The 275,075-nt window shown below is 41.1% G+C and overlaps 4 protein-coding genes, 2 long non-coding RNA genes and 1 pseudogene across 22 annotated transcripts in view; 2 read left to right on the top strand and 5 right to left on the bottom strand.

Moving 5' to 3' along the window:
* Window positions 1-35,710: 35,710 nt before the first annotated feature.
* Window positions 35,711-177,974, bottom strand: cntn6 (contactin 6). Its single transcript, XM_086291347.1, has 24 exons — window positions 177,549-177,974; window positions 106,717-106,777; window positions 99,050-99,196; window positions 96,011-96,134; window positions 95,600-95,775; window positions 92,236-92,331; window positions 89,403-89,606; window positions 89,156-89,258; window positions 88,829-89,013; window positions 86,481-86,623; window positions 86,260-86,389; window positions 85,783-85,936; window positions 75,023-75,150; window positions 74,288-74,460; window positions 71,976-72,093; window positions 69,108-69,266; window positions 67,986-68,135; window positions 67,289-67,359; window positions 66,636-66,870; window positions 63,798-63,913; window positions 50,509-50,689; window positions 42,435-42,547; window positions 40,900-41,068; window positions 35,711-37,354 (listed from the first exon to the last, which is right to left on the bottom strand). Exons 3-24 carry the CDS (start codon window positions 99,108-99,110, stop codon window positions 37,275-37,277), a joined length of 3,069 nt encoding a protein of 1,022 aa, XP_086147473.1. The 5' UTR covers window positions 99,111-99,196; window positions 106,717-106,777; window positions 177,549-177,974; the 3' UTR covers window positions 35,711-37,274.
* Window positions 145,743-148,945, top strand: LOC147329928 (uncharacterized). Its single transcript, XR_015129047.1, has 4 exons — window positions 145,743-146,230; window positions 146,598-146,750; window positions 147,496-147,581; window positions 148,175-148,945. It is a non-coding gene; the product is annotated as an uncharacterized LOC147329928 (long non-coding RNA).
* A 9,153-nt stretch (window positions 177,975-187,127) lies between the features above and the next one.
* LOC147329929 (uncharacterized) lies at window positions 187,128-190,788 on the bottom strand. Of its 3 annotated transcripts, none has more exons than XM_086291348.1 (5): window positions 190,655-190,788; window positions 189,596-189,738; window positions 188,730-188,894; window positions 188,518-188,652; window positions 187,128-188,107 (listed from the first exon to the last, which is right to left on the bottom strand). In XM_086291348.1, the coding sequence occupies exons 4-5, from the start codon at window positions 188,584-188,586 to the stop codon at window positions 187,505-187,507; spliced, it is 672 nt and encodes a 223-aa protein (XP_086147474.1). In that variant the 5' UTR covers window positions 188,587-188,652; window positions 188,730-188,894; window positions 189,596-189,738; window positions 190,655-190,788; the 3' UTR covers window positions 187,128-187,504. The 3 variants fall into 3 exon arrangements, 2 of the variants coding, with proteins under 2 accessions (XP_086147474.1, XP_086147475.1); XR_015129049.1 differs by having other exon boundaries at window positions 187,130-188,127; XM_086291349.1 differs by lacking the exon at window positions 190,655-190,788 and having other exon boundaries at window positions 189,596-190,011.
* Window positions 190,789-192,322: 1,534 nt separating this feature from the next.
* Window positions 192,323-193,063, bottom strand: LOC147329930 (uncharacterized; annotated as a pseudogene).
* Window positions 193,064-216,289: 23,226 nt separating this feature from the next.
* LOC147329931 (uncharacterized) lies at window positions 216,290-227,381 on the bottom strand. 3 transcript variants are annotated; one of them, XM_086291351.1, is made up of 13 exons: window positions 227,282-227,381; window positions 226,219-226,305; window positions 225,738-225,878; window positions 225,563-225,599; window positions 219,940-220,042; window positions 219,687-219,823; window positions 219,511-219,581; window positions 218,037-218,059; window positions 217,794-217,893; window positions 217,417-217,676; window positions 217,140-217,326; window positions 216,840-216,967; window positions 216,295-216,753 (listed from the first exon to the last, which is right to left on the bottom strand). In XM_086291351.1, the coding sequence occupies exons 1-13, from the start codon at window positions 227,379-227,381 to the stop codon at window positions 216,436-216,438; spliced, it is 1,692 nt and encodes a 563-aa protein (XP_086147477.1). In that variant the 3' UTR covers window positions 216,295-216,435. The 3 variants fall into 3 exon arrangements, with proteins under 3 accessions (XP_086147476.1, XP_086147477.1, XP_086147478.1); XM_086291350.1 differs by having other exon boundaries at window positions 216,290-216,753; window positions 217,140-217,676; XM_086291352.1 differs by lacking the exons at window positions 218,037-218,059; window positions 227,282-227,381 and having other exon boundaries at window positions 216,297-216,753; window positions 219,464-219,581; window positions 226,219-227,216.
* A 31,468-nt stretch (window positions 227,382-258,849) lies between these two features.
* On the top strand, window positions 258,850-261,723 carry LOC147329932 (uncharacterized). The gene is made up of 3 exons (XR_015129051.1): window positions 258,850-260,621; window positions 260,702-260,921; window positions 261,012-261,723. It is a non-coding gene; the product is annotated as an uncharacterized LOC147329932 (long non-coding RNA).
* Window positions 261,724-272,824: 11,101 nt separating this feature from the next.
* chl1b (cell adhesion molecule L1-like b) overlaps window positions 272,825-275,075 on the bottom strand; it is an 80,770-nt gene continuing 78,519 nt past the window's right edge. For 11 of the 13 annotated variants that reach the window (XM_086291358.1, XM_086291360.1, XM_086291357.1 and 8 more), the window contains one exon: window positions 272,825-274,455. In XM_086291358.1, coding sequence (XP_086147484.1) covers window positions 274,251-274,455 — 205 coding nt within the window. In that variant the 3' untranslated portion in view covers window positions 272,825-274,250. The remainder of the gene's footprint in view (window positions 274,456-275,075) is intronic. The other 2 variants (XM_086291361.1, XR_015129050.1) reach the window with 2 other exon arrangements.

Consider the following 275,075-nt stretch of genomic DNA (forward strand, 5'->3'; position numbering starts at 1 on the left):
CGGTGAGCTGTGCTCAGAGACACTGCTCCTGAGACCACGCAGTGAAAAACAGTGCCTGTTTTTCATTGCAGTGCTGCCCGAGGGCAAGAAGATCACAGCTACCTAGTATATATAGTATATAACATAATCATGACTTGCCCCCTCCTATATCTCTCAGATCTTCATGCTCTGTGCACGCTTTCCTGACAGCTCCTTGTTTCAGACTTGGTGCCACGGGTGTCACACTTTCAGCTGCTCTCTACCTCATCTCTGGATCTCATTACCAGTTCACCTCTGTCAACCAGACTCTAATACATGGTTTAAATCACAGCTCAAAACCCACCTGATTATATCAGACTGGTTTTATAAGCCTCATGTTTTCTATTTAATCCTGTATTTTAAATTTTCTACCTGTTGTACTATTAATCCTGATCTTGTTGTTAATTTTGTGTTATATAGCAACCTTGTATGTTTTGAAAGGCACCACTATTATTATAACCAAGTCTAACAGAAATGTCACAGATCTGAAAGAGTTGACTAAAATTTCAGAGTAAACACACAGAACAGCATGAACAAAGCACACTTCATTGTTACTTTATCTGGTTTTGCTTTCACAAATCCACCATGTATATCGGTGGATAGTCGGTGGAGCACGGACTCTATTTCCTTGAATAAAATAGCCCCGACATGGATGTATTTGCTCAGTGGTGCTTCAATAGCATTTACTACCCTTGCAGATGGCTGCTCTCCTATAGCCTGGAGGAATACAGTCAAGTCTGAGCTGCTTTTAACTGTAAACCAGTGAGCTGGCTTCAGTTGTGTTAGTATTACAAATATCTCGGGGAGAGGAGCATATTTATTTCACCAGCCCTGGCAAATATGAACAAGATAGGACTCAGAACGCTGAAATTTTAAGCTAAAAATGATAGCCTGTGGACACTCTCCTCAGGTTAATAAGACACGAGGAGTTATTTCCAGCCTTTTTGCATCCCAGATCTTTGCCTTGCTATTTTCTGTGAAGCTGCCGAGCTCGGTCATGTAGAAAAATTCAGGCCTCCTCCCCGTGAGAGAGATGATGAGACTAATCCAGGACCATTCAATCAAATGAAACTTTTCAGTCAGGCTATTTTTCAATGTCACATTCCTTTATGTTTGATCCATGAGGTGGGCGTGTCCCACTGGCATCATCTATCATCATCAAGTGGCCAGGGGAGCTACTGGGCTCCCCTGGCCACTGAGCAGCAGCACTCGGGAGACTGATGCCTCAGAGGAACATCTGTCAATCAGGAGCTTGTGGAAGCTGGGCTGCGTTTCCATCTTCAATCAACCAAACGAAACTCATGAATCTGCCTCTAAGGCTTGTCCTGATGCCTGTGCAGGCATGAGAGCATACTGGAGATGGGTGCATGCATGCATGCATGCTTGGAAAACAGTGCACACTCACGGTTAGTCACTACTGTGCAATTACTTCCGTCTATCTCTGACATTCCGGTTATCCAAATAAAGATTTTCACATGCCGGTTACAGATGTGTTTCCTGTGTGAACCTTGTTAAAAACACAGCTCTGAGCCAATGTGGGAAAACAAGTCTCCTAGAGGAGCAAAGAGTGTTAACATTAATTCTAGATACAGGCACCTGTGTGTGTGTGTGTTTGTGTATGTCTCCTGAAAAGAGTGGGGGAGTCTAAAAGGCAAAAAACAAACATCTTGTGTAGGATGGAGTGACAGCTCAAAGATGGCAGGCTTCCTCAGAGTGGTAGAGGAGCAGCAGTTTATTCTACCACCATTTTTTCTGAGCGCTTTTCAAGGCTAATCAATGGCAGCCTGATCTAAAAACAAAGAACTGTGAGTTAAGCTGTCTATTTAGCAGAAAATATATAAACGTGTCTGGGCTGCTCACCTGGATGGTCCTAGATGAGTTGAAATATCAATGCAACGAAAAGCTGACAGAAGCGCTGACAGAAAGACCGTAGCAGGTAAATCAGAGGCAGTCCCTTGAAGGAAGAAAGAACAGGAGACGCGGCAGATTTTGGGACGTGTGTGGTCACCGAAGGTCGAGCACTCTTCAGACACAGATGATGACAACGTTAATTGGGGTCACTTCTGTGGGACAGCCTGCCTTATCAATGTAATTTTCTTAGGATGATTAGCCCACAGGATAAGCAAGAAACTGTTTCAAACGAGCCAACTTTTCTCCAGATCCTGAGCGGTGAAGTGGGAAAACTGGGATCATTTTATCAAATCATATCTGTGTTTACAAACAATACGTAGCAGCCCTCCTTTGCCAATAATAATAAGTACTGGATGCCAAGTTGCAAACACCATGTCATTAATCTGTTGTGAGCTACACTCAATTACTCCGTTTTCTCCAAGGAGAGAGGAACAGACTGTGGCCTTAACTGTGGTTTCACAACGTCTATAATTAGAGAAACAATTATTCAATTCTGTAATAATCACGGATGCAACAATGCAACACACAAATTGCACCTTCTCTTTGTGTCTTCCTCGCTGTTCCAATTCACCTTCAGGGGTCGTGTGGGGCTAATGAACGTAGCTCGGATGAGCTGCATGCTCCCCAATGATTACAAAAGATATTTCGCTTGTTTATATTCACCATATGGTTGGTGCAACTTTTCAGTGGGGACCTGGGAATGAGGTTACCTTCAACAGAGCTCCCAAATAGCCAGTCTAAACTTTCAATAAGGCTTATTTAGGTGACTTTGTGGGCATTGTGAGCAGGTCTGTTTTTGATATAAAGAAGTATGTCTTTTAAACATTGTTTCTCAAAAAGCTTGGACACTATAACATGCAAGTAAAACTCATTTACAGTAGAGTATAGAGATCATATCAAATATGATCTAAAATAAAACTGATGCCATCACCTTCTCAGGGGTCTGAGTCATTTCAGATAGCTTGAGGTAAACCATAGGACAGTTTTCCATTCAGAATTGGAATTCCTTTATTCTCTCTCTCTTTACCTTAAAGAGGAGAGGCCAAAAGTACTGGGTCACCTGCACATCATGCCTTCAGCAGCTGCTTGGCCTTGGAAACCCATGCCACGAAGCTCCTGCTGTACAGTTTTTCTACTGATGTTAATGCCAGAAGAGGTTTGTCCGCAATTATTGAGTCAACTTGAACTCAGCATGTGCCTGAGCACTTGCTGAGCCTCACTCTGTAACTGTAGGTGTTCTGCCACTTGGATGGTTTCACTTTGCAATGATTTATCTAGGAGAAAAGGAATTTTATAAAATAACTTGTTATAACAATGACATCCTGTAACTGAACCTGGAATTCAGTGAACTCTTTAGAAGACCCGTTTAAAAAAAAAAAAAAAAAATTCATAAAGGCAGACTGCATGGCTCTGTTTTATTTGGTTTGATTTCATACATCTCTGTCAATAAGACTGAAAACAGACGAATTCAAAGAGAAACAGGTGTTCACAAATACACTTTTGAATATATTGTAAATAAAGGTTTTGGAGCAATATATGTGGCCATGCAGACAGCTTCTTTTTCAGGGAAAGCCTTGCTCTTTTCAGCAAGAAAATGCCAAGTTCTATTCTGGACATATGACAGGCACATGTTTCCACAGTAAGAGAGTCTGGCTGCTAATCTGGCTGACTGGCCAGACATTGAAAACATTGCTGAGCTTCTGAAATCCAACATCAGGCATAAATGAGAAAACATTTTTACTTGCAAAACTGCCGAAAGTGGTGCCCTCAGCTCGAAAACACCTCGCTTTTAAAAGAAAAGGTGATGCAACATAGTCGTAAACATGTGAAATGTGCTTCTGATTTGAATTACAAAAAAAGGGATGCTGTTTTTCCACAATATTTCCAAGCTTCAATATGTTAATGTCGTGCAGTTAGTATTTTCAACTAAGTTTAACATTTAAATGTCTTTGTTTACATTTTCCACAGCCTTGCAGCAGTTTTTGGAAAATGCTGCAAAATGGATGTAATGCCAGTAATCTGTGGCAATGTACACTCAGTCTCCAGCAAAATGCAGCAAAGAGACATATTGTCTGTGGTCTCCTGCAAACACAGAGAGTGCTGAGTGTCCAGATGTCAGCACAGTTTTCAGACTGATCGCTTGAGACAAAGTTGGCAATGAAAATAAATCCCTCCACAATCCAGCTCACATCAGAGCTGAAGAAGAATGGGAGAAACGAGTCAGATACTGAGGACGGGAAGTTTCAGGATAACTGCACAATTCCTCTTTAGGAAAAAAAAGAAAAAGTTTCAGCTACTTTTGTTTGAACTGTTGACAAGTTTGCTAACCAGCATTTCAAAGTTCATTTCATGTCTATAATGTTAACAAATGGGAGTCTGGTGATAGAGCTAACAAGCTTAGTTGTCTCTGCAGCATCTATGCATCTTAATGATGTTGAAGAAGCTGGTTGTCTCAGTAATTGCAACTTTGAAGACAACTGCTTCACAGAAAGCGCAAATGCCAATCCTCAGATTGGTAATTAAAAGTGTGCAGTCGAAGCTGGGACGGGATGATTAAGGCAGTATAGCCTCTCCGCTGACAGATGAAGGAATGAAAGCTGTATTGATAGCAGTGCAGAAGAGGTATCAGTGTAGCCTTGTCGCAGTCAGGGCAGAATGTTTTATCCATCCCTGTGCAGCACATTCAAAACAAGCTGAACACACACACATCTAATATAATACAGACTCTTAACCAATTCAGCAGCGGTCTAAATGTTAGCCACAATTTAAGAAACGTTCATGAACCAAATTACAAACATGACTATCTGCCATGTACTATGTAAATTACTTTTCACGCAGGTGGTTAATTTAGTTGCAGAGGTGTCATTATAGACCTGTTTCGTGACGCTGTACCGGACTCTGGGCCACAGCGACTGGAAGGAAACCAGAAATGAATTAAATTTTAACCTGAAAAACTTCAGGTTCAAGAGGATAGCAAATATTATAAAAAAAGGATGCAATTACCCTTGTGCTGAAAGAACTCAGTGTTCAACACTTGCTTGTTATTTGAACTCTTTCAGCTGTCTGTGAAATACGGCAAACAAAGAAGAAGTATATCAGTTTCTTTACAAATTGGTTGCTTGCTTTTTTGATCTGTAAAGAAAGCATTACAACTGCTGCTCAGTAGTGTTCCAGTATCTGATTTATATTTGTTGCTGTGTGAAATGGCAACAAATTACGGGCAAAACAGGGACACAGTCCTAAATTGCCTCAAGCTGAAGTTGTTTGTTTTTGCTATCATTATCAGGACAATGTAACTTTTGAAAGAAGGAACAACGCTTTCCCTCTTTGTATATGAAAAGTTGAATTCATAAGCAGTAGAACAGTAGAAGTGTCACTTATACAATGAATACTTTGAATATAGCGTTGACTTTGACCTAGACTCATGTGCAAAAGTTGGTTGTTCTCCTGAAATCTCCCTCACTAATATAAGAAACAGGTGGCAGTAGAGATTTGCTGAAGTGAGGCAAGAAGCTCATTAGTTTAAGTTTAGTACATCTGTTCCATAATATCTACATACAGCATGTAGGTTGTAATCTTATAAGGCAGCTGTTTGGGTTTTTTGTTGTTGTTTAACAAAAGTAAAGAATTCAGCAAGAAAATGTAATAAAATAATACAATTCAATAGTAAAATGTGTGTGTGTGTGTGTGTGTGTGTGTGTGTGTGTGTGTGTGTGTGTGTGTGTGTGTGCGCGTGCGTGCGTGCGTGCGTGTGTGCGTGTGTGTGCATGTGTGTGTGTGTGTGCGTGTGCGTGTACTCCACTCTCAGGTTTACTGTGTAATCTCTTGCTCTCTTTTGTCCTGTCTTCCTCCCATCACCTCTAACTGGTCTGTCGGAGGTTTCTTATATATAATACAGAGATATGTAAAGTGTCTTGGGGCAACTGTTGTTGTGAGTTGGTGCTATATAAATGAAAATGAATTGAATTGAACAGAATTGAATAACAGTGTACGGCCCTGCATGTGGCTCAGTCACATTCAGGGCTCAGTCCACTGTGTACAGGACTGGTGTGCTCGAAAAAGTCTGATAAATATATATAAAACTTGTCATAAATATAAAAGTTTAAATCATTTAAAAGAACTTATGACCTCCAATATGAAAAAATATTTCAGGATATGTTTTTTTGGTTTAGCAACCAACCCAAAGCAAATCTGCGCATTGACCATATTTGCTGCTTCGTGCAAAGTCTGGTTTTCTTGAGTAGTATCCCTTCAGTTGCAGCAGCATTACGATAACAGCCAGGCCAATTGTTACTACTTATCAGAGGCTTGTTTCAAGTAAATCAACTTGAACCCATTGGCCACCTGTGCCTCTGATTTCCAACAGAACATTGCTTTCTAAGGAGCACTGTGATAGCAGGAAACCTGGCATCAGAACTAAGTGGAAGTGTCAGAAGTCAGATTGTTATTTTAAGCAAAATAGGGGTTTTCACAGAATCTAGACTGAAGGTTTTCAAAGTGGGTGGTGCATGACACTCTAAAACCCTTTGTTTAAGCTTTATCAGTTGTGTCCAAAACACAATCAGGCAGACCGAAAGTGAGGACAACATCGGAAGATTTGTTCACTGAGAGAAGAGAGGGATGGGGGAGCAGGAGAGAGCGAGAGAGCTTTATCACAAATACTAAATTGTCTAAATAAAGAACCAAAAGCTCTAATCAGCAAACATATGTGTCAGAGGAGGCTGTCTCAGAGGATCTGTGGTGCTCTTTAAGCCGCAAGAAAACAAGTTAAAATCCTTTGCATAGATAAATTATGTGCAGAGAACAGAGCAGAGAGAATCAGATGACATCAAATGACTCCACCCTGACCAAGAAAATGTTGAAATCCCCTCTTAAGAGACACTGTCTGATTTACAAAAAGATTTATGCAGCAAATCTGAAACCTTAACCAGAAGGAGGTCAAGCAGTGGTGGCACAGTTACTATTATTATTATTCGCAGTATTTTAAAATTTGCATAACACTGGATACATCTCTCAATTTTTAACATTTACATTTTCCTATTATCGTGTATTAGCTTCTCATTAGCTTTTTAAAAGCTGTATCTACATTTATAAGCAGTGATGATACATGGAAATCTTTCTGAATATCCACTTAGGGTCCTGAAAACGCCAACGCAGACAGAGGTTTACTCAGCAGACTAGCAAATGGGTTCCCAGGTTTCCTTTGGAGAACACAATAATAATGGATTGCATTTATATAGCGCTTTTCTAGCCACCCAAAGCACTTCACAATTCCACTATTCATTCACTCTCGCATTCACACACTGGTGCAGGCAAACCACAGCTGTAGCCACAGCTGCCCTGAGGCAGACTGACAGAAGCGAGGCTGGCCAACACCAGTAGGCGGTAGGGTAAAGTGTCTTGCCCAAGGACACAACGACCAGGACAGAGAGAGCTGGGGGATCAAACCGGCAACCTTCCGGTTACAGATGAGTTTCCCAACCCCCTGAACCACGGTCATCCCACAATACTGCCAAAACCTGTGTAAACTTGCGACAAAATTAAGAAGCTTTTAGATTAAAAGGTAGGTAGACACACAGAAATATAGTATCGGCATATTCCTCTCTGAAGTGGCTTTTTGGGGGTTTTTCAGTTGAATGATCAAAGTAAAAGTTTTGAATTCATAGATGCGGAGCACAAAGTTACCATAATAATCAGTGGTCACGAGATGAGAAATATACCCATTTCAAGGCTATATCTGTTTGAAAAATGAACACAAAATGAAACTTCTCTAGAACAGGCCCATTTGAAATCATTTCATGATAAATTCTGCCCATCGCCATATCTGTAAGACTCTCAGTGAGAGTAGGGGATGGCAGCAGCATGGGGCTGAGGCGAACGCTGCAGTAAAGCTGAAAGGTTTCCAGCAGCTTTCAGTGGCAGACATTTTCAGACGTGGCTTCCTTCTCTCTGCCGGGAATACTGTCAATTAAAACCAATTTACCCAAGTGTCAAGTTTTGAGAATGACTTTTTGGAAATCATTTATACTCATTATTTCTGATAATCATGCTGTTATTGAGATTTTAAACATGCATTAGCAAAACTAAAATATTTCAAAAGCTTGTCGAGTCCTGTTTCGAATGCCATGCATTACACTGCATCAGTACAGTGCAGTGTTATCTCGTCAAATATATCATCAGTCTCATATTTACACAGATCAAATGTGCTGTATGTTTGTGTTTATCACCTAGAGACCACAGAAGACAGGAAAAGGTATTTACATATTTCAAAGACATACAGGACTAGAATCAATTTGCATAACTATAGAGAGTATCCACACATCTACTGTGTTTAGGACAGCCAAATAGGAAGAAATATCAATGATAAATATGAACCACTGTGCATTTAGAGGTCCTGTACAAGCGAGATGACGTGCAGGCAGCACATAATGAGACACAAACCCACGTGTCACTGATCAATAATTTACAAAGGAATGATCAGCACGCTAGCATACACACCCCAGGGTATTTGAAAGATCAATGGCATACATGCAGTAATGCCCTGAAATGCTGCAGGTCTTTGGTAGTGTATAAGAGACAGGGAGATCTCATTGTTCTGTAGTGAATGACAGAGCAATCGTAGCATTGTGCAAAACAAGTCCAACCTGCTGTTTTGATGGTGGATTTATGGGATGACGCCTACAGTAGGTAATCAATAATGAAAGGCTCACCAGCCTATAGAGACCACATCCTGTAGCATTTGACTGCAGATTAGATGTAGACGCAAACATTGAGAGGTAAAGAATTATAATCGCATCAGTGTTGTTAGTAACATCATTTTTGCGGTGTAAAGTAGGCCTCTTCAGTGTTTAGCTCTCAATTGCTCCTTATATCTGATTTTCTTTTTCTATTACATTTCTCTTTATATCTATTTCTGGCTCCAACCAATATCTGACACCAATATGAACTGACAGACACATTGAAAAGATCTGTGTGAAGAGTGACAGTAACAAAAGATGTCACATTTCTGCAGCTGGTTTTGAACACATTCTGGTTTTGGTCTCTGCCCTCCACTGCTGATGTGATTTGAGGTTTCTTCACAGATATCAGTCAATATATCCACTTTAATCCTCAGTGTTGCTGTCCTTCAGGACGGAGGAAATCCTTGCACAACCAAATATTAACAGAGTTAAAACAGTGGCCTCAGTCTAAGACTTTGTGACACTTTATAATGCAGTCATGTGAAAAGGAAAGTGTTCTCAGGACTCCACACAGAAAACATTTTATTGTCACTGCACACATACAGTGCTGAACAAATTTATAAGACCACCTGTCACTGTATAAATTGACGAATGCAATTCAGGAGTAAATAACTATCATTTTGCAACCTAATGAAAAATTTATAATGATAACTCGCTTTTTAAATTTTAATTTGAAATGTCAGGGGTAACAATAATAATTTTATTTTAGCAAAAAACAAAACAAAACTTCAGTTAAAAAGCTTTAATTAATGGGGATCATCCATTATGAGACCAATGCTGTTACTTTAACGCAGCTGTGGGATAAACCTTACATTAATTTGTTAAGCACAATACTCCATTTATACAGTATTGTATATAATTCTGTGCAATATAATACTGTATTGATTCATACATACTGCATACATACATTAGTGGCTGCCAACACCACTATTCTGTGTCAGTTTAATTAAGTTTTATTAAATTTTATTCATATAATCCAAATTACAACAACAGCTGCCTCAAGGTGCTTTATTTTGTAAGGTAACGACCCTACGATAATGTTGACACACTATGTCATTAACTTTTTGTTTAATCTCTCATCTAGTTGGTTTTGTTGTCCTGTAATTAACTGTCTCCCTGTGCTCCTCTTTACCGTCTTGCTGTTCTCTCCACTCCCCAACTGGTCACAGCAGTTGGTTGCCCCTCTCTGAGCCTGTGTCTGGTGGTGGTGTCTTCCTTTTAATTGGGACTTCTCCCCCACCTTTGCCAAGTGCTTGCTCACATCACCCTTTGAGATCACCGTTGTTAAACTGTAAATAAAAATAATGAAATATAGCTTAATTGAAATGATACACCCAGCAACTATGTTTGAAAGACTGCCTTTATTTTCCCCAGTCTTAAAACTGGTTGGGTGGAAAGCTGATAAAGGTTTTCATTGACAATAGTGGTTCATTCAGATATGCAGCTCAATATATATTAATCCCATTTGTGCAAAGAGGAAACCAAATGCATGACTTTTTTTTTTTTTTGTTGCATACAGAGACAATTGATTGAGAACTTGTGTAGTTTTTACATGGTTGGAGCCACACAATGTACACTAACATGCTCTGATTGGCACAACTTTTTTTTCATTTATTTAAGAAAAACAACATATTTATGTAACTTACTGAAACTTCGTTAACGCATAAATTGTTTGTTTCCTGGTACTTACTTTTTTTGGTGATCAAAGCCATAATTTCTCAGCTGTTCATTGTCAACATTGTTTGGAAGACCTTTCTTTCATTTTCATTCCCTCCCCTCACCCTCACCCTTTCTCAGTTCTCATGCCTGTTCTCATTAGTACCTGTGGATCTGCCTGTCTAGTGAAACTCTGTGGGGCACCCTAAATAGCACCCTTATGGTGAGTTTAAATTTCTTTTTATTTTGCAATGTTTGATAAAACAAACAACAAAAAAAATATTACACAATCTTACCATCGCCACTAAGTCCAAGAAGGACATCCAACAGCTAAGGAGTTAATATGGAGAAATACCATTCCATGTGTTAAGATGTTTGGCAAGAAAGTCCAAAGCTCTGGTTAATATTAACATTTGTATCTATTTGGTGGTGGGAACCACTAATCATTGGGTGTCGGATAGACATGCAGATCATGTCTATACTGGGTCTGTTGGTCCATGACCAACTCTGGACATCTATACAACGTCCAAACTAGTTCCACAATTTGGACATCCAACCATGACCGAACTTTGACGTCATTATTTTACATTTTTTTGTTTTCTTTAACTGGCTTATTTATTTTAGTTAATTGACTTATTTGTTTGTAACCAGGTCATGGTCATGTCATTTATTAAATTGTGTTGAAATGTTAAAAACATTGAAATCCATGTTAACATGTAAAACAATAATGGTTAAAGTGTTTAGAAAAAAATGGGAAATTCCTTAAAAAAGCATTTGCATTATATATGGTTCATTTTTACAAGTATCCTGTTTTATTGTGAAAAGCTTTGTAAGAGGAAGTGAATGGTGTTGTCATCAGTAGCCTGCTCTGAGAAAGTACAGGAGATGTCCACTGATCACTCTGCTTTCTTGCACAATGTGAAGGCTGTAGCTCAGGAGGTAAAGCAGGTCAGCTGCTTATTGGAAGGTTGGTGGTTTGATCCCCCAGTTTGAATGCCAAACATCCTTGAGCAAGATACTAACCCCGACTTGCTCTCCGATGTATGAATGATAGTTAGAAAGCACTGAAAGTATAGATAAACAGTGCTTGTGCATATGGATGAATGCGGTGTGTTGTATAGAGCGTGTAATGGGCTAAGTTTCCATTCAGCTTAAACACTCCCAAGAAAATCTCCAGGACTCAGACGATTGGATTCCAGAAGTTTTTACTGGGCACTTTTTTGTGAAACTGTAAACACAATACAATGAAATATACTGTAAACACAATACAATGAAATATATGAAATGTATTATAGATGCAATAAGCTCAAAGCATCTGGCTAATTATCACAGCTTGACAGCCTAGCCGCATAGCTTATATGAGACACAATAAAGCTAACCGAATAACAGACAACGGTTCAAAACGCTTCACCGCTTAATTGTACAAAATGAATTATACTCACAGACTATGCCTTAGCGAAGAGAAAAGGATTAATCCTGTAACGGCGGAGCTGGCGGTTGAATGAGCCCAGACGCTAATATCCCGAGTCACACAGTAGATTCACTTCCTGACTCTCAGCGTAAACTGCTCTCGTGTTGTCATGGTTACGAAAATACACACACCGCTCTAAGCTACGATAGCGAGATAAAGAGAACACAAAGAACACATTTCTGGGGGCATAACACTCCCCGCTTGGGGTCTTTAAAAGCCCACATCAATTGGCAGAGTCAGACTTTGGAGAAAGAAGCAGAACTACTTCTGTAATGGGACGAGAGAATCCTCTTCTATTTCCATCTTTAACGACCTCCACTTCGACTCTCCGGACCAGACCGTCCTTACCTGGAAAGGCTTTCGTGATGATGCCCATGGGCCACTCATTTCTCTCTGCCCGATCATCCTTTAAGAGAACTACGTCCCCTTCTTGAAGATTCGGCTGTTTCCCTTGCCACTTGTGTCGAAGTTGCAGTGTTTTGAGGTATTCACGCCTCCATCTGTTCCAAAACATGTCTGCCAGGCCCTGAACTTGTTTCCACTCCTCCCTGAAGAGATCTGCTTCCTCGAACTTGCCTGACGGCAAAGGAGGCGCGGAGCCTGTTTTGAGAGTCAGGAGCATGGCTGGTGTGAGGATGCAGGGCGACTCGGGGTCGGATGACACTGGAATGATCGGCCTTGCGTTCATAATTGCTGCTACCTCGGCCATAAGCGTGGTCAGAACCTCGTGCGTCAGGCGAGACTTTCTCTGTTCAAGCAGCATGCAGTCCAAGATACGGCGGGCAATGCCGATCATCCTCTCCCATGCGCCACCCATATGGGATGCATGGGGTGGGTTAAACACCCAGGTGCAGCTCTGTTTACTGAGGTACTTCTCCACCCTGTCGAACCCTGAGTTTTCCTTGTCCATCCCCAGCTCACGGGAAGCGCCGACGAAGTTAGTTCCGCAGTCCGAGCGTATCTGCTTCGCGGGGCCCCTGACCGCAAAGAATCTCCTCAAGGCGTTAATAAAGCTGCTGGCACTCATGGCTTCGATCACCTCAATGTGCACTGCCCTGGAACACATACACGAGAACATCACCGCCCATCGCTTGGAGTTCGAAACTCCTCCTCTTGTGCGGCGTGAAACGATGCCCCACGGTCCAAAGACATCGACACCTATGTAGGTGAAGGGAGGTGCTACTTGTAACCGTTCTGCCGGCAGGGCTGCCATCCGTTGATGTTCGGCCTTCCCTCGCAGCTTCTTACAAGTGATGCATCTGTAGAGCAGACTGCTGATACAGCGTTTGGCTCCCACGAGCCAAAAACCTGCGGCCCGAACGGCACCCTCAGTAAGATGTCTCCCCTGGTGTTTTACTGCTTTGTGATAGTGGGACACAAGCAGAGTTGCGAGGTGATGCCGGCCAGGAATGATGATGGGATGAGTCTCGTTCATGCCTAAGCCTGACTGCTCGATCCGACCTCCTACCCTGAGTAGTCGATCCTGGTCCATAATGGGATGCAATCTCCACAAGCTGCTGGAAGATGGTATGTCGACTCCAGAGCCGATACACTTGAGCTCTTCCGCGTAGCACTCACCCTGGACACTCTTTACGATGCACACTTTGGCTTTCAGCAGCTCCTCTTCTGTAGGACGACAGATGTGCCAGCCTCGACATTCGCCCTGCGTCGAGCGAGCGAAGGAGCTAGCTACGTGGATCAAATGTGCAATGGCTGCATGGAGTGTGCTGAACTTGGAGAAGCGTTCAAAGCGTTGAGGGCGTACCACGCCTTTAGCGACATGGGTGAGTTTCGTCATCACCTGTGGACGCACTTCGGCGTCGATGTCGGGGTCGACAAGATTGTACGTCTCTTGAAGCTCGGATGGATGCCCTGATGCGTCGCAAAGAAAGGCTGGTCCTTTGAGCCATGGTGTACTGCTGAGTAGGGCTGATGCTACAGCTCTTGACCCAACGTCAGCTGGGTTAAGATGCGTTGGAACGTACTTCCACTGGCCGGGACAGGGTGACTGAAGGATACGTTGGACCCTATTGTGTACGTAGACATAAAATCTCCTTGACTGGTTATGGATGTATCCCAGTACGACCTTACTGTCTGTGTAGTAGGTGATGTTGTCGTACGTTGTGTCCATCTCTGCGACTATCATCTCGGCGATCTCGACGGCGAGCACAGCAGCACAAAGTTCAAGTCTAGGGACAGTTAGGCTAGGTTGGGGAGCCAACTTCGATTTCCCAAAGACAAACCCAATCTCAGTTTGTCCCTGCTTGCCAGTTACCCTGATGTAGGCTACGGCCGCTATTGCTCTGACCGATGCGTCGGCGAAGACGCAGAGTTCTCTCCTTAGGGCGCCTGTGGTGGAGAGGGACGTATAATGCCGTGGTATTTGGAGCCCCTCCAGGTCTTGAAGAGACTGTTTCCATCTAGTCCACTCGGTCTCCATGTCTTTGGGAAGGGGTGCGTCCCAATCTTCCGCTTGCAAGGTGAGTTCTCTTAGGATCCGTCTTCCATCAACTGTGATGGGTGCTAGAAACCCTAGGGGGTCGTATAGACTGTTCACGGTCGAGAGTACCCCTCTGCGGGTGAACGGCTTCTGATCGATCTCGATCTGGAACGTGAAAGTGTCCGTGCGCATGTTCAAATTCAAATTCAAATTCAAATTTTATTTGTCACGTACACAGTCATACACAGTACGATATGTAGTGAAATGCTTGGACAACTGCTCGTGACCTAAAGAAAACAAAAAAGGAAAAGGCTATGAATAAGATAGGAAATAAATATGAAAAATTAAAAAGGGTAAATTTAACTAGGAAGGAATAGAATATAAATTAAGGTTAAAAATGAAATAACTGTACAACACAAATTAGAATGAAGGGTAAATTTAACTGGGAAGAATAAGATAAAGATAAATATATAAATTAAAGTTGAAAATAAAATAACTGTACAACAAAATACACAATACACAATATAGAACTATATAAGAATGTATGAAGAAATCTAAATATAAATAAATATATACACAATAACAGCAGCTGTACAAGTATTAACCGGAAATGAAGAATATAGTGACCAGTGTTGTGCAAAACCAAAGTCCAGAAAGTCCAGTGTGTGTGTAAGAACTGTATGTGTGGGTCAGTACTGTGTGGTGGTGTGATTGAGAGACCGTATCGCCTGCGGGAAGAAGCTCCTCCTCAGTCTCTCTGTGTTGGTCTTCAGGGAGCGGAATCGCTTTCCTGACCTCAACAGAGAGAACAGTCTGTTGTTGGGATGGCTGAGGTCCTTCACGATCTTCCTGGCCTTGGTCCAGCACCGCCTGCTGTAGATTGAGTGCAGGTCAGGGAGCTCGGAGCGGATGGTGCGCTCAGCTGACCGCACAACCCTCTGTAGAGCTCGTCTGTCCTGCATGGTGCTGTTCCCGAACCAGGTTAAGATGTTTCCCGTCAGGATGCTCTCTATGGTGCACGAGTAAAAGTTCCTGAGCACCTTGGAGGGCAGTTGGAAGTCTCTCAAGCGTCTGAGGTGGTAGAGACGCTGTCGGGCCTTTTTCACCACGGTGTTGATGTGACAGGACCATGACAGGTCCTGCGTGATGTGAACTCCGAGGTATTTGAAGCTGTCCACTCTCTCCACTGGGCACTCGTTGATGACGGGGGTCTGGTAGTTCCTCTCCTGCTTAGTGCTGAAGTCCACTATCAGCTCCTTTGTCTTACTGACGTTTAGAAGGAGGTTGTTCCTCTGGCACCAGTTCTCCAGATTCCTAATCTCCTTCAGGTAGGCCGTCTCGTTGTTATCAGAGATCAGGCCCACCACGACGGTGTCGTCAGCAAACTTGATGATGGTGGTGGAGCTGGTAGTGGCCACACAGTCATATGTGTACAAAGAGTACAGCAGGGGGCTCAGAACACACCCCTGGGGGGCTCCAGTGCTGAGAGTGGTGGAGGCTGAGACATGTCCGCCCATCCTTACTGCCTGTGGTCTGCCAGTTAGGAAGTTGGAGATCCACTGACACATAGATGAGCTGAGTCCCAGATGCTCCAGCTTGGTGGTGAGTGTGGAGGGAATTATGGTGTTAAATGCAGAGCTGTAGTCTATGAAGAGCATTTTAACATAATTCCCCCTTCTAGTGTCCAAGTGAGTGAGTGATGTGTGGAGGAGATGAGAGATGGCATCGTCTGTGGAACGATTTGGACGGTAAGCGAACTGTAGTGGGTCCAGTGTGTCTGGTAGTGAAGAAATGATGAAGTCTCTGACCAGGCGTTCAAAGCACTTCATCACTACTGAGGTGAGGGCTACAGGGCGATAGTCATTGAGAGAAGCAGGGTGGGGTTTCTTCGGGACAGGAACAATGATGGACTCTTTGAAGCATGTGGGGATCACCGACTGAGATAAAGAGATGTTGAATATCTCAGTGAACACAGGAGCTAGCTGGTATGCGCAGTCTCTTAGGATACGACCTGGGATGCCGTCTGGTCCTGCTGCTTTCCTGGTGTTCACTCTCTTGAAGGCTCTCCTTACTTCATGCTCGGAGATGACGAGCACGTTTCCGGTGCTGGCAGTATCTTCCTGTCTGCAGCCGTTAGCGCCGCTAACACTAGCATTGTTGGAGACCTTAGCTGCAGCCTCGAAGCGAGCATAGAAAGTGTTCAGCTCGTCTGCCAGAGTCACGGCCACGTTCGTCATACCGGTTGTTGGTGCTTTATAGTCCGTTATTGTCCTTAGTCCCCGCCACAGGCTCCTAGAGTCACTCTGTTGGAGTTGTGACTCTAGTTTCCTCCCGTAGCGCTGCTTCGCCTCTTTCACCGCCCTCCGCACGTTATATGACGCGGCTTTGTACGGGTCCATGTCCCCCGTCATGAGTCCCGTGTTGTAGGCAGCGGTGCGGGATCTCAGAGCGTCGCGGATGGTTTTATCCACCCACGGCTTCTGGTTGGGAAACGTTGTGATAGTCTTTGTCTCCACGGTATCATCCGCTAGTTTCCCGATGAATCCCACAACCGCTTCCGTAAACACGTTGACGTCATCGTCGGAGCTGTTTCTGAACATGCCCCAGTCTGCGTCATCGAGTGCGTCCTGTAACGCGGCCACCGATTGATCCGTCCAGCGCGCGACCTTCCTCTGAACTGGAACTTCCTGTTTCAGCCTTTGTTTGTATTTTGGCATGAGGAAGATGGCGGCGTGATCAGATTTGCCAAACGGGGGGCGGGATTGTGCCTTGTAGCCGTCCTTGACCGTAGTGTAGCAGTGGTCCAGTGTCCTTTCACCCCTGGTGGGGCAGGTGATGTGTTGATAAAAGTTCGGCGCTGCGCGTTTGAGGTTGGCGCTATTAAAGTCCCCCGTCACAATAAGCGCAGCGTCCCGGTGTTGTGTCTGGTGCTGTGTGAGTGCCTCATGCAGCTCGCATAAGGCGGTGACCGTGTCCGCTTGTGGTGGAATATAAACGGCACTTACAATGACCGATGTAAATTCCCGAGGTAGATAAAAAGGACGACACATGATGGACAGTAGTTCCAGATTTGGTGTGCAGGAGCGTGTGAGAGGAACAACGTTCGCACTGTTGCACCAGTTGTTGTTCACCATTAAACACACGCCGCCTCCCCTTGACTTCCCCGAGTCCCGTGTCCTGTCCATGCGGTGAACCGAGAAGAACTCGGCCGGCTGGATGGCGTGGTCCGGCACCGCTGGGTTCAGCCATGTCTCGGTGAAGCAGAGGAGATTGCAGTCCCGAATGTCTCTCTGGAACTTTATCCTGGCCCTGAGGTCGTCAAGCTTGTTCTCCAGTGACTGGACGTTGGCGAGCAGGATGCTAGGCAGAGGTGTGCGGTGTGCACGAGCTCTCAGCCTGTTCCTGACGCCGGCTCGCTTCCCTCTAGGCCGCCGCCGCTTCCCTTTGTTCTCCCTCGAGATCTCACTCGGCCAGCTCGGATCCGGAGTTAAAAACTTCGAATTGTGAGTACATTGTATACCAATAGAAACAAGAGTGTCACTGTCATACCTAATGTACCCAATGGTGATGATTTTGCCGATTTAGAAACGCTGAAAACTAACTTAAAAAACAAAGACAAAGAAAAAGTGGTCGGAGCAGTCGTGACGGCAGCCGACCTCACCGGCGCCATCTTAGAACAGTCCCAGGCTACGCTGGATAGGCAGATCATCGATGGAGAGATCCAGGCCATTGAAATCCTGAGAGCGATCCTGGGAGGGGAATGCTCTGATGACCGCGGAACGATTTGATGCAACCTTGTGCAGCCTGAGGTTGGAAGCCGCGAGCATCTTCTGCGCTCGCTGGAGAACTGCGATGCCTTCTTCCTCTGTACTGAAAGACTTTAAGGCATCGTCGACATAGAAATCGCGGTCGACGAATCTCCTAGCATCGCTGCCGTAGTCGGCCTCTGCTGCCTTAGCCGCCCGCCGCAGGCAATACACTGCGACGGCAGGCGAGGGGCTGTTACCAAAGAGATGCACCCACATCCTGTAATCCACGACGTCAGAGGTAGGGTCATTGTCTCTATACCACAGGAAGCGGAGAAAATCCCGGTGGTCTTCTTTCACGATGAAGCAGTGGAACATGTGCTCGATGTCGGCGGTGATTGCAGCCTGTTCCTTCCTAAACCTCATAAGAACACTTAGTAGGCTGTTATTAAGATCGGGACCAATGAGTAAGACATCGTTGAGCGATACTCCCTCATAGGATGCACTGCTGTCGAAGACCACGCGGATCTTGTCCGGCTTCCGGGGGTGGTACACGCCGAACAGGGGCAAGTACCAACGCTCCTGACCGGGTTGCAAGGGAGGGGCAGCTTCTGCGTGCGCCTTCTTGAGCGTCTTCTCCATAAACTCTAGGAAGTCGGCTTTCATCCGTGGTCGTTTTTCCAGTGAGCGCCGAAGTGAGACGAGGCGTTCGAGAGCCTGTTTCCTGTTGTTAGGGAGTCGCTGCCTCGGTGACCTAAACGGCAAAGGTGCGACCCAACTGTTGGAGCTGTCTTGGCAACACTCGGCTTCCATTATCCTTAGAAACTCCAAATCTTCCCTGGATGGAGCAAGTTTGTGGTCGTTGGGAGTGCGAGCGAAGACGGTTTGCCCCAAATTGTCTCCGATTAGCGTCGTCGGGGTTCGCGCTGGATGTTGTTGATAGTCACGTGCTTGTTCAAACACCTCTGTCACTTTGATCTGGTTGTTACATGGCTGGAGATGGCTTGTACGACCGTTCCCTAGAACGGCTGTTTTGTAGCTTCTCACCTCCGGTGGTCTGTGAGCACCTCCGAGGCACACGTCTCCGACGATGACCCATCCCAGGTCAAGCCTTTGGGCGAAGGGAGCATCTCCTGGGCCGCTTATTTGCTCTCGGACCTTGTGGACCCGTAAGATATCTCTGCCCAGTAAGAGAAGAATGCTGGCGTCTGGGTCCGGAGGTGGTATCTTGTCAGCGATGCGTTTTAGGTGGGTATGATGATAGGCCGCACCGGGGGTGGGAATCTCCGCGTGGACGTTGGGAATTTGGTTACACTCGAGGAGTGTAGGCAGAGAGATACTCAGTTTCTCGTCCAACGGCTCTACGGTGTAGCCGCTGGCTCTCCTTCCTGATGTCTCCGTACGTCCCGCGCAGGTCTTTAGTGTGTATGAGTACGAGCTCCCGGAGATCTTGAAGGCTTCGAAGAACTCTGACCGCGCGAGGGAGCGATTACTCTGCTCATCCAATATAGCGTACATTCTCTTGGCCTCCTCTCTTCGTCTGTTTGGGAACACCCTGACGAGACAGATCTTAGCACACGCTCTAGCACTCAGACCTTCCCCACATACCTGTGTGCACGTTGCGTTGACCTCCTGGTTATCAGCTTTGTCCTCCTCCCCGCTATCCTCTGAGATGGAGGGGAACGATTTAGATTTCCAGGTAGGTGGGTGAGGGTGGAGGGCTGTCACGTGGGCAGTGCTACCACACTCGGTGCATGTTATCTTGGCTGTACAGTTCTTTGCAAAGTGTTCTGTTGACGAGCAACAGCGAAAGCAGACGTAGTGTTCTTTCAGAAGCTGTTTGCGATCGTCTAAGCTCTTCTCGCGGAAACCTCTGCATTTCCTCAGAGGATGGGGTTTTTTGTGCAGGGGGCAATGTTTATTCGGGTCAATACGTTCCCTGCTTTCCTTAGACTCGAACTTGGCAGTGCCTGAGACTTTGTTTTGTGGGTGTGAACGGACGTCTTCGTGGGCCTCTCCCATTTATTCATTCTCTCGGTTGGGGGGCTTGGCGTGAAGAGGTTGAAACTTGGGTCCGTACGTGCTTTCGCCTCGGTGCGGATGAAGTTCACCAACACGGAGAAAGGTGGGAAGCTGACGAAATGTTCTTGTTTGTATCTCGTCCCGTGGTATAGCCACTTTTCTTGTATGCTGTATGGAAGTTTCTCGATGATGGGCTTAATTCCTCTGGAGGTATCCAAGTACGACATGCCCGCGAGGTAGCCATCTTCTTTAGCGGCTTGTAGCTCTGACAACAGGTCGGCTAGATCCCGGAGTCTCCGTGGATCTTTTGTCGTGAGCTTTGGGAAGCTTTCTAGTTTGCTGAACAGAGCTTGTTCGACGGCTTCTGGGGAGCCATATAGTTCGTCGAGGCGCCCCCATGCTGAGCACAGTCCAATAGTTGGATTCCTGATGTTGACCGTTTTTATTCTTCTTACCTGCTCTGTTGACTCCTTTCCCAGGTGTCTGGTTAGGAGGTCGAGTTCTTCTGCAGCAGACAGGTCTAGATTGGCAATGGCGTTCTGGAATGATGTTTTCCAGGCCCAATAGTTTATTGGCTGGTCGTCATATGCGGTGAGACCTGAAGTCACCAAGTGGTTACGAGCGAGATATTTGATGAGGTCAGTGGTTGTAGAATGGTCGTAATCACCTCGGTAGAGTGTCCCGTGGACGGGCTGATGCGTGGGAAGCGTAGAATCTCGTTTGGGGTTCTGCTGTAGGAGTGGAGTTGGAGGGGGGTAGAAGGGTGACTTGGAGCTCTGTCGTGTTGGTGCGTCGCTTCTCCAAGGGCCCTGAAGAGCTTGGTGTGGCGTAATAGCAGCAGGAGCGGCAGCTTGGGTCTGAGCCGCGTTATGCGGGTGAGTGACTGGCTGAGAAGGGGGAAGGTTATTTTCTGTAGCCGATAGACCCTTGGCGCTCAGGCTGGCCTGTTCGGAGACAAAGGCGGCTACGCGCTGGTCTTTGACAGACTGGCGGACCAGGCTGTTAACTTCGCTGCGTACTTCGAGACCCATATCCTGCAGACCAGCTACTAGGGAGTTCGCCTCAGCAACGGCAGCATCCCTTTCTTTTTCATCGATTAATGCGTCGAGGCTGGCTTGAATACGTGCTTGCTCCACTTTAAGCTCGATTTCCCTCTTTGAATGTGCCGCTCTAGCTTGCGCGGCTTCAGCCTTTGCTTTTGCCATGGCGATGGCTATGCTAATTTTTGAGACAGACGACGTGCCGGATGAGCGACTGCTCCCTGAGCGCACACATTCTGACTGGCTGTCTCCAATTCCTTTGTCAGCATTGCTACGTTGTGACATTGCGTGCCGTTGGGTCTCCGGTATCGGGAGATGTGGGCTGCGGCGAAGTTTTCCGAGGCTATATTGGAGGCTGCTTATCTCTCGATAATGAGTAGCTCCGTACAGCGGCGATCCTCGTATCCCTATTAGCTGCGTTGCAGTCTTTTCACTGTAATGGGCTAAGTTTCCATTCAGCTTAAACACTCCCAAGAAAATCTCCAGGACTCAGACGATTGGATTCCAGAAGTTTTTACTGGGCACTTTTTTGTGAAACTGTAAACACAATACAATGAAATATACTGTAAACACAATACAATGAAATATATGAAATGTATTATAGATGCAATAAGCTCAAAGCATCTGGCTAATTATCACAGCTTGACAGCCTAGCCGCATAGCTTATATGAGACACAATAAAGCTAACCGAATAACAGACAACGGTTCAAAACGCTTCACCGCTTAATTGTACAAAATGAATTATACTCACAGACTATGCCTTAGCGAAGAGAAAAGGATTAATCCTGTAACGGCGGAGCTGGCGGTTGAATGAGCCCAGACGCTAATATCCCGAGTCACACAGTAGATTCACTTCCTGACTCTCAGCGTAAACTGCTCTCGTGTTGTCATGGTTACGAAAATACACACACCGCTCTAAGCTACGATAGCGAGATAAAGAGAACACAAAGAACACATTTCTGGGGGCATAACAGAGCGCTTTGAGTACGAGAGAAGAAAAGCGCTATATAAGAATCAGTCCATTACACATAACTGTTTCTGTACATGTAGAAGCATTATAAAGAAGATCTCTAAGTATGACTTTTAAAAGACATCCACATGACCACATTGAAAAAGATGTTGCCTGGAGTTACAAAACAACCAATTCAGTGGACCAAAAGTGGAGGTCCAAAAATAACTTATAAAAGTGACTCCAACGTCACTGTCATGGTCATGGGTCAGCCACCCAGTGTTTTGATCTTATATCATTATTATTATTATTATCATTCTGTGGTTTTATCTTGGCTAATGTCTACTAGTGTTTTGGTTTCTGTTTTGTATTTCTAGTTCCTGTACTCCTCATGTCACTCTTGCCCCTGTGCCTGGTGTATTTCCTGTTGTACTTTGATGGTCCAGGTCTTGTCTGTGTAACTGGTGTCAGCTGTGTCTCCCAGCTGTTTCCTCTTGCCCTGTTCACCTCTTCTTGTATTTAGTGTCTTAGTCTCCCCCTGCTCGGTGTACCCTCATTTTGCTGTGTGTCTCTCGTCGTGTCCCGGTTGGTTTTTCCTAGCATGAGCGTCTTAGTTAGGTTCCTGTTCCCAGTTTTGGTTGTAGTTCTGCATTTGAGGTTTTGGTTCGTTTTTGTAAAATTCATTGCTTTGAAGAGTTCTCCAGCAATAAAGCTGCACCCTGAGGTAACTCCCTGTTTCTGAGTGCTGCATTTTGGGTCTTTTATCTTGCCTGCCGCGCAGCACTAGACATGACAGTCGCTTTATGAAGTGGGGAGGTGGTTTGTTGGTGATCTGCTGCCTCACAGGTTTGAACCCACCAGCCAGCTGGAACCTTTCTGTGTGGAGTTTGCATGCTCTCACCATGCTTGCTTTCAGGGTTCAGGAACTCACTTCCTCACACAGGAAGTGAGGAATGCTACAGACATGCATGGGTATGATTAACTACCAATTCTAATTTGGCTGTAGGCCATTTAGCTTTTGGCCGTTGTGAAAAATGATTGTCTGTCTCAATGTGTTAGCCCTGCGATAGACTGTTCGTCATTACGTTTTTTCAGCTCAGTATGCCCTGTGCCAAAAGCTTATCGTTAGAAGTCGTTTTGGCAGTGAGCCCGAAGTTAAAGAATGCTAGCTGGGTTAGCTATCAAAGCAGGGGTGCCACACTGTGTAATGGAACCAAGAGTCAAAAGTCTGCACTCAGACACAGACTTTCTTAAACAATAGAGTAAATTTATTTGTGAAAATTGCAACAATTGTCCAACAATTGTCCAACACAAAGTCTACAGTAGTGACAATCCCGCTCCCAAAGTGCTCACGATCGTCCTTGCTAGTTTCTCCGCAGAAACACTCTCAGGCACACTTTGCTCACTGCTCCCATGGAAAGATTTCCGCATAGGTTAAGAACAAAGACAACGAGCGTTGGAGCTTGGGTTACTCTGACTGTTGCTTAACGATGCAGCGAAGACTGAAGCTCAGCCACGCCCTTAAGTAGTGGCTTCAAGGAGGTATCAGGTAATGGTGTGTAAACATAAGGAGGTGCACAAAGTCCAAAAGGCAGGAACCTGGCCTGAATCCCCCTATTGCACAAAAACTGGCTAAAAAGTATACACCCACATGCACACACACTGGGATAGTGGAAAGGCAAAGTAGAGAGCGAGGAGAGGAGAGACAGACAGGGATTTTTTTGCCAATCTCAGCTTCACTGTTTGGTTAGGTTTGGCCACCATGGAGGCTTGTTAGTTTTAGCCACTGAATATTCCCCTTCACAGCAGTTGCTTTTAAGTGACCTGAACAGGTCTGCATTAGCGGTGAGATGGGAGTGAGTTGTTCTACTATTGCTATAACCTTTGGCCCTGACACTGATGTTAAAGGTTTCTCTCGTGCATGCTTCTTATACTCCAGGTACTTAGACAAAGCTGCAGGTACTGCTGCTCTGGGAATGAAAAAACCTCTAGTCAAGGCTGTGGCATCAAGCAGTACATATTATTGTAATCATGTTGTTTTTCTGTAACACAGTAATGTAACACATTTCAGTACTAAATTCCACCCTCACATAGTTACAATTATGTTGTTACCTGCGTTACAGAGATTCTCCAATTATCTGTTTGATAGGAGGATGGCAAGCAAAGCAAAACATAAAAAAATGTATTTTCCTTTCTATATACTTACAAAGCAATCAGCTAATTTCAGTTCATGTGCAGCGAGGGGGAGCATGCTGGTGCAGTCTACAGCTTTTGAGAAGTGAAGATATGAGCAGTGCTTTTGTCTTAATTGCACAAAGGGAGAAATATATAATGGTAAAGTGCAAGCGGCATCCTGGACAGAAACAACTGTTAATACAACATTAGGTTTTTAGAAATATCTGCACAGGTAGCATGCAAACACAAAGCTGTCCAAAAATGCAGAATAATGTTAATAAGGACTGTAGCCTCCATTTCTACAGTGTAATAGCAGGGGAGACTGCTTTGAAGGCTCTTTGGGTTGTTTTTCAACTTTCCTCTGTGTTTTTGACTTTGTGTTCAACCTTAAACACTTAAAGAAAGATCATATGCAGTTTCCTCAGCTGGATAGGGATTTGTGTCAGTGTGTGGGACTGTAACATAAAATAAATTTTGTTAACTTGTGAGACTGTGGTTGTGCATTTCAGGTCATGTTAAGTAACATAAAAAACAAATAATAGTAATATATTACTAGTAATCACCCCAACACTGACAACAAATCAGTCCAATAGGTTTTTAAAACAAGGCGGCCGTTCTCTCAAATCTAATAAAAAGGGAAATAGCTTGTGCAGATTTTAACTGATTTAGCTGCTGTTAATGGCTTAGTTATGAATATGCTGGACGTTTTTAATTTGTATCATCAGAGTGGTTTAACTGTTATGGTGAGAACTATGTGTGTTATGAACCTGAATATTGTCATTCTTTGGAAGTAAATTAAAAAATGAAACTTTATGATTATGTTTATTGTACAAGTCCCATATGTACCTATACTATACACAAACCCTTACTCCAAAAAGATTAGCTTGAGCTTTCATCTCACCCTAAAAGCAGTCAAGCTTTGAATGTATTCTATGACATATCTCAACAACTATTTTACATATTGTCTAAAGCTGCAAAAATGTTATTTTAATGCTCTTAAAATTGTGTTCTCTGTGAATAAAGTTGCCAATTTGCTAATAATGCCTGATCTTATAACCAAATTACCTGGGACTGTAGCTGAACGAAAAAGTGTCATGACAGCACGGTCATAGCTAACACATTCATTTCAAAAGCTGTACCTGCACAGCGCAGTGTAGCAAAAGAATTATCTCAGAAATCTCAGAAACTACAAAAAAGTGTCAAAGTTCATGAAAGTGTAATAAAAAAGTCAGTTCCAATTCAATTTGATTTCTTTATGTTTTGCTAAAAAAGACCAAGAAGAAGATGGTTTGTTGGGGACACTACAATCTTTTAAAAATGATCTAAAAAAAAACATGTAAAAAAAAATGACACTATCCTTTCCCACTGTGCTGTTTCAGCAGGCCCTGGATGACTCAACAAAAATGATCCCGTCATTAAGAATGGTAGAAAAAAGGTCATAACAGTCAGAGTAAAAACAGTGAAAAGAAACTGTTCTGAAAATGGTTCATTGCCTTTTTAGGCCAATCATATTTTCCCTTGCGCCTGAAGAGATGATTCAGTTTAACCCTTCATTATTTAAGGTTCCAGAATCTAAAGACTAAAGTCAGATTAATAAATCACCCTCATTAAGCCTGGCAGCACAGCAACAGCCAGTTGCTGTGCTGTTTTTATACGTTTTTGACTGAGTCAATAGGGCAGTTTGCAGCTGAGTGTGAAGCGGCTGAGAGGAGAATCAGCACCTCCAAATATGAGACCATGTGCAAAAAAGGTGCAGTTCACATTCCAGATTAGGGACCAGTTGTTGACCAAAGTGAGTTTAAGTGTCGCATGGTCTTGTTCACGAGTGAGGGGAATGTGGATCAGGTGATTGATAGACAGACAACAGTCTTGTTGGCATGGCGTCTGAATCTCTCCAACTAGCCTGTTGTGCAGAGGGAGCTGAGCATGAAAGCAAAGCTGCCAGTTTACTGGTCAATTTATGTTCCTACCATCACCTATGCCCATATGACCTTTGACCTCTTGTTAATGCATGGCATGCAGACTTCTTTCACAACCATTTGTGAAAGAATGGGTTTCTCTCAGGAGCTCAGTGAATTCCTGTGTGGTACTGTGATTGGATGCCGCATGTGCACAGACCAGTTGTGAAATTTCATCTCTACTAAATATTCAATAGTGGTATTATAAAAGTGACAGCCACTAATTAGTAGATCGCGTAAAATCACAGAGCTGGATCAGCGGATGCTGAGGCACATAGTGCAGAGAGGATGCCAGCTTTCTGCAGAGTCAATCGCTGCAGACCTCCAAACTTCTCCACCTGGCAATACGATGAATAGGTCTGGGTTTGGCAGTTGCCACGAGAACAGTTCTATAATGATAAGGATTTTTTCGTCAGGAGTTGGGCTCAGCTGCTTAGTTCCAGTGCCAGGAAGTCTTGATGCTTCAATATACCAAGGCATTTTGGACAATTTTATGCTCCCAACTTTGTGGAATCAGTTTCGGGATGGCTCCATCCTGTTCCAACACCACTGTGCACCAGTGGAGCAAGGTCCATAAAGGCATGAATTTGGATGAATTTCTGGAAGATTTGAAGCTGTTATAGCTGCAAAGGCTGGGCCAGGATCATATTAATAACTATGGATTAAGAATGGGATGTCACTCAGGCTCATATGCATGTGAAGGCAGACAAGCAAATATAGTCTATGTCCTACTGAGGGAAGGCCTCAGGGCAGACCTAGATGATGTTAGAGAGATTAACGCCTTGGTCCCCTTCGGACAAGCTGAAGGAGGTTGTTGGGCAGAGGAGAGTCTGAGTGTATAAATGCAGAGAAACAAAAGAACCTGGGTGGATGCATGAACAGCAACAGATTTGCAACGGCAGGTTTATTTATGACAGTCAGTTTTTGTTTTATCTCTAACAGATTATATGTAATAGCCAGCTTGACTAATTCATTCCCATCTCTGATAGCAGGCTGACTCTATCTTATTGCTGCTTTGTTGACATTTTAATGTCACTTTGAACAAAGCAACTGACTGTGACTGGTTGCAGTCCTGTTTCCTGCAACCAATTTTGGTCAAACTCTCAAACCACTCTTTTGCTTAATGTGACTATACTATAATGCAAACTGAGTTATACTGCATCATTAACATCAAATTATTATTTTTATCAACATAACACAACTAACAGCTTTAACATTTATTTTCTAAACCCATGGTAAAAGGTGCTTCACACAAGGCATTAACTTCATAAGTAACATTCGCCATGGCAGCATTACATCCACAGTGGGTTTGAGCTCTTACTGAAAGTTATGCAGTAGTTGCATATATAGAAAATGCTGTGCTATGAATGGCTGGGTTGCGTGTTACTTTTAATTTTGGGACAGCATTATCTCCTTTCCATTTCATAAACAATGGTCCAGTGTGTTGAAATTTAAAGAAAAAGAGAACGGGCCAAGATACATTTTGTTAGCATTTACAGTTGGTCCAGCTCTCATTATGTCTTCTACTTAGATAGTTTCAGGTAATTTTGCTCAGACGGCAAAACAGCAACCAATGGTTAAATTAGAAATGATTATACAGTGGGGCAAAAAAGTATTTAGTCAGCCACCGATTGTGCAAGTTCCCCCACTTTAAAATGATGACAGAGGTCAGTAATTTGCACCTGAGGTACACATCAACTGTGAGAGACAGAATGTGAAAAAAAAAATCCATGAATCCACATGGTAGGATTTGTAAAGAATTTATTCGTAAATTAGGGTGGAAAATAAGTATTTGGTCACCTCAAACAAGGAAAATCTCTGGCTCTCACAGACCTGTAACGTCTTCTGTAAGAAGCTTTTCTGTCCCCCACTCGTTACCTGTATGAATGGCATCTGTTTGAACTCATCATCTGTATAAAAGACACCTGTCCACAGCCTCAAACAGTCAGACTCCAAACTCCGCCATGGCCAAGACCAAAGAGCTTTCGAAGGACACCAGGAAAAGTATTGTAGACCTGCACCAGACTGGGAAGAGTGAATCTACAATAGGCAAGCAGCTTGGTGTGAAAAAATCAACTGTGGGAGCAATCATCAGAAAATGGAAGACATATAAGACCACTGATAATCTCCCTCGATCTGGGGCTCCACGCAAGATCTCATCCCGTGGGGTCAAAATGATCATGAGAACGGTGAGCAAAGATCCCAGAACCACACGGGGGGACCTGGTGAATGACCTGCAGAGAGCTGGGACCAAAGTAACAAAGGTCACCATCAGTAACACACTACAACGGCAGGGAATCAAATCCCGCAGTGCCAGACGTGTTCCGCTGCTGAAGCCAGTGCATGTCCAGGCCCGTCTGAAGTTTGCCAGAGAGCACATGGATGATACAGCAGAGGATTGGGAGAATGTCATGTGGTCAGATGAAACCAAAGTAGAACTTTTTGGTATAAACTCAACTCGTCGTGTTTGGAGGAAGAAGAATACTGAGTTGCATCCCAAGAACACCATACCTACTGTGAAGCATGGGGGTGGAAACATCATGCTATGGGGCTGTTTTTCTGCCAAGGGGACAGGACGACTGATCCGTGTTAAGGACAGAATGAATGGGGCCATGTATCGTGAGATTTTGAGCCAAAACCTCCTTCCATCAGTGAGAACTTTGAAGATGAAACGAGGCTGGGTCTTCCAACATGACAATGATCCAAAACACACCGCCCGGGCAACAAAGGAGTGGCTCCGTAAGAAGCATTTGAAAGTCCTGGAGTGGCCTAGCCAGTCTCCAGACCTCAACCCCATAGAAAATCTGTGGCGGGAGTTGAAAGTCCGTGTTGCTCGGCGACAGCCCCAAAACATCACTGCTCTCGAGAAGATCTGCATGGAGGAATGGGCCAAAATACCAGCTACTGTGTGTGCAAACCTGGTAAAGACCTATAGTAAACGTTTGACCTCTGTTATTGCCAACAAAGGTTATGTTACAAAGTATTGAGTTGTATTTTTGTTATTGACCAAATACTTATTTTCCACCCTGATTTACGAATAAATTCTTTACAAATCCTACCATGTGGATTCATGGATTTTTTTTTCACATTCTGTCTCTCACAGTTGAAGTGTACCTCTGGTGCAAATTACTGACCTCTGTCATCATTTTAGGTGGGGGAACTTGCACAATCGGTGGCTGACTAAATACTTTTTTGCCCCACTGTATATTCTTCAAAGTTCTGTTGGGGACATCAGCTTCCCTGCATACACTTCAACATTTTCACAGTGTTTATTCTTAATAATTGAAACAGTGACTACAATACATATCTGCCAATTAAAATTAAATTACATTTTTGGGTGCGGTAGTTAAAAATGATTAATTCACCGGTCCGATATTCTCTTCTTATTTGGAAGTCAAGTCAAGTCAACTTTATTTGTCAATTCTGCCACATGTACAGGACATACACAGAATAGAAATTGCGTTACTCTCAAACCCTAGTGATTAGAAAAATGCAAATAAAATAATTAAAAAGTAAAAATTTAAATAAATACAATACAATTTTACGTATAACAAAAAAAAGCTATGCAATATACAATATACAATATTCAAGTAAGAAGGCATAGTGGTGCAAAATAGGCAAATAGTGCAAATGGAGATTTAGTAGTGTACGGTAAGAGATAGTGTAACAGCAAAGTCTTATGAGGTAACACAGTTCCTGCATTTGATACTGGCACACAGGAGAGTGGGCTTCAATAAAGGTTTTGAGCAGAAGGTTAACAGCAGAGATCAGACCTTGCTATAATTTGTGAAATAATATTCATCATAAGCCTGCTCTTTAACACCTGTAAATGGATTCCAATAGAAATCCTAAAACCATCAGAACACATTTACTCCCTGACAAATTAAACACCCCTGGGTCCATTGCTATAATAAATTATGGACAGAGGTACCAAAAATAACACTTCATAAGACTTTGTAACAGTGTAACAATCCCTGGAAATGTCTTCTTTCCATGGTGCTCCTAACAAAAGCCACAGCAAAATAACAATGTAACAGTGAAGTTCTGTGAAGAAACTTTGGCATTCAAAGACCCCCGATGAATAAAAGTGATGAGTGTGGTGTTTGTCAGCATTCAGCAGTGGTCTTCCACACAGAGCCTTTTCCCTGTGAACCTGGAAGAGAGCTCTACTGGCTGCCTGTCAGCTGTCCCTTGGTGCTTGGAGAGGGCTCATGGTCTTTTTAATTCCCAGCCAATCTTCTGTCCATCACACCACTTTATCCCTACTTTAGAGCGCAGCTCAGGTCCACACACTGTCACTTTTCTGACATATCTCGCAGCCTACACCTCAACAATACCAGAAAATATTGTCAGCTCCTCCACACCCCCAACTCACTTTCAATATGAACAACAAATCATATTTTCAAACTGGATGTAGAAAACAGAGCCTCCTACCTACTTTCCAACACCAATCCCCTCCGCATTTGACTTTTTCCCTTGGCAGCATGTGTGTGTTGGGATTGAAACCATATGTATGATAAAATAAGTTCTCTGGGTTTAGCTCATGACAGATCACCCGGTGCTTATCAGTTGACCCAAGCAGTTTCTTCGGATTGTCCCGTAGGAGGCGTGAGATGTTGCTAATAATGAGAGGTGGTGGATTCAAAGCAGCACAATGTGCACAGCCTAGCAAAGGTAAAGAAGCCACTCTTCGAACGCTGCCATTCTCAGGAGATTTCCATGAATAAAGGATTAACCACAAGCTGTGAGTCAAGCTCTGGTTCTTCCACTTGCTTTACATATTTAAGGCAGAATTTTGCACCAGCAGAACAGGCGGCTTAAAGTCAAAGGAGATTGTGCAGCAGTTTTGCAAAGTAGAAACAGTTTTGAAATAGTCTGTGGAGTTGCTGAAACTGTCAACATGCATGGCTTATCATACCTTATCATACCTTAATTTTTAATTATGTGTCAAAAAAGGTAGTTAAATGTGCACCCGCTCAGTTTATCTCATTTTTGTCTTACTCCTCAGTGCATTTGGAGCATAAATTTTTAGTTTCCTCCTCTGAATTTCCAAATGAAAAGCTTCTCTTTTAGGCCTTGAAAATGCAGCCCCTGTCAGTAGACATATTTACACTAAATCAATGTCACAGCAGCACAGAGATTATGAGCCAAGATCAGAAAGCTTTGAGGAAAGTCATATCGGTGCTGATTTTATCTCCTGAGACTAATGATTAAGGGATAACCTGCAGAATCCATCATACATTTAATTGGTTCAACTGGTATCTATATGGCTGATATCAGGTTTATGAGTGTAAACACATAACTTTAACTGAAAAGTCTGCCTCTCTGAACACCAGTCAAAACTGAGACATGCAGTACTATGAAATAAGTGCTCTTTGTTTGGTAACATGCTGTTTTCTTTGATGGGCTGGTTTTAATAGAACAAAATAGGGACTGGAGAGGGCATTTTATATAGACTACAGTGTTCCAGCTCCTGTATCATAGTTACAGGGCATGTTTATTCTGGTTAGACATTGTTTGGTTTTTCTTTGATTTAACCCTGAAATAACTGCCCTGGGTAATTTTACAGTTGGCTGCATTTCTGCATGATACAACTGTTTAACCGCCTCATTAAATGATCACTGATCTGGCAACTGGACATCTGGACTGGCCGAAAAATTGCTTGGTTGTCTTGCAGTTTGACCAGGTCAAAAATCTGATTTCCCACTTGGCCTTTCAGATCACTTTGTGCTTGTAAGTATTATTGGAGTAATATTGACATGCTGGCTTACTGAGCACACGATAGACCTGGATGTCTCTGCAGAATAGACCCATCTGCACATCTATTGTCTTTCCAGGCAGTATTGTTGCATTTTTCTCGAGAGTTTTGATACTACATCACTGTCAGGTGGTAAAACCGATTATTCCACATAACGTTATTACAGTTTGTAAAGTGTAAAACTGTAGTTTAACATCTGTTGTTATAACCAGAATACGCAGTTTAACAACTATTTGACCAGCCACACGATGCAATATACAGTTTCTAAACAGTGACGGCACTGTTATACGTTTATAACAATTTAACAACTGTTGTTGGACAGGCTGCTCAGGAGGACATTTATTATTGTGTAACAAGGTGTTCATTCAAAATTATTATACATAAATTATATGTCACTAAATCAGACACCACAGCACCATTATACTTCTGTTATTCTTCTGTAGAAAAAAAATATTTTATAACTCAATAGCAAACATCGCCACTAAGAAGATAAAGAACTGCAGCATATAGTAATGCAAGTAATGCAATACAAGCTTGTCTTTTTAATTGGATATCTGTGATAACTGACTAATTTTATTAGCTTCAAGATGTACAGCAGACTGCATTGTCCAATAATAAGGACCAAGTGTTGTGTTGTTTCTTTTTGCCATTTTCTCTTTCTGCACTCTCTTTACCCAAATATTTCGAGGCAGATGGCCGCACTCCCTGGTTCTGCTGGTGGTTTATTTGAAGGGCTCTGAGATAAGTTTTTGGTGATGCTTAAGCAAAATAAATAAATAAATACATTAATTAATTAATTCCACCGATTCGTTTTGTTGTCTGGGTCTGGATGACAGTTTAACAGTCTGAGACATCCATACATCCCTTGCCACTTCCTCCAGGTCTTCTTGGGGTGAGTGGTTCCCAAGACATGATCGTGCCTGGGTCTGCCCCGGGGTCAGTTAGACATGCCTGAAATAGCTCATCTAGGTGGTGTCATGGTCAGGTATCCAAACTATCACGGATTACTCTTGTTGACGTGGAGGTCCAGTGACTCTATTTCGAGCATCTGAAAAATGAGAGAGCACCTCAATCTATCCCTAAAGTTAACCTTACTATTACTCTTATTTACTACCTTTAAACAAGAGATTTTTTGCTGTCTGTTGCAAATCTATTGCAGTCTACATAAACAGAAATTCACATGAATTATTTATGTTCCCAATCCAGCCAGAGTCTCATAGGTTTGAAAGAAAAAATCAAAAATTCTTTCACAAATAGTAAAGTAGTTACTGCAGCAACTACTTGTAACTGTAACTGTATTGACAATGTAACTGCAGAATGACATAGATGCTTTGTAACCTTGCTTTTATATAAAAATATAATCAAACTACCAGTTCAGTCAAGTAATTTTTGACAGCAAGATTGCAGCATGTTCGCCAACTCTCTGCACTTACAAGTCAGATAACAGCTATCTGCAGACCTTTGCCAATCTGACTCAGCCATTGTTTGCAGACAGGTTGCCTCTCATCAGGTGACCTGCAATTGCCTTGGAGAAGATGGCCACTGAAACTACTTCCAATCCGTTGCAGAATGCAAAAAAAGTTGAACACAATCATCAGTTTTTGCTAGTCTCAAGGAGGCCCATCATTGGTGTTTTACTCTAGAGTGACTGAGCCATTAATGAACCAAAAGGAATCTGCAAAAAAGAAGACAACAAGCAAAAAAACATCAAACCTCATATAATTTTTTTGTGCCTGTTTCATAAACCTTTCATCCCACTGTGCAGTGGAAAGAAAGTTCTAGTCATCTGATGGAGGTATAGCATGAAAATCTCTCGAGAGTCTTTAGGTAATTTTCCCTTGGTCCCAAGGGAACACTCTAGCTACATCTCTTTACCTTTAATTCTCTGCAGCCCTACAGCATAAGCAGCTTGCACTAAACTTACTTAATTGCTGTGATTCTCCACTTTACTCTCTGTAGTACAGCCAGAATCTCCTGAGACCAGTTTTGTAAAGAATAAAAAAAAAGTCACTTAGTAAGGTGCATGACTCAAACAAGAGAGAAAACACTTCAGATGATTAAAGGGTTTCAATGTGAAACTTTTATTGAGCCTTTTTGTCATCTCACAGAGATAATAATATATTAATACAATGGTATTACATTGCTGAATGAAGAAATCGTAGATTCGGTTAAAGACAAAGTACGATCATAAATTTAAGAGCAGGGATTTTGTTTCTTAAATATCAATTTGGGACATCATAATGGGATATTCCAGCCACAATAGTGAGAATAAATAAAGGGAGTCTCATGTAAGATGCACTTATTTAAAATTATACCCAGAAAAATAGTGAATACATAGAGAACAAAATGTGATGTTATATAGTGAATAATCCTAAATAAAAAGAATAGTGTTCACAAAAAAACATGGGAGATGCACCATTTTACACTCTTACCTAAACTTTACAGCACACCACACACAAGCTAGCCATATATCATACATAATTTAGGAGTCTATGAAAGACATTAAAACATGTGTAATAGTAAATAAAAGTGAAACTTAAAACATGACAAACAAACTCAATTTTCTACTATTTTCAGCTATTTAGTATGATCAAAATGGAAATATTTCTCCCAGGTATTCAAGAGAAATGTTTTTTTCAAATTACTTTTTTTTATCTGTATTTAAAAAAGCTCTAGTCCTGATGTAATGCAATTATGTCAAATGTTCTTTTTGTCAGTGTTTATCATTTCAATTTGGGATGTATAATAGATGTTTATGTGACCGCTCTTCCTTTTTAATAAACTCTACATACAATCACATCAAGTGCAAAATACATTTCATGAAATGCGTTTGACACAAATAAAACTTTACAAATCTAATAAATGACATTCTACATTGTATCTTCAATACGTCTGCCCTTTTACAAAATAATTACAATCAACGTGTTTTAGACGGGTTCACAATAAGTTTAAAGAGCATTAATTTAATAAGGCAAAGCAGATCTTACAACCTACACACCAGGTTAACTGGTTAACTTTTTTTCCACTACACAACCTCTTTAAGCAGCAAATCCAAGTATTTCTTTACATATATTTAAAAAGAATCATGTGCATTTTGTCGCTTAACATCAACACAGGAAACATTTATGGTCAGTTCAAGCTGAAACATGGACCGGGGAGGCAGCAGTAGGACACATGTTTAACTGAAGAATCTGTACAGTTACAACCCCCCCAAAAACCAACACGATTAAAAGCAATGACCGGTACAGAGTGCAACAGGAATTATCTTCAACAGACCAACTGCTGTACAGATGAGCAAATAACTGGCCTCTCTTTTCTGCTAAATACCCCCTTTTTGGGTCACATTAGCCATTATCTGGTGTAATGTAATTATGTCTGTGTGTGTGTCTAACAGTCAGGCAGAGCTTCTGCTTACAGAGCAGCGTTTCTCACAGTGGACGCTTTCATTTGTCATAGTGGGAAAAGGCCCAGCTGGTAATTATTAACAGTAACAATGACTCTGTTCCACTCAGGTGTGTAAGCAAACAATGCCGCTGAGGCGCTGTTGCACAATAGCAAGCCTAACTTGAACTAGAACACAGCCAGTGGATGAAATGCAGTTGTTCTAAAAGTGAGCTGTTACATTTATCAAACGTGCCCAGGTGTAGTGATTAATTTCCCAAAGCAGGGGAATAAAAACAAAACGAAAAAAACTGCTAGACTTTTATGACTTTTATTAGAGAATCCAAACTGGTAGATTTCAAGAACATATATATATATATATATATATATATATATATATATATATATATATATATATATATATATATATATATATATATATATATTTTTTTTTTTTTTTTTTTTACATATGTGAAAACAGGTGCACAAAGCCTTTTGTGGCTCCAGAGCGAGCTGTACTAAATCTTATAAACAGTTTCAAGTGAAGCTGGGTATCGAGCTAGAAAGAATTGAGTCTACTCGATCTCTGGAGCCTGCCTCTCGTCTGCGTGCGCCTAGCAACTCAAGGCTACGACAGCATAACCCACAAGAATCACTCAGAGAATGTTCGGTGTTCAAAGTGCATTGTGGGTAATGCACTCAGCAGCTGAGTGGGGAAAAAAAGGACGCTGGGCATCGTTCACTTATGTGTGTAGAAACATTTTTTGCCCATCCCACAAAATAAATGCACATGCCAAATAACCGTCAAATTCAATATCAGTAAATCAGAATCTAAATCAAAAGATCTTGTTTGCTGTTTGCTGTGCACATGTTTACCTTGGGGTGGTTCATGCAGAAAGAGGAGACACCTGCACCATTAAAGCAAACAAGCAGGAGAAATTCTAACTGAAGAATCTGAAAGAATATATAACAGTATAGAATAGTATATTATATACTAAGTGCAATAATCCTTTCTGTCATCGTTGTATTTTTACTCAGTTGTATATAGTATTTGTATTTGTATTCTATTTTTATCTTATTGTATATTTATTTTATTTTATTCTACTGTATATAGTATTTTATTTTATTCTATTCTGTACAGTTGTGTACTGTATTTATTCTTATTGTATTCTAATTTTTGCCTCATAACTTTTGCACTGTCCACTTCCTGCTGTGACAAAACAAATTTCCCACGTGTGGGACTAATAAAGGTTATCTTATCTTATCTTATCTTATCTTATCTTATCTTATTAAAAAAAAGGTTACTATTGGTGTTAATTTTGATGTACTTTCTTTAAATTTCCTTACCATCAGTTATTTAAATGCATAGGCATTTTTATTTGGAGATACACTGAAAATGCTGATCAATGAAACACACATACCAATGACTTGTATCATTGTTGCTTGTTACTTTGACTTACTGACGTGGACACCGACACCGTGTACCAGTAGCTGACTTTTTGGATAAACCTATAGCACTACTATATTTGTGCATGCTTTAAAACAACACTTAACAAAGTAAATAAAGGAATGTGAATGACTGTTTTAAAGCTGCATGTTAAAAAGGTGACACTCGTGCCTTTTATCTGTTCTTAGAAGCTAGGGCAAAAAAAAGTGGAAATGTAGAGTCGAATGGGGAAACTGGGACACGGACCTGCGCTGTTCAATTCTCAGTGCACGATAAGAAACTCATCTTCCCATGTTTATCAAATGCATGCATCCTGGAGGGTTGCAGTGGTCCTGAAAATTGCCAGATGAAAATGTTTTGTAATTGTGCTGTTGCCTGTGAGTAGCGGTCCGGCCACAGATTCTGTGGGGCATTTGACAACCTGTCAGAATGGTTTCATCATTCAGCTTTGGAAAACTTCTACTTCCGCTGCTTATTCCATAAATCTGATGGAATAAGATAAAAGACCATCTTACACTGTTTTCATTCTTTTGTCTAGAGCTGATTATAAAGGCATTAGAAGCTACAAAATGAACATAGAAAATATCACGAGGGCGGGAAAATGAATTGAAACTGGAAACACAAATCCTTTTGAGTTGAGACCTATAAAGAAAGGAACACAAAGTATAATGTTAGCAAAGAGATTCAAGACATAACTTCTGTGTCTTTTTTGAGTTTTGGAGTTTAGACATGGAAAAATGACAGCACTGAGTAGAGGAGAAGTGCTTACATTATGATGTATGTTTAGCTTCGTAACACATTCGTTGTTTGGTTCACAGTGTTTCTAACGTGTCCTGATCATTCAAAGTGCCGTTTTTTGTTTCCTAAAATTTCAGAACATCTATATTAACATGCAAAAAGCTGATGTTGTTTATCTCTCTTAATCTTTCGACTTAAAGATGTCAAACTGTGTCTGTTCTTTGAATGACTGAGGTTTAGTAACAATGAAAATAGACAGTTGTGTGTAATCTAAATGATTAAGCTTATTATAAAAGCTCTGCTACGTTTACATGAAACTGCTGATCGATCACAGTCAGCAGTCGCCAGCATCACTACGGGGGCAAATTTCACTGGTTGACTGGCCAGGTTGCACCCCTAGGTGTGTGTGGCTGCACTTAGCCCAGGTTTCCTTTTCACAGCTGAGAGGTTCGCTAGATAAGGATTTGGGGCAAAATACTGCATTGGTTTTTTTTGCAATTTGTACATCAGAAACTGATCAATAAATTATAGTTTCCTTACATAGCTTTGAGAGGTATTTGCAGAGAGTAAAGTTAAGACAAACTGAGAATACTGGAAAGTCTAATTGGTGCAAAGGTTTTGCAAAACATCAAAGCAGTTGTAAAGTGCATGCATGTAGAAATCTGAGTGGTGAAAATTTGCTGAAGTCCAGAATATAACAGAGAGGCATTCTTAAAAGCACTTAAAAGTGATTGTGAATGGCATTTCTCCTTATATATTCAGAGGCCCTCATTTTGCCCCTCATCCAAGAGGCTTTTTGAGTTATAGAACAACTGGTGGAGAGTCCAAGGTAATAAACCCCTACTGGGGCTGTCCCCCTTGAAGTGGACCTGAGGGGAATTGATCATATGAGTCATTAAATGAGCCAAGAAAAAAAAAAGCCACGGATCATTCCTGTCACTGGGGCGACAGGTGAAACCTTAGCGAGACTTTGCCCCACCCCATCATTATGTGAGTTATTGAGGGTACCAGAAGCAAAGTATGAATGGAGGTTGAAACACCTGTGAAGGGATCTCAAGATAGGTGGCTGATCGCTAGTGTCATAAACCAACACCTCTGTTCAACAGTGGACATTCATAGTGGGCATAGATGACCTGCTTTACTTCTCTCAAACCATCTGTCTTCTTTGCTAGTGTTCACATCCACACCAGTGTGAACACTGGCATCCTCAAAAGAGTATTCTTTCTCCTTTAAATGCAGGTGTACAGCTGGATCTTATGCTGCTCAGGTGGCTCTCCTATGCTGTACCAAGTGTTTGTGGAGTGGCTGTTTGGTTTCTCCTACGTCTGAGCACTCCTCACTGCATATGCTGTGTTGTTCAACCAGTGTTTGGTGTTTTCTCCTTGGAATGAACCAGGAAGTTCAGTTGCCTTCCTTTACACCTCTCAAGAGGATAACTTAAGAGGATCTTTCTCAGCCAAAAAAATAATTTGTTAACTGTTTTAAAGTAACGATAATCATTTGCTTTATTTTTGAGAGTGAGATGAAATATGTGTATCATTACCTTTAGAGGGACTGGTTGGATTTTTGATCTTTGTACAGTAAGGCTACCTGGTTTTATTTCTCGTATTCACTGGGCTGATCTAAGCTAAATAACGTTTGACTCCAGCTCTGTAGACGCTGCACAGATAACACTCTGATATTGTGTTTCTCCAGCTTCTCTGGGGAAAAAAATGAATGAAGCACCTCTTCACTTTAGAATTTAAATGGCTATAGCTTTCCTGGCACAGGCTATCTCGTAGCTTCCTTTGCACTTATGCACTGCTGTACCTCTTTTAAACTGTACTCTTCATTTAGAGTTTTTGCACTTATCGTATTAAATTCCATGAAACCATATCCATATAATGTTAAATATGCCAATGGGTGTTTTTAGAGCTATTGTAACCTTGAATTTTATTTTGAGTCGCTTTGTTTTTAGGAAAATTTACAAAGACAAAGTCTGCTTTAGTTGAGAAATTGTCATAACAGAATAGTTGTTTAATTAGGTTTCCTGCTGATGATTTACACAGAAAGAAGCAGAGGCACGAGTCAGAGTGACTGACAACTGAAGATCAGAAGCTGCAGATACTCCCGACAGACAAGATGTTTAATTTCAGATTTTCATTCTACCTGCCTAACTTACCTACTCTCATAACACATTTAGTTTTCCCCCCCTTATCCCATCTCTTTAGATTTACATGGAAAACATTTGATTTTTATTTAAAGAACACCAATTTAGTTGAATCAGACATTTACAAATGTAAAAAGGTCAACATATATATGTGTGTGTGTGTGTGTGAGTGTGTGTGTGTGTGTACATTTGCTGAACTATATAATAAATAAAAGGTTAAATAAAGTCATAATTATTTCTGGCAAAGTCAGCTTGTTTACATTTCTCCTCGTCTGTTTCCCAGGTAACGCCAATGCTTAGCCCAATGATCAGATCTTGAACTGACGTGACCCATCAGCTACACCTAAACAGCAACTGTGCTTTATGTTTTCATGATTCATCTGAAAAAGATGAAAACATGCTTCATATTTTCTCTTGTTGGCATTGATTAAGAGACAGCTGTGTTTTAAAAGATGGCTTTTATAGCTCTTTCTACAGTTTGTCTTACATTTATGTTTCCACTCACTCTAAAGACAGAAATGTGAAACTGAAAGAGGATATGAGGTTTGATCTACATGTCTTTGCTAATTGCAGATAATATTCCAAATTGCAAAATTAGTTAGAACAAAACAGATTACATGATTATAATCACTAACACATTTATTTTGACCATTAAACAGATCTAAGCTTCAGCCTTTTAAACTCTTTATTCTGTCTGAAGCAGGAAATCAAAGCAGTACGTCAGCTTTACCTGATTACATTCTGGGGTCTTAATCATGCCAGAGTCTGCTAGTTGATATTTTCATTGAGACTACATAATACATTGTGATTGTACATCAGCTCCAGCGCTCCAGAAACTGGCAGATAAAGTTGAATTGTTTAACAATGTGATCACACCACAGCTGCCAACAGTTTTTAGACTTAATGAGATGTTTAATATCACAAATAAAGTGCTGTTTACCCTATCAATGGAGATCTATCACACCATCAACTACTCATCATTGTCAGTATATTTGCCAAAATGTTGAGCTACGGTAAGTAGCTCTGAAAAAACAAAACAAAAAAAGCCCCAAGAGCTAAAAAGCCCAACGTTCTTGGGTGAGATATCTGTGTACATTTTGTGTCTCTTCCTCTTGGTTGCATGGCACAGTCTACTTACAATTTATATGTGTATTCTGAAAGCCTTGTTCAAGCTACAGTAAAGCTGATAAACAACATCAGTCACACAGGGGATTAGTTACACACGGTGCACCCATCCCACTGCTTCTCTGCCTAATTCCAGCTCCAATCATTTGCATGCTGTGGAGTGTATGGAACTTACTGGACATCTTTGGTATGCGGATGGGACCGCTGCTGGTGCCATCGCCCCCTTCGGTCAGAGCTTTGATCTCAATGAGGTAGTCCTCTCCAGAGGGGATTTGCAGTTCCAAACTGGTCTTATTGGTTTCCAGTACAGTTGTCCTCTCATGCCAGTTCTGGCGATACACAACCTGGAGGACAAAATGCAATTCTTTAGTCATAACAGTGAGATATTAAACTTTTTTTACTCATCAACAGAAAAATTTGTAACTTCATTCAACGTATCAAACTAGTGTGTAAAAAAACACATTCAAATCCAAGAGTGCCGCACGATACTGTTGCTTCATCTTGGTTATACAATCCTATCTCTAGGAGGTAATGAATTCAAAATGCCACACGGCATGACAGGGATGATTTGGCTCGATGATTCAGGGACTTGAGAACAGCACCTCAGACGTCATTTTTGCACATTTACTTGTGTAGCTTCACCATCATTAAAACGCAGCAGAAAGTTTTATTTAGTCCTCCGAAAGAAACACAGTGTAGAGAGCCAAACTGCAAATTTAGTTAAAAAAAAGAAAAATATGCAAGAAATATTGACATTATTGTCTTTGTGAAATCTTTACTCGAGTCGTGTCTGCAAAAGAGCCGGCTAAAGACTATGTACTATGTATGTGCTGCGGGTAAAATAAGTATTGAACAAGTCACCAGTTTTCTAAGTAAAAATGTTTCCAAAGGTGCTACTGACATGACAAGCTCATTGGATGACTATGATAACCCAGCCAATCCACACATGCAAACTCCTCTGTCTGAAATCAGGCGAGCAGCATCTGGTCATGACTGCTATATGGTGAAATGATGTTCTTTCTACTTCCACATTAATACCCCGACAGTGCTCACTGCAACCTGCAGTAGCTTAGAATTCTTCTGTAACCAATACGTTTTGCAACAATAAGGCTGCATAGGTCTGAGAGAGCTCATCATCATGAGGACGGTAAGCAGAGGACCCACTGGAGGATATCAGGCCCTCAACCCACTTTCATAAAGTTTCTGATTGTTTGGAGGTCATTGTGTAGGCCACCCTTGTAAAAGGAGGAGATACCAATGATAGTGATGGGTTAAGGACCTTCTATGGCCCTGCTCTAACTGCCTGTCTCCTTGAGACTGTGCCAAGAAAACTAGCAATAGCACATAATGATGTACTATCCTAGAGGTAGAGGAGTTGGACTACCTTTGTGTGTGTCTTGTATGTATATATATAAATCACAAACAGTGTGCTTTTCCACACAAAGTATGCAAAGTGGATCAAATATGATTCATCGTTTTACTGCTTAGAAAAACTTCATTCCTTTTGTGGCATGACGCCTTTCATTTTATCACCTGGAACAGATCTTTTAATTTTGAAAGGCCAGACAGGGCCAATCCATAATGTAACACTGGAGTGCTGAGGTCTATCTTTCCACTGCAATGAGAAAGCCATTTATTGAGATGACAGCTGCTGAGGCTCTATTTGTTTCCGCAGTTCTGGACTTTCTGCTGTTATTCTGACAAACTCACCTTGTATCCTGTCACCTCGGACTCATTCTCCATCGCTTTGACATGTTCCCAATTTAGAAAGATCTTAGAGTTGGTCAGTTTCCATTCAATACTCCCTGGAGGGTGACTTGGTGCTGCAAGACATGTAATTACAAAGACAGAAGATTTACAAATGAATGCGTGTCAGTGATCGTATTCTCTAAGCTAGTCTGCACGTAGCCCATTATGCATTTTACATCATATAGTCGTCAACCTTCAAGAGCAAACCGGAGAAAAATGAAGGTGCATGACCTTTGACTATCCACAGGAAATCAAACTACTTGATTAGAAATAAACACAGTGTAGGAAATCATTTGCAGTCTCATGTGCAGTCCTGTGTCCTAATATAGATGGCAATCTGTATAAGGATACTGATTATGCAGATTGGCTCTTTTCAGAATCTTACATGCAATGTAGGTGGATCATAATTTGTGATAACTACTGATTTATGAAGGCAGAAATGGTGCAGAGTGCAAAGTACAATTTCATTTGTTTCCTATGTTCGGCTTTGCATTGTGAGTTTTGAAATATTTCTTTTTCCTATCTATTATGTTAATAGTTACTATTGTTACTTAGATTTACAGTTATTTTATTTTATTGGGTTTATTTTGGTTTCATTTTATTTATTTTTTTAATATTTTGCTCACCTCATGTCATGGTCCTGGGTCGTGCGACCCAGTGTTTTGTGTTTTAGCCTATTTTGATGTTTATTCTTTGTTTAGGGTCACTAAGGCAGTCCAGCCATTTGTACATACTACCCGTGTATTAAGTCTCCCTTGCCCTTCGTGTGGTTATGTCATCTCCCCTGTACTACGTCTCCCCGGTTCGTGTGTCTTGTCTAATCTCCATGTTTCCTGTTTTACTTTGAAAGTCTGTATTCACGGTCAGTGTATTCAGTTTCACTCCTTCTGTCCTGTCGTTAAGTTCATGTGTGTCAGCTGTGTTCCCATGTGTGGCCACTTCCCCTGATCATCCCTCATGTGTATTTAGTCTCTGTGTTTCATACAGTCTGTCTCGCGTTGTCTGTGTTATCTCCCCTACCCCTTGTCATAGTATCCCAGCCATAGTTTGTAGTTTGCAGTCTAAATCTCATTAGAGTCATAGTTTCCCAGTCTATGTTCAGGTTTTCCCTCAGTTACTTTGTTGTTCTTTTCCATGAGTTTTTCAGCCATAATAAAAGGCTCGTTTTGGTTGGAATCCACTCCTGCATCCTCGTTTGTGTTCGCACCTGGGTCCACCACACACCTTTCCGCACGGTCTGCCTCCGCAGACCTTGACAGTACGACGCGAGCATGTCGGACCCAGCGACTCCTGGCAGAGACGTAATCCAAGCGGTGGAGTCGTTATGCTACCAGTGGAGCCGAAGCTCTAGTGAGGAGGAGAGGGAGGAGTTACTTTACTCGTTGGGGACAAGCGTCACGGTTTTTCCCTGGTTATGGGAGGCGCTACCCCCTCTGATCTCGGACTTCCTCCGCACCATCCTCCCAGCCTGCCCTCGGCAGCATCAGCGGTCCGGTGTGCGGACTGCGTCACCACAGCCCCGTGGCCGCGCAGCCTCCCCTCCGCCTGCTGTAAGCATACAAGTCGGCACGCTGAAGTTCGCCACGGCACCACACTCCTCTACGCTGGCGCCGTCCCTCTACTCGCCGGTTTCCACTTCGCCGTCGCAGCTCAGTCGTTCACCCTCACCGCCTCGACCGACCTACCCGTCTTCCGCTTCCTATCTGGCACGGATGTGGTCAGAAGACGAGGAGCCGGTCGCCACAGAAATCAAAGTTTCATCCACGACCACCTCAAAGAGGAAGCGGCGTTCGCGTCGCCGGCGCCCAGCGCTACGGCATGTTTCGCCCTCCAACGAGCCACACGAGGATGCGGGGGAGGTCATGGATTTCGACCTGGAGGAGCGGCAGTGTGCAGCATGCGCTCAACTGGATGAAGAGCTCCGGTGGAAGCCGTAGCTAGCTCCTGACTATGAGGAGATCTTCCGGGGAACCCGCCTGGCTCTCGGGGGTCCCCTGAGCTTCCAGGAACTCTCATCTACCGCTCCATCAGCACCCAGTTCACCAGCCTCTGCGACGCCGCCCGGCGCGCATGAAGCGCCGTTGTCTGGTTCATCGGGAGCTGCAGTCAAGAAGAAACGGCGTTCGCGTCCCCGTCGTGCTGCGCGACAACTGGAGGTGAGTGAACGCACTCTCCCATCACCAGCCTCCGTTGAAGCCGTAGAAGAGGAACTAGATTCAAGTTTACAGATTCAAGGGTCACCATTAAAGGAGACACATAGTGTGGAGGCGGCGGACTCCAGTACTGTGACTGATGTGGTCAGTTCGTCTGGCTTCCATGAACAGGGAGTAAGACCCACACAGACTGTAAATCCCAGCACTGGAGAACCTCAGCCTGTGTTCTCGTCACCGCCACCGGAACAGGAGTTTGACGGTCCAGCCTCTGAGCCGACCGGGGAATCCCCTGTTCCGTGTTTTTCTTGCAGCGAAAACAATGACACTATTTCAGAGACAGCCAGTGCTAACTGTAAGCTGAGTAATACAGTGCTAACCGGGCCGCCGCCCAGAGATTTTGCCCCGAAGACACCCGTAGACAGACCTAGTGATTTGGCAGGGACCTCTGGTGTAATACTTAGAGGGAGGGAGACCTCCACAGACCTAAAAGCTAATTGTGTGACAAGAGGGGGGGAGGAATTTCCTCCGTTGTCCGTTGCTTCGCCTGGGGTTCCATCTAAAGCTGAGTTGCCTGTGGCTAACGCCTCCTTTCCTGAGTCTGCTCTGCTCACCTACGAGGTGCTTAAAGTAGACACTTGTGCTTTCACAGCGAGTGAGGACTTTTTAGAGGAGGGTCATGTCGCAGAGCATATAAGAACGGAGGGTGAGACGAGGTGTGATCATGTTTTGCCTGCTGCTCCTGTGTCCAATGAACTTAAAAATAAGAATGCTGGTCATGACCTCATGTTGGGACTTAAAGGTGACAACAGGGATTCTAATCAGGGTAACACGAACTGTGAAATGTCCCCACCTAAATTCTGTTTTCCCCACAGTCGTGAGCAGGGTGTTTTTGGACTGTTTACCTCCATCCCTGCCGCCTCTACTCAGAGGATTGAGTCTGAGACCAGGGGATACAATTCCACTATTAATGACCATGTAGCGTCCCCTCACGGAGTTACTTTGACACAGTTCTCCGAGGTTTCTGTGAGCACATTATCGGACAGGGTTTTGAGTCCCAAGGTTAATGTTAACACCAGCACACAGCCGGAAATGTCACCCGTCTCGGCTATGGTTGCTAGCACAGCATTATCTGTACCCATTTCACCATACACTCTACATAACACCCTTGAGTTACAGTCCACCTCTAGCGTGGTCCCAAGTCAATGTACCACTTACCGCTATCAGACTGGTCAATTCTCATCACCCAGATCCATATCTGAATATCTCATGTTCACCCAGGGATTTCCCCCTGGAGGTTTAAGTCATGTTTTTGTGGGTAATATAGTAATCCTTGTTTTCCCTGTGGCTGACCCTGCTTACCTGTGCCATAACGTTATGTCATTGATTGAGTCTGAAGGGCGGAATGTAGACACAGGGCTTTCTGTTTCTGAACCTATTATGTCAACTAACATGAGTCTTGCAGTGACTGGGTTGGTCTCTGCCTCAAGACATCTCACACCTGTTTGTTTCTGGACTGATACCTATAAGATGTCATGTGAACGCAGCCGGCCTGTTGCCACGTCAGCTGGAGGGTCCGAGGGGCCCGTTCAGCCGCCCGTCTCCGCTGGAGGGTCCGAGGGGCCCGTTCAGCCTCATGCCTCGTCCGCTGGAGGGTCCGAGGGGCCCGTTCAGCCTCATGCCTCGTCAGCTGGAGGGCCCGAGGAGCCCATCCAGCCTCCTGTCTCCGCTGGAGGGTCCGAGGGGCCCGTTCAGCCTCCTGTCTCCGCTGGAGGGTCCGAGGGGCCCGTTCAGCCTCATGCCTCGTCAGCTGGAGGGTCCGAGGAGCCCATCCAGCCTCCTGTCTCCGCTGGAGGGTCCGAGGAGCCCATCCAGCCTCCTGTCTCCGCTGGAGGGTCCGAGGGGCCCGTTCAGCCTCCTGTCTCCGCTGGAGGGCCCGAGGAGCCCGTCCAGCCTCCTGTCTCCGCTGGAGGGTCCGAGGGGCCCGTTCAGCCTCATGCCTCGTCAGCTGGAGGGCCCGAGGAGCCTGTCCAGCCGCCACCTGCGGCCGCCTCGTCGTCGCCTGGTCCTGCTTCAGCCTGTGCTTCGTCTGGTCCAGCTTCATCCGAGTCTTCGTCCTCGCCTGGTCCAGCCTCCGCCTGTGCTTCTGCTACGCCTGGTCCAGCCTCTGCTTCAGCGTCGCCTGGTCCAGCCTCTGCTTCAGCGTCGCCTGGGCCAGCCTCTGCTTCAGCGTCGCCTGGTCCTGTGCCCTCCAAGCCTCGGCCGGTACGCCTGACACTTGGGAGCCGCCGCTGCCTTCCGCGCGGTCGGCCCCCTGAACTGCTCCGTCATCGCCTTCGTCGCCGCCGCTGCCTTCCGCGCGGTCGGCCCCCTGAACTGCTCCGTCATCGCCTTCGTCGCCGCCGCTGCCTTCCGCGCGGCCGGCCTCCTGAACTGCTTCGTCGCCGCCGCTGCCTTCTGTGCGGCCGGCCTCCGGACCGGCTCTGTCACCTGTGCCGCCCGCCTGGTCGGCCCCCCGACCATGTGACCCGTGTACTCTTGTGCCTGTGGGCTCTGGGTCGGCCCCCTGAACTTTGTTTTGACTTTGGTCTTGTGCTCCTGTGTGTTCTGTTGTTCGTTTTGTTTCCTGTTCGTTTTGGTTGGAATCCACTCCTGCATCCTCGTTTGTGTTCGCACCTGGGTCCACCACACACCTTTCCGCACGGTCTGCCTCCGCAGACCTTGACACCTCATTTATATGTCATATATCATATTTGTTGTGTTTAACCCTAAACCTGTGGCTGCTGTATTTTGACTGTCACCTAAGCATAGTGAAATAAATCTAAGGACCCACAGCCAAAAAAAAAAAAAAAAAAATAGAAGTGGCGAGTTGCCTTCACACCTAAACAGAAACATTGATGTAGTCAGAGGTTAAAGTGGGATTTGGCAGGTAGAGGAACTCTAATATCAGTTGTAGTGGCTCAGCATGGGGAGAAGAAGAAGAAGAATTAGTTTCTATTGAGAGCTCCAGTAGATTTTCTTTGTATACCAGCTGTGATCAGCTGACCTGCTACTGCTGCTCTGAGGTTTACTGGTCTTTGTGGATTTGCACAGCTGAATTGAACAGGATGTAGCCCAGTATTTCACAGCTATCTTGGCTGATTTCAGTTCTCTACACTGACAGTATACCGCATATAATGTTTTTATACTAGACAGTGGAAAGTGTGTGTAAAGGTGGAATACACTGCAGTAATATAGGCATTATCAGATTAAATTCTGATTAATGTACACTCTTTTTACACTTTTCTAACAGTGGCCATGAACACCACAGCTTTATTATACATTCACCACGGTACAGAAAGCGAACCTGTTTTCATGCAACCTCTAAATAACACAAAGTTTGTATTAACCTCACTGTTCTTCAAGACGTTTCACAACAAAATAAATAAATAAAAACTTCACACCATACAGATCCAATATCTGATGTGATAAACAAGGACATTAAATGTAAGCTTTAAATCTGCAGTTTATCAAATGCCTCTGAGTTGTCCTTACCTTTAAATCTAACCTCTCTTCTTCCTTTCTTTCCTCATCTCTCAGTAAAGTCACCGCACAGTCTTTTCTCTCCCTGTGAAATATAGCTGCTGTACCTTTAGCTAGTAGAAACTGTGCGGCAGACTGCATGCAACCAGTTTGTGTGTTTGCTGTTATTTGTTGAGCTGATAGGAACGTTGCATTTGAAATTACCTGCCACATTAAAAAACATTGTTCCCCTCAGGATTATCTTTTGTATCATTGTTCTTTTTATTTAGGCTCAAACTGATTCGATGTTTGAAGGCGCACAAAGCTGGGAAATAAGAACCTTATTTAAATGTGTTAAAGCTAAAGTAAGGAGGCTCTTTAGAAAATGTAAGCAGTAGAAAGTACAGATGTTTGTGTAAATATGTTCAAAGATAAAGTAAAAAGTTGTCAGTAACCTTACTTTGTTACTTCTCACCTCTGACCAAGGCAATTTTTAGCAAAGAGTTAGCTTTTCACCTTTCCTGTCAGCACACACTTGTTTAACCAGTATGTCCTCCACACTATTCTTACCAACATGGTCTCATTCTGGGGCATCACATGATGCCATTCTGTCACCTGCGTCACCTTTGATATACGCCATGAGATAACAGCCTTACAAATCCCTGAAAAGTCAGTATAAGAACATAGAAGAGATGCTGATAGTCAAGAGCCCAATGTGTCCAAACTGTTACATGTTTGAAGTTAACAGGTGTGACTTTAAAGGAGCTGAAAGATCCACTCTGAGTGTGCTTTTAATAAAAGCAGTCATGGAGAAAATGTACAATTTCCGTGTGGTACAAAAGTGCATTATAAAGTGTGGAGGATGTAATAGATTAAAGTTTCAGTTGTTCCATAATCAAATGAAGTTTTTACGACTGATAAACATTTTCCATGTTTGTCTATATTTAAGGGATAATAAGAAAGGACGGGCTTTTGAAATTAAGAGGCTCGAACCTGAAGATACTTTGAAGCTGAGCCTTTTATTGTCTTCAAAGACATGTTTGAATAGAAACCTGCACCGAACAGGGGCCTGCTCATCAGGTTATCTTTTAATGAACTACACTAACAGGAGGACTTGTGGACACATTGATATTGTATTATTGAAAGAATCGACCCAATCTTACAGCCTATAGTGATTTCTAATTTATTAACGGCTCTCTTTTGTTTTCACTCAGCTATCACACAGGAAACAAGTTTAGCAAAATTCTTAATTCTTTCATTTGGGTTTTTAGCTTAGTTTAATAGACAAAGGTACAAAACTTTTGACTTTATAATCAGAAAAAAGTAACTTGTAAATTGGTGCTTGTGAAAAAGAAAATCAAAGAGTGTAAGAGAGGCAGCTGTGATGTAGGTGTATGTGTGAATGTTACCCTGAGGTGAGAAATAGCTGGAATAGCTGGAGGCTTCAGTAGTCTGGTAATTAACTGTAGGGGTGTTACCATAGAAATGTGACAGTATAGACGGCTTTCTTCCTGAAAAGATGGATTTGCTGCACAACTATTTGGGAGAATATGACTGGATGGGTATGAGTGAGTAAACAAGTACCACTTTTTATTGTGATTTAATTTACTTTAAATCACAATAAAAGTTTAAATTCTTGAAAGGAATGCATCTACATTCATGCAATGCTTTAAATACATTTTGATTGTAGGGTTTAGGTTTATAAAAGAGGTATTCAAAAGCCCCTTATGGTAAAAAGCAGATATAAAATATCAGACATAATATAATATTGGGAAGATCTCCAGCTGGTCTCAATGAAGTTGGTAATATATTTTTTGAATCTTAAAAAGTATTGAAAAAGTTTTTCTATGATGAACCACAAACCCTTAAATTTATATTCACAAATCTGACTGTGTATTTAATGATTATTAAGATTTTTTCCATACAATATTGCAAACTCTGATGGTAAATGTTACAATTAATGATTGTAAAACTTTGTGATTTGACATCAATCTGATGCACTCATCAGAATATTTTTGTTTTGTTTCATGGAACAGGTAAAAAGCATGACGTTTAAGTATAAATACAGTACTTGCTTATATTTAAACATATTTATTTCAATATGGCCCCCTAACAGCATGTTGAAATACTATCCTAATATGATCTCAGTTTTAATATTCCTGCTATTAGAAGGATAATAATAGTGATATTATTGGTGTGAGTAATTACCTCAGTCTCAGCTGTTACTGTGTAAGTATTATCATCATTGGGCACATATCGAGTATGTCATGTCTAAACTCCATTAAACAGACTCAAACGTATTTTTTTTAAAAAAGAAAGACCCTCGAGTCAACATGAAAAAAGCGGTTAAAGTAAATAGATCCCAGTTTTGTGTGTGGACTCACGTGGTTTCTTGGTGGTGATATTAAAAGGTGTGCTGCAGGGTCCAAGTCCAGCACTGTTCTGGGCTCTGACTGAGATCAGATAAAGTGTGCTGCCCTTCAAGCCGGAGAGCAGAGCTGTGCAGTTGATAACCCTCACTCTGTCTGCTTCACTCTGCTCCAATCCTTCCTCCCAGAAGAGAACCTGGACCAAAGAGACATGAGTTACCACAGACCTCTGAGCATAGTGCCTACCTTTTCATTTTTTCCTTTTAAACTGTCAAGGTAGCCTGTTTCCACCCTGACTGGCCATTAAGATAGTCACATCATGATTATGAAGTAAAACATCCCGCACAATGTCATTTCAGAGTGCATATGCTGTAGATTCAAAGTGCATATGTATGTTTAAGCAGTACCAGCTGACATATAGTACAAAGGAACAGACCTATGGATAAGATACAGATATCAGGTTTAAAGGAGCATCACTTTAGTGCTTCCACTTTATCGACTTAGCTATTGTAAGTCTCCGAGCAGTCCAACACTACCAAATGATACTGTATCAGACAATCAGCAATATCACAAGCAGCAGTGAGAGTGAACAGTACCAGAGCTTGTCAGAATCTGTATTCACTGAGAGACTGTTTATGGCCCAAACACAAGACAGGAAAACCAGACAGGGAAATGTCAAACAGATGGTCTGAATGTAGGTACTTATTTAACTGAGTGCACACACGTTTTTTTTTTTTTAGGATCTTGCTTGGGAGAGGCAGATTAGCAATAGGGCCTGGAGTTGCTGATAACAGATGCATCTAGGGTGTTTTCTCCGACTGAATTTTAATTATAGAAGTCTTTTCAAACACTTGGGAAAAATCTCTGAAATACCTGAGCACAAGAAGTTCACAGTTCTTATAGCACCTCTGCAAAGAATCTAAACACTCACTCAAAGAGGGATCGAAGAAGGCTTAAGCTGTCTTGCTGAATCTTATGCTGTCTAATAGAGACAGTGACAGTGAAATATGTCATACCTGCAACACAAATTGTGGTTGTGTGTGGTAAACATGAACAGCAAGTGCTGCTGATTTTACATTATATTATACATTCCAATACTAGATAACCAAGCAGGACAGGTGCTGTTTGAAAAGGAAAGAGCTGTAACTACAAATTAGGACGCTGTACATCTTTCCTTATCTTAGTATGAAGTTAATTCATAAGAAGTGTCACATTGTATACGTGTGGAAATATCCATCCATCCATCCACTGGAGCACTAGTAGTGACACAGCAAATTTTTGGGAGTGGGGTGGGGGGTGTCACTACACTGATGCAATGCATTTCTATTGATGGCCTCACAATATTCTACTGATTTTGCAGTAACAAAAAAAACAAAAAAATCTAACAATGTGCCAAAATACAATGCCTATACTTTATATTATAAAGGTTTAAGATTAATGCAGCTTCAGGGTCTGAAAAGTGAAACCAATATGGAAGTGCCTGCATTCTTTCTATTGGCCTGTGGGGGTCGACTCCGCTGGTTGCAGAAGTAGATTGCTTGTATAATTATTTACATCATCAAAAATCTTCCTGATGAATTTATGGTTTAAAATATCCAGATATATTACCATTATGGGTAATTCTACTAACTGTATATTAGTATATTTAAGCTTTGTAAAAGTGTGCGGTTTGTCATTTGTGGGTTTTGTTTTTCTTTAACAAATAAAAGATGAACTGTAAAACTTTTTATGGTGCAACGCCGGGCAATTTGACCTGTGGGATCATGCCTATTTGGACACAAAGAAATGTACTATGCCCATTACTTATTCATGCGTACAGTCAGCATATAGGAGGTGCTGATCCTTCTGTCAAGCTGATGCTGGTACACATTTACAAGATCTCTTCCAGGTCAAGGTGATGGGAGCTTGGATATATCTTTGCCCTATACATCTCTCTTACAGACTGCTGACTTGTCTGTGAGACAGACTGTGTCCCATTGAACAAGAAACAAATGTCTTCAAAGGTTTTGCTTGCACTTGACCACAACTTGAAGCAAATAAACATCCCAGTATCTAAAGCTGAGCGACCGTCATCCTCCTCTCAACCACGAGCTGCTTCAGAAGGAGCAGTACATCCCAAGAGCCTCACAACCACTACACTTCAGTGTGAGAGGCTGAAGTTGTGCTACCTCTGCTGGAAATATATGTTCTTTGACTTGAATGCACACCAACAGTGCTTTGATTACTCCAAAAAAGTAATTATTACACAGAAATATTTTCTTAAAAGTAATCCAGTATGTTACTTAATTAAAGAAAGTAATTTGTTAAAATAATTGTTACATTACTTTAATGTTACTCTGTAAAATGACCTGAAAGGCACTGTCTCAAAATTACCATTAAACAGTATGGCTGCAGTCCCACACACCCTGATGAGGACACGCATATGATCTCTCTGTTAGTATTACACCACGGCTCTCTTAGTAGAACAAAAAGCCGACGTCACAAAGCAAAAAGAAAACGAGCACAAACTGCTCAGCCTGACTGCTCATCAGTTTGTTACCTGCTTACGTTCAGGTTCTGGCTGCTGGGCTGAGGTCGGCATTCACTCAATTTTAACGTTACCCTGGGTTCTCAGCTAGCTTAGCATTAGCATGTTGTCTGTGCCGGGTTTTCTGGAAATCCATCCTATCACAACATCCTACCTGTTGTTTCTGCGTATGAGCACAACATGAAATTAAGCACCAAACCGTCCTACCTTCGTGAATATGAGCTACAAGCATAGTCAAAGGAGCTTGCAAACAAAAGCGTCTGGACTTCTTTAAGTTACTTGAAGACGTTTCACCTCTCATCCGAGAAGCTTCTTCAGTTCTAAGGTCAAATGGTGGGGAGTCCCAGATTTAAACCTGGTGGGAGTAACCCCCCACAGAGGGACAAAAGGACCCCCTGATGACCCTCTAATCGCCTGAGCCAAGGTGTGAAACTGGGTGTGGGTCCCAATCAGCCAGAGTTTCGGGTGAGTTCATTGTGAAACCTGGCCTTATAGACATTGCAGTACTAAAATATTAAAAGAGAATGAAAGACACAATACAAGAGTCCCAAAGCAATGTGCGAATGGCTGTCTTTATCCTGTTTATTGAAAAAGTAAGAGGAGTTTTAAGATTCAAACTATTTTCATCCTTCATCACTGTTGCAAAGTTTAATGTTTTACATAAAACTGAACTAAAAACAGAAATAAGTGGAAACTGTGTGGGGAATCATGTGAATTCCTGAGGTCAGATGGCCCAGGATGTGAGTGGGCGTTAAGGCGTCTGGGGAGGGAACTCAAAACTGGATTATAGATGGCAGACATTTGGTGTCGTAAACCACCGCCTCTGTTCAAAGATGGTCGCTCACAGTGGACATAGATGGCTTCTTTCACTCCTCTTTCAAACCATCTGTCCTCTCTGTCCAAAATGTGAACATTGGCATCCTCGAAAGAGTGTCCTTTATCCTTAAGATGCAGGTGGACTGCTGAGTCTGGAGGGATACTCCCACTAGGTTTAAATCTGGGACACCCCACATTTGACCTTAGAACTGAAGAAGCTTCTTGGATGAGAGGTGAAACGTCTTCAAGCAACTTAAAGAAGTCTAGACGCTTTTCTTTGCAAGCTCCTTTGACTACAATGACCTGGATGACTGAGAACCTTCACAGACAGCTTCAAGCATACTTCGACGGGTAAAATTAAGTGGCAAACCGTCCTATCTTTATGAATATGAGCCAGAAGCATACTCTGATAGGTAAAGTTGCAAACCGTCCTACCTACTTAAAATTTATGCTGGAATTATTGTGCGACAGTAGAAATGTGCATAAACTATGTACAGTTGGACGGTTTTCCAAAGTAGAACCGGTGCTTGCAGAGAGGCAAAGTTGTTACAGTATAATGTTGTTGTTTCGAATGAAGCTCTTAGAAAACCAGCACACCGCAGACCACGGCCTCTCTGTGTGAGGATCTAAACGTATTCTACGCTAGATTCGACACAGCGAACACCACGAGACCGGACAGTGTGCGCACCGCAGATGACGTCAGTACGCACACTGTGTCTGAGGAGGATGTGCGGAAGTGCTTCGGGAAGGTGAACGCACGCAAAGCTACTGGTCCGGACGGGATTCCCGGCCGCGTCCTCAAGTCATGCGCGGCTCAGCTGGTTGGAGTGTTCACGCACATCTTCAACCTTTCCCTCTCTCTGTCTGTAGTCCCAGCCTGCTTCAAAATGGCCACCGTCGTCCCTGTACCCAAATCCTCCACCATCTCCTCATTGAACGACTGGCGACCTGTAGCCCTGACCCCCATTGTAAGCAAATGCTTCGAGAAGCTGGTCAGGGACTTCATCTGCTCTGCACTACCCGACTCACTGGACCCTCTACAGTTCGCATACTGCCACAACAGGTCCACTGATGATGCCATAGCCCTGACACTACATACTGCCCTGTCACACCTGGAGAAGAGAGACACGTATGTGAGAATGCCGTTTGTAGATTACAGCTCAGCATTCAATACCATCGTTCCCTCAAAGCTGGACAGGAAACTGCAGGATCTAGGACTGAGCAGCTCCCTCTGCAGCTGGATCCTTAGCTTCCTGTCTGACAGACGCCAAGTGGTCAGACTGGGCAGCATCACCTCATCCCCCATCACACTGAACACTGGTGCTCCACAGGGGTGTGTACACAGCAAATCCAGCATGTCCAAATTAACACTGTCGGATTTGATTTCAACACTATTAAAGTGTCTATATGGGTCCACACCATCCATCCATCCATCCATTCGCTTCCGCTTATCCTTTTCAGGGTCGCGGGGGGCGCTGGAGCCTATCCCAGCTGTCATAGGGCGAAAGGCGGGGTACACCCTGGACAGGTCGCCAGTCTGTCGCAGGGCTAACACATAGGGACAGACAACCATTCACACTCACATTCACTCGCACATTCACACCTAGTGACAATTTAGATTAATCAATTAACCTATCCCCACAAGCTGCATGTCTTTGGACGGTGGGAGGAAGCCGGAGTACCCGGAGAGAACCCACGCAAACACGGGGAGAACATGCAAACTCCACACAGAAAGACCCTGGCCTGATGGTGGAATTGAACTCAGGACCTTCTTGCTGTGCGGCAACAGTGCTAACCACCGTGCCACCGTGCTGCCCAGGATATGAGGAGGATGTGCGGTCCACACCAGAGATTGTTAATTTAACTCTTTTTGGAGAGTTGGTACGTTAACTCTGATTTAGTGTTAAACACCAAATCTGTCTGGAGTTGATAATTTAACACTTGGTGTTAAGAGTTTATATATTAACTCTCAAAGAGTATTTTAGTTTAACTACGTAAGAGTTATCTTCTAATTCATTCTAAAAAGCGGGAATTTTACTGTTCTGAACTTCTAGAAATTTCTTTTGGAAATAAACATTTACTAAAAAGATGCAATGGTTTTTGAAAAACATTTATTCTGAACTGTGCACCACAATTTCAAAACATTTTCTGAAAGATGTAACAGTATACATGTTCTCACTTTCATTAGAATTTTGTTTATCAAAAGGTCTGACATGGTAAATGCAAATAACAGCATTCTCATCACTTATTTCTTCAATACAATATGCATGTCCTTCATTCATCCCTTTGTGGAACTTCAACGCACTTCTGCTCTCCCCCATATTCCATCTTCACAAGCATATCCTGTGCGGAGATCGAATAAAAATTAGTTGACACTAAATAATGAGACAAATAATCCAGTAAACAATTGCAGCACAGTAAAAAAAAAAGGAATCCTCTTTGAGCCATTACTTGTGTAAAGTATTTTCCCAAAAGACAAAGACACAGGCAACAGGTAATACTGAACTAAATGTAAAACCTCAACCTTTTTCATTTTTACCTAAACCGTGTGTACAAAACTCTGGAGGGATCTATGCTAACGTAGAACCCAGTCAGGACGTCTGCTACTGCTGTTTGCTTGTTTTTGTTTTTTTTATGGGCGATCGTTTTCAGGCTTCAAGTAGCACCATTATACCAACATTTCACATTCTAGACATTGTTTTAGGTGTATTTGACCAAAAATGTGACTGAAAATTCACATGCAAGCTTTTTTTCAAGGCTGTGGTATTTGCCCGCAAACAATACCTTTCAGCTAGCTAAAACAGAATGTTATGCTATCACAGAGCAACATGGCTAATGCCTTTCACACAGCTTTGTCTCAACTCCAAAGAGCCACAGAAGTAAAAGCTAATAACAATTGAAACAATCTTTGAAAAAATGACTTACCAAGCATGGCAAACAACTTAAATATGTAGAGCAAAATGTTCTGAAACGGCTTCACTTCAGCTTCGATTGGAGCCGTGCTGAGGGCGGAGTCTGTGAATTTACTCTGTTGGTGTCATAGCCCCTCTAGGAGTTCAGAGTTAAGAGGTCAAGAGTTAATGTTTCCATTGTAACACCTCCAGATTTGACAGAGAAACACTCATTTTTAACACTCGATTTTAACTACTATCATTTTACACCTCAGAGTTACATTAAAAGAATGTGACTCTGCTTAGAGTAAAATTAACTCTACTTTTGCAAGGAGACTATTAACACCAAAAAATTTAACACTTTTGAATTTGCTGTGTACTGAGCCCTCTCCTGTACTCACTCTACACCTACGACTGTACAGCCACTAACAACTCCAACATCATTGTGAAGTTTGCGGACGACACTACAGTGGTGGGTCTTATCACCAATGGTGATGAGACGGCTTACAGGGAGGAGGTCAGCGCCCTGACCCACTGGTGTCAAGACAACCATCTCACCCTCAACGTCGCAAAGACAAAGGAGTTGATAGTGGACTTCCGGAGGTGCAGAGAAGTACACACCCCCATCACCATCAACGGCGCTGCTGTGGAGAGAGTGAGCAGCTTCCGGTTCCTTGGTGTACATCTGGCTGAGGATCTTACGTGGTCAGTACACATAAACAAAACAGTGAAGAAGGCGCAACAGCGCCTCTTCTTTCTCAGGAGACTGAAAAGATTCGGCATGAACCCCCGCATCCTCAGGACCTTCTATCACTGTGCCATTGAGAGCATCCTCACTGGATGCATCACCACCTGGTATGGCAACAGCACCGCCTACAACCGCAAAGTTCTCCAGCGAGTAGTGCGGTGCTCTGAACGGATAATTGGAGGTGAGCTTCCCTCCCTCAAAGGCATCTACAGGAAGCGGTGCCTGAGGAAAGCGGGGAGGATCATCAAGGACTCCAGTCACCCCAGCCATAAACTGTTCAGACTACTTCCATCAGGAAGGAGGTTCTGCAGCATCCGGTCCCGTACCAGCAGACTGAGAGACAGCTTTTTCCATCAGGCCATCAGACTGCTGAACACGTCACAGACACCTCACCTCCACTACTGGAACTTCAACATTATGCACTCCATACTGTACAGTAATGCCGCTGTTTTGCACATGTCTCAACTCTGTATATTTTTATATATTTTATTTATTGTTGACTCTATCTAATTTGTAAAATATGTGTATACACACACACACACACACACACACACACACACACACACACACACACGTAGAAAAACACTTAGTATACACATCCAGAAATTTTTTTTTTTTTTTTTGCATATACTATTATATATTGTACATATATTTATTAGTTTCAGATTTAGCCATTCGTATATTTTGCCTGTTTATGTTATTGTATTTTGCACAACTCTGTTGCTTGTGAAGCTCGCACACAAGAATTTCACTCGCATGTGCTGTACCAATGTACCTGCACATGTGATGTGACAATAAAAGTGATTTGATTTGATTTGATAGGTTCTGTGATGATCAATAGCCCCTTATCACAGTTGGCATGTTGACCTTTCACAGTAGGAAGGAGCAGGTGCTAATGAACTTAAAGATCTAATATTAAAGTGTAGACACGACAATATGACGGGGATTCAGCATACACAGAGCCCTTTAGCTGAAGCAGCTTTATGGGATTTTGCCATTTGTTCACCATGTATTCACTTTTTCATGTATGCCATCATAGTTTTAATGATGATGACTATCATTATTAAAAGCATGTTTTGGCATTTTTCAACTTTTGATTGGCAATCATGGAGTTTGCTGAGTTTTTTATTTTTTTATTTTAGGCATTTAACATCTAGAGCTGTAATTTGGACTTGTGCACTCAGACAGTGAAGGCGTGACCAAGTGCTCCTGCTATTTTGGTTCATGCAGCTGAAGCAGGGCTGGACAAAAGTTTGGGTGGAATGGAAGACAAATTGAAGGGTGTGATGATGACTCATTAGCCTCTCAGTCAGTCACATTTCTGCTCTCGTACCTTTCAAACTGCTGTTCCAATCAGAAAGGCATAAGAAGAAAATGTTGCTTGGGACTGACCTCAAGTACAAAATGGTGTTGTATAGAAGTGCAGTTAGGTAAGAAGTGATTGTTCTGAATTTTTGGCATACAAATTTAGAGGTACATTTCCTCATCTTATTTTAATGGTTTCTAAGTATTTCTTTAAAGGGGCACATAGAAACCACTTTTCTTTAGCAAAAAGACTGACTTGAAGTGTAGTTGTCATCCTCTAAGCAGACATATAAGATGGCACTTCACTGAAATCAAAGACACTGCTAACATAAGTAGTATTTGTCACCTAACATACATGGAGGGCTCTTTATGTGTGATAGACTGGCAGCTGGTTGTTCCGCTTCAAGACTTGGCCATAAAAACACTAGTTTTTAGTTCACTTCTATTGGGGTTTCTCCTTATTAACCTGACTCCTTAGTTCCCCATCAGTACAAACCTTTGATAAAATAACTCTGAGGAAAGTGCTGCAGTTTGGCACCGTGTACGAACAGGATAATATGAATGTGCAAAGCTCTCCAGCTTCACTCCCCCTCTTCCCTCTTTGGCTGTAAAGAGGAACTTGCTGTGGGAGGAACGGGTATCCTCTTCTGGGAGATTAAAGAGCAACTTCAGATGGAGGTTATTTCTGGAATTCCTCCAGAGGACAACAGGTAAAAAGTTTTTAGGCCAATCCAACTATTTTCTGGGACTCTGGAAAAGTAGATGCTTCACTTAATGTCACTATGGTACTTGCAATAAAGACACTTTATTTAAAGCCTGTGAATAAAAGACTACCATCATTTAGTTACTGCCTGATTTTCAAAGAGCAATGATGTGACTTTTCTTTATATGCACCCAATTCAAATTTATATTCACAGTGCTTAGTTAAGGAAGTGCATAATTGCCCTGGAGTTTACAATAATATAGAAGTAAAGGAGCTCTGATGCTACCCAGCAGGTGTAGGATTCACATAGTGTCTACACATTATAAAACCAGCACATTAGCAGAGAACAAGCTACAGCTTGCATTCAGTCTCTTGGGACACGTAACAGTGACATGTAATGGAAAACATTTGACTTGAAGTGTAAAAAATACTGAAAAAACACAGATGAAAGGCCTCCTATGTAGCAACACAGCTGCTAGACTCAGCCACACTGGATGATGCTTTCAAAGCCTGGAGACGCGGTTCCTGTAATAACACCGCAGACAGGGAGGCTGAAGACACACGAACCAAGCAGATCTCTGTCTGTGCATCTGCACTGCTGATTTAAAGAAAGTGGCTCTAATTTCTAATTTTTGTTAGATAAACATTTTGTTAGGTTCACATAATGACTTGTATGTGATCAGCTAACAAATAGTTGTTATCATTTTGCATATCTCCTCACCTCTTTACAGCTTATTCTTGTCGTTTTACCCACTTTACTTACTGGTTTAACCACACCACCACCAAACGTGTTCACACCAGACGGCAGACACAAATACTCACTAACATGTAACAGTAGTCCAGCATGCAATAGAATGAATTACATGTTGGTGGTAAAGAACAAAACACAGCTAATAAAGAGTGAATCTAGTTAGCACACAACAGCTAATTTATTAGCTCCACCTAGCTAAACATAATGCAATCTATACTATTTAATGTAAATGTTACTTTGTAAAAAAATATTTCAGAGACCTTTTGATATACTTTTGGCTGCTCACTTACTTCAGATGGCACAGTTTTTACACTGGTTGCCCTTCCTGACACAAACCCTACCATTTATCTTGCGCCCTGAGTCTGGGTTTGTGTCTCCTCCTCCTGTTGTCAAATTGGGTAATTAACATATATACCATGGGGTCACAAGACTTCTTGATACAAAAAATTTATTCATAGGTGTTTCTCTTATTTAGTCCAGCCTCACTGATTTAAACAGGATGGTAAACAGAATTTAAACAGAAGTATCTTTTAGGTGTAACATAACTGATTTAAGCAGCACCACAAACTTTAAACAGATTACACGAAGCCCCTCACTGAATTATAAGAGCACCTGAATATTATGACCTTTATCCAGGGGTAATTTCTAGCAACTACAACTGTTGTTTTAGACCACATTAGCTTTAGCACAGTGCTCCTAATACACTGGCAACTGAGTGTGAGTGATAATAATGTGTCAAGTCCAAAAAAGATTGCAATTGCAATGTGTGTAAGTGTTGTTGCCCTGAGCATTGAAAGGCCGTGGCAGCCCATGGTCTGACCAGCACCAACCAGTAACAAGGCAATGGGATGTATCAGTATAATAACAGTAATGCCACTATGACATTAATAGGCCCCTGGTGCAATCCCACTTTAATTCCCAGTAACCTGAAATAAGCAGAACAACCCACTGCCACTCCAAAGCCATAATAATTTAAACCATAAATCTTCCTCTGGAACGCTGTTGTAGCACAGCCAAAATTAGACTCCAGAGGGGTTTGTACCCAAATGTACAGAGTTTAGGTAAGCACTTGAAAACAAAAGAAACTTTATCGTCCACATGAAGTCAAACCCTAGAAATGCAGGTGGGAAAAGTGCATGTAGTTTTCAGTCAAATGCATGCACATATTTTTCCACCATCAGCTGCTGTTTTTTTCTCAGTCTAATCAGAAGATTTCTGACCTGACCTGTTACTTCAACCAATCCATGAGTTCCAACTGAGCAGATTTCAGTTGTAACCTTTTATATAGTTCTGAAAGTAAATAACAACACAAACATAAAATAATTCAGTTCCTTAAAGGAAATTCCACTGTGTGATGATCCAAAGTATAAGAAGCTGTATTTACTGTATATTCTGCAAGCACTAAAGAAAAACAGCACCGACGGGTGTGATGCTGTAGCATCCCTAAACCGTATGCTTGCTGGAGTTGTGCCAAGCCTTTAAAATTCAAATGATCCTCTAAAACAGCTTTTGAGAGGCAATTTAAGCCCTAAATTAGATTAATTAGAATATATGTCACAAAATCCCAGTAGACCTCTTTAGGAATGGTTTGTCATTGCAAGGCTTAAATATAAATATCTACCCACAGGCTGCTGTTCGGTTTTTCAGATCAAACTGGCCAAGCCAGCTGACAAAAGCAATGCCAAAAAATGTAGATTTTACAGTTAGATAGTTTAACATTGTTCTTTTTTATTTTCCTCCAGCTTGCATTCTGGCTTAGGATGGAGCTTCTGTCCGAAGTAGAGGAATTTGAGTATTTTGGTATATTGGTATCACAGGTAAAGTATTGTCTTGATGCATTCTCAATCATCCAGGAAAGTAAATCTCCAAAAGTTGATTCTGTTCATCTGGACGTAGCGTTTTGTGGGAGAAACGTTTCGTCATTCATCCAAGTGACTTCTTCAGTCTCAGCTGACTGCAGTTTTCCCCAATCTTATAACTGGTACATTTACATAATGACTGAAACCAGCCCACTGAAGGAACAATGGGCTGGGAGGTCAGTTCCTTAATCTTAATTATGCAAATTCTAATGACCATTGATCAACAACCACTGACCAAAACCCACTGATCAAAGACCACTGATCAATGGCCATGAGTACCATTCACAGAGAGTTGGGGAATGGCTGCAATCACAGCATTGTAAGATGGTGAAAGACGTACCCTTAGCCCCTTCCTCGATTCAGAGATGGTCTTTCGCTTTTCACGTAAATAGGAGGTTGTTTGGTTTCCCCGATGTATAAATCCTGGCAATCCTCCTGGCACTTAACAGCGTACACTATGTTACTCTGTTTGTGTCGGGGTACCCGATCTTTGGGGTGGACCAGTTTTTTGGTGCAGTGTGTTTTGGGGTTTAAAAGCCTGTTCATAACATTGGGGAAACCTGCAGTCAGCTGAGACTGAAGAAGTCACTTGGATGAGTGACAAAACGTTTCTCCCACAAAACGCTACGTCCAGATGAACAGAATCAACTTCTTGGACAAAGGTAAAGTAGTTTATGAAAGCAATGCTGATCCAAGATCCTATCCTCACCTATGGCTAGGTACTCTGGGTAGTGACTGAAAGAAGGAAAGTGGTTACAAGGGATGGAAATGAGCTCTGTTTAGGATGCCTTATAGGTGCCTCCTAAGTGAGGTGGTTTGGGCATGTCCTACTGGGAGGACGCTCGAGGGCAAACCCAGGACATGCTACAGAAATCACATATGTCAGCTCCTTTGCAATTGCCTCAGTGTCCGTCCAAAAGGAGGCTGGGTATCTCTGCTAAGACTGCTTACCCCGCTGCCTGGACCAAGGTAAACGGTAGAAAATGGATGGATAGTGTTTTTTCTGTTGTCTTTGTGGTTTTTTGGATTATATAATTTGCACATGATCAATAAAACCAGCAGGATCATATAAATTTTATAACTGAGCAGTAAATTTGTACTTGCATAGGCTTCAAATTATAATAAGTTGAATATTTTAAAACATTTCTACTCTTAGGAAGCTGAATATTTCATTGGATTTTCCCGTGTTAAACATGAATATTCTAAGCTGAGTTAAATACCTCTGTCTTGTTTCCAAACATGGAAACCTCTGTCTTATGACAATGTGTGTAGCAAACATTGGCAGCGACCTCAAAGCATCTCTGCAGAGGTTAGGCCACCTGGGTATACACTGCCATGTAAAATATCTGGGGTTTCGGAGACAGTGTTATTTTTATCTAGGTTTACCACAGCTAAATCCCAGGAGAGTGTTTGTTGTACAGGATAGTGATGTATGATGTTCACACATTCTCTTATTTATTTTCTCTCCCTTTTTTCTTAATAGCAGCTCTGAGACAGCCTTGGGTGCAGAGTTCTCTTAGAGACTGTAACAGCTGTCAACAGACCTCTGTGACTCCGGCACACACAGTGTTTTAATGCCAGAATATTTCGACAGCGTCACCATTGGTGGTTATATTCAGATGAGATCAGGTTATTGTGCTGTCAGCCATCTGGGATTAATTTTGTGTCTTTGTTTGAATGTTTCACTTTTCTTTGTTTTCCTACCTCATATGCAACGATCTTCTCACTGTTGGACCTCGGAGGAACTGGTTCCCAGAACACCTCGATCTCAGAGGCTGACACCGCACGGGCCCACGCTCTCGAAGGTGCTTCAGAGGGTTCTGTAAAGGATGGATTGTTATCAACAATGTTCCCTCTAAGCTGCGGCGCGTGTGCATTTGCGCACTGCTGGCACGGTCTCTGCGCACAGAAAATCTGCGTTGCGCACAAAAAAAATCTAACCTGAATTGAAATTAAAATAAATACGTTAACAACTCTGTTTTGCAGTGTTAGTCAGTAAGTGACTGGCTGCTCCAGTATGGGATTAGAACGATGCCACCTTATCCCGTAGTCCAGCCAATGATGCGATTCACATTCGTATATACGCAGCTAATCGACGTCGTTGACAGGCTATAACAGCGTCCTTATGTGCCGACACTGGCGTTTTAGCTAGCAAAGCGGCGTGGCTGATGTGGAGTGAAGCCACGTTAATGACAACGTGTACAACCATTGGAGATGTGAGCAGGACAGACCGAACAATTGACGGAAAAGTGTGGACTTTATACCAGTTTTTAAATTGTGTTGATCGGCCACGTAAAACCAGAGTTATGATAAAAATATTTGCAATGTTTGTTTTTTTCCTGAATACTATCGTTGTTTATATTTACTGCAGGAAGAAACGGTAAAAACTGCGTTTTATAAGGAAAACGCTCGAAAGCACTCTCCACCTGTGAGCAAAGACAAAACCAAAACCCCCAACCTTTCCTATTGGTGGAAAAATGTACCATGTCGACCAATCAAAAAATGATATGGCAACATGGCATTTAGTTGTTAAGAAACGTGGGGGAAGTTTTAGGAGTGACGGCGGTGTTTTGAGATGTGAGAGATTTGCGACATTTAGCGCAAATCTTGTGTAGTTAGTGTGTAGTGTAGTCAATGGCTGTTGTTCTCCTTTATCTCATCGTGGACAGAAATTATTTTTGGAGTGGCACAAATAATCTGTGTGGCATCAGATTTGATGCAGAACAGCTGATTGTTCTGTAAATAGTTTGAAATGTTTATTTAAAAAAACACCTTGGCTGCATTTTTAGGTAAACAGCTGCAAAAACTTTGTTGTTTGCAAAACTCAGTAACTTTTTTGAAGAAGTAACTATATAATTAATTGCCCAACATTGGTCATTATATACTGTATTTTGCAGACAGAGAGTTACAGACTCTCTCACAGACCACAGACTCATACTCAAAATACAATTCACAGCTTTATATAAAAAAAAAGAAAGAAAGAAAGTTGTGTTTTCAAAATTGGAGTTCAAGTTATTTTTACTTCCAATAGTGTTAACATGCTACACAGGTCATGAACAAGATTTTTTTTTACATTTTCATTGTAAGTGGGCTAAAGCAGTTAATTAAAAGTAGTCCGACATAAATGTAAATGCTGTAATTTGATTATTTTAATAAACCATGTAACTTGGATGGATTCGATGCTGGCGTGACCACAGTGCACACGTCTGCTGTTGCTCACAGTGGTCCAAGGGACCGCTCAGGGAGTTGGTGTGTTCGCTCAGACACATGAAAAATTAGAGGGAACATTGGTTATTAATGCACATGTTTTTACTTCTACACAATAAAAAATATATTTTTGTCAGATCTTTTGGGAAATCTAAAAAAAATCTAAACACAGGTGTAATTCTCTAAGCTACATAAAACATGAGCGTCACTTGATTTTTACCTGTTAACTACAGAACAACAACTGCTGCCTGCTGAGCTACCTGCTCTGAGACTTATTTCTGTACTACTCCATCATCTGTGACTCCGGGCAGACTCTTTTTTTTTTCTTCTTCTTTTCTGTCCCTCTGTTGCAATGATCCTGGACTAGACTAGACAAGAGCATGTCCTCACACTAACGACACACACTCGAACTTACAACTCTCCTAACCTTTGCACCAGTTTGTCTTGTTCCTCGAAAAACCTTGATACCATATCTCATCCCATTTTTTGGTAAACTCAAAGTACAAGTTAATGGAGTCTATAATCATAAATGCACAAAAGCAAAAAACTAAAGACAACGACACAGTTGTTTATGATATTGCCTTTTGTGTGTACCGTATTTTTCGGACTACAAGGCGGATTTAAAATCCTTTAATTTTCTCAAAAATCGACGGTGCGCCTTATGTATGAATTCTGGTTGTGCTTACTGACCTCAAACCGATTTTCTGTGGTACACGGCGCTCAAAAATCTGTCAAAAAATGTTTTAGTACGACTTTGGTAAGCTACGAAGCCGCACCACTTGATGGATTGTCGGAGCATTATGGCTACCATAGTCAGGAGCCTCACAGAGTAATTCGTACTGTGCTTCAGCATAATATTACCGTATTGTGTGTGTATAAGGACCCCAAAATGTCAGCTGTTAAGACACATGTTTACGAAGCAGATTTCCAACTCTATCAGTCACGCAGTAGAACACGGGAACAAGAGCAGCTGTGAAGATGAAGAATTTGATGGATTTGTGGAATGAACTGAAAAAGTGAGTGTATTGTTCTGTATTTTTTGTGTTACAACCGAATGATGCTGAGTTATTGTGAATGAGTTGAATAAAGTTTAACATATTTGACTGTTTTGTTTCGCATAATTTGCCTTATGTATGAAAACAGACCCGTTCATCAACAGTGCGCCCTATAATCCGGTGTGCCTTATGGTCCGAAAAATACAGTAATTGACACAAAATGCGTATTTTACATTGTTATCATACAGTTATCATCAATACACTGTTGTCGTGAAAGCCCTATTTGCAGCTAAAAGCGAAAGGATAAGTATTTATATTTGCAGGACGTGAAGACGCTCACCTTCCTCTGCAGAAAACACTCTAAGAACGCGGCTGAACGGCCCCTCTCCCATATTGTTGTAGACTCCCACTGTCACCTCAAACAGGGATAGGGGTGCGATGCTGTCATTTCTGTAAATATATCTGGATGCGTCAGGTGATGCCAGCACTGTCTGGATCCAGGTGCTGCTGCCAAGTGGGCGGAAAGCTACAACATAGCCAAAGTCCTCTCCGCTCTGCTGTTCCTCTGGAACTGGCTGAGATGGGGACAGAAAAGTTACGCCTTTGACCCAAACAACTGTGAGCAGAAATTAAATTAGGCAGCTGTAAAAGAGTAAAGCAGTAACAGTGTTTTATGTCTAACAAAGTTTTGAGCAAATCAACGGATCCAGCACCTCTCCGTGCTTTGACCCACATCCAAAAAATGTAAAGCTGTCACCTAATTCTGGATTTACACACGTGTAATTTGCACTGGCTCTGTATCTCCTTGTTGATTTACACAACAGGGGGAGTCAGCAGGCAGCAAATCAGAAAAGCTCTGCCTTTTAATTAAAAGCCATTCCACTGAAGCCAGACTGCTGCAGACGCAGTAACCTGCCAGGATTCCATTCTCATCAAAAGAAGAATACTCTGTCACAATGAATGCCCACTCAGAAATGCCCATGATCCTCTTACCTCCCACATAATAACAAGTTCTCCTCGAGCTCCTCCGCCACCACTCACGTTAATCGGCGCAACCTTGGGAACTAAACAGACACAAAAGGAAACTTGCTCATCCCTCAGTTCTGACTGTTATGTCTGACACAGGTGCAAGAAGTAGTTCAAATAAGGGGATCACAGGCACTATGTGGAGCTTCTGTTTACACAAAATGGGTTAATCACACAGGAGAGGAATTAGGTTTTTGTTGACAGTGGCATTACCACCCGTGTGTGCCGCCGTTATTAGCCGAGTGCCATATGTCAGCCCTGTGCGTGAGGCTCAACGGGAAACTTGTTCCCTTGTGATTCAGCCAGCGGGATAGAATTACTCAGCTAACCAGTCAAAAAAAGACTCGCTCACGGCCGTGTCTCGTGGCATGTGCGAGCGGGAGATGCTTCTCTTGATGCAACCACTAATTAAACCCAACACATGCTCCAGAGTGCACAAGAGCTTAGTGCTGATACTTTAAAAAGCATTTTAAAAGTGTAACTCAATTTCCACTCTTCCCGCGTGCGACTGAGTAATCAAAGTAGTGGCATGAAAACATAGAACAGATTTGAAACATCACAGGGAGCACGGACAAAAAGTGGAACTAATCAAACAGTTAAATTACATTTTCCAAGTGGGACTGATTAATTTGTTATGAAGAGAAACAACAAATCGAGAGGGTACCTGCTGCTTTGGTTCGAATCTGTTTTGATGGCGTGCTGGGTTCTCCAACACCAACACTGTTGATTGCCACCACCCTGAATTCATAATCCACCCAGGGGTTCAACTCTTTCACTGTGGCATGCATCATCTGTCCAGGCACAGAATCAGGAACTAGGATTAAAGAATTTAGAATTGACATGTGTTTTGTGTTTTTATGTTTCATGTGTCACATTCACATTTGGTTCCCAGCAAGTATAAGTAGTTCATATACCAATGAAATGCATGGAATGAAACTATGACGTTTACAGTTTAATTACAGCTCGTCAGCATCTCTACAAGCATCATAATTATTGTCGATCGCACAGGTGCATCAGCATCTTGCAATGCTATTTTAAACAGTAACACAACTAGATAACCACAATTAATAAGCTGTTGCGGGACTAAGGATTTTTAGGCTGTATTGCCAAAAGTGGCAAGAAATTCCTGTGAATACCTGATATTTATTTACTTAATGATGGTAAATCAGCCCTCAGTACACGTGCATTTTGATTAGAAAAAATACATTTCAAAGTACAGTGAACAATAGCTCCCCTCCCGGTGGTTCTGAGGGGGACACAGAAGTGCAGCCTGTGTTTTATTTTTGGACAATAAAGTTACAATGGAAAGGTGGTTAATTTTGAAACCAACTAAATATCAGGATATGTCACTTTTATAGATCAGTGAAAGGGCGATGCTACTTATGTGCAAACGATACTGCGTGGAGAAAAATACCAGGAAATATGTAACTATAAAATTCTGTGAGTAAAAAGAATTTTTTGCATTTCTACATCAAGACTTCTTGTTTATTGTGGAGCTATTCACAACTCACTAAACAGCTTCATTCACTGAAAAAGCTGCGAAGCATTTCAGCTTTCCTCTGTTACATGTCATACATGTGAAATGTGTCATAAATGGTTTATATGCACAAACTTTTAATACATCAAAAAAATTGTTTTTAAATATTGTATTTTGTATTTATATCATGCATTGCCTTAATTATGTTCATTTATAATCACCATAAAGAACACTGAATTTTGAACGTTGAATGATAAAAAACACATTCAATAAAAATATAACTGCCTGACGGTGGTGGTGCATTTGTACCTGTCCTCATAGTCTGCCAGCCTATAGAGAAGGGGGTCCTGGCCTGCATCATGTACTTAGTAACAGGGCTGTGGTTGTCAGGTCCAGAGCCCCAAGACAGTTGCACAGTAGTGTCAGTAATGTCAGTCACAACCAGGCCCTCGGGGGGCCCAGGAGGTCCTGCAACAAGAAGAGACACCTGCATCAGCCTCACTGTACGGCAGCAGCCTAAACAAATGAGCTCACGTCAGCTTTGAGACTCCACTGCAGGTGTTATTCATAACCTAGCTAACAGGAGATATAACAGGCTGTGACACCACCATAATTATTACACCGAATATCACAGATCAGTGGGAACGCAGGTTACACTTCTTTTATCAGAGACTGGGGTGTTTTTAATGCTTTAATTGTTAAAAAAAACAAGTACAACAAGAAAACAGTGAGTGAGCTCATCATGAAATCTGACCTATTTAGTTTCTGGAGACATGTATGCCTCACACCAGCAAGAAAAACAACAAAAGAAAGAGAAACAGGTCGCTGAATATTTTTCTTTTAGGAGGTTTGTTTAGCTTTAATACGTAGATACATTTCAAAAATGCCTTTATTCTTTATCACTGGGTTTCACAGATTAGCTGTACAATAGGTTTAAGTAACCTTGTCTTTACATACTTATAAACTAGGACTAGATAATGTATCCATGTTAAGACTAAGGTCCAGAAAAAACAGAGGTAAAATTGTGCATAACATTATATGTTGTCTAGCCCACTGTAAGTAGGTGTACCTACTTACATTATGATACGTTTTTATCTCTATGAAGATATGTTGCATGGCCGAGACCCTTGGATGAGTTTTTCAGTAAAGATTTCATTTTACAAGTTTTGTGTAGTAGAATGAGCTTATTTTGCTCAATAGGGATTTTCTGTCTGAGGGAGGTTCAGTGTTTTTTGCTAAGTGAAAGTAAGTGAAGTAATAATAACAAAAGACAACATTAATTACCAAGGATTTGGGAAAAAGGCAGATTTTTCAGTTGGTTTCTCACTAAAATCAGGGAACGCAGCAACATGGGATTTCCTGCTAAGCCCTGCAAATCTGCAAAAGTAGCGCTGTGCTCTCAATGCGACTAACTACTTCTGTAGGAAGATGATTGAGCATCGACAACACTGGTTTTGGATTATGCATATAAAAACACAATATGGAAAACCTGCATAATCTATATTGGTGGCAGACTCTTTATTACCTGCATTGTTAATCTGAACGTCTCAGATTATCCCAGACCATTCTTTCTACGCCTAGTCTAACCTTTGCACTTTTATCATGTATTTCCTTTGTGTAATAAGTCATGGTTGTGATGGAGTGTCTGTGAAGATATTTGCAAATTCAAATGGAACTTGAGTCTGCACACTTGGTTTAAGGTTTTGACAGATTTAAACTCAACTGAAGCTCGAGAATAAATATGAGCAAGCTTGACACAGTCTGTCTCTCATCTCACAGTTCTCCCTGGCAAAGCCTATAAGGCGCATAACATATGCATAAGCTATGCTAACACATAATAAAAATGGAATAAAAAGAGACAAAGGAAGTGTTTGGAGCTTCGGACACCTCTGAAGGTTGTGTAGAAGCAAGCACCCTGAACTCTACGTTGTTGAATAAAGCCTATTGTGCCTGGGTCACAGACATATTTTGTCTCTACTTAAACTACTGGCACATCAACCAAAGAGACGGGTATGTAGGATATCTATAATCCTTGAGTTTAAACATCAAAAATGCTCTCCCCCAGAGTAACATTTATGGCATGAAATCAGTTAAAAACATACTTTATAAAATGTTTTCTTGCATGAAGACTGTTTTTCTAGATACCCTTGAAGCTTTTGTGGCAACTTACTCTTTCCTTCAAGTTAACTGTGATATAAGAGGCAATGAGTTTAACTTCTTTTATTTTCTCAAAGACTTTGCAGTCATCAGCCTGAAAGTTGGAAACTGGGTAACACGTGTCAGGAGTATCTGTTTAACAGGACTAATTTAACTGACACATATGCTTAATTACCCATCTGTTTTTTTTAACCACTTAGCCAACATCCAACAAGTCTGTCCAAGCAAGACGGTACGGGCAATTACATTCACAAGTTGACCTAACCTCCATGTCGTTGTGTTGTTAGACGAAAGCAGAATACGCAGAAAAGAAAAGAAAAAAAAACATCACTGTGCCACCAGTTAAATCCAAATTATACTCACTAATCACAGAATGTTTTTTTCACAAAAGATCTTATATGCAGAACACTGTTGCTTTGCATCTTTTCATGTGTAGAAATGCCTTCTTTTGGCATATTTCCACTAAAGCCACTGGGACAAATTTGAGTGTAACACCATCGGGGGGATGGCTTACAAAGCCCTGTCTTTATGTCTAGACGGGCTCCTTTCGTTTGGCAGCATCATTCTCCTGGCTGAATTTGAACCGGCTCTCGTCTGCCAGTCAAATCGATCAGTCAACGGCACTATGAGCAACCTGAGTCTGCATTGCCTGCAACAAGCCAACCGCGCCAATACAGGCGGCCGTGTCGTATTAAAAGAACAACTTTCAGTGCTGAAAATCATCAATATTTTCCTTCTGAAATCAGAAAAGGGATCTAACATGTCTTTACAGAGTAAAGCTTATTTACCAGCAGTGAAAATGCTGCTAACACTGAAATGCTCAATGTCAAATGTAGAGGAGTTTTCTGCTTTATCGCCTGATTTAAAACTTCTGTTGGAAATTATATCAGCAAGTAATGAAACATGCAACAAGTCTCCCTCTTTACACTGTCGGTGATACAGCTCTTATCATCATCTTAAGAAACACAGACATGCAGAGTACTACAAAATGACAAGCAGTGTAAGGAGGAAAAAGCATACCTCTGACAATTAAGTCTGCTGCTGCAGAAACTGTGTCGATTTCAGTGTGTACCATACACACATACTTCCCAGAATGCTTTAGCTGAATGTTCCTCACCATCAGGTCACCCGCAAATCCCTGATGACAGAGACATATGCGACTGAAAGTCTCGGAGAAGAAAAAACCTCCACCAAAAGCAGCAAAGTCAAAGTGAAAAAAGAAAAGACGTATAGGAAATCCTCAGGAGCACATTCAGTTTCATTCTCAGCCATGTGCTGCAAATCCTCCACAAAAGGAGCTTGGAATAATCAACCACAAAAAAAAGAGGCAAAAGAAATTAATTTGGTTTTACGTTGTAAGAAAGGCTACACAAAATTGACTTGTTTTCAGTGTTTTCAGTATTTGTTGTATTTACACTTTAACCTTACAACTCGGCTGAGTGGCTCCAAGAATAATTTTCAGAGATGCTTTTTTCAATTTGTTGCTGCTTGTTCTCTCTCTCTCTCACACACACACACACACACACACACACACACACACACACACACACACACACTCGTATTTTGTTTTGTTTTTTCCCAGAGAAACACAGAGACTCTTTGTTTGTTTGAATATTTTTAAAGGAAAGTCAAACATCTGTTGTCATTACGCTCACTGTGAAATGTTAGTGTTTTACGGCAGCTTCAGTGGCCCTGCTATGATCAACCTGACAAAGCATAAATCTTGCATTCACAAAAATTTTGGCTCCTTTGTGAAGGCTCAAATTGATTGATTTGCACTAAGATCTCCTCTGGGCTAGAGTCTCATCCTTATAGGCTCCCTCGTCACGACTCACAGTAATATCTGTTGGCGTCTGAATTGAATGTACACAGCTTTCACGTGGGTTTAAAATGGAGCTAGCCTACAAATACCAGTTCCCCTGGTGCCTTCATGTTCTCACAGGACCAGTTCAGTGTATACAACCTTAAGGAATAATTTGACAGGGTGAGAAATGCGCTTAATTAGCATAGAATCCAGAGAAAAGAGTGATACCACTCACTTCTCTCAGAGACAGGCTGGGACCATTTAGCCTAGTTTAGCACAAACACTGAAGGGAATTCAAAACCTTTTTTTTTAATTCCAGGACCACAAAAGCTTAACAATTACAGACAAAATACTATATTTGAATTTATTCATTGACTATAACGCTATAGGTATGAAGAGGTTAACTGAGTTTATCATACAGATTGCCTGAGCTCACTAATCGCTACATATTATTTTATTAACCCAATATATTTAGTGAGTTTTAGAAGCAAATGTATGTGTTTTTGTCAGCCGGTCAGCCAGCTACCATTTCTTCTGAACCAACTTCAATTTGCTGGCTTAAAATTTGAATGGAAGATTATCTACATATTTACATATTTAATCATGTTTGTCTAATTGTTGCGGAACAACAATTTACAGAGTTTCAGGCATGTACCTGATATAATTGTGCAGTATGATCATGAAATACATCCATTAGCTGACATTTTTATGGGTAAATAATATATATTTTTAAAAAGTTAAATGGCAACACACTGCATCATGCAGTACTCTGTCATTTGATAGCTGTAACCTATACAGAAGTAGCCAAGGGAGCAACAGCTATTAAGCTGCTGCTGTTATGATGAGTTGATGCATGTCTGTGCTGGAAAACAGGACAATAGCGTTTCCTGACTCACTGCAATAACGTGTGTCAAGATGTGGGGCCTGTGTGGGCAGTGATGGGGATATTTTGACACATGTAGGTCCTCCTAAAACCACATGTTGCCATTTTTATATTTCCATTTGTTCCATTTTTTTTGTTTTGTTTTTTTCAGATGGAAACCTCTGAGGCTGAATAATGAAGCCAGTGAGGTGCAGGTCTATAATCTTGTCCCTGACGTCCTCGCACTGCTCTTTGGTCTTGCCCGTGATGATGATGAAACTGACTCTGTGTACAGGTGTGCTTTATATACATAACAACTTGGGATCAGAAATATATGGGATTAACTGTGCCACATGGGCACACAGCCACTCTGTGGAAAACAGAATAATGACTAGCTTATTTCATTCAATGAATGCAAATCAGTTTATAGCTTTTATGGACTGTGCTTTCTCTGGATGTATGTCTGGTACTCTGCCTCTCTTCATTAAAATGAGAGACTGTTCCTATCTTCAAAAGTCAGAAAACTTACAAATTCAGGGATCAAATAATTATTCCTTCCACTGTATGTTTGAAATTGATTTGGATTTTACTGGATCCACCATGTTTGTGACAGATACAGACGTGGTGTATTTTCATCAAAAAGCTAACCATCATATGTATACATACCCCTCCAATCATCTCAAAGTGCTCCTGTCTGTTGAAGTCGATAGCTTTGCCGTTGAAAAACCACTTGAAGATGGGGCTCAGGGACGAATCACTAGACACCTCACAGGGCAACACGATGCTCTGTCCCACGCTGGCATCCAAGCTCAAGGGTGGAACTATGATCTTTGTGGGCTCTTGGGGAGAAAAACACATTGACTTGTTACTATATGCAGCACGGTGTCGCTATCAGCCAAATGAATAAGGTAATGAAGCTTATTTTGCCCAGAATCACGAGACAGATTTTGGTCTAGCAGTGTAATTAAGCGACCTTAAATAACTTCACTTAAAAAGCAAAAGCTGCCTATAACTCAGTAATGAATAATTAAAGACGCTGCAATCACAGTGTCAACTAGAAAGAAATAAAATGACTCTCTCACTCTCGTTCTCCATAATAATCATCATTTAACAACCCCAAATCTGAAAATGCTACAGGAGCTCTTTTTAAATTAAATGAAAATATTCTTCACTCACAGCTATAGACGTCAGTGGTTTGCCCCACTCTGCTACATGAACAATAACTCAGAGCTGACAAAACCTCGGATGACTTATATGTCTGTCAGAGCGGCAGGAACATAAAACGGCTATATATTTCATTATCCATTTCATGCTTGAGCTACTATTTTTTTTCCCTCTAACAAAAGTTTAAACCCTCGGCTTAGAAGGTACACTAAAAAAAGAAAAAATGGAAAAGAATACCTTTTACCACCAGTGTCCCTGTGCTGCTGGAAGTACCAAAACGGTTTCTGGCCACACATGTGTACCTGCCTCCATCCGATTTGGAGATATTGGTGATACGAAGAGTTCCATCCTCCATGATGGTCCGTCTGAGGAGAGAGAGACAAAACTGAAATAACCCACTTCTTTATGACTTCTTTAGTAATTAACTGAATGAACAATGATGTCAGGAATCAAAGGGACCAGCTCTGGCTGTGATAAGATTTCATTTCTCAAACCATTTGAACTTTCTCTCTTTTATCTTTCTCCATTTAATTCTTTTTGAATGAAGGCTTTAGAATCTATTCCAAAAATCTATTTGCACGCTTCAAAAGATAACAATTATCTTAGCTGAAGCAGAACAGATTTGCTGTAGGGTCAGCACAGTATTGACAGCACAATAGCTTAAATGCACATATTAATTGGACACACAACAGGCCACCGGGGCCGGGCGGGACAGTGATAGGGCGAGGGGAGCAGCGCTGTAGAGAGGGATCTTTACCTGCAACCTTATCGCTCTACAACATGCGGCGATTATATCAACATGCTATAAGCCATTTCTGAAATGCAATAATATGGTGATATACAAGAATCACACCTTGAAAAAAGCATTAGGCTGGCAGTCTGATTAGAGAGCGAGACAAAAACATGAGTAAAACAACAGCTACACAGAGGAATGATGGCCTTGTTGTAAGAGCGAAACAGCTGGTGACTTACTTTTGTGAACTACATTTTCCTTTGATACAGGAGCTCTCTGTGGTCAATAAAGGTGGGGCTTCTTTTGGGGACTGTGATTGGGGAATTATTACATTTAAAAAAAAGAAAAACAGATATATATATATTTAATATGTCATATAAAATCATATGTAGTACTGTGCAGGTGCCTTGAACTGATCCCCATTTTATTTTTATTTCACCAGGAAAATTGGAACTAGATGCATGAATTATTGGCATAAGTGTAGGCATAGTACACTGAAATACAATATATAAGGCAAAAAGAGTTTGTTCAATTCTCATAAGGCTCAAAGTCAATATTTGGTATGAGACCTTTTATTATTTCACACAAGCTGAACTCTCTTAGGCAAGACTATTCCTTAAATAGTCTTCTGGAATAGCTCTCTGGGTTTCTTGAAGAACATTCAAAGTTTTTTAGACCTCTTTTTGTCCCATTTTCTGTCCCACACTGCTTCAGTAATGTCCAGGACAGGGCTCTGGACTTTTTGTGTTTTTACTGCATTGGCAGTGTGTTTGGGATCATTGCCAATTAAAGTTTTCAAGATCAAGAAATATTCAAGGACTATTCAAGACAAGGTGTCCAACACCGCTGGCTGAAATATGGCTCCAATCCATGACAGAGCCTCCACCATGTTGTACACATGGCTGTAGGCACTCACTGTTCTCTGTCTCTCTTCTGGCTTCCTCTGTTTGAACCAACAGGGCAGGGATAGGGCAGAAGGTAGAGTGGTGCCCCCATGATCAGAAGGTCGGGGTTTGAATCCACTGAACGGCTACCCTGAGGTACCCCTGAGCAAGGTACCGTCCCTACACACTGCTCCCCGGGTGCTGGATTGGTGGCTGCCCACTGCTTCACTGAGTGAATGGGTTAAATGCAGAGAGGACTTTCCCCATGTGGATCAATAAAGTATACATACATACACATACAACAATTTCAAATTTGGATTCCTCCCTCCACAAGACCTGTTACTGCTAATTTTGATGAACCTCAGCCTTTTTTCCCCATTTCTGTTGCTTAAAAGTGGCTTCTTGACAGCCACTGAGAACGTTTCTCATGAGGCTTCAGCAAACATATATAGGTGAAGAGCCAAATGCATCTCTCAGATCCTGTGTCAGGATACTATAGATACTATTCACTTGCCACATCTTGTTCTTTCTCTTGTCCAGTTTCCACAAATCTTTACAAGTTACTTTGAAAAAGTAATTAATTACAGTTACTAGTTACTTCTTCAAAAAAGTAACTGAGTTAGTAACTGAGTTACAAGATTCTAAAAGTAATTAATTACTTGAAAAGCAACTATTTCATTACTTTAAAAAAACGTTTAACCCTCTGGGCTCCAGGGTATAATTGGCCATTTTTAACCACTTTTGATGTTTTCTCCACATTTCACCTTTAAAAACTATTTACTTTGCCTTGTTTGGTATCATCCTTTTCAGCACAACCACACGTGTCTGAATTTACAGTTATGTTTTCATTTTGACATACTGTATTAACACAATTGATCTAAAATCAGACAAAAACATAAAATCCGAGTAGAAAACGTTATAATTTTTGACAATCACAAACATGTTTATTGAATCATATTTCATAACTTTAAATGCAAATATAAATGGTCAATTTTAAAATCATATGCACAAATTTTGCAAACAACAAAGTTATTTGCGGCTATTTACCTTTTACCCTCTATTTTTATAACCATTTCAAACTATTTATATAACAATCAGGTGTTCTGCATTCAATATGTACATACTCGCTCTCTCTCTCTTTTTCTGCTGTCTCTCTCGCTCTCTCTCTCTCGCCGTCACTTCTAAAACTTGCCCCTCTTCCTAAACAACCAAATGTCATGTTGCCATATCATTTTTGATTGGTCGACATGGTGCATTTTTCCACCAACAGGAAAGAGCGTTTTTTTTGTTTTGTATTTTTTAAATTTTTTGCTCATAAGCAGAGAGTGCTCGCTGCACTGTCCTTAGATGTTAGACGAGACAAAACTATTGAGGAAAAAATGCCGCATATATATTGTTTATCATCTACATCATGGTTTTACGTGGCCTATCAACAAAATTTAAAAACTGGTATATATCACCTTGTTGCTTTGTCATCTTGAAGTGGTCATGTGATTGGCTTACCGTGACTACTTTATTCTTCCTCAATCAAACAGCAGCACTCATGCCATTGTTTTGCCCCCTTAGCTCCAGGTGTTGTGCCAAAAAGTGATCGTGATTGCCGTCCGCCGGAGCGAGCGCAGCTGCTTAAAGCTCTAGCGCCCAGATTACTTACAGCTAGGGATGGGTATCGTTTAGGTTTTGTCCGATACCGGTGCCAAACTACGTACTTTTGAAACAGTGCTCAAACCGGTGCTTAAAGAATGGAGAGCACAAACTTTGTCCAAAAACCTCTTATGTTTTTATTTTTAGCAGTCTCCTTTTTTCTGCAAAATGATAAGAACCGTCCAGCCCCCCGCACGGGGCGATCCGTGCTAACTCACTAATGGAGATTTACCACGCCGGCAGTAGATGTGCTCGGTGTGAGGTCTTGCAGCGAGCTATCAAATACGGTGCATTTCTCGGCTTTTAAAAAAACACTATGCGTCGCCAGGTGTTTCATCAGATTTGAGGTGTTACCTCTTTTGCACAGTATCACCTTAACCTCTTAAGCCCCAAAGGGGTTTCTTAGTTTCCTGCTCGAAAATGCAATGCCCAAATTTTATTGATTATTTCTCTGCAATTACAAACTCTGTGCTTACAATCTTGGTATCAAAATAAAGCTAACACTTGTGAAATTTCATCAGAGGTGTAAATATTGAAGCAGATATTACTGTGTCAAAGTTACTGAGAACACAGAAACACAGAAAAAGTAAGTAGATTTTATCCTCGCCTAGTTTTTTTTTTTAGCATATGCCTCAGTTCACATTTCATTACAGAAATTTAGTAACCAACATATAAACATCAACTGTGCAAAGATTTATGTTTGTAAAGTGAAACAGTGAAAAATTACAGCACTGTCAATACATGAATATCCAGACGTTGTACAAAAATGTCCAATTTTGGCACACAATTGGACACCATGCCAGTTGAACTTTTTAGGTATTTAAGAGCAGAAATAAATTAATTTTATTAAGATGCCTAAAAAAATTAAAAAAAAAAAATACATTTTTGAAGAATTAACCACACATTTACATGGTAATGACCCTTTTCTGCTGTGCGCATGGAGCGCTTCGCCTTGGGCATTTTTCATCTGTAGCTCTGCTCTAAAAGAACGTACGTACCTGGGCCCGCCTACTATCCTTGGAAAGGTAAAATGATTGGCTAGAATCCAAAGTGTATGAACCAAAGCACTGAAATGTGCGCTACTTTTCGTTCTGGTTACTACCGTTTATGTCAGAACCAGTGCCATTACCGGTACTCATCCCTACTTACAGCTACTTCCCTGCGACTGATATAAGATACCGTAATCTGAACACAGCTTCAACCGTCTGTTAGTTGAAAAAAAGTAACGTGACAGCACCGCATTTTCTTGTTAGTAACGGTAACGGCGTTGCAACGATAGGAATAGTAATTAGTTAGATTACTCGTTACTGAAATAAGTAACGCTGTTAGTAACGCCGTTACTTGTAACCAACACTCTGGCCAATAGCTCTTTGGGAATCACCTTTTTGGTGAGAAACACAGTATTATGCCTGTCAGACTCAAGGAGCAAATGATGTGTTTGCAACAGCCTGCCAGTGACTAAGTGCCTAAATATACTGTTATTTAAAACTATCTCATGGCTAAGTTATCTGTCATGTGCAGACACAACACCGGTCAGTCTATGAGTAGGATGTCTTTTTTATGTTTGAGTGATTCATGGGCTAGTGTTACAAGTGGCCTGACCAAAAAAAAAGATTATATCGGCATGATGAATTTTAGAGTCTGCAGGTATTTCTTCCCAAGAGCTGACAAGGTAGGATAACCTGTATTTTGCCTGAAAGGGGAAATCGAGGCCAAATAAGCTCATTGCGCTAATTGCTTCAAGAGTGCGTAATAGCTGAAGATGATTCAGCTGAGTATATAAACATTTTTATCTGCTCGATCTTCTCTGCTCACTCGTGGGGGAAAGGCTCAGAAACATTTTAATAAGAAAATCAACCTTTAACGATAAAATGAGTGGATGAAAAAATAAATATTTTCAGGTTGTTCAGACTGACATTAATATACAACTTTGCTTATACTACTTTACGTTACGCCCTGGAATTTTATTTTGCCACCTCGGTTGATAACAGAGAAGTCGGAAATCACAGAAACACACGCATAAATGAGGCAGATAATGCTCTCCTGTTGTGACCTTTGGATTCAGTAAATCAAACAGAAATGCTGTGAGCAGCCAGCTCAAAAAAATCAAACAATTTCATATTGGCTTCCAAGAATAAATATGTATTTGCTCGGGCCAAGCTAAGACCCAGGGAGCATGTCTGACACAGGGTGCTTTGCGCTGATTTATTGACAAAAATATCAAACACTGAGTGATGGAGGCACACTGAGAACATGACCCGAGGAGCAATGAGCTGCAAAAACAAATAGAAACGTAAAGAACTATCTACTTTGTAGACAAACTGCGTTCCAAGCTGTGAATTTCTATTCTTGTTCAAATGTGCTGCCTGGGTAATTTTTCTCCCTTTCCTCAAGACTGGCCGATGGAAAATATGATAAATAATCAATCCCACTGGTCGCATGTTGAGGCAGGTCTGCAGAGCTAAGGAAAGCCTATGGAAATGTGGTTGTACATAATGATTGGAGCGGGAGCAGGGGGGAAAGAAAGAGGAAGCATGTGATAATCGACATGAAAATGAAATCTAAAAATATAGTCGCTCTGTGACATAAACAGCACTTCGGTCAGATTTACTTTTTAGCATCTAGAATGTTCTTCTTGATAGAAACAGACAATTGGATACTCAAACCAGTGTACTTTGACTTTCAAATATCTCGCACTTTGTTTTTGATGTGGTATAATATAAAGGAAATGTATTAACAATCCATTGCTGGTTTCTTGGAATACTAATAATCCAAGGAGAATGGACAGCTCTTCTAAGATACACTGTTTTTGTGCCTTCAGGGCTGCAACAGCTTGTCACTGAAGAACTGCTGTTATGCCCTTGACAGGAGTTACTTGTAAGTATTGGCTTGTGGTTTGTACCTTACAGAGACCAGTCTATAACCTGAGGTGACAACGTTTGTACCTTAAACAGTACAAAAATGGACCATTAAAAAAAGGTGCAAAGCTGGTTCCAAGGGCACCCATTCATTTCTTTTCTATATTATTATTATTTGTAGTAGTGTTAGCAGTAGTAGTATCATAGGAGTGGACAAAGATCCTAGGAGAATTTGAACCCAGGACTTTCCAAAGGCAACACAAGACAGATACATACACAACGTATTGAATGCTTTTCCTGTTGTATTAAGAAGGAAATAGTGAAATGAGAAAAATAAAAGAGTAGATTTAATATCTTTTTTTATATTTCACTGAACACTGCGTGAAAAGTTAGATCAGACTGACGAAATGCGCTAGAAGAAAATGCACCAGTATGTGTCTTTTTTGGGATCTACATTTTGAACTTCGAAAGTACAAATAATCACATTGAGGACCTTGAGGAAGGTTTCCAGTCAAGTAAGTTAATTGCATTTTCATTTTCTATTTATAACCATAGGAATGTATAACTTGCATGTTTTTAATTTCTTATTTTATTTTCTAATTAAAATGTAAACATTAAAATGAGTGAACTGTGTCCATACTTTTTTTTTCTTCAAATCTACTGGCAGCTAGTTTAAGTATAAAATACTGTTTTCATGGAGAGAACTTATCTAAATGAATTCCTTTCAAACCTGTAAGGTTCATCGTAGGCAGTTTCATTCTGTAAAGAAAGCTGACGTACAGTGTGCCATGAATACTGCTACTGAACCTATTAAAGGCAATAAATTTACAATTTTCAGTTTTCCAATGAAGCCAAATGTAAGAAATTTATGCTACATTTTCCTCAATCAATTCAATCGATTACCAAATTTCACAGTTATTAAACTGAGAGAAACCAAGTGAGACTTCTACTGCCACAAAAATCAGTTCAACAATAAACATGTGCATTGGGTTAAGACTGTGAAAGGCCTCAACAAAGAGCATTTCAAATTGTTTTTTAATGGTTAAAGCCATCTTAAAGTTGATCCCGAGAAGTATTAAATTTGCGGTGGTGAGTTGTTAAGTTGTTGATGTAAGGTTATTTAGTATTAAAAAGCATGAGCCCACTAACTAAGGAAGAATATTTTGAAGCATGTATAAATGGGAATCCTACAGTCTGTAGGTGGGGTCTTTGGGGTTAGCTTACAACCCACCAATTAAAATTTCCACAGATGAAGAGACCGCTTTTTGTGATGCCGTGTGCATGAGTGACGTTAGCAATAACAAGGACAATAATAAAAAAGGAAATGACCTTTCGAGAAAGCCCTCCACCTGTGAAGCTTTCACTTGTAGCACATATGTCATTTCTAGTGAAAAAGCAGGCAGAGCAGTCAGAATTCTCTGAAAATTCTAAAAGTCCTTGATTTAAAAGGGGAGAGGGAAAATGTAGGCTCTAGTTTTAAGCCAGGGACCATGTTTCCCCCCCCCCTCTGGGAAAAAGAACAATCTCGAGCTGCATGAATCACAGACACGTCTCACACTTTTGAAATACAACAAGTGCCCTTGTACCTATCACCATGCTGATTAAAACTCAACATCTTTATTTTTACATGACCAAAACTGTAAACTACAGGGTGAATAAAAAGTCTTATTACACTATGAGCGCTACTGCTGTAAAACCTTTTCAGCAACTGAAGGCAAATTATGCTGCATCCCTTTTAATCATAGCTGGTCTTTCAGAGATGGTGCCACACTTTGTAAAACCATCCATAATATATATTATAAGGGATCGTGGTGAAGCCCCTCATGGTATCAGCTGTTATGAAGAAAACTGTTTTAGCTCCATTCCACCCGCATATAAACCAAATGTCTTCTGATTGGCTGTTTTTCACAAGCAAAAGGTTTGAACTACAGGTGGGTGCTCTGTGCTCACAGACGGAGCTGTGTGCCCTACATGACCTTCTCAGAAATATTTCTAATATATATGATTGACATCACAGAGAGTAACGAGCACAGCTTGGGGGCAGAGCACTCATTGGTCTGTTGGAATTACACATACGATAACCTCATTATTTAATATTTTAGGCCTGTTTTAATATGAGCATCTTTCACTGTAAAAGTATAAAGATGACAGAAAGTAAGGAAAAGGATAACAGGTCTCCTTTAATAACACCTGTGATAGTAAAAAAATACAGAACAAAATCCAATGTATATCGACCTGTAAGACAATCTAAACAAACTAAACAAGCATGAAAAGTAGTCAGACTGCTAGAATGACAATGAGATCAAATCAGGGTTCAAAACTCGAACCAACAATAATCAAAAAGTTCAAATGCGAGAATAACAGTAAAAGCTAAACAGGAACCCAAACTCAAATAAATTTACAAAGAATTGCAAAAATTACCACAACACATAGGACCATGATACTAGAAGCTGGCTACTGAGATTTATTATATATTAGGGCTGCCACAAACGATTATTTTGATAGTCGACCAGTCACCGATTATTTTTGCGATTAGTCGACTAATCAGATCATGCATCCATTGGACATAAAACGTACAGCTTATTGCACCAACATGCATCTGCTCTTATATAACTATCATTAGCTTACAGCTTTAAGTGTTTCAGGTATGTGCTAACTAAAAATAAAGGCAAGATGATAGTTTATTAAATTTTAATGAAATCTGCAGGTTGTTTAAGTGAAGTTTAATAAACTCCTTGCTATCTATAATATAACGGGACACCGGAGTATATTCTTGAGCATCTCACACTTCTGATAATCAGTTGTCTGCTTGATGTTTATTCAGCTGTGTAAAAACTATAACTTTAATCTCAGCCAAACCGATTTACCCAGGAACAAATAAAATACTAAAAAAAGCCAAACAATAACATTTTTAAGTTATCTAAGTGACTTATATATCATGTTTAACCTGAGTAGCGAAAGGTTTGAAAATGATTTGCTGGGAGTCCGGTGTTCTCACCGGCTCTAGTGAGCCTTGCCCCCGGCTAGCTATCGAGCTAGTGGGTAACAGACGTCTCCGAAAACGTCGGAGCGCTTTTGCAAATATGTGGTGTCCTGATAAACTGAGCAGATATTTGAGGTTTACACAGCTACATTATATGTTAAACGTTTATTTTGTGACCCAGAAAGAATAATAAGAGTAACATTAAAACTAACTAGCTGCCGCCATTATTGACAACTGCGCTAGGCCGCGCTATGAATTCTGGGACACTGCTTCTTCTTCTTCGGGGTTTAACGGCAGCTGGCATCCTTGTACGTGCAGTGCTGCCATCTTCTGTTTCAGTCCGTTATTACACTCTTAAATCCTGCTACTTATCCCTGCATCTTTTGGGATCTTACAAAGCTTCAAACGACGCATGACTGTTAAATCAGTCGTCGACGATTTTGATAGTCGACGTAATCGTGACTAGTCGACTAATCGTGGCAGCCCTATTATATATTAATTTATTCATATTTATAAAGGATAAATGTTAAATCATACTATTTCTCCATACATTATTCTATTTGGTTAAACTGCCAACTTACTTCAATTTTCAAATATCATATTTCTTTTTTATAAAGGTAACAGGACTATAAACATTTTCCCTTTAATAAAAAGGCTGACTAACAGTTGGTAATGCAGCCTCATTGTGACATCAATACAGGAAAGCTTCTGTTCCTTTGATGGCCAATTTTAATGCATTATTACCAAATTTATGACCTCAGAGCTCCACGTTTAGAATACAATTAAAAATTCAACTTACTGCCAAACCTTTTGTTATTTCAAAGCCTCAATTGATGTTAAGGTGTTGTAAGCCACTGAAGCTGTGGTGGCTTTAGGAGGCAAGGCACTAACACAAAATTGAAGCCATTAAGTAATTATACAGTGTGAGACTGACAAGCCTTTTGGACGGTGTTTTACAGAAAAGACATGCTTTCAATTTCAAGTCGGATGATGTATGGGTATGCTGAACAATGGCTCAAAGACGGATAAACCAATGTGCCAATGCTGCTTTTTATTCCCATCAAAAAAACAGAAGGATCCAAAATACTCCAATATTATGTGATTAAGATAACATCATATTGTCAACAGTGGGAGCTGCACTTAGGCGCAGCTCAAAAGTGTGTAAGGAAAGTGATTTTCAGTGATTGTTGACAACTGTTAAACTGCTGTGAAGTTTCCTGGGAAATAATTTGTCTGCCCTTATTGTAGCCTGTCTACCAGTTATCTAGCCATCACTACATGACCTTTCATCTCCCTTTCTTTGACACCCAGCGTTTAATGAAAGCAGACCTCATACTGTGCTTGAACTCTTGCTTGGTTCATCCTGTGTGGATTAGCTTCTGCTGAGGCTGGGTGCAACAGAAAACGGGTTCTTTTAGCTCACAGGTGTCGCCTCAGACCTTCAATCATGTCGCCTGAGGTGGCGTTTCACTGAAAGATGGAGTCAGATTGTTTTTCTCTTTGGCTTTCACATGGAAAAAGTCCCAACAGGATCTCTGTTCTACTTTTTTTCCCCGGCTTTGAAGATCTGTAAAACTGCGGCGACACCGGACGCTTTGAAGTTTCAAACAGCTAAATCATACAGTGCTCTCCTTCCTGTGCATTGCAAAACTGATAAGGCTCGGTGTCATGGCCTCCTTGGTACAGGCAGCAAACGGCAGCAGTGTCAGCAGAAAACCAACATCCATATCCGAGGGAATAAGGTGTCTATCTAAAAAAAAACACATTCTTTGACCAACGAGGAAGTTTTATGCAACACTGATTCCAAAGTCCCCTTGAGCCAAGGCATAAATAACAATCGGTACTGGAAATTAATGCCTTCAGTGGGTTGTGCAGCGGTGCTTATAATACCCTACCTCTCACTGTCCTTCAGGTGCATCCCCCCCTCTCTCCACCAGGAGATTGTGGCCCTGGGAGAAGCGTGGGGGCGACACTCTAACACCACCTCACCCCCCCTCTGGATCACCGTGGACTTCTTCACGGGGCGCCGGGTGAAGTCAGGCGGCGAGGCTGAGGAAGAGACCCGTGTTGATGCAGTTTGTCTCGCTTTGTCAAGGTGCAACAGCTGTGCATCAGCCAAAATGTCAAGAGCATCACCAGCAATTACGGAAATTATATGTCACCACCAGAGCTGGCTCATTGTAGGAAATAATTATGGAAATGAATGTGCAAGGCTCAGTGAGGTGCTAGTTTAGCTGGTTTCTACTTATTTATTCACTTTCAAATAGGGAGCATTTTAATTCCAGTGACAGCAAGATGTACAGACAGCATATCTTTGCCTTGCCTCTTGTTCAGTCCATTGTAAATGAAACAGGGCAAACACGACTGCTTACCTACAACCTTGAGCTCAGCACTGGCATACACAGATCCATGCTCATTCTCTGCCACACACTGATACATCCCAGAGTCTGACAGACTAATCTTGGGTATGGTCAGTCTGCCTGCTTCCAAATGGATCCTCTCCTGAACAATAAAAAAAATTGAAAGAAAATGTCAATTATCCTTATTAATGATTTTGAAACATGCAGTACTCGTACTCACTCACACATCTTACCTCTGCTTTTAGTGACTGACCATTCTTCAACCATCTGTACGTAGGCATAGGTTTGCCAATGGCTTTACATTCCCACTGCAGGTTAGCATCGATGGCCATATGGGCATCTTTCAGTGTCTGGACCCACTGTAGATGTTCAGCACCTGCAGAAAGACAAATGGTTATGAATATATCCTATGAATTCAAAAATTAATTGCATATATTCGTAAAAGTGTCGCTCTACAAAAATCAATCCCGATGTGACAAATATGGTAATTTCCCAGTGAAACTCAGGAATTAAGAGTAAGAGAGAAAGAGATTATTTTAAATGAAGAACTACTGCCAAACAACGTTTTTGGGAAGACAAAATCCAGTTTGATTACTCATTCTAAGTCATTCACGTGATTGTAGTGAAGGAGAAGGCATACTAGACCAGAGTTCACACTTCTGGTCTTTTCTGGTCTCTCCTAGGCAGGAATTAGTGACTTGACTTCATTAGTGACTTGACATGTTACTGCTGGCAACAGATAAGGAGTGGCAAGTAAAAGAAAAGGTAGTATTACCTAAGCTGTCTTTGGGTGATTGTAGACTTGACATGCTGCCACAGGTTTGGACCATTTGCAGAGGTTTTACTGTGCCTACTGACAGCTCTGCCATTACAGCATAATCGGTGAAAGATGACACCTCTGTACGAAGAGAGCAGCTCTCTCTGTCATATAGGACCTAATCTTTCTTATATTATATAGTGTATGGCACTGATTCTCTTTGCGAACCCACAGTAAAGGGTTTCAAGTTACGTACAACATGGCCAATCAGTGGAATCATTAATGTAACCAATCTGAAAAACCCAGAAAGAGATGAACTTCAAAAAACACCCAAAGAGATTCGTAATGACTGTGCGAATGATTGTATACATTAGATTGTATAATCCAATTAGATATATAAGATGAGCTACATAGGGATAGGAAATTAATAAGAATTTGGTTCCTTTGTAGGTCGACTGGGAAATGGTCAACATTATTTAGCATGTGAATATGATCTTTCTTTGATTTCACGCTCATCTGTTTTGCTATTCGCATTAACACTTGTTGCCCATAAGTCCAAAATAATGATTTTATTGATTGATTTATATAAATATAAAACAATACTATTCTAATCGATACCAGAATAGGTATACCTACAGCAAGCGTGTGTTTTTATAATATACACTTGAAGATTTGATAATTATGAACTGATCACTGCTTAGTTTAATTTGATTTGTGTCTCTCAGTCTGGTTGGGATTTAGTACTAACACTACTTAGTAAGGGTTAGGCACTAAATTGCACATTGGTTTTCAGAAAAGATTGTGGTTTAGTTTACGATATCTGTATTTACTACATTAACCCAGCACATTAAAAATGGCTCTTTAGCAGCATGTTTAAATATAATTCATTTACATTTGTAATGGGATGGAAACTTCTTTGTGCTGTTGCCATAACCTTGTGTATCTCTGAGACAGGTAATACCAGTATTTGGCATCATAGGCGTGAACCAGCTGTTCATGCAGGGCTTGTCTGAGCTTCAAGTCATACTTTCAGCATCAGATGTGCAGTATTTAGTTACTAACTTTAAGAAGCTCTTGCTCACTACTACTTTTAAGTACTGGTTAAAAACTTCCTTCTTTACACTTAACTTTAAGCTCTAGTTAGTTCTACTTTTGACCCTCAGATTTCTTTTAAATTAAAAAAAAAAAACTCTATTGAATTTGTTCTTTTTATGTTTTAATGTGACACTGTTTCAATGCCATCTCCATCTCCTTTTGAATTCACTGTGAAGCACCTTGAATTGCATTCATGTGAAATGTGTTGCATAAACAAACCTGCCCGGCGTTACTGCTGCTTTGTGTCAACAGCCATTCACGGCTTAATCTTTAGCACTACTGATGTCATAACCAGACACCTCAGAATCCACGCTGCATGTACACAAGGTCTGCATAAAACAAAGGATCCTGAATCTAGTTCAGACACTGATATCCATCTTTCCTACTTTCTTATCTGCACACATGGCAGACAGGAGCAGGCGAGACACTGACTCCTCTCTCTGATTCAGAGATGGTAAATTTGTCCTGAGATACTGGAAATCATATTTTCTAATTTGAAAATATTTATTGCACTGCATTTACACTCCAACAATAAGGACACATGACTTCAAATTATCATGCTTATTATCCTTCCATTAGAACAAATATTAGAAAAAAATAATGCTTGAATAAAGGGCTGTTTTCCAATAATTATAGCTCTGACTAAAGGTCTAAATATTACTGAAAAAGAAAAAAAGGGTTATTAGTAGACTCCGATAAGCACGAAGCAAAATGTTCTTTCTTACTTACTGTGGAATATAAGTTGCCCTCTGGCAACATTTCGTCCTCTGCTGTTTTCGGCTACACACTCGTACACGCCAGCATCCTCTGGGCGAAAATATGGAATTTCCAGAACCCCGCTGGAGTGGTTGATTTTAATCTTGCCAGGGAGTGGATTTCCATCAGCTCTTCTCCATGAGATGGAAGGCACAGGGCTGCGGAGGTCAAACACAAAGAGGTCACGCAGGCCACATTCTCCTGCTCCACCATGACCGGAAAGATTGCTGCTGCCGTGTTTGATAGTAATTGAGGACGCTGCTCTGCAAATACTCCAGTGGACTGTGTTGTGCCACTTACTTTCCTAAGGCAAAGCATTCCAGTTTCACTGACGATCCTTTGGAGACATGAAGGGTGTCAGGAAACTGAACCTCGATCTTTGGCTCGTATTCGCCCATCACCACTGCACAAGGAATAAATGGAAAATCATATCATTTAAAACACAAAAGAAGGGCAAGAGCTGTGGCGCAGGTGACAACTAGTTCACTCAAGTGATTTATCTCATAGACTGATAACCACAAGGCAGACTGGTGATGGTGATGCTCACCGTCCCTCCGTACCACCACTGGGGTTGGAGAGCTGAACACTGTTGAGTTGGTCATCATGTTTCTCACTGCGCATGTGTAGTTCCCCGCATCCGATGCTTCAACTTTGGCTATGTACAAATTTCCCGTCTTCTGAGAAATGAAACGACGAGCATCCTGCTGCAGGAAGCTGCGCTGTCCATTGAAAACCCATGAATATTTGATCTCTGGAATAATGGGAACAGGACATGAAATGCAGATAGTGAGGCACAAAAGAAATAAACTTTCCAGTCACATTTACAAAATTCCCAGAACAGCAAGACCATTAATGCCTAACACATACAAAGATAATTTAAGGACAAAAGTACAGGCCCACCCACACATTACACTTACAGTATGGGAGCTGCTCGGCCATGGACACCCACGCTACAAAGCTTTGGTGCTGATATTAATGCCAGAGGAGATTTGGAGTTCTGCACTTATTGAGTCATCATGGGATTGACCACTTTTAAGGACAATAATAATTAATTATTAAAAGGTGTGGACCGACACGTTCACTCTATGTAGTTTATCAGGAAATGAGAAATATATTTTATTTATCTGTTGAACAATACAAGATGACTTCAAAGCACAAAAGAGTTGAACGTGTTTTTAGTTAAGCCAAGTTAAGATCAGCTGACCTTCTGCTCGGATGTTGACGCACAAACTTATGGTTGAGCATTTTTATAGTATACATGGTGAATTCAACTCCAACAACAATAAGTCATCAAGAATGTTCTTTTTGAGAAAAAAATAGGACCTTTTTGGACATTTTTAATTAAATTTAATAAATAATTGAGCCATTTTTCTTCCTTTATTATCATAAATTTGGGCATTTATTTTGAGTCGCTCCCCCAAACAACAAATCTGCAGCTGACTCCAGCGCCCACCTGACTATTTTTCTGCTTTTTAACTGAAAGTTTACATTTGTGTGCTATTTTCTAAAGCTTTGTGCCTTCACTAGGCTTGAAGCGACATGGGACTGGGTGCTGCGGAAAGGTTAGGTAACATGGGAAGCACTGAGAGATGGGCTAAGGTTGCGCTGACACATACAGCAAAAGAATAGCCTCTCTGTTTTGACTCGGATCATTGAGTTGCTCAGCGAGGCTGTCATCACAGGGGACTCCAGCAGAAGAATGCAGGTTTGATAAAAGTTGAACCCAGCACTGGGACTTTTTTTTTGGCGATATTGGTCAAGCCTCTAGCTATCAAAAATGTACAGAGTTGGTTAGAGTTCTATGTTATGTGTTATAAAAACACTGGAGGATCATATTTTATTCATTTTTTCATTTTTTGATTTGAACTCAGAGTTTTGGGTTATTTTGGATGGCGTCATTGTTCCTGCCTTATCTGTTGAGCATGTGGAATATGGCAACAACACTTATGGTTATTAGTCTCTAACTTTATTAAAAATTATTTTACACTTCTGAAACAAATAAAAAACAAACAAAGAAAGGACTGATAAACAGGCCAATGTATGAGTGCAAAGCGCAAAGAAAAGCGAAAGAGAGCTAAGAAGAGTGAGAAGCGTCTGCAGGGAATGCTGAATGAACTTTGCTATTAGTGCAGCCCGCCCGTATCAGACACATGACATTCTGCAGGCAGCCCTTTTGACTGGGCAGATGGGGAAAAAAAAGAAAGGAAAAAAAAAGTCCCACTGCTTTCCTTCAGGGAAAGCTGAATTAAAATCATTACAAGGGAAGTCAGGGCAGTAACTGACAGACCTTTCATGATTAGGGACTATCAGAGAGTGGGTCTGTTGAAGAGCTGCAGTCTCACAGCAACAGAGGACTTGCAGGCACATAATCTCATGTCCTCTGACAGAGTTTAACTCACAGAGCAGCTCCTTTTAGGCCACTTACCTATTGATTGCTCTGAAAAGCTTCAAATGTCTCCTTTTTTAATAAGGTGCATCAGTGTATTCCTCAAGTGGTGCATCAACAAGTATTAAAGAAGTATTTAACATTATCTAAAGGTGGAGGGGAAAAAACACTTTTTTGTTCCATTTTAAAAACACCTCCAGCTACTGTGGCGTTATCACATCGTACAAATCCCATCAAATGTTTCACTATGCTTCATTTAAGAGGAAAAATAAAGAAATTGAGGTTTTTTTTGTTGTTTTTTTTTTTAAACGGGAAGGGAGGGAATGCTGGAGGGCAAATTGCTAAAGTGTGGATTCCCACGTGGCAGCAGGATTCAGTTGGAAACAGAGAGCGGAGAAAGGCTGGTATGCTGGCGTGAAATTGTGCTGGTGGGCATCGAATGGCTGCAGGAGTGTGGACCACTTTGAGGGTCTGCTAATCAGTAGCACACAGACACATGAGCCGACTCACTGCTGTGCCACGGGATAAACGCTCCCGCGGCCGCACCAGCCACCGGCAGCCTTTATTACCCAACAGATAACCTGCCCACATCCCGGAAAAAAAGGAAAAAAAATGACAGTCGGGGAAGTGGAGCACTGGAGACTTTATAGATGACAGCATGGTCACAGATCATATGGGCAAGAAAAGTGAGCTCAAGGTTAAGAAGTATGAGGCTATGAACTATAGATGAAGGCATGGGTCTGGGCAGGTAGAGCTGCGGCTGATCATAAAAAGTTCCCTGTCTGACAGATAAGGAGAAGTGAGTGGAAAACAGTATGTCACGGTTCTGAGGGAAGAGCTGCAGAAAGAGAAAGTGGGAAGACATAAAAACAAAGAAGACGCTGCAGTGTTACAGCGAGATAATAAGCAGCAGAGTAAGGGAACAATAAAGATTGCTGAGGCAAGCAGGAGTGTGAAAGCACAGCAGACAAAGAGTCAGGAAGGTGCGCTGTACCTCCGTAATGGGGCGGGGGTCCGCAGAGCAGAACCACGGCCTGACCCTCTCTCACCGACACCGTGTTCCTCGTCTTGCTGCTGAAGTTCTGCAGAACTGTTGAGCGCAAAACACATCAATAACTTTTCAGGGTCTGACAGCTGTAATAACTTTAATTTTACGTGCGGGCGACATCCGAGGGAAGGGCGTTTTAATCCTGCACAACATTTCCCAGTTTGTTCATATCGCTCACAAGTCAAACCCAACAGCCCCCTGTTCATATCACGGCATGCGCTAGAGACCAGGCAGAGGGTACACCAAAATGCTCCTCTCCAATCGCGCGTTAGAGATTACTTTCACCTTTAATTAAATGCTGCTGTGCTGCGTGAGACAATAAGCAGTGGGGAGACATATCAATTCCAGCGTCAGAGAAATACCATCAAATCCCGGGAGGGGAGCAAGCAAATATCAGCGGTTGTCAAACCAGAAATCAACTGATTAAAAGTCCCTCCAAATCAAGACGTGCAGGCTTCATTCCTTCATGCATTGCATCAGAGCTGCAGACTAGTGTGCAGCGGTAACACACTTACTGTAACTGCTGTCATCCGTGTAACACTACTTTTTGTTTTTTTGTTGCATTTACTTTTGACAAGTGATTTTTTTTCCAGGTTTAAAAAACAACAGAAAAAATTGATGCTGTGCATTAATTAGGTTTTAAAAACCACTAAAGAAGGCAAACAAGAAATGCACTGTTTGACCAAAACAGGACGTGTTAGACAAAAACAAGACTGGCAATCTCAGTAGCTAAACAAGTAAACAGCTCTTTTTCTGGCAATACTTTACCCTATCCAGTGGAAATATAGTAAGGCCACCAAGTTGTTTATTTTTTGCTTGCTTCTTTTATGCTCAGTCACACTACAGAAAAAAACGATGGCAAAAATCAGTGCTTGCCTGGTGATTTTTCTGCATGTAGCTGCAGCAACCAACTGGTCAACCAGAAGTTGAGCTTACAACACCCTCAACCTCTGGACAATCACTTTCAATCACAAGGGGACACAGGTTGCATGGTGTAAGGCAGCCTGGCTTCTAACAATCACGGTCCGACTGCAGTGAAACAGAGTCAGTCTGCGCTGATGAGCGCAACTCGTCTGCATCTCTTTGCAGTTGAATCAACTCAGTTAATTACCAACAGGCTTTAACAGCAAGGTTTTCGAGCAGCTATGCAGTCCTGTAGCAACTACATCACTATTTGTTTCTAATATAAGAGGTAAGAGTTGCCATAAATCTGCTCGTGGCGTGGTCACCAAACACAGTTTTAATTAGTGAGTATGAGCCGCCTTCATCCAGTACTTTTGTTAAACTTCTTTGGGCATGTCTTACCTCTACAACAAAGAGAAGTTCACACCCCACAATGTGGCGGGGCGTGGTCTGGACATAACTGCAGCTGCCGTGCAGGTGCGTGCACCTTCCCAGCACGGCATCAGCAATCATGTCCCGTCTTAAAATCTGTACTGGTTCCTGTTTTGAGTGTTGTTGTTGGAGTGTTCGGCTGAGCTAGGAAACTGCAGCCTTGTGTGTCTGTGAACAGCAATCGAGTGTGTAAATAAAAGTTAATGCTGAAAAGCATGTATGTGTCGTCAGGTCTGCCGTGGGTCCTTTGTAGGGCTGGGCTATATCATACCGTTCACGGTAATACCGGTGTAATGTTGGGCAACGATAGGAAAATGAAATATCGCGATAGAATATGGGTAAAATGCACATGCGCAGTGCCTTTGTTTACATACGCACATGGCGGTGACGCAGAATGAGAAGAGCGAAAGCGGATCGTTGAATGAAACGGATGAACCAGAATTGGTTTGTAAAAATGCTGCAACTTCAGTGGTGGTTTAGCTTTCGTCCGTCAGATACACAACAAAGCACTATTTTTGGTAGCGCATGCTAGCGGGCCGTTGTTATTACCGTGTTGTTTGGAAAATACAGCACACTTAAAATCAATCCTTTGATTTTTCTGAAAATCAACAGTGCCCCTTATAATCCCGTGTGCCTTATGTATGAATTCTGGTTGTTTTTACTGACCTCGAAACGATTTTATTTAGACGGCACTTGAAAATCTGTCAAATGTTTCAGTACAACTTTGCTAAGCTACGAACCCACCGCTTGATGGATTATCGGAGCATTACGGCTATATTAGGCAGGAGCCTCGCGGAGTGATACGTACGGTGCTTCAACATAATATTACCGTACTGTGTGTGTATAACCTCTTTTTAAGTTTTGTGGATATTATACATGGTTATGCTGAGGATACGTCGGCCAATTTCCACTGGAAATGCCTTTTGGTTAAACTGTCAGCAAGGAATTTGCATTTGCACTGTTAAATTTTTATATAACTTTAATGCACATAAAAAACAGCTGCTTGTTTAAGTGAAAATACATATATGTTTTGTTTTGTTTTTTTGCACTAATAAAGTTGTGGAGTTGTAAAGTATTTTGTCTAGTGTCAATTATATCGTCAATTATATCGTTATCGCAAATTTTCAAATGTATATCGTGATAAATATTTTTGGTCATATCGCCCTGCTCTGGTTCTTTACACACAGTTTTTATCAGTGATTAATTATTAAAAAAACAACTTTGCAAACAAAGGCCAGAACAGTTACATCAGAAAACTTGAATTTGTTAACTTCACAGCTAATTCTTTTTTAATCTGACTCCGTTTCATTGGTCGTCCACGCTGGACCTGCAGAGGCTACACACCTTGTTAGCAGTGCACCACAACAGTTGGCTTATGGCCATACTTAGAAGTTGGCAGATTAAACATGATGAACTTCTCATCAGAGAAGCTTCTGTGGGTCTGAAATAGCTGTTTAATGACCACAAAGCTTACAATATGCTATATTGATAATATTGTACTGGATGTAAATATGTTTTATATGGAACACTTAGAGGGACATCACAACTATCATCTAACAAATTTACTAGCAAAGCATTAAGAGTAACACGAGTATAAAAACTGGGATCAGATTTCAATATTTCTGAATATCTTACCATTCAAATAAGGAAAAACAGCCAAAAACAACCATTATCTCTGTCCAGTATCATGTTCTTGCCCAGAACAGAATACAGAATACTTCTGGGGTTTGGACATCTGGCCTGACGAATAAAATATTGTGTTCTGGGATTTTTCACCATCTCCTGACATTTTAAAGACCAAATTATAATAGAGATAAATGGAATTAATCATCGGTCGCAGCCCCACTCTAACTGTTTTGCATTCCGTTGAGTCACACATAATATCACACCGAGTCAAAGTGGGGTGGGAGAGTGGGATTTTTTTTCACTGCTGTTACAGTATATGCATATTTAAAAAAAAGAAGAATCAACTCACATGCAAACTGGACTTTTGCCTCCCTGCTGACGACAGTCCCGAATGTGTTGGTGGCAATGCACTGATACACTCCCCCGTGATTGATGACATGAGGGTTACTGATCAGCAGGTTCCCCTCTACAAGGCTGTAGTTTAGATCTGAGTCCGTGTTTATGTCTCTTCCATCTACCTTCCACCTGCACAGACAGACTGATGAAGACTGAAGCATTGGCACCATCAATGAAAAGTGATGCTGGCCAAGAACATGTAGCTTTCCTGCTTTTCCAGAAAGCATCGCACAAGGAGACCAACGACTAAACACAAATACTTGTAGTGAACGACTGCATTAAAATATAAATGGGTTCTGTAAATTTGATCCCACACGCTGTAGTCTCACTTTGTAGATAAACAAAAAGCTGTCAAACCACTCACCTATAACGCGGAGGTGGGTTCCCTTTTGCTTTGCAGTTAATAAACACCTGCTTATCATCAGTGCTCATTGGGAAAATACTGTCGCTAGGTTCCTGGGTGAAGACGGGACCATGGCGTGTATTCTCTGCAGAGAGAGAAAAAAAACAAGAAAAGTACAATGGGGAAAAAAAAAGCACTCATTGCTCAGAAAACTGTGTGTGAACTTAACACCTATTATAATTAGCTGCCAACATGGCTCCTTGAGCAGATCCTGCATTTAATAAACGCTCTCGTGCACATGTCACGAGGCAGATAATACATTATGATGAAAGAGCAATTAACCAAAGATAACCCTCAAGCATTTTGGCTAACTGACTGAGTTTTTCTTCCTCCTCTCCCGTCCTCATTCTTACACATCCACATACACAGTTATGATCGCAAATCTGTGCAGCACATAAATACATTTGAGTAACACATGGCTGAAATGTTACTACTACCATTACTACTACTACTACTAATAATAAGAAGAAGAACAAGAAGAAACAAAATGCATCATCATTAGTAATCATATCATTGGTCAACATGTTTTCAGTGTATACAGGTATATATGATATGTATTTCACTGGTGCTACTTCTATGTGTCACAATGCTTTCAACAGTGTACTGTGAAAGGAAATAAAATTTATTGAGGCGTATTTTCATATGCTTTAAAAAACATGTTACTTTACCTCGCAGCTGTACAGATTTCCTTTCCTTTTGATTTGAAATTTGATCCTTGAAACATTCCAATTTGTTCTGATTTCATGAAAATTGGATGAATAGTTTAGTGCCAAAAATCAATGTATTTTAGTCATTTCTGGTCTCAAGCTGACAAAGTAGCATATCATAAAAATCAGAGTCAAACAACAATTTTAAGCATCTTTTTCAGTTTAAGTGGCAGAAACTGGTACACCACCTGGAAATCACTGGCTAGCTGGCTTCCTCCTAATGATATCACACACACTGTAAAAGATGGCAAACATTTCCCAAGCACAGCTGAAACTATGACTTCTGGCAAAGCAGCTTCTACTATTGAATCAATAGTCCAAATATAAAAGAGTGTTGAGCTTGTGATTATTGCAAACATTTCTAACATGTTTTTGCTCCGTCTTTGGGGGCCGTTGAGTGCAGATTGATGGGAAAACATTTTTTATTAAAATGCCAAAAGACAACAAATACATGAAAGTACAGAAAAGCAAAACACAGAATCCAGTTTAAGCTGAATTACATGTCGAGAATAATTAGAAAGATGGACAAGTAACCCAGCTGGCTAACTGAATTATGTTTTATTTCATCTTTGCTTTAATGCAAGCAGGATGACTTGGTTAAGATGTTTACACGAGAGCCGCAGTAATCAAAGTAGTGCCCCATTCTGCTTATAATCTAATTAGACGAGCGCATGCAAAGCTGTATACATGTTGTTTGAGCATGCATGTCTGCTCCGTGAAGCTTGTTGTTTTGGTTTCCTCCAGCCAAACTATCAATACACAGGAGTAATTAACTGATATTGCACTAATTAGTCCCGTGAAATCTATCGTTTCTTTAGCAGATGCACGGCCACACTGTGGCACTCGCCCTCCCTCTCCACCGACCACGTGTGTCATATGCCCAAGCTGCACAGCAGCGCTGCTCCGGGGGGGGGAAAAAATTGTCCATTTGTCTTCTGGTGCACTTGAAAGGATGAGGTGCTTTTCTTTTATAATACAGTCTTTAACCTTGACTAGGACAAAACGCGCTCCCTCCCACACCATCATCACCATCATCCTAATGAGAGTGGGAGTCTTTGCCTCTGGTAAGGGCCTTGTTTCCCCAACCTCTGAGGGAGGTGCTTCATTTTTTTACCCTGTTTGCGGTGTCCTTTAAATTAAACAAATTAATGAACCTTTAACAGCGGGGCTATTTCACCTGGGAAACGATTGGGTTGGTTTGAGTTTGTGCTCGCGAACAGACCTGCCCTGAGAACACGCCAACTGGACTGACCACCAGCACAGATGAACACACACATACAAATTAACCTTAATTAGATTTCCTGGGAATGCAAGTGAATGTGCGCTCCGTAGTGAGCGCACATTCACTTGCATGTATGTAGAGTATAGCGTGTAATGACATGTGCATAACCCTCTATTCTCTGCTCTGTGACTGCAGACTACATTATGCGCCTCGGTGAAAATGCTGACTTGAGTCGAGGCTCTAAATCAATGGGAATGCAAGCATAAATAACAATACAATAGACCCCACTCCATATGCTGTATAAATTTAAATGTATTCCTTGATGCCTTGTAAACGGTTGGCTTGAGTTGAGCATACAGTATATTCTTCAAATGTGACTGTCAACACTAAATCTCTACGCTGCGCAGGTTGCCATGTTCAGAGCTCTTAGCGAGATTTTAATGCCTTAGCTGTAACTCATGCAGGTATTAGGAAAATAAAGTCTAACGCTCATCTGCTTTACTCAAAGAGCATCTCAGCACACTGCGAACCTGTGCTGCTGGGGAAGAGGCACAGAATAATTGAGTGTTGAGGAAAGAGTTAGTATGGATTTTTACAGTGCTCTGCCACAATTCATGGAAGTGGCAGCAGCTGGACATAAAGCAAGAAAATTGCATAATAAAACAGCGAGGCATAAAAAGACAAGAGACAGTGAGTCCCACACCGGATGCGAGTCTCTTTTCAAATGTTGGTCTTAACAATGATTCACATCATGAGTCTGAGGTGCTCTGAAAGGAAAATATGAACTCTGATTGTGGCTTAGCGCTATTATCAAAATTTCAATAAATTGATGCACAAAAGTTTTACCATTTCCTACTAAACACTGATTTTAATGAACAAATTGGATCAAATTGGTAGATTTTACCCACAAGCAAAACTAATAGAGTGATTTTTGAGGTCTCTATTTTTCGGTTTGATGTGCAATAGTAACATAAACACGCATTAAGAAAAGGGAAGCCCTTCCTTGCTCAAGATCCACTGTATTCATATTAGGTGTGTGTTATAAAAACGTGACTTCAATTGGCATCTCACCAGCAAGGCACTCTTTGAGTGACAGAAGGATTAACAGTTCCCATGGCAACAACATCTTCATTTTCCAAGGTCAAAGATTCTCCTTCTTCCCATTCAGTTGCCAGAGAGTGCAGAATATTTCCTGGGCAAACGCTCCTCCGTTTGGCTCTGAAAGAGATGGGAGGTAAATGTGTTGCTGTGAAGATGAGGAGATGCAGTCCACATCGAGCCTGCTAGGGAAGAGAAAAAAATAATAAAAAGATCGAACTTGTGGAAAACCGGTGAGCCATTAATAATTCATTCAACCAAATAAGCAGAGCCAAAATCCCATGCCGAAAGGCCAGCTAGCAGTCGATGGGGGAGCTGATATTTGGTGTACACACTGCTACACTATCTCCAAGAGAAAGTCAAGCAGAAAAAAACCCCAAACTGTACAATATGTGTGGTAAGTTTATCACACTGATGAATGGAAACAGATATATTATTGGAGAAAAGCTTCAAACTTTTGACATTAACTTAGAATTAATAAGCAAAATTTTAATTGTTTGGGACTCTGTCGAGTCGGATTATGTGTAATAAAGAGGTAATAACACATAATGCTGCTTTTGAGTAGCTCTATTGTTCAACATATTGTATCTAGACATAACACCTGCCCTGTTTTTAAAATGATCAGTGGCTCAAATATGTAAGAGTCACACAGAAATATCAGCTGATTTTTGCAGCTCCAAGGAGCATTTTAGTTTATTACTATTTAGCTCCCACAACCTATTTTGTCACACGTACCTTATTCATTAGTGGCTTCTTGCAAACACAAGAGGAAGGAGTTTTCAGGTAGCAGCTATAGCGGGGGCACAAGCATTTTAGAGTTGATTAGCTAAATATTTACCTCAGGAGACGGTGGTCTTGAATTTGTCAAATGAAGCGAACTTGTAATGAATGCTAATGTTGCTTCATATGTAATTAGGCATGTGTTTGCTTACAAGTTAAACATAACAACTAAATGTTAATAATATGCCAGTTTTGTGTTTACAGCTTGTTTTTCCTTGCAATGTAAATGTGTGGACAGGGTAGACTAATGATTTAAAGCTGTGTAAACAGAGCGTGACATCTTTGTGACATGCTATTAGCGCCTGTGTTGAAAGAAAAAGGAAAGATATAGTATAACTGCTATAAGGGTACATGAGTTTATGCTATTTTGTTGCATTATTGCCTTTAGTTTAGTTTTACACACTTTATATATATTTGAAAAGAGTTTTGCACATGTGTGAAGCTTCTACGGTTTTAAAAGTCGCAGTCTTTTTCTTTTATTTCATTTTATTCTATATTATATTTGGACAAAAGACGTGAAAGCTTCAGTGCTTCAGTCAAAAAGTAGTGCTTTGGGGTCATGTGACTAAAACAGTAAGGACAATGCTGTCATGCATATAGGCTACTTTTCTTACATTTGAAACAAACACATAATATTCTTTTAAATACTGAAAACAGGGGAATGAATTCTTCTCTGATTTATAGAACAAATTTATAGATTGGCAGATTTATAGATCAAATATTCAGAGTGAACATCTGTGCAAACTATGTGCTTGGAAAGAGTTGGTCATGTTGAGTCTTAGCCTGTGTGTGACCACAGTACGTGTTTAAATCTGACTGAGTTATGACTTGGAAATGAAGTTCAACCACTGATGCAAATTGTGACACTCGGTTACCGAGCTTCTTAAAGTATTTGTCTGCATGAGCTGTGTGTTACACATGGCTGTGTTGATAATGATTTAAATCAGCAGGTCAGACTAAAACAACAAACGTGATGTTTTGGATCACTGTCAGGAGGCTGCCTGTTCAACTTGCTAACTATATTTGACTCTCCGTTCATGGAAAGCAAAGCAGAATCCACAAAGCTGACACAGCATTTACACAACATGTACCTAAAAATGTACCAAATCGAACTCTGACCCCAAACATTATTAGACCGCCTGCCATATGATAAGAGATACGGATGTGTTGACCCCCCAAGATTTATTAAGTACATGTTTACCACACATTTTGCCTTCAAGAAAGTTTTACATTGTACTGACTAACGGTTAACACACTGTTTAACTTATAAAAGCTTAACTTGTATGTAAAAAACAAAACTCAATTAAAAAGAGTCAGAAAACCTGCCGAGTTCTTTTTTCCAGGTATAAGTATTTGCTCATTTTGTACTCTGCAGTAAAGAATGGCCCCAAACTCCTCTTGAACATGCAGTCTTGCTCTGCAGCTGCTTTAAATGCTTGTTTGACGTTGCTGCCAAAGGATTTTTTTTCAACATTATGTTTATTAAAGTTTTACATATATACATATATAAAGTACATACACAAACAAATTTACACAATAAACAAAACATAAGGTACATTCAATGAAAGCACTTGAGTCCATGAGACCTCTGACAGATTTTAAAGAATAATTTTCAGATTGCAGCATATGATTGTGGTCCTGTACAGGGAATAGCTAGGCTGTCCCTGTCTCACACAGCAAACCAGATAGATCTTTATTCCCAATATACTGGATGTAGCGCCCCCAAATTTTCTGGAAAATTTCTTGTTTATCTTTTAGAGTATATGTAATTTTCTCTAATGGTAAACATAAAGACAATTCTTTGAACCAATGTGAAATACTTGGTTTGCCAAGACTCCTCCACGTTAGAGCTATCACTCTCTGCCAAAGGATTTTTAACCAGTTACTAAAAGTGGGGGGTTTTTTCAGCAGCAAAGGGAATGTTTAAATGCTCTAAAAAAATAACTAAAAGAAGAAAAAAAATCCTAAGAACCCCCCCAAATATCAAATGAGCATATTTTAACACATTTGGACTAAAGTTCAGGCAACTTGAAGTTTCCTGTTACGATGCAATCTACCTCAGATGAGATGTATTCCCGCCTTGAGTTGAGTAAAGTATAAACACTATACCCTCCTAGTTTCAAACAGATCTTTTCCTATAGAAGGGAAATGCCATAACCACTCGAATCAAGGTTCTTCTGCTACAGCTGTATTTATAAACCACTGTCAAATAAGAAAGTTCAACCACTGAGCTTCAACTGCTTCAAATAACAAATTAAAATGAACTGTATTATTGTCAGACAACAAGTAAAATGAAAATGCATGACTGAGTGATCAAGCCTGTGGCAAAAAAAATTCTTTTTCTTTTTTTACTTTCCCTCTAAACAATATAATATTGAGGTGTCAACAAACAGCAATCGAGGTATTAAATGTGGTTTTGGAGAATTATTACATCTAATATCCAGTGTTTGATACATTTCCAGTGATTAAACAAAATGTCAGTGTTGTACAACAATGCCACAAAGGCAAAGAGGGAATGCATACTGAAAGCTAAACTGTGTTTGTATGCGTACAACACTAACTACAGTGAACAAGAACAGTTAAAACTTGTACATTCACCTTAGTTTTACTGACGATCAGGTTGACTGAGTGCTGCTCAGACAAGTGCAAACCACATGCACTCATGAGGAGCACATGGATGATAGTGTTATCTGCAGGGTTTCCTCGAGGGTAACTTAGCCTCTTGCAGTCTTCTTCTTTAGTAGTCTTCTGTGTAACTCAAAAATCCCTGCTACACAGCTTTGAGAAAATTTATTAGGGTAACTACTGTAAGGCGAAGTTTGTTAGACTGGCAATGTTGTTGTAAATTTTGGAGATAAATAAATTTGAAAACCTTACTTGAATCAACGATTGCTAGCTGCAGTTAATCAAGACAAAAAAAAAAAAAAACGGCGCTAAAACAGATAATGTCCACAAATCATGAATAGAAGAAGGGAGAATGGACGTGTAGGGAGGAAATGCAGTCAATTTTTTCTTCTCTCTATTATTTATTCTGAGAGAGCTCAGTAGTGTTCATCCAAGCTTCGTCTTGTCAGGCATCATCATTGATTTGGTTTCCACTTTTTTAACCTTCAGCCTTTTTGTTTGTCATCCTGCCCACAGCCTTGTCATGAGTCTCAATCAAATACGGAAGGACTGATCAATAAAAGTTGTGGTTGATGTCTTTCCTTATGAGACTCACTAGATTGATGCATTTCCTGTTGTGCAGAAATGCAATGAAGAAACTTTATCCATCTAACAACTGAAGCCAGTCTTTTGACCTACTTAGGCTTCTGAGGTGTGAAATGTTCCCTTCTTTCAATAAACTGCCTCGCGTTGTGCTATTCTCAGCCTACTTTAGAGTCTGAGGTAATTATATGTTGATTAAGGTGCTGGATGAAGAGATTCTAAATGAATGACACCAAGCTGCATATGGTAATTACAGTTAGATGCGAGGCTTTTATTTTGGCCCAGAAGACACTTTCAATCGATGTGAAATGTTTTCCAGACATTTTGTCAAAACGCCTATCTGTGATCAATGCTGCTATAGACCAGCACCTGTAAGTAATTCCTAATCAATATGTTTTAAAGTTCAGACACACTTGCTAAGTGCCATGTGAGCAGAACTCAGAACAAGTCAAATTAGACTTGGATGAAAACACTGAAAAAGCAGATCTTTTGCTTCTTTGCTTTTCACTGACAGTTACTACCGTGCCTTTTAAAGGTCTTGCTTAGAGAGTTTCAGAGATTTGAAAGCTCGTATAAGAAGATCTAGCTGCACTCTTTGAGGTATAACTTGTAGATAGGACTGCATTATCTATATTAATCCTCCCATCATTCATTTTTGCATGTGAGTCAAAGACAGGCCATTTGCCAATATAAAGATACCAGATTAGGAATTAGAGTCGTTGGTATTTCATGGATTGTGAGGATATGAAACCATTAAAGCCAATAGGAGAGGTTGCCTAACAAGCCCCTGCAGCCTAAAGTCATTAGTAGACTTGCTCTGCTCGCTGACAGATGTTAATTTATGTCGAGTTGTCCACTTTCACTTTTGGGATGATCAACTTTATTCTGTCCACTTGCAAACACCCTCGTTTGTTCACCATTCAAAGTCGGGCTCAAGGATTCTGGTCACATTTAGCAATAGACAGTAGCTATTTATGCGTAGTGCAGAGGCCCCAATCCCATAAGGTATATAAGTGAGGGAGCGGGCACTGTTCCTGTCTCAGACAGCACAAGTCTCTTTTAATGATGCATAGGTCCTTGGCATCCTCAGGGAGGATGTGTTTCTTGGTCACAGTCCAGAAATTTAAAGCAGTTGCTTGTGATCCCCATGATTAATTTATATACCCTAGAAAAAATACAATGGTAATAATTCTTGTGCCCAGTGGATGGTGGTCGCAGGTGTTGGAAATACCAAATGGGATGAGGCCAAGCTAATGGTGCCTGGAAGGGAAACTATCTGTCAAGGATAATCCCTAATACTGTAACACCCAGCATAGATAATGTCCTTTCCCCCACCTTTCTCCCTCCCACTGCCCATGATATTGAGATAACGGTGCTAAAATGATTACATGAGGAATGGGTACTGACACGGATAAATCTGTGTATCCAGAGTGAAGTTTTGCCTGGTTTAACATTTAGTGAAGATTACCTTTCCCACTCTGAAACAGCCAAACTAAGCTAAGAATAAAAGGTGGGGTGGGGGATGTCCTGTGAACTCCAGTGAACCACGTTCCACTTCATTACACTCTGAGTAATTGGTTAAATATGTGACTACAGAAATTAACTTTGCCAGCCTTGCGAGAGGTAATTAAGGCATTTTTTCCTCTTTTTTTGGAGCAGGGAGGACAACCAAGATAAACGCAACATTCAGCATCACACAGAGCCAGGTAAAGACTGCGTAATCATAGCACAAAGTACCAACAGCCTGAAAACACATCCCTGATTTCACTCACTTCCTGATTGTTCAGTAATTATATGGTACGCTAATGCTAATATCAACATATGCCTTCACTGTAGAGCTGTCGCTTCAAAGTCTTTGTTTTATCTTATCCAAGCTGTAAATATCCACAAACCCACCTGATCTCAGATTACAGTCCATCTTAAATCCCATCAGCCACAAGGGAGCGTAAGCAGTGCTGCAGCTCAGGTGGCAGACTGTCACTCATTGTACAAGTGCATAATACAAACACTGAGTAGGAGAAGAATATTGAAAGCTAACACCCTGCCAGTTCAATACAGACTTAGCAAACAGAACTACATGAAGTTAGGGCGTGGAAGGACCAGAAAGACCTCAGATGTGAGGTGAATACTTATAGATGCTCAAGGAAAGAAGATACAGAATTCTCAGCTGTCTTTTGTCAACTTTTGCTTTTCATGCGGCAGGGTTAGGCCATAATTTGTGATCAGTTGTGTAGTTGGAAATGTTCCTACCAGTTTTCTGAAGCTGAAGGTTTCAGATAACCTTACAAAGAAGGACAGAACCATCCTTTAAGCAGTCATGATTTCCTGAGTTGATTTTTTTTCTCTAGAGGACCTGAGCCATTACCCAATGAGGTAATGTCTGCTAGCTCCATTTTACATTTTTAAGAAACATCCGGGTTACATTAAGTACAGCTCCTAAATGATGCTCGTGAGGCCGCTGAGGAGGTGAAAGATGCTAGAGCTCCAAAACTGCTGTAAAGTTAGCAAGCTAGTTGCAGCTAATGTGGTAAGGGGGGAATGCTACCAATATCAAATTGCCATCCATTGAGGTAAAGTCAGTACATTTAGATGTAAATCTACAGTAGGTTAAACACCTTCGGTACAATGTGATGAGTATGCACAACCTTAAAGTAAAGGGGTGTTTACTTTTAGTAAAATACTGTGATTGGTTACTTTTCTCAGTAACACTGTAACATCAACGCTAATACTGGCTTTAGCTTTCATGTCCCGCAATTGGGGTGAGAAATATAGTAAAACTTCAAAATAATATTGCTTTATATGTACTTTTTTCATGTCAGTCATGTCGTAATCTGGTGTAATCTCAGTTTCGCTCTACTGTAAGCATAGCTTGGGTGTGCATTTTATGCTGTGATAATTAATGTAAATTGTTTTTACTGGATGAATTAAAATTAATATCATTTATCAATACTGTATGTCTGACAGATGGTTTGTATCTCACCTTGCTACAACAACTCAACAATATTAGAGTAAAACATATAATGGGAAATATGGAGGAAGAAAATGAGGTGTGAGGATGGGGAAACTGATTTAAGCAACTTTATATTGGGTTTCTTTACTATTAACGAAATGTTTCTATCACAATTACGTATTGCTTTATATAATTTGTCATTATTGTGGCCTCTTATCCTAATAATTTAATATTATCCAGATATATACATTTTAGTTACCAAACAAATTTCTGGGGATTATGTTGGTAAACAAGTTGTTTTACTGAAATACAACTACACTAATATTTTTTTGGGGGAAATTGTATTTTAAATAGACTTACCTTCGCATTTAATCTGCAAACTAGCTCATCAGGGAAGTAAAGTTAGAAAATAGCCCCTTTTGACTAGCATAGCAACAACAACATTAAAGTGTCTTTATTTATTGACTGCATGTTTTAGACTACATGTTTTTACTTCTCCAAACCTAAAAAGTGTAATACTTTAAATACTTAAAAAATAGTAAATTGAGAATTGCTAGGACAGAACATACAGATATGGCTAGATTATGCTACCACAGTTCCTTTACCTGGAAAAACAGTAATTTATAGTCAGTCAGTCATTTATAGCATGCAATAAATCACAAAGGCCAAAGACAAGCATGTTTCACACTGATTGAATACTCACAGGAAGTAGAGTCTGCTTGCTCTTTCCTTCACAGGTAAGACACAATCAGTCCTTTGGCCAGCTAAGAAAAAAAAACAGAGGAAATGTTGAGTGATTGTAATAATACTTTCATGACAAGAGAATTCAAACTGAGTTTAAATTCAACCATACAATCTGCACAACCAAACAGGCTATTCCTTTAAAATCCCCTAGATTGAAGGCACAAAGTGATACAAGATTAATAAGTGATATGTTTCTAAAGAAAATGTACATCGGAGAGGTGCTGCAAATAATTATGTGAGGGGAAAACCTTCAGATATATAGATCTGCAGGAATCAGAATAAACGCTTTATCCTGTCACAATGTTAAATTCTTTTTATGATTATATTATATGAAAATAATAATTTTGCTGCTCGCAGTAGGATGGCTAAAACATCAATTCCTCCTTCGGCCAAATGTAATATTCGTTCATGGTGTTTTTTCAATCAGCATTTAAAAATCAAACAGAGCAACTGTTCCTTTGTTGTACAATAAGTTGTGAATACTGATAGATTGGATGCATTCCTATAGTGTCCTTGTTTCTATAAGTGATTCATTCTCTAGCTCAAGTGAGCCGCTTTAGTTTTTTTAGTTTAGTTTTCAGAGGGTGGAAATGTCAAAATAATTCTCATCTTTTCTTTGTTCATTATGTTTAATGTAAAGACTGTAAAGTTAAAGCTTAATAGGTCAGACTGTTTATAATATGTGATATGTTTCTTTCGTTTAGACATGACCATTTGTGTTTGCTCTAATAGTAGTCATGTACAAATTTTGTATATTTTACAAAACACAATTAAGTTGATCAGTGAAATTACTGAAATACTACTTTTTTGACTGTTAAACAAAAGTATACAGCAATCATGGAAAATGGAAAATATTCCAACATGTATGGAATTGGGTTTGTATTAAGTAATATCCATATTAAGTATAGCTTTTCCAGTTGAAAGAAAAGCATTTAGAGATTTAATGAAAACGAAAATTGCAGAGAATTTTATTTTTGTTTTATTAGTACTTTTGGTGCTTTTAGTAGTACTAATCTTTAGGTCTTATTGTCACATATATAGTTATTTCACAGATCATCACATTAATTATTTGGTCTATTCATCTTTATTGACTCTAATGTTTCCATAGCTGCTGTGTAATAATGAATAATGAAAAATAAATAAGAAATAATGAAAAAAGGAATGAACAGAACTAGCTAATGTAAAATGGCAATGAATTCCACAATTTGGGAGATATTACTGTTTATTAGCTGATCTGAGCGACAAGGAAAGGGGGTGCAGTGCAAGTACAGCAGCTCTAAGACATAAGACAGGGCAAGGCTATTTAAGGACTGAAAAACACACAAAATCATTTAAAAATAAAGCCTAAAATGGACAGGCAGCAATCTGAATAACAATAAAACATCGGTAATATTCTTCCATATTCTAGTCAAAAGTTGGGCTGCAGCATTTTTGCACCACCTGAACCTGAGACCGGCAGGACTGGCTAACACCCACATAGAAATAGTTACAGTAATCCAACCAAGTTGTGATAAAAGCATGACTGTGAAAAATAAATACTTTTTTAATCCCTAAGGAAATTATGTGGGTTACAGTTGATCCAAGACAGTAACAGACTAAACTATTAAAATAATACAATTTATTACAGATTTTACAAATTTAAGAAATAGCACTAATATATTAAAAAATGCTCAATTATAAATATCAAGAATTAACAGAGGTGGCTATCAAGAATATTGACAAAGAATATTACAGAGGTGGAATATATATGATTGATATTTGACTCTAACCTGTGAACTTTGTCATTCGCTATTTTACTGTAGAGCATGTGCAAAAAGGATGTAACTATTGCAGTGTTTACAGTGTATTAAGAGTTGTACAGGCAGACTTATATGCATCCCCGTGATAAATCCTTACTTTTCACATGCTGCTGATAATAAAGTGCACTTCATTTACTGATCATCGGCAAGTGTGATCACTACTACAAAAGAAGTTGTTTTAGCAGTTTGCAAGTCTGGAGCACTGCGGTATGTGTTGACACAATGCCACATTTTCCACAATTCCCAAGAAGTGGACATGCCAGCAAATTTAGAAAAAGTTCTCAGGGAACCTGCAAAAAACCCCAAGATCTACATCTAACAAAACAGTCCTCAGTCAGCAAGTTAAATGTTAACGTTCATGGCAGTAGAATTACAAAAGACTGGACAAGTATGGCTTGTTGGTAAGAGATGCCAGGAGAAAACTTCTTTCTAAATAGGACATGGCAACACAGCTTAGATTACAAAGTTGCATCTATACAAAAATGCAAAAGTTCTGGAGCAGGCACGACCAAAGTGGAGATGTTTGGTAGTAATGCACAGAACCATATTAAGCAAAAACCAAACAGAGCATGTTTGCACAAATGGAGGAGATTTACACCATCACTACCAACAGAGGTGAAGATTTTGGTCCAGTCTGCACTCATGAAATCCTGTAGTGGGATCTCCAGAGAGATGCATGAATGAATGAATGCCTGGAAACCTCTGTCAATTGGAGCAAAACTACAAGGAAGAGTGGGCCAAAATTCCTCAACAATGGCTTTCTTCAAGTTATTGCTATTAAAGGTTGTTATAAGATACTGAGTCATGGGCTGTACTTTCTTTTTCACAGGACTGTAGGTTCACAAATATCAACTAAATTCCGTGGGCAGTAGCAACCATAGGCTTTATGATACTTTGTAGCACCTCATTTAGCTTTAAGCTTGTGTCAATGGCTGTGACCCATTTTAGCTCCTACCTTTGTGGAACAACAATTACAAAGGTGTAGTCATAGTATGAATGAGAGCTACTGTGCTGAGCAGCTGCCCCCTTCTCCACATATGACAGCCCACACAGAGGATTGAGGGTAACATTAAATAGGACATGTTTTGCATTAACAAACACTGGTCCCACTTTCCTGAATGTGAAAATACATTTCTACAAGAGATAACATTTGTAAGGAGGAAAAGTCAGATATCACAAACACGTGCTTCGAGACACTGCAGAACTAATCATAATGACCTGAATGTCTGCACAGGCACCACAGAGGCCATTTACTCAGTGCAATTTGGTTTCCAGCAAGACTCCTGCAGAGCCATCACAAAAAGACTGATTGATTCTGGAGCTGGACAGAGCCTTGCTTGCCCTGGCCTAAATAATAATAATAATAATAATAATAATATGAGGAAGAGCAACCAAAAGGGAAAGAAAAACACTGCGAACAGTAAACTGCAAGCATCAGAGGTGTCTTTTCCTTAAGTAAAAAAACTGGAAACATTTTTAATTTGAGAATGATTTTGTTTAGAACTAACAGGTATTACACAAGAGATATACTTGAGGAAAACACAGAGAGAAACAGCTTCCGTTGGGAACTTGTTTAAAAGCGTGGAAACCTTTCAAGAAATGAAATGCATTGAAATTCAAGACTCAGCTCACTGTAATGAAACTTACTAGCTTATGCTCTAAAATTGTCTGCATAAGCACTCAATTGTTGTTGCTTGCATCATTTAAAATGGAATTTTCCTGGGATAGCATACATTGGGAATATCTTGATTGGTTTTTTGATTAAATTATACCTACCTGCATCTTTTTCTTTAAAGATGCCAGAGATGTCTACACTATAAATATGTATCCGCTCAATCCTGTTTAAGTAGGAATAGTATTATCTGGGACTTCCAATAATTTTCTTATAGCTGTATCTGTCATTGATATGATCATAATCCAGTACAAATCTACAATGTTCTTAATTTTTAAATTAAACGTTTGACGGTAAATGACCAACCTTTTCTTATGCCAAACACAGAACTTCTCGTATTATATTAGTCCAGTGGGAATCACCATCTTTGTAATTTTCCTCTTTTATGATGCCTCAATTAGACTGTAAAAAATCCAGTCATATGGAAATGGCAGATGTGTCAAACCACAAAAACGATCTCCATGGCTACATTATGGATCAGTGAGTGTTGGTTTACTTAACCTTTCTTCCATGAGGTTCTTTTAGTATATGGTAAGCAAGAAAGTCTTTAAGTGGTGATGGGGCTAGGGTCCTCCAAATCCCCCAGCTACAGGGCTGGTGGTTTGATCTGACAGACTGGTCCATCTTTGAACAGCAGGATTTAGAGATCTTCACACAGTCTGTCCTGCTGTGTAGAGAATGTGACAGCAACCAAAACCATCCAGATTTTTCCTAACCGAAAATCTATGTGGTCAGGAGGAGACTGAGAGTGGTTAACCCCAGGAGAGCTGCTAGCCCCAATGGCATCTATATCCCAGCATACTGCTGCAGGGATCCTCACCAGGCTGTTCAACCTCTCCTTGACTCATGCCACCTTTATCACCTGTCTGAAGGCCTCCACTATCATTCCCATACCCAAAGAGCCTGGAATAGACAGTCTCATTGACTACAGACCTATAGCCCTCATGTCTGTAGTCATCAAGTGTTTTGAGTGCATTAGAGACCATCAACCCCCCTCCCCCGACCCCTACCTGTTTCCTTACAGAGCAAATCGGTCCACGGAGGATACCAACACCATTAACCTTCACAAAGTGAGCTAAGTGAGGATGCTCTTTGTGGACTCAGCCTTCAACACCATAATCCCAGACATTACTACCAACTGAACCACCTTCTGATCCCCACTGCCAACTGCTCCTGGATCAAAGCCATCCTCACCAACTGGCCTCAATCAGTCAAACTCAGACCCAACCACTCTAATGTCCGTACGTAGATGACACCACCGTGGTTGGGCTCATGTCTGATGGAGATAAGACGGCGTGCACTGGTGCTCAGAAAATAACCTGAAGCTGAGGGACAGACAGGTCCACTTCCCACTCATTATGAATAGAGAACGGGTGGAATCTGTCTCGACCTTCAGATTTCTGGGCACCCTCATCTCCGCTGATATCACCTGGACCATAACACAAACTCCCTAAAGAAGGCCCAGCAGCAGCCGCTCTTCCTCCCTGTCCAGAGGGAGAATAACCTGGACCAGAAGCTGCTGCTGGCCTTCTAACGTTCCTCAGTGGTTTCCTACTCTCTGGGTGTTTGGTAAGCAGGGTGTCATGGTCCGGGTGAGCACGGGGTTTTTCCACTCCGCTGGGTTCTACCTTCAGGCAGAGACTCCAATCAGCTTCCACACCTGGTTCCAATCAAGTCACCTGCATATAAGACCAGCATTCACAACAGACCTCTGCCAGATCTTCTGCTAACCCATGTCAGTGCTAGGCTGCGAACCCCTTGTGAGAACCCTCAACTACTGCTTTTCCCTCACCGTGTTTTTCTTTGTCATAGGACCCACCTGGCAGTCACGTTTCCCGAACTACTCTCATCTCCGCCTGGACGCTGGTTCTGTCATCTGGTTTCTTCCTCTCCACCATCGGACTACACCTGCCTGCCTCCCTGCCAAGTCCCTCACTCCACGCATATTCTGGATCCTCTCTGGACACTCCTCACCCGGAACCCCCTGGACACCCCTTCCTCGCATGACACTTTAAACCTGCAACGCGTAAGCCCTAACCTCCATAGCCTAATCCTGCAGCTGTGATTCACTGGACTGCCACTGACTACTTGTCTCTTCTCATTATAGTGACTACGTACCTCCATCCAAGCCGCTGCCCCTTTTTTCCATCCGTGAAATCCAGCACCTAGCCATAGCACTCAGTTTCATGTTCACAGTTTGGCCTCACAGTTCACAGTTCATAGCATTTCATAATTCATAGCATTCATAGTCTCCTGTTGTGTAATTTCACTAGACACTTGTAAATAAAGCACTGTGTTCACGCCCGTTTGCCTCCCTCTGTGTCTGCATTTGAGTCCACACCCACAGCCGGGCCCTCTCGGCCGTAACACAGGGGCCACAACTGAGAACAGGAAGGCTGTGCAGAGGGTTATTAACACTGTCCAAAAACCCTACCCTCTGCCACCCCTGGAGGCCATCGCCAGATCCTCTCATCTCAGGAAAACCAGGGCCATCACAGACGATCCCTGTGCTCACCACCTGTTTGACCCGCTGCCCTCTGATCGACTCCTCAGGTCACTTAGGTCCAACGCCTCCAGACTAACAAACAGCTTCTTCAACTGGGCCATTCGAACTGTCAGCAAATACTGAGCCTGTACTTCACAGCAAAAGATGCAAAAGATGCAAACTCAGCAGCCTGCAACAAGTGCTTTAAGGTGATACTGTGATACTGTGCAAAGGAGGTAACACCTCAAATCCGATGAAACACCTGGCGACGCATAGCGTTTTTTTAAAAGCCGAGAAATGCACCGTATTTGATAGATTGCTGCGAGACCTCACACCGTGCACATCTACTGCGGGTGTGGTGCTTGTTATCGGACCCGGAGTTAGCAACATCCCCCACAAACCCGAAGAGTAGAGTCCTGGCCCCTAGCCCTGCCAGTGTAGCAGAAATGATGAGTATGATGATGGCAGCAGCAGCTGTTCTTCTCTGTGTGAGAAGCTAAATGGTGTTTGTGTGTAATTTACGTTCTGTAGGCTAACCACGTTATTACATTAATGCATGTAAGGTGAACTACCAAACACCGTCGTAGTTACATGAGGCTGTCTTCTTGTTTGATGGCAGGTGCTCCCTTCACCCTGGCCAAAAAGGCTAAAATGACCAAAGAAAAAGTGGAAAACAGTTAAACATGAGAGGTTTTTGGACAAAGTTTGTGTTTTTTTTCATTGTTTAAGTACTGCTTCCAGCCAAGAGTGATACCATATATGCCCCATAGCTGCAGAAAAGGCTAACATTGTTATCTTTTTACAAAAAAACAGCTAAACATGAGAGGTTTTTGGACAAAGTTTGTTTTTTGCAAACATGCAGGTTTACATGTTAAACAAATTTCTTCAAGACAAAGCCTGTTGCATGTAATTTAATTTAATTTTAATTTTAATGTGCAAAAGATTAAAACTCATAATTTTTTTTTAAAAAGATGCTTTCCATTTGGTTCAGTTTTAATATGATGCATTATGCATAAAAAATAGAATTGGGTTGAAAGGTCTGTAGCTTTATTACGTATTCAGGATGTGTATCATGTTTTTTTTTTTAATTAACTAAGTAACTAATTACTTTTAAAAATAATTAATCAGTAAATAACGGGATTACTTTTTTGGAGAAGTAATCAGTAATTAGTTACTAATTATTTTTTCAAGTAACTTGACCAACACTGTTAATAACTGGGAATGCCTATGCCTATGACTGAGATCTAAGTTGGATGTCTCACTTATATTGGGTAAAATTATCTGAAAAATAATTTGCCTTGCTATGTGGTACAGAAAGATTTTGGTTTTGCTTTTTTTTTTTTTTAGCATCTAATAAATCTGTTTGTGTGTTTCATCTGCAGAATTTGTAGATGCAGGTTGCTAACCAAGATTGCTTTGCTTTGGTTGAAATATGGTCAATTCTTGTTCCCAAATAACAACAAGAGGCTAATGTTTAAGAAGAACCCAACAGGTTATTATAGTTAACTAAAAGTAAACTAGATCTGTGATTTAGTTATTGGCGTGGCTGTAGCTCAGGTTGCAGAGCAGGTCAGCCACTAATCAGAAGGTCAGTGGTTCGATCCCAGACTGCCTCCTGGCTGCATGCCAAATATCCTTGGGCAAGATACTAACTCCATGTTTGCCTACTGGTGGTGGTCAGAGGGCCCGGTGGCGCCAGTGTCCGGCAGCCTTGCTTCTGTCAGTGCGCCCCAGGGCAGCTGTGGCTACAATGTAGCTTGCCATCGCCAGTGTGTGAATGTGAGCGTGAATGACTGAATGTAGTGTGAAGCGCTTTGGGGTCCTTAGGGACTAGAAAAGCGCTATACAAATGCAGGCCATTTACCATTTCTTTTAGAAAACTAATAAAAAAATTAAATACAGTAAATATCCTTAGTTTCAGTACCTGTTGGTAAATAAATATTACAACTTGCCTGATGAAGCATTGATGGGCATGTTTATTGCGACCCTGTCAACTTACTGCAGAAGCTGAAGTAAGTTGCACCAGTATTAATTGGTTCAAGGACCCTGGAATGTACTTTATTTCTTCCTTGCTCACTATTTAAACTTCTTGGTTTTAAATATATTATCTCCCCCTGCTGGTAATGCAAATTCTGCATGCATGTCCATTTCATGCTTGCATGGGAGAGGCAAAACATGAAATGCACATGGTGGATTGGCCTGTCTGCACGCTTTGTCATCATACTGCGTTGGGTCGTACCCATAGTCTACGGAGCTCCCGGTGGATATGGTGTACACCTCACCCCTGGCGTCGTTACCCGCCTCTCAATTTTAAATACACGTAGACATTGAGGGCTATCAGGAGGGACTATGCGCTTACCTGCTGCTCTCTGGCAGGTAGCTCCATGCCCTCCTGGGTTTTAAATGCACCTTAGAACACACATGCATCAACACTACAATGAGCGGGTGGAGGGAGGTTTGGAGTCTTCTCTCACCCCCATTCTCTGCGACCTGCTGGAGCGGGGGGGCTAGGAGGAGGAGTTGGCCGTCCGACTGCGGTCTGGAGTGTGGGGCCTCCCTGCTGCTGCGGAGTCGGGGCAGTCTGCCTCTCCCCACCGCAGGGAAAAGGGTAACACCACCTGGGTCTGGGTGCAGTTCCCCCCTCCAGGGGCAAGGGTACCTAGACCCGGTTCGTAGATAACGCTTGGGGAGTGTGATCGTGTGTACAGCGTCTCTTTATGTCTGTCTCCACGTTGGTTGAGTGTGGAGTAAGTGCATATGAGAGCATGAGGGTGGGAAAGGATGTTTGTGTCTGTGTGTGCGTTGACATCGGTGCGTTGGTGGTTCTTTGTGTCTGGGGATGGGCATCCAGGTACACACCGGCTCACTCCTTGGCGGCTGCTTATCGGGGCCTGGAGCCTGGGGCTCGCTCGGGCCACTTCGGAGGTGGGGTGCCCCCGGCCTTTCGGCCTGGGGCTCGGTCACTCAGGCACAGCTGGCTGCCAGCGGAGCTCACGGGCGCGTCACTGCAACCCCCCTGGCTTCTGCTCTGCGGCTGCTGAGTGACCCCTCATCTGGGACTCTCCTCAGCTCTTTCTGGGACAGTGGCGCGGCTGCCCCTCTGTTGGTCTTTCTTGGTCTCTTGTGTTCTGGGGGCCTCTGGATGTCTGGAGTTTTGATCTCCTCCATACCTGCTTCATGCCCTGGAGGACGGGGCTGTGCCCCCCCCCCACACCCTCTAGCAGATCATTACATGAAGGAACCTTTTAAAAAAACAAGCGCGTCCATGCTCACAGGTGTACACACGGGTGATCACACCCACAAACTACACCCTTTTTGGCTCCTACCTCAAAGCACACTGTGTTCTGTTGATCTTATGTGCTGCACAATAATGTTTAATATTTAGTATTTACTGTCATATTCCCATATATCATTGTGATGTGGTTTATTCTATTACTCTTGTTCTCTTCTGCTTGTTTTCTTTTTTCTTTCTCAACAGGTGATCCAGGTGATCGATAGATGCATTTTTTTTTCCTGCCCATTCTGTTGGTTTTTGTTTTTTGCCCTTCTCCCCCGACCCTCTTCTCAGCTGTTTCTCTTTCCCTCTTTCTTTCTCCCCTTCTTTCCCCCAGTCAAGTCTGTCCCGTATTCAGCAATTGAAAATAAAATAAACAATAAAATGTGAATCAAATGGACCATTACAGCAAGGCTGGGATGGTCAATTTGGTAAAGTAAATCCGTTGGGCATCTTTCTTTGCCTTTAGACAATAATTCTGATGGCAAAAGAGCCAAACGGAACAGGCAAAAAAAAGAAAAAAAGAAAAAAGGATATGGATATGTTAAACCACACACCGTCATAGAGACTTGCGAGTGCTATTAGCAAGGGCACTTCATGTTCCCCATAAAATGCCATTGCTAACATAGATAAAAAAAATTAAAAAAAACAATACCTGAAGAGGGTAAGTGAAGGACCCTTATTAATCAACACTCTGAGACACTTGACTTTCCACAGAACTCAAGTTCTTCAGTTCAACGCTTTAGAGTCTGTTCCTGGTAACCATTTATAAAAGAGCCTCAAATGACTCAAGCACAACTGCTTAGGTAAGGTGGCAGAAGAGGAGCCTATACTAATACACCTGGCTATGTAAGTGTGAATGAAATGATATACACTCCAGATGGGTTGTCAATCCATCACAGAACACATATTTCAAAAGTGATCAGCACAACCAGATGTGTTTTCACCCAGCAAGATATTTAGAACTGTTTGTCTATAGACATTTTCAACTGACACAAGAAATCACAAATGCCATTTCATAAATAATCAAAGAATTCTTGCAATTAGTCATAATGACAAAACGATCATTGTCTTACTGTCCTTGACTATAACAGTGATTCAGCATGCATAGGGAAGTCTGAAAAGAGACTTTGCATTCACTATTGCAACACAGCGTATGGTCGACCTGGATGAAAATAGATTCTCTAAGGAAGAGTGCATTTTATCATTCTGGCAGCAGCAACAGGGGTTTGTTTTGAATAAGTAGAGGAATACTTAACATGTATAACAAGGCACCCTGGCTATCCAGACAAGAAATACAGAGACTCTGACTTCATCACCACAAATCCAACGGAACAGGTACCAACACATAAATAAATAAGCAAATCAAGGACAAATCAGGTTACTTTTCCAATGCAGTGAGTGAAAATATTTTAGATTGTATGTGAGAGCACAAATTCAGAAAATGAGTCATTATCCATTATAGTGTCAGCATGCATCTGTGTTCCTTCGTACATCCAGCTGGTAATTTTTATTGTATGTGACGCTTTAAACATTACCTTCAAACAATCATACACTGTATATAAGATGCCTCTGACCCTGAGCATCCAGATAGTGTTTCAGATTGTTTCTCTGAGGCCTGCTGCTACAGTATGTTGCACAGATTTTGGAAACGCAAACTAGAGGCATTTCTAATGTTTTCAGTTGTAAATCATTAGTATTAGAATTATTAGAAAAGTGTATTTTACAGTATATTTGCTGTAAAACCAAAAATACATTAAAACAAAACAAAAAAACCACTCAGTTCCTTTATCTCTGCATGCAATGAACATTTATTTCAGTTCCTTCTTCCCATGCGTAGGTATCACATGGACTGCTGGAAACCCCACTAAGTGCCTGCAGCAAGAGAGTCGCATTACAGCAGCTGTACAGATTATGAATGATAGGGAAACTCTTTTCCCATTCATTAAAGTGCCACAAATGAATAATTCATGGTTTCAAATTTCGGGCTTCTAAATATGCAGCCATATTGCATGAGGCCTTTCCTCTCCATTTGATTGTTCCCAGTACAGGTTTTCCAGTGGGTTGGGCTCAGTTGTCAATTTAATGCAAAATACAATGGAAAGTCTCATTTGTCAGGTGACACAAAGAAACAGATAAAGCAAGCTAAAGTCATCACCAGAGGGTCTATTAGTCTTTGGATAAATGAGACATTTTAGCAACAAAAAATACAGTGAAGTAAACATATTTTGCTCTTGGCTCAAGCTATTATTTGTCAACCAGAACAGTAATGGTGTTGGTATAATCTTTTATAAAATGTTTTACTCAAAGTAAATATCGCTCAAAGTAATAAAACACCCACAAGAATTTCACAGAGCTGCACAGAAGTGCTAATTCAAGGCAGTAACACTGCCATGCTCATATCTTCCTTTTGCCCTGCAGATATCTTACATATTAACCTTGACCTCTGCATTATCTGCATAAACATCAAACACCCTGAAGGGTCCGTATATTCAAGTTTTGACTTTCTTATTAATGCAAGACATAAACCAGCATTTTGGGGTGGCAATGAACAGTTGGTCAAGATGTAGATTTATGCTTTATTTATTTATTCATTTTGATGTTGTCATTGCAGAACACAACTAAAAATTAAGACGAGTACATTTATCACTGTGATGTAACAGTTTTTATATTTTTATTCATTTTTTTAGTGAGCCAGATGTTTTGGTTTGATCTGTAGGCACAGTTAACATGAGATAGGCTGTTAGAATATATGCTAAGTAACCTGTTCTGGAAAATGAATAAATTAAGTCATTTAAACACAGATCAGGCAGTAGTGTTCTTTGCATGGTCAGTTTTAAATAAAAAAGTGTTTTTCAGCCCATGCAGCTACTTCCATGTAAGTGTCCTGCCTATTTTTATTGCAGTGCCACCTGAGTGCCTGGCTGTGCAGTTCTGGGTTTTGTCCTTGTTTCTTGCATACAGAGATCATGCAAGACACACAGATGCCACAGATAATGAAATGAAGTTCTTTGCGGTTCTATAATGAGAAATGTTTCTTTTTATAATGTGAAGCATTTCTTTTCCACATATTCTTTCAAAGAACATTGAAACCCTGTCCATTTTTACCTCTGGGAGACTCTACGCGGTGCTCTTATTTTGTTATTAATTGTTTTATTGGCAACACTCAATATTTGTTTCAATATTTTATGCTTGTCCTTTGTACCATTTGTTAATAAATATATGGTGATTTGCAAATCATTACTTTTTGTTTTTTAATTCTATACAGAATCACAACTTTTTGGCGAAACAAAGTCGTACTTAGTTATTAACATTGTAGTGAGATCACTAAATGCAAGTTGAAACGGATCGGTCTTAATGAGGAACACCTAGAGAGTCATCCAAATATACATTTCCCTCCACACGGCCGCTGTTGTTCTGGTTTGGCAGCTTTGCTGCTTGTGTTCATTCTAACTTCTTTTATGAGTCTATTATAAACTTTATTCGAGGATAAAAGTTCAATAAAGTTACTTTACTGTGTTTTACATTAATTGGAAACTAATAGATACAGAGAGACTTAACAATGTCTTAATAAACACACACATAAATGCATCTCTGACTGACTAATGTGGAATTTAAAAATCCAAGGATGTCTATGTAAATATTCTTCTTACTCTGACAATTACCTTGTAAGCCTGAATTACAGCACTTAAGAAGTCAGGTAATCAGAAGAAAATGGAATAACAATGTCGCCAAAACCAAAATCATCTGTATTTCCTCAGTTAGGCACACAGAAATCTAAATGAAAGCGTTTCGGCGAGCACCTTGGAATATTTCACCCATGAAAGAAAAGCTGAGGCAGCCTTGGGAAGAAAAACTGTCCACTGAAAATTACAGTTCTCAGTGTGAGCGATGGCAGCTCTGTGTGTGACACCAAAACAAATTTTGCTGTAGAAAAAAAAAGAGCCTCAATCATAAATTGCTGATGCTGTAACACCCACATCATCATGCCATACAGTATCATCACAGCTACTCAGGCTTCTGTCGACACTGGCTGGGCAATTGCAGCTATCAGTCACCTAAATAATGTGGGAGATAGTGGTGGTATTTCAGACAATGGAGAGGGATTTTATCATCCTTTCTCCAGTAGGTCATACAGAAAAAAAGAAAAAAAAAATTAGTATAGGTGGGGTGCAAGCAGCAACTGCTGTTCTTGACAGGGCTTTGACTGAGTATTGTCATGAAAGAAATGAAGTTCATGGCTGTCTGATCACCCTTCCTGACATCATGGGAGTGAGCCTACAAGGAGCTTGCTCGAGCTAGGAGCCTCACAGCTGGGTACTGCAGCAGAAAATATGAAGACCCCCCCACAATACGGTTACTACATAAAAAATTCATGCCATTTTGTTGCTTCCACGGTTGAATCTCTTCAATGGTTCCAGTGGCGGCTTGTTGGAAGAAGCTTGATAAAGAGAAAAGTCTGCTCTCACTTCTCAGGAGATTTGTAGAGTCAGTCTCTGTGAGAGCCTGCAGGAGGGATCTGCACGCCCCCACTTTGAGCTAGCATATAGATCATGCTGGGTTTTACGTCTGGTGTTCTTTAACTGGTGTCTGGTTCTTTCATGTGCATTTCATATGTTTGCACCAGTGCTTAGATTAAATCGCACCACATCTAATAAGTTGTTATGAGAGAAAGCGAGAGTTTCAGAAGGAAAGATTACTGCCTACAACCTGTGCAAAGGCTCAAGTCTAAGTTTTAATTTGTAAGGATGATGAGGCCTTCAAAGCTTCTTAACACAACAAAGACCAGTGGATTTAGGGTCTAACAGATAGTCAACATCAGCTGATAGCAGTCCTTCTGTTTAGCACACAAACACACACACATTTCTCCATTGTGTATGAATCATCCTGGCCACAAAAGCTAAAACTTAATTTAAACAATATATTGAAAGAAAAACACTTTTCACATTCACTAATCTGAAGACTGAGTCTGCTGTGTGTTCTTTTCTTTGAAAAACATTTTAAAAAATGAAGAAATGAGTTGAGTTACGCTGAAGGTACAAGCAACTAACAGCAGAAAACAACATGACACCATTTCCAAGAAGAAATGGAAATCTCTGAACTAAACTGACTGAACTAGTTTATGTGAAGTGGGGTGTCCACAAAAAACTAATTTGACTAGCTGGGGGTCTTATTCTGGTTCATTGTTTTGCATAAAAGAATATTAAAGAGTTTCAGTTCTGACAACTGTAGGGTCGTAGCACAAACAATGTTTTATTTATAAAACTGAAACAATGCTGTCAACTAATAGGGCTTAGAAGTGAGAGACTCAGCGAGCTAACTGTAACTTTAATCTATTCACTTACATTTCATAAATGTAGTTTAGTTGAAATGACTTTAAATGAGAAAACAATATTTCAAATAACTGTATATAAAGATGGACATGGTCTGAAAACTAAAGTTAAGAAATGCCTTAGACCAGCATTCTTTAATGGCAGCAGCAGAGAGCAACTCCCTGGTTTCATAAAGAAGTTTGTTTACATCTACGGGGAAAACAAGAGTATCTTTTAATACAGTCTCTTGTTTTGACGTAAGAGAATGAATGATTTAGCTTGTGCACCTGCCTACATTAGGCCAAAGCCACATATGCCTAAAGACTGATGGCAACCCCTTGGCAACCTCCGTTACCTAGAAAAAATGTGTATTTCTGGTCTGGTTGCTAAACGCTGTTTGTTGAAATCAGTTCCAAAGAGAGTGCTGCACTGAAATCTGCTTGTGATTTCTTTGGTTGCCCGCCAGGTAGCTGCCAACCAGTCTTTAGGCTTGTATGACTTCAGATGACCTGAGAAAGCTGACTGATGCACCAGGGGCCCACATCTAGCCTTTAAGCCCTTGTACAAACCAAAGGCACATGAGCATACATTATCCATGATACCTCCTTTTCAAAAGATGTCAGAGGTCATGTTGCTTTATTTTAGTGATGACATCATCAAGGTTTTCCAACTGTGAAAAAAGCTGGTCCAGATCCACAAATGATGAGGACTGTCTTCATGGGCGAGTACTACACATTTTCACAAGTAAACTAAACTTAATCTTTAAAAACCATCCTCTTCATGTAAATCAGTTTATAATGTTGTGTAAACAAAACTTTCTTTCTTAGATTCATGGTGAGAAGTTAAGATGGATTACATCCAACCGTGACATTGATCTCTTTGGCAAATGAATTAATGGGCTACATTGTGCTAGCCATGCGACAAACTGGTGGCCTATACAGGATGTACCGTGCCTCTCGCCCTATGATAGCTGTGATAGGCTCAAGAACCCCAAGAACCCTGATAAGGATAAGTGAAAGAGAATGGATGGTCAATAAAGTATCTATCAATAATAAAACAGTAAAATCCAGAATAAGGCTGGTAACAGTGTTGAAATGAATGACATACAAGTTATTTTAAACTAATGAAAAAAACCTGTCAAACTTCACCTACCCTGGTCAAAGGCAGCCAGCAGAAATACGTAAATTGAAAATCTAACAACACTGGCCTGCACACAAAGTGGCTGTACAAATAGTCAAAGAGAACACTATTGCACCTGCTTGAAAGCTGAGACATTTCAATTTCAGAATGCAAATGGTTTGAGACTTCTACTGCTAAAGGGTCACGCCCTGCAAAAATCAGGAATCACCTCGCTGAGAGCAAAACAATCTTTGCACACAGTTCAGTTTCAAAAAAAAAAAAGCAATTTCACCTGAGAATATGTTCAAAGAAAAATGTCAGACTTTGGAGAATTATTCCATTGTCTGTGTTAGTAAGTGCTCAAATGCAACCATTTGAGGAATATGTGTAATTCTGATACAAAGCATGGGCAAAAGCCTTCCTGTCTCTAAACCAACAGATAAAATATGGTTATTGTGAGATCAACAACGGTTCTTCTTTCTTCAATCAGTCGGTGGGAAAAGCAAGTATGCTTCCAAGATAATCTGTCTAGCTTTTGTTGTTCACATCAACAAGAACAGAGTCCACGTCATTGTGCCAGATATAATTATCTTAAATCAACCATTAAATCAATTTCTGCCTACAATTTCTACTTTAGAATTAAAAGAAGTGATATTGCCTTTCTCTTTTTTTTTCTTCTTTTCAAACATTTTGTTTGAACAGGCTTTACTAGAATAGGCACTGGACAGCTGGTGTTTATGATTAGTGTGAGCTCAGCATGATGGATAGTTGACTGAACCATAAAGAAATGCACCCATCCAACTTTTTCCAATTGCAACTCTATACCGATGCCTTGGCTTCAAATATCAGAAATCAGATCCAACACTGGTATTAAATGAATAAGCTGCGTTTTTGACTGTGAGGAAGCGACTGCAATGCTACACCCATGCTAGCATCTCCTTTTACTGCTCTCACTGTGAGTGCGCCTCCTCACACACACACACACACACACACACACACACGCACACGCACACACACACACCTGAGATGGACCAGGTGAGAGACAGGTGAACTGAATTAATACTAAATGAGTTGAGGATGACATGTAATCATGTGATAATTCAATAAAAGCAGCATAAGAGTGAACGGACAGTGTGAGAGCTGGAGACGAGCTTTTTGTTGGACTTTTTCAGTTGTCATCTTAAGCAAAAATAAAACAAGTAAAATGCTTAGACTTTTAATTTACAGCATGTTTAAAAATGTAATTTTAAGTTGTAGTTCATTAAGATCACAGAGCCGCAGCATCCATTGTTGACCAACGAAATAGACACTTAAATTAACGAGACAACAGACCCAATGTCATTTTTTGGTTATGAATTTGCTGATAGCATTAGTGTTCAGTACAGCTGCAAATGCTGTTCGAAGCCCGAGTTTTGACAGTGTTAATTATATAATAATTGAATTAAGTCGTAATTAAAATCACTGCTTGTTTTTTGAAATTCACACCCTTTCCAGTTGTTTCATAAACAAAGTGCAATTATTTATTTAGCTACATCCATAATTATTTAGAGATCTGGTAACGTTGCAACCTTTCTTTTAAGTATAACAGTATGGCTGCATGACACACACATAAGCAGTAGACATATAAAGACACATAAAATGACACTCAGTCAAAAATAGCATGCCAGAAATTTGTGCACATTCGTTTTTTCCCTTCTGAATTAAGGGTGGTTAAACTAGATTTTGTATTTCAGTACAGTATTATATGCTTTTATGTTACAGACAATTACCTAAAACCAAAAATAAATATCAATAAAGGATCGGGTTGTGCAATCTTAAATCACTAGTCAATGCGCACAATGCCCATGTTGCCGAGCAACAGCCATTTGCCCTCTTTGGCTGAGTCGCTTCCAAAAAGGAAGGACAAGCGAATGCTGTTCTAGCTGCATAAATATGAGTAGGCCATGATGGCTAAAGGGCTACTAAATCAACATACCATCCAAACTTTTGTTGTTCTTTACGTGAGAGAAAAGGACAGGGCATGAAGGACTCTGAGGAAATCTGAATTTTTGAGGAGAAATAGCTTCAGTTGTGATGACCCTACAAAGACAACCTTTGTAGGTCATGTAACTCTGGGTGGAGTTGAAGAAGCCCAGCCAGCTGGCTGATTGTGATTGTGGCTTAGAGTGTATAAAGAGATGGCCTGGCCACGTTTTCTTGCTCTCTTCTCTCCTCTACATGACAGGCAGGCTCCTGGGCTGATGGACTCTTTATTCACACATCCAAGCAAGCACCACTGATACATAGACTTTTCTGCTTTCATCTCTCGTCAATAAAACGGTTAATGATTAATATACTTGTGTGGACTCCCTCTTTTGTTGCAAGCTGGAGTTACTTGTAACTCAATGTAAATTTGGTGAAAGAGCACAACTGAGCACAAATTCCAAGAGGTTCAAGAGATTAAAGATGATTGGAGGACAGTTTCCTACCTGTGCTAAGGTTTTCGACCACATGAAAGCAGTGGTTCACCAACTTTCGCGTTTGTTTTTTTCTTTTGTGTGTGTGTGTGTGTGTAATTCACAAGGAGCTAGGTGTTGGTTTTTAAAGGAGTTCAGGTGTTTATTTCAAACTCGGGGTTTGAAATTTGAGATATGGTGTTGCCTTTTTCCAGATTATAACCCCTCAAATGGCTATACCTATCCCTGGTTGAAACAGCAGTATCCCCTACAGCCTCCTTTACGCTTGCCCTCTCATGCACCCCAGTGGTTTCAATTAATTTGTCTCTCCCCGAGCCTGGGCCTGAGAATATCAACCCAGGAGACAAGTCACCCATTACCGCTAGGTCTCGGGCTCCATTTAGGCTGTACGACTGAGGAAAGAATGCCCTGACACTCTGAGGATAATGAAACAATCCTCTACACCTAGGATGAGAGCTGTACAGTCAGACATCTGTGTTCAAATTAGAGACAGTGGATACATAAAAACTAGGACAAAGAAACTTGATGGGTGTGTACACTATGAGCATGAATTTATGCAGAAGGTTGCATCAGTGTGTCCTTATACTGGGTGATTGGTCTATATTTGGTTACCGAGCCACCTGGATCCTTCGTCAGACACTAACAAGCTAACTACCTGTCACACAAACAAGGGATATATGTGTGCCGAGCACTGAGAAAGGTGAGTCTCTGCCTTATTAAAAAAAACACTGATGCAAAGAATGACGCAGCAAAGACAAGAGCAGAAGAAAAACTGGCAACGTGTTCATGAAAATTACGCAGTTATGCAGGTTAGACCTTCAGCACAAAGAAGCAGATTCTAGTGTGAACACTGGCTCTGGAAATCTTCTGCAGCTTTGAATGAACTTTTCACAGTTTTAAAGACGAAAAAATTCTATTCTTCAGTTTCTGCTTCCACGTTTACGGTTATTTTCACAAACAGCTACAAAGTCATTCTAAAAACTTCAGTGTTGCAATAAAGAAGCTCAACAAGAACACGGCAATGTGACAAAAAAGAAGGTCATTTTTCATTCTACATCTTTTTTCTTTTACTGGCACCTAAGCAACACACACAGAATTCTAACTAGTTGTGTTTGCCAAAGAACTTACTGATACTCCAGGAAACACACTGACATTTCCAACTTTAACTTTGGGGGAATACTGAATTGCATTTTAGGCTGACAGTGAACATGTATTTCAAGCTTTCTGGCACAAGTGATGGGGCTTGTAGTTCACCGTTCACTTGCTAAAATGTCACTTTGACACAAGTTCTCTATAAGCACAAACAGTGCTAACATCCTGGTCTCTAACAAGCACAAAATAGCATCACTAATATGCTGATATTAAGCAGGTGTAACAACTGCCATGTTCACCATTGTATTTCATATTTGTTTGCTTCTCGATGCCTGTTTCTCAATAGAAAAATAAGTGTGTTCTATATAGTGTTGTATATAGCCAACAGGGTCAACTTTGGCTCTTTTACGGAGATCAAAGAAGAACGAACAAAGAACAAGTAGGTATAAGAAAAAGTCACAGCTGGTTTTCTAATTGTCACGTTTCAAAATTAACAAGCCACAAACAGTAAGGCTTTTTTCAGTGTTAACAAGTGCTAATTAGAGCCAAACACATGCTACTGCTGGATCTGCTGTGACTGTATTTCTTTTTTCAGGTATTTGTGATTAAACAAAGTATTGGACACATTAATATTTTTACTCGATCAGAAATTTAGGGATCCCAAGACTTTTAAAAATTCACCATGTGAGGAATATGCAAAAATTCATGGCAAATAAATTCAGTCAGTTCCCTTAGAGACCACGAATCAGCAAATCATACCCACCACAGTCACATTTCTTAAAGAGATTGAACAAATCCTTCATTTTGCTTTCCTTCACTTTTGAATATTATTGGTTAAATGCTAAAATGATCCCTTTTACCTGTAAGTAACGTAGAACTAGAGTGTTTCCAATAATTACTTTAAATGACTTTTTAATCATTTTAGACGACTTAGTTCATCACTTGAACTGCACATTTCAAGAAAAGCACACATCTTATTTGTACTATTTGGCCATTTTATCATTTTCAGATATTGAAGGTTGGTACTAGAATTATATCAGTTACACGGTCTTCCTGCTACTGATTAAATTTAATTTGAATGGGTAAGTGAGCTTTGAAAACGTCGTCAAGGCTCTAGATGATTAAAGATCAAAGGTTACCTGAGTGATATAAAATAAAACTACATTTAAAAATTAATAGTGAAAATATCAGCAACAGATCATGGGCAATCATGGCTCAGGAGTTGGCGGTTCATCTTGTAATCGGAAGGTTGCCGGTTCAAGCCCCGGCTCCGACAGTCCTTGGGCAAGACACTTCACCCGTTGCCTACTGGTGGTGGTCAGAGGGCCCGGTGGCGCCAGTGTCCAGCAGCCTCTGTCAGTGCGCCCCAGGGCGGCTGTGGCTACAATGTATCTGCCATCGTGTGTGTGAATGGGTGGATGACTGAATGTAATGTAAAGCGCTTTGGGATCCTTACGGACTAAGTAAAGTGCTATACAAATACAGGCTGTTTACAAGACAAAAGAGACACGTTCGATCTTTAAATCATTGCATTTTTAACTGGTGAATCATTCTGATTCATGGGCTTGACTCTAAACCACAAAATTACATGTTTAAGTAGACGTGGTTTTGAGCTCCGCTGGAAAATTATCAGGTCAAAATGTCATCCTATCTAGCAGTTTTTAAGAATAGAACATTTCATTTGTTCATCCGAGTCTTACCTGTAAATCAAAAATAATTTAGATTTATTGTGCGAGTTCCATATGTGACGCATTTATGAAAAAAACAAAACATAAATGCAATGACCTCATGAAGCTAGTGGACAACATCAGTATATTTCAGAGAACAACTATATGTACATAATTTTGTGCGAAAGTGACAAGTCGCCTGACAGATTAATTGAGTAACACACCGACTGAAGCCTTAACCTGACTCAATTTCCTGGTGCCAAGCCTACTAACACTGCCATTTCTGTAGGCAGAGAGGGTGAGTAAATTCACATTTATTTACGCCAGCATGTCAAGTCAAGTCAAGTCAAGTTTATTTATAAAGCACATTTAAAAACAACCGAGGCTGACCAAAGTGCTGTACAATAAAATACAAATATAAAATACAATAAAACACAAGTACATAAAACACCTCACTGATAAAACAATAAATTAAAACAATAAGTTAAACCTTGCTAAAAGCCAATGAGAAGAGGTGAGTTTTAAGAGCAGTTTTAAAAGTTCCAAGGCTTGTGGAGAATCTGATGTGAGGAGGTAAACTGTTCCACAGTCTGGGTGCAGCCACAGCAAAAGCCCCCTCTCCCCTAGTCTTTAGTCTGTACCTGGGAACATCTAAAAGCATCAGGTCTGCTGACCTCAAAGATCTCCTCCTCAAAGATCTCCTGGGGCGGTAAATGCTAAGAAGCTCTGCCAGGTAAGGAGGTGCAGTACCGTTAAGAACCTTAAAAACCAACAGTAAATTTTTAAAATCAATCCTAAAAGCAACTGGGAGCCAGTGGAGAGAGCAGAGGACCGGAGTGATGTGGTCTCTCTTTTTGGAGCCGGTCAGCATGCGAGCAGCAGCGTTCTGCACCAGTTGAAGGCGATGCAGGCAGGAACGATCTAAACCAGCATAAAGGGAGTTACAGTAGTCCAGCCGTGAAGTAATAAAAGCATGGACCACCCTTTCTAGATCGTTACTGGACAGGTAGGACTTGACTTTAGCTAAAATCCGTAGATGATAAAAAGATCCCTTGACTACGGAGCTGATTTGTTTATCAAATTTAAAAGCACTGTCAAAAGTAACACCGAGGCTCTTAATGGAGGAAGTACATTCGGAAGTTAGGGGTCCCATAAAATCAAAGGAAAGGTCGGGGTCTTTAGGAAGCCCAAACACAATGACTTCAGTTTTACTTTCATTTAGATGTAGAAAGTTAAGAGCCATCCAAGTCTTAATGTCAGACAAACAGGAGAATAACGGCTGCAGAGAGTCCTGCAGCCGTTATTCTGCAGCATGGATATACAATGTCCCAGTGGGCCTCAAAGATCTACAAGAGCACTGGTTCTTGACCAAGCATGAGCTCTCTGGCAAAACAAGGTCACTCTCCTTGAAAAATCTCCTGTGGCTGTTGAAAAAAAGAAAAAAGGAAGAAATGGTGAAAGAAGAAAAGCAGTTATCTGAGCCTCACATGAGAGCATACGGTGATGTTACGCTGTGATTGTCATCCGGCCATAATAAGAGCAAAGGTCGCTGAATTCATGCAAGACATTTCATCATCCATTATACATGAGGCTATGGCTAAATAACAGTGCAGCTCCTGGGTCTCTGGGCTATTGTGAATGGATATTACAAGGCAATGTTTTTTGTGTGTAAGAGCCACTTTCCAGTGTTATTCCCTTGAACTCTGCTAAATGACTGTGTCCATAATCCATAAAAAAGTGGTAAAATGTACTGGCAAAAAAGGATTTGTAGAGCCTTTGTTAATTCAAACTGCTGTCTTTATTAACATAAACACCCCCAAAAAGTATACAAAATTACTTAACAGGCTTTAATGTAATCCCTGTCATTGTAATCCATGTCTATCATTATCAGCTGGTTGCGAGCCAATTTCTGTGTCTGTTCTGCCTTTTTTTTCCTTTAAACCAATCAGCAAACTGATTACAGGCAGTACAACAGGACCAGTGACTGAAAGATATGTCAAGGAAGCAAGAGTGCACATTCATTGGCTCAGCTAATTTAAACATATAATGTTGAAAGTAAAATATTATTTCTAAGAGAGAAAATTTGAATCTTCATTTTAAAAATTGGGACAGCATTTTACTAGTAGTGTTGAAAAACACCGTAGGACTACCTCTGCTCTTTAAAATCAGTTTAGTTTTGAAATGCAGGTAGACTTCACATCTTCAACTAAAGTGTCAAAAGAAACTAAAATTTACTTTGAGTTGAGCATATAAATGAGCTGATCTCTACAAACACTCAATTTTTTAACAGCATCATTTATCCCAGCAGAGAGTTTGAAAGAATTAATCTCATTTTAACGGGACATCGTATACATTGGAAAGACAAGAAATATTAAAAATAGTTGTTGAGAGACCAACATTGTTATAAGAGCATGAGACTAAATTAAAAGGATTGGGAATTTCACAGCAGTAAAGGAACTTAAAATCCAAGAGCTAACCACATGGGTAATGGCAGATAGAGTCAGATAATGGGACAAGTTACCAAGAATTGAACCATGATCAGAAAGAAGAATGTCTTTGGAACAAATAAAATCAGGTAAAAACTCTGTCCAATGTGTGTCCTTTGTAATGTGAGGGGGAGGACACATGAAATGAATGAAAAGAATCCACGATACTGAAAGACCTCTGTCAAAGATGATATCGTCAACATGAGTGTGTCACCAAGTATTCCAGTCTGGATAGCTTCAAGGTGAAGGATAAGAAGTCACTCCTTAAAAGTAAAGAAAAACTATTTGGGCCATTTTCTGTCGATATTTTTAAATCTGGTCTGGAAAACCACTTTTTCAGTCTGGCTTTTAACCCGGTATAGAAATGTTGATTTTATTTGGATTTTATTGTCTTTTGATGTTGGTGTTCAATATTGTTTACTGTTATTGCATTTTTATTTTTAGTATTTATATTAATATTTTTTCTTACTTTATGTTCAGCACTTTGGTCAGTGCTAGCTGTTTTTAAAGTGCTTTATAAATAAAGTTGGCTTGGCCGTGTGGACAACGCACTGCAGCAGGGTAAAAGGGATCCTCACTCTCGACTTTAACTGATGAAAACTGAAAGACACAGCAGTAAGACCTCCTCTTTGACCAGACACTCAAGGGTGGCATATAATAGAGCAACCACCTCGGGAAAGTTTGATAAGGGATGAATAATTCGAGTCACACTGTCAGGTTTCTGTAATTAATAAGAAATCCTTCAACTTCTAGAACTAGAAAAACCAACACGGTAGGAAGATAAAATGTTGACACTGAGGTTTTGAAATGTGGAGTTATAAGCCACTGGGTCATGTCACAGTGGGTACGTTTTACTGTCTTCATTCTCTTTCTGTCTCGTTTAAACAGCATGTCTCGTGCTTGTGTCATTTGACAGGTTAATATTAGGTTCTACAGTAAATACTTTGCATACTGCAAATATACTATAGATATTATATCTTTCCACGCACATCAGACCGTGTTTGCTCCATGAAAGATGATCTTCTGGTGGGTTGTTCCACTGGTGTCAGGAATCAGTATAGACTTTTTCAGAAGAGAAGGCGGATAGTTTTGGTGCTGTGATTTCCTCAGAATTTGAGAAAAGCCCGTGACTGAAAACCATCATTTAAGACAAGTTTTTCTCAAAGTCTTGAAGATCAGAGCCATGACAGCTGTGACTGGTGAACCTTTCACTCTGGTGACCTCCATGTATTCTTCACGTTGCTGCTCCATTACACAAGCTCAGCACTTAATTGCAGTGGCACAGTCTGGCACATGCAGCGAAACTGTGTTGCTGCAGTCAGCAGTCCACAAGGCTCATTTTCACGTCTCCATCAGTGCTTTACCACCAAAAAGAGAGAGGCTTCCTGTGGAGATACCTTTTACATTATCTTGTCATTATAATTGATGGGAAAATTGCTACTGGTGATCATTAACAACTTAGGCCACTTCTGACTGCAAGTGGCACTTTGTTGAGAGGTTTCAACTCGTTTATCATCCACTGAGCCTCTCGTTTTGGGCTAATCTTCTTACCTCAATTAATGATAATGAATTCAGGATTTTCTACAAATGTGTCATTAGTTTTGATATCAGTTAATGGTGCAAAAATAATAACAGCCAGACAAGCAGTCATAACAAAGAGAAGAAAAAAGAAATACAGTGTAATCATCCTTTTTAAAACAATAAACTAGCTATTTAACTTTTAAATAGGCAATGTTCTGAAAAAGCAATACCAAAAAAAAATGTCACAGCTTTTCCTGACAATTTCAAGTGCATCACCCCACATTCTTCACTGAATGGAAGTACAGGCCCTTAATGACATTATAAACCCTGGCTCACCTTGGATGACAATATTTTTGAATATTTGTGCTTTTATTAACAACTGCATGGCTACATTTTTTCGAAAAACTGAGATTTAAAAAGAAGAAGTGAAATTTAATTGCAATCCTGTGGGAAAGCAGAAAATGCAGCCTCTGGCATGAAAATTAAATATGCTATAATCCTGCCAACCACGAGGACCTCTCCTATTCTGTCCTTAAATAGTGAGGTGCAGAAGTCAGTTCAATCAGTATCAATCAATAGACCATAAAATGTGTCAAAACCCAGGAGTGAAGTTAAATTAAGTTAAAGCATAGCTTATTTTCCAAGAATAAATAGACTATTATTATGGTTGGTGCTTATATTACATGTGATCAGAGTTTCTAATAATGGGGTCAGCATATGTGCAAGCAATCCCTGAGAGCTAGAAGCTCCGGCTTCAGGTTGTTCAAATATTAGTCTTCAGGAGATCATCTGAGGAGCTTGGAAAGAAAGTAACTGAGTTTCTTCAAGTTTCTTGAAGACGTTTCAACTCTCATCCAAGAAGCTTCTTCAGTTCTAAAACCAAATGGTTCAGAGTCCCAGGTATTTAAGTATTTTAGTGGGAGTTGTTCCTTAAGAGGGCTGCTGACCTGCTATTGATCATGTGCCTCATCACTGAGCCAAGGTGTGAAAAAAGGTGTGGGTCATTGTCAGCAGTGGTTTTGGGTGAAACCATTGGGAGACCTTGCTACACCCTATCATGTGATCTACTGATATCATTTGATGCAAGATGTGAGTGGGGGTTGAGATGCAAACCTGCATTGCAGGTGGCAGACAGTTGGTGTTGTAAGCCATCCCCTCTGTTCAAAGATGTTTGTTCACAGTGAACATAGACGGGCTCTTTCACTCCTCTTTCAAACCATCTGTCTTCTCAGTCCAAAATATGAGAGTGACTTTTATCCCTCAGATGTAGATGGACAGATGGAGTCTTGTCCTGTCGTGGTGGCTCTTCCAGGTTGTGCCATGCATTTATGGAGTGGCTGTTTGGTTTCTCCATCTGAGCACTCCTCGCTGCACTGCACAGCATACACTATGTTGTTTATCTTGTGTTTGGGAGTTTTGTCCTTGGGATGAACCAGTTTTTTTCTGAGAGTGTGGCTGGGTCTCAAGTGAACTGGGATGTCATGTTTGGAGAAAACTCTCGTGAGTTTCTCTAATAAACCTGCTACACAAGGGATGACACTGTTGTCCCGTTTGTCACTCTGTTTCTCCAAGTTGGTGTCTGACCTTGTTTACTGTGCATCTTGATTTTATGAAACCCTAGTTGGAATAACCACATGTTTTAAGCGCTTTCTTTACATGTGTGTGTTCCTTTCCTTTCCTTTCTGGCTTATAGGGAACATTTTCCACTCGGTGTTGCAGGGTCCTGATTACTCCAAGTTTGTGTTCCAGAGGTGGTGGGAGTCAAAGAGTATGTACTGGTCAGCATGTGTGGATTTCTCCTCAATGTGCACAACACAGTCCAGAAACTGCAAACTATTATCTGTTGTATCTTCCCTGGTAAACTTTATGTTTCTAACCACTGAGTTGAAGAGGTGAAGGCTTCCACTTCTTGGGCTTTGATTTTGACCCAGGTTTCATCTGTGTATCTGTACCAGTGGCTAGTTGCTGTTCCTTCAAAAGACCCCAGAGTTTTACTTTCAGGAGGTTAGTAATCTATCCAGTATTTAGATAGTTTGACCCAAAGTGACAAACTAAGTGAACTAAAAAGGCTCTAAGGTCTTCTTTTCAATACCTCTGCTGTAGGGCTTCAGCGGGGCTGCTGTCTGCAACTGGAGCGGGGAAGACGGAGTCATTGAGATTAGATGCCATGCAGAATTAGCAGGCAGACAAGGCAACAATGAAAGCAGCATAGGTCATGCAAGTGAGAGGCAAAAAAAGTATTATTTCAATGAGGAGTGAGAAACTGACTTTTTTTTCACAAATGTGAACAACAAGTGTGTTTGATCTATGGCGCGAACCTTGCTCTTGGGGAAAAAAATGCAATGTGGAGTTGCATTTCACCACAGTAACTTTTCCCAGGACTTTCCTGCGGGAAGCAACCTCTGCAAAGAAAAGGTAAAAGAGCTGAAAACTATCCTTCAAAAACAACAATCACTTAACAGATGAAGAAGGCTAGCGCATCAACCGAGGCATCATTTAAAGTGGCGCACATCTTGCAAGCACAAAAAACTCTTCACTGATGGTGGGATCATTAAAAAAGCAATGACTGCTGTGGCAGAATCATTGTTCCGGGAGCATAAAGATTCTTTCTGCCATAGTTAATGTCCAGCTTGTCTCAAACACTGTAGCACGAAAGGTTTGCGCACTGTCAGCGGATGCAGACAGACAGCTGGATTTGGACCTGAACAGATGTTCCTGGTATTCACTTCAGTGTGATGAGATTGTGGACTACAGTGATACAGCACAGCTAGCTGTTTTCACATGCATGGTGTTCGATGAATTTTCTACAAAAGAGGAGTTTTTGACATTACTGCCACTGAAAACCGCCACCAAGGGAGTTGACATTTACAATGCAGTGGAGTGGTACTTGTTGGGAAAAAAAGATTCCCATTGAAAAACTGGTTTCTGTTAAAGCTGATGGAGCACCAGCCATGACAGGACATCACTCGGGATTATTTGCACATTGCAAAGTCGACCCAGACTTTCCTAAATTTTTGAACTATCACTGCATCATCTATCAGCAGGCTATTTGTGCAAAAGTCATGGGGTTTGATCATGTTGTGACACCTGCTGTTAAAATCATTAACTCCATTCATGCAAAGGCCAAGCAACACTGGGGCTTCAGGCTTTTCCCAGAGGAATATTCTGCAGAATATGGAGATTTCCTTGGGTGGCTGAGCAGAGGTAAGATACTGGAATGCTTTTTTTCCTTGCTGTGTGAGATCATGGAAATGAGAGGAGAGGATACCACAATACTAAGTGATGCTGAGTGGCTCTTGGATCTGGCTTTCCTAGTGGATGTGATTGAAAAAAATTAACCAGCAGTTGCAGGGTAGAGACAAAACAGTGTGTGAAATGAACAGTGTTCTGAAGGCGTTCACAACTAAGCTCTCATTTTATATCCAGCAGACACAAAATAAAAGACTTTCAGCGCTGCACCTAAGTTGCAAAGATGCTACAGTCCCATTCAGGGGCAGAAAAGGTGTTTAACGGACACAGGGTCTGTGACCTGCTGTCCAAGCTGGGACAGAAGTTGTCAGACTGATTCTGTGACTTTGAGAAACCGGAGCCCTCTGTGACAGCATTGTTAACCCCTTCCTAGATGTTGACATCAGTGAGTTGTCAGGACAGATGGCTGAGCTTTGCAGTGTTGATCCTGTGGAGACGGAGATGGAGATAATAAATCTCCAAAATGATGTCCAGCTTAAATCTGAGCAACATTCCCAACATTTCTGGAGACCCAGACAACTATACAATTCTTCATCAGGCTGGTCTAAAAGTAGCGGCTTTGTTTCGGTCGACATATCTGTGTGAATCTGCCTTTTTTGACATGAATGTTATAAATTAAAGCACAGAAACAGACTGACAGATGAACATTTAAATGACTCCATCAGAGTGAACCTCAGTGGCTGCATACAGCTCTCTGGTTGAATCTATGCAGTGCCAGTCTTCTCACTGACAGAAACTGTGCAACTCATGCACGCTATAAAAAGACGGTGAATTTATGAGCTCAGAAATGTGCATCTTTTGTTCTTTATTTCTTTGACAAACTGAATTTAGAGAAGTTCAAGTCCTTCAGATATGCTGGATCACATGCTGTTGAATTAGTTTGGATTATCTGACTTTTACACATTTTTTGAGGTGTTCTTCAGGAGTACAGCATATCTATGCTATTTAATTTATTTAAATCCAGGTTGAAGACTCACCTGTTCTCAGCTGCATTTGAATAAAGCACCAAATCCACACTTTAAGCTTAAATTTCAAAACTTACATTTAACTACTGATTTTATCTACTGTTCTGATTTTATCTGTTTTGATTTTATATACTGTTGTTTGTTTGTTTGTTTGTTTGTTTGTTAATTAGTTAGTTAGTTTATTTGCTTGTTTTAATCAATTTTAAATCATGCTTTTTATTTGTTCTTGTTTCTAATGTCTCTGTAAAGCACTTTGAATCACCTTGTTGTTGAATTGTGCTATACAAATAAACTTGCCAAACTTGCCTTAATTTCTTTGTGCATGATCTCTATATGTTCATGATCATTTCCACCATTTTGAAGTACAACATATACAACGGTCAGATACTTGTGAATGAAACTTCTTATACACTATATGCGCTCTTGAAAATGGCTATACAAGTAATATTTTGTTAAGCATGAGTAGGTCTGATACTTTGCTGTGTAAAAGTAGCTCACAGAAGAAAAAAGGTCGGTGACCCCTGCTCTAAACGAGGCTAAAAAGTGATTTCATCCACATGATTTAACGATGCTCAGGCAAGTTCAATACCATGATTTTGAATCCTTCTCCTCTACAGACCTGTTTGACTGTGAGTCCACTTGGACTCAACCCTACTGAGTGGGGTGGGTGTGGGGATTCAGACTCTTTTGGCTGGCACAGTGAAACATGTGAGTTCCAGGGTTTCGGTGCTGTCTTCTGCTTTTACAGCCAGTGCAACACACAGGGCGATGTCAGGTCACGCAGGCCACACACTTCTCCGAGGCACTGAGTGGCTTCAAAGCAACACTGAATGAGCAGCTGAACATCACCCAGCCAAGTCCCCCTCTGTGTCAAAGTGGAAGTAAATAAAATATGCAGTCTGGATTTCTATTTCCCCCTAGCAACAGGAGTATTAATCTTGTTTGTTGATGTATAAACTACAGTTGTTTCAGATAACAGCTGTGTTGGGTTTGTTTTGGTGGGAGGCTTCTACAATCCTCTGAGGTCTAAGTATGTAAGAAAAAATCCTAGACTATGTAGCAGAAAGTAAAAGTATCCGCCCCCCTGTTTCAAGTTTTATTGTTTCATTGCACCTAAAGAGACACTGGGGGTATAAAACTGAAGTATGGACCAGATTTAAAGAATTTCCATAACTTTTGACATAAAAGGCATATCACATCCCAAACACCCAGCATTCTAACACATGCACTCATGTCTTTTGATAGACACAGTTATGATGGTGCCCCACAAACATTACATGCTCCTGTTAAAAGCTATGGCTAAATTAGCTTAACCAAGATGACATTAACCTATGTGAGCTTTGTGTGGAGGGAGCTGCACTGACTGCAGTCACCAAAGAAGACAAACACGTTGACTTTTTCACTTTGAATTCTGTGTACTGATCCAGATGTCTGTGTCTGAGCTGGTAGATACGTTTGATGCATTTCCTAGTTGAGTTTGACAACATTTGTGTACAACCTTTTGGTCAATGGACTTTTACAAAAAATATACAGTGCATGTACAATTGCTACCACCACTATCTAGCACCTACTGCATCTATGGTACCTGTAGTAACTACAGCAATAGAGAAAAACAAGTACTTTGAAATTTTTCACAACAACCATTAACATAACAGAGAACGTTATTCCACCTGAAGAGGAAATACATTATTATTACTATTGTTACCCACTTTTAGAATATTGTTTGATAAATGATTTAGTGTTTCAAAATAACCTCTGTTTTTTTCTATGGTAAGAAAATTATATTTAGAATATTATCTAACCCAGCCAAACTCAAGCCTGTCGTCATGACTCTGGCGAAGTTGTTTCTTCTGTGAGCCAATCAGCCTCTTTTATGTGTAATTATCTTCTATCTAACTCTGTAGCTCCACCTCAGCCTGGTCTCTCAGAGCCCTCCATATTCATCTTCACCACCACTAGTGTCTGAACTCGCGGGCATCCTGTCAAAATTCATAGTATTGCTGGGTTCACCATCTGGCTTTTCTGTGCGGAGTTTGCATGTTCTGCCCATGTTTGCGTGGGTTGTCTCCAGGTACTCTGGCTTTCCCCACAGTCCAGATACATGCAAGTTGGTGGGGTCAGGTCGATTTGTGATTCATTGCCCAAAGGTGTGAAAGTGAGTGTGAATGGCTATCTGTCTCTGTGTGTCAGTCCTGCGACAGACTGGTGACCTGTCCAGGATGTACCCTGCCTCTTGCCCTATGACAACTGGGATAAGCGGAAGAGTATGGATGGACGGATGGGACTCTATTCTGCTATGATGGATCAACAAAGTCAAATAGCTTATTAATTGAGTTCTATAGCTTCTATAGCTGAAGTTCAAGTCTTCCAATTGATGTCTCCTTAGTGAGGAAAAGCAGAAAACTCTGCTCTTTGAAGAAGCTCTCAAAAACCTCATACTTGTCACAATTAGATAGTTACACGAACACACTTGCATGTTCCTAGTCACCTGATTGCCAATTAGCTGGTGAATGATCAAGTAACTGTGAAGCATGAAGGAAGTAGCTGATACCAATACAACCTGAGTTTTCTATTTAACACTGTGCTCCATTTAACCCTGAATATTCACTATTAAGATTGGCAAAGCTATCCAAAGTAGTACGAATTGTGCACAAAATAACTCAAAAATCATTTGAAAAACATTCCAAAAAGGTAATTTAAAGTGCACTACAAACTTCTTCAAAATACCACAAAGGCTATTTTGCATTTCAGAGGCAAATGTTCTGAGAGGCAGAGGGCTGCTGAGCTCACAAGCCAAAGCTTGAGCGCATGCAGGGTTTCCAACAACACAGCAGGAACTCCAGCTGTGGGAACAAAAATGAACCTTGCAAGTGGACAAACAGACTTCAGCAGACATAACCTGAACCAGAGCAAAGTCAATTGTAGAGAGCAGTTAAATCTATTTTGAGGAGATGAGTTTTAGTACATGTGATTGTAAGCTAGTTTCCTCTGAAAGCAACACCTCTCACTGCTTGGAGTCATGGGCCGACCCTGCAAGTCTTCTCACAGAGGGATAAAGTTTGCTTTCCAACTTTGTCTTATTTTCTTTATTTTACAGCAGATCATTTATAAGAGAATAATCACATGGGGCAAACTGCTTATATCATAGACTGACTTCCTTGGTAGTTTTTTAATCCATAATTCAAAGAAAATTTAAAAGTAGGATGCCCAAAATATTTTCCACTGCACACTTGTTGGTAGTACGCATGAAAAAACATCAAACATCATTATTAGTCCAGTAGGATTCCTTCTGCCTGAAGACTTTTTTTGGTCACTGGCTGCAAAGTAGTTGGCCTGATTCTGTCTGTATTCTTAATGAACCTCCTAGCAGATCACCTGGAGCATGGCATGTGAGATTTAGTGCCATGTAAAGTCAAATAGCATTGTTCTCATGCGGGCAAATAAATCAAATGGAACAAAAAATACCCAGACTTCAGACATGTAATGTGCAAACACTGTAAACCCCCTGCTGTGAGTGATTTGTTGTCAAGATTACAAATCATCACAGTTTCTCCTTACAAGAGCAGCTAAGAGAGTGAGGCATATGAGCAGAAACCTCTGCATCACTCCAGCATAAGCCAGGATATCACTGACAATGAGCGCACAAGTCTGTTTAAGTTTCATCATGACTCTGTCAAATCTTAGCAGCAGCTCATAAGTATCCATTGGATACTTGTTTGGCGGTGCACCATCAAGTAGATACAAAAATAATTCAATTGGCCAATCACGTAGCAGCGGTATGATGCATAAAATCGGGAGCTTCAGTTTATTTTCTTGTCAATATCTAAATGGTGACTTTCTCAGTGGCATAACTGACGAGACAGGCTGGTCTGTGTATTTCAGGAAATGCATATGTCCTGGGATTTTCAGTTTCCTCAGAATTGTGAAAAAACAAGCAATTCATCAGTGTGTGCGTCAGTTCTAGGGAACAGATTTTGCTGATGAGAAAGGTCAAGGGAGAGAAGCCAGATGATTCCAGCATGATGGTTCACCATGTCACAAAGCAAAAGTTTTCTCAAACTGATTTCGTGAACATGACAATGAGTTCAGTGGCCTCTGTAGTCACCACATGCTAATCCATCTGAACACCTCCGACTGTGCAGCTGACAAATCTGCAGAAATGTTGTGATACAAACCCTTTAGAATGAACCACAGTGTCACAGTAATGTTTTTAACATCATGTTGAATCCATGGCTCCTGGGTCTATATGGGATTGGGGGTATTTTAAGTCCCACATTCATTAGCATCAGCACCTGCAAAGATGCTTTACGTTTCTTAAGAACTTTTATCCATCCACACATGTGGCATTCTCTGCACCAGTGTTCACAAAGTTCTTACCCCGGTCACCACCTGCACCACCTGAAAGGACCTTGCTTGTAGTGCTGAAGTCCTTGAGTAGGAGCTGAGGGCTCAGAGGTTAGATACTCTGTTTGCCATAGAAGGATAAACAATAGCCAGCACCCATTCCACAACATGAAGGCACAAGGAAGCACCCTCCTCATATGAGCTGCAAGTACAATCATCCTTGCTCTTCACCTGTCACCGTGAGGCCGTGAAGATGAACCTGACTATGTCTAGCCAGTGTCTTTCAGACTTTTCAAACAAAGTTTTGGCAGCGGTCAAGGCCTGCGTCTTTACCTGCAATTCAGTGCTGGAACTCAGTGGCTCCTCCTGCAGGTGCTGGACCCACAGGACGATGGTAAATCGACCGGTTCTTTTATAGTACTTTTCTACTCTAACTGAACACTCAAAGCACTTTTTACACATCTTGCCTCATTCACCCATTCACACCCATTCATACAAACACTTTTTCTGTTCTTTCCTATGTAAGTGCTTTCTATCAAACATTCACAAACATTCATACTTCGATGGATGCAGAGACTTGAGGTTAGTATCTTGCCCAAGGATATTTAGCATGCACACTGGAGTGGACGGGGATCGATTAGTAGGTGCCCTGCTCTACCTCCATGGATGATGGCTCTATGTGGCTCATACAGGATGGGTGAAAGTACCTGATGGCCAGTGTTTTCCTTTATATGATTAACACAGTTCATTCATCATATTTAGACAGCTCTGGCTCATGATATAGTCACCTGCATATTAAATGTATTGCTAGCAAAGTAGATTTTTAATTTCAGAGGTTCTGATAATGACTTAATTTGCTTATATCTCACAAGACCTATAATTCAGTAGATAATTACTCTCTGAGATGGCAGAAGTAAAATTTCACAGAGCAATTTGACCCTTTGGTGTGCAAATCCAAACAAACAGCAAACAAACAAGCACTAATGGATACCTTACCATCTCAGTGAAGTAGTATGATGCAGTATTTCCAATGGCAAAAGTAGACTCTATACCAAACAGGAAAACCAAAACCTTTTTCCTTCCCTTTGTTCAATATTAGAGTAAATTAAAATAGGATTGCTTATGTTTATTTCCTAGTACACAGGCAGCTGGATCCTTTCTGTCAGTAACACTGGAGTAGGAGGTAATCACTGAAATCTTGGTGACAAAGTTACAAAGACGCTGACAGGAGCGAGGCCAGTGGAAATGGTGAAGCCAAAGGCAACAGTACCATCGTGACTGTCCAATGCAAACAATCGTAATAGTTTATAGACTGGCCACTTATTTTTAACCCACTTTATTTCCCTCTGCAGTATGAGATTAATAGCCACAGTTTGAGAACAATGACTCTTCACTTTTGGTTTTTGCCTCCAAATGTTAGCTTGGTAATCTCCCGTTGTTTCGAGGTCTCAGCAAATACCTCAGTGAACACAATAACTAACTAAAAGTGAGGGGGGACCAAAACAGGATCCAAGCTGTGATAAACTGTAATTTCAATTAAATGTGCAAAACTTTTCTTTCCCCCTCCCTCCTCACAAAAACACCTCCCTGGCAATTTGGTGCTCAATCCTGACAGGAGCAGATCACAAGCGCTCTGCCAACCCCCCGCTCATGCGCTTTAATACAAGCTGTCCTGATCGATCATAGTAGCCAATTAAATGCTGCGCTTCATCTCCGCGTGAGGACAAACATTTAGCATTTGATAATAGGGAGCAGCAGCAAGCGGAGTGACTGGGGGGATAGCTTGTTAAAAGTCTCTCCAGGACATGACCACACCTGGCTGCTGCTGCTACTGCTGCTGCTTGAAACATTTAAACAGGCTGAAATTAGTATGCAAAGCCTTTGTCCACCGAACATGGTGTTTGCAGCCTGTGACAAACAGCAATGAACTGAGCGGGGTCTTATCAACCGCACAGAAACTAGGAATGATCGCAACACTCTGCTGTGATGGAAAGTGAAGCGAAACTACTGCAAAAGGGAGAGAGGCTTAGAGCTGCTAGGCATTGTTTTGTGCGCGTGCTGTTCGTGTCCTCACACATTTACTGTTCTCGGATTATTCTCAAAATGAATGTAAAGCATCCACCCTAGTTATATAGCAAGCAATATTCTAATTTAACATATTTAAGACTGCAGCTGCAGAAATTAGACAGGAGATGCTGCCTCTGTGCTACACACAATCTCGGTTGCTCACTTTAGGAAGAGGCTGTAATCTTAGAGAGCATGACATATACAATACATACCTCTGATGCATACCTTCAATAAAAGACAATTGAAATGACAATAAGATTTACTTCATTCCTTCTAATAGGTACAGAGATTGATGTAAGTCTCAAAGAGAGAAGCAATCTTTTGAAATCCAATTATGTAAAGCTGGCAGGTTTCCCTTTCACAGTCTAAGATCAATTGCACGGCAGAGAAAACGAGATATGATCCACAATATGAAGACAGTGAACAGGTTGAAGGAGTCTGTTGTATACAGCCAAGCAGAGCAGCAACAAGGAATAGATCAAGCGGTTATCAAATGAGTGCAAAAATACAGTATTGAATGATGCTAATATATCTTTGGAGTGTAAACAGCAGGTGTAATATGGTACCTACCTATTGTTAGCCTGTAAGCTAAAACGGTACAGTCAGTGACCTTGCAGTTGTCAAAGAAGAAAGAAAACGTTTGGAAGAAGAAAACACTTAAACCTGTCATTTCCTGCTTGTCTAAAACAGAGCAGCAAAGAGTCTTTTCCCCCCCCCCCATTCTTTTTGACACTCCACACAGGTTTTTTATTAAAGCACATGCAACTGTAGCAGTCACTGTTTTCTCTCGCCTGTCAAAGCCTGTTGAACAATTTGAGGTTTCACACCAAGCCCAATTAGTTTGGTGGCAGGACTTAGTGGAATGGAACAGCCGTGATGCAGAACAAGAACCAAAGTATTTTCTGGTTAAAAAGGAAAGTCAATCAAATGCATGTCGCATGGTGTCAGGAAAGAAGTGAAAAAAGGTTGATTCACACTGCTGCCTCACAACAGTGTTACTCCCAGCACTTTATTGCTAAATGCTCTCTCTCTCTTTGTAGCACACCAGCGATGCTGAGAGGTAATATGACAATAAAAACATGTTTGTTATTTAATATGAAGCGAGCACAGTGACATCAGCGCACAGTGACATTAGCGCTGTTTCTGTTTGTAACCAGGGTTACCGATACTGCTACCATATTACAATTTTTTGTTGACGTCAGCAGGCATGTAAATGCATAAATGATTGCTGGTGTGTCGTTATAACAAATAATAGAATAATGTCAGTAAAACCAAGGAGCTGGTGGTAGACTTCCGCAGGCACAAGCATTCTCCACTGCAACCACTGAACATCCAGGGTATGGACATTGAGGCTGTGGACAGCTACAGGTACCTTGGTGTTCATCTGAACAACAGACTGGACTAGACTCATAACTCAGACGCCCTCTACAGGAAAGAGCAGAGCAGGCTGTACCTGCTGCGGAGACTCAGGTCGTTTGGGGTGGAGGGCCCACTCCTGAAGACCTTCTATGACTCTGTGGTGGCTTCTGCTATCTTTTATGGTGTGGTCTGCTGGGGCGGCAGCATCTCTGCTGGGGACAGGAAGAGACTGAACAGGGTGATCCGAAGGGCCAGCTCTGTTCTAGGATGCCCTCTGGACCCAGTGGAGGTGGTGAGTGACAGGAGAACGGCGGCTAAGCTGTCATCCCTGTTGGACAACATCTCCCACCCCATGCAGCAGACTGTGACAGCACTGAGCAGCTCCTTCAGTGGGAGACTGCGGCACCCACGGTGTGGGACGGAGAGATTTCGCAGGTCTTTCCTCCCCACTGCTGTCAGACTCCACAACAAAGACTTTAACTGAACAAACACACACATCCACACATGTGCAATAACACTAAGTGCAATAATCCTTTCTGTCATCGTTGTATTTTTACTCAGTTGTATATAGCATTCGTATTCTATTTTTATCTTATTGTATATTTTTATTCTATTTTATTCTACTGTATATAGTATATTATTTTATTCTATTCTGTACAGCTGTGTACTGTATTTATTCTTATTGTATTCTAATTTTTGCGTCATAACTTTTGCACTGTCCACTTCCTGCTGTGACAAAACAAATTTCCCACGTGTGGGACTAATAAAGGTTATCTTATCTTATCTTATCTTAAAACAGAAGCAGGGATTCCACCAGGAAAGTTGTTAGCCCTGGAAGCCAGGCACTCTGCACACATAGTGGGTGACAGGGAAGAAAGAGAGATAGCAGTGTATTCTGACAGCTAAGAGCAGTGAAGGAGCACAGAATCACAGTTAATGTCATTCACATATGGTGAAACAAATGATCCAGCCTACAACCATCCATGATCATGGGACCAAGGCTGAACAAGTAAAACAGCTTTAAATCATAATTTCTACCTGGTTCTTTATCCCCCCCCCCTTTTTTTTTTCTTTTGCTGTTATATATAAAACAGCTACATGCAGCAGTTGTCTAATATGACAAAGTTTTAACTTTTGTATTAAAAAAAAAAACTGTGATTCAGCAGTAATGCATCTTTGGCCATGAGTCTGCTGGTTTTTTAATATACTACAAGAAACCATGTGGGTGCACTGCATTCTCAAGAAGATCAAAATCAAGAGCAGATAATTACAAAGAAAAGGTCGAGCTGTTTATCAATCCCTATTATAATTGAGAGAATACGTAAGACTGTGATACCTGATTTAATCTAGCAATTATGACCTTGTAGCTTATTTATACTAGATCACGCCCACAGTACAGTATTGCTTGATTTTGTCATGCTGTCGGCCATGAAATGAAAATGATTTGATGCTTCTACATGGTTTTGTAGGTGCATAAATGCTTTAAAAAATGGGCCATTTTAGCCCATTGCTAGGTGGCTGCTGGGGAACATGACAACATTATAACATATTATGTATATTTCAGCTTTTGTGGATATAAATGAGATTTTATTTTAATGAAACTAAAACAGCATGATGCTTTGATAAGGTGTTATAGGTCCATAAATGCTAAAAACAGGCCATTTAGGAAGAAGATAGTATCTGTTGCTAGTTGGCTGCTAGGCAACCTGACACCATCGTATTATGCCATGCATAACTGCGGTTGGTATACAAAACTTAGATGTTGTTGTGAAATAAGAATTATGAAACGCCATTATACAACGTGAGCCGTTGCCAGGCAACATGATGACATCATAGTACACTGAAAAAAAGGGACTGGCCATCTCTTGGATTTATGTAAGCATCTTGCATGTATTTAACACAATTGCCTCATCTTTTAAAGATAAATGTAACTATATAGTGTAAAAACTACATGATATGCAGAAAGGGTGTATTAAATTGTTCATATCATGTTCAGGTGAAGTAAGTCAATAAGATAGCAACGTTAAATCTCGTGAAACCACGCGTGATTTTGTCTCGCGGGCTTTGGATCGTGGTTTAAAAAAGGCATCCATCTCAGTCAAGTCGAGCAGTCAACTCTACGTTTTTGGTATGTCTTGATTTTTTGAATTAATATTTACCATATTTCAGCCAAATGTAGTTAAACGTCTAGAGTGTCGCCATGTAACATGCTAAAAAAGAGCCGTTAGCTTATTTGCTGTTTTATCTGTTGTCAAAGAATTGGCGCTTTTTCATTTGAATTTGTCTTTGGCACAAGAGCCGTAATATCACATTAAACCTAATTACGAGGCACTCATAACATAATTTGGTTTTCTGTGTGAATAGATTTGCCAAATGACTCTTCAGTTACATTGTGTATTTACTGCACCGTGGTGTTAGTGAGATTTTGGACATTGAACAGCTTTAGCTAATATCATCAGTGGCATTATGCTAGCTTACATCCCTACCCCTCCTGCCCTCACCTGCTGTCCTTTTGTTTTTGTTTTTTTTGCTGCACATTGAGAGATGACCTCTATTCTGCATTTCACCAGGAGTCAGCTAATGGATTGTGGGTTCAAGGTGTTATGGTAAGAAAGTATATTCTATTTTCGCTTAAGGTTTCTGTAACTTAATTATAATAGGTTTTTTATAATTATTAGGTGCATGCATACTCACCCTATTAATACAACTGAGAAATCCAAAATCTGCCATAGGTTCAACTTATACCTGTATGTATTGCCAGAAAGGTGATTACTGGACTCGCATTAATGCACACTTGAACTAAAATGAGGTTGTAACTTCTGGGTTGTTGGGTTGCAAATCAGGAACAAACATCTTTGGATTTTTTGAATCCCATAAGATCTGGAAACACAGTTTTTATTCAACAAAACATTACTGATTATTAACCAAGCACAATGCCTGCTGTTATTTCAAAATAATTTTATGTCATTTCAGATAAAATGCAGCATTCCAGTGCATCCCAACCATGCCTTTACAGTCAAGGTTTCTGACGGAGCTGAGTTTCTCTCTGACAGTCTGCTGAAAGTGTTTGCAAAGTGATCGGGGGAACAGGGCACAAAGCTAAAGGATGTAGCTGCCATGATGACAGTAAGAACTTTAAAATTCTTTAACTACAAAGTTTATATGTATTGCATTAGGTCAGTAAAAGATTTTTATGCTGCATCCATTGAAACAGTCAACTATTACAAGTGAGTACTGATTCCACTGAAAGGATGCCATAATTTTCGTCATGCATTTACTGGCCCACTGAGAAAAATTTATCTTTTTTAAAAAATATATGTTTTCTTTTTTCTTTCTCAGCAGGTGACCCAGGTGATTGATATATGCTTTTTTTTTTCTTTTTTTCTTCTTTTTTTTTTTCTTTTTCTGCTCATTCTGTTGGTTTTTGCCCTTCTCCCCCGTCCCTCTTCTCAGCTGTTTCTCTTTCCCTCTTTCTTTCTCCCCTTCTTTCCCCCAGTCAAGTCTGTCCCATATTCAGTAAGTGAAAATAAAATAAACAATAAAAGGTGAATCAAATGGACCATTATGGCAAGGCTGGGATGGTCAATTTGGTAAAGTAAATCCGTTGGGCATCTTTCTTTGCCTTTAGACAACAATTCTGATGGCAAAAGAGCCAAATGGGACAGGCCAAAAAAAATAAAAAAATAAAATATGTTCTGGAAACTATATATCCATAAAGTTGATGTCAAACAGGAACTTTTGATATTGCTTTGTAGATGCTGGTGTTGCATGTTGACTGGTTTAAAAAGTCAAGAGTTTTTGTCTGGGATCATTTTCTTCTGTGCTACTGAAAAGTTCACAAATCTCTGTTTTCTTTGTTATAATACTTTAGGATGACATTAATGCTCAAAGGGAGTCTCATCAAAGTGCTCCGCATCTGTGTGAAAGACAATTGCAATCTTGGTGCAGGAGTTCATGGTGAGTGTTTTATGAGTAGATTGTGGCTTTGCAACATTTAAAAATGTATTTAGTTATCCACTTGATCCTCATTGGACTGGTTAGGACCAGTAGTCCTCTTTAATAATTTGAAGTTCACATGAGGCCTGGTAGTGAACTCGGCCGCCGGCCCTTGAGGCCCCACCCCTGTATTAGGGGTCACATCAGTGTGAAAAAACTTTAAATTTGTCATTCTAGTGAACCAAGGAAAATCCCACCAATATTTACATTAGCTTTTGTTTGGAAAAAAAAAAAGACCAACTGACCAACAGCTAACCAAATTGTGGGGCTGAAAGTCTAAATTCTAACATCTTCTGAGTGACATAACCTGGATTTCTGATGGGCCGGTGTCTTTCTAACAAAAACTAATGTAAAGCATTTGAAATTATTATGTTTTTCACCCTCTCTTAGAAACTCTGTTAGACCATGAATGGCAGCATGGCAGGCCACTCTTTGGCTATAGCTATTTACTATGTTGCTTGCATTGGTTTAAATTACTATAACATTAGAACTGGTAGATTCAAAAGAGATGAGTTTAAAAAGGAATCTTAAAGAAATGTTTTGTGTTTAACCAGGACTTGACTGAGGGCACTGCACAGATTGAGAAAACCACAAAGAACATCTGTCTCCAGAGGATGCGGCAGGCAATGACTTTTCTGATGTTGGCATCATCATCGAGGGTATAGTAGTTCTTCAAGATCTGGATAACGTGACCTTTGCAGTAGCCATGCTGTTTGGACCTTTTTTATTCCTTCAACATGAGTTACCCATCACAGCTCTGCTACACTTTTGAGGTGATTCAAAGGGTGGTAATGGAGTTGGATGCAACTCAGCTCTCAAGAAAAGCTCACAACTAAGACAAAACTGCTCCTGCAAGGAAAGCTCACTGTTATGCATGCAAGGTGATCAGCTCTAGGTGAGAGGACATTTAAATCTCACACTTGTTCTGCTGCATTTTTGAAGCTCAATTCCAGGAACAGATCGCAGAGTTCATTTTTATATACTCTGCAACTGCCATGAGGACAGGGCCGTTTTTTTGTTGTTGTTGTTTGTTTTTCCTTTTGCTCTGTACAGCATTTTGGCAGCATTTTTAAATTTCTCTTTGTATTTTTTCTTTCTTTTACTAGTGAAGAGATGTAGCGTGAACAGTTATACAGTCTAAATATCCCATATGGGTCGTGTGAAATGGTATTTTCAGTTTCATTCAGTTGAAGTAAAGAACGTTGAATATTTCTAAGTGTGCTGTTTTGAACCAAGATGTCACAGTATGATCAGTGCTGTAATTTTTGACAGTCACTGTATCAATGTTATTTTTGCATCTCTTGAATAAAGGTTTTGACCTGCAAGTGCTAATTTCTTTAGTTATTGGGGTAAAATGGGTAATGTTAATAGGAAGGTGTTTGCCAATTCAGTAACCTAATTTAATGTTAATGGAAACTAACATTATCTCAAATTGTTTAGTTATAATTGTTGTTTAACTGAATCTTGATTTTTGATCTTGATTTGTTCTTTCCCAACATTTTTCAAAAGAAACAGTCTAATTTCTTTGCTGTGATTGATTCCAGAGAACACGGAAGAACTGACATTATTTAACTGTTGATTTATGTAGATTCAGTGGAGGAGTAATGTCAGTTTAATTCTTTACCTACTGTCAATGCAGTGAAATTAGACATTTTGTTTTGAAAGGTTACTGGTGGATGCCAGCAACCATCTTGGAAGAGAACAATACAATCTGTTATAAGGCCTCCATTTGAAAATTGTGTATTTGATACTAGAATATAATAGCAAAATGTAATTTGAAGATAACATGTAGTATTTAAGTGACCAAGTAGTATTGGGTAAAAGTTATTGAATGGTGTTGGGATAAAGTGAGAAAATTGTGAAGGATTAAAATATTCCAAGAGCTCAAATTACTTCATCAAAACATGTTTAAGTCACATTTTATCAACACAAATTGCACAGGCTTATTGAACATGAATAAATTGTGTTAATTTAACTCAATTGTTTAAGTTGCTGCCAAAGCAAAATATCTGTGTGTAACAAATGTCCACCATTGAATTAAGTAAATCCAACAACATATTTTTTTCAGTGTACCTGGTATAGGTAAAAACCCTTAGGGGCCCAGGATCTACTAGTGTGCTTGGAAGTGCCACTTTTTTCTGCAGCATGTTTTAATTGCAACAGAGATTCTCTGCTGGGCGAAAACTGTATGTTTTATGAGTGCAGCTTGTTAAGCTGTTCTGTACTTATATAAGTAATGAAGCTGGACCATGAAATTACACCAGCACAAACTGTGCATTGCATTCTCGCTAGAATGTGTATGTTAATTAGTTCATGTATTTATTTGGTGAAAAATGTATGAATGTTTTTATAGTTGTTTCTAATGTGCGGCTAAGTCTCTTTTGCATTCTGGAATTGCAGCTACGAGAACACATAACACATAGAATACATACATACACAGATACATAGCATACAAATACTAAGAATACTTATTCAATCAGTAAAAGTTTTGATCGGCCAAAGTGACTAAGTAACCTTCTATGTCTTCCCTGTCATGACAGTAACTTTTAATGTTTAAATATATGGAATTTAGAGATTCAGAACTGTAATATGCAGCTGTCACCTTAGAAATAAACAGCAGCACCAAGAATGCACTCAAGGTTAAAAATGTTTTACTTGAATTGAAATGTTTATTTTACTGCTCTGTGTGCATAATCCCAAGATTAACAATGTTCTATCGTCTTACTTATAACAGCTGTGTTGTACACGTAGGGTATATTTTGGTGGGAAGAGTCATATAAGACATGAAAAAAGCCCTGTTTTATGTGGGCGTGCCTGAAGTAGAAAGTCAGGCTGAACAGAGACCTGTGATTTTTGACGGGATTTGAGTTTTGTTGAGCAAACTAATGCAAAGAAAGGAAGTGTTGAGCTTGCTTTGTATTACACCACTCTGGTATAATCTCCTTATATCGTGAGTTACCATTAGCTGGGCATTGGGCATAATTGTTTTTAGACTGCATTTGTTTACATTTTGAAAATCTTTTTACACCAATTAAGTTAGGAACAACCTGGGATTACTCAGTAGAGCTCAGAAGCAATTATTTTCTTGGTTTTACCTCAGGATAGAGACTTATTATTGTTAGCTATTACTATCTGTTTTATTCACTTTTTAACTTATGATCTCTTTTAAACTTAAAGAAGTTTAAAGAAAATTAAATAATATGAAAGTATTGCAAAGAATTGAAATCTCTCATATTTAAGCAGTGGCAATCATGAAAAACTACAACCCGCTTATGGTGGAGTCTTCATAATTTTAATTAATTCGGACTGATAAAATCCACATTCCAATCTCTTTAGTTGAAACCTTTGTTGTATAAAAACTCTCCACAGAGATCTGTTGTTGTTGGTTTTTTTTATCATGTGAGGCGACTCGTACCACAGAGAAATGGTCTGTGTGGTATTATTTTATTTTTTTCTTGTCATATTTGCCTCATTAGCACATCAGCACAAATATGAAAAAAATTAAAATTCTCCCACTGGCATCGATCCTGAATATAATTTGATAATCTGGGAACACAAATTGTCCCTGTGCAAGCTAATTTAACATACTGCAGACCAATGTTTTTTTTACTTTTATTGTCTTAGGCTTGTACTTGTTTGATCACGTTATGATGTGCACCAAGAATTTTGTTATGCTTTCAAGCTGTCATTTTTTTGTTTGTTTTTTAATAAAATAGAGTATGCAGTTTATGAGGTGAAATCACAGATATACAAAGTCTACAATTAAAAAAAGGAAATACTGTTTAGGGACTATTTTTCTTCTTTAATAGTGCTTTCAGCATTGAACACTAATCTCACTGGAGGACTTCAAAACTTTACTACCCTGAAAAAAAAGCTATATGGAGTGCACTGGCTAGGTCTGTCTTCACTTGAAAAACAAGCTTTCTGTAGATATATATATATATATATATATATATATATATATATATATATATACACAACATAATTTTAGACAATATGTTAAAGAAGATATACAGAGATGAAAAAAACAAAGAAACCTTTTTTTGAGCAATCAGTGGATATAGCCTCCCCTGGCAATTATCCTGTTCTTTCAACACAGCGTGTGAGTGTTTTTAAAAAGAGACACAGATTGTTTATAAGTCCATTGCTAGTCCAGACCTGTAATTTGATTTGATAGCACTGGATTGTCAGTAACCTTTTCTCTGAGCCAGCTTGTTTAAAAAGCGACCTTGTAACCCTTGACATCTTTAAGTTGTCACGTAAGATGAAAGCCAAGGTAACAGCTCCTTTGAGCTGATCCGTAATTTGTACACCAAATAACTGACTACGCGGTTTTATGACAGAACCTTCGAGATTTAAAACTCACAATATCCACGCAATACTAATCAATACCACAATCACAGTTCAAGATATTTGGTTTACTCTTTGTTGCACTTCAAATCAAAGCTTAATTTGTTGTGCAGGATTGTGAACTTATGGAGTAAATTAGATTTGTGTTCAGAGGTTTCTCATTTCAAACTGAATATGCATTGAGGGATTTCTGGGGCTATTCTGAAAATTAATTATTAAAGGCTGTCCAGCGGCTACAAATAGTCTCAGATACCCTCTCTCAGCCCAGGAGTATTTAACATGCATCACAGTTAATGGCCACCACATGAATGTTTAAATGTTTCAAAAGGTTATGTACCCTGTAGCCTTTTGAAAAGGTTACCCACCCTGCAGTGTTAGACCCATCACCTAGTAGATGTCCTAAAGTGACACAGCTGCTCTGCATTGTGTGTCTGGCAAAACAACACAGAGGTGTTGTATGAATTGGTCGCTGTTTGACAGTGATCTGGGGCGATCAGTGAGGCAGGCTTTCTTATTTTGCTGATTTAGTCATAGGTAATAAAATGCAAGCAAAATCTAGGTCTCGTCTAAAACATCAGTAGCATAATGAAGGTAAAAAGTTTTAAACAGATGTATAGATTAAATAAGATTTAAATAAGAAGCCAAAAGTATTATTAGTAGTAGTAGTCAAAAACACCATGCAAGCCACTTTACAATCCCACTTCTGATCCCAGATTCACTGACAACAGTTCCACTGTGTGAATAATCCATCACCAAACAAATGAAATAACAGTCCTATTTTAACTATAGTGACTGGATATGCAGTTCTGCTTGTTTTCCTCCACTTTACCTTAGAGCTGCTCGATTATGGCAAAAATGATAATCACGATTATTTTCACTGAAATTGAGATCACGATTATTTGACGATATTTATTTAACCCTTTAAGACCTACTATAGAACCAAGTCCACCAGAGCTTATATTATTTTTTTTACATGCTGTAGTGCCATTTGTGGGAGCATTTCAAGTTGCTATACAACTGTTATAGCCCATATTTTACTAATATGTATGCATTAAGTCCATAGTAACTACATTAATTGCAAAAAAGTGCAATAAACTACAAAAAAAATTGAAAATCGCTTTTGTTTTGTTTACATACATTTCTACTTGGAGAAATTTAAGAGGTTTATCCCTCAAAACTTTAAATACAATAAAGTTGCAAAAAATAGTTTACAACAACAGGAAATTTATTTTGAGTGTCTTCATAGTTTTATTTTGGAGATACAGCAATTTTTATATATTGCAGGAAAAACAAAAAACAATCCTATGATGCAAATTTGCAAAGAAAACAGCAGGTGCATCATTTCACTGTGGGAAGTGTTACGAACAGCTGATAGGAACGGCAAAGCGTGTTTCTGGAATATTATGTTTTTGTTCCTGCAAGCGCTTTTTATGCAATTTTTGCAAAGCTATATGTGGAACGAAACCGTGACCGAGGACAAGCTGATGGCATCAGATGTAAGTACAACTCCTCCGGTTTCATATGCAAAACAAATTATTGCGCTAGCTTACACGGTTCAGGTTCTACAGGGATTTAAAAATAGTTACCCAAAACGGAGCGTGCTGCTCTGACCGGCTTTAAAGGGTTAACAATGACTTTAAAAAAATAATATAAAATAGTGTGCAACACCACTGAAGTTTTTTTTTTAAACTCTCTTTTCAACCAACGGCAGTCACTCTCCAAATAACTTCTGCTTAGCTTTCCGAGCTTCCCTCGGGTCCTCTTAATCAGCGGTCTCCAACCTTTTTTGCGCCACGGACCGGTTTATGCCCGACAATATTTTCACGGACCGGCCTTTAAGGTGTCGCGGATAAATGAGGGAGGGGCTAATAATCGGCTCAGTCATTTTTAATGATCGTTGAAAGCCCAGATCGTAATCGTGATTAAAATTCGATTAATTGAGCAGCCCTACTTTACCTTGTTGCAGAGTTAGCTGAAACCAAAAACACAACTGAGTGGAAGTTTGGGTTTGTGTAAAATATTTGCTCCATAATTAATGGATCGCTCTGTAAAAGCATCTGTTTGCTATATTAACTTAAAAGGGGATGACATGTCAACACTATATCACAGATGTTGGTGTTTCTTGTTAAGGGACATCTCAGCATGCAGACTGAAGGAGCTGGGGTTCAAACCACCAACCTTGTTCAAACATGTTTTATTTATTTCCCATTGAGTCACCGTCCTCTGCAAGTGTTCTTCAGGTTTTAGATCTGCCCCAAAGCTACATCACATAACTGTAGGACCAATGATTATAGTAAGACTTGGAATTAGGTTTGAATGATACCAGAGAAGAAATCATGTGCAAGGATAGGCCCTGTCTAATTAAAAATACTTTTGAAGAGCCCTTTTGAATATGCACTTGAAATGCACAGATCTTCACCTAATATCTTCAACATCTGTGACAAATTCCAATCTTATGCCTGCTGTGACAGATGACCAGAGAGTTGGAATAATAATCTTATGTTTCCAACCCTGTGTTACGTTTCGGTGTTGTCAGTGTTTTGTTTTTGCGTGACTGTCATGTGTTTCCTGCTTTACTTTGAAAGTCTGTGTTATCTTAGTGTTTTCAGTTTACGTTTCCCTGTCTCGTCAGGTCTAATTTGCCCCAGCTGTGTTTCCCTCCTGTTGTCCATTCCCTGATTGCCCTTCTATGTATTTAAGCCTTGTGTTTCAGTGTGTCATGGTCGCGATCTCCCCCTCGTTGTAAATAGTTTGACGTCTGGTGTTTGGTGATGTAAATAAATGTGGTGTTTTGCTTTAAATCTCGTTTTGGGATTATTTTTATTTTCCTTTTTTTTATTTTTCTGCGTTGCACCCCGGTTGCCTAGGCCGGGGTGTAACATATGGGGGCTCGTCCGGGATACCTGGAGGGTCCGAAGGAGGGACAGCTTCGGCCTTCTGTCTTCGCTGGAGGGTCCGAGGACCGCTTCAGCCTTCATCCGCCTTCGCTGGAGGATCCGAGGGACCGCTCCAGCCTTCATCCGCCTTCGCTGGAGGGTCCGTGGGACCGCTCCAGCCTTCATCCGCCTTCGCTGGAGGGTCCGAGGGACCGCTCCAGCCTTCGTCGTCTGCTGGAGGGTCAGTGGGACCGCTCCAGCCTCCATCAGCTTCGTCTGCCTTCGTTTCAGCCTTCGTTTGTTTGATCAAACATTTCACTTGGGGTTACATGTTTGATTTTTGGGTGGGGGGAAATGTTACGTTTCGGTGTTGTCAGTGTTTTGTTTTTGCGTGACTGTCATGTGTTTCCTGCTTTACTTTGAAAGTCTGTGTTATCTTAGTGTTTTCAGTTTACGTTTCCCTGTCTCGTCAGGTCTAATTTGCCCCAGCTGTGTTTCCCTCCTGTTGTCCATTCCCTGATTGCCCTTCTATGTATTTAAGCCTTGTGTTTCAGTGTGTCATGGTCGCGATCTCCCCCTCGTTGTAAATAGTTTGACGTCTGGTGTTTGGTGATGTAAATAAATGTGGTGTTTTGCTTTAAATCTCGTTTTGGGATTATTTTTATTTTCCTTTTTTTTATTTTTCTGCGTTGCACCCCGGTTGCCTAGGCCGGGGTGTAACATATGGGGGCTCGTCCGGGATTGCTGGAGGGTCCGAAGGAGGGACAGCTTCGGCCTTCTGTCTTCGCTGGAGGGTCCGAGGACCGCTTCAGCCTTCATCCGCCTTCGCTGGAGGATCCGAGGGACCGCTCCAGCCTTCTGCAGCTGGTGGGCTGCGTGTCCGTGTGTGCAGCTGGTGGGCTGCGTGTCCGTGTGTGCAGCTGGTGGGCTGCGTGTCCGTGTGTGCAGCTGGTGGGCTGCGGGTCCGTGTGTGCAGCTGGTGGGCTGCGTGTCCGTGTGTGCAGCTGGTGGGCTGCTCATCCGCCTTCGCTGGAGCGTCCGAGGGACCGCTCCAGCCTTCATCCGCCTCTGCTGGAGGGTCCGGGGGACCGCACCAGCCTTCGTCGTCTGCTGGAGGGTCCGTGGGACCGCTCCAGCCTCCATCAGCTTCGTCTGCCTTCATCCGCCTTCGCTGGGGGGAGGGTCCGTGGGACCGCCCCAGCCTTTGTCGTCGCTGGAGGGTCCGTGGGACCGCTCCAGCCTTCATCCGCCTTCGCTGGAGGGTCCGTGGGACCGCTCCAGCCTTCGTCGTCTGCTGGAGGGTCAGTGGGACCGCTCCAGCCTCCATCAGCTTCGTCTGCCTTCGTTTCAGCCTTCGTTTGTCTGAATCAAACATTTCACTTGGGGTTACATGTTTGATTTTTGGGTGGGGGGAAATGTTACGTTTCGGTGTTGTCAGTGTTTTGTTTTTGCGTGACTGTTATGTATTTCCTGCTTTACTTTGAAAGTCTGTGTTATTTTAGTGTGTTTAGTTTACATTTTTCCCTGTCTCGTCAGTTCTAATTTGCCCCAGCTGTGTTTCCCTCCTGTTGTCCATTCCCTGATTGCTCCTTCTATGTATTTAAGCCTTGTGTTTCAGTGTGTCATGGTCGCGATCTCCCCCTCGTTGTAAATAGTTTGACGTCTGGTGTTTGGTGATGTAAATAAATGTGGTGTTTTGCTTTAAATCTCGTTTTGGGATTATTTTTATTTTCCTTTTTTTTTATTTTTCTGCGTTGCACCCCGGTTGCCTAGGCCGGGGTGTAACATATGGGGGCTCGTCCGGGATCGCTGGAGGGTCCGAAGGAGGGACAGCTTCGGCCTTCTGTCTTCGCTGGAGGGTCCGAGGACCGCTTCAGTCTCCGTCTGTCTTCGCTGGAGGATCCGAGGGACCGCTCCAGCCTTCTGCAGCTGGTGGGCTGCGTGTCCGTGTGTGCAGCTGGTGGGCTGCGTGTCCGTGTGTGCAGCTGGTGGGCTGCGTGTCCGTGTGTGCAGCTGGTGGGCTGCGTGTCCGTGTGTGCAGCTAGTGAGCTGCTCATCCGCCTTCGCTGGAGCGTCCGAGGGACCGCTCCAGCCTTCATCCGCCTCTGCTGGAGGGTCCGAGGGACCGCACCAGCCTTCGTCGTCTGCTGGAGGGTCCGAGGACCGCTCCAGCCTCCATCAGCTTCGTCTGCCTTCATCCGCCTTCGCTGGGGGGAGGGTCCGTGGGACCGCCCCAGCCTTTGTCGTCGCTGGAGGGTCCGTGGGACCGCTCCAGCCTTCATCCGCCTTCGCTGGAGGGTCCGAGGGACCGCTCCAGCCTTCGTCGTCTGCTGGAGGGTCAGTGGGACCGCTCCAGCCTTCGTCGTCTGCTGGAGGGTCAGTGGGACCGCTCCAGCCTCCATCAGCTTCGTCTGCCTTCGTTTCAGCCTTCGTTTGTTTGATCAAACATTTCACTTGGGGTTACATGTTTGATTTTTGGGTGGGGGGAAATGTTACGTTTCGGTGTTGTCAGTGTTTTGTTTTTGCGTGACTGTCATGTGTTTCCTGCTTTACTTTGAAAGTCTGTGTTATCTTAGTGTTTTCAGTTTACGTTTCCCTGTCTCGTCAGGTCTAATTTGCCCCAGCTGTGTTTCCCTCCTGTTGTCCATTCCCTGATTGCCCTTCTATGTATTTAAGCCTTGTGTTTCAGTGTGTCATGGTCGCGATCTCCCCCTCGTTGTAAATAGTTTGACGTCTGGTGTTTGGTGATGTAAATAAATGTGGTGTTTTGCTTTAAATCTCGTTTTGGGATTATTTTTATTTTCCTTTTTTTTATTTTTCTGCGTTGCACCCCGGTTGCCTAGGCCGGGGTGTAACACCTGCAAAAAATTTTTACGTTTTTTAACCCAGGTTTCCGTAAATATTGATATTTAATGTGTGGTTAAAAGCATGTGGAAAAAAATCCTTCATTTTAAAATGCTACACTGTACTGTATTTTTAGACTTTTTTTCTATGTTGCTTGCAGGAGGGGACTGTTTGTGTTTACTGGTAAGTTACTCATCCTCCATTCTGCTCCTAGTTGTGTAATGGCAATCCTGGAGTTAGTGTTTAACTGAGGATCTCCTTCATTCAGATTGTTTTCACTGGAAACCCACAATTTTCTTTCACAAAAATGTGTCACCTGACAAATCCTTCAACATTCTGCTTTGTCAATCAGAGCAAGGTAGACGGTGGAAGGAGAGGAAGGGCAAGGTGCTGAAAAAGATATAGAATGGCTATACGTGGTAGAGCAACTCACGCACAGCTTTATCTTGTTCACAGAGGGCAAGCACATGGATTCTTCCCCCAAAGAAAGTAAGTGAAAACCTGCCATAGAAACAACACTGCACGCTAGCAGCACCCGTGTTCTGGAGTAACACTTTGTCCAGAGAAAGCTGCATGGACTCATTAACATCTTTTGCTTCTCTTTGCTGTAAGGCATCGCAGAGCAGCCTGAGAAAATAAGTGTGCCGTGTGCAGTTTTCTGACAACATCTTATAGGATTTCAGCTTCCTGAAATTTGCATTTTATTCCCTTTTGCTGTTTGTCCAGGCTGCTTAAGAAACATGGGAGGGTGGAGTTGCTTGGTGCGGCTTAAAGAGTGGTGAAATAGCCACAATCCAAGGGCCTACTCATTAAAGGTCTCCGAATTCATCAAATTTGCCCGGTGGACATTTAGCGCATTGCCAAATTCTGCAGAGTAATCTACTTTTAACACACAGTCTGACTTGTAACAATAACATCAAAAGGCGGGAGTGAAATTGCAAAAGCACAGTGGCAGAAGACGGTTTACAGACCGCTCTTCGAGCATGCAAGGTGAGAAAGAGTTCACGTGTTCTGTCAGTAATTACGGCATGAAGCATTGCATGAAAATGGGAATATTATACCAATTAGAATTTCTGCAACAAACATAAACAGCTTAACCAAATGACAATGATACACAGAGGGAAAGAAAAAACTAATTATATTATTGCTTGCATACGAACATAATTGAGTATGAAGCAATACGACTGCATCATATTCATGCACAATAAAAGGATATAATGCATCTTATTGTACATTATCCAAAATAAATAAATAAATAAAAGTGCAGACGATTCTGTGAACTAACAACAGACAGATTTATCAGCGAACAGTGGCGGATTATAGCCGCTAATGGGTTCAGACTTGACTTCGTCATGCTCCATTAAGACTATAGATTACATGCATGCAAACAAAGTTGCTTTGTTAGAGCTATCTGTCTGTACAGGATTTGTTCTTCAAAGCAGTGAAGGTTGAATATGATCTGCAGTGGTGTTCTGAATATTATTTTTCATTCAGAACAATTGTTGGAACGGACGCAGGAGGAAAACACCTCTTTTAAATCTCTGTGTTGTCCTGAATATCATTGAGATGCAGACAGAGACAAACCGTTGGAGACAAATTCCCATTCAACATTTATGGTCCTTGAGAGTATAATGAAATTCTTATCTTTCTAAACATGCATAGATCTCACTAAGCTCTCACCAGAAATAAGAGTCCTTTGGCCAGCTGTACATTTGAGATAGATCTACGGCACTGCATCCAGATCAGCGTGTGAGGAAAACCTAACAGCAAAGCTTCACTTGGACTTGTTAGTAAACTAAAGCCTCTCATTTCTTTTTATTAATTTAGATAATTTGACAGTACAAACGACTCAGAATAAGAAACAACAATTATAGTCCCACATTTAAAAGTCACGTTGCTGCCTGTTAAGTTTGATGAACTGCTTGTAAACAAACTGACGACACGTCTTCAGGCCATCGAGAATTTTGACATCAGCAATAATGAGTGATGGAAGTATGATTACAATGACCATAAAAATGACAAACAAGGCTGTGGCTTCATCTGTCCATATTAAGATAAGCTTGAGTGAGAAGTGAGAGGCTTAGGGGAGGCATTCAGTGGGATGCTGATTTGAATATGATTAATGGAGGGCCAGGTCTTCAAATCCCATCCAGCTCCTGCAGTCAGCCTCTCCCTGATAGGCTACCACTCAAAGTTGCTTCTGCTATCACGGCTCAAACTCGCCGTCTGTTTGTGCCCAGAGCTCAGGAGGGGGAGACGTCTGGGTGCCGTCTAAGCCTAGATCACAACAGAAAGGGTTACAGGCGGTCTGCCTGGCCAACTGGACTGGAATTCAGCATCACGACATCTCAGCCAATAAGAGATCATTTTGATCTAAAACATTCTGCTGTTTTTGGAAGGCTTTAATTGTTTTACAGAGAAAACAAAAACAAAACAACACGATAAGAACAGGAGATGTTGCCTAAAAGCATAAAATTATATTGGAAGTATGAGCGGAATTAAGACCACCAAACACCAATCACATCACATAGCAAGGAGAGAAAAACACTCTGAATTATACCAGTTCTTTATTCCGACACACGGAGAATACACTATAGTCATGCGGTCTTAAATGTGAACCAAATGGTAGGTGGTCAGGAAGTATTCCAGTAATGTCTCCTGATGGGTTTTTAAGGAAAAACATACTGAACCTCATGTGTCCATGTCCATTTTAATATCACATCACAATCACCAGATTGTTTTTTTCTGGAAAATCCCTCTAAACTCTTTCTTCTCTGGTGTAAAAAGAAGAGTCTTTTGGTTATTGATTGTTTTGGGGGGTTTTTTTTACACACACACAAATGGAAGGAGTAAAACTAATGGTTACATGATATTCACAGTACTATCTCCACTATCTGTCAATGAAAACTAAAGATATTTAGTTTAGGTTTCAACCATGATATTTTGGGTTCTCTGTGTTTGCTAATTCTTAGATATTTCAACTATTTTGATGTTGTAGATAGTCTCTGTTTCTGGCTACAGGTGTTATTCTAGTCCATCACAAGTTTATTGGAAAAGGCTAAATTGATACCACAGATGGAGATGCAGCCGCTCTCACTTTCACTATATGTTGTTGTTCTGCTGGCATGTTTGTTTCAGCTTTTTTGTTGCACTTTCCATGCTGGTTGGTCACACCACCATGATTAAAATGAAAAACTGAGCAAAAGGAAAAACCTTGGACTGAAATACTCAGAATAAAACAAAACATGGGATTGTACTGTGTCTAGAGCCACATTTGTATGGTAACTTGCATGAAGATGTATAAACACAACCTAACTTATAGCAACTTTAAACCCCAAACTATCCATAAGAAGTTAAGTTATATTGATAAATTTACAGCATTGCACATTTGCCAAGAAGACCTCGAACTACAATACACTGCTCCAAAAACTTAAACCAACACTTCAAATTTCAATGTGAAAAATCATGCATGGGTAATACGTTAGGAACAAAAGAATGCATCATTGTTTGATGGAAATTATACTCCAAGAATCTAAGTGAAAAATGGTGCAGCAGGCTAGTCCATTTCAGTGAAATTTCAGTACAGCAACTCAAAATGACACACAGTGGTCCCCCCTGATTGTATTCATGCCTGACAACATTGGGCTATGCTCCTAATGAGACAATGGATGGTGTCCTGCATGGTGTCCTGGGGAATTTCCTCCCAGATCTGGATCAGGTCATCGCTAAGCTCCTGTACAGTCTGAGGTGCAACATGGTGGCATCGGATACACTGAAACATAATGTCCTAGAGGAGTTCTATTGGATTGGTGAGGTGAGTGTGGGGGCCAGTCAGTGATATCAAGTCCTTCATCCTTCCTTCATCAAGCTGCCTGCATCGTCATACGAGGCTGGGCATCGTCATGCACCAGGAAGAACCCAGGACCCACAGCATCAGAGTAGGGTCTGACACTGGGTTCAAGGATTTCATCCTGATAACTAATGGCAGTCAGGGTGCTGTTGTCTAGATGTAGAGGTTTGTGCAGCCTTCCACAGTTTCTCCAAATCCTTTTACATCTGTCACATGTGCTCAGAGTGAAACTGCTCTAATCTGTGAAAAGCACAAGACAGCCAGTGGTGGTCTTGCCAATTCTGATATTTTACGGCAAATGCCAGTCAGGGTCCAGGGTGGGCCCATTGAAGGACATCAGGCCCTCAGCCTGAGGGTTGTCTCATTCTTGCCGCTCTAGTGCACTTCATTTTTTTCAGCCGTGTATTAAATCTATGGGAAATCTCTAACAGCCCATTCAGTCAACAGAGTTTTTGAATGATGATATCAGTATGGTTGATGTTACACTGCAGTTACTACAGCCGGCAAAGCAGCCAAATGATCATTTTTCTTCGACAAATGTTTGGTTGATTGCTCCTGATTTCACATTTTGAATAATTTCTTGGAATTGAACCATAATAGTCTATTTGATAACAGTGAGGGGAAAGCATCAGTATCTAGAAATTACACGACCAGGAGCTACCAGATTTACGGGACCTCGGAGCAATTCTAAATGAAGATTTGAGACTTTTGAGATAATGTGAAACTATATTGTGGTCTCTCCTGGAAGCATGCATAAAGCGAGGCACATTGAAAACACTGGGATGATCAACTTCATCGGCTTGGCTTTCTAACATGTTTGGTAGATTTATTTTTAATCTCAATATGCTGTACTGATCGCAGTTTACGGAAATGTGGTCACATCGTGGGAGAGCTTACCCAGTTCAACAATTTCTCATTTGATATCATCCCATCTCGTGCCATCTGGCATATAAAGTTCAGCATGTGCATATTCAAATCTGAAGTGGACTTCTGCAATCTCATCTGTGCTTTCTATATTTCCTTAACAGATATACTCTCTTGAGGAAATACAGAATATATCAATATATCAGAATTTGTTTTGTCCAAACTAGAAGAACAAGATGACCTACAATCGATGCATACGCAAAAGTACTCTACAGAAGTTTCATATATGACAGATGTACGCTGCTGAGTGACTTTATTGGTTTAGCACTGGACAAACTTCAGACTGTGAGCAGCACAAGCACAAAACAAAGAAACAATTTGCTACAGTATGACAGGTAGCATTATTAGCATTGCAACCTCTGCCAATTCCAGTGCTCAGATGAAAAGGATTTCACCAGACTAAATACAAATGCATTCAACTGAAACCAGCATATGTTGTCCTCAGTCTGCAAGTTTAAGACTGCAAATACGAACCAATTTAGAACACGTAGCTGAGCAAACACGACTGTCAGTATAATAAGCAGCTTTTACTGTCTCTGCAGGTTGATAAGACGAGCCAGTGTCAATCAGGAAATATTTTATAATCATGAACTACTTCTGTCCTCTTAACTTCCAAGCTTCCTCAAACCTTTGTAAGTAGAGAATCACATTCACAGCAACAGGAATCCAATAATATTATAAATAAATCATTTGTTGTAGACAAGCTTGTGGGAGCAAGCTGCAATCCTTTGAGCAACCTTTAGAGGCCATTTATTTAAGCACATGTAAAATATTTGCATTTGTTCTCACTTTTTTAATATTTTGAATTTTGGCTGAATCCTGGAAACCTGAAATCCTGTTTTTCAAAATTCTACAGATAAAAAAATATAAAAATATAAAATATATTAAAAAAAATATGGAGAAAATATGTAGATAATTTTTGTCAAGGTAACAAATACATTTGTCTTTGGTGGGATTAAACTTGAAAGTTCATGTTTGTCTCCTTTTTTGCTTTTACTGTTTTTAGTCCTTTTTATATTTTTCTTATACTCAATATGCAGTGTTAAAAAAGTAATTAATTACTAATTACTAATTACTTAGTCAATATTGTATTTAAAATGCTTATCTAATTACTGTGTCAGAAAAGTAACTTAATTACTCAATAAGTAATTTAAGTAAATACTTTTTAAAATCCCTATAAAGCTTGAATGGACAAACAATAGAAATTAAACTCGTTAAATAATAAATACATTTTTTTAAAGACGGAGACTCTACAGTACGCAGCGGTAGCATCTCTTCCACAATGTGGCCTGCAATCATTTTTTAAGCTCACCTTCAGATGCTTTCTGTGCTGCTGACGTAAAATCACGTTTTGCCTGCTTAGCAGGAGTTGCCACGGTGTTCTCCATGGATGATGAACAAGAATCACTCAGAAGTGTTTGTCTATGCTCTCGTGTCAAGCGCTTCAGTAGATTACTCGTGCTATTAACAGCAGCCGATAGTTTCTTCTCCCCAGGACATAGTTTACATATTACTGTAATGTTCTTCTCTGCTTGTTTCAGAAAAGTGAAGAGACGGGAATATGTCCATTTCAAAAAACAGCCGACATCTTCCGCTTTAGAATACGACTATGCAGCAAACTGGCGTGAAATGACGTGCACCTGGCGGGCAGAGTTTACTTCTACGTTTAGAAGACAAATTATTGAAATTAAATAATGATATTCAGCGAGTTTAATTATTTTACAATGTAACGCAAGTACATTGTAAGTAACTGTAATTAAAATACCTAAAAATGAACAGTATTTAGTTACTCTACTTTTTCAGTGGAAAAGTAATTTAATTACATTAACGCTTTACTTAGTAACGCATTACACCCAACACTGTCAATATGAATCTTAAATCTTGTCCGTTTTATATTTTATCTAAACCATGTGTCCTGTGGTTAAAAGGTACAACAGGAACACGCTTGTCATTCTAATGCCTTACGTTGAAGCAGGTGTAACTATGAACAACACTTTTCATTAGAGTTCATTAGAATTTGCCAGTGGATCTTTTCATCATAACTGCTATGTCCACGTGTGCTTTTGTCATGACATGTGAGGGTATTCACTGATAAACCTTGATAGTACCACCAGAAGACCAAGGACACAACACAGTAAAGTGTTCCTTTAAGGAAGCACAGGCTTACCTAAACACAATCAGCATGGCAGCTGCTGAGTCTCACCTTCTAGTTCATGCCACTTTAAAGACATCAAAGGTGATGTCAGCAGAGAGCATGTCATCCCTATCAAGCCTTACATGCATTAAGGTCAACTTTGACAAAGTCAACATCCTTCAGCTACTCAACTGCTCCAACCCCCCCAACAAGAGCTGACTGAGACTTTCTGCCTCTGCTCAGTTTGCTCCCACCGCACTATACCAAGCAAATAAATTTATGAAATGAGACAGCAGTTATGGAATAACACGCAGTAAAGATGGGGTTTTCAGTGTCAAGGATGTTTATTAAATGCATAAAAAGATGCATAGCTGTCTTCAATGTGAGACTCTTGTACAGATGACACTTGTTTTTATAACGTGACATTTTCATTACGCTCTTACTGAGTGCAGTGCATGTTTCTATCATGAATTCAAATTTGCTGTCTTTTCACACATTATTCCTGCGTCAGAGTACACACTGCACCATGTGGCTGAGGTCAAAAAATGTTCTGACCCGGTGTATTTTGATTCACTTCACCATCTGCCTGGTCTAATCTACAAGGTCATTTAAATCCCTATTCTCGCTTGACCTCAGATCAAATTGTAATAATCACTCAGGCTTGGCATATAATGCTAAAAAATATGAAGCTGTGTCACAAAGGCAAAAAAAACCCGTCACTTTCATAACTGTTTGTTTTAAGAGTTTCTCTCATTCACAGAAATCTCCAACTTTGCACTAATGCCACAGTGATGCACGTCAAAAACAAACCTTTCACTTGCTAACTCAATTTAATTTAAAGTGTTATATTACACAAACCTTTTTTTCAGATGCATGTATGTGTCTACACACTGTAAACTCAAATGCTCATTTGACTCATTTATTTAAATTGGCTTTTAACTAGATTTGTGCTGTTTGATTGTGCTGTTTTATGTTCATCTGTTTTATATTGTTGTGAATCACTTTGTGGTTTTTATCCTGTGAAAAGTGCTATGTAAATCAATAAAGTACTTAAATGAAATAATGTAAAGTTAATTTTTTAAAACAGCCCTACTAATTAAAAAAGCTTAAGTTTATCTATCATTTTCTTTCATTTAAGTTAGTTTAACTTATCATGTTTGATCAACTTTAGCTATTTTTGCATATTAAGTATCTGCTACTATAATAATACTAATATTATTTTGTTTTACTAATTTATCTAAATTAAATGGCAGACGTTTGATTCCTGGGGTCAATTTGACATCAAACATAAACAATATTAGTCTTTAGTCTCATATAACAGCTGGATTGATTTCGATTCTGAGAGAAGACAATGGAGTAAAACTAACTAACAACTAATATGAACCAGCTTTCTGATGAAGATGATTATGATTATGAACTGAAGAGGAGATTTTTCATTAAATCATCCTGTGAATTAGTGGATAGGTTTACAATCACCCTCTCTCATTAATTCAGGACGAGTCTATTGAACCAGATCAGAGATGTTGCAGCGACCCCAAGAATGTTTTAGGGCTTACAGTCCTGGAATGTATGCGGTGAGTTTTACATAAGCAAAACAACACTATACAAGAACAGGCACAATGTACAGTAAGTGCACACTGACAATTAAACCTATGAAATGCAATGTATTCAAAAATAGGAGAGCGTATGGTAAACAGCCAAAAGCTGAACAATGTTAAATTAGCAAATTAATATTCAAACGGAACTAAAGCTTCACGGTATGACCACTGAGCAGCAGGAAACACAATAAAGCCAGTGCACTAACGCTGCACACAAAACTCCAGAAAGAGATATTTCTGTTCCTGAAGCAGAAAAAAGAGTGGTCAGGTTTCAGCTTATGAGGCTCATCACTTAGCTGACTGGCATCTGTTCTTTGGGATTTCTCAGTAAAACCAAAACTAATGAGGAAATTTGATCTTGTTAGCGCTGGCCACACTTATCACATGCGTTCTGCTAAAAGTCATTCCAGGTGGTGTGCAGACTGTAATATTAACTTAATGCGCCTTGGCTGTAGAAGTAGGCTGAATTTGTATTGAATTTGTTACCTAGAAGTTATTTATAAAAATGAATGGCTCTAATTACTGATTTTTCTAACGACTTCCCACCCTTTCCACCGTGCTGAGTTCTGAGCACTGCCAAAACATGTGTGTCCTGCACGCAATACTGCACCTAAACCCATATCGTGAAGGCACACAGGCGGTGCTGAAACACCATTATCTCTATGTGAGAAATGCGTTGGGAGAAGACGTTTATAAGACTGGGAACTGAAGGTTGCTGGAGGCAGTCCTAAGTGCTGCTATTTGGCGCTTGGTAGCTGTGATATACAGCGATAATAATTTTGACCACAAAAATGTAGCCTTTTATTTAAACAAATATGTCTGGAGTTTATTCAAAATTATATGGCCGTAGCTGAAAAATGAAACCATCAAAAAAAACTGCAACTCCTCTCTCTGCATCTGCTTCTGGGTCTTGTTCACAACACATTGGCGTACCCCACTGTGACACTTATGTTGAAGTGTGGGCCAATGACTTTACTAGTGTGGACTACCCTGATGACTCATTTCAGCATTTCTACATCTTTATGGACAAATAATATTCTGATAGACAGTCTCCATGCTCTTATTTTGAAAAAACAGTCGCTACTAACCAGCATCCTTTTCTGTGTGTCCCAGCTGGCTTGGCTGGCTGTCTGCTTGTTGCGGTTGTCTTTGATATCATTCAGCTGCTTCAGTCTGCTGGCTCCAACGTCTTAGCCTGCTGCTGCCAACAGCAGTCCTGGTTCTGTTTTGTGAGCTGGACAGTCACCGTGACCAGAACCCACAGCAGGTTCAGAACTGGTTCGTGTGCCACTACGCTGTACTCAACAAGGCTGCGGAGCAGAACAAAGACTACTTGCTGCAGTTGGAGTCCATCCACGATATCAAGACTGGTTCAGAGGCAGCTGATTAGAGCTCCACAATAACACGCACAAAAAGAAGACTATAAATCTGCAGGAAACACTGATGATAGCATACTTCAGTTCTGCTTTTTCCTCACCTAACTCGGCATCCTTCACCGAACTGCAATTTCCTTTCAGACTACAGTGTCTGTGTTTATCATTAAACTTCTACACAACATGTGTTTAATCTTACGCTTGATCAAAGCTCAGTGAGATCTGTGCTACACTGCCTGTCACTAAAGTACGAGGAGCTCCACTGTGCCGCTCAGACGTGAAGTTGTGCTTCATTTTAATTAGTGCACCGAGAAGGTGTGATAAGCTACTTCAAACTACTACGTTCAAAGCCTCGAGAACTGATGGCTCCAAATTTGCTGATTGGTATTTAATCTTCAATTTATATAATTACAAACAACATATGTTGTCTCCTCTTGTAATAACTGTGAAGGAGGAAAAAACGCTGAGGTCAAACCGACAATCATCTCTATCTTGTATTGTTGATCAAAATAACGCATTAAGCACCTGTTAAATATGCATGTAAACAATCTGAGTAATAAATAATAAGCTCTCTGAAAACAAAGCAGCTGTCACCACTGTCTGCAATACAATTGAAATTCCAGAGCAAGCACAGGTGTGTCTCAGTGAATAGATTGTGAATAGCATCTCTTTTATATTTATGAAATTGGTTATGAGTAATCTCAGCCAAAATGCTCTTGGAAAAAAAACAAGAGATGCAAAGTTCTTATATATTTTTTGATTCTGGAGCAGGAAAGCTATCAAAAGTATCCAATTTAGTCTGAACAAAATCATCTGAAGGAGCGACATGAATAAATCTGTGGTCACTTTATCCTCCCATTGCATTTTATAATCAATATCCAAACAGCAGCAGAGTGCTGTGCAACGCCTGATACGACACGCCTCTCAGCGTGGAGACTCTGTGGACCTGCCGAGTTCTCATCGCCGGGAATGTCCACTCACACAAAGTAATGAGATCATCCTGGGTGAAGTGATGCTGAAAATGAATCATCTCCTCGCTATCCCCAAACGGCACAGTGGGTACATTTCTCCTGAACCTTGCACTTTGAGGCCATCCATCCTCCACCACCACGGTGGGCTCCGGCTTCACTCATCAAAGACACAGCGCACCGTCATCCGACCTCACCGACGACAGCACCTGGCAGGGAGCTCACGCTTAATCCAATCACAGCCAAACAGGTCGAACCCAGCAAGCGCATACCTATAAGAGGTATTATGATCTTTCCATTTTGGGTGCTTATTCACTTGAGGATTAAATACAACCGCAAACTGTACAAGCCGAGGTGCAGTTTGGCCTGGTGAAGATCTATATTTGTTGATAAAGGTATGTCAGCCCTGTAGATACACAGTTATACCCCGGTATCTTCAGGACATGTTTTCTATTAAGAGAAAGTGGCTATTTCAGGTAACACAATTTTACTCAGAGACAAAAGTCTACGAACATTCCTGTGGGTTATGAAATCACAATGCGCAATGAGAGGTGGGGTTGAAGGATGGCCACGGACTTTATCCATTAGACCTCGCAGCCTAGTTTTTATGTTGCCCCGTTATTAGGATAAAGCGCATTGATGAATTCCTGCTAGTGGAGGCTTTCTTTTTTCAGGGCAGAAACATAAACAATAAGAAAAAAGGAGGTTGCAAGCTGGCCACGAAGATAAAGCTTAATCTATCACACCTCAGTAAGTGTCACAGAAAAAGAGTTTAAAGGTTTAGAATAATCACAGATGTCAGAAGCTATTTTTCACTGCACACAGGATATGAGTTGTCTTGGAAATATGTCTTGAGGAGCCACGCTGAGAGCAAAGCTCGGGCTGGGACTGCTGCCCGGGTAACTCAGGGGGGAAATGGAGCAGGTCACAGGGCCAGGTGAGTGACAGAGCCGCAGGAGACAAAAATCAACACAGCCAGGCTGCCGGGACAGACACCCAACAGCGAGCAAACAGGCCTTTGACCAGGTGACCTGCTGCAGATGGGAGAGGAGGGGGGAGTGTATACCAAATGTTCTAAAAGCTGAGACCTCTATTTGTGACGTGCGACTCATCCCGGTCACGTCACGTGAATGAGCCCATCGTGCCTATTCGACATGCAAATTCTCCCATAAAAGACCAGGAAGAGCCACACGGCTGTCGAGGTGCCGGTTTATTGAAAGTGTAAGCGGCTCATCACATGATCAGTTCATTGCAAATCCATTTAGTGTGCAGTGCATTAATCACGCTGCAGGCTGCCAAGGTTCAACATTTATGCTACTCTGTAGATTACAAGAGAGGGGTGTTGGAAATTCTGCTTAATCGCAAGAAAGCTCTCATTAGATTCTCTCTGCTTTCATTCATTTTTCCCAGTGCTCCGTGTGGTCTTACATACGTGCTCAAACAGGCATGATAGAGAAGCATGGGAGTGATAGAGCATGTGCAACACATCTGTAAAGAGGTTTTGGCTTCTCTCTGAAGCTAGGCTTTGCATTCACTGCGTTTAAAGGCGTATTACTGGACCATTTGTGGGGGAAAAAGCTTGCTGTACAGTAGATATAGATATCATTATGAGATTCTCAATCTTCCCATCAAACTCCCAGTGGGCTCTCTCAATTACATTCTTCTCGTAGAGCTGCGCTGAGTGGGGTTCTGACATTATATTTGGCGCTAATGTAATGTTACCACTGCACAAGACTGCATTACCTAAAGGTTATATGAATTAACCCAGTTGCAAAAATAGCACGCAAATGCACACAGAGCAGCCACTCTGTGCATGCCACCCATATCTACCTCGACGCATGGTTACTTATTAGATTAATAGCTCTCCATCACGAGCGGTGCACAAAGAAAAGCTGATTGTCAAAAGCGATCACAATCATTTAGCGATTGTCAAACTTGATCAGAAGCAGCATTATCCATTGAAGCATTGGCTGAGCGCTGAATACATGTATATTAATAAAAAAAAAAGGGGGTTGCATCAAGCATCAAAAAGCACATGGATTCATAGAACATCACACACATACACACACGTATAGTTCGTCAATATCAGATAAGGCTCCAGACATGATTTGATGGATGGAGGTGCCAGGAGGAAAATCATTTCTGCTAACTTATCCTAGCTGATGTGAATAAGAAGGAGCGATGGGAAGTTCACAGGATGCAACATAGCAGGTAGTGACACAGGATGCAATGTACTGTACTTTAGATATATACAGCACAAGGACAAGAGGACTGTCCTCCACTTTTGCAAGTGCACAGCAAAGTTGGATACTGGAAAACACTAACCAGCATGATTCTGCAGCCGACGCAACTGATAATAAAGTACCTCATTGTACCTTTAGGGGCACAGCGGCTTCTCAGTGGGACAGGAACTTCCAAGGGAAAAAGATTGTACTTCTAATAATATGTACTTTATACCCTTGTGGTTTGTACTTCACAGCAGCAGGTCTTGAACTTCTGGTGGTAATTTTGTATATCATTAAATGTTATAAAAAAACGTTGGAATTATCCTAAAAATTAAGTAGCCATTCATTTATTTTATGTGTTTTTATTCAATTTAATTCAATTTTATTTATACAGCACCAAATCACAACAACAGTCACCTCAAGGCGCTTTATATTGTAAGGTAGACCCTACAGTAACACATACAGAGAAAAACCCAACAATCATATGAGTCCCTATGAGCAAGCACGACAGTGGGAAGGAAAAATTCCCTTTTAACAGGAAGAAACCTCCGACAGAATCAGGCTCAGGGAGGGGCGGGGCCATCTGCCGCGACCGGTGTTTGTTTATACAGTTGAAGCAGGCTAACTGTGTCAATGTCCACTTGAAACTCTATCTATCTCACATCTACACCTACAGCCTGCTTAGATTAACCACTTAACCAACATTTATGTTTTTGTGGGAAACAGAGAAAAATCCACCAGACACCAGGAGAACAAAGTCTATTAAAAAAAGGCACCAAAATCTTCTAGGTGACAAGGGTCAACCAGAAGACAAATATTATTTATTTATTTAAAAACCTATGAAAACAGCAAAAAAGGAGGGAAATTTATACTTTGTCTGTTTGTTTGTTTTTGTATTGCATGAATACAGACATCTCCTGATACTCCACAGTTCAACTGTGCTTTTGCTGCTCGGGAACATTCTGCATATATACCATTTCGGTGCTTGAAAAGGTACACATAATTACCTTGAAGTCCACTAATTAGCTCTATGGGGGTGCATTTGTTTAGATGGTACCTGCAGGCACAGAAAATTACTTCTGCTAAATCCCCTTTTCTGAGAGTTAAAAAAAAAGTGTAGTGCTCGTGGCTGCAGTTAGGGTGGACTGTGAAGGGAAGTGACACCGCTGCTTAATGCAGTGGGCTTCTCAGTGCTCACATACATGGGGTAAAAAAATAAAATATAATATCGAGCTGCTTTGAGGTGTTTGCTTCTGCATACATGACTAAAATCACATTCTGCATGGGTAACTATTAGCTGCATATATTGGGAGGAAAGCGCTGTAAAGGCGAGGGATAAAACACAGACTCCTATCACAGAAGTTTCCTATTACAGATAGTAAGATCCATACACTGCTCAATAATGTGTTCTTAGTCAGGATAAACTAGCACTTTATGCAAGTCAATGCTTCATCTGACCAACTGGCTGCCAATCTCACAAAAATCCTCACTTAGAAAACATGCATTTAAAGAAAAGAATTTTGTGTGGTCTAAAAAAACCACAAGCTTTAGGTTTCCCATTTCAATGATGAGCTGATATTCCACCTGAATATCATCTATTTAAGAGTTTGCAGTTTGCTATTCAACTGTCTGTGTGACGGGTTCATCTTTCATCTTACAGCCTTTCTATCGGCGCAGTGCAGCTTTCGCTCGACTTCAAGCAAAGTCTGTTTTTTGAAAACATGCACTGCCGTTAATGCGTTCGTGACACCAGCACAACAGAGGATTTGTTGGAGGAAACTGAGCTCGGCTCCCGCCTTCCTTCCGTGGTATTATCCTCAATCATCTTTCAGCCACACCACAGAGTCCGACTGAGAAGCCTGTTTGCAAATTTCCAAACTTCACTGGTGTTTGTGCAGATATTGAGTACGTGTTACTTTAAACTGTGAATAACATTTATTTTGTGAGCGCTTAGCTGTTCTCTTTTTATATTGCCTCGGTCACGCTGGGATGGCGTACATCTTCTGACTCAGATATCATTGTAAAACTCAAATCTGCATGGGCGAGCACTCATAGAGATGTCCGAAAAATGGCCATTTTCCATAAGAGACAAGATATTAAAGTGTGTGTGCAAAATCCTGATACAATTACTGATGAGTGCAGAGCCAGGCCTAAATGAATAATTGATTGTAAAAGCTATTGTCGTGGAAATCAACAACAGAAGCAGGAATTATTTATGACATTGTATTTAAGTTCGTAGATGCACCATATAGACTTTCCTGCACTTGGGCTATTTTTAGCGGGAGAGGATGCAAAAGAAAAAGATAAAAGTACCTCCCAGTGCTGTATAGTACAGCCATACAGTACATGGTAATTTCACTCGCTATCCTTCAAAGCAGTGAAAGTGAGGTCTCTGATTTATTCATAAGCCATGCTTCTTCTGCCAGGGAGCATTAGACAAAGGCAGATCACGCAAAGGTAACAATTCTGCTGAGAAAAGCGAACTACAAATCAAAACAAATCAAACCAAGGTGAGAGCGGTTTACTGTGATGCTCCAGTAAAGCGCAGGCTAGCCAAGCACTGCAGCTTCTGGGCTCAACAGTTGGAAAGTAAAACTCTGGTATCGAGCAACTGAAGGCAGGACTGTTTGGACAGCTGTTGGTGGGGTTTCTTTCATTAATTCTAATGCTACAACACACAGTGCACCTCAGTGGCTTTAAGGCTTCTTGCAGGTTCATGTCAGGAATAATTCAACATGATTCCAGCTGCACAGGCTCCATCAAGCTTCTGTCAGTTTCTATCAGAGAGTGAAGGTCATCACTCTGTCCTGCTTACCTGGTCTCCTACAGCCCCCGCCACATGTCCTCCTCCTCAATCCCTTCTGACTGCTGTGGTTGATGACCACAAACACTAAGCCTATTTCAGTCCCTGAACTGGTTAAGCAGTTAAGAAATTAGATGGATGGGTAAAAGGCTTCCTCAAAGTATCTCAAAAGTTGGACTTGAATATTACATATTTTAAATTTAGAACATCTTACTGTCTGCAAGAACTAAAATTAGCCATGTAAAAAAGAGAAAGAAAGAGCACACTGAATTTTAAACTATCTGATCTTCTGACCAACCAGTTCATTTCCCTTCTGCATTATTAAATGGCTTTCCCATTCACTGCTTGCTTCTGACGTTTTAATTCTAAGCTTTTAAACTGGTAGATTCCTTGAAATTGATTCATTAGATGCATGACCAGCACAATGTGCTCCTGATAGACACCAGCCAATCAATAATCACAATAATCAACTGACAACAATCAAATTAAAAAGCAACACTGCGTCAGGCATTTGTTTTCTTTTTATTAGCATTGTTATCTTGACCAAAAGGTTACTTTTAATGAAGAAAAATGACTTCTAATCCAGAGCTCGTGGCTTATACGCCCCACAGGTATGATCCATATTTGTCTGTGCACTCCTCCCTTCTATAGTAACGCAAATCAAACCAGCGTTGCTACAAACAACAAACTCAGGGAGACATGATGTGCATAAAGATATAGATTTTTCAACATATTAGCACATAGCACTGTTCATAAAAGAGTACAATCAATACATTAGCAGAGTCTACCGATTTATATTTAAGGTAACATTCCAATTTTAACTATCAATAAATAATGCTGCATATAGTTTCTATATTACTGATGAGTGTCAGGAGACATATAGATAACCTATAATTTAGTTCCACATATTTTAAAAAAACTGTGTAATTTAGAGATTTCAACATTATTGTTCATTGACTGTTGGGGTCATAATATATTATTATGACCACATCATAATATTCACGAGGGACACATATATCATTTTAATATTATAGTATTAAAAATACAGTGTTGTTATTAATGATTTGTTACATCATTATTAATTGTGATTGGTTTCAAACTTGTAAGGAGTTTAGTAGAACATGGCGGTAAACATTAGATTGACTGTTTTAAATTGTATTTAGCATGCATTTGCCACACTGACACATAAATTGTATCAAAAACATACTCTTTCATGAACGGAAGCCAACCTAAAAGCAATGTGTACATTTCTTCACTTCCTAACATGGATATTGATGACATTAACCTGCGAGCTAAGAGAGCAGTTAGCATTATAGAGATGCTCAAGCTAGCATTAGCATCTTTCACAATTATTATTGCTCTCCTCTACCTCTATTTTGGTCTCCACCAGCTACTGCAACTACCTACATGCTAAAAAGCGCTTTCATTTCATTAATGAAGCAGTTTTATCAGATATTTTTAAGGACAATGACTCAACAACAGCAGTGATATAGAGAATCCTTTCGCTAACTGTTAATTTGACCTGTTAAAATGTATGCTAGCAACATTCTGTAGAGCTGTAGGGAATGGAATGTTGGCTGATTATTTTTCTACAAGAAAAAGTGTTCATATTCCGCTTTGCTATTTTACAAATAGTAGATATAAAAATATTGATGAGGGCAGCTTTAAAATCATTATATTTAATAACCGCTGCGCTTGCCTGAGTGAATTTAAATGCCTGCGCTGTGCAGAAGCATTTACTATACAAGCAAGATCATAAATTTTATATTTACAAGGTGGTCACATAGTTACTTCACACTCAAAAAACAGTCGAGTTGTGGTTGTTTGAGAGTGTAGCTTCTCCTTTAGCAATAAGCCATTACCTTTAAGTGCGAAATTCAACAGTAAAACGCAACATAACCATGTCACAGTATGCACTGGCTGCCTGTCTGGCTTGTGGCCAAGGAAGCAGTTGACTTGGAGAACAGAAGCGACTGACAGATGCCTGAGCAGCAACATAGCATTCATCAAGGCATCTGCAGGCTCTGAATACCGAAGCGGCCTCTGCTTGCATCCACCTGCAGCTATTAAGACTGCCAAATCCCAGGCACGAGAGGAGCTGAAGCAGTATTCCAGTATCACAGACCTGACCCTGCTAGACAACAGTCAGCTCTGGGTGTTAAACCACCTCATCCGCTCCATACATCACTGTTATCTCTATCACCCCTGTGAAGATTAGCCTTCAGCCAGCACTGCCTACCTCTTCATACTGCTGCTGTTGAGCAAAAACCCAGAGAGCCCAGACAACATGAGGTGATAACCCCCCAAAAACAAGGTTTATACTTTGAAATGTGAGGAAGCGCCACAGTGTGTACAAGATACTTGCCTTTCCTTTCTCCTCCACTTAAGTGCAGTGTGCAACGATCTCTAATCAGTCTTCATGTAAAATCGCATTATTAAAACCGGTATTTTCACATTATTTATTACTGTGTTCATGCCTTTTGAGTAAATTAATGGGAGGTTAAAAGATTCATTATCATGTTTGGATTTCCCACAACAACAGAAAAACATACCTCGAGCTGCCTAGACCCTAAATTGCATACATTTATATTTTTGCAGTACTGAACTTTATGTCCAGTTCCCAAAAAGTTGATTCTGTTCAGCTGGACGTAGCCTTTTCAGTGGGAGAAACATTTCGTCACTAATCAAAGTGACTTCTTCAGTCGAGACCGATGATGAACAGAATAGACTTTTTGGGATTTTCTTACCTGGATGATGGAGCGTGCATCTAGACAGTTGTATTTCATGCAGACTACACCTCTGTACTCAGGGCAAAATAATTTTGTTTTTTTATGTACTGCAGTGTCGCCTCAGTGTTTTGGATGAGGGCAGCCTGGTGGCCAAACCGTGCCTGCCTCTGTCATTATGTGGTGATGAGTACATGAAGGGGCCATATGTATTCTCCTGATGACCCTCCTGAGAGTAATCGGTAGGGCTACATGAACGTGGCAGGTTTATTAAGTCAGTGCTAAGAAATTAAGCTGCAAAGTGGCTTATTAATCATCATTTTCACTGGACTAAGTGACAGAGGAGTGTGATCACTGAATACAATTTGGGAGGGCTGCATCTGAATGAAAATGGCTAATGGCATTTTTATTATGCTTTAGTGCCCTTCCTGGGGAGGAGAGGGGTGAATAAGTGTGCGTATGAGTGTGTGTGTTTGTTTTTTTCTTGGGGAGGGGGGGTTTCCTACATCCTTGTATGACAGCACAAATGCCAGCATTAATGGCTTTAGACGTCTAAAGACAGAGGTGAGGTAAATTTTGGTTACAGCTCTTCCAAACTGAGGGAACTGCAGGAGGAGCGCATACTGACTGTAGGTGCGCACCATTATTTCACGGTAAGTGTAGGCTTTGGGAGCATTCATTAACAAGTTGTTTGCAAAAAAAACTCATTTTCAAGCATTACCTCCGCTACTACAGTTGGGCTCTATTCAGTCGCTTTCAGTGAGAAAAGCGGTATTTCTCGGAGAAAGCCCCGGTTTCCAGTCTGACACCTCGCTGGCAGGTGCATTTTGCGCTCGAACCTGGTGATCTAAATAGTTGGAATTTGCAAAGCGCGTTTTGCTTCTGTCTCTGCCACCAATCCTGCATGCATGCATCCACTGCTCGTGAGCATCTTGGTGCCCACGAGGAGCGGGGAACCTGCCTCCTTCACACGGCGTTCTGCTGAAACCGCTCTCATTTTAACAGTGAGCTGCACCCGCACTGGAATGCGCAGAGATCCACGGAACACACTGTTAACTGTTAACTTTCCTTACAAAAAATATTTAAAGAGGATATAGCAAAGCACACCTTCTCCTCACCTACCGTTACACGGTAACTGCGCAAACGCACGGTAAAGGAAAGGCAGAGGATTTAGTCAACGTGCAGGCGGGATACGCAGGGAACAGCACAAAGATCGCACACTGCTGAGTGGCATAATAACTTTGACAGATCCCTTACCTGTTCAGGAGCGGAGACACGAGCGTGAGCAGAGGAGAGAGGACAGAGAGGGCATCGGGCAGAGCGCCGAGCCACACAGCCTGCACTGTGGATGAAAGAACTGCCAGACGTCCCAGCAGTGAACTCCAAAGTGTGTCTGTCTTTTTACCACGCCAATAACGGACAGTGAGATTCAGACCACTCCCCCGTTGTATCAAATTATTTCCAACTGTTTCCTTCTGATCACAAGCATCTCATTTAGGAGCAGGTCTAACAAAACGACAGCGTGCTTCTGTTCTGCAGTGTGCAGTGCCCTTAACAACAACGGGAAAGTGAATCAGAGGAAATGTGCAAGTTAGCTATGTGATATTATCGCATGCCTGGCTCTGTCAACACGTGGATCACGCGGGTGATTATCAGTCATTATCATTATTATTCCATCTATTTTCTTAGTTAAAACCAACCATAATAACAATAATATGCATATTTAGGCTGCCGAAACAAACGATACATATCCTCACCTTGTGAACCTATTTAAACATCCAGCAGTTACCAAGCAACGCTGGCATTTTTTATTATTTATTTATTTATTTATGTATTTATTTGAGGTCATGTTTCTGGTCAGCAGGTGAACTTAAATCCAGTACTGCTTTTCCTTTAGGCAGTGTCAGCAGGGCAATGTGGCCTCCTCCCTTCAATGATCCAGAGCAGAGCAGATCACACAGTAAACTTCAAGTTTGTATCAGTTTGTATCAGTTTGTATCAGGTCTCTGAGCTTTTGGTAAGTGGGTGAGAGGGTCTTCACTTAAAAAAAAAATGGCACACAATCCTCCCACAATGGGACATGTTTACGTCACACCTGCTTGGGATGCAGAGGTGCCACGCTGACCCACTGGATGGTTTTGGGAACTGTGACTGTATTGTCGTTTTTAGCTTCTTCTTATTGGCAAATCAAACACCCATGGCCTATCATAAATAATTAATAGACTACGCTTTTGTTTTGTTTGTTTGTTTGTTTTTTAGTGTTCAGTTCATTAACAGGAAAGTTGCAATTTGTTTTTACTCACTTTTAGTTCTATTTTGTTTTATTTTGTTATTGTTTTTTTCATTTACATGACAATTTTTAGTCTTTTATATTTCATCTGGAGTTTTTTTTTAAAAAGGGTAACCAAAAAAATCTGATTTTTTTTTTTTTTTTAAAGAGTATAGACAACATCTGGTTAATGAGCTGCTAGACTGCCATGTTATGTATGTATTTCTTAAAGTGTTGGTCCACAGAGCTCTGCTAACATTGTTCCGCTTTAATTTACTACTTCAACATTGCTTTATAATGTAAAAAAACTGCAACTTACAAGTGAAGCTGCACCAATTTATTTTTTAAAGAAATCTCATAAGTTAAATGTCTTTACACTGAAATAAAAGACAACAGTTTTGCTAGTTATGCACAGGTGAAATTAAATTGGTCTTTATGTGTCTCATGATGTAAAATAAGGTTGTCACCACCACTCTGGAGGGTTTGCACTCAGAAATTTGAGGAAGTAATCCCTACATCTTGGTAGAGCCTATCAAGCCTATCAGTTGGAGAATAAAGCATGTGTGAACTGCTGTAATCAGATCTGTCCACAGCTCTGTCAGTTTGCAGCAAAGTCAGAGTTTTGTCTGGGTTGCACAGGAATATTCAGTGTCTTGTCTTGTAGCCAGTTTGGTTTACTGTTGTGGATTTTAAGGCTGGAGCAGTTTGGTTTTTTTCCACGGATTTCTGTCTGCATTCATTCTCTGTTTAAGTCTAATCATTCTCCCTGCTGCTGACAAGAAAGCCTATAGGGTGACGCTATTGAAACCATGCTTCTGTGTTTGTTTGTTTGTTAGCAAAAGATCCAAGGAAGATGCTCTGAAATTGTTATTTATTTATTTAGAAACAGAATCATTCAGAAACAAGCTCAAAAATATTTCATTCAGGGGTCAGAGTCACTCTTCCACAGGATTAATCTGCAAAGATCCACACACAGATTTTTAATTTTCAGGTTCTTGTAGTTCAAACGAACCAAAGCTCAGTCAGACTTACAAATCAGACTCACTTCCTGTCCCAGGTTATTTACTTCAAAGCTCCTGACAAAATCCAAATCTCTTTTTAACTTGACTCTCAGATGATCAGTTGGAGCCTCTGCTCTCCAACTGATCACTCTGCTCACTGGTTTAGGGCTGGCTTCCTCTAGGCAAAACTAGCTGACACTCCAAGAATGTACTTGAGGCAAGAAGTGAGTAAAGTTGAGATTTTAGCAGTTACGTAATCAAACACAAGTAAGGTGGTCTGAGTAACACTCCCAACAGTGTAGTGCAGCAATCTGGTGTTAAATGACAAGCAGAGGTGGGTTTAAATGCTGCAGATAAGGGTAATGAGAGACAGATGCATCAGCTGGAGTTTAAATGGCCATGCCCACTTCTGAGGAGACGTAAGCAGTTTTTATGCTCATACACACCCATTAAATAGAAGGAGAGGTAGACAGAAAAGGAGAAGAAAGACAGAGAGAAAAGAGATCCAGCACCTGGAGGACAACAGGGACATTAACAGCTTTGCCTTGACTGTCGTGGTGCAGCTATAAGCAGGTATGTCTGGTTCTTTGACTGACATAGTGCTTGGTTTAGTTTTTGACTCTTCAGATCAGAGAATAATTTTCTGTGCCCTCCGAATTTTTAATTCCAGTTATTGAGGATTTAGTAGCATCTTAACGGGAGAGTGTAGATTCCAATCAAATGAACCACCCCTATCTAATCTATCCCTTTCCAAGCATACAGAAGAACCTGTGGTAGCTGTCACTTTAACATAAAAAGCACAATCAATTCTGCAGTTTGGATGTTCTAAGCTACTATAATATCATAATGTAAAAAATGGTCCCTAGCATGGTAAGACAGCTTGCTCTCTTAGTACGGATGAAGGCCTCCTTTGTATGATAATATACTAAAAAGAAAGAAAACATAATTTTGTCTACTATATTGCACTGCTTTACTGGTTGAGTCATCTACATCTGGTCCTTTATTAGTCATTTGAAAAAGTCCAAACGAGGCATCGTGCATTTCACTCAGCATTGCGTCGCTGTAGCAACTCTGTTACAGGTTTTGTCATCTTTTCAGAGAACTTATGAGGTTCCTTTAGAGCAATTTCTTGATCACCTCAGTTCAAGGCCTTGCTTGTTTGGTTGCTCGGTTTTGCCAATCAACTCTCTGTTCTCCTGGGAACACTCAAAGCTTTAGAAATTGTTTTACACCCTTGCACTGATCTACATCTTTACATTTTTATTGCAGAGGTCTGCAGAAAGTTTAATGTACTTCACAGCTTTTTTTCCCTTTTTTTTTTAATTGAATATAAACAGGTTAAATATACAGGCGAGTGTCTTAATGGACACCAATCAAGATCTAGACACATCTGACCTCAATCATTTCATGACTTCACTTTCCATAAAAGAAAAGGTAGGAATATTTGCAATATGCGATGCTGAAAAATTTTGTCCTGGCATTGCAGTATAAAAATACTGGTTATCTTTAACATAAAATAAAACACGAGAATAAATGAATTACTACAACAACAAAATAAGATTCTGCCTAAAATCCATCTTTTGTTTCCTTCTGTGTCCTTTTAATACAAATTAAAATAAGGTTCTCCACACTTCATCCACTGGTCTCACCAGCTTGCGAGTTTTCTGCCCTCTGCACAAATTCAATTAAATTATTTGTACTTTGCCTCTATTTAAGGATAGTGGTGACTTTGGGGTTCACCTATCTTTAATTGAGTTCTGGTCAAGAAAACGCTTTGTGACAAAAAGCAACTTGACTCAGAAACAAAGATAAAAGGAAGAAAATTAAAAGTGCTCACAATAATTAAAAAACGCTATAAAAGAAAAAGATGCCCTTAAAACTTTGGGTTATGAGTTTGGAATAGTAAACAGTGGCAATCTAAGGCATTACAAGAAAACTGTATAGTCTAAATAATGTTTCTGAGAGTTTCATATTCTGGATGCTGGTTAAACCAAAATGAGGCTATTCTCTTAATGCATGTTATTGAATTCTACACTTAAAAGAAAAAATAGAAAGGTCAAGTTAGTAACAACCTGTTAGGCTAAAGAATAAAATAGTGATAAAACCATGAGATATGACACATTTTTGCAAGAGCTTTGTCTTGTCCGGTACAGAGGAGTCTACTGGGACACTCGCTTTGTGGCCTCATTCTGAGCACCTGGGCCAGTAAAGAAGCAGAAAGAGAAAGAAGTCATTATCATTACAGACAATAACTCCAGGGGCCGTTCATGTAAGGAAAATTCCCACAGGAAAGTCCGCCTGCAGTATGCACATCATTATCAGTATAATCAACTCCCTTGTGAAATTCCACCCCTCTCCCCCCAAAATAGAAAGGAAGTGGTTAGGGTAGATTTCAGTTTCATGATCTGTGGAGAATGTGCTCAGGATCCAGGAATACAAACTACACCAAGGGCAAATATGCACTTATCAGAAGCGTCTACATAATTAAAGTATTCATTTCATGTAATTACTGCTTAATCTGATGGGACACAAGCGTTACATTATGAACTTCCTGATATTGAACAACCTGGGCAAGTGTAGAAAACTCGGTAATGTTAGTGGGCTCCATCATCATGGTGACACATCATGGTGGCTTTTTAACCCCGAGATTGTCAGTGCTCATCAGATGCTGTTTTCTGATGAAACAGATTTTGATTCCTTGGTAGAAAAGAAGAGCTCACAGTACTACAGATTTTCCTTGGTTAGAATTTTCTTTGTTTTAGGTTCATCAGGTGAAAAGGCAAACCGTGCCTTGCAAGAGAATTTGGATTTGGAAGGTATTAGTGCGCAAAACTTTCTGCTTTTAGATTTTAATAAAGCAAAAAAGATACATAAAGATAAAAGCCAATATCAGTTGCAGTTTATCTCTGTCATCAAGTAACATCATCTGACTAATACCAACAAAGTCACCAAATTAAGGGTACTACTTTTTGGCCTTAAGTGGAACCTTGTAGTCACAGTGAGGTTGCTAGGCAACCAGCAAAGATTTTAGTGAGCTACAGCTCCCTGCCAAGAAACAGCGTAGCATATAATCTCCCCAAAACTACAACTTAAGATAAGATAAGATAAGATAGAACTTTATTAATCCCTCGGGTGGGTTCCTCTGGGAAATTCGACTTCCAAAAAAAGCACAGCAACGACCGAAGTTACAGTTACAGAATTGTTATATATATACACACACACACACACACACACACACACACACACACACACACACACACACACATATATAAATACAGAGACAAATATAAATAAAATATACAAAGGGGATAAATAGAATAAATAGGAATAAAAAATAAAAATACAAGTGAATTGCACATTTCAAGTATTGAGTCTATTGCACTGTTGACTATTTACAAAAAGTATTGCACAAGGTATTGTACAGTGAGGTGAAGAGGCACTACAGCTTAGTTGTTCCCCCCTCCTTTGTCCTCCTGTTTCCCCTCCCTCTCCCCTCCAGAGAGGAGTTAAACAGTCTGATGGCGTGTGGGACAAAGGAGTTTTTAAGTCTGTTAGTTCTTGTCTTGGGGAGAAGCAACCTGTCACTGAACAGACATCTAGCTCTCTCTCTCTCTCTCTCTCTCTCTCTCTCTATATATATATATATATATATATATATATATATATATATATATATATATATATATATATGTGTGTGTGTGTGTGTGTGTGTGTGTTATAATATTGAGATTGTGATTAATTTTTGTTTTTAGGTTACGTTCAGAGGCTAGACATGGACCACAGATGAAAATTAGCCTGTGGTTAATACTGATATATTTAAAATAATATTTATTAATGTTTGTTTGCCTTTGCTGTACAAAGCAATCCACAAATAGTTTTACTTTGGATGTGGCTCATACCCTATTGAGCTTTTCTTTTTGGTATCCATTTTTATAGACAGATTCTAACCATATTGAATGCAAGGGCCAGGTGTTATTTGCAGTCATATTAACATGTTGTTTAAACTGAGATACTGGGAGGCTAATTATAAGTCCACCCTCCACTGCCCCATCCCCAGTGAAAGTCTGTGTGGTGGCTAGTTCAAAAAGCTAAGATGCAGGACAAGACATTTGTAAGTTGAGATATTTTGATGATTGTGTTGTCTAGAAGGCGGACTCATTCTGAACATCTGCCCTGCCTTTGATAAGGTGTTAATGTTACAACCATTAGCAAAATGTAATGTTTTTGTCTGTATTATAGTGTGCTCTCCATCTTAAAGGAAATAACCAGTCAAGTGCTTCACTGAGCAGATATATTATAAGCAGTAGATAAAAGAAACATAAGTTGTAGTAAACACTGCAAACTCTTGAAGCCTGTGAACCTAACTAAACAAAACAAACACAGTACCAAATCCCTGTTTCGTGTTCTGAAGCGGGGAGCAAAGTAACTGTTATGCTGGCTTCAAATTCTATAGGGAAAAAGCATTTATCAACATGCAATTTTAGCCGACAGGGTTGTTGTCTAGTTAGACTGATTAAGTTCCCACACATAACAAACTGCACCTGCAGCTCTTTTGGAGGATGGCTCATTGTCTCATTGTCTTTATATGCTGCTGCATCATCTCCAACATAGCTGTTACCATCCATCAGTCGAATGGAGCAAACAGACTCTGAAGAATTCGCTCCTCCTTACAGTCACACCAAATATGTTTTATCACTGAGCAAAACAGGGAAAGCTCCTGAGACTCAAGTGCTGCCTGCTCTCACATCTGAAGCAATTTTGATGCAAACCAACATATTTCAAGAATATTTGCATGGAAGTGTACACTCAGAAAAATAAAGGTGCCAACTGGAACCAAAAGTGGTTCTTTAGACTGATGCCATAGAACAGGGGTGCTCAATACGTCGATCGCGATCGACCAGTCGATCGCAAAGGTAGTATTGGTAGATCGCATGGCATTAAAAAAATAGATGCCAGCCTATCATCCATCCCGTCACTTGATTGATACAGGGAAGCCAGTCAGATGACATCGGATTTTTTTCTGACGCTTAGGTCGCTGCGCATGTGCAAACAGCGGCGCGAAGTGTAGTAAAACTGACAAGCTAGTCAGCGAGTTTTTAGCTCTCGGTTTTTTCTAAACCTAAGAAAGGGTTAAAAATGAGTGAGGGAGCTGGACCAAGTAAGAAGACAAAAACGTATCACTTTCATACGGAATGGGAGGAAGACTTTTTTTTCACGATGTCATTTTCGAAGTGCGTTTGCCTCATCTGCCAGGCTGCCATCGCAATGCCAAAGAAGGGAAATGTGGAGCGGCATTTTCGAACTGTTCACGGAAAATACGACACTACATTCCCGCCGAAAAGCGAGCTAAGAAAGAAAAAGGTGAAGGAACTAAAATCCCAGTTGTCCGGACAGCAGTCATTTTTCACACAACAAACTTCAAAAGCGAAAGCCGCCACCGAAGCATCGTTCCGGGTGAGTCACATCATCGTTAAAAACAAGAAGTCTTTTCAAGATGGAGAGATGGTAAAAGAGGCATTCGTTGAAGCAGCTGACTCATTGTTCCGAGACTTTAAAAATAAGGCAGAAATAACATCTTCGATCAAAGCTCTCCAGCTGTCAAGAAGTACAGTTACACGGCGCTGTGAAGCCATGGCGGAGGATTTAACCCAGCAACTTTGGAAGGACATCGGAGATTGCCAGTGTTTCTCACTGCAGTTGGACGAATCTACGGACGTGAGTGACACAGCCCAGGTGTGCATTTTCATTCGTATGGTGTTTACTGATATCACTGCAAAAGAAGAGCTATTAACAGTCCTGCCCATGAAAGAACAGACGCGAGGAGAGGACATATTTCAGTCGTTCAAAAACTTTATCGAGAAAACCCAGCTCCCAGTGTACAAATTGGTGTCTATTACCACAGATGGAGCACCCGCAATGGTTGGCCGCTTGAATGGATTTATTGCCAAGTGCAGGCAGGACGATGCTTTCCCGGACTTCCTAAATTACCATTGCATAATCCACCAACAAGCGTTATGCGCTAAAATGCTCAACATGAAGGAGATCATGAATGTTGCAACAAAGATCGCCTGTTCTATTCGCGCCAGATCTCTTCAAAGACGGTTATTTCGTGCACATCTGGAGAAGGCTGACTGCGACCACTCTGAGTTGTTGCTACACACTGACGTGAGGTGGCTTAGTCGAGGGAAATTCCTGCAAAGATTTCGAGAGCTCTGTCCGGAGATTAAGGAGTTTTTCCGTGTAGCTGGACAAGCAGAATACATGCAACTTAATGACGGTCAGTGGCTGTTAGACTTGGCATTTTTAACCGATCTGACAAACATGTTGAATGACCTTAATCTACAGCTGCAAGGAAAAGACAAAACAGTGATCAACATGATCAGCTCAGTTAATGCTTTCAAACGAAAGATGCAACATCTCTCTTTAAAGCTGCAGCGCCATGATTTGATAAACTTTCAAAACCTGGCGTCAGAGCTGGAGATGCAAGGGATGGCCTGTTTGCAACTTGACAGTGCACGCTACACAGAGCAGATTGACAATTGTCTGTCAGAGTTTGACAAACGCTTTCAAGACTTTTCTTTGCTCGAGCCAGTCGCTACCTTCATGTGCTATCCTTTTCGGGAAGATGCTGATGTCGATTCACTCGCATCAAAAATTGCAAAACTATTTCACCTGAACTCTTCTGCAGTGGAAGATGAGATTTTGACACTACAAGCCGACATTGAGCTGAAGTCCAGAGATCATGGACAGTTCTGGAACTTACTCACAGAAGTAAAGTACCCCAACATGAGGAAATGTGCTGCCTCTTTGACTGCATTATTCGGCTCCACTTATTTATGTGAGTCATCATTTTCCCACATGAACATCATTAAGTCCAAGTACCGTTCCACCATGACTGATGAACATTTGGAAGTGTGTTTGAGGCTGGCCGTCAGCAGCTACTCTCCGGACTATGCATCCCTGGCTGATTCAATTCAGTGCAAGTCATCAGAGTAAACTCAGGTAATGACAAAAAATTTACATTGTTAATTGTGTTGTGAAATATTGGATATTGCGGTTATGCATGTATATACATTGTAGATATAAAGAATCCTCAATATATTTATAAATAAGTATATGTTTTGGATTTTTGTAGTGGGTAGATCATGTTGACTTGGTCATTTTATAAGTAGCTCACATGCGGAAAAAGTGTGAGCACCCCTGCCATAGAAGAACCTTTTTGGTGCCACAAAGAACCTTTCAAACAATGGTTCTTTGAAGAACCATTTCTTTCAGTGGTTCATTGAAGAACCTTTAAAGGTGCCCCAAAGAACCATCAAGAAATGGTTCTTTGGGGCACCTTTAATGGTTTTTCAAAGAACCTTTTTAAAAATGGTTCTTTAAAGAACCATTTTTAAAAAGGTCCTTCAAATGGTTCTTTAAAAGAACCATTTTAAAGAACCTTTTTTGAGTGGTTCTTTAAAAAACCATTTTAAATCTTTCAAAATAAAATGCATCATAAATTGAATTTGAGTAGGGCAAAATAAATACTAGCACAGCATAGACATATATTAATGGTTTATTGTCATTTTGTAGTTACCAAAAGACAAAAACGCATTTTAACCCTCAGCACAACATCACTACTAATACATGTCACATATTAAGATAAGATAACCTTTATTAGTCCCACACGTGGGAAATTTGTTTTGTCACAGCAGGAAGTGGACAGTGCAAAAGTTATGAGGCAAAAATTAGAATACAATAAGAATAAATACAGTACACAACTGTACAGAATAGAATAAAATAAAATACTATATACAGTAGAATAAAATAAAATAAATATACAATAAGATAAGAATAGAATACAAATACAAATACTATATACAACTGAGTAAAAATACAACGATGACAGATAGGATTATTGCACTTAGTATTATTGCATATGTATGGATGTGTGTGCTTGATCAGTTAAAGTCTTTATTATGGAGTCTGACAGCAGTGGGGAGGAAAGACCTGCGAAATCTCTCCGTCCCACACCGTGGGTGCCGCAGTCTCCCACTGAAGGAGCTGCTCAGTGCTGTCACAGTCTGCTGCATGGGGTGGGAGACGTTGTCCATCAGGGATGACAGCTTAGCCGCCGTTCTCCTGTCACTCACCACCTCCACTGGGTCCAGAGGGCATCCTAGAACAGAGCTGGCCCTTCGGATCACCCTGTTCAGTCTCTTCCTGTCCCCAGCAGAGATGCTGCCGCCCCAGCAGACCACACCATAAAAGATAGCAGAAGCCACCACAGAGTCATAGAAGGTCTTCAGGAGTGGGCCCTCCACTCCAAACGACCTGAGTCTCCGCAGCAGGTACAGCCTGCTCTGCCCTTTCCTGTAGAGGGCGTCTGAGTTATGAGTCCAGTCCAGTCTATTGTTCAGATGAACACCAAGGTACCTGTAGCTGTCCACAGCCTCAATGTCCATACCCTGGATGTTCAGTGGTTGCAGTGGAGAATGCTTGTGCCTGCGGAAGTCTACCACCAGCTCCTTGGTTTTACTGGCGTTGATCTGGAGGTAGTTCAGCTGGCACCAGTCCACAAAGTCTTGGGTCAGTTAGTGTTTTAAACAGTAATAATTAAATATATTTGCTATACTATAAATAAATATATATAAATACTATAGCTACAGATAACACAACAAATAATACATGTATTGTTTAATTAATAAAACATCAGAAAGTGATAAAACACATTAGAAATAGCAATAGCTTCATAACAGACCAATAAATCAACACATTTTCATCAGCAGATGTTTGCATGTTCAGTAAAAATATTTCAACAAGTTTATGATTAAAATGATCAATGAACTTCAGCCTTACGCTATGTAATGTACGTTTCATGTTGTACTCATGGTCCTTTGTTAGTTCAGTTTAGGATAATGTCTCTGACGTATGTATCATATCAAATATATGTCATATCAAAACAAGCCCACACCTGCAGTTGTTTCAGTTTTTCACTGGTGTTTCCTGTCAGCTGGTCAACCTCACTCAGGCAGACATCCATATCAGCCAACCAAACGACAAGTTCCTCCCTTTGTGCTTCAAACCCCTCCCACTCTGAGACAAGGAGCTGAAAGAGAGAGAAAAGAGTCAATTATAAAGAAGAGAGAGAAGTGAAACCCTCCTCAGAAGGTCTGACTCGCATACCTGCAGTTGACCTGTGATGGACTCCTGTTTGGCGTTCACGTCATCCCTCGTTGTTGCCAACAGCCGAGTCTGCAGGGTGCCCTGGAAGAGCTGAGTTAATGTTCGACTCGTCCTGGTCAGGCTCTCCAGCTGGATGAGCCGAGGTCTCCCCTCTCACCGCTGCCTCTGAACACAGAAACACAAATTTCATCTGAAGCAGGAGGTGCAGATTTTTTGTGCTATTCTTTTCTAAATCCAGGCTAGATCACGTGGAGGTATTTGGAAAACTTTTTTGGCCAGTGGACGACTGTTGTCTTGCAGAAAGTCAAATCAAACATATGCGATACACAATTAATTCACAAGAACACATTATAAAAAATAAGTCCAGTTCTTGCCTGATTTCAAGTGAAATCTGCATCAAAACAGGGTGACAGAAGTAAAACGAGTGCACAAAGCCTCACTTTGTAAAAGCCTGCTATTACAGTTCTCCTCTATGCAGACGACTTTCCTGTTTTCAAGGCACAACTTGGATCTGCTGTACGAATCTTATGGATACACACTAAATGAAACAATAGTGTGCATGACTCCAGATTCTGATCCCTCATCCTAATATGGTCCCAACATAGCAACAGCAATAAAGCAAATGTTGAGGCTTCAAAATACAAAGTCCATAAACCAATGGCTGACGTGGGTTTTATCATAAGGGTGATAAATATACAGATTTCAGTCTGTCTTAGAGATTTGATGTTCATTTACCTGCAGATGCACTATACATACCTGCTCCATGGTTTTTCACAACATTTTGCACATCACTATTTAATACAGGAAGTAGGTGAACTAAAACAAGTCATCTTTCTTTGTGAGAGGACCATATTAATGAAACAAACCTCATCATAGGGAGCCCTAAAGATGCTCCTGCTGCTTCTCTTCCTCCTCATCCTAAGCTTCCTTCTCCTTGTCCTCGCCTTCCATCCAATTGTAATTCAACCTAATTGTGTTTCTCCCCCTCCTCTTCCTCATTTTGTTGGAGCTGTGAACACAATTAATGTGAATCTGGATTAATTTGTGCAAACAAGAAAAATCTACAGCTTTTTGGTCAGAGGTGCTCTTGTGATTTAAGCCGGGTAGAGTAGATTTATCTGTTGATGCTACCTGCTTCAGCTCTGGCTGCTGAGTGATATTTACACCCTGGCTGGATTACAAACTTTACCCATGTGCTGAACTTTGGCCCAGCGTTGATACCTCTTGTTAGTATAACGACCTCTTCTTAGCTTGTATGTATGATTTATGATGGTGGATAAATGAAATATAAAAAAAAATTAACTATATTACAAAAGAACATCTATCTTGGAAACATCAAATGACCGGAGCATAACTTGTCAACTAGTCCGAAACTAAGTTATGCAGGAACAGTCAAAGACACACCTTCTCATGTCACATTTATATTCATTTCTATATAATTTGATTAGACAATAAAGAGTTATCTAATCGAATTATTCATTCAAAACTCTTATGCATAGCTGCATTTTATACAGCTCATACAGAATTCAAAGTACAGGTTCATGTGAGTATTTAATGTACGGCTCAGATCTACAGAATTTCAGAGTTTCTAGAGCAGACACAGAGCTCACAACAGGCTTCAGGCGCCATTTTAGTGACTTTAACAATATATTAAATTTTAATTTCGGTCTAGCTGACATTAGGTTATGTACGCAGCACGCAATTGAACCACATATTTTAGAAGCCAAAGGTTCAAATTAGCTGGGAGCAGCTTCACTTAATTATAACAGTGGTTTTGTTAAGAAAACAGTTGGATACTAAATTGCGCTGACATCAACGGCTAACGTATCTAGCTAATCGCTACTGTTAGCACAACATTAACAGCAAGCTACAATGACGAGTAACAAAAACAAAACAGTAATAAGGTTTTAATGAAAATGTTTTACCTTTTCTAACAGTCCCAGAATCCACAGCTTCAAAGTCCAGAAGGTACTGAAGACTGTTATCCGTTTCGCTGTCACCGTCCGTGAGGTTTTTTTTCCCGAAAGGTCAAGGCCCGCCGCTCGCACACTCTGTCTGCGCATGCGCATCCCAACGACGGACCCCTCCGTCCGCTCCCGGGAGGTTATAGTATGACGTGTTCTGACGTCACTCTCTCGCTCCCTGTCATTTATTTGGCTCGAAACACATATTAACAAATTGCTCAGTGATGAACAACTACTCAGATCATTTACCTAAGCAGTGCGCTTTGTCAAAACGAAGTGTGTGTTCATTACACTGACATTCTGTTCTGCAATTGTTATTTACTTGTATTTTATAATTTGACTTTACATACTGCTGGGTGGTTTGTAAAGTTTACAATAACTAGTATTATCATTATGCTATATTTTCAAAAATATATAATAATCTCAAAAGCAATGCCTTGGAGTAGAAAATAGTAATGCTTTATTAAAATTTAAAACTAAAGTACAGTATTTGAATGTGTGTATTGTGTCTACTGTTTGCAAATATTTCTAACTTTTATTTGAATATTCAGCTTCCTATTGCCAGGTATCCCGCCCTCCCCCTTCGCACACACATGCACACAAAGAAAACACACAGTATAATTCACAGCCTCATTATAGTGAATAAATATTTATGCCATTTACACCATCAAACTTAGATTGCTAAGGATGAAGAACCTTTTGTTCTTTAAAGAACCATTTGTAATAGCTGAAGAACCATCCACAAAATAAAAAGGTTCTTTGACGTATGATGGTTCTTTAAAGAACCATGAAGACATCTGAAGAACCATTTAAGAACCATAATTTTTCTGAGTGTACACGCAGTCCGAGCCGTATGTGTGTAAGCCAGAAAAAAGTCAAAGTCAGCTTTTCTTTGAGCACAGTCGGAGACTTGTTATATTCCAAACAAAGACCTAGCTTGTGAGTTGACTGCTGTTATGATAGAGGACAGTTTAGTCCTGAATTCCAACTGCATCTCATCAACTGACTATAAAGAAAAAACGGGACAGCTGTCTTTTGATGTCCTGTTGTCATTTGCATAATCACATTCATTCAACAAGGGTTAAATTGAAAACATACAGGGCACGGACCGGTGTGCTCACCCGCTTTAATGTTAGAACCACGTTTTTTCCTCCACACTGTTTTATTACAAAGGAGCAAGCTAGTGTGTAACATGCAATTTATTTGATAACTGTGAGCTGAAAACAGAATCTGTGCACTGCCACCCTCAGTGAGGACACTTCAGGGTAGATTTGCAACTATAATTTATGGGTTTTTAATTATAAAGGTCTAATGCTTTGTGTCATGTTTATGGTTATTTGCCGAACGTCTTTTGCACTTCTTGTGTTTATTTAGAATTAACAAAAAGTGTCTGCTATTTGTCATTTTTAATTAAGATTTTATTTTAAAAGTTGCAAAAGTTAAATTGCAGTCCCTATACAATCTAAGGAGCTTGGAAAGAAAAGCGTCTGGACTTCTTTAAGTTGCTTCAAGACGTTTCACCTCTCATCTGAGAAGCTTCTTCAGCTCTAGGGTCAAATGGAGTCTCCAGATTTAAGCCCTATGGGAATGTCCTCCAAGAGGAACATGGACGCCCCAATGATCCTCTACCTAATCACACGAGCCAAGGTGTGAAAATGGGTGTAAAGTCACAATCAGCCAAGGTTTCAGATGAACCCACTGTGAGACACCCTATCATGCGATTTCCTGACGTCAAAAGGTTGTGAGTGGGCGTTAAGGCGTCTGGGAAGGGTTCTTAAAACTGGATTATAGATGGCAGACAGTTGGTATCGTAAGCCACCGCCTCTGTTTAAAGATGGTCGCTCACAGTGGACATAGATGGCTTCTTTCACTCCTCTTTCAAACCATCTGTCTTCTCTGTCCAAAATGTGAACACAGCCGAGTCTTGTCCTGTGGAGGTGGCTCTTCTATGTTGTGTCATGCGCTTGTGAAGTGGCTGTTTGGTCTCTCCAGTGTAGAGGTCTGGGCATTCCTCGCTACACTGTACAGCATACACCACATTGTTAAGTTTGTGTTTAGGAGTTTTGTCTTTGGGATGAACCAGCTTTTGTCTGAGTGTGTGGCTGGGTCTGAAGTACACGAGAATGGAGAAGACTCTCCTGAGTTTCTCTGATAAACCTGCTACATAGGGGATGACAGTATTGTTGCCTTTGTCTTCCTGCTCCTCCCTAGTTGGTGTCGAGACGCTTTTCTTTCCAAGCTCTTTGGACCACGATGACCTGGATGACTGAGAACCTTCACAGACATATCACCATACAATGCACAGCTTCAAGAACTATTTTTATTCAAATTCTAACACCAACCTTGAACAACCTTGAACTGGAAAGACATCAATTAAATTAAATATAAATATAAATTAAAGCCACATAGTTTTAAGAACTTGAAGTCGAGTAGGTGAAAAATAATGCAAATTATTTGTCACTACAGGTGGAAAAAAAAAGCCATGTAAAAAGTCAAGCTCAGAAGGAGCATCACTCAGTGTAATTCATCGAGCGTATCACTGATGAACCATCAGTTCATTATAAGGTTACTTTTTAGCCAAGTTAGAGTATTCTTTGTTGCTTGCTGTTGGCACTGCTGTCATTCATTAGAATACCAAGAATGAGGCGCCAAAGTCAGGCATTTCCCTGTATTTGAAATGGCCAGAAGAAGAGATGCATCAAACTGTAAGCCAGATGGACAGTTGTGTATGTTATGTTTTCAATTTTTTGCATTTAAAAAAATAAAACGTGGCAAAGGAACTGAAAACGATGTAGCAAGGTATTAATTTTTGTTGCTTAATGATAAATGCAGCATTGTGATTCATCTATCACTGGAAGAAACACAGTCAGCTGACTGCGTTGGACCATAAGTCACCAATCCCCTAAATCTCAAAGTGGCATTTGCTTATAGGACTATTCCTGGTTTTAATTTGTGGATGACCTACTACTACAGCACTGCTGTTGTGAAGTCGCCGTTGAGGCGCACCCTGAGAGTCCTCCGTGCTGTTAATAATGATTCATAGCACTTCCTCCTCCTCAGTGTGTGAGTAGGATTTCAGAGGGAAGAGACAAATCAGAGCTGCTTTTTATATCCCGACCTTTCAATCAGGATCTGACCTGTCTATAATAAGTGACACCGAACCCTGGATGTGTAATGTATGTGTGCTGCCTCAACAAATTGCTTCACTGGGGACCAGAGGAGAGCCTTTCTTTTCCTGGCACATGAAACTCCAGGGAGAAAGAGCCTTCGAATGCTGCATTCAAACTTCAAGCTGTGCCCAGCTTCAAAATTTAAAAAAAAAAGAAGAAGAAGCTGCATTTAAACACTATTACACGAGTGCCTTTTCTATTAACAGCTGCACAGAAGAACAGAATGGCTCCGATCGTATGAAAACCTGCAGCCATTTGTCATATTATTATGTCTGCTGCAGCTTTAATCAGGAACCCGCTTGGTAAGGTGTCAGAAGTGGCTTCTGCTATTGCTTCAAGTCACACTTCTGTGTTATTACATATCTGAAATTTTATTTGTTTACTGAGCCAACACAGGTTTCTCACTCTAATTGTCTCTTCTGGGAGAGAGGTCTTAATGTGTGATGGGAGGAAACATGAGTTTTTGACCCACATTCATCTGACCACAGATGAGACTGGGTGACTGAAAAGAAGCGGTCGGCTCAGTGACAGTAAACGTTCAAATCATTCACAAATTCAACAAAATATTTAATCTGTTCAGGTAGACCTGTGAGAATACAGGGAAATATCTCAACAAGAGAAAATTGTAAGCATTATGGGAGTAAAGAATTTTAAAGGTTAATAGAAGCAACAGAAGCATAAATAATTCACCTTTAGTGTGGCCAGATGGAGAAATAACTCGTGACTATTCAAACTGTTTAGAAAAAAGCTTTCATTACGGGTTGTAGTTATGAGGGCTGATTCTGCAAGAGGAAATAGCAGAGGCACTATAAATTCAACTATCGACTAGAAATACTTGCACTTGACACTCGTTTTAAAGCATGTGCAGTACAGTCCATTCAGAAAGTTTTCAAGCAGGTTTTGTGTAGCTTGTTGCGTTTCACTTGTCTTATCACTCTTACAGACAATAACAAACAAAAACAGGTTTTTCTGGCATTTTGATTTTTTTTCATTTGAATAAGTCCTCATGCCCTTCTCTTAATAGTAGGTTAAATCAGCATCAGAATACTTTAATTGTCCCTAAGGAAATTATGTAAAGCGTTCATGCTCTCCCCTGTAAAACAGAGAAACACACAATGTCTGCAGATTGTGTCTTTGCCAACAATGACAGCTACAATGGTAAGAAATAAACCTACATGCTTGGCACGCCTTTCTTTTCTCACCGTCTGCTGTTCAAACCAGAATTGTCTAACCTCAACTTGCGAATGGCATAAATGAGATGATGGTGTATCAAGCTACGGTGCCAGCTGGGATAGGCTTCCCCTCAACTCTTAATTGGATCAGCAGTTAAGAAGGTGGATGGATGCATGGATGAATAGATGGGGTCCTTATGCAGCATATAACACATATGTTTCACCGTGACGATTTTTCAATGAACCATTTGTGTGTGTGGTGTGTGACATTCGATTGCCTCCGCTGGATATAACGCTGGTTTGGCAACAAAAAGCTCAGATAAACAGACCCTGCCTTTCTAACATGTCAAGAAGGAAAGTCCAGCTAATGTTTGTGAAGTACAGGGAGTGCAGAATTATTAGGCAAATGAGTAATTTGTCCACATCATCCTCTTCATGTATGTTGTCTTACTCCAAGCTGTATAGGCTCGAAAGCCTACTACCAATTAAGCATATTAGGTGATGTGCATCTCTGTAATGAGAAGGGGTGTGGTCTAATGACATCAACACCCTATATCAGGTGTGCATAATTATTAGGCAACGTCCTTTCCTTTGGCAAAATGGGTCAAAAGAAGGACTTGACAGGCTCAGAAAAGTCAAAAATAGTGAGATATCTTGCAGAGGGATGCAGCAGTCTCAAAATTGCAAAGCTTCTGAAGCGTGATCATCGAACAATAGCAAGAAGCGTGTGGAAAAACCAAGGCGCAAAATAACTGCCCATGAACTGAGAAAAGTCAAGTGTGCAGCTGCCAAGATGCCACTTGCCACCAGTTTGGCCATATTTCAGAGCTGCAACATCACTGGAGTGCCCAAAAGCACAAGGTGTGCAATACTCAGAGACATGGCCAAGGTAAGAAAGGCTGAAAGACGACCACCACTGAACAAGACACACAAGCTGAAACGTCAAGACTGGGCCAAGAAATATCTCAAGACTGGTTTTTCTAAGGTTTTATGGACTGATGAAATGAGAGTGAGTCTTGATGGACCAGATGGATGGGCCCGTGGCTGGATTGGTAAAGGGCAGAGAGCTCCAGTCCGACTCAGACGCCAGCAGGGTGGAGGTGGAGTACTGGTTTGGGCTGGTATCATCAAAGATGAGCTTGTGGGGCCTTTTCGGGTTGAGGATGGAGTCAAGCTCAACTCCCAGTCCTACTGCCAGTTTCTGGAAGACACCTTCTTCAAGCAGTGGTACAGGAAGAAGTCTGCATCCTTCAAGAAAAACATGATTTTCATGCAGGACAATGCTCCATCACACGCGTCCAAGTACTCCACAGCGTGGCTGGCAAGAAAGGGTATAAAAGAAGAAAAACTAATGACATGGCCTCCTTGTTCACCTGATCTGAACCCCATTGAGAACCTGTGGTCCATCATCAAATGTGAGATTTACAAGGAGGGAAAACAGTACACCTCTCTGAACAGTGTCTGGGAGGCTGTGGTTGCTGCTGCACGCAATGTTGATGGTGAACAGATCAAAACACTGACAGAATCCATGGATGGCAGGCTTTTGAGTGTCCTTGCAAAGAAAGGTGGCTATATTGGTCGCTGATTTGTTTTTGTTTTGTTTTTGAATGTCAGAAATGTATATTTGTGAATGTGGAGATGTTATATTGGTGTCACTGGTAAAAATAAATAATTGAAATGGGTATATATTTGGTTTTTGTTAAGTTGCCTAATAATTATGCACAGTAATAGTCACCTGCACACACAGATATCCCCCTAAAATAGCTAAAACTAAAAACAAACTAAAAACTACTTCCAAAAACATTCAGCTTTGATATTAATGAGTTTTTTGGGTTCATTGAGAACATGGTTGTTGTTCAATAATAAAATTATTCCTCAAAAATGCAACTTGCCTAATAATTCTGCACTCCCTGTATATCCAACAGACAGCCAGATCAGGGGAAATGGAACAACAATCATTTTGGAACAATCTTGAACCGTGAAACAGCAATCAACACATTTACTGCTTAGTGGGCTGCCCACTGCTTCACTGAGTGAATGGGTCAAATGCAGAGAAAAACAAGTAATTTCCCCATGGGGATCAATAAAGTATCCATTATTATTATTATTATTATTATTATTATTATTATTACTGGTCAGTCGCTGGTTTCTTTTTCACATCATTGAGAACTGTGGCTAAACGGGTTCAGTCTTTATTTTATCTCAGCACATGCTTCTCATGATCTGGGTCATTCAGGTTCCTTTCAGCCCACTCACATTGGGCTGCCATATTGAGCAATATCTTTGGTCTGGCCATTCCACCATAAAGGCATCCGATATATGCCTTGCTACAGTCTTGGAAAACACCGTTAATAAAGATCCCTAACACTTGTGTTAGACTTGTGACAGTGATGGATTGTGTATACAGTGATGGGTAAAAATACTGAATCCGTTTTAAGATGACCTGAAATATAAGAAAGCACAGAAGAGGAACTGAGTGTACTGAGCATTTATATCCACGTCTTGTTTCGTGGGAATCCAGCCACAGGAGGCAGTGGGATACAATATGCAGTCCCCATCCTTGTGGGACTGTGCAGTATGTTCTGTTCCAGATCCAAGGGAGATGGATAATCTTTCTTTTTTTTCCTCCTCCAGAAAAGCTTTCCGTGTGACAGTATCTTGTCTGACTTGCCACCCCTGGAGCATCAGTGAGGCATCTCTGGGAGAGGGAGATTTCCTCCATGTGTTGCTCCTGAAGTACTGGAGCAGATCCTTGGACTGATTTCCTCTCATGATTTCCTAGACACAACAGGTGCCTGTTTACTTGTGATCAGGCCTTTAGACAATCTACCGCGGGGGGGCGGGAGGACCAGCTGAATGAGCAATGAAACAATTTTATGTGACCTTGAACGGCGTTGACAGCATGATGTGTTGTTCAATATCTGAAAAAAACCCAGTTATACTGATGGATTTTAATTTTCACTGAGAGGGCTGCTGCTTGTCAGCAGTATTCTCTTTTGGTTTGCACTTGAGGGTATCCTTAGCAGTCACTCCCAAGTACTGTTAAGAGCACTTTTAAGCCTGTGATGAATTTATTTCTATGCAAATTTTCTTTGTAATGATAATAACTATGTTAATAGGTCCCACGGCATATTGGGCAATTTAGTTTCTAACATCTACTTTGGCATCTTTGTCTGACAAAAGGGCTGAAAAGATTTCAGCTCCTCACTACAGGCCAGTACACTGAAATTAGCATAGACTCTCTTGCCCAGTCTTTCCTAGGAGGCTCTGTTTGTGCAAAGACAAGGAAACCCTACCATGACACACGACACAGAAGAATTTATGACCATGGAAAACATGGAAATTCTTACACATTCAAACGAATGTTCCCACTAGGTCTCCAGTACCTCACTAGCCTGGAGAGGGGAGGCATGTAAAGTCATCTGTGTGCTGCACTGTGAGGTCCAGCTCTTTTCCTAAAGTGGTACAAGCCTGTTTAGCATCTTTGTTGTATATATGTAAGACCAGCTTGTAGCTTGTAGTTGAAGGAGGAAAAACATGTGTAAAATTTAAACATTCATCCAGCAAGGCCACAGCTCGTAATGAACAGTGACTGAGTCGTTAGTGCTACTGTTTAGATTGTTATTGTTGCAGAACTGTGAACAATAAGCAGCACTGATCAATAATTTTATTATTTCTTAATAAGGACAAATGCCATGACTGTGCAATGTGAAAGTGCTCACTTACACTGATGAACCCAGAGCAAATGATCAATTCTTTGGTTTTCCTTTGCTCTGCAGAGCATTTAGTGTCTTTTAGCTCATTGTTTTGTTTTTGTGGTGCTTAATTTTAGTCCTGTTTCAGCCTCACTACACGTGACTGCTGGAAAACATCTGATAAAGTTGCTGTTTACCACCTGCCCAGCAAAAATACCAAACAAATGGCAGAATGGCACCATTGTGTAATATACCATTTGTTCAGCGGTTTACATGGCTGACCAAATGCTAATTTTTTGTCATATCTGTTAGCAAACAACTGTTTTCTAAACCAAATCAAATCTAAAAGCTTATAATGTGTCAAATGTGCTGTTTTCATATTCTACTGTTCCTGAGTGGACAAAAAAAAGCTTTGTTTTTCACTTGCTGTTTACATTCAAACAACATGAGTGAGTCATTTGCCACTGAAAAACAAAGATAAGGGTAGATAAGAACATAAAAACCGAGATTTTTAGACAATCTGAGTGATGAAATTTCAAACCGCTCAACTAGACTCTGCAGCGTGCTAGCCCCAGGGCCCCAGAAATACAGCCCTAAGTTTAAAGTGCAGAGGATCCACAGCTGAGGGCAATAAAACAGATGGATGAACTTTCTTCAAAATATTTGTGAGATAAACGAAAGAAAACAAGCCACAGTACCAACATTACTGCCAACAGCTGATGGAGGATGAAATAGCATCATGCCAATAAAACAAACAATATAAATAAATAAATAAAATAAAGGAGAAAAAAAGATGAGGAAGAAGAAGAAAACTATATTACATGATAGACAGAAAGGAAACTCCATCATCATTAGGCGACCTTGGTTAGAAGGAATCAAAGGTAGCAGTTTTCAGTCTTTGTTCAATCTGTCTGATGAAAATCGTGCTGAGTATAGACATAACTGGGTTAGCATGTCAGCTTTTTCTACAGCACGCATGGACAGACTGATGCTGCTGCTGCCTTCACATTGCCAACCTGCTTCCCAATTTCCCCTCTGATCCCACGCAGAAACACGGGCAGATAAAACAGAAGCGAGGTATACGGCAAGCCAGAAACCCCCAGCATGACAGAGAAGGGAACACCGAGGCTCATTAACAGCAGCCGCCTGGACCAATCCCAGTGCTCAGTGTAGGGAGTAAGAGCCAACTCGCTCCATTACAGGGACGAGAGAGACTTCTAAAGGGCAAGACCATCTGGAGCAAGCCTCACTCTTTTTTTTCTTAACTGCATATGGGCGGGAGGCAGAGCCCAGATTCATCAGGCAAGCTGATAATCAGATGCCACCGACACTCATTCATGTGGCTCTGTTTCGGGTCAATTGTGGCCGCTGGTGAAATGTAGCAGCTGAACTGAAGTTTCAAAGACACTCAGCATGGCTAAAATATTTTTGTGAACTTAAAGCAGTCAAGTTTTTGAAAGCAACGGGGCTTAATCAGACAGAAGGACGTGTCTTTAAGTAACAATAAGTGCAACCATGTCGTCTCCCTCAGTGTCCAGGAAGTGTCAGAGGAATGCCGCAGGGACAGGTGAAAACTCAGACTCCAGTGTTATGATGACATCCGTCCCCCTGAGGACAAATAGCTGCAATATGAAAAATTGATACGGGGCAGAAAATAGACTCCCAGTCTGAGAGAGAGTAAGGGTGACCATGAGGCTACTGCAGAAGGAGTCTAAATTATAGCAGCACAATTTACCCAAATTAATTATTCACTGGGCAGGAGGCTGCTATCAGTAACTAGACACACAATTACAAAGACACAAGGTTGGGCTTGTTTAAGGGTACATCCAGAAGAAAACTAATGAGGGCTGACACACTGATTGATAGCAGACTCCAGAAGCTATTTGTCTGCCCTCTGCGTGAAGCTCTTTGCTGAGAATGCGTCTGGAAAAGCCTCTTCCAGGATTAGGAGCACAAGGAGAACGGATGAGAGTAACAAGTAGTCATAATATTTTCCTGTGAAATTAAAGAATAAGATTCCAGTGATGGTGGCATACAGCGGTGCTTGGAGCAAATCCTCAGAGCCTTAGAAAAATAATGACCTCTTCAGGATTACATTGCAATATGTATATACATGAAGCGTCCTGGAAAATGCTGTTGCAGTAACCCCATTGCTTCTCAACTCAAGGGAGCTGTTCAACATGCTCACAAGTGACAGCAAGCCTTAATAAGTAAGCCAGTAGCCAGGCTGCACGGAACACTGCTTCCGTGCTCTGGGCAGATACATAGATAATCAAAGCATGACAGTAGGTTTTACATTTCAAATAACCCACGGTGCATTACCAGCAGTTATTTACAGTGTAAGCACTACACATTAATTTTTAAACAGGCCCTTAAGGTCTGGTTGACAGACAAAGCTGGCAAGCAGGAGCAGCCGAATGCACTGTTGTTGTTTTTTCGATTCACAATATGAAACATAGTAATGGCACCAAGCAAAGTGCTGGAGAATGCATTATTAATGCGCTGATGATGTAATACGTAAAGGTCATAGCCATTGTCTCTGCACACAGTCATTCATCATTTATTGTGTCTCCGTGTACAGAGATGCACAGTATTACTGTACAACCAAATTAAAATATAGATTTTTCCTTTGCAGATATATTCAGGGAGTCCGTTTTAAACACGCGTGTGATTATCCGGCTACAAATCAGGATGATATCATTTATTTCTTGGATACTCTCTTTTGAGCGAAAGCCCACAGGAGATAAAGCGACAGCTTGGCAGATGTCTTTTCTTACTGGGAGTAGTGGGAGTCCCAGACGCCAAAAATGAGACTGCACAGCTGCCACGTCTCCATCTGCACCAGTGTTGCGTATGTCAGCCGGCTTTCGTGTACAGGTGTGTCCCCCTGGCTCCGCTCGCTGGAAACGAGGCGGTGAGAGCTCGTGTTCGGTAATCCTCCTTTCTGGCTTTCGCCGCCGCAGTTTTGTGATCTCATTTTCCATGTGTGTCTCATTAATCCCTGTCACGGCCAAGTGGCCCGGCGCTCCTGCTGTCATCACCTCGTAGGGTCCTCAAGCCACCGCACGCCAACCCAAGGCCTCGGAACAAAGCGGACAGGCGAGGAGGGGGGAGAGCGGCGCCTGTGCACCGGGCCACAAATCATGGATGAGGGTCGGACTGTCGCAGACTGTGAGAACTCACCTTGGCTTGGCTTCTTGCAGCCCTATAAATGAAGACTGTGTGCTCTCTGATGGATGACGTGCATCAAAATAGAAGACCACAGGGTTGTTTGGCCATGATAAGTGTCACTTAGAGCTGCCACACAGACACAGACACACATTTTATATGGGAAGATATTTGTTCAAGTTAATGTCACATTCAGTAGATTTTTAGTTATCACTTGAAAGTACTGTATATGCGTAATGAATTCAATCATACTTATTAAACTAGATGGAGCTGTGGCTTGAGTATGCTATGTGTTGTGTAATGAGGGCGCTAATGATGCTTTAAAATTGTTTACTGGAAAGCTCACCACTTAGCGCTTAGTTCAGTCTTTTATCACACGGCTTCACGACTAACTTCAATATCTTCAAATGACGGCATTTGTCATTGCACTGCGAAGATGGGAGTCAATCGACTGCTACCGAATATGCAAAGTGGAGCACAGAGGACCGTGGAGAAGATGAGACTGCTTTCTTCTTCCAAACAAATATGAGTGTAGCCTACTGTTTTGTGATAGTATAATCTCAAAGTGTAAAGATTCAAATAAAAGTAGAGCTAATTGCGTCATATGTATGTGTGGATGGTGGTGTTCTTCCTCTTCTTTTGGCAGCTGTCGCCCCCATCTCTCCTTTTTCCTAGCATCCTTGTCTATCACCTAAACCCTCTGCGTGTCCTCCTTCACTACATCCATGAATTTTCTTTCTGGTCTTCCTCTTTAGGTCCTGCCTGGCAGCTCCACTATCCCTCCCCTGCACATGTCCAAACCATCTCCATTCCAAGCAATCCTGGTCTCTCTTACTTTGTCTCCAAAACACTCAGCCTGAGCTGTCCCTCTGATGTAATCACTTCAAATCCTGTCCCTTCTGAAAATTTTGGCACCTCCAGCTCAGCCTCCTTTTTTGCCACCATCTTCAAACCATACATCATAGCAGGTCTCACTATCACCTTGTAGACTTTTCTGTCGCAAATGACCCTCATACATGCCCTAAACCACGCTCACATGCTTCTCTGCCACTCCTGACTTCCTCCTGCACTATCACAACTCCTCTCTTGGCACCCTATCATATGCTTTCTACAGATCCACAAAAACACACTGCAACTTCTGACCTTCTCTATATTTCGCCAGTATAGAGAAGGTCATTGCATCTGTAGTGCTTTTCTTACCATGAAGCCATACTGCTGCTCACTGACCATCACCTCTGTTATCAACCTGGCTTCATCAGCTTTCACCCTCTGTAGTTACTACAGCTCTGCTCATTACCCATCAGGTACCAGTATGTCCTTATTGGAAACTATTGCTAAGCATTAGCAGAAGGAAGACCATACAGATTTTAAACAAACCCCCGGTTGTCTGTACTTACTCATAATAGTAATAATAATAGTATTATTAGCCATGGAAAACTTTCATGTTATAAATAGCCTAAGCATCGCTACTCGAAGTAGCTCCGTGTTGTTGTCAGATCTAGCTATAAGCAGGGGCGCATCTTATCCATCAAATCAAAGTTCCAGAAAATAATTTTCATTTTCTTTCAGCCAGTGTAAAAGTAGCAAAGGAAATCTGCTGTTGTGTGCAGCGTCTGAACTCTCCGAATGCACACCCTGTTAAAAAGTGATCAGAGCTGCAAATATGCCGAGGTCAGAAGAAACCTGACTGCTGGAACTCTCGGAGCATGCAGGTTTAACTATAACCTCAGAGCATAAAGTAACACATATACACACACATACTCCAACAGATAACCTGTTCTAACTCATGTAGTTTTGATATTTTTCTGTGTAACCTGAGCAGTTCTGCTTTATCTGTTGGTTGTTTGCTGATTACATGTGTCATGATGGCCTCTGTCCCTAGGTTAAGCTAACAGGGAAAATACTAACTCGGCTACTTTTCCGCTTACATTTGACTCATGCTGTGTCACTTCTTTTTTTTTCCTGTCCCGTTTGGATCTTTAGCCATCAGAATTGTTGTCTGAAGGCCAAGAAAGAGATAGAGGGGAAAGGAGGGAAGAAAAAAAAAAGAAAAACAAACAAAACACCTGGATCACCTGTATGGAGATAAAAAACCAGAAGAGAAAACAAACAACAAAGAGCAACATAATAAAAACAACACCATCACAATAAACTAGCTAACAATAGATAACAGTAGATACTTTTTTAATTTCACCTGTTGAGAATGAAAAAAGAAAACAAGCAGAAGAAAACAAGAGCAATAGAATAAACAACATCACGATGATATATGAGAATATAACAGTAAATACTACATATTAAACATTATTGTGCAGCACGTAGGATCGACAGCGCACAGTGTGCTTTGAGGGTGTAGTTTGTGTGTGTGAGCACCCGTGTGTACACCTGTGAGCATGGACGCGCTTGTTTTTAAAAGGTTCCTTCATGTAATGATCTGCTAGAGGGTGTGGGGGGGCCACAGCCCCGTCCTCCAGGGCATGAAGCAGGTATGGTGCTGTGTCACTTCCATTGTACTAGTACTATTGTAATGCTGCTGCACCTTGATTCAGAAGATCCACACTGCAAATTTGAAAGTCTGTTATCACTGACAGTTGCTCTTTGGAAAAGGAAGATGGAAAACACCCTTCTTTTACTTACACTTACACATGCTGCTTCCTGCAAGCTGCATCATATTATTGTTTTCAAATTCTGTCAGGGTGGCTGTAGCTCAGGTGGTAGAGCAGGTCAACTACTAACCGGAAGGTTGGTGGTTTGATTCCAAAATATAAATAAATAAATAAATGTGACCGCACATCACAGTGTGTCCGATGTGTATGATGCTTATTTTTGGATCATATAAAATTAAAATATGCCAGCATCTGAACAGGGACCAACCTGCCAGCTACTAGATGGCTGCTCTAACTTCTGGTCACTTATTATTTCAGCTGCACAACCTAACACTGCAGGCTAGAACAAGACTAACTGATGAGCAGCAACTTCATGGAGAGGTGAAGCAAGGTTATGTTTTCTTATCAAGTGAAATATTAGAGGTTTTTTAACATTAAATCACAACTGAGTTTCTACATAAAAGTTCCTTCTACTATTTTCAGCTCTTTCACTTTTCATGATGCAATGGCAACGTATTCGAAACCTTGTTTTATACGCCTCTTATAGTGCTTGTTCTGTAGAAAATCTGTTTTTCATGCCATCTGCAAGAGTTCAGTCTACACGAGGTGATAGCAAGTGTTTTTTGACAGCTTTTCCCTCTACACACTCCAAAAGCTTAAGTTGTTTTTGTGCAATTCAAAAACCATATCCCAAGTGAGTAAAGTGTTGCCACAACTGGTGAAAGTGGGGATTTGACAGTTTTAACAACCATCTTTCCATCCATCCATTTCTGTTCTCAGTGGGTCAAAGCGGCAGCAGGCCAAGACAGAACATGCATTCCTGAAAGAAATGCAACCTACGTAAAATACCATAATGACATCTACCAATTTAGTGTTTGAAATGATGTCAGAACAAGGTATTGTTACAACCGAATGAAAAAGAAATACAGATATAAAGATATATATAATGAAAGTAGGACTTTAAATGGCTTCTTCTTCTTCAAAATAAACCAATAAAAATGTGACTGGACTCAAACAAAAGTACTCTTTCACTGAGGACAGACGCTGAGTCTACTTGATGTCAAGTATTATGAGACCTGTGATTCTCGCCTGCTTTGCTTATTTTAAAGAAAAAGAGCAAATACAAAATTCCCAGCACAGTAAACTGGATGATCATAAACAGTCTCTAGTAGTACATATTTTAACACCTTAATAGCTTTCCTGGATTATGGGTGAACAATGGGTGGCTGAACTCAACTCAGAGCCAATCATCAGAGGAGTCTCTGTATTGGAGTTTTATTCCTTTTTTCATTCCTACATGGAGCAGACAGAAATATACACAATTTACCAGTGGGGTAGAGGATCAACAGGATTTAGAGAGATAATGGGACACGTTGAATAAAATATAATATTTAACTGTCCTTCTCTTGCCACTTTTATGATTCTGCAAAGCCATCAAACCAGCAAAGTAAGACTTGTCAAGTGGTTGAACAATGAATATAAAGTAAACGATGCTTTGTAAAGGCTAAAAATGAATTTCGTGACAATCTGGCTGCAGCCGTTACTTCCAGTCATGGGGTCATGGCCAGATTAGCCTCTGTTCCAGTAGCTTTGGAAACTATTAGAGTTTTTCTACCAGTGGTTTTTCCACCAGTGGTCAAAGAGCAGTGCTTGTTTCTTGTTTTTATCACCCATAGTGTATGCGGAAACAATTCAAAATCTACTGCAGTGGTGGCTGCTTCATGATTTTGAAGAAGAAAACAACAAAACTTTCCGAGAGCCAATAAAACCTGTGGTTCCTGTGAGCAATAGAAGTGCAGGCTAATAGTGAAGGCTATTAACATCAGTAAAACACATGATGTTTATAGCCATACTCAATAACATGTTTCATAAATTTGGCTTTGTACAGCACCACGACAGATTATCACATACATGTCTCAGCTCAGCTCCTTTTCCCCTAAAGTTTGGCAAACTCCTACTGATCTCATATGAACAAAGACTTAATAGACTTTTAATAAAGGCTTGATTTTAAGTTATTAACATTTATAGTTATAAATGTCATTCATCTGGTGAGTAATGTGTTCTTTCTTCTGGAATAGAAACAAAATCCTTTCAACTATACTGAGTTCACTGTGTGGCAACAATAACACCCAGTCAAAACTGATAAATCATGCTTTTTAGAATTGCGTTATGGAAATGGGAAGTTATGGTAATATTTAAAAAATAGCAAACACATGCCTGCTACATTACACATACCTCCAAGAGATATGGATGCACATTAGCATTGATCAGGAGTTGTGTTTCTGTCCATTGGATTCATGCTGTCAAGGGCTCGGTCTGTGACCCAGCACTTTGAGTTTATTGTTTTATTTGTTATTTCTTAGGTACAGTGGGGCAAAAAAGTATTTAGTCAGCCACCGATTGTGCAAGTTCCCCCACTTAAAATGATGACAGAGGTCAGTAATTTGCACCAGAGGTACACTTCAACTGTGAGAGACAGAATGTGGAAAAAAAAATCCATGAATCCACATGGTAGGATTTGTAAAGAATTTATTCGTAAATCAGGGTGGAAAATAAGTATTTGGTCAATAACAAAAATACAACTCAATACTTTGTAACATAACCTTTGTTGGCAATAACAGAGGTCAAACGTTTACTATAGGTCTTTACCAGGTTTGCACACACAGTAGCTGGTATTTTGGCCCATTCCTCCATGCAGATCTTCTCGAGAGCAGTGATGTTTTGGGGCTGTCGCCGAGCAACACGGACTTTCAACCCCCGCTACAGATTTTCTATGGGGTTGAGGTCTGGAGACTGGCTAGGCCACTCCAGGACTTTCAAATGCTTCTTACGGAGCCACTCCTTTGTTGCCCGGGCGGTGTGTTTTGGATCATTGTCATGTTGGAAGACCCAGCCGCATTTCATCTTCAAAGTTCTCACTGATGGAAGGAGGTTTTGGCTCAAAATCTCACGATACATGGCCCCATTCATTCTGTCCTTAACACGGATCAGTCGTTCTGTCCCCTTGGCAGAAAAACAGCCCCATAGCATGATGTTTCCACCCCCATGCTTCACAGTAGGTATGGTGTTCTTGGGATGCAACTCAGTATTCTTCTTCCTCCAAACACGACGAGTTGAGTTTATACCAAAAAGTTCTACTTTGGTTTCATCTGACCACATGACATTCTCCCAATCCTCTGCTGTATCATCCATGTGCTCTCTGGCAAACTTCAGACGGGCCTGGACATGCACTGGCTTCAGCAGCGGAACACATCTGGCACTGCGGGATTTGATTCCCTGCCGTTGTAGTGTGTTACTGATGGTGACCTTTGTTACTTTGGTCCCAGCTCTCTGCAGGTCATTCACCAGGTCCCCCCGTGTGGTTCTGGGATCTTTGCTCACCGTTCTCATGATCATTTTGACCCCACGGGATGAGATCTTGCGTGGAGCCCCAGATCGAGGGAGATTATCAGTGGTCTTGTATGTCTTCCATTTTCTGATGATTGCTCCCACAGTTGATTTTTTCACACCAAGCTGCTTGCCTATTGTAGATTCACTCTTCCCAGTCTGGTGCAGGTCTACAATACTTTTCCTGGTGTCCTTCGAAAGCTCTTTGGTCTTGGCCATGGCGGAGTTTGGAGTCTGACTGTTTGAGGCTGTGGACAGGTGTCTTTTATACAGATGATGAGTTCAAACAGGTGCCATTCATACAGGTAACGAGTGAGACAGAAAAGCTTCTTACAGAAGACGTTACAGGTCTGTGAGAGCCAGAGATTTTCCTTGTTTGAGGTGACCAAATACTTATTTTCCACCCTGATTTACGAATAAATTCTTTACAAATCCTACCATGTGGATTCATGGATTTTTTTTCACATTCTGTCTCTCACAGTTGAAGTGTACCTCTGGTGCAAATTACTGACCTCTGTCATCATTTTAAGTGGGGGAACTTGCACAATCGGTGGCTGACTAAATACTTTTTTGCCCCACTGTATGTGGAAAAGATGTTAAGTTCTTGTATTATTATCAGGTTCCCTTGAGTTTTGAGTCTAGTTTAGGTTATTCTTTGTATTCTTAGTTATGAGTCTGTTCCTATTCTCTTCATTATATGGTCTGCCTTGTCCTCAGTGTTTTACCTTCTGTATGCCGGCGTTTAAGTCTCCATTGTCGGTGTGTCGTGTGGAGTCTGTGTGCATTAGTCTGTCTTGTGTCATGTCTGTGTCCTGTTAGGCTTCCTGTTTTATTTTGAAGGGGTCTTTGTGTTCTGTGTTCATTGTTTTAGTTTCACTTTCTCCTGTGGTGTCATCATATTAATTTTTGTCAGCTGTTTCCCCATGTGTTTCCCTTCCCCTCATCACCTCTTGTGTATTTAGTCTGTGTGTTTCCATTGGTTCCTCGTCACGTCGTCTGTGTTTCTTCCCGTCACGTCAGCTTCTTGTAATTTTCATGTCCATGTTCACATTTCATGTTTTTTCGCGCCATAGTTCCTTACATGTACCTGTTTAGCATTATGTTCACATCATGGTAATCATAATTTAGTTTCTTTCCAGTGTAGGTTTTAGTTTAGTTGTCACCCTGTTAGCCTTTTGCTTTATTTTGTATGCTTGAGTATCAGCCCCAAATAAAGGCTGGTTTTTTTGTTCGTGTTTATTGCGTCTCCTCGCCTGTGTCAGCAATTGGGTTCTCCTCATACAATCCACGCGGTCAGACCGTGACACATGCAAGTGTTTACTGTCTTTTGGCTCTCTTTTGGCTTCCACCCAACAGCGTTCTGTCAGGGCAAGCAAGCCAAGCAGTGCTTGTCCAGTGAAATCTAGACATTAGACATCAATCTCTCACTTGTCATTTCAAACAGCTTCTTACATGTTTGCATCAGTTCTTTAATTACTGCAATCTTGTGGCTACAGCTGGTTATTGCCTCTGGTACACATGTGAGCTAATAGAACTCTTACACTGAGCTCAGCTATAAACATCTGCAGCGGTAATGTTGATCGATGAACTGACCATGGATAATACTTTGATCCTGTGTGTGTCCTGCATGTATGGCAGCACTGACAATAAAGTTGACTTTGACTTTCACACTGATGGACTTTTATCTGCAGAGTAAGTACATTTACTTATGACGCTTTGAGTAAAATGTATTAATACATAATATAATCAGTAATGAGGTGTTTCTGTATTGTGGTGTTGCTACTTTTACTAAAGGAATGCTTTAAAAAAAGTAGTATTAATATTTTGCAATTCTTCAGGCAGAAAGGAGTGTGCCCAGGAAGAATGCAGAAGGTCCATGAGGTTGGCAACATATAAAGAATAAAAGACAGGAAGCACAAAATCATGAAAAGGTACGTTTCATCTTCTCTGTCTGCCTTTCTGTGAAAGTCACTGCATGTCACTTTTTCTTCTATTCCCTTTAGGGGTCTCTACTGTGGATCATCTGCCTTCAACTCACCATATCCCATCATCCCAACTCTCTGTCCTCTCTCACTTTATCATAAACTTCCTCTGTGATCTTTCTCTTTTCATCATTTCTTCTGTTTACTGTCCTTTTCCCAGTATGTCCACATTCCAACCATCTTAACCCAGCCATGAAAGAACCACAAGCCTAGCGCCGATCTTTGGCAATCGTCTCTTTTAGCTCACCTGATAACATCAGTTCATTAAAACAAGAAACACCTTTCATATTATATATAGTAATTATATCCATTAAAAATAAACCGTATTTAGTTTAGCTTTAAAATGGACTGTCCCCTGATGTCAGCACAAAGTTGATCTAAATTTATTGCATTATTAGTAACCAAAACTGCTGTTTCAGGGCAGGTTTTTGTTTTCTTCTTCTAAATGTGAGTGACAGCAGCGCTGGGCCACACTGCCAAATGTTTTACACCACAAGGGAGTCCGTCAAGAGATGTTTCTGATGGACATAATGAGGGAATAGTAACATTTTTCAGAACAGAATGAAGTCAGGGATTTTCAAGTTTTGTGCATAGTTAAAGAAAAGCCTGACACATGTGCCCCGGGGCCACTGAGTGCTTGGTTAATTTAGCTGTGGCTCTTATTGCTCTTTTCACCGCTCGATGACAAATCAGTGATTCAGCACTGACGCAAATATATGTGCATATTTCTTCTTTTTTAAACTTGCAGAAAAGAAAAAAAATCTCTCATGGAGAAAAGGGGGAAAAAGAAACTTGCATCAAATATCGTGTGGAATAAAGTTCTCAAACCTAAATGTCAAATAGGTCATTGGATATGACGATTCCAACAAAGCCGCCCAGTCTTCTTTAAAGAAACGGGTTTCTTTAAGGTCTGACAATGTCTTTCACTCTTTGCGTGTCCTTTCTTATGAAAGACAAGTTAAAAATAGATTTCCTACACGCTGGAAAGAGTGTACTCAGTGTGAATGCAGGGGAAATGTCGTTGATCCTCTTTCTGCTGTCCTTTAGCCTCTGCTATCTGAAAGAGGGTCAGAGATGAAACATTCACATACAGAAAAGTCAGTGGGGCTTTTCAACACACCGAGCTGAAACATAAAAGCTGTATTGTACATCCATTTTTACAGAAACTGCCAGGAGATGATCTGCAAAAAAACAAACAGCGTTTAAAGGATAAAGTCATGTTGGTGTATGGAGTACATAATGCTGTGTTGTTAGACAATAAGTTAACAACAGCGAATAAGAAAATGCTGCTTATACGTCTAGATATATATCTCACTCTCTCTATATATAATCCGGTTTTGCAGATAAGAGCAGCATAAGCTTTTTCTGCTTTTATCAAGTGGTTCAGGCTTACTTAGATGCGCAAAACCTAAAACTGTGAAAATTGTCACCAAAAGCAAAATCCCACCCCACAGCAAATAAGGTGTTCCCCATTTCCCCAGTGTCAGCTGCATAAAACAGTGAACAGCCCTGACAAATCTTTTTCTTTTTCATGCGTTTTTTTTCCTACTTCCTTAAATCGACTGTCAACAGATTCCTGGAGAATTTCAATTTCATGACATTTGTGGGCAAGCCATTCAAAGCCCAGACGGCGTCTGGAAGAAAAGTATTGATATCCACAGAGATACTAGGAACATTTCCCCACAAAACTCACAATTGGAAATTTCAGAGAGCAGGCAATGGCCTCAGACACAGCTCAAAGACATGGTTACTGGACTGTTCAATACTAAACGAAGACTTTTTCTCTGGAGACCAGTGAAGCCTTCCTGGAGCGCTGCTATGCCGACTTCTCCTCTGTGGCAGCCTTCAAGGTGCAGAAGATAAGAAAAATGAAAAATGACACTGTGGGGAAGCTGAGCACTCTTGTTGTGGAAAAGTCAACATACCCTCTGTAAAGCATTGTTTATTTAGACTCTTTGTCCTTGGGAATGGCGTCTTTTATTCGCTTGAAGATACCTTACAGGGCTTTTCACACCTACTTCTCTAGGTCCTATATATACACACACACAAATAGTTTTATATGAATACCTTTTGGAGCGCCATCATTTGTCACTGCTAAATACTAAAATGCTCCACCTAATACTTTTGAATGACATGTTAATGAACGGTGCAATAGCTGCACTGTGGACCTAGATTGCGTTAAAATATTGGTATTAACTTCAACCCTGTTGTTAGCTTTCAAAAAGGAAAAATTAAAAAGTCCTTGCAATTACCAACATTATATACTTACAGGCACCTTTGTTAGGTACACCTGTTCACCTGCTTATTAATGCAAAAGCCAATGAAATCCCAGTGATGGTCTCAAGCCCGGGTAAATGGAGCTGCATCAAGAAGGGCTTCTGGTGTCAAATCACACATGTGGCTCATTAGGAATAATATTTCCATACAGATCGGTCAGAGGCCAGGTTAACAACTACTGTCTGTACACAGTAAAATTCGGAGTGTTAAAATAACACTTAAAGAGTTAAATTTAACACTGGTCCCGAGTCTATTTGGTCCCATTCGGAATTGGTGTTAAATCAACTCTTTCTATAGTGTTAAAATTTTAGAGTAAAATTAACTCTAAATAGAGTAAAAATTTAACACTGAGTAACACCGCAGAGTGTTAAATGAACCTAACACTACTAGTAGTGTCATATTATTTACTCTAACATAGTGATAAATTAACTCTATTTGAGTAAAATTCCACTGATTTTTAACACTGAATTGAGTTATTTCAAGTTAACACTGGGGGTTCAAATAACTCTGATGAGAGTTGATGTTACTCTATACTGTGTTATTCGTACACTTTTTCTTGTGAAAAATTAGCTCTCATAGAGTAAAATTTTAAATTAATTTTACACCAAGTAGTGTTACTAAAACTCTTCCTCTTCCAGCATGAAAACCTGGTTTCTAATAATGCTTTAAAATATAAAACAAGTAAGCAAAAACCACAACTAGATAATACGTTTAACAGCTTTATTTTGATGTCAGGCTCAAAATATTAAAACATCTCATGTAGTGTACATAAAACACTACACACACAAAAACAGTCATAAAACACTTTAAAACAATGAATTTAGTTCGGCATAAAATGACAATATGGAACCACATACAGGGAGGAATCAGAAGTGCCATACTTCATTTGAAGATCAAATGGTTTGAAGTAACACAGCTCTTTTATGTTCAACACCTTCAGCACCATATTGGGGTGCATTCTGACCTTAAATGCATGATAATGGTCATCAAAACACAGGGTTTCCATCAGTTTTCCACAGAGCAATGCAATGTCATCTTTCACAACAATACTTTTGATCTTATAAAACACTGGAATCTCAGACACTACCTCTGTACAGATGATAAAGTCAGGGCGGTACTCTGTACCATGATGTTTTATCCACTTAGCTGAAAAAACACTGGTAGACAACGCAGCTCCAAATTTTAAAGCAATTTCTGGACCTTCTTTCAGCTCTCCAAGTGTCACCATCTTTCCTGGTCCTAAAGCTAATCTTTCGAGGCTAAAAGACTCCCAATACATGGCCATACAACTTTGGTGTTTCTTGGCCAATGTCATTGTAATGTTTTTAAAGCTTTTTAATTGCTTCTTAAAGAAGTTATGTTTGGCTTCGTAACGCATGCACCACATGTGCAGAATTGGGCCAATATTTCGTATACTGCGAGGGTAATGTATCATGAAGTGATGCTTTGGTAGGAGACTGAGTGTAGGAAATAACTGCTTAAAGAGCTGATGATGATCAATAATTAAATGTTTGAGGTAGATGGTCATACCTTCTGACAGCACTGGTGAAAACACAATATTGACAATTTGTAGAAGCAGAAGTAGAAGATGCCAGTAGCTATCACCCACCTGTACCAAATCGCCAAACATCAAAGGTACATTACGCAATAAGCACCAAGATTGAATTGCATTTAGTCCTAAATCATTACTGCCATCAAACAACTTTACCCTTGGTGGGCGATTTCGCTGCTGATTGAAGCCATAGTCAAAGGCATGTATTCTACCAGCAAGTTGTTCAGCACTTAGGAAGTTCTCCTGAATGTACAGCAGCACAAGTTTCACCTCTAACTGAGCAATTCCCTCCAAAATGTCATGCATGATATCTACAGAAAAATTGTTGGCTGTGTTGAAATATTTAAGTGAATTCAAGAGACAAGTGCGTTTCACACCACATACATGAGGTAGCGTAGGATCTCTTTGTACACTTTCACAGTGCTGCTTATGCATATCAAGAGTTCTTAGTGCAACACCAGAATCATCTTCACAGAACACACTTTGAAAACAATCCTTCTCAAGCAGACAAAAACGACAACAATATCGAGCTGCAAATGACTCCACGAACCCAAACAGACTATGCAAGCCAAGATTGTCCCCAGTGACCTGGATTACAGTGCCATGAACCAAGTGTTTAAACATGGGAAGTTTCAGTCCCTCTGTCTCAAGAACTTTCAGATCATTGACAAGTGGCTCAAGGATTGAATTAAAGCCATAACGCTTTGAGTCTTGTGCATGAAAAAGAGCACACAAATGAATATTGACCAACAACGAATTAAAGATTGGAGGAAAATTCCTTAGTGTAAAGTATATTGCACCTAATTTATGTACACCCTTTTTAGAGCCCAGGGGATTTGCCGTTTCAAAGTCATCATAAAACAGTTGAATTTGTAAGGCATCTTTTTCTGCAGAAAATAGGGGACATCTTTTAACATAGGCAGCATCGATTAAGTCTGCATACTAGGGCTGGGCCATATTATACCGTTCACGGTAATACCGGTATAATGTTAGGCAACGATAGGAAAATGAAATATCGCGATAGAATGGGAGTAAAACGCGCATGCGCAGTGCCTTTGTTTTCATACGCACATGGCCGATTGTTGAGTGAAACAGATGAACCAGAATTGGTTTGTAAAAATGGTGCAACTTCCGTGATGTGGAACTGGTTTGGTGTTTGTCCGTCAGATACACGACAAAGCACATTTTTTTGCAGAACATGCAAGCGGCCGTTGTTATTGTCATATTTGTCGGATTAAGATGCTCTTAAATCTGGGAGTAATCTGGGTCCTAAACTCCGTATGCTTCAGGTCAAACAACACTGCAGCATCACTTAGAGTTAAAAACTGTCTAAATTCTTTCATCTTTAATAAAACGATCAGCATTGCTGCTTTACCAGGTGTAACTATGAAGTTTAACTTCCAGGCATCCATGAAAACAAAAGTTATTACATTTAACGGAGTTAGAAGTTAGCAGGAAGCTAGCGGAAGTTAGCTCGCTAGAAGAATGAGTTTAATAAAGTTTGATTTATCTGACTGCTTTGTTTCGCTTAATGTGCCTTATAATCCCGTGCACCTTATTGTCCGAAAAATACGTACTGCACACTGCAGTTTAATGTTGCAAAGCACCTCTTTTTAACTTCAGTGGATATTATACATGGTTATGCTCAGGATATGTCAGCCCATTTCTACTGGAAATGCCTTTTGGTTAAACTTTCAGCAAGGAATTTGCATTTGCACTGTTACATTTTTATAAAGCTTTAATGTACATAAAAACCAGCTTCTTGTTTAAGTGAAAATAAATTGAAGGTTGTCTTTTTGCGCTAGTAATGTTGTGGAGTTGTATTTTGTCTCGCATCAATTATATCGTCGGTTATATCGTTATCGCAAATTTTCAAATATATATCGTGATAAATATTTTTGGCCATATCGCCCTGCTCTACTGCATACACGCCTTCTCTGGACATATTCCTTGACTTGAACATGTCGACAACATGGTGGTTTTGAAAGATAGTTTTCAGTGTTTCCAAAATAGGAACATATGCAAACCTATCGGTTACAATGACTTGATCAAAAGTCCCTGTGATCTTGTTTCTTCTACTGTCAAATCTTGTGCCAAGCACCATTTCAACAGGTTCAACAGTTGCCCATTTTTGTTTAAAGTGCCTATTTCGTTTAGCTTCTGAATTTAACAGTGTGAATGGGTTTTCAAAGTTTTTGAATGACTGCTCTAATTTCTTTTTACTTGAAGTGTCCTGTGAAGGTAAGCTCTGTAAAGCTGCATCTTTAGCCTGAGTATGAATCTCAAAAAACACTTCCTCCATTGAGGAGACAAAACTATTCACAGTAGATTGGCTTAATCCAGCTGCCCTGAGCTGTGCAACAGTAGAGGCACACATATCCAAAGTGCTCTTATTTGAACTTTTCAACATTTCAGATGTTGTGGGTGTTTCTTCTACATTAGTTGACACCACCTGCCCTGTAGTGCTAACTTCTTTAACTGCCACATCAGGCTGTAAATTAACATCAGTGTCAGCCTGTTGGTCGAAATAGTTAAGGTGTTTGGTATTTAAATGTTTTCTAAAACCTGAAAAAGTGCCAAACACACAGCCACAGTCACGCTGGGCACATTTAAGGCGAAGGTTTCTTCCAGGTAAGTAACCATGGACTAACTGTAAATGCCTAACAAGCATGTTTGAACCAGTAAACTCAGCTTGACAGACAAAACACTTCATGATGGAGAATTAACCTTCAAGCCCTAACGAAGCAACCTTGTCCTTATTTCAGCAACTCTGGGACTTTCTTTGATTTTGCCAACATCTATATTGTACACAGTGGTTTGGATGAACGTGTACATGTTGTGAAGCATGGTGTTGTAAGATGTGCCAAACACAAAATGTGCTTTAAACAGTTCATCAAAAGCACCAAGTGAAGAGGTAGACTTGCATGGTATGGCATTCTTGTCAAGAATAATGAAGAACTGGTGGATGTCATGCTTTTTCACCCCAACAGCCAGGAGGTAGGGTTGAGTGCTGGTAGTGATGGCATCAAGGTGCTCTTGGATATTTGTTCCAGTCTGAAAAGACAAATACAGACAGGCAATAAGAATCAAGTGTTTCTTAAACTGGTAATTCATACCATAAAAATAGAAAAGAAACAAACCTTCTTGAAGACCACAAGATGCCTTTCTGCTTGAGAAGCTGACACCGTTCCTGGTCTCTTCCGACCCTGACCAGATGGTGGAATCAAATGTAATAGCAATAGAATCGCTGAGAGGTCACTGTCCCAGCCTGAAAAAATATATTTGTTTTTAATAAAGTTGAATCATCCTCATCAATAACAAATTTCAATGCATCTGCATTGACAAAATGTTTGAGTAGACCCAAAATACAAAAGGACAGCTGTTCTGTGACAAACATTATATATCCTGTGAATGTTCTAATTAAAGAAATAACAGCTCACCAATGTCAGCATTAACTTCAGTGGCATCCTCAGGAGAGTCAGCTGCCAGCAAGAGTTCTTCCAGGTCACTGGTAGAAGGAAGCTTTCTGCCTTGTTGGATAATCTTTCTTTTGAATGTTGTTGGCCACCTCTCCAGCAACCTGCCTGATACATCCTCACCAAACATCAGTACAAAATCCTGTTCGATCTGTAACAGGGATAGAGAACAGAGAATTATATCTGCTATCTGCAAAAAATAAAATGTGTTTACATTGTCAACGTAATGAAAAATATTCACCAAGCCTTTGATATCTTTGAAACGTGGAAACACAGACAGTATGTTGCTTGACAGCAGGGGGTCAAGGACCATGTTGTGTCGATAAACAAATGTCAACTTCATCTTCTTCTTGACTGTGTCTTCATCAGCTGAATGTTTCATCAGAGAGATTGCTTCCTTGCACTCATCCTCACTCAGCACGTTCTCTGTAACAAACTGCAACTCTCGTCTGACAGTTGGTCCTCCACACTGGTCTTCACCCAATGATCCATCTCCTGGTGCTAGACAATATGAAATACAACTTTATCAAAACTAATAATAACATTTGATAACCATTATTAATACAGAACCACAATTTGGAACTGTATTATACGTTTCCACTGAATTATAAGTGTTACCTCCAGATGTTAATCGCCTCTCTTTAGCAGTGCATCTCTGTATGGTTTTAATCCTCCAGGCCAAGTACCCAGTGCCACTCTCGCCATCATAATAATGTTCCTTGGAGAGTGACATATACAGACATTTTGTTTATTAATTTATCAGTAAGTTATGTGACCATGAACAGTTGATAAGGACATACATTTTGGCAGGATTTAAAATTTTGATTTTAGTTGTATCAGTTATTGCTGTTAGCTACTTACATAGCCATTTTTTGAGTACGGGTAGAGCAGGGCGATATGGCCAAAAATATTTATCACGATATATATTTGAAAATTTGCGATAACGATTTAACTGACGATATAATTGATGCGAGACAAAATACAACTCCACAACATTACTAGCGCAAAAAGACAACCTTCCATTTATTTTCACTTAAACAAGAAGCTGGTTTTTATGTACATTAAAGCTTTATAAAAATTTAACAGTGCAAATGCAAATTTCTTGCTGAAAGTTTAACCCAAAGGCATTTCCAGTAGAAATGGGCTGACATATCCTGAGCATAACCATGTATAATATCCACTGAAGTTAAAAAGAGGTGCTTTGCAACATTAAACTGCAGTGTGTGCAGTACGCATTTTTCGGACCATAAGGTGCACGGGATTATAAGGCACATTAAGCGAAACAAAGCAGTCAGATAAATCAAACTTTATTAAACTCATTCTTCTTGCTTCCTCCACTTCTGTACCATTGATTCATTAATGTTGAATTCTCTGGCAGCTGCTCTATTCCCATGTTGTTGCAGTATATTAATGACTAACCTCGTATTGTGGATGGATTATCTCAGTTGTTCTCCTGACTGAAGTTTGGTCCGTTTACAGCATCCTGCCATGCGATTGCATTTGTCTCTAACCATTAGGAACCTTCACGTTAACTTTTATAAGTGGAAAAGTATTAGTGTTCGTCCTCCAGCTTCACTGTTTATGTTATGCTAACATAGCTGTGTCGCTAGCGATCACGTAACACATCATTATATACCAGCTAGCCCAACTTCAGTAACCCTACAAACGTCACTGCTGTTTAGTTTCCTGTCTTCATTTATGTTGGAAGTGATAGCAGAGCTGTACGTTTGATTTTTTTCAGAAATCTTAGTCAGAACATGCAATATCATGCTTAGGTAACTAGCGAAACTAGCGAGCTAACTTCCGCTAGCTTCCTGCTAACTTCTAACTCCGTTAAATGTAATACATTTTGTTTTCATGGATGCCTGGAAGTTAAACTTCATAGTTACACCTGGTAAAGCAGCAATGCTGATCGTTTTATTAAAGATGAAAGAATTTAGACAGTTTTTAACTCTAAGTGATGCTGCAGTGTTGTTTGACCTGAAGCATACGGAGTTTAGGACCCAGATTACTCCCAGATTTAAGAGCATCTTAATCCGACAAATATGACAATAACAACGGCCGCTTGCATGTTCTGCAAAAAAATGTGCTTTGTCGTGTATCTGACGGACAAACACCAAACCAGTTCCACATCACGGAAGTTGCACCATTTTTACAAACCAATTCTGGTTCATCTGTTTCACTCAACAATCGGCCATGTGCGTATGAAAACAAAGGCACTGCGCATGCGCGTTTTACTCCCATTCTATCGCGATATTTTATTTTCCTATCGTTGCCTAACATTATACCGGTATTACCGTGAACGGTATAATATGGCCCAGCCCTAAGTACGGGTCACTGAGGTAAGGGAAAAAGGTTACAATTCCTCTGGCATACATTTCTTTTACCTGCCGTGGTGGTGATGTACTGCAAGATCAAAAGGAAAAGAACTAGTCAGCTTCGCTGGAATTAATAGAGATTTAAAATAATTTGAAAATGATAGTAAAAATCACAGGGCCAGAAATAAATTACCCATTTTTTTCTGTCATGTCAGCTACCAGTATGTTGACCATTTTTCTTCTGGTTTCATCCACCAGGGACTTGGTCCGATTGTACTCATTTATTATACGTTCTCCACCAGGTTTGCTTGTGAGAATGGATTCCACCAACTGGAAAACACAATAAAAACATTCTACATGTTGATATAACCACTACAGTTCAGAACACTTAAACTACAAACAAAAAAGACACTATTAGAAGAATGTGGAAATCTGTTAACTCTTACTTGCTTAGCTTCTGCATCCAGCTTCTGACGTTTCCTCAAAGGGCTGTCTGAAAGGATGACCGTATCCTGTGAATCTGATGAATGTGGCGATGATAACTGGAACCTGTCATGGTCCTGGGTCGGTGACCCAGCGCTTTTAGTTATCATTTTCTAGTTTATGATGATGATTATTATTGTTTGAGTTCTGTGTGTTATATTTGGTCTGCCTTTGAGTCTGTGTCTCTGTCTATGGTGTCACCCCATCTGTTTGTGAATCTGTCTGTTTAGTTCAATGTCTTGTCTGGTTCCATGTGTCTGAGTTTCCTGTTTTATTGTGAAGGTCCGCGTCGTATGTGAGTGTGATCAGTTTACGTTTCCCCTGTCCCGTCAGCCCAGATTCCTCCCAGCTGTGTTGCCCTCCTGTCTCTCATCCCCTGATTACTGGTGTGTGTATTTAAGCCCTGTGTGTTCTCCTGCCTGTTGCCGGTTCGTCTGTGTAACTCCGTGTCAGTCTGCGTTACCCTGTGTTCCACGGTGTCCTGTTCCTCGTCTGCGTCTCTCTGCTTCTCATCCCGTTGTCATATGCTCCCAGGTCTGTTATTTTTAGTTCTCCCAGTTTAGGTATCTTTAGTTATTTGTTATGCCCCACTGTTTGTTTGCCACTACACCTCTGTAAATAAAACCACCGGTATCTCATCCACTGCCTGCATCTTGGGTCCTTCTTCCAACTCCACACGGCTCGCCTCGGCAGCCGTGACAGTACGAACCGGCCACTATGGACCCAGCAGCATTCAACCCGCCCAAGGAGCTCCGGGAGGACATTGTTTACTCCGTGGACAAATTACACTCAACAAAAATATAAACGCAACACCTTTGTTACTGCTCCCATTCCCCATGGGATGGACGTAGAGACCTAAAATTCATTCCAGATACACAATATAACCAACCCTCCCAAACAGTGGTCACAAATCAGTCCAAATGTGTGGTAGTGGGCACATCTGCTATATTGAGATAATCCATCCCACCTCACAGGTGTGCCACATCAGGATGCTGATCTGACATCATGAGTAGTGCACAGGTGTACCTCAGACTGCCCACAACAAAAGGCCACCCTGGAATGTGCAGTTTTGTCTCACAGCAAAATGCCACAGATGCCACAAGCAATGAGGGAGCGTGCAATTGGCATGCTGACAGCAGGAATGTCAACCAGATCTGTCGCCCGTGCATTGAATGTTCATTTCTCAACCATAAGCCGTCTCCACAGGCATTTCAGAGAATATGGCAGCACATCCAACCGGCCTCACAACCGCAGACCTCGTGTAACCACACCAGCCCAGGACCTCCACATCCAGCAGGTTCACCTCCAAGATCGTCTGAGACCAGCCACCCAGACAGCTGCTGGAACAATTGGTTTGCACAACCAAACAATTTCTGCACAAACTGTCAGAAACCGTCTCAGGGACGCTCAACTGCATGCCCGTCGTCCTCATCGGGGTCTTGACCTGACTCCAGCTCGTCGCCGTAACAGACTTGTGTGGGCAAATGCTCACATTCGATGGCGTCTGGCACGTTGGAGAGGTGTGCGCTTCACGGATGAATCATGGTTCACATTGTTAAGGGCAGATGGCAGCTGAGAATGTCCCAGTTCTTGCATGGCCAGCATACTCACCGGACATGTCACCCATTGAGCATGTTCGGGATGTGCTTGACCGGCGTATACGACAGCGTGTACCAGTTCCCACGAATATCCAACAACCTCGCACAGCCATTGAAGTGGAGTGGACCAACATTCCACAGGCCACAATTGACAATCTGATAGACTCCATGCGACGATGTGTTGCACTGCATGAGGCAAATGGTGGTCACACCAGATACTGACCGGTTCTGGGTCCCCAGACCCCCAATAGCGCAAAAAAACTGCACATTCCAGGGTGGCCTTTTGTTGTGGGCAGTCTGAGGTACACCTGTGCACTACTCATGATGTCAGATCAGCATCCTGATGTGGCACACCTGTGAGGTGGGATGGATTATCTCAATATAGCAGATGTGCCCACTACCACACATTTGGACTGATTTGTGACCACTGTTTGGGAGGGATGGTTATATTGTGTATCTGGAATGAATTTTAGGTCTCTACGTCCATCCCATGGGGAATGGGAGCAGTAACAAAGGTGTTGCGTTTATATTTTTGTTGAGTGTAATTAACGCGTGGCTGGAGCACGAGGGGAGAGAATTTCGCCAAGCCGTGGCTAATCGGCTATAGCGCTTGGTTTCTGGTCTCCCCTGGCTGCTCAGCTCACTTCACCCGCTCGCACAGAATTTCATTCTGAACGGACTCCGTCTTCACCCCCCGGCTGCTACCACCCACCCTGCAACTCATGCTTCACTGCCCGGTCCGACAGAGGATGTTCTGCCCGGCCCGTCAACCCAGCCTTCAAGGGGGAAACGGCGCTCACGCTGCCGACGCTCCTCGCCACAGTTGGACCTGGGGATTTCCGAGCGGCCAGCTGTGGTGAGTGGACAGGACAGTATTATTGGTCTGAACTGTGGGACCGTTTACTCAGGGGTGATGTTCTGTACGGCACAGGACAAAAACTGTTTATCGCCTGAAGCTCAGTTAGCCGCCCGGCCAGAAGCTCAGTTAGCCGCCCGGCCAGAAGCTCAGTTAGCCGCCCGGCCAGAAGCTCAGTTAGCCGCCCGGCCAGAAGCCCAGTCGCCACCTCCGCCACATTCAGCCTCACAATCCATAGCTCAATTACAGTCACAGCCAGACTTATTACAAACGCTGTTACAATCCATGGCCCAGTCAGTAGCCCGGTTGGCAGAAGAATCATTAGCTTTATCCTCAGTTCAGCCTCCTGCTCAGCAGCCACCAGCCCTGCATCCTGTGTCAGTTGCTCCACCACCTGTTCAGCCATCACCTTCACCTACTCCTCCTGTACAGCAAGCCATGTCAGTCCAACCCATAACGGACAGTTCAACTACTTCGTACTCTAAGCAGAGAGACAAACCCAAGAACAATGGAAACATTCCTCAAGAGCTGGCCAGTTCTGAGACTGCGACACGCTCCAGGGCCTCCCCAGAGGCTGGGGTTGAGCCCCCAGCTGACTCTGGACCCCTGGAGGTTAAGAAGCCAGCTGAGGACTGCACCGGACTGTCGCTGCCTGAGCTGAGTCACTGCTCAGTGCAGCTGCAGTCCACTTTCTGTCTGCCAGAGGCCCGTGTGCCTGCTGGTTCTGTTGCGTCCCTGCCAGAGGTCTCCGCACCTGCTGGTTCTGTTCTGTGTGTGCCAGGGGCTCCAGTGCCCACTGGTTCTGAGACTGTTTTTGCTGGGGGGCCCGAGGAGCCCGTCCAGCCTTCTGCCTCGTCAGCTGGGGGGCCCGAGGAGCCCGTCCAGCGTCCTGCCTCGTCAGCTGGGGGGCCCGAGGAGCCCGTCCAGCCTTCTGCCTCGTTAGCTGGGGGGCCCGAGGAGCCCGTCCAGCCATCAGCTGCAGTCTCATCACCAGCTGCAGTCTCATCGCCTGCTGCAGCTTCATCGTCCTCGCCTGCTGCAGCTTCATCGTCCTCGCCTGCTGCGGCCTCAGAGTCTTCGGCCTCGCCTGGTCCAGCCCCCGTGTCTTCGGCCTCGCCTGGTCCGGTTTCAGCATCTGCTTCAGCATCCTCATCGCCTGGTCCAGCATCTGCTTCAGCATCCTCCTCGCCTGGTCCAGTGTCTGCTTTGGCTTCATCCGCTTCGCCTGGTCCAGCCACTGCTTCAACCGCTTCGCCTGGTCCAGCCACTGCTTCATCCTCGTCTGGTCCAGCCACTGCTTCATCCTCGTCTGGTCCAGCCACTGCTTCATCCTCGTCTGGTCCAGCCTCTGTGTCTTCATCCTCATCTGGTCCAGCCTCTGTGTCCTCATCAGCGTCGCCTGGTCCGGCTCCAGCATCCTCATCAGCGTCGCCTGGTCCGGCTCCAGCATCCTCATCAGCATCGCCTGGTCCGGCTTCTGCTTCAGCATCAGCTGCTTCGCCTGGTCCGGCTTCTGCTTCAGCATCAGCTGCTTCGCCTGGTCCGGCTTCAGCCTCCTCATCAGCTGCTTCGCCTGGCCCAGCTTCAGCCTCCTCATCAGCTGCTGCCTCGCCTGGTCCAGCCTCCGCTTCTGCTTCAGCCTCGCCTGGTCCAGCCTCCGCTTCTGCTTCAGCCTCGTCTGGTCCAGCCTCCTCATCAGCGTCCGCCTCGTCTGGTCCAGCCTCCTCATCAGCGTCCGCCTCGTCTGGTCCAGCCTCCTCATCAGCGTCCGCCTCGTCTGGTCCAGCCTCCTCATCAGCGTCCGCCTCGTCTGGTCCAGCCTCCTCATCAGCTTCCGCCTCGTCTGGTCCAGCCTCCGCTTCAGCTTCCGCCTCGTCTGGTCCAGCCTCCGCTTCACCTGGGGCTGCAGGGGCCACGCAGCCTTCAGGTCCCCTACTACCACCTCCACATCGTCGGTCATCTGCCTGGCCGCTTGTTGGGCATCTCCGCCACCGTGGACGCCCTCCTGAACGCCGCCACTGCCTTCCGCGTGGCCGGCCTCCGGACTTGTTTCCACGCCGCTGTTGCCGTCCGCACGGTCGGCCCCCAGAACTGTTTCCACGCCGCTGTTGCCGTCCGCACGGTCGGCCCCCAGAACTGTTTCCACGCCGCTGTTGCCGTCCGCACGGTCGGCCCCCAGAACTGTTTCCACGCCGCTGTTGCCGTCCGCACGGTCGGCCCCCAGAACTGTTTCCACGCCGCTGTTGCCGTCCGCACGGTCGGCCCCCAGAACTGTTTCCACGCCACTGCCTACTGCGTGGCCGGCATCGGGACCTGCCCCGCTGCCATTCGCATGGTCGGCCTCCTGAACTTGACCATCTGGGCCTTTTTGGACTCTGTCCCTCCGTCCTGGGCCCCCTCCGCCCACCCTGGTCGGGTGCTTTTCTTTTTTGGTTTTGGTCCGTTTTTGTGTTTCTGCTGGGCTGTCTGGAGCCAGCCCTTGAGGGGGGGGTACTGTCATGGTCCTGGGTCGGTGACCCAGCGCTTTTAGTTATCATTTTCTAGTTTATGATGATGATTATTATTGTTTGAGTTCTGTGTGTTATATTTGGTCTGCCTTTGAGTCTGTGTCTCTGTCTATGGTGTCACCCCATCTGTTTGTGAATCTGTCTGTTTAGTTCAATGTCTTGTCTGGTTCCATGTGTCTGAGTTTCCTGTTTTATTGTGAAGGTCCGCGTCGTATGTGAGTGTGATCAGTTTACGTTTCCCCTGTCCCGTCAGCCCAGATTCCTCCCAGCTGTGTTGCCCTCCTGTCTCTCATCCCCTGATTACTGGTGTGTGTATTTAAGCCCTGTGTGTTCTCCTGCCTGTTGCCGGTTCGTCTGTGTAACTCCGTGTCAGTCTGCGTTACCCTGTGTTCCACGGTGTCCTGTTCCTCGGCTGCGTCTCTCTGCTTCTCATCCCGTTGTCATATGCTCCCAGGTCTGTTATTTTTAGTTCTCCCAGTTTAGGTGTCTTTAGTTATTTGTTATGCCCCACTGTTTGTTTGCCACTACACCTCTGTAAATAAAACCACCGGTATCTCATCCACTGCCTGCATCTTGGGTCCTTCTTCCAACTCCACACGGCTCGCCTCGGCAGCCGTGACAGAACCGCTCAGGAGACACTTCTGCAACAGATGTTTCCAGACCTTAAAAATAGAAGCAAAACAAATTAGTTTACATGGTCCCTCCATAGACTCATTTTATACACTCTTTGATTAAACAATGTAATAATGACACTAAAAAAAAAAAAGACATCCAATGAAACACAAATCACTCAAACAAACCTGTTTCATATTTGATGGTTAGTACCCCGGTTGAGGGATCTGTTACTATATCCTCAAAAACATCCTCATCCAACTCAGTCCCTGAACTATCAAAAACTTTCACTCCTTCTGTTACGGCTGGCGCACCAAACTTTGCAAATGCTGGAAACAAGCACACAAGTTTGTGTAAACAAAAAGACATGACATTTAATGTTTTGTAGCTTAAAATAAAGATCATTTCAAGATACTCTTTCAAAAATGAGTCAGATAAACAAAGGCTAAATTATTAAGCGCCACTAACATGCTTGATAAGTGGTAGATTAAAAGGAGTGACACTCACATTATGCAGTTTCCCCCCCCACTAAATATACATTCATAACTAAGATGCTTCCAAAACACAGATCATTTTCAATTAATCATAAAATGCAGTTTGACGAGACTAAATAACAAAAAGAACTTAAAGCCTCTTGTACACCTTTTTAATACAATGTTGGTTTCTTACCGGCAATCAAAAACTCCTTAAGGCTTGGCTCAGATACTCTAACAAATTTCTGCACACCTCCGAGTTTTGCTTTAAGCAGCATGCTTCCTGTAGACAGTAATTTCTTATAGTCAGTGCTCTTCATTGAACTACAGTAAACAGAAAATGTGAATATTAAAACAGTCCCATAAACAGCCTTGCAATGTGATTTCTTACACTGTATGTTACTTTTATGTCAGTGTAACAAGGTGTCAAGATATAATCCTCAATACAAAACTAAAATAATAACTACTACTTTTTACCATTTGTCTGACCTAACTTAGCACTAGGGAGTCAGTATTTTGTTCATCTTTAGTTTAACATACTGAACAGTCTGGTAACCAAAATGGAAAGCAGCAGGGTAACTTTTGTCAATACCATCAACTCACAATAAATACAAACGCTGTCATCTTAAATTCAAACTACTAAAAAATGCATTAAAAACTGAATCCTGGACATTTTGGATATTTTATCAAGCTTATAACACCTGCTGGTTGTAATCCTGTAACTGTAAAATCGCTGAAGACAGCCGAGTTAAAATAAGACAATAACCTTACTAAAAACGACCTCTATATCTGGTACCTAGGTATCAAAAAAAGAAAAAAAGAAAGATGTAACATTTAGTGTACAATTTTAATTAGTTAATGCTTGAGTTAGGTGATTTAAAATTTAACGATAACTAGCGAATTGCCCGCGCACTGAGGTTAGCCAAAATGCTAGTTAGCTAGCTAATGTTAATATGTAGATCCCAACACATGGAGGGTTTCATTTAATGGAATTTCGAACATGCTAGAACACAACACAATCACCACTACACACTGAAATAAATTTTGATAACAAGCCTTACAGTCCAACACTGATATCAGTCAACTTTTTTAGCTAATTAACAACCTTACATTAGCATACAGATAGTGTCACATTTGCTTCTGGTACAAAATGAAATATATAATAAACATGGACAAAAGGAATGTAACCTTATTTTAACGTGCTACCTGTGCTTAAAATGTCAAATTGTTGGTTTAATAAGTAAATATGAACAACTTACCCTGCAACTGATGTGAAGAAAATGGTTTGAAAACCAGTCTGTGGTGGGAGGAGCTTTCTAGAGTAACGTTGACACTGTCTCTTTTAACTCCAGGAATCATCACCCACACTGGGGGGCGTTTTGCTCCAGCTGTTGTTATAATGACTCTATTAGAGTAAATACACTTTAACACTGCTGATTTAACACTGGGAAATTTACTGTGTAGTTCTTCTTATACATATACATTCTTACATACAGAATTTACAAACACATAAATGTAATGTAGATGTAAAGTGGCCATTCATTTCAAGATCAGCTGCTTCACAAAATATATATAATTTGTAAGGATTTGAGTGTAAAAATAATTTCCCATAGCTTTACTTTGGGGGATTATTAACTTTCTTGATAATCACAGTATCCCAAGTGGACTGTGGGTGAAAACCCATGAAGGCACATGGAGAACAAGCTAACTTCACACAGAAACGCACAAGCCAACAGATTTGTCCCAAGAACACACTGTGAGGAGACGGTGCTAACCACTGCAACACCAATTCAATTCAATTCAATTTTATTTATATAGCGCCAAATCACAACAAAAGTCGCCTCAAGGCGCTTCATAGATACAGAGAAAAACCCAACAATCATATGACCCCCTATGAGCAAGCACTTTGGCGACAGTGGGAAGGAAAAACTCCCTTTTAACAGGAAGAAACCTCCGGCAGAACCAGGCTCAGGGAGGGGCGGGGCCATCTGCTGCGACCGGTTGTGGTGAGAGAAGGAAGACAGGATGAAAGACATGCTGTGGAAGAGAGACAGAGGTTAATAACAGATATGATCCATGCCACACCACACTGAGGTAAGACATGCTCTGAATCAAGCGTTCAGTCGCTACTCACATAAAAGAGGTGGAGGTCTGAGCATACAGAGCACAAGAAATGTTGTGATGCATTTGTAGTGGCAAAGCTGTTGTTGCCACGAGATGTGGCATGATCACATCAGTTACATACTAGGCCACACCTAAAAGTGCTTTTTTACAAGTGTTCACTAGGTGTGGACATGTTGTGGAGTACCTGAAATATTAAACCAAAGATTTTATTTGAACTATAGGATAAAAACTGTTCTGTCTGACCACCCAAAAATCAAACTGGTTTTTAGGTGTTTGGAACAGCGCACCAGAAGAGGAAAAGTGTAACCAGCTGTCACTGAGAAAGAATTTTTTTTTTTTTAAATAAAAAAGTTCAGGATGATATTCAAGCCTGACTGAGCAGTTTAAAAGTTGAAAAGAAAAGGTTTGGTTGAAAGGAAAGATCCTTTTAAGACACAACCATGGTTTCCTAGTTCACAGACTTGTGATTTACCACCCTTCTATCTTCAGTGCTTCTAATTGTGAGTCTTTGTGAGGTACATATCTTCCTTGACACAATGGCCATGACAAACCAACACAGTCTCATTCTTGAGCGATGATTAATGGTGTTTTGTCAAATGAGGCTTTTTGTGCAACATTGGCATTATCAAATATTGTCATGAGCTCTAAGAGTTTGTTTCCACATGCTTTTACTTGCACTTTCACTTGTTGGTTAGGTTTATGCATGAAAGTCTGCTTTGTTAGGTGTAGGATATGATTGTGGTTTGGCCTAAAATATGTACATTCAAAAAAAGTAACTCTACACATAGAAAAAAATAATGAGTTAAAGGCCCCATAACCCAACGTCACACACTGCTGCCAAACGACCCTTCTGTGTAAATGAGACAGAGCTTTAGCTTTGACAAAACGGCATTAATTAATACCCTGGGAATTTGATAATATGGGAGTTTGTCATGCCCAGGGAATGAGTAAGTGGTGGATATTCATCACTTTGCTGCAAAGAAAAAGTTTAACCCAGGATTTACAGTGGGGGAAATACTTCTTTGATCCCCTGATGAATTTATAAGTTTGCTCACTAATATTCATGGTAGTTTCATTTTACCTGAGAAAGACAGAATATGAACCAAAAGTCCAGAAAAAAAACAACATCACATAAAAGTCTTAAAAACTGATTTTCACTGAGATAATTTGATCCCCTGGGAAAACATGATGTAGCACTTCAATGGAGAATCCCTTGTTGGCTAGCACAGTGGTACGATGTTTCTTGCAGTTGGACACCAGGAGGGAGTTTGGCAAACTCCTAAAAACCTTCTAAATCCTTTTGGTTTCTTGCTGTTTGGCAACTCCATACTCCAGCTCCTCCACTGAGTTTTTAAATAGGACTGAGGTCTGGAGACTGACCAGGCCACTGGTCTTCTTTAGGCGCTCCTTTGTAGGCTCAGCAGTATGTTTTTGGTCACTCTCGTGATGCATCCATGACCCTTCTTCATCAGGTTTCATCTGACCACAGCATTTATCTCAGGCCTTCTCTAAATCATTCAGATGTTCACTGGCAAACTTATGATAGGCCTATACAGGTGTGTCCTTGAGCAGGGGGGACCTTGATTTCATCTCATTATGCCATAGTGCATTACCAGTGATGTTGTTAATGACTGGTCCCAGCTGCCTTCAGCTTCACTTTCAAACTCCCCCCATGTGATCCAACACGTTTCTCATGAACATCCTCAACCCATGAGGCCAGATCTTGCATGGAGCTGACTGAGGAGCTGAATAATTGCATCAGCACCTTCTCACCAAACGTCTTGCTGATGATTTTGTAGCTCGTTCCAGCCTTGCGTGGGTCTACAGTCTTGTCCCTGATGTCCTTTGACAGCTCTTAGCTCTTACCTGTGGGGATGGAGGGGTTGGAATGGAAGAAACTGGTGGACAGGTGTGCTTTACACACATAACCAGTTGAAATCAGAAGTATCCATAACTGAATGACTGATTGTAATTTGTATGCCACATGGGCACACAGCTTGTCTGTGGGTTGAAGGGCTCAAATACTTATTTCATCCAATTTAATTGATAACTTTTATGTAATGTGTTTTTCCTGGACTTTTGGTTGATAATCTGTCTCTCTCCACATAAAACCTGTTTTTTCTATTCTTTGTAAATAACCAAACTTACAAATTCAGCAGAGGATCAAATAATTATTTCCCTCCACTGTAGTTTCATGATCATCATGCTCATCCAGCTAATTGGTGTTGACAAAACATGACTATTTCTGTAGCTAAAAAGGTCAAATGGCTGTATTTTTCCTTCATTAATGCGGGGTTTCTGAAAACTGTTACGATGCACTTATTTTGCATTGTATTAGATAATATTTTGTGTCATTCCTTTTGTGTCTGCCAGATTTTTTAATTCCTTGCTCGCCCTAAGTTTGTCAACTTTCAATTATCCCCAACTTGCCAAACACACTTCATGACTTGTCTCAAGTTCAGTTATTAAAATAACTGAACTTGAGACAAGGCTGAGAATATAATGACAAGGCTGAGAATATAATTTATTATATTCTCAGCCTCCAGTGGCCTTCTAATTAACCTCATTTCATTCAACCTGGAGGCAGCGATTATCCGGTGAATACACCCGTTTAATAGCGTTTTATATAAGTATTATTTTTTATGCCTCTACTTGAGGCAACGATGCAATTATGCCCATGATTATGTGTTATTCTCGCAGAGATATTCCACCTGTCGTTAGATTGGATGAAGTTTTGTTTTCCATATTGTATGCTAAGCACCTCTGTCCCACTTTCAAGCGTGGAGAGACTGGAGGAAAAGTTGCCAAATGAATAGGATGACACCTTTGTTTCTAACATATGGGTTCTGTTCCGTTTGTGAAGGGCAATAATCATGACGTCTCACCCATCAAGCAGGGACCTGAGCTGGAATCACAGCTCTCCATTTTGAAATTGGCTTCACAGAGGGTTTGGTGCGAACTGCGCTGGCAACTGCGTTGAAGGGAATGGACGGCATCTGTGCTACCAGCTGAGTTGACTTAAGCCTCCTGGCAAGCGCTTCATTTGGAGAGAGCTGTGCTGGAAAACACAACACTTCCCCACATTTCTCCGTTTGTTTTTGTATCACAGGGTTTGTTTCAGTCAAATGTCTGTCTTTCTGTTTGTCTCTTTTGGGCAAGAGGAATAATGGTGGAGGTCTTTGGAAACCTGTTACTTAGCAACAACGGCTGTGGTCAGATTTATTTGGAAAACATGTTTGTCAAAGTTTGTCAGACTGTTTTCTAGAGCAAACAAAGCAAGGAAAACAAGAACAAGAGAGAACGGTATAAGAGAGCAAAAATGTTGGCATCCACTTTTTTCTGAAGCATTTCTAATATATGGTTTCTTCATGACATAAATGTCTGTTCTTTTTAGCTTTTTAATACTAATGGCAGCACAAGCCACATGTGTGGCAGTGCACACAGCACTGCCACACAAAGTGAAAAAGAGATGCAATTACAACTGGCAAAACAGGCCACCAGTGTTAAATCACAGTGGCGATCAAGTTCTGCAGCTTCCACCTGAAAAAGAGAAACAAAATATTAGATTTGGTCCTCCTGTCAGGATAGTCTGCTTTAGCTTTGTGGTTCCTATTATGTATGTTACATACATGAGCTGGATCTCCTCTCATTTGGCACAACATCAAATGACGTTTTCTGGCCATATTAAGATGATCTTTGCTCACCATCAGCTCTACTCACCAGGTTTAGATTCCTGGAGCTTCTGTGTTTTTTTTTTTTTATTATTTGTGCTGGTGGACAGTGGCACCTGCTACAGTAGGAAATTGCAATGGGAGTCCTGCTGGTCATGTCCGTGACCTGATACCGTGCTATATTTTCTCTGTAAAGTGCTGTTGGTCTATGGGTCATAACTGCAGACCCAACTCTGTGATTGTCAGCATGAATGATTGATCAGTTAGACACAAGATTTAATATCTGATCTCTCTGTGAAATTACAGTTGCATCATGCTACAGTCACACTAAGGGAGACAGTGGTTGGAAACCAGTGCTTGACCAAAATTATTTGGTCAAGCGCTGGTGATGTCACTGCCTTTGAAATGTTTCAAAGATAGGAACCAGGTCGTATAATCAGAATGCAACCAGTTGCCAATCTTTCCCATATGGAAAAGATATATATAAATCTTATAAAGTTTGTATCTGTCTTGTGTGAAGCTTGTATGAAAAGCATATAAGAGTGAAAAGAGATATAAGATCCCTTGAAAAATGATATAATGAAACTTGTATGTTTTGGATACTTACTAAAACAATGTATGAAAGTAATGAGAAAGTGGCCACTTTCATGAGTAAATCATGTAAGCCTTATATGATTTACTCATGAAAGTGGCCACTTTCATGAGTAATCACATATAAGTTTTTACTATTTCTTTTCCATATGGGTTGAGTTGAGCTCCTTAATACAAAGAGACACGTTGCAGACGAGTCACACTCATCAACTCACAGACTGAGTCACACTGATCTGCCTGTTTCATATTGCACATAGCCTGTTTGCAAATTTCCAAACTTCACTGGTGTTTGTGCAGATATTGAGTACGTGTTACTTTAAATTTACATTTATTTTGTGAGCGCTTAGCTGTTCTCTTTTTATATTGCCTTTTTTTTATATTGCCTCTTTTTATATTTATATTTATATTTTATTTTATATTATATTTTTATATTTAAATATAAAATATTTTATATTTATATTATATTTCATATTGCAGGCCTTTCTTGCTTCGGACCAGCTCCTCATTGCTTGGTGTCAGTGTAAATCTTTCCACAGTGCATTATTTGAGGACAGATTTTTCACAGAAACCCAACACTTTAGGCTTGCATATAAATCATCTGGCAATGTCAGATCCAGAAAATTTGGAATTGCATGTCGCTTTTTTGCAACACAATTAAGAATGACACTTAGAGTATATTTAAATAATTACTCCTTTTGTATGGGCCTTCCATATTTATCTAAGGCAAGAAAATGCTGTGCACAAAGGCCATATTTCAGACATAAGGCAAAGAGCTATCTTCCACTGTACAGTATGAACTATTACACCATCCTCATTGTGAGTTCTTTACAGTTTCATCAAGTCATGAAGGAGATGAATGATGTGTGAGGAAGCCCTGTGGAAAGCTGGGCTGTGTGAAGCGATGGCAGCGCCGTCTCTGTTTACAGTGTTTGTAGTCACCAGGCCCAGAGCCATTTGTCACCCTATTGGCGCATCGTCATACAGTAGAGCACACAGCCCAATCTGCTCTCTCATTCATCAAATTGAAAGTTGATGAAAGAGTTTTGAGTTGAATTAGACAAAAGCAAACAGAGCCATTCTGTAGTCTCAGCGTGAGTATCCTTTGTCATTTAAATGTATAGTTTCAAATGGTCCACATGGTTCTCCCAGCTCTATGCATGCACAAAAAGTACACAATGACATAAAATTATCATTTAAATGAGATGTAGTTGAGTTATTTGCAACAATATCGTTATCTTCAAATACGTCAGGCATCAAATTGCAACATGATCATTTTCTTTAGCATCACAATGACTTTAAGCAAGCTCCAGTTTTACTTGAGGCTGGAGCTTCAGTAAGTAGCTTGAGAAAATATGTTACAACGCAAAGACAAACAGTATTACTCCAACTAATGCTGGGAGTACAATGAGCACAAATATGCATGTTAGAAAATGATTAGAGGTTCAGCCCCGCAGCTACAATTATCTGTCTTTAAAGAGTTGGTTTCTTTCTCCGCAAAAAATGTACTTTACCCACCATTTGTCCTCTATTTAAACTTACACACAGTTACATTACTGTAGTTCTTTTTTTTTTAAAAATCAAAACGCAGAAAACTCACAGCAGGTAAAGTTACAGAGAACAGCAGCAGAAGGGTGACCAATTTAAGAGACGGAAATATGGCAATGATATACTTAAACAGTCCAAAATATGGCTGTAATCACAGAAAACACACACACACACACACACACACACACACACACACACACACACATATATATATATATATATATATATATATATATATATATATATCCATCCATCCATTCGCTTCCGCTTATCCTTTTCAGGGTCGCGGGGGGCGCTGGAGCCTATCCCAGCTGCCATAGGGCGAAAGGCGGGGTACAACCTGGACAGGTCGCCAGTCTGTCGCAGGGCTATATATATATATATATATATGAAAGATAAGAATACCATTAATGACAATAATATTACATCTAATGTAACTTCTTGAGCCTGAAGACATTTTACAACTACAGTCTAATTTAAAAGCAAATTAGATAAAACACCAGTTATTATTCAACTTAATTTTAACTATCATGCAAACTATCATAAAAATATTAAAATAGCTTTTTTTTTAACCGTCAACAAACAGCAGTTACAACCTGAACAGTACCTGCACTGACTGAAATCCTGCATGTGGGAGGCACATAATGGACCATGATGCCAAAGCTAGTAGTGCACTAATAACATTTACAACTCAACTCTAAGAAATTATAACAAGTCGTCATCAAGTACGGAGAATACCAAAGTGAATTTATGTTTGTTGGTGGTGTCTTGCATCAGCCAACAGCCAACTCAAGTACACCAGGACTATTTGATTGGCTGATGCAAGGTCCAAAATTAAATGCTAAACAACCAGCAAAACACACCGAGGACAAGGCGCACTAGTCTAACCAGCTGAACACAGGGAGGGCAAAGAGATCAGCTGATCACATGATCAAAAGGGAGGGAAAAGAACAGAAAGTAAACCTATAAAGAGAAACTAAGAGAAACAGGAAATGATTAACGGACACTCAACTTACAAAAAGGAGCTCTACAAATCTGTAGACAGTACAAGCAATGGATGCAGCCACCATATCACTCACCATATCATTGCCCGTTTGTTGGTGATGTGTCCATTATGAAGCCAGGAGCTGAGCTTTATAAGCTTCGCCATCTTGGTGATATTAAACCAGATGTGACGAGCACATCTGACTCTGAAACCAAGGATATGTGATGCTGACCATCACATATGTCCTAACCATAAATTATAGATTACTTAATGTTTTAATCAATATTATCTGAAACTATAAACCAACCCACAACCTCATCAAGAAACAGGTTACTAGGGTCACAGATTAAGTGAGATGGTTTTCTGTAGATTTTGATACAATGAGAAGACTCACCTTCTCCTGGTCATTAAAATAAGCTGGATTGAGGCACTTTCATGCATGATTTACTTTTCAGGTTCAGATGATACTGTCTATGAATAATTTGTAACAGATCTAACAAAGACAATCGAAAAACACAAGACAAGAACAGAGTTTCTATTGGCCACTCGCAGGTAAAACTACAGAACTAACTAAGAAAGACTTAACAGACCAGTACCACTGGATATTGATGAAATTTTTGTTGTTGTTTGTTTTGTTTTGTTAGTCTTGTCAGATGTTCCACGCTTATCCAACACTTGGTGCTCGTGGGATTATTTTATTCAAAAGCAGCTTAAGCCAAAACAACAGGCAGAAAGATTTGAAAAATAATATAACCAAAGGTACATTTAAAATATTCAAATAACACAGAAAATGTTGCATCCTGCAGAATGAAACAGTACAGTCTCAAGTACAGTCAAAAAAAGAAAGAAAAAAAAGCAAGTTTATAAGTCAGCATAGTGCTCTGTTGTATCTTTGCATGAAGAATTCATCACAGGCTCATTTCCACTGCAGCAAATATTTCTGCTGCTGCATTTTCATTTTTAGCTGTAATGATATCCAAATGTAAAAATTCATGCCTAGCCACTAATTCTTTCATGTAAGAGGACACTCCTCTCTTTGTCTAAGCTGATTTTTGGTTTAAAATGATGGCAGTCATCTAATCATATCTCCATGTAATATATTCTGCTACTTCTGTTGCTGTTAATAAAAGAAGAATAGGCCTCTATACTGTACTATCTAAACCTCGGATTCAACAATGAAGATAAAAGATTTCAAGGCTGCACACCAGAAGAACTCTCTGTACAAAGGACTACAAAGCTAATGTAGGATCAGACACAATATCATAATAAGCTCAAACAATGAGGTTGGAGCATTAGAGTGGGATACAAGGGTGTTAATCAATAATAGACATTATGTCTGGTGAAGGTTCTCAGTCATCCAGGTCATCGTAGTCAAAGGAGCTTGCAAAGAAAAGCGTCTGGACTTCTTTAAGTTGCTTGAAGACGTTTCACCTCTCATCCGAGAAGCTTCTTCAGTTCTAAGGTCAAATGGTGGAGAGTCCCAGATTTAAACCTGGTGGGAGTAACCCCCCACAGAGGGACAAAAGGACCCCCTGATGATCCTCTAATCGCCTGAGCCAAGGTGTGAAATTGGGTGTGGGTCCCAATCAGCCAGGGTTTCGGGTGAGCTCATTGTGAAACCTGGCCCCACCTTATAGACATTGCAGTACTAAAATAATAAAAAAAGAATGAAAGACACAATACAAGAGTCCCAAAGCAATGTGCAAATGGCTGTCTTTATCCTGTTTATTGAAAAAGTAAGAGGAGTTTTAAGATTCAAACTATTTTCATCCTTCATCACTGTTGCAAAGTTTAATGTTTTACATAAAACTGAACTAAAAACAGAAATAAGTGGAAACTGTGTGGGGAAATAATGCTCTACATCTTTTAGGCATCTATACCTGGGACAGACCTTGGCATTATGCTCCACAGCACGCCTCATTATTGTGTTTTGGAGGATTCATGACTTGGTAGCGCTTAATGGGCAGACTTCCTGCAAGTCTTTTGAAAGATCTTCTAACTTTGGCTCCTGCTGTTTAGCCTCCGGATCAGACTTTGAATCATGTGTTTCTCATTTTCCGCAGCTCTTCTAATGTTAGTGGGGTGAGGTTGGAATGAGGCATCATTTTGCGGGTTTAATATTGTAGCTAAAATCCAATCACAATACTACACACAGAGATCTCCACAGGGAAATTCTAGCCATGGACACAAAATCTGTAGCAAAGACAATAGGAGCATATTTATTACACTTGAGCTTCTACTACTCAGATGAAAGACTGGATCCAAAAATTATGCCTTTTATAAACTATAACTTGTTTGGACCAGCCCCCAAACATAGAGACAAGTACCATGAAACTTTTTTCAAAACTCATTTCTTGTAGGTTATTTTCAATGACCTGTTACAAAAACACATAAACAGAGGTACCAATGCTTAGCTCTGTTACTCTAATAAGCATGAATACACTATATGGACAAAAGTACTGGACAATGGCAGAGGGAATTTTAGTTATATAGCACATTTTAGAATTTGTAAACTCAATGTGCTAAACACACAAGTTAAAAACCCGTGTAGGTTAACACAGTATTAAAGCAATGAAAAGAGCAAAATAAAACGCGTTACACCAGCTGCTCGACTATGGCATGAAGCTCCCAGCACACAGTTTTTTTGCTGATGTTACCAGAGCAGGTTGGAACAGGAGCATTAGCCACTTTTACACACTATGCCCCTCAGCACTACATGTGGCCACTTTGCGGCAGAGTTGCTGTGGCTCATAAACACTTCCAGTTTCCCATAATATCACAATCCTACAGCTGATCGGGGAATATCTACGAGGGACGAAACTTTACAAACATACTGGTTGCGCATGCTCAAATTCAGTGAGCTGTTCACGACCTATTCTTTCTCTGCTATTGGTAACAGCAGACTGCATGGCTAGGCGCTTAATGTTATACACATATGATAATGAGACTGAAAACAGCGGAAGGTTTAGAGGTGTGGACAAATACCATTGGGCGTTTCCAACAGGACAACTGTGAAGATACATTTTTCATGGCATCAAAAAATATGTCAACATTATTATACAAAAGTTGTTTTCATATTTAGGTAATATTAATTGGAATGAATGGTGCACAAAGGCCCTGTAAGTTCTGTGCGATGTAGATGTTGGGACCTGTTCTTTAACTCTTTGTCATGTTCCTGAACTATTTGTAGTAATCATTCAGTGTATTTATGTAGTGCAACTGCTTTCATTGTTGCATATATTGTGCATACCATTCCCCTGATGAACTCACATGTGCATAATTATGGTGATGATATGATATTATATGCCTCGTATCTCCAGTAAGACTTATGTCTCACTCTACAATTAATGAAACATAAGTGCATATGTTTGCATTTTCTCGTGCAGCATAACTAAATATTTGAATTTGTGTTGGCGAGCAGTGAGTAATTCATAGTATGTGTTGTGTATCTGTAACATAAAGTTCTTTTTTATTTTGCCAGATGAAGGCAGTCGAAATCCACAGATTACCCAACAAGTACACTCTGCATTACTAGACTTTGTTTTTTATTGTTGCCATGGTGCTGTGCCTGGGCTTACATCTCTGTTTTAGTTGCTAGTAAGCCTTTAATATGACTTGGCATCTCATTTATGATGTGGTCCTGTGTAAACCAGAGGACAAAGAAAACACACATTTCTTTAAATAAGAATTCTTTATCTCACAGCAGCAGTCATTGTTGGAGACTTTTGCACTTTTGTCAGTGCAGGCGCCATGTGGGTAAATAGGGCTCCGGCTGCCCATCTGTCTTCTCTTATTTAATTTCTGTTAATTTTAAAAACAATCACAGTCCTTAGAACTTGACAGGTGGGTAAGATGTGAAGCTGGCAGAGAGCCACAACATCACAGCCAGACGCAGAAGACCAGTTGCTTCTTTGTGCGATCCCCTGTTCCTGCTGATGGAAGTCTCTGGACAATAATGACAACTAACATGATTGGTGTCGTAGGTGAGAGCATTTTGAAACGTCACAATGTGTCAGATTAGAGCCTGGTCTAGAAACAACCGTGTTTCTACAAAATCTGTAAAGAAAACTGTGGATTTCACTGAATGTACTTAACAAGATTTACAAAAGAAGGAAGTCTTATGTGAGACTGACTTTGTATGCTAAAATAGCTTTATTACAGGGACAGAGTATGCCACATGGCACAGAAGTGTGGGTGCAAAGTCACACATCAAAAGAGTTTAAGAAAATGAGCTGATTGTGTTTTTTTCTTTCTCACATCCATGCAGTCCCCAATTACCGCCACTGTCAGCACTAAATGCATTATGAGTACTGCCATAGAATCAGAGACAGATTTCCTTTAAAATGCAAAGATAAGCCATTTTGAAAGAATGTATGCACTATATAAAGTTAATGCTGGGGGGGAAACCCCAAAGAGATCAGTCTCCAAACTTAATATAGTGCTTTAGAGGCTTTTTAAAATTTTCAGACCTAGTGGGTACCATGCATTAAAAAAATCCTGTTAGACTCTGCACAGATCTGCTCATAAAACCTCTCAAATGTCCATATGGTGTGTCTTCTGCACTTGTAGCTGCATTGCCTGAATTGCCATTAGCACAAGCTGTGCCAAAAAGCTGCCTTGTTCTTTGCAGTGCATCATGTGCAACATCATGTTTTTTTATCTGCAGATTTCTTTGCTCACTTGACTAAAAACATTTTCATGCACGTTCATGCACAACTCTGATGTGGAAAAGAGTAGGTTCTTTGATTTAATGGCGCACAGTTGGCAATAAACACTGTCGATGCAGTCGTGAAAAAGAAAGTACAGCCCCTCTCAATTCAGAAGTTTTATATATTGAGAGATAAAATCTCATCTGGTCTTTAGTAGGTCATAAAATGTGGTAAATACAACTTTAGCTGAACATCAGCACATGAAGTATTACAATGTGTTGTATTTATTTAAGAAACTCTAAGCCGAAATACAGAAACGCTGCATGAAAACTGAGTAACCACCTCAATAAAAGTGATCGTGGTTCAGGGGGTTGGGAATCTTGTAACCGGAAGGTTGCTGGTTCGATCCCCTGCTCTGTCTGTCTTGGTCATTGTGTCCTTGGGCAAGACACTTCACCTACCACCTACTGGTGATGGCCAGAGGGGCTGATGATGCGATATGGCAGCCTTGCTTCTGTCAGTCTGCCCCAGTACAGCTGTGGCTACAGCTGTAGCTGCCTCCACCAGTGTGTGAGTGTGAGAGTGAATGAATAGTGGAATTGTAAAGCGCTTTGAGGGCCCAGAAAAGCGCTATATAAATGCAATCCATTAATAAAAGCAGATCTGGCAGTTTGCTGGTCTGGAGCCTTCAGGTGTGCCTTAACACAATGCCAAGGAGGAGCGACATCACCAATAATCTTAGAGAAGTACATGCTGCTGATCTGGAAAGGGTTAGAAAAGCTACTTTTAAACAAGTTCATCGTTCTACAATGACAAAGATTATTTATAAGGGAAATACATTCAGTACAGTTGCTAATTTCACCCTGAAGTCACACTCAGAGAGCTTTATCTTGGATTCAGTGAGCATGTTAAATGTTAACGTTCAGGACAGTAAACTTTAAAAAAAAAAACAAAAAAAACCAAATATGGGTGTTTGGAATGGTGGTAAGGAAAAATCCTCTTCACTCTGGAAAGAACATGGCAAGACATCTGGAGAAAAGACCAAACAAGATTTCTGGAACAAAACTGTCATGTTTGACCGTACTGCACAGCGCCAAAACATATACACAGCGGTCCGGCTTGTTGTGCAGCCACAGGACCTGAACACAACGCAGCAACTGAGGTGATCAGCTGAACTTTTGGTATTCTAGAGACAAATGTGAGGACATCTGTCCAACAGCTAAAGCTTGGGCCATACAACAGCCAACAATGATCCCAAGGACACTGGAACATCTACATCAGAATGACTGAAATGTTTTAGTAAATCGATTTATTTGTCCTTTATTGGCTTCCCTTCATTGGCTCCCTGTTAAATCCAGAATTGAATTCAAAATCCTGCTCCTCACATACAAGGTCTTAAATAATCAGGCCCCATCTTAATGACCTTGTAGTACCACATCACCCTATTAGAGCACTTCGCTCTCGCTCTGCAGGCCTACTTGTTGTTCCTAGAGTATTTAAAAGTAGAATGGGAGGGAGAGCCTTCAGTTTTCAGGCCCCTCTTCTGTGGAACCAGCTTCCAGTTTGGATTCAGGAGACAGACACTATCTCTACTTTTAAGATTAGGCTTAAAACTTTCCTTTTTGCTAAAGCATATAGTTAGGGCTGGACCAGGTGACCCTGAATCCTCCCTTAGTTATGCTGCAATAGGTGTAGACTGCTGGGGGACTCCCATGATGCACTGGGTGTTTCTTCTTCACGCACTATGTGTTAATAGACCTCTATGCATTGAATCACACTTGTTATTAACCTCTGTCTCTCTTCCACAGCATGTCCTTCATCCTGTCTTCCTTCTCTCACCCCAACTGGTCGCAGCAGATGGCCCCGCCCCTCCCTGAGCCTGGTTCTGCCGGAGGTTTCTTCCTGTTAAAAGGAAGTTTTTCCTTCCCACTGTCGTATAACTGCTTGATCATAGGGGGTCATATGATTGTGTTGGATTATTCTCTGTACATATTATTGTAGGGTCTACCTTATGATATAAAGTGCCTTGAGGTGACTGTTGTTGTGACTTGGTGCTGTATAAATAAAATAAAATTGAATTAAATTATATTAGGGGTGGTTGTAGCTCAGGAAGAGCAGGTCATCAACTAATCGGAGGGTTGGTGATTCATTCCTTGGCTGCTCCAGTCTGCATGCCAAATATCCTCGGGAACCCTCATGTTAACTTTTATTGAGCGGAAAAAGGTTAGCATTCCCTTTGTTTATATTATGCTAATCATAGCTTTGTAGCTATCATTATATACCAGCAGTGTTGGTCAAGTTACTTGAAAAAAGTAATCAGTAACTAATTACTGATTACTTCCCCAAAAAAGTAATCCCGTTACTTTACTGATTACTTATTTTCAAAAGTAATTAATTACTTAGTTACTTAGTTACTTTTTAAAAACATGATTTACAACCTGAATAGGTGATAAATCGATAGATCTTTCAGCCCAATTCTACTTTTTCTGCATAATCCATCATACAAAATGTAATCAAATGGAAAAGTCTCTTTTTTTTTAACTTGTTTTATCAGTTTTAATCTTTTAACTTTATGCATCAAGTAAAAATTAAACATAAGCAACATTCTCTGACTTGAATAAATTAGTTTAATATTTAAACCTATTTTCTACACATTCCAGCACATAAAATAAAATATTTTTTGTGTTTACACTCAGTCTTTCAAATAGATGCAAGTAAAACACAGCAGAAAATAAATAAAGTCAAAGACTCAGCGGTCCTGTTGCTCTATTTTCACCTGTAAAGCAGGACTGCGGTAGACGGAGGTTTACCCTGGTGCAGGTGTGTCGCGGTCAATGGAAGAATCCGCAAGTTTCTCTGTGAATTTCCCATTACGTCGTTGCGCACTCGGCGCTTGCTTGGAAGTTTAGGGGTTTTTTTCGCTGTAAAAAGAAGTTTTCTTCCTGTTAGGTTTTGTATTGTTCATTGTCATTTATGCTTAGAAATATTTAACCATATATGCTTAGAGGTGTATAATCATTTGTAGATTGAAAGAATGTCTCATCCTAGGAGGTCTGTAACAACTGTAGCATGAAGAGGGGAGTGCGTTCACTCCTCTCTAGAGTGTTCTGGCATAGATCACACACCTCCTAGGAGAGGCCGTATCTTCTCTTGCTGATATATGGTTTAGCAAACACACGTATATTTCTTTAAGTATAAGAGCCTTTTGTTCAGATGGACCCGCTAGACTCCTGGCACCAGCCTTTGGGGAGTCTTCACAGGGTCACATCTTGACCTCACACACACACACACACACACACACACACACACACACACACACACAGGCAAAGTACTCTTTGTGTGTATGTGGACGTCATATGTTAATGACCCTATGTATATTCATGTAACCACAATAAAAGGAGTGCTATGGGGAGCCTGGCTGAGAGTCTGACGGAGGTCAAGTGGTGGGACGACACTTGGCTCCAAGCAGGTCTCCCCCATGCATGAGTAACATGAAGAACTTTGCCTACTTCGGGTCTTGCTTGCTGTGTAATTATATTGTCTTCAACTTTCCAGCGGATGGGTTCAAGCTACAAACCTATCACTTCCCACGCACGATGGACACTAATGTTTTTGTCACTTTTTATGGAATCAAACTCAAAATAAGGTCAGTACTTCCACGCTTTAAACGATGCACGCTCATACTCTCTCCCGCACTCGATATGTGATCCATTGTTGATCTGCACACAGCTGTTGTCACTAACGGCGCACTCGCTTACGTCACTGTCGTGAGACATTCTTGCAAAAAATCATGGTTTTAGTAACGCAGTAACTAAAAGTAACTGTAATCTAATTACCGTTTTTGCAATAGTAATCCCTTACTTTACTCGTTACTTGAAAAAAGTAATCAGATTACAGTAACGCGTTACAAGTAACGCATTACTGCCCATCTCTGTATACCAGCTAGTCCAACTTCAGTAACCCTACAAACATCACTGCTATTTAGTTTTCTGTCTTCATTTATGTCTTTGAAAAAGAAAGTACAAAATTTTAATGAAAGTATATTGCAGTAATTCCCAGATTTTCAGCACTACAGGTACACATACACTGTAGGGCTGCATTTACAGTGGGGCAAAAAAGTATTTAGTCAGCCACCGATTGTGCAAGTTCCCCCACTTAAAATGATGACAGAGGTCAGTAATTTGCACCAGAGGTACACTTCAACTGTGAGAGACAGAATGTGAAAAAAAAAATCCATGAATCCACATGGTAGGATTTGTAAAGAATTTATTCGTAAATTAGGGTGGAAAATAAGTATTTGGTCACCTCAAACAAGGAAAATCTCTGGCTCTCACAGACCTGTAACGTCTTCTGTAAGTTGGAATGTGGACATACTGGGAAAAGGACAGTAAACAGAAGAAATGATGAAAAGAGAAAGATCACAGAGGAAGTTTATGATAAAGTGAGAGAGGACAGAGAGTTGGCATGATGGGATATGGTGAGTTGAAGGCAGATGATCCACAGTAGAGACCCCTAAAGGGAATAGAAGAAAAAGTGACATGCAGTGACTTTCACAGAAAGGCAGACAGAGAAGATGAAACGTACCTTTTCATGATTTTGTGCTTCCTGTCTTTTATTCTTTATATGTTGCCAACCTCATGGACCTTCTGCATTCTTCCTGGGCACACTCCTTTCTGCCTGAAGAATTGCAAAATATTAATACTACTTTTTTTAAAGCATTCCTTTAGTAAAAGTAGCAACACCACAATACAGAAACACCTCATTACTGATTATATTATGTATTAATACATTTTACTCAAAGCGTCATAAGTAAATGTACTTACTCTGCAGATAAAAGTCCATCAGTGTGAAAGTCAAAGTCAACTTTATTGTCAGTGCTGCCATACATGCAGGACACACACAGGATCAAAGTATTATCCATGGTCAGTTCATCGATCAACATTACCGCTGCAGATGTTTATAGCTGAGCTCAGTGTAAGAGTTCTATTAGCTCACATGTGTACCAGAGGCAATAACCAGCTGTAGCCACAAGATTGCAGTAATTAAAGAACTGATGCAAACATGTAAGAAGCTGTTTGAAATGACAAGTGAGAGATTGATGTCTAATGTCTAGATTTCACTGGACAAGCACTGCTTGGCTTGCTTGCCCTGACAGAACGCTGTTGGGTGGAAGCCAAAAGAGAGCCAAAAGACAGTAAACACTTGCATGTGTCACGGTCTGACCGCGTGGATTGTATGAGGAGAACCCAATTGCTGACACAGGCGAGGAGACGCAATAAACACGAACAAAAAAACCAGCCTTTATTTGGGGCTGATACTCAAGCATACAAAATAAAGCAAAAGGCTAACAGGGTGACAACTAAACTAAAACCTACACTGGAAAGAAACTAAATTATGATTACCATGATGTGAACATAATGCTAAATAGGTACATGTAAGGAACTATGGCGCGAAAAAACATGAAATGTGAACATGGACATGAAAATTACAAGAAGCTGACGTGACGGGAAGAAACACAGACGACGTGACGAGGAACCAATGGAAACACACAGACTAAATACACAAGAGGTGATGAGGGGAAGGGAAACACACGGGGAAACAGCTGACAAAAATTAATATGATGACACCACAGGAGAAAGTGAAACTAAAACAATGAACACAGAACACAAAGACCCCTTCAAAATAAAACAGGAAGCCTAACAGGACACAGACATGACACAAGACAGACTAATGCACACAGACTCCACACGACACACCGACAATGGAGACTTAAACGCCGGCATACAGAAGGTAAAACACTGAGGACAAGGCAGACCATATAATGAAGAGAATAGGAACAGACTCATAACTAAGAATACAAAGAATAACCTAAACTAGACTCAAAACTCAAGGGAACCTGATAATAATACAAGAACTTAACATCTTTTCCACATACAGTGGGGCAAAAAAGTATTTAGTCAGCCACCGATTGTGCAAGTTCCCCCACTTAAAATGATGACAGAGGTCAGTAATTTGCACCAGAGGTACACTTCAACTGTGAGAGACAGAATGTGAAAAAAAATCCATGAATCCACATGGTAGGATTTGTAAAGAATTTATTCGTAAATCAGGGTGGAAAATAAGTATTTGGTCACCTCAAACAAGGAAAATCTCTGGCTCTCACAGACCTGTAACGTCTTCTGTAAGAAGCTTTTCTGTCTCACTCGTTACCTGTATGAATGGCACCTGTTTGAACTCATCATCTGTATAAAAGACACCTGTCCACAGCCTCAAACAGTCAGACTCCAAACTCCGCCATGGCCAAGACCAAAGAGCTTTCGAAGGACACCAGGAAAAGTATTGTAGACCTGCACCAGACTGGGAAGAGTGAATCTACAATAGGCAAGCAGCTTGGTGTGAAAAAATCAACTGTGGGAGCAATCATCAGAAAATGGAAGACATACAAGACCACTGATAATCTCCCTCGATCTGGGGCTCCACGCAAGATCTCATCCCGTGGGGTCAAAATGATCATGAGAACGGTGAGCAAAGATCCCAGAACCACACGGGGGGACCTGGTGAATGACCTGCAGAGAGCTGGGACCAAAGTAACAAAGGTCACCATCAGTAACACACTACAACGGCAGGGAATCAAATCCCGCAGTGCCAGACGTGTTCCGCTGCTGAAGCCAGTGCATGTCCAGGCCCGTCTGAAGTTTGCCAGAGAGCACATGGATGATACAGCAGAGGATTGGGAGAATGTCATGTGGTCAGATGAAACCAAAGTAGAACTTTTTGGTATAAACTCAACTCGTCGTGTTTGGAGGAAGAAGAATACTGAGTTGCATCCCAAGAACACCATACCTACTGTGAAGCATGGGGGTGGAAACATCATGCTATGGGGCTGTTTTTCTGCCAAGGGGACAGGACGACTGATCCGTGTTAAGGACAGAATGAATGGGGCCATGTATCGTGAGATTTTGAGCCAAAACCTCCTTCCATCAGTGAGAACTTTGAAGATGAAACGAGGCTGGGTCTTCCAACATGACAATGATCCAAAACACACCGCCTGGGCAACAAAGGAGTGGCTCCGTAAGAAGCATTTGAAAGTCCTGGAGTGGCCTAGCCAGTCTCCAGACCTCAACCCCATAGAAAATCTGTAGCGGGGGTTGAAAGTCCGTGTTGCTCGGCGACAGCCCCAAAACATCACTGCTCTCGAGAAGATCTGCATGGAGGAATGGGCCAAAATACCAGCTACTGTGTGTGCAAACCTGGTAAAGACCTATAGTAAACGTTTGACCTCTGTTATTGCCAACAAAGGTTATGTTACAAAGTATTGAGTTGTATTTTTGTTATTGACCAAATACTTATTTTCCACCCTGATTTACGAATAAATTCTTTACAAATCCTACCATGTGAATTCATGGATTTTTTTTTCACATTCTGTCTCTCACAGTTGAAGTGTACCTCTGGTGCAAATTACTGACCTCTGTCATCATTTTAAGTGGGGGAACTTGCACAATCGGTGGCTGACTAAATACTTTTTTGCCCCACTGTAAATGATTTTAAGTTTGCATTTTTGTCTTTGAGCTCCTCAGCATCTGGGACAGGAGCAACTGTTTGCTGCTTGTCTGGTTATACAGACCTCTGTCTGTTTCTGCTGTAAAAATGTTGGAAGTTATTTCCTCCATGACAAGAAAATCCATTTTACAAGTTGTCACAAATTGCTGCAGATGGAAATGAACAAACTCAACCATTGATGGGGCTGATTAATTAACTCTGAAGGACACAGTATAATATGAAGAATATAATACGCCATAGCGCAAAACTATCTATAGGAGATGCTTATTTAATGGTTTAAATAGGTCATGATTTCTCAAACTGAGCACAGATAACAAGTTGGATGGTTCCTCATTTCCTTAATCCTGAGGATGAGGCTTCCATGTTTTCCAGAAAACAAAAAAAAATCAAATTTTGATTTCTCTGACCACAGAAGAGTTTTCCACTTTTCCATTTTCACTGAGCTTAAGCCTGAAGAAAACAGCATTTCTGTACTGTGTTCACATTCGCTTCGTCTTTGTTTGATAGAGCAGAATAACCTGCATTTGTGGATAGAACGGTGAATTGTGTTGACAGCGATTTGAAAACAGGACGTGTTGCTGAGCCCATGCAGTGATCTCCACGACAGAATCATGCCTGTTTTTAATGCTGTGCAGCCTGAGGGAACGAAGATCACGAGAATACAATATTGATTTTTTGTCTTGTGCACAGAAATCTCTCCACATTCTCTGAATGTTTTAATGATATTATATACTGTAGAACATAATACATATATACAGAATACATCAAATATTAACTCTTTGCTGTTTTGTATTGTATTTAACACTATTCTGAAAATTCACAGTTTATAGATGCATTTTACTGTGCCAAATCCTCTAAGATGCTCCTTTTATAGCCAGTCATCTTAGTAACCTGTTGCCAATGAACATAATTATTTGCAAAACTATCCATCTATCCATTTTCCTGGACCTCCTTCTCCCCGGCCACCTCCTCCAGCTTGTCCGGGGGAATACCAAGGCGTTCCTAGGCCAGCCGAGAGATATATCTCTCCAGCGTGTCTTGGGTCTGCCCAGTTATTTGCAAAACTAATTGGGTTCTAACTAATTTTTTTCCTTACCTTTGAGTCTTTACTCCCATTTCGACTTTTTTGCATCACACATATCTGATAGTTTACTGATTACTGAAATACTAAGATTTCATTCACCAAACCTGAAGAACAAACCTCTTGAAAAGATTGCACCACACAGCAAGTCAGGCTATTTTATAGACAATTCCTTTTGAAAAGCCACCACATAACAAACATTGGTAAAAGCCTCACTAAAGACCCAATCAGTTTTTTGTTTTGTTTTTTCATTTTAACACCAGGCTGTATGTTTTAGAGCTGCATAGTAGGGCATTTTAACATATGAGTCTATAGGGACTCTCTTCCACTCCAAAAACTGTAGTTTATGACTTTCCACCAATGACTGTAGAAAACTTAGCGGAAAAGTGCAGCGGGGCCTCAGGTCCTTCTGTCGGGTAGTCCAGTTTACTGAAGAACACCTCAGGCTGTCAGGTTAAAACAGTCGGTCGCCTTTTTGTAACGTAAACGCTGGCCCTCCTCTCAGAGCCTACGCTCTATCTGCTATTCCCGAACAGAGATACGCAAGTTTCTCTGTGACTGCAGCTGCCAGTCAAAGCTGTTATGATGATGTTGCACCCCAATTTAACATGATTGTGGTAGTAATTAGAATCAAACTTGGGAAAGGAAGGATCAAAAAATCAGCGTGATGAGAACTATTGATAATAAAAGAAAGAGTCTTTGGAAAAAATTTATCTGCGGAGAATTAATTTATTTTAGTCTGACCCCAGTCCCATCCGCTAACATGGAGCAGGCGGGGTTTATTACCTATACTACAGCCAGACACCAGGGGGCGATGGAGACATTTTGGCTTCATTTTTGGGGAGCTGTCGCATCGTCCATGTTTTCTACAGTCATTGCTTTCCACACTGGCTTCATTTGCCAATCACAACTTGTTACACAACATCCAGTCAGTTCAAGTCGTGTATAAGACGTCTGTCTTTCATGCTTCCTTTTTACTTCTATTTACTTTATTTTATTTCAAAGTTCATTTAGGCTTAGGTGCTGAATATATATTTCAAAAGCAAACCTCTCCCACCTGCAACTAGCACCTCAGACATTTCCTTGCTTGCCTGTCCTGTAACATTTAACACTAGCAGAGCACTTCTGCTTGCATATCTATGGCTAAAGTTTTTACAAAAAGAAGTACCAATGGCAGCACAATGTGACAGCACTAACCAGCTGTCAGTCTGTGAGACTGAGGTTACACATAGACACATACACAGTGTGGGAATAGGTGGTCTAGTCTCAGTATCTGTTACAGAAATCATAGGTGAGGTGATGAATGAGAGCACTCTTTTTTCATCCATCATCCTTCAGTCTTTTAAAGAGTATGTAGAGTGCACGCTGAGGCTCAGCAAAGATGAGCACCGGTCAAAAAGCCAGTAGTGTATGGAGGCCTCACTATGAAAAAAGACTTAGATATAAAGCGTTTGTATTGGGATGTAATGAAATACTTTTCGCCGTGGCAATAAACTGGCCCTTGCTGGCTCAGCAAACATGAGATGATGAAAGCATGGCTGATGCACATTTGATTGTGAAGTCTCTGCTAGAAAAGAGGGGATAAAGTGCCTGTAAATCAGCCATAAAATTGCAGATGGTAATCCAGTAAATATGTTAAACGACTAGCATCATTATCGCCACTCTCTGTCTGACCCATGGCATACATCATTACCTTATCAATGAGATGGAACTTCATCTTTCTTGGAGGAAAGTCTTTTATTTGATTCCCACAACAAAGCAGTCATTGTGATATTATTTTCTCTGCACAACTTTCTCTCTCTCGCCTATTTTCTCATACCCACTTTGCCAATACTGTTGGACAAAGAGCTCGTAAGTAATAATTTAGTGATGAGGCTTTAACATTGTAACTACTCTGTCATCAGTGAAGTTCGGACAGCATTTTAATGGAGCGACAATTTAGCTTTTCTTTAACAATCATAAGAAAAATAAACAGACAGCCTCGAATTGATTTATAGACAGAGATCGACTTAGGATGTGTGAGCTCTGCAGAGGCAAAACAGCAGCAGCCAGATTCCGGTCAGTTAGACAATGAAATCAGATAATCTGTTCCAAAATCAGATAAGCCTCACCTGTTAGCTTCTTTCATCTCCTCTCATGCAGAGAAGATCAATGTCAACAAGGTCATCATCCCTAAAAGTAATCTCTCCTCTTACTCTGCAGATGCATTATTACTTCTTTTTAAATGTTATTAAGACTAAGGCTGTCCACAGCAGTGCAAAGTCGCACTGCAGCCCATCCCCTTTCAGCTGATCTGCAGCTGGAAGGGGAGACAATAGGAGAGAGAGACACAAAATCCAAAGTCCATTGTACACAGATGGATTTTCATGTGGCTCATGTTGTGTTTAGAATTCTCTTACTGTTTCCTTCTATGTATAAGATACATTCTAGAATTTTAATAATTGTGGTTTTTAATCACTTTTATGCAAAGCAAGGCATTCCAAATAAAGGATAGTGTGAACATAATTACATTTTGGCAATCAATGTTACTTCTTACTACGGAGCCCCGCAGGGGACATGGGAGAAAAAAAACGGACGGACTTTTGCGAGATCTCGCAAAAGTTGAATTCCAACAATGGCGGCAGCTACTTAGTTGTAATATTACTCTTTCTGGGTCACAAAACACACTTTTAAGATATTTTGAGGTGTGAATGTAGTTGTGTAAACGTCAGATATCTGCTCGGTTTACAAGACATCACATATTTGCAAAAGTGCTCCAACGTTTTCGGAGATGTATGAAATTTTTGCGAGTTCCCAATTTATTTTTGCGAGATCTCGCAAAACTCATCATCATCTATTTGATGATGATGTTCTATGTTCCAGCTTATTCTGGTTTATTTTTAGTTCTGCCCGTGTTAAGTCTGTGTTTCCTAGTCTGCATCCTTGTGTATTGTTTCCTGTTTTATTTTGAAGGATTGTGTCTTATATCAGTGTGTCCAGCTCTGCTCCTCCTGTCTCATTAGCCCCAATTTCTCCCAGCTGTGTCTCCCTCCTGTTACCCATTCCCTGATTACCACCCTGTGTATATTAGCCCTGTGTTTTCCTCAACCCAGTGTCGCGTTGTACTATCAGATCATGCCTGTGTGTTTCTGGTTCTCAGGGTTCGTTGTTCTGTTCATGTTTTGTGCTTTGCCAGCAATAAAGCTGTGGTTTTCTGTTGAAATTTGTCTTCACGAGTCCTGCGTTTGGATCCTCACCTCTGCCTGCTGCACACAGAGCCCTGAGAGCTCAGTCTCCAGCCTTGGTGGGGTTGTTTTCATATTGTTCTCTTCCTCTAGTAGTCCATTAAGAAGACTGTATAAAAACTTTAGGGAAACCCATTCCTTGTTTATTTTCTTCATAGCAGTAGATTTGTGATAATAATTTATTTAATTTGTAGCCTTGTTGGTTTTTTACTAACTGATTAATACAGTGGGAGTCGGACAGTCACTCTCCTTTGTAGTTCTTTTTTGGTCTCCCATCTGATATTTGTGCTATTAAATCCTACATTGTGTCACAACCTTGTTCCATTTTGTTTTCTCTGTCTGGGCTGTACTGGAGCAGACTACCGATACTGAATTTCACATTAAAAACAATTAGGTGCTTCAACAAATCATATTGAATTCCTTATGCTATTATTGCACACTTCCCAGCATGATATACCTAGTGTCCCAATAAAACCTTAGCATTTTGTCTAGAATCTTTATTAAAGCTTTTTTGTAAAGTTAAAACAATTCTCAGTATGTATTTATAATCATGAACATGCTCTCTGGTTTGACAGGAAAAAAGTAGATATCGGTAGAGCCGGTGCCACGCATGACAAATTTTTGGTGAGACGATGAGAAATAGGACTTTAATGTGAATGCCAGAGATGAACTCTAAAGGTAGACCAGCATGCTAATGTCAGGCTGAGAGGTGCAGTGCCTGTGGACATTTTACTCTAAAACAGACTGTAAAGGACAGATAGTGAGTTTTGACAACCCTGAAAAATAAATACATCTTTAAAAATCTCACCTCCGGAGGTGAATTTGTAGGCTGCGCATCAAATTCCCCACCTTCTCAGCTCCCTGGAGACTTATTACGGCCGGTTTGCACTATGTGTCAGCACAAATAAAATTGTACTTGTTATTTCTTTGCTTACTATTTTATCCGCTCTTTTTCCCCTCTGAAGGTCAGAGGCATCAGATCCTAAATTGCTGTGACTGTAGCGTGCTGAGGCTGATCCTCTCAAAGTAGGAGGGCGTTTGCCATGTTAGGAGCTCGGCTCAGAGCTTATCCTGCGGTAACCGATGTGGAAAAATGCGGACCGAATCTCTGAAAGACCTGCTCCTGCCGCTGCCCATGCAGGTTGTTGGCGGTGGAGGTGAACTCGCAGCAGATAACACGAGTCCTCTTTTGAATGGATCAGAGTAGCCTTTCTAACAATGCTGTAGCAGCTGGAAGCGAGGTTCAGGCCACTCAAGACAGGGAGTCATTAGTCTTACCCTGAGCTAAGACCGGAGCCCAGGGGAAACACTTCGCTTCATACCAAGCACAATGTCAGAAAGAGGCTTTGTCTGATTGATTGCACTACAGCTGTTTTTATAGGATAACATAAATTACTGAAATTAAAAGGGCCATTCTATAACTTATGTACATTTAATGAGGACAGAACTGGCCATGTAGTGGGTCTGCTGACCACATGTATTATCGAGGGCATTGGATTCATAGGTTCATAAGCCAATGGCTGCTGCAAAATTAGCTTTATTCATTAGTTTGAGCATTAGTTTTCATCCTGCTTTGCTTGATGCATCACTCTGAGTTATTTCCCCCCTTTTATCTTTTTATTCTTTGCCCCAAAAATGAAATGTAGAACAGGTAAAATATCATTAGGTCATGTAGTTTTCCCAGAGTGCCTAGCTGAACTGCAATAAAATTTTATTTAAAGGAGAGTTGCTAACACATGCATCAAAAGCCCACAAATTCTAATCTGGCTATCTCCATTACACTCCCCCCAGATGGCCCGTAGATTAAACTGCTACTGCCCTGAAAAGCTTATGACAACAGATACGGTACATTAACATATGTAGCACTGCACGCTTACATTTAGAAGTCTATTTGTCCTTTGCAGAGGACGCTGTATCCAGGGTAATAATTGTCAAACCCAAACAGAGTGAATCAGGACTTTGCAAAGAGCCATTTGGACAATAAAGGAAATTTGTTCAGTGCCCTCAACAGCATTTCAGTAAATAATACAAGCAGCTCTGAAATTGCATTGATATTAAACACAAGCTCAGGGCAGTTGCTCGATTACCCTTTTCTCTCTCTCCTTTCTCTCTATCATTTACTTAACATGGTGATATTTACTGTTTCTGAACATCTGCTTATAATTTAATCATCATTTGAACTGTTGGCTTCTTAATATTATCCATTAATCTGGCCGTTATATGTTATTTGTGTTGTGACTCGTTTTACAGCTTAATGTGGGTCATATTAAATGGGCTAGCCCTTTAAGAACTTAACGTTGTATTTGTCATTTTTCTTTTTAGTTTTGTACTCACACAACTCTGGTAACAGTGCTGCTAACCCTGCATGTCATTAAGTGACTTCCAAAGCCCTTTTTTTTAATATGTAAGCGTGTCAAAATCAGGGCAGAGCTGTTAACTCGTGTGTTTGGGGATTTTGTCAATGTTACGAGTGCCTAAAAGTGTTTAATAGTGGAGGCATACAGGAGGCAACGATAAAAGTGAATTTTATCAGTGAGTCGAGAGATGGCTAAACCATTTTATTCTATCAAAAACAAACTCAGAAGCAGAACTTGTATGCTAATGAAAAAAAGATAAGCCAAATAATCAAACACACTCCTTTCCACCAAGTAAACAGCCACACAAACGCTGCTGGCATCTCTCGCTCAGCTACCACTGAGCGGTCCCTGATGACTGAGTAGAGTTAGCTGTGTGCAAACCACCAGCTTCACAGGAAAATGACACAAGAAAGAAAGAGAGAGAGAAACACCATCGATGCCACCCCCCACCCCCGGAAAAAAAAATCCACAGTAGGCCTAACAGGCCTATGAAAATTCACTTATACTCACTGGGATGTATTTGAACCTGTCCGAGACTTTGGAGACCGCTCACATGCAATCTGCCTAAAAGTCATCATCGTGTAGCCTAGTGGAGGTGATGCTTTGTGTAGCTCAAACACTGATTGGTTGAAAATCTGAACAGAAACGTAGCTGAATTAACCCTAAAACAAGAAAGAAGCCCAAAAATATGCTCATGAGAAACAAAGGCAAACACAGTTTGTGATGTTTGACGGAGGCTAAACTGAAGGACCTACAAGAGTACGAACATAAGCCAGAGTGGTCATGTATTTTTGACATTGTCCACTGCTGGCAGTACACACTAACAACATGTAGGCTGTCCTCGACATGATCACACCTTTAAGTGTCTTGGTAGCACCTACAGACTTGGAGCCGTAATCATGAAGTGTATAATGAGCATTTTCACAGTGGAACAGAGCAGCTTGGCTTGGAAGTGACTGCTAGTCGCTGATGTAGTTTTAATAGGCTTCATTTCACTCTATTTCATACTTATTTCATTTACAATAGTGTGTTTGGGAACAGGAGAGAAGTAATCAGTTGTCAAGAGCTGACACTGACTGACACAAGGCATAATGGAAACACAACACAGTGCCACGAATATACTAATTAGTGGATCACATCATCCTTACGCTTTGGGATTTTTCATGCAGGCTTCAGTCATTTTCCACAGACCATAGTTGGCAAAAAATAAAACAGAAGGAAACTTACCTAACAGGTTAGTATTTAATTAATCCAAAGAAACATCCAGACTAGACTTCCCGTAGCTTGTTTTAACTCATAGCTTTCCCATATTAGTCAACATAGTGAATATGCTTTAGTAGGTGAGCCTACTATGCTGCTCAGGAGGTGTTTGAAGGTTCTTAGGGTCCTTTATAGGCATCCAGTGAGATGCCCTGTATATGCTATAGAGAATGTATGCTGGCCATCAGATGGCAGGAAACTGCTGCTGTTGCCATCTGTTGGCTAACTCATTAACAGGCCAGTGACTCATGGCAGTTATTACAGTTACCAATCCTTAGATATTACAATGCTACTCACACTGACATGTTTCATGTGTCAGGTTACTTAATTACCCGATGTAGATAGTAATCTGTTACATTACTTCTGTGTTGATAAGTGGCCTGAGATCCACTGCAGAAACTGCAGAAACCTAAGCCCCACTGAAAACACTGAACACTTATTTTGCTGAAGTATGAACACAAAGAGCAAAATTAGTGAAACAGAGGCCAAAGTGAACTTCACAGTGATTCTACTGTACAAACAGGCAGGTGTGGAAAAACTACAAATGTTGCAATGCTGCAAATCCAACTGCTCATCACTGTTTTAGATACAAAAAAGAGGTTAGCATAAAGCCTGTGCTGTTTAAAACTGACCTCTTTCTCTGGAGCACACTTCTCACACCACTGACCTGATTGATGCTTACTGACTACATGCTGAACGTGTTGCATCAGAGACTGCGGATTTTCTCGCTGCCATTATCTGACCAATCTGAGATGGTGTGATTGAAACTCAGCTGTCCATGACAACAACGTCAACATGTGTCCGTCTACAGGTTAGCCTTTGTCGTCGTACCCTGAGCAGTTTTAATATAACATTGCTGTTTCAGTGTATTTGCTGTGAGTGGATGCGGCAGTGGATAGCTGCTACTAGCAGTTTGTGGAGTTTGCCATTTGCTGACTTGTCCTTATCCATTCATTCAATAAAAATAATAATGTTCTTAATTTGACTCTTCAAATGTGTTTCCTGTGTCATGGCTGCAACTTCAAGTGAGCTGGTTGTGACCTGCAGTTGAAGTGCAGATAAGTGAGTTGCCTAGTACAGTAATGTGTTATAGAAAAACATGCAGAAAAATAATCTGATTACGATTACATCTTATAGAGCTTTGTGTTTCATCAAGTACTTGTGCTACTATACTCCAAAATCACTCTGTGTTTTCATTCTTCCAAAATCTAAATAAACACATCTGAAATGCCATAACAGCCATCTTTTTGAAGAATAAGGTGTCGCCTTGCTTGCAGCACAAAGCAAGGCATGGTCACATGGCTGCAGATAAATGGAGAAGTGAGGTCAAGCATGAGATCCACCTGGATCCAAAGAGGCCAGTGCTTCACTCCTCTGACCTGGCTGTGTTGGGATGCATCCAGGTAGATGCAGAGCTATCTGAGATGTTCTAATACAAGCCCTTCTGCCTGCCTCTCCTGGGTACCCTGCTACCTTTGCCCCGCCACGTGTTCCCCCCGTAGCCTACATTTCCAAAACGGTGCCACGCAAGCCCACATTCAACATCTGTCTGTGCTAGATATGTCAGTCTGCACCGGGCCCTCTCACAGCACCACCGCAAACGCCGAGAGGAAATTCATGCACTCCAGGCTTCCCACACCTCTCCACTAAATTATCACATCCCCAGAAAGACAGTGGCATGCTGCCTGAGAGTTTGGATTACGTATCATCAAGTGCTGGGCCCAGACAGTTGACATTTCTGTGTAATCATCATTACTCTCACAACTGCTTCTCAAGTAGGGTCACAAGGTAGCCAGCGCTGAAGTGTCATACAATAAATGTGTAGCCCTGGCTATATAAGTAGCTCATTATTTCAATTTGTTCATTAATATTGATAGTTAATTGCAAATGTTTAATGTGTTCAAGAATGTATACCTGCAAAGTATGTGATGTGTGTCAGTTAAATGCACAACCTTTTTATTTGTATTTTGAGGTTTATGTCATTATTTTTGATATGGTATTGATATGTACTACAGCTCCAGTGAACCCTGAAGTAGTCTCAGGTGGAGGGGTGGGAGTAAGTGGGGAGCCGTGTGCACTCTGCAGGAAGCGAGAGAGACGAGAGCTGAACAGTGTCGAGTGAACGCAGAGTTCTTAGAAGGGCGACAGACGCATTTTCGGGTTGACGGATAGTTAACTGGAGTCGAGAACTGTTGTACCCTTCTGTGAGGTAAATGTGGATTTTGTCTGACACTTGTATCCAATGTTATTGTGTAAAACGGATTAGCGCTAACACAGCCGCTAGCACAACTGCTAACATAGTTGCTAGCGTAGCCTAGCATATTCGCTAAGCTCTTGTTCTGCTCTGTTTTTATTTATTAAGCTAATGCTAAGATTGAATGTTATCACATGTGAACTGGCATTTAGTGGAGTTGTGTGATTCAGTAGGAGGAGACGGACGTCTTGCTGGTGTGTCAGAGAGGTCCCTTCTGCTGGTGTGCTGAAGTTATGTGTTCACGTGGGAGCACGTGGAAAGGACGACTGTGAGTGCTGCTGCCGCGGCCTGCTGGTAGCCGTGACCCAGTTTCCCCGCTATCCCCTTGAACTGCCTGGAGGTGTGAGTACTGTTGTTTGCACGTGCTTTTTATTTGTACTGCTTGGCAACAAGTGAAGCGACCATATTGTTTTAGGTCCCAACGCACCCTAGCCACGACTCAGGCCTGCAACGAGGGGTTTGCTAGCAGAAAGACTGTAGCACTTGAGGTGTGTGTGTGTGTTTGGTGAGAGTGCGTGTGGGCCCACAATATTATTTGATTATTTTGTTTCTGTTGAGGTAGATACCTTATCATTGTTTAACAAACTTTATTGATTTTACTTATTTTCTTTGTGTTGTTAATTCAGCATTCACTAAAGTGGAGTTAACTTTATAATTGACCTGCTTGTGTGTGATTTATTTCCATATAGTGTAGTTTTATTGCATATTTAATACCATAAGCATTAAAAAGGGAGTATCAATAGGAAAGTAACAACAGGAACCCAGGGCCCCTCTCAATAGAACGTGGGACGGGTGTTGCCCCGCCACGTGTTCCCCCCGTAGCCTACATTTCCAAAACGGTGCCACGCAAGCCCACATTCAACATCTGTCTGTGCTAGATATGTCAGTCTGCACCGGGCCCTCTCACAGCACCACCGCAAACGCCGAGAGGAAATTCATGCACTCCAGGCTTCCCACACCTCTCCACTAAATTATCACATCCCCAGAAAGACAGTGGCATGCTGCCTGAGAGTTTGGATTACGTATCATCAAGTGCTGGGCCCAGACAGTTGACATTTCTGTGTAATCATCATTACTCTCACAACTGCTTCTCAAGTAGGGTCACAAGGTAGCCAGCGCTGAAGTGTCATACAATAAATGCTATGTAAATGCTTGAATGTTCAAAACGTTTCTTGTCTGAAGAAGTGCATACTCAGATGACTGTATAGTGAAGCTCTAAAGATGTGGAGAAACCTTGGCGATGAAGCAGACGGGCTGAAACGGTGAGGATCGTGTTTATTTCCATTTTTTCATATTTATATCCTGTTCATAGCCTGTACATACTTATAGTTATAGCATATTCATAACATACTTCATACCGTGTACATACTACATACCACAATAGACCCATTTCTGTAATATACTTTCATATCTATATTATTGCTAATATATATTGTAATATATCTATATTATGGCACTTCTGGATGGATGCAAACTGCATTTCGTTGCCCTGTACCTGTGCATGTGCAATGACAATAAAGTTGAATTCTATTCTATTCTATAATTAAAATCCTCATAATGAACAGTGGCTGGAGGTGTTTGAGAAATTCCTTCTGGTGTTGCTGTAGCTTTTTTAACATTATAGTTTCATACTCTGCTAAAAACTTTACTGTGCAGTTTCCTGGTGATGTCCACCGTGTTAGCCGCCACAAAACATGTATTCAAGGGTGACTTCACAGATTTTAGATTCAACTTTTGGTTACCCAGTTTTATATAATAGATTACCGTAATTGTCGGGCTATAAGCCGCTACTTTTTGCACAAGCTTTGAACCCTGCGGCTTTTAGTCAGGTGCGGCTTTTCTATGGATTTTCCATGATTTTTGTGATATCGTAAGACGATTTGTTTTGTTTGTTCCGCTGTTGTACGGCACTACGTTGCCTGGCGGAAGGATCGAGGTTCAAGAGTGGTATGTTAGTCACATGTCCGTCCGCCAGGCAACGTAGTGCCGTACGAAGTAGCGCGAAAAACAAACTTCAAAGTAGCGCTACGCATTCAGCGGGAGGCGTGGATGACGAGCGGCGATAAACTTGCGAAAAGCAAGTTATGCCCAACTCCACCGGTGGATTCTGACAGCGTGGAAAAGTGCGAAAACATCCACGATCACCAACGGATTTTGAAGGGCTGGACTGCTGCATGATGGAGAGGAGGACACCGCCACGGCCCTTCTGAGGGTGTTCGACTCTGACACTGACAACGAGGATTTCTTTGGTTTTGAAAGTGACAACGAAGGAGAGAAGCGGAGAGTGGATGACGAAGCCATCCTGAGCCTGTTCGTTTCCGACATTGGAGAAGAGGACTTTGGTGGTTTTAGAGCGCAGGAAGAAGAGAAAGATGGTGAATGACTGACTTTTCTTCTCCGTGTCACTTCACCTGAGCCTAAAAGGTAGTCCGAATCTATTTTTCTGGTGTGCTGTAGGTTACTGTTATGTACTACATGTGCAAATATGTACCCATAACTTGTTTTTCAAAATATTAATAAAAGGGGTGTGTCTCCAAACAGCCATCTCTTTCCTGACAATTCCCTTTGTGCATATTCTCTTACATATGATAAGTCAACATTGAAACACCTGCGGCTTTTAGTCAGGTGCGGCTAATGTATGTACAAAACAGGATTTTCCCCTGATTTTAGCTTGTGCGGCTAATATTCAGGTGCGCTTTGTAGTCTGGGAAATACGGTAATATGTTTCCTGTGCCTGATATCTTTTTAATCAGACATTTATCTCAGACTGCACTGAGTATCTTGTTTTCTTCAAAGGACCCCTTCCACAGGAGTCAGAGAAAAGCCTTTTCAGTCATGCCAATTTTGGAAGAAACTGAAATGCATTGAACATCTTTAAATTTTATCAGTGTAATTGAAATCTGTACATGGGGATTGTTCTTCTTTATGTACACTGCTTTTTGTTTCTGTTTTTTTTTCCAAGATGAAACTAGCTTCTAGAAGTGCTAACACTTCAATTACCTGATCTGAGAAATGTCACAGCCCAACAGGCCCTAATTTAGTTGCACAAATACGTCACAGCCCTGTGTGCATATTCAACTAGGTGAAAAGGACGAATCAGGAATTCAAAAAAAAAAAGAAGTTTTGTCATATGCTGTGGGAGTGTCTGGTTGGGCGTGGTCCAGGTTCCTGTCATTTGTCCCTGGGAGTGGAGTTGGCCAGCTCATCACCTGTTGTCAATCTCCGGGGCTCCACCTAGAGGGTTTTTAAGCCAGCACGGCCTGCCACTCCTCGCCAGTTCGTCCTGCTACCATCTGTGGTAAACTCGGCCTCCTCTGAGCTCTGACTCTGTATATCTGGACCTTGGGTTAATATGTTTTTGTTTCCTGTATTCTTCAGATTCTCCACCCATCGCACTCACCAGTAGTGCTGTTTTTGGTCTCCATCCTGTCCTCCCATCTGCTCGGAACCCGAGGATTATATACTCCACTTCTCCTCAGCCTGCCCTTCAGTCTGTATTCTCCATCTCTTCGAAATCTGGACCGGACTCTCCACTCTTGACCCTCTTTGGAATACACCCCTGGCAGCCTTTTCCCCGTTAAATGACTAGGGTCGCCAAGTAAGCCCAAGACTATTCACTGGCACTCCGTACCTTTGTCCCTTACTCGTTTGTTTCCCATTCAGTAACATTTCTCCCCTGTGTTTACAGAAGTTCCCGTTAGAAGTCTCCCCGTGCTCTACGCCGGTTTCTCCGCCCACGGATTTCCTTTAGTTTTCTGCGTATGGTTTTTGTTAAACCCAGTTCCGTTCAAGTTTTGTTCTTTTCAATAAATTATACACAGTTCTAAGCAAATTGAGTCTGCTCTTGAGTCCACCGCATTCTCGTCCGTGACAGAACGAACTGGCCACTAATGGACTCAGCGGACCCAATTCGCGCCGCCATTAACAAACAGGGCGCGGTGTTAGGACGGCATGAACAGACTTTGACGTCCTTAATGGACCAGTGTAATGCTATCAGTGAAAAACAGGAGGAGTTACTTACCCGGTTGTCAGAAATCAGGGAGCCTAATCCACCCGTTTTTCCTAGTCAGCTGGGACCGTTGCCTGCACCCGCCGTTGCGCGTCCTGAATCGGCTTATCGGGGCATCTCTTCTCCTCCACCGGAGCCTTTTCATGGAGAGCTGGGGCTGTGTGGGGGGTTCCTGTTTCAGTGGTCGTTGTTCGTCAATCGCACGCCGCACGCGTTTCCTAATGAGGCTGCCAAGATTTCCCATTTTGTTGGGTTGCTTAGGGGTAAGGCGCTTGCGTGGGCTGAGGCGTTTTTGTTTTCTCATCCTATTGCCTCGTGTTCCTATGAGGACTTCCTCAAGGAATTCAAGGCTACGTTCGCTCACCCGATCTCTGAGGGTACTGCAGCTAAGAGGCTGTTGGGACCCCGCCAGGGAAAACGCAGCATTGCGGAATATGCGATCGAGTTCCGCACCGCTGCTGTTGAAGCGGGTTGGCCGGATGCTGCGCTGCGGGGTATTTTCCTAGCGTCCCTTTCCGAACAACTGAAGGATCAGCTGGCTGTGCACGACGAGCCGGCCACGTTTGAAGCGCTTGCCTCTCTTGCTCTCAGGATCGATAGTCGACTGAGGGAGAGAGACGCTGAGAGGCGGTCCAAACCCTCTCCGTCTCTGTTTCGACCCGCGGCCGTTTCGGCGTTACCCCCGTCGCTTCCGGTGACATCATCCGTCCGTTCTCGATCTCCTTCCCCTGAGCCTATGCAGAATGGCCGCGCTCGGCTCACTCCTGAGGAGCGGGAGCGGCGTTTCCGAGCCGGAGAGTGCTTCTACTGCGGGGGAAGCGGCCATCGCATCGCTGTTTGCCCAGTCCGGCCAAAAGGCGTGGCCCGCCGGTAAGTCCGGGGTTACGGGTGGGCAGTGTTTTTAAGAGTGATAAACCCCGTTTTTTGCTTTCGGTTTCGTTGATGTCCGGTACTAAGGCTCATTCTCTCCGTGCTCTCGTTGACTCCGGGTCGGAGCAGAATTTGATAGATGCTGCGGTGGCTAAATCGTTCGATTTGCCCCTCATTCCGCTCGAGCCTCCGATCCCGGCCGCCGCTCTGAATAATGAGGTGTTCGCGATGATCACTCACCGGACCGCGCCTGTCAAGTTAGTCACGTCAGGTAATCATCAGGAAGACATAACTCTCTTTGCCACCTCTTCCCTTGACGTGCCAGTGATCCTTGGTTTTCCGTGGTTGCAGAAGCACAATCCGCACATTGACTGGGCAGGGAAGAAAGTAGCGAGTTGGAGTTTGTTTTGTCTCGCCAACTGTTTAAAGTCAGCTCTGCCCTCGGGGGCTTTTGTTTCTCCTCCAGTGGTTGTCTCCCCCCCTGACCTTTCCTCTGTCCCTCCTGAATATCATGATCTACAAGAAGTGTTCAGTAAAGACAGGGCTCTGTCGCTGCCTCCTCATCGGCCCTATGATTGTGCTATTGATCTCCTCCCCGGTGCCCCTCTGCCCTCCAGCCGTCTCTATAACCTGTCCCGTTCGGAGAGGGGGACTATGGAGACGTACGTCCGGGATTCGCTGGCGGCCGGTCTCATTCGTCCTTCTTCTTCACCGGTGGCCGCTGGTTTCTTTTTTGTTTCTAAAAAGGATGCGTCGCTCCGGCCGTGCATTGATTATAGGGGCCTTAATGCGATCACGATTAGGAACAGGTATCCCCTGCCTTTGATCAGTTCAGCTTTCAAACCCCTCCACGGGGCCACTGTCTTCTCTAAGTTGGACTTGAGGAATGCATACCACCTTGTCCGCATAAGGGAGGGTGACGAGTGGAAGACTGCTTTTAACACTCCTCTGGGGCATTTTGAATACCTGGTGATGCCGTTTGGCCTCACCAATGCCCCTGCAGTCTTCCAGGCACTGGTGAATGACGTGCTCCGGGATTTTTTGAATGTTTTTGTGTTTGTTTATCTGGACGACATTCTGATTTTTTTCTCAGTCCCTTGAGGAACATCGGGTGCATGTCCGGAGTGTGCTGCAGCGACTGTTGGAGAACCGCCTTTATGTGAAGGCCGAGAAGTGTGACTTTCATGTCTTGTCTATCTCGTTTCTGGGCTACTTACTGGCGGAAGGGCAGGTGAAGACGGACCCTGTAAAAGTTAAGGCAGTGGTGGAGTGGCCCGTTCCTGGTTCGCGTAGACAGCTGCAGCAGTTCCTTGGCTTCGCAAATTTCTACAGGCGTTTTGTCAGGGACTACAGTCGGGTGGCTGCGCCTCTCACTCGCCTTACTTCCTCCCGGGTCCCCTTCGTTTGGTCCCCCGAGGCTCACTCGGCCTTTGCCACACTCAAGCGACTTTTCACTTCGGCTCCTGTTTTAGTCCATCCTGACACGAGTAGGCAGTTTGTGGTGGAGGTTGATGCTTCAAGTGTGGGGGTGGGGGCTGTGCTGTCTCAGCGTTCTGGTCCTCGTGGCAAGCTCCAGCCCTGCGCCTATTTTTCTCGACGCCTTTCTCCTGCCGAACAGAACTATGACGTTGGGGATAGGGAGCTCCTGGCCATTAAGTTGGCTTTGGAGGAGTGGCGCCACTGGCTGGAGGGGTCGGAACATCCATTTATCATCTGGACAGATCACAAGAATCTGACTTATCTCAGAACGGCTAAAAGACTGAACTCCCGCCAGGCTCGGTGGTCCCTTTTCTTTGCTCGATTTAACTTTGATATTTCCTATCGCCCTGGTTCCAGGAATCTTAAACCCGATGCTCTGTCTCGCCAGTACTCCTCGGACTCCCGGGACCCGGAGCTCATTCTCCCTTCCACCTGCAGGATTGGCTCCCTCACCTGGGATGTGGAGGAGGCTATACGCCAAGGACTACGGGACGACGTTGATCCGGGAACCGGCCCGCCCGGTCGGCGTTTTGTGCCCTCTGCCGCCCGGTCGGCTGTTATCCATTGGATCCATACAGCCCGGTTTACTTGCCATCCGGGAGTGAGTAGGACCACGGCTTTGTTGAAGAGGTATTTCTGGTGGTGTTCTATGGACAAGGATGTGAAGGCTTATGTAGCTGCCTGTTCCGTTTGTGCCCGTAACAAGACCTCTAATCGGCCCCCGTCTGGCTTACTCCGACCGCTGAGTACCCCGCATAGGCCTTGGTCTCATATCGCCTTGGATTTTGTTACCGGCCTCCCAGCCTCTTCGGGGAAGACGGTGGTTCTGTCCATAGTTGATCGGTTTTCCAAGGCGGCTCACTTCGTGGCCCTGGACAAGCTGCCGACGGCTGCAGAGACCACCCAGCTCCTTACAGACCATGTGTTCCGTCTTCATGGCATACCCTCGGAGATTGTGTCTGACAGGGGGCCTCAGTTTGTCTCCCGAGTGTGGAAGGCCTTCTGTACGGCCCTGGGTGCCAAGGTCAACTTGAGTTCTGGTTTCCATCCGCAGACCAATGGCCAGACTGAGCGTTTGAACCAGGAGTTGGAATCCGCTCTTCGCTGCGTCTCGTCACTGAACCCGGCGGCCTGGTCGTCTCAGTTGCCTTGGGTGGAGTATGCCCATAATTCTCTCACGTCTTCGGCGACGGGTTTGTCGCCCTTTGAGGCCTCGCTGGGATATCAGCCACCGTTGTTCCCAGAGGATGGGGCGGATTTGGCTGTTCCTTCGGTCCAGCATCACCTTCAACGCTGCCGGCGGGTGTGGCGGAGGGTCCGGCGGGCTCTCCTTGCAACTGTCGACCGGCAACGGGATTATGCGGATCGTCGCCGCTCTGTCGCTCCGGCGTATCGGCCTGGACAACGGGTGTTAATATGTTTTTGTTTCCTGTATTCTTCAGATTCTCCACCCATCGCACTCACCAGTAGTGCTGTTTTTGGTCTCCATCCTGTCCTCCCATCTGCTCGGAACCCGAGGATTATATACTCCACTTCTCCTCAGCCTGCCCTTCAGTCTGTATTCTCCATCTCTTCGAAATCTGGACCGGACTCTCCACTCTTGACCCTCTTTGGAATACACCCCTGGCAGCCTTTTCCCCGTTAAATGACTAGGGTCGCCAAGTAAGCCCAAGACTATTCACTGGCACTCCGTACCTTTGTCCCTTACTCGTTTGTTTCCCATTCAGTAACATTTCTCCCCTGTGTTTACAGAAGTTCCCGTTAGAAGTCTCCCCGTGCTCTACGCCGGTTTCTCCGCCCACGGATTTCCTTTAGTTTTCTGCGTATGGTTTTTGTTAAACCCAGTTCCGTTCAAGTTTTGTTCTTTTCAATAAATTATACACAGTTCTAAGCAAATTGAGTCTGCTCTTGAGTCCACCGCATTCTCGTCCGTGACAAGTTTTGCTTCATTTCGACTCCCTTTTTTTTTAAAAGGTTGCTGCTCTCAGGGTAAAAAATGTGTTGATGAATGAAGCTCTCATACAAAGTGAGTTGCTGACAGTTTTGGAGACCTAAGGGAGCAATTCATTTGCAGCACAAGTGTGATATGTTGAGATCAGTCCCACAAATGTCCCAGACGCCTGAGCACTTTGAAAGAGTAGCAGGCCTGTGCTGGCACTGGAATTTCAACAGCACTCCAAGTAAAATGCTGGTCTACAGAGCAGAGCTCCTCACTGCCACTGTGATGCAGAATTTCTCATCACCCGATTGTATGAATCAGACATCCACTGGTTTAATTTCTACTTCTGATGTATGATGGAGACTGCAGCAGGCCAGGAAGGGGCTTTACATTTCTGTCTCTTGAGGAAACAGATCAAGGAATACTGGAATGGCCCGGGGGGAATCATGGCCCAAAACCTGGCAGAGCCATCAAAGGCTGGAATCAAACCAGAGTTATGTGAACAGTTGAAAAGGTGCTTCATTAATGCCACTACAAACTGCTGGAAGAATTAATTCATGAAAGTCTGTTTTAGGAACACTAGAAACTCTTCAAAAATAGTATGTAGAGCTTCTTAAACTTCATTGTTGATTAAAGACATAACAATGAATAATTGGATTTAGTGCCGGATTCATACTGTAATACTCCACCCAAACATGCAGAAATCTGCATTATGAGGCCACCTGTCTTTCAAGGAACATATTGATTATTGTGCAAAAGTCTCAAGCCACATCCATCCATCCATTCTCTGCCACTTATCCTTTTCAGGGTCCCAGGGGGAGCTGGAGCCTATCCCAGCTGTCTTTGCATCCAAGGAGTCAGATTTTCTTATCATTTTTTCTTTAATTACTTTGTTACTAGCAGCTTATCCTGCAAAAACACATATTTTTTTTCCCATTTCTTTAGCTGAGACTGTGAAAAATGGAATAAAGAAGGTGTAAGTTGGCACATACGGGTATATATTGAAATGAAAGTATACTACAAATAAGCAATTGGAGTTAAAAAAAAATCATGGAATCAATTTATAGATTCTAAACTTTTGACTCATCAAAGTAGCCGCCTTTGGCAGATATAACAGCTGAACACACCCGTGTTCTTTCTTCAATAGAAGTCAAATATTCTTCAGAAAGTTCTTCCCATATCTGCTGCAGAAGTTCCCATAAATGTGACACTTGTAGGTTGCTTTGCTTTCACTCTTCTGTCCAGTTCATCCCAAACCAGCTTGATGTGGTTTAAGTCTGGAGTCTGTGCTGACCACTCCATGTTTTCAAGCTTAGCATCTTGTTCTTTTTTCCCGAGGTAGTTCTGTCATAGCTGGACTCGTGTTTTGGGTCATTATCTTGCTGTAGGATGAACCCCTGACCAACTAGGTGCATAGAGGGTACTGCATGGCGCTGCAGAATGCTGTGGTAGCTGCTTTGGTTCAGGCTGCCTCTCACTCTGTACAAGTCACCGACCCTGGATCCAGCAAAAAGTCCCAGACCATCACGCTGATGCCACACACTGTGGAACCATCCTTTCACCTACTCGACGGCTCACAAAGATCCTGTGTGATGAACCGAAGATTTTGATTCATCCATAACACCTTCTTCCAGTCTTCAGTAGTCCAATGGCGTTGTTTCATGGCCCAGGCAAGCCAAGTCTTATTCTGAAATCTTAACAAAGGCTTTCTTCCTGCAACTCGTCCTGTCAAACCTGCAGCTCGAAGTCTTCTCTTCACAGCTGAAACTGAGACTTGCTACTACGACCACTATGAAGCTGTGCTTGAAGCTGTTGTCCTGTCGCCTATCACACAAGCTGTTAACTCTCAGAAACTTGTCCTCTGATTCAGTTGAGGCTTTGGGTCTGCCAGACCTCTTCCTGTCAGAGTTTCCCAGTTTCTGAGTCTTTGATGGTGAAGGAACTGTACTCACTGACACCTTGAATTTCTTTGCAATTTCTCTGTAGAAAAGACCTACATTTTAAGTGTTATGATGGTCTGTCTCTCTTCCACTGTTAATTGGTTTTTTCTAACCATTTTATATCAATACAATTCATTCTGCAGTACAATACTGTTCAACTGATGCTCACGAGGGTATGATACCACAGTGTGTTCCAACTTTTATGTGTTTTTATGCAGACAGAGGGGGTTGTAAGTATTCCAGAAAAGTTGAAGTACCTGTAGGAATTGGTAGCACCAGCTTTCAAGGCTTGATCAACCTTCATTGCTGTAGAACAGTTTTATAATGTCAACCCATTTTGTTTTCCCCGAAAAGGTATTTTTGTATAATTCTGAAATGTACATTATGTATCTGCAAGTCATGTCCTTGCAGATACTATTCACATAGGACAAAAATACTATTCAATAGGAATAGTAGTCAGCAAAGACCTGATACAGGAAGAGATCTGGCCCTTTAGCTGATCCATCTATTGTTCATTCAAAAATCAGAAATGCTTGCAGTTGAAGGGTGGATGTGAAGAAACCGTTCTGATGAAAGGGAAACGAGGAGGGAAATGAATAAAAAATGGAAATTTGTGGTTTAAAACATAAACAATACATATAGAGGAGCAGTGAGTGTCTGCAGCCGTCTGTAAAACACGGTCATGAATTGGGGCTGCATTTTCAGCCAGTGGTGCTGGAGATCTTATCAAATTTATAGAATTATGAAAACATAAAAGTACCATCAGATTTTGATCCACCATGACTTTACCAGTCAGATGCTTATATCCAAGATCTAATTGGCAAATCTTCATTGTCATTGTGGCAGAAATCCAAAACACACTGCCAAAGCAGTAAAAGCATACCTAGAAAAACACAAGTAGAAAACCGTCAGTCATCAATTGGCCTCCTCAGAAGCCCGGAGCTCAACATTAATGAAGGCTAAATATAAGAAATGGTGAGTGGCTGGCATCAGGTGATACTTTTTCAAATATTGGGTTAGTATAAAAGTCCAATTCTGTCCCTACAAGAAAGTACTTCCTATGGCTATTGGATCTCAAGTTAACTATGTCAAGGGCTAAAAACATACGTATGTTCAGAAGCTGTGAAAGGTACCTACTTTAGCAATATTTATAGAGCAACATTTATATTTGTTGATAAACTAAGCTGCAAAACTGCCACCAGAAGATCAACACTGGTCTCTGTAATGTACAAACCACAAGGGTATGAGTCAGCATGGTCTTATTTCAGAAAGTATCACCCCACTGACAAGACATTGTATCCCTAAAGATATAATAAGGTACTTTAATTTCTGAGTGTGTAGCATGTGGCTGTGTTATCACCTCCCCGCTAATTGGAGCCAGTGTTTCCTTTGCTTTGGTGATGTCAGCCTTACAGCATTGTTTCGGGGAACTTAGGGGGGAAATTTATATCGAAGGATAAAAGAGTCCATTTTTCCTCTTTACTTAATGTGCTTTTTTTTCTAGCACAAGACCTTCGAGGCAATTCTGACGTTCATTTGAGACTTGTATTATTTATAACTTTGATTTAGATGAAACACTGTTGGAGTGCTTTGTCTGGTGAAAAAAAGGCTCTCTCACATCACTGCAGCTCTTAAAACTCCACCTTGTGGTTTAAGTCATTGACCCTCCCTCTCCTCTAGTCATCGTTCAACAAATGGCGATGCCCGGAGAGAGGCTTGCCTCTATTCCCTGCTGCGCTTTCCATTAGAAGTACTGACACACAATAGAGCATTTTTAAGCCTTTGACATTGCCATTGTAATGGACTGGGGTCATGGCATGATATGTAGGATGTAATGCATAAAACGCTGGTTAAGTACACACTGCTGTTCTTTATGGCTTTCAAATTATAGGGAAATCTTTTCACCTTTGTCCAAGGTGCTGCTGCACAGGAGTTCACATGAATTCATTATCCTCGAGTTAATCATGTGACCCCGTGACCCAGCGCACACAGCGCAGGGATACTCATTCATATATAGCAGACCCAAGGCTCAATGACAAAGCAACATTTATTGGAAAAGCTGTAAATTGAAAAACACACAGTCAGAGGAACGTCGGCGCTAGTGTCACTGCTGTCACCAAGTGAATTCACTATATGGATTTCAGACTGCTCTGTGGCTATTTCATACTACGTGATTTTCACAGGTTGTTTTTTGACACAGCTTAGCATAAAGACTAGAATTGGACCGGTCTGTTACTGAACTACCGCTTGAAGCTCTGTCCTGGTGCCTTATTACCTTATTTGGTAAGGTTAACCTGTAATTCACTATGATAAAAACTAGAACTCTAATTCTGAGTAGCCTGAAAAAAGAAACGAATATTTACCAGAGAAATGGAATGGCCAATTCTTTAACCACAACTTGAATACAACTGAATGTTGAACCAGAGAAGGGCACCCATCTGTCACTTATAGCAGTGACTCCCCTCAGCTATGTATGACTTTAAGCTTTCAATAACATATTTGCTGAATGTTCCTCAAAAGTTAAACGAATATGAGCTGTATATGTTTAAAACACACTGATAAATAACATCTTAAATGCACATTCATCATGTCAAAAATGAGAGATATGGATCGGTTGATTAACATATGCTGACTGTATTTCTTTCAGGCTAGGAGGAGAGAGCAGAGGAGAGGAAGAGCGCGGCAGATTGATGAGACTCCATAAGAGCAGGAAAGGTGAAGAAGAGGCAGACAGAAGTGACGGAGTTTAAAAGGGGCCAAGATCGTAGAATAGAAGCAGGAGCTCTGAGACCAGGGTTGGTAAAGCTCAAAACTGAACTAAATCATTTACGTGTCAGCATACAATCTCACAAATGACTGCTTCACCAACATCTTGCTTTTATGTATTTTTTTCTGAGGTTCTACGGCTGCTGCTTAAAAAAAAAACATCAACAAAGGTGAAGAACACACTTTTTAATTTCAGCATCAACCTGATTTGACCTTAAGGTACCCCGGTGTCTGACATTTTCCATAAAAAGAACATTTTGGTAAGGTTCATGGAAAGTTCAGGGTTTTGGATAAAACTTGTAATTTTAATTAAATATTATAAAAAATCACATAAAAAATGAACACTAAGGGTATGGAATCGACAAGACTAAAATACATTTAAGAGGAAATACTAAATTATTGGAACCATAAGTGGATGTTTATTATAATGTTTCCGGTAATAATATCTTGGGTAACTATGACAACTCTTAGATTTAATGCGTCTAAGCCCAGTGCTCAAGAGAAATGCTGAATTTTAGATAATAGGAGAAAAACCAGTGGGCATTAAGCTGTCGACAGAAGCAATACAGATAAATATAATGTACCTAGATGGAACCGAAAAGTGCTTTTCAAACTTTCCATGATCATTTTGCGTCTTTTCCCCTCAGTGAAGCAGTCACAGTTAGAATCTGCTGTGCAGTAATTGATCCAAAGTAGCCTCAGCTGCAGGTTTCTAAGTAGCAATGGTATAAACTATCAAACTGCTGCTTTCAAACAGCAGGGAGAATCCTGACAATTAGAATCAAATTTGTTGATTTTCCAGATTGAGTGTCACAAGAAGGCAGACATCTGAACCATAAATGGACATTTACACAACTCACTCAAATGTGATTATGTGTAATGTTTCTGTTGCTCTCTTGCCTCACATATAAATAACAAATAAAGATTAAAAATCAGAAGCATCTCCAGCCACAAATTCCAGAGTTATAGTTATACTTGCACCATCTATAAAATTCAATTCACTGTGAATGCAAGCATTGTATATGCACAGTTTTCCTGCATATACAATACCTGCATGACTTGCTAATACTCAGAGGAAAACCTCTGAGTATCCTCTATTCACATCTATAAAGGGGATTCATAATGTGTATGGGGCTGGGGCAGAGATATCATCATGCAAATGCACTACTAACATTTAAAAATAGGTGTCTGCTATCTATCATGCAGTGATTGTGAGACTGATGAAATTGACATTTTTCACATGCTCTCCTAGCACATGTCCATTTCCTCATGCAATGGAAAACAAATTCCTAACTGATATCATCAGCACTTGTAGCACACATGGACACGGCGGAGCAGACTTATTCAGACCAATCAGGTGAAAGTGAGAAGTGTCTACAAATTGTAATGTAAAATTACAGTTTCCCACACAGTATAAATAGTACAAAAATAAAGTGTCCCATATTTGTGCTGGTATGTGCGCATATACTGTTGCCTAGCAATTATGTGCAAGCATCTCAGGTTATGTTGCAATGCAAATTTCTAATAACTACAGGAAATAATTCAGTAACGCAAACGTTAGTCACGGAGTTCCACATGGTTCTGTGCTGGCTCCATTACTCTTTGCATTGTACATGCTTCCCTTAGGCAGTGTTTTCAATATATCAATTGAAATTAGCATTTGTGTGTCGCATAAACTTGTGAAAAACCTTCAATGTTGCACCAAGCTGATAGATTCCAAGTGTTTGTAGCCTACAGTGTTTTGGTAAGCAATGTCTCTAATAGGAATTTCTGTTTTTCACTAGCTGTGATGCAATTCGCCTTTCTCTCCAGAGAGCAGTGTTCTTCTGTTGCACAATTAAGCTCTGTAAATAGCTCACCCAACATTGATTGCGTGTGTACAGACACATCCAGCTGTTCATATTGTTTCCAGAGTCGAGGACCTTCGGGATGGCTACCAAAGGGTCCATTACCAACACCTGAAGGTTGCACGTGTGAAAACCGCAGCCGCTCAGCGCCGCAGTTAAAGCAAACCTGGCTGAGTGATGACAGAGTATTTGAGGCAGATGCGAGCCACACAGTGAGAGTCCTCACACTGACACTCTCCACTCCCTGCTATCAACCATCAGACATGATTACAGCTCCCGCTTCTTGATCCAGTGCCTGGCTGAGCCCACTGCTTTGATTTCTCGAGATTCTCTCCTACAGCCGAAGTAATCTAACAAGATGCTCGACTCAGACAGAGAATTGACCCTGGTGTGGTATTTGTTAAAGTCATGCTACAAATGGGAACAATTTGTCAGACATCTTTTACTTTATTCAGATTGAATGAGGACATTTCACAAGGTAGTTCTTTCTCTCAGCTCATATTTTACTGATGGCTGGAGGTAAAGGCAGAGACTTCAGTCAGGAATTCGTCTGCAGGGACCTACAAATAGTACCGCGGGTAGCGAAAACATTAATAATCTCCTGCCAGTGATGGCTGCGACCAGACAGACAGTCAGACTATTACCCAGATGTAGGAAAGTAAAGCAATTTAATAACATTGAAAAACACCAATTAACATTTATAACATGCAATGCAATGAGTGAACTTTTACAAAACACTGCAGTTTTCCCGATCAGGTTGCTAATGTTAATGAACAACAGAAGTGATTCTGTTTTGGAGTGGCAGCATACTCAAAGTAGGGCTTAACAAAACCAATATAACACTTCACTATAGCACACTGAATTACCGGTGCAGGTGGATGGCAAATATTAAAACCAGACTGAGTAATCTGATTGACAAAAAGAAGCCTGTAATCCATTGCAGGTACTTCTGACAGTGACATAGCGATGCCACAGCTTCCATTTGCAGGATACAAATAAAAAAAATTAAATAAAAAACCTTAGCTTTTGTTGATATTTTTTCATCATCTCTAAAAAATAATTGACATTGTATTACTAATTTAATAAAGTAGCAATGTAAAAAGGAACAGGCCCTCACTAATGAAAAGATCAACACATCCTTCATGTTTGTACCATATTGCATTCCTAAGTTTTTCTTTGTATGCTAGGGCTACTTCTTTCCCCTATCTCAGCTTTATTTTTAACAAACTGACAATAAATTGTATTGATCTGCTCATTCTTGGTTTGTAAAACTCAACACACTGGTGGTTAAATCCAATTTAATCAAGACTGGGTTATGCGTAAAGTTATTTAATGATATCAACCTGTAATAGATTACATTTCTGAAACTTTTTACCCCAAATCTGCTGAAGCACCGCTTGGCTGTTACAGTAAATGTGTGATTTAAACTAACAGCTCAAATGTTTCTAAACAAGGTACAACTAAATAATATATCCTAACATCACAAGGAGATTCAGGAGCAGGAAGTGGTCTTTATAATATGCAATGATATGTGAACTGTCTTATTATTCTGTCAGGTATAAAACCACTGGAAAAAAATAAGTTAATAAGCAAACCTTTATACACATCTTACATCATATTGAATGAATCCATTTCAAATATAAAAGGTCAGTAATATACGTTCCAATTGAAAAAATATCAACTTGATATCCCCACTTTGTCTGTGGCCTGCTACAAGGTGACACCAGAGGCGAAGCTGCATATAACGATGCACAGCGGAGAGGGGAGTACAAAGAGTACTGCAGCTGAAGGAAAGGAAATAAAAACAAAGCCCTCTAAAATTTTGAGTAATAATAATTATAAAAAAAAGACACTCCACACATACAATATACACTATATATACACCGTATTTAGTAATGGTCATTCTGTCGCAACTTAACAAAACAGAGCTGTATAAAATGAGAATGGCAGTGTGCACTTGGCAACGACACATTACGTTTGACACAGAACTTGCGCTCCGCATGAATAATGTCTGTTTCCTGTTTTTCTTTTTTTGTTCCGACAGCTTTCGTGGAAACTGGGTGGCCCGTTCTGCTCCTCATGCCGGGGTCTGAATGGTGGCTTTGATCTCAGCGGACGCCCTCTTCTCCTTCCGCCCGGCGTACTCGCCGATAAAGGAGCCGTCTTCGTTGAACTGCGCGTCCTCATCGCCGTAGTCCACCAGGCTGTCCCCGCTTTCCACTGCTTTGATCTCCCTGCTCAGCGAGTGTTGGCTGCCCTTCAGTGGCTTCTCGTCATTGTCGCTGTGAGAGAAGCACAGTGGATTTAGAAGCACCTCATTTCACCCATGGCTTCACTCTGTAGCTTGTTGGAGAGGACGGGGCTGCTGCCTCTACAGTGAGCCTCTGTGATTGACATTATCCTTTACCTCTGGTTGACCAATGGTTTATAATCACAAAGATGCACGTGTTGAAACAAAATTAAAACATGAGCATACGCGCCTCATTTGATCAAGTGCCAACTGGAGAGCAAATGAGATATTAGGAGGTGCATTAAACTGGTGCTGGTGAGGCTACACACATGCTGTGGTCTTGTAATGCAAGACAACAGTGAAACGATTACAAAGGATGTACTGTGTAATATTGTCATGGGAATTCTGCTGACAGAGCTTTTGACATCAACTACAGGAGCACGGTGGACCAGCTAGCTTTTCATGAATTCAACCATAGCCTGATTCTAAGGAGATTATGGAAGCAACTCTTTAACCAAACTTCATGAAACGTGATTGGCCAAATGAAGAAGCCATTACATTTTTGGGACAGGACAGAGCATTAGATTTAGCAGAGGATGTGAATAGTTTCTGAGAGCAGAAAATGATAGATATGCTCGATAAATATAGATGTCGAGACAAAAACTGATGACT

The sequence above is a fragment of the Aulonocara sp. 'chitande type north' Nkhata Bay genome, linkage group LG5, assembly GCF_057382095.1.
Source record: "Aulonocara sp. 'chitande type north' Nkhata Bay isolate Kocher_YH1m ecotype deep benthic linkage group LG5, A_spYH_male_GT1.1, whole genome shotgun sequence".
NCBI classification, from domain to species: Eukaryota; Metazoa; Chordata; class Actinopteri; order Cichliformes; family Cichlidae; genus Aulonocara; species Aulonocara sp. 'chitande type north' Nkhata Bay.

Excerpts from the sequence above, each read along its gene's own strand:
- cntn6 (XM_086291347.1), bottom strand. The coding sequence starts at position 99,110 with ATGAAGATGTTGTTGCCATGGGAACTGTTAATCCTTCTGTCACTCAAA. Across the intron at positions 92,332-95,599 it reads GGCAAAAGTCCAGTTTGCAT|TTCTGCAGAACTTCAGCAGC; the intron begins GTGAGTTGATTC and ends TGCGCTCAACAG. Across the intron at positions 50,690-63,797 it reads AGAAGATCGTTGCATATGAG|GTTCTCTTCTGGGAGGAAGG; the intron begins GTAGGAAAACAA and ends TCTTTGGTCCAG.
- LOC147329929 (XM_086291348.1), bottom strand. The coding sequence starts at position 188,586 with ATGGATGTCTGCCTGAGTGAGGTTGACCAGCTGACAGGAAACACCAGT. Across the intron at positions 188,108-188,517 it reads AAAAACTGAAACAACTGCAG|CTGAACTACCTCCAGATCAA; the intron begins GTGTGGGCTTGT and ends GACTGGTGCCAG.
- LOC147329931 (XM_086291350.1), bottom strand. The coding sequence starts at position 227,381 with ATGATTCCTGGAGTTAAAAGAGACAGTGTCAACGTTACTCTAGAAAGC. Across the intron at positions 226,306-227,281 it reads TTCTTCACATCAGTTGCAGG|GAAGCATGCTGCTTAAAGCA; the intron begins GTAAGTTGTTCA and ends TACTGTCTACAG. Across the intron at positions 217,894-218,036 it reads CGTACTCAAAAAATGGCTAT|GAACATTATTATGATGGCGA; the intron begins GTAAGTAGCTAA and ends TCACTCTCCAAG.